General features: G+C 51.0%; 21 protein-coding genes across 22 annotated transcripts; 12 read left to right on the top strand and 9 right to left on the bottom strand.

The window, feature by feature from the left end:
* Positions 1-8,585: 8,585 nt before the first annotated feature.
* On the bottom strand, positions 8,586-14,422 carry LOC128277975 (glutamate--cysteine ligase regulatory subunit). The gene is made up of 3 exons (XM_053016594.1): positions 14,107-14,422; positions 10,108-10,708; positions 8,586-10,047 (listed from the first exon to the last, which is right to left on the bottom strand). The coding sequence occupies exons 1-3, from the start codon at positions 14,209-14,211 to the stop codon at positions 9,905-9,907; spliced, it is 849 nt and encodes a 282-aa protein (XP_052872554.1). The 5' UTR covers positions 14,212-14,422; the 3' UTR covers positions 8,586-9,904.
* Positions 14,423-15,922: 1,500 nt separating this feature from the next.
* Positions 15,923-17,721, top strand: LOC128268259 (uncharacterized). Its single transcript, XM_053005309.1, has 2 exons — positions 15,923-16,012; positions 16,234-17,721. The coding sequence occupies exons 1-2, from the start codon at positions 15,923-15,925 to the stop codon at positions 17,719-17,721; spliced, it is 1,578 nt and encodes a 525-aa protein (XP_052861269.1).
* A 251-nt stretch (positions 17,722-17,972) lies between these two features.
* LOC128277902 (RNA polymerase II transcriptional coactivator) lies at positions 17,973-18,522 on the top strand. The gene is made up of 2 exons (XM_053016505.1): positions 17,973-18,084; positions 18,156-18,522. Exons 1-2 carry the CDS (start codon positions 18,016-18,018, stop codon positions 18,414-18,416), a joined length of 330 nt encoding a protein of 109 aa, XP_052872465.1. The 5' UTR covers positions 17,973-18,015; the 3' UTR covers positions 18,417-18,522.
* On the bottom strand, positions 18,503-19,428 carry LOC128277901 (transmembrane protein 222-like). The gene is made up of 2 exons (XM_053016504.1): positions 19,370-19,428; positions 18,503-19,287 (listed from the first exon to the last, which is right to left on the bottom strand). Exon 2 carries the CDS (start codon positions 19,244-19,246, stop codon positions 18,704-18,706), a length of 543 nt encoding a protein of 180 aa, XP_052872464.1. The 5' UTR covers positions 19,247-19,287; positions 19,370-19,428; the 3' UTR covers positions 18,503-18,703.
* A 2,195-nt stretch (positions 19,429-21,623) lies between these two features.
* LOC128267551 (transmembrane protein 222-like) lies at positions 21,624-22,439 on the top strand. The gene is given in 2 exon segments (XM_053004417.1): positions 21,624-22,122; positions 22,125-22,439. Coding segments are annotated over 2 exon segments (540 nt in total). The 5' UTR covers positions 21,624-21,671; the 3' UTR covers positions 22,214-22,439.
* A 1,155-nt stretch (positions 22,440-23,594) lies between these two features.
* Positions 23,595-24,575, top strand: LOC128268119 (uncharacterized). Its single transcript, XM_053005139.1, has 2 exons — positions 23,595-23,909; positions 23,973-24,575. The coding sequence occupies exons 1-2, from the start codon at positions 23,595-23,597 to the stop codon at positions 24,573-24,575; spliced, it is 918 nt and encodes a 305-aa protein (XP_052861099.1).
* Positions 24,576-24,876: 301 nt separating this feature from the next.
* On the top strand, positions 24,877-26,183 carry LOC128267638 (DNA polymerase interacting tetratricopeptide repeat-containing, protein of 47 kDa). Its single transcript, XM_053004523.1, has 2 exons — positions 24,877-25,787; positions 25,851-26,183. Exons 1-2 carry the CDS (start codon positions 24,877-24,879, stop codon positions 26,122-26,124), a joined length of 1,185 nt encoding a protein of 394 aa, XP_052860483.1. The 3' UTR covers positions 26,125-26,183.
* Positions 26,184-34,957: 8,774 nt separating this feature from the next.
* LOC128267868 (uncharacterized) lies at positions 34,958-37,778 on the bottom strand. The gene is made up of 2 exons (XM_053004817.1): positions 36,729-37,778; positions 34,958-36,649 (listed from the first exon to the last, which is right to left on the bottom strand). The coding sequence occupies exons 1-2, from the start codon at positions 37,776-37,778 to the stop codon at positions 34,958-34,960; spliced, it is 2,742 nt and encodes a 913-aa protein (XP_052860777.1).
* Positions 37,779-38,944: 1,166 nt separating this feature from the next.
* LOC128277906 (zinc transporter 9) lies at positions 38,945-41,830 on the top strand. Of its 2 annotated transcripts, XM_053016509.1 has the most exons (7): positions 38,945-39,240; positions 39,327-39,984; positions 40,045-40,171; positions 40,233-40,639; positions 40,705-41,033; positions 41,107-41,295; positions 41,366-41,830. In XM_053016509.1, the coding sequence occupies exons 1-7, from the start codon at positions 39,193-39,195 to the stop codon at positions 41,408-41,410; spliced, it is 1,803 nt and encodes a 600-aa protein (XP_052872469.1). In that variant the 5' UTR covers positions 38,945-39,192; the 3' UTR covers positions 41,411-41,830. The 2 variants fall into 2 exon arrangements, with proteins under 2 accessions (XP_052872469.1, XP_052872468.1); XM_053016508.1 differs by having other exon boundaries at positions 39,327-40,171.
* Positions 41,831-41,916: 86 nt separating this feature from the next.
* On the bottom strand, positions 41,917-43,779 carry LOC128269507 (arylsulfatase B). Its single transcript, XM_053006989.1, has 3 exons — positions 43,388-43,779; positions 42,636-43,331; positions 41,917-42,568 (listed from the first exon to the last, which is right to left on the bottom strand). The coding sequence occupies exons 1-3, from the start codon at positions 43,777-43,779 to the stop codon at positions 41,917-41,919; spliced, it is 1,740 nt and encodes a 579-aa protein (XP_052862949.1).
* Positions 43,780-44,608: 829 nt separating this feature from the next.
* LOC128267658 (tryptophan--tRNA ligase, mitochondrial) lies at positions 44,609-45,913 on the top strand. Its single transcript, XM_053004544.1, has 3 exons — positions 44,609-44,721; positions 44,787-44,948; positions 45,032-45,913. Exons 1-3 carry the CDS (start codon positions 44,632-44,634, stop codon positions 45,911-45,913), a joined length of 1,134 nt encoding a protein of 377 aa, XP_052860504.1. The 5' UTR covers positions 44,609-44,631.
* Positions 45,914-46,085: 172 nt separating this feature from the next.
* On the top strand, positions 46,086-49,026 carry LOC128269504 (dynein regulatory complex protein 11). The gene is made up of 2 exons (XM_053006985.1): positions 46,086-47,661; positions 47,729-49,026. Exons 1-2 carry the CDS (start codon positions 46,086-46,088, stop codon positions 49,024-49,026), a joined length of 2,874 nt encoding a protein of 957 aa, XP_052862945.1.
* A 101-nt stretch (positions 49,027-49,127) lies between these two features.
* On the bottom strand, positions 49,128-51,961 carry LOC128267589 (N-acetyltransferase eco). Its single transcript, XM_053004467.1, has 3 exons — positions 51,790-51,961; positions 49,395-51,732; positions 49,128-49,329 (listed from the first exon to the last, which is right to left on the bottom strand). Exons 1-3 carry the CDS (start codon positions 51,959-51,961, stop codon positions 49,128-49,130), a joined length of 2,712 nt encoding a protein of 903 aa, XP_052860427.1.
* Positions 51,962-52,033: 72 nt separating this feature from the next.
* Positions 52,034-52,849, bottom strand: LOC128268013 (BLOC-1-related complex subunit 7). The gene is made up of 2 exons (XM_053005000.1): positions 52,767-52,849; positions 52,034-52,690 (listed from the first exon to the last, which is right to left on the bottom strand). Exon 2 carries the CDS (start codon positions 52,653-52,655, stop codon positions 52,338-52,340), a length of 318 nt encoding a protein of 105 aa, XP_052860960.1. The 5' UTR covers positions 52,656-52,690; positions 52,767-52,849; the 3' UTR covers positions 52,034-52,337.
* Positions 52,850-58,953: 6,104 nt separating this feature from the next.
* On the top strand, positions 58,954-60,406 carry LOC128269501 (uncharacterized). The gene is made up of 3 exons (XM_053006981.1): positions 58,954-59,716; positions 59,790-59,970; positions 60,034-60,406. The coding sequence occupies exons 1-3, from the start codon at positions 58,954-58,956 to the stop codon at positions 60,404-60,406; spliced, it is 1,317 nt and encodes a 438-aa protein (XP_052862941.1).
* Positions 60,407-90,708: 30,302 nt separating this feature from the next.
* LOC128269135 (A disintegrin and metalloproteinase with thrombospondin motifs 1) lies at positions 90,709-167,309 on the top strand. Its single transcript, XM_053006508.1, has 15 exons — positions 90,709-90,800; positions 93,595-94,409; positions 111,308-111,400; positions 117,705-118,274; positions 128,669-128,770; positions 145,857-145,995; positions 146,066-146,331; positions 156,352-156,494; positions 157,790-157,845; positions 159,413-159,539; positions 159,618-159,782; positions 159,849-160,080; positions 160,301-160,401; positions 160,889-161,085; positions 165,862-167,309. Exons 3-15 carry the CDS (start codon positions 111,329-111,331, stop codon positions 165,987-165,989), a joined length of 2,298 nt encoding a protein of 765 aa, XP_052862468.1. The 5' UTR covers positions 90,709-90,800; positions 93,595-94,409; positions 111,308-111,328; the 3' UTR covers positions 165,990-167,309.
* Positions 167,310-171,161: 3,852 nt separating this feature from the next.
* Positions 171,162-187,237, top strand: LOC128269082 (fatty acyl-CoA reductase wat). Its single transcript, XM_053006434.1, has 10 exons — positions 171,162-171,269; positions 172,360-172,658; positions 177,857-177,972; positions 178,051-178,173; positions 178,280-178,551; positions 178,682-178,791; positions 185,406-185,604; positions 185,691-185,942; positions 186,086-186,343; positions 186,442-187,237. Exons 2-10 carry the CDS (start codon positions 172,484-172,486, stop codon positions 186,527-186,529), a joined length of 1,593 nt encoding a protein of 530 aa, XP_052862394.1. The 5' UTR covers positions 171,162-171,269; positions 172,360-172,483; the 3' UTR covers positions 186,530-187,237.
* A 95-nt stretch (positions 187,238-187,332) lies between these two features.
* On the bottom strand, positions 187,333-188,077 carry LOC128267711 (transmembrane protein 14 homolog). The gene is made up of 2 exons (XM_053004601.1): positions 187,871-188,077; positions 187,333-187,776 (listed from the first exon to the last, which is right to left on the bottom strand). The coding sequence occupies exons 1-2, from the start codon at positions 187,944-187,946 to the stop codon at positions 187,514-187,516; spliced, it is 339 nt and encodes a 112-aa protein (XP_052860561.1). The 5' UTR covers positions 187,947-188,077; the 3' UTR covers positions 187,333-187,513.
* A 2,830-nt stretch (positions 188,078-190,907) lies between these two features.
* Positions 190,908-193,104, bottom strand: LOC128268077 (palmitoyltransferase Hip14). The gene is made up of 4 exons (XM_053005087.1): positions 191,890-193,104; positions 191,664-191,826; positions 191,471-191,590; positions 190,908-191,405 (listed from the first exon to the last, which is right to left on the bottom strand). Exons 1-4 carry the CDS (start codon positions 193,102-193,104, stop codon positions 191,044-191,046), a joined length of 1,860 nt encoding a protein of 619 aa, XP_052861047.1. The 3' UTR covers positions 190,908-191,043.
* Positions 193,105-193,900: 796 nt separating this feature from the next.
* LOC128269107 (DNA polymerase delta catalytic subunit) lies at positions 193,901-197,253 on the top strand. Its single transcript, XM_053006468.1, has 2 exons — positions 193,901-193,971; positions 194,034-197,253. Exons 1-2 carry the CDS (start codon positions 193,901-193,903, stop codon positions 197,251-197,253), a joined length of 3,291 nt encoding a protein of 1,096 aa, XP_052862428.1.
* Positions 197,254-197,337: 84 nt separating this feature from the next.
* On the bottom strand, positions 197,338-198,908 carry LOC128277595 (ADP-ribosylation factor-like protein 1). Its single transcript, XM_053016075.1, has 4 exons — positions 198,742-198,908; positions 198,369-198,585; positions 198,187-198,298; positions 197,338-198,121 (listed from the first exon to the last, which is right to left on the bottom strand). Exons 1-4 carry the CDS (start codon positions 198,743-198,745, stop codon positions 197,912-197,914), a joined length of 543 nt encoding a protein of 180 aa, XP_052872035.1. The 5' UTR covers positions 198,746-198,908; the 3' UTR covers positions 197,338-197,911.
* Positions 198,909-269,202: the final 70,294 nt, after the last annotated feature.

The following is a 269,202-nucleotide window of genomic DNA, read 5'->3' as shown; positions in this document are numbered from 1 at the left end:
TTTTCACAGGCACCGGGGCAACCGAGAATCGACGCACTTTCCGGCACCGAAGAAGATGTTCGCGCTCGCAATACGCGATCGTATCGCTTTGAGTAGTGCCACTCCCTGGCGCTCGCGATTCGATGGCTACCCCCCCATGCCCGGCCGGCCCGGTAAATCCCGGTTGATGAGCCACAGCACCACGGTCCAATAGCCGAGGGTCTTGCACGGGACTCATCCCTCTTCTGTGTGGGCCTCAGCCCTATCGCTCGAACGTGGGTCGATCGCGATCGCCCGACTTGCCCGAGGTTTGTCCGGCTGGCTGGGTGGTTCCAGGATCCTGCCTGGAGGCGCAAAGAATCAGGAAAGGGCGGCAGAGTGGACGGGCCGTTCCCCGGCCAACGATTATCCGATCGTTTTCGCGTTGGTTCGCGCTGAAGAGAACGGCGCTTTCAATACGGCAGATCGCATCGCGGCCAAAGATCGCGAAAGGAGTGAGGTGCCCTCTCGCACACACACACACACTCAATTCATTAAGGAAGTGGAGCCGGAACACACGTGCGATTCCGCGATCGTACATGCGCGATCTCGGCGATGCCGTTCGGAGCTCACAGAACGCCTTGCTCGCGCGCGGGGGGAATTCTTTTCTATTTACAGGCCCCGGCCCCGGGCGGGGGTTCATCATCTTCCTGTGGCCGGAACCCGTAAACAGGCCACAGATTAACGGGTGATAATAAAGCAAAACAAACAGCGAGCTCAACAGCGGAATCGATCGGTCCAGCGTTCACCGATCCCACTAATTGCTTGCACGATTAACCACATGTAATAATCCGGCAAAAGGATGCTGAATGTTTCGCTAATATAAAACAATCTCTCTCGAAACACGAAAGTACTTCTAAAACACCCATTCGGTGGACCGTGGTTCACGCTTACCGGTCTGGCTTGTGAAGCCGACAACATTTACATAAATCATTGTGGCGCTGCTCGATTCGGCGGCGAGCCAGGATCGTGTTCTCGGAAAAAGTGGGTGGAGACTCGCGAGACAGTCGATCGAGATCGATCGGAGAAGAAATCCGAAATACATCCGACGACGAACGGGCGGCACAGCGAAACCACAGCGCCACGGACAGTGTGCTGTAGCCGAGCGGCTCTCGTTGCTTTTCGTGGGCTTCATTCTGCGCGCGGTTTCGAAAAGGTTTCAAAAGGACGCTACTTAGGGGTTATTTATGAAACACATTTTTGTTTAAATTCAATCGTTTCAGTTCTCAATCTAAGCCCCGAATCTAAGCGTTCCAATGCGTGTCTTTGTGGTCCTCCGTCATCCGGTGCCGGAGTTCCACAATTTACACTTTTACCGTTCCATCCGATCGTGTTTTTAGATCAGAGCATAAGATCGCTATCGAACCTCACGGAACCGAAGAGTCCGAAGTGCCGACCCGGGGGTCGATCTCAGTCGTATGTGCAACGCACATTTTCCGTACCCCCTTTCGCCGATAGTGTGACTGTTGCTCCACCACCAGGTCAGCGCCATGTTCCGCCCCGAAGGCCGCGCCACGATTGCGTGCCACTAATCGACGCGCGCGCGCGCACTTTGCGTAACTTTGTTGCACGCATCGACTTGTTTGCTGCACACGGCGCCAGCCCCTGGAAGCAATAGAGATCACACGGGTCCGGGCCAGGCCGGCCCGAAATGAAACTAGTGCACACCACCCAAACCGATCTCGGCGGAGTGGAACCGCATCGCTGTTTTCCTTCTTTGCCGCGCGGGTCGTACGTCGTACGCTAATTAAGCGCAAACAGCCATCAAATTATCCCCACCGTCTTGGCGTTGCGAGCAAAGCACATTACAGGTCGTGGCCTTTGGTAGCCGAGTCCCCGAAAAGAAAAACCCCAAAACGTGACATGCGGCATGTTACTCTTTGACATGAAACTGAGAACGGTACTTGGCCAGAGGCAAGTAGTAGGCTTTAGGATCTAAACCAGACAAGTAATTCAACTCCGTATACAAAACATTTAGCTACGTGATGAAATTAAACGATCGAGACATGAACTTAGACAAATAAAGAAGTACCAATATGAAAGCCATTAGAAACCATAAATGAGGAGCTTAAAAAGAAATAATAAAAACTAATTTAGTAAAATAAAAAGAGGGCTCGACATAGCCCAAGATGTTGAAAACGACTTAAATCGTACAAAACAAACATGATTCGTCTTAAAGCTTACCAAAAGGGTACGGAATCCTGCTCGAGCGGAACACCGCCCGTTTGCCATTGAACCTGCTGGACGCCGGTCCTTAAATTTCTCCCTCAATCGGCCATTCCGTAGGGGTGAACCCGTTCTTCGCTCCGGTGAGCTAAGTCAACAACCCACGCGAAAGGACCATTGGCCGCAACAGCGATCATCAGAAATTACAACATTCGCTTCGCTTTTTCACCAGCGCGAGCTGGAGAGTGAAATTTTCCCCGGAGCCAACGGCATCTCCGGCACACGCACGCACGCACGGTGGGTCCCTCCTAATGTGACATGTACGCCCTTAAAACCGGCGTGCCTCCGTCGTCGTCGCCAGATTTTGCAGAGCGGAAAATTGTCGTTCCACTGGGGGCTGATGCCGTGAGACTTGGTGGGCGCAAATCCTGCGCTTAAATGAGCGCGACAACGACGCCGGCGCGAGCAGGTTGCGCAAGATTATAGACACTACCGAGCCTCCGGTGAGCACGAAAGTGAAATCGCGCGGTTCGAAATGAATTGCGTCACGGAGGATGGCCCTAATCTGCATCGCATGAAAGTAAAGTTTCATTTGGGATTTTTTGTTGTTGCTACTTTCAACGCCGTAATAACGTCACGAGTGGCTGCGAATCGGTGCTCCGCTCGGTACACAGCCGAGAGTGTGCCGTAGAAATGGGTTTTAATTCAATTTATTGTTCCCTTCGGAACAATATCGGAAATTCTGGCCACACTGACCGGAACTTTCAGTTCAGTGCATCGAAACGCAATAATGGAGGTATGGGCGTATCGCTTAACAAATATCCGGTACAGGACTCTCGACGCTCTCGACAGAATGATGAATACACAATCATTCCTCTGTTTTGTGGTGCCCTGTGCCCCCTTTATGGACCACAAACATCCGCGAATTTGCAGTGCGTTGCAAATTGTTTTCGCTTTTTATTTGAGAACCCAAAACCGGACCCCTTTTGGGGGTTGGCGCAATGTTCTGTTCCAATGGTAAAGTCCTGGGCCCTTTGGAATATAAATTCCCGTTTAATTAAACAAACGAACGTATTTTTTTTCCTCTTGGGCGATCCGAAACATAACGCAATCAAATCACAACGAAGCGACGAAAGTGGCTAATAAATAAATCGCAACGATTCGCATTCTTCTTTTTTCGAATAACGGCAAACGGCTTATCGTCACCGGCTCTAGGACACCCCCTGGTGGGCCCAAAATAGACGGTTTCGATTCGGAAGTCGGTAGCAAAGCTAGCAGCAGCAGCAGCAGCAGCAACAGTCAGCGCGGAAAAATCAATTACCCAACAAAGCTGAGAGCCATGGGAATGGCTCCAATTACGGTGAAAATAATTGCCGCAAAAAAGCACCAACATAAACCCCCCGTCCAACCACCGGGAGGCGGTGGCAACGTGTTGTCCTGCGGAGCGACTGGTTCCGTCCTGTTCCGCGGGGAACCCGATTGCCGCGACACGATCGCGCCGCGCAATTCATCAAAGCTCAAATTGATTCGCTCGTTCGCTCGGGGAAAATATGCAAAGAATCAAAACGGAGCGCGAAAGAAGTTCTCACGAAAGGACTCAATCGACAGAGCGCGACAGGACGGAACGTCCTGTCCGCGCTTCGGTTCGTCAAACGTCCTGCGCGTCCTATATTAATTTTTCCGTACGCTCTGTTGTACGTATCGAAGGCCGGAGACCACACCGCGTGCCCCTTCAACAAGGGGCAGCGAAGCTACGATCTCGAAGGACTCTCGCGTGGTAGGGGTCTTCGTTGGGAAGCGGTATGGGCTCTTACGGGGATTAAAAGGTTAATGGGAGGAAAGAACACGGGACACTCCTTGAACCCGCCGCTGTCGTCGTCGCTCTGGACATTCGCATCGATTGATCGAATCGCTGCGTTTTTTCATTCTTCCGAGCCGCGAGAAGCAAAACTTCTCAGCCGAACTCCCGCCTCCTGCCGAGAAGAGTGCGCTGCGTGTGCCGTGTCCTGCGAACGGCGGCAAAGGGGACGAGACCAGCGTGCGTCTTGGAACACGGGAACGGCCCGGCCCGGGGAATCGACTTCAGATCGAACCTTCGAAGCGTGTGTCCTTCGCGACAGGCGGCCCAGCGGAAGTCTTCGTAGTCCTGGTCGTTGATTTTTGGATCGATAGCTGCGTGCGGCGATGGCGAGTCACCGATGGCGCAGGACTTCCCGGGCGCGCAACAGGACAGTGGGAATTCGTATTGCACTCTCTCTCTCGGTCGAGGCCGATGTGGGAAAAAGTCTTCGCCGACGACAATGCGATTTATTTTGGGCCAGATGTCAAACGACATCGCGGGGCCTATCGAAGAGAGCGCGGTGACCTTCCGGCGAAACTTGAGACGTTCCGGCGCCGCCGCCGATTCGACCCACAAAAAGTAGGGGCCGCCTGCTCGGGAGTTGCTGAAAAGTGACCTTTTCTGCCCTGAAAGTTGAGGGTCGTGATCTTGTGACTTTCTGTGGGCAGCGGTTTTGTGGTGGCAAATAATATCCAGGATCCACGGCAAGGAAGTCACGGGCAAACCGGCATCAATAAGGGGCTTTTCACTTTCACACTGTAGAGACATAATAGAAAAAGAATGATTTTTAAATTGCTCTACACAGCGAAATAGGAGACGGGTGGCGTTAGTGAGACACGTGAGGTCACTTTCTTTTGAATAGTAAATCAATTTCCCTATCAATAAGCAACCGTTTAATCGCAATTTGTCGTCAACCACAGGGTCTCACGGTTCAAAGCAAGAACAACCGAATAAAATTTTTAATCTCTAAAACGACCAATTGCTTTTGGTAAGAAGCATCAAGGACGCTGAAAAATATGTGACATTCCAACGAATCAAGTTGGCATTTGTAACAGCACGACAGTTTTAAATTGTTTGTCTACACAATGCTTATTAGTATGAGTAGGCTTTGAGTCCATTTTTCCTGATTTCAAATCATAGACTCTTTAGCAGAAATATGCAATTCTGGTTTCATTCATTGATTGGAATATATTCAAATGTTACAAAACTAATTGTTGTAAGAAAGACGGTAAGAAGGCTGAACAAATAAAAAATGAACATATTTGTGTGTTTCAATTCAACATCTGGTGTAATGGGAACATCATTTCTAAGCTAAACTCCATAGATTTAACATGAGAACAATATTATCATCATTTTCTCACCATCAAACATATTTTCATAGTGAGAATTTGGGGGTTTTTCTTTTTTGGTATCCGCTATTACGGCTCATAATCGTTATCATCTTCGATTGGTTGTTTATAGCAGCAGCTCCTAATTAATTGAAACGATCCGAGAGCGTCAGAATTCCTTCACACAACGAGCGAGCCGAACGTGTGGTCTCGGGTGGTCTCCGCAAAACCAGAACACCGCCACCACGTAACACCTTTATGTCGATCCACAAGGGCACCAGATCGCGCCAGAGTGTTGAGACTGTCTCCGTAATTGACTCTGCCGCGGCACCAAAACTGATCGCGGTGTCGACCTGAATTCAAAGAAAGCACTTAGCCCGCCCGGCCGGCGGTTACATCTCTTCCGATTCCGTCCCGTCTAGTGGCCAGGCGCACCACACGCACCATCCGGGAGAGTCGCGAATCGCGAATGCCGATCACGCACCGATCCGTTCGGGGCCAGGTCGGCATTATTGACCATACGGAATCGGAAATCGGCTGCCGGGGCCAGCCAGAGATGGCCACACACTCATCGGGAATTTTGTCGCAGACATTCGATGATTAATCATCCGGTAAATTCCGCCACGGTCCATGGCGACCGCCCCGGGATAATGATTAACGCCCGACCGGTGTGCGATCCAAGGCGAAAGATTAATAAGGACGCACTGGACTGGACGCGCCCAACGCGTGCAGCAGGTGAAAGCTAGGAAAGCGCTGCAACGGCAAGAAGAAACGACCGCCGCCGTCAGACGCGTCGGCATTCGTCGATCATTAAAAATTAATTCATAACCCAACCCGGCGGATGGGCAATGGAGCAGAAGGATTAGCGATATTAATGGCGCACAAGAGCTCGGGGTGATTCACATAAAATAAACATAGCTTTGACGTAATTTTTCGAGGCTTTTGAAAATTATTTAAGTAAGTCAAGAAACACCTCGTATCGATCGCAATTGTGCTTCATACAAAATGTCTTCCATTATGGTTCATTAAGTCTATCTGCACCGCAAGATTGATGTGCTCCGATACCGAGACATCCTGCACTCATCATCCAGCGCTCGGCCCCGCAGTGTGTGGGTGGCTTAACCCTGTTTGACCCCCACCTTCGTTATCTAAGAAGCAGAGCCGGGCAAAGATTCTAGCAAAAAGCCCTTTAAAACCGAAGCATCGGAACGGAAACCATCGTCGTCGTCGTCGTCGTTATCCTCATCGTCCGTTCATTAATGGTCGTCGAATGGCGGGGATCATCGGGACCGGGCATTCGGCCGCAGATTATCGACGCCGGTCGATCGGATATAAAATAATTACTTTGTTTACTCAACCCCGTGGCAACGTACCGGGGCGCCGTATCATAACGACTCTATTGCTCCCCACCACGATCATCAGCCTCCCTCCTCGGAACGATCCCGGTCGGCCGGTCGGTCGCCAATCCTTGGGCGGAACCGCAAAACCGCGGACCACTTTTCTCTGCATCATTCTCCACCACCAGCCGAAGCATCTTTCACCGCGACCCTCCCCACGGGGGTTTTTATGATGCGTTTATGCGCAAATATGCTTACGACGATGACGATTCAGCACGGTGCCCGCGCTCTCTCTCTCTGTCTGAACGATGAGGTGGTCGAACCGATGGCGCCTGGCCCCAAGATGCTGATAAGGACGACGAGAACGGAGAAATTGACCGCATAGCGCATAGCGCACGTCGTCGTGGAAAGGAAGGAAACCCCGAAAACGAAAAAAACGAAATGCAATCCCTTTGGCCTCGGCGAATCTAGATATGAGTCGTGTACGACGCTGCGAGAGGGAGATTTTACCGAGGGGCACGCGGTGGCACCAGTACGGCACAGCACGCGGCGGGAGTTCTCCGGAGATGGAAGAATAATTCAATAATGTGCCAATGGCCGGGCCAAAGGACGACGCAAGACGGGCCAGGAGTTCGTGTTTCCTCTCGTCGGCTTTGATGGACGTAATCGGGGACTTGACGTGAAAGATAGGAATTTTGTAAGGCCAACGCAGGGACCACGGAAACACATTGCGGATTGATTTTTCAGGGAAAAGAAATAGGAATGTGTAAGGAAATGTATATTTCTACAACTTTGCATTCACTTGGGTGTCGAGTCAAGAATCATGAACATAAATTGCTGAACCGCGGACATTTCGATGAACCATTGCTAATGATCTTCATCGGACGTACCGCCCTTTCGTTCACTTGAATGGCCCCGTCACCCGCGCACCATATCACCCCCTTGGAACCGAGACATTTCACCGGTACATTTCAGGATGAACGTTGGACGAGTTTTCGGTGCCCGCCGCGTAAGCTATCCGACAAAATGCTGCGCTCCTGTTCGCTTTTCAAGTTCATTTGTTGGCTGCCAATTGTTTTTTGATTCACTGGCCACGGCCCCACTTGCCCCATGAACCCTTTTTCGAGATTTCATTTCGTTAGTCAACCTAAAATATAATAAGATTATCCGTCGCTTCTTGATCAATATCCGCGTCTGAAGGCAAAAGTTATCACATCCTCACAAAAGGACAGCAGCCGCGGGGCCAGGGAAGTGAATAAAAAATCAATAATTTAACTACTTCGCGTCACTGCGCGCCGTGGTGGAAAAGAAAATCGTAAATCTTCACCGGAACGCGCAGACGGGAGAAATTGTATTCCGCCGCGCCGACATCGGTCGTCCCAACCTCTCCGAAGGACTTCACAAGCTTCAAACGATTTCAATGCATCATCGTCCAGAAGCCCCCGATCGATCGGGCGATCGGGTGGCTGACGAGGGGCGAATGCAAAAATTTGAATCAACTTACCGTTCCGCTCTCCGCTCCAGCGACGACGACGGGGCAATAAAATCTTGTGCCTGGCAGGCCTCCCTGAAATGAAAAACCGCCAATGCGACGCAGAGAGTTGATGAATGGATCGGTTCGGGGGCCGGTTCGACGAAAACGTACATCAAATGGCAGACAGCCAGACGACAGGACAACAGGGACGACGCGGGACAGTTCGGGCGGTCGCGATTTTGGCGGACTGACCAAGATCACCGTCGACAAGTTCGGAACCTTCGGATGCGACACACCGTGTCGTAAACCCAATAAATAACACGGACGGTGAGCGTCTTCGAATGGAATCCATTCCGGAGTCCATGTGTTTCGAAGGCAGTGGCAGTGGAAAACGTTGTTCCGAATAGTGCATTCTTGTTTTATTGTTCGTTTTATCATTGTTAACACAGTTATCTGTCCTCTGGGCGGACGGTGTAAATAGGTCGATGTGTTTACGCGTGACTACAAGCCGGAAAGAAGATCCTGCGGAACGCACACACCCTTAAGCGTAACCACATCCGGTCATCCGGCAGACGGAACACACAACACGCACTGTGACACGTTCCTCTAAAAGAAACACCACGAAGTTCTACACATTCATCGGAACTACTGCTTTATAAGTTTAGTTTGTTTTGTCCCTTCCTTCCATTTTGGGGTGCCCGGTTAAGTGTTCTTTGTCCTTTAAAGTTGAAATAAAATGTGGTCAGAAATCCGAAATACGATTTTTGTCAAATTTCCCATCGCGCTTTCCGATGACCGGTCATCCGAATGAATCGATCAGCGCCAGCTGGTGGTGGGTTCCCGCGGTTCGCGATTGCACACAAGCAGCACATCGTCGGTGGTTGACGTCGCCAACTTTGACCCGAATTTCTTTTATCCATCTTCAGACAACCAAAATATCGGGAAATAATATGAAAATAATCAAATTGAATGCGTAAATCTTTACCGATCGGATAGTCCATCACGTTGCAAAAGTTACTGCAACACGACCGGGTTCGGAACACGGATGCAGCTTGCATGAAAGCTTGCACGCCAGACCGGTGGGAAAATGTGTTCACCTCCGAAACACTACCGGGGTTTGAAATGCGAATTGTAAGACGAAACGAATGAAAAACACATTCATTGTAAACTGCTGCCTGTTGGGTGGCTCTGTGTGGCCATCTCTCTCTATCACTATGCGTAAAAAGCGTTATAAACCTACACTGACGACACACAATGTTGTACTTCTTTTCGGCTACAGCGGCGCTATGGTAATAGTATCATCATATAAACTTGCTGCCGGGGCAAAAGATTTGTTGTCTTTTTGTTCTACTAAGTCCTATCCACTAACACGTTAAGTTACCACCCCTTCCGTTTCTTCGGCGCCATTAGTTCTCTTCTCCTAAAATCTTCACAGTCGCTTACGGTATTGTTAACATCGTATGTTGTGTGTGTTAAGAGCATCTGGTCATAGGAAAACAGAGAAAACGACGGACTAACAACGGCTAACAACTAAACCCACAGCTGCGCCCAGGAAACACAGGTTGACGGCACAATAACTCACACACACACAGGTTGGGTCCTTCTGGTACGCACCCATCTTCTTCGTTGTCGTCCGCCAAATGCGTCGCCTGCTCCGCTTCGGTAATTCGAATGTATAAGGGTTTATCAAAGAACTGTCCTGCAGTAGCAATGTTCACTGGTGGTTCACCTCTCAGCCTGCTCAGTTCGATCGATCCAAGCTCACAATGAACCCTTTGGCCGCCAGGACCCCACGGCACTTGATGTGTACCTGATACCTTAACGACCAAGCCACACCGTAATTATCGAGTTCCAATTCGTTCAGAACGTCCCGCGGCAGTAGCTCTAGAAAAACACACAAATGAATACTTGATTCGAAAGATTTACCTCCCTCCGACGGCATACCTTGTGGATCGCTGTGTGTTAGTAGCTGAATTTCGTTCTGATTACAGTAGGCCTGCAACTCCGGTGGCACCACGCAGCAGGCTGCTAGATTGATTTGCGCAATCGTCGGACGAACCGTCGCCCCTTCGTACAGCTTCTGCAGCGAATCGGCATCCAGATCGGCGATGCCCAGCTGGCCGATCTTACCCAGCCCCGAGTACCGCTCGAGAAGGCCCCACAGGTTCTGCAGATTTCCGACCGCATTGTCACTCCCGACGGCCCACTCGAGCACACCTTCCTCCTTCGAGTCCCCGTCGTCCTCTGGTCGCTCCCCGCTCCCCGTACCATTGGTGGTGCTGACGGCCGGCGGATGGCACGCCAGAATGAGGTTGTCCAGGTAGGACACTTCCAGCACTTCGAACAGTTTCTCGACCGCCTCGGTTAGGGCGGACTCGGAGAAGCACGTGAGAAAGATTTTCGCACCGATCTTAATGTCCTTCCGCGGATGTTCACCGACCTTCTCGAGCAGATCGTTGTTCCGGCGAACGACCAGCCGCCGGTGTTGGTGCTTCTGTTCGACCACTTCCGCATCGCCGAACGTTGAACGGAGGCAATCGGTGAGCTGGAAAAAGAGGATCATTCAGAAACTGTAGCGTGTGGCGTAAGGTGAAAGTGGCCAGTCGTCGATGCTCGGGCTGCTGGACGGAGTCGAGTTGGCCCCTCCTTGCTGGCAGGAGGCCAATCGCTCGTCAAACGTCCATTCCGCGCGCGCCCGAAACGAATCCATCCGTCGCGCACGGTGATGTATCTTATAAATAAATGCATTCCCGCTGTCCTCCTAAGCGCGAGGGGGGCGACACGGAAACGGGAACTTCGCTTTTGGAAGCGGACAAATTTCGAAATGTCACAAAACCCACGGCCCCTCGGATAGACCGCGACCACCAGCCGTCCGCTCTCCGTGTGGCGGCGGCGATATTGATCGATCGATTTCGAATGCTATTTTTAAGAAATATGTACTACAAAATGGTGTCCCCGTGCCCGGCGACAGGCGACCACCAACCTGTGGTTCGACCAACACAAATGGGAAAGTTCGCAGCCGGCCGGATTCGACGAGGCAAGGGAAAACCGACTCCACGAACCGAGAAAAAAAATGCAAAACCACTGCACTTTATGCTCGACCGCGAGAAGATCAAATATCACCCACGGGGAGGCACCCTAGGGGCCAGAAAGGGGGGCCGGTAGCTTGCGTTAAATTGCGCCCCGGAGGGGAGCTCGGACGAACATTTCATGCGGCGCCGCCGCCGCCACATGGTTCGGTGCCAACGGTTAATTGCTTTACATAAGTGTTGCCATTTTTTTGTGACACTTTTTTATTCTTCCTAACGAAGGAAGCAAGAAAAAGTGTCACCAGCACCCGCAAAGGGAAGCGTAAAGTGCATCTCCGGTGGCATCGACGATCTTCCGAAGCATTCTGGTTTTCTGTGTCGAATCATTCGTTATAGAATGCCCCCTTTTTCCACCATCTGGTGTTAGAAATTGTGGACCATATTTATCGTCTTTGCGCGTGAGGCAATCGCGAATGCCGTAACACACCCAGAGACCCCCGGGGACGGCCGGGGAACATTACGCATTATGACGAGACTTCCTTTATTTTTACACTAAACGAAGCGGACGACAACAACGCTTTGTGTTTTTCGGTGGCACCAAAAATCTTCAAAACGAGGCCGATGCGTAGCGGTCATACAGGTCCGCGGGGAGCTGAAAGTGAAATGTTCAACCCGACGACGACGACGACGACGACGACGACGGTCGTTCCCGCTTGATGAAGCTGCTGTCAATCTTTGAGTACGCAACCGAATCCCCCGGCGGGCCACTGACACATTTTCGAAAAAGAATCATCAACAGTCTCTAATCGTGAACCGCGGTTTGTTTTTTTCGTTTTCGGGAGCGCCATTTGCCTTGATGAACCCCGTGAAAGCGACGTGACTTCCGAAGAAATCCGATTAGAAACTACCAGAACCGTGTGGTGATGCGGATCCGCAGACCGATGTCATGATGTTCGTGTCCGCGTATTCAATTATCATCACCAGCGCCGCCTGTCGTTGTTATCGCTGTGTATTCAAAGTGGTGTACCCATCACTTCCGTTACTTGACCGCTGAGTGGCTCCTTGGCAGGGAGTTTGTCACAGCGCTAGCTTTGGCACGGAAACTCCTATTCAGACGGATCTGGGACAAACCCATCGCTCCGGGGCACTTCCTTGGTATAATGATTTCCCAAGGATGCGCACGAGCGTGGAATTGCATTCATAATGGCGGAAATGTTGCTTTTTGCTCTCACATTCTCGTACATAAGTAATGTGGCCCAGAAAAAAGAACATAGAGGCACTGTCACCGGCGCACTTAGTAGAAGCGTTCGTTCCAGGCCCAAGCTTCTGCCAAGGATCCGTAGAGCTGCCTGTATTCGCCGCCGCTGCGGCTCGTGACTGCGGAGCGGAAGTTGGTATGTCCACAGGCTGCCGGAAATTGTATTCCATTATTGCTCTGTGGGAAGCGTGTGGCCTTGTCTGTTTTGTCCGCAAAGTTACATGAATGTCGTTCCTAGCTCTATAGCTCTATTCTATCGTCGAAATAAGGAATAGTAGTAACATGTTAGTGAATGTTTTATAATCGTTCCATTCGACAAGATCCACCCGTCCGCTTGCAATCGGGCCTTCCTTCGTCAGCACGGGCCGCCAATTTGTGGTCAAAAGCAGGGTGGGCAATGTGGTACTTTTAAATTTATGTACCCAAACCCACAAACACTTTCGCTCAGGGTTGCGGCATCCCCGGCAAGCCACTCGCTCGAACTCGGTATCATTGGCCGCGCTAACAAGAGATAGGATTAAAAGCAAACTAAAAATAACCAGCCCCGTGATGGCCAAACATTGCAAGTTTCTAAACAAACGCAATGACGCAGCGCGCAATGTGTGGAAAACAATTATCGTAGAAAGTTCTGTCAAGTGAAAACGGACACCAGCGGACATGACATGACGTCGCAACAATACGATGACGACACCCGCCAGAGGAGGAGGATCGATCGATTAACACCAACACAAGAGGTCGTGGTCACGGAAAGCCCCGCGAGTAAGTCGGCGCTGGCCGCTGGCCGTGTGCCAAAGAGTTTGTTTCGCTTTCGATAAACCAGATTACGGCACCCGACGAGTGAAGCCATCAGAACGTCGACCCGCGGTGATGATGATGTTTATACGCCCAACCCAACAACTAGTGACATCATCCTTTTCGTTGGTTCGGGATTTACTCGATCCATTAGTGCAAGTCACTGTGAATGGGGTTGTTTTTATCAACCACCCCACCGTGAGCACTCGTGACGGAAGCGCAACAACCGGTTGCAACCTTGAGCCACGGTTTCGTCATAGATTGTCGCTCTGGTGGAAGAAATTTCCCGAATTTTCGATTGTGATAAGGTGAATTTCGGTTCCCTAAAAAGGAGTTTGTTTCATTTTGATTAATCGTAACGAAAACACATCGCACGAGCTTCTCACGACGAAGTCAAAGTGTTCAAGGACGATCAAGGCATGTTTGTGGCGGATCGATCGACCGGTGTCGGATCGATCACAAATCAATATCGTAGCGCGGGGGGATGAGCTCATGCTCTATTTTTCGACCATGTTTTCTATGTGATCCACGGGAAAATGAGATCACCAAGGCCGCTGCGATAAAAGGATCGAAATCATGACATCTTAACAACCTACAATAACCGTAAGAATTCATCTGTTTTGAATTAACCCATATTTTAGGATAAATTGCATTCCGCTCACACCGTGGCAAATTGCTTCCCTCTGTAGGCCCCACGGACAGGGGCCATGCGTGTAAAAATGTAAATATTTACGTTTCCCGCACCAAAACAAAACACAGAAAGTTCGGAAATGAGCCAAGCCAATGGATGGCCCCAATAATGGAGGACCGGGATTGGAAATCGGCTGCTAATAGGAATGTACTTTAGACAAGTTAGGCTTTTACCTCGTCGGTCGGCTTCTGGCCGGCCTTTTTGCGCAGATCGCTCACGTTCAGCACGTTGCCGGTCGAAACGATGACGTCTTCATTCTTCAGCAAATGGGACAACATTTTCGACTCGAGGGTTGCTTCGTCGCTTGTAAGTTCTGTTCCGCGCTACCAACTCAAGTAGCCCGTGAAGGTTGCACACGCAGAAGAGCTTTGTACTAGATAACGAACGCTGGACACACCGCGTGTTTGCGTTTTGTAGCGCCTGGACACTGCCACAATGACTGATTGTTTATTATTCACAACACACACGGATACACAGAGTTTGGAGGTGGCTCAGGGCCGAGGACGCCGGCAGTTGTTACAGATGAAGAATAAATCATTCATCGAACAAGAAGCACACACCGATTGCTTAGTTGGCCTTGACCGATCACTACAAACAGCTGTCAGAACGCACTCACACACAGTGTTCAGAGGAAGTGTACCAAACACACACAAGGCGTCGCTGAACGCAAACGGTGCGCGGTCACGCGGGGGACTCCTTATCACAGAAGGCTACGCTACGTGAGGTATTACCGCACCCTCGTGGGGGAAAGATTTTCATACGGCGTTGAAGCGAACTGGGGCTTCCGCTACGTTCCTTTGGAATGCTGCTAGGCAGAAAGACAGCAAACACTATCGGCGCAGACTTGCAGCTGATGGAATGACACGACACGAGGTCCAATCGCGGCACTGGTTTGTTGAATACTGAACGAACACAACGGCGCGCTGTGTTCACTTAAGCACTAAAAACCACACCACTAACACTATACGGTTTCACAGGCGACGCATCCCGACTCTTTCACGAGAAACCGCCGGTTTTATCAGCGCACCACGCGATACCCTCGGTGCGACGGAGACGGCACGAAAAGCGGTGCACGTTTTAGGTGAACGAAACTAACCCGCGCCTTAACGAACACATATTTCCACCTGTAGTAATTTTTACTACAATGCCACAACCACTACGAGACACTTTACTCTACGCGCGTACGCTCCGCGGCCGTAAGGAACAAAACAAAAGCCAAACCGGCAAACCCTAACGTTTCAACTGGCGCAAACAGGAACACACTACGGAGGAACACTACCGGATACGATTAAAAAATGTAATAACAACGAAAACTTTAATAATGTACGTGTAATTTACCCACTTTTGGCGAAAATTACGACAATTTACGGCCAGTGAACTTATGAATGAGAGGAACGCGTTCGCCGACGATTGCGGGCCGCGACTGTCAAATGATAATCGATGAAACGGCCGATCGCATCGATCAACACGATTTCAAACGGAACTGATCGAGCAAACTGACGCCAAAGTTGACGGTGGACGGTGCGATTGAAAATCATTAACTACAAACTTAATTTAGACATTCTGTACAGATCAAGAGTGATTTTTGGCGAATAAATAAAGCACTTCCATAAACTGTACGTTTACAACACGAAATACTTTGACGAACGTTTTTAACGCTCTGCAAAACTGAAGAAAGAAAGAGACGGAAAGCGGGAGTGTCAACCAATTAGTGGCCAGCTTTTAGTGTCTTAGTCTGCAGTTTGAGCTTCATCGTTTCAGTCCGTTCCTGTCCCCGTTGTTGGGTGTGTTTCGATCATCTTTCCCGTTGGTGGTCGCCTGGAATCCGCGTGTTTAGTTGGCCGTTTGCAAACGATGTGCAGCTGTACCGGAAATTGTTTCAAATACGCTAGTTTAACGAGCAAAAATTTCATCCGAGAAGCCTTTGCCAAAGTGCGTTTTTGTCGAACCGCCGCTACCGTCCCCGAGAGTCCCGTTCAGCGAATCGCGATGGCGACAATTGGCAATGTTAAGTTGCCTGACCTCATCAACCGATGGATCGAAGTGCAGAAACCTGGCACTGGCTCGAATCGCTCGGAGGTACGTTATTTTCGTTGTCTATTAAGCTTGCAACCTAACCTCTGAGTCTGTGCATTGCCCGTGCGCGAACGGCGGACATCTAATTTGTATTCGGCAACGAGAAGCGTTTCCCCCAAAAAAGGGAAGCTACCATATCGCGTCCTCCCATTTTTGGCGCATTGCATTCCTTTGTGGCCACCGCTTGTTTTACGGCACCTTTTTTTCGTTTTGTTAACTTTTAGCCACTGAACATTGACGTAATCAACCTGACATTGATGCTGAAATCGATGGGCTTGCGACTAAAGTATCTGGATTTTGATGCCGAAAAAGATAACACCGACTCTATGACAATAAGCATCAAGTGCAACCGTTCCGGCATTCGAGCGGAAATGAGTTACGATCTTCAGCAGCCCGGCTGCGGCTGCCCGGAGAAAACGGATCGCGATAGTTCCTTCTGGGAGGTGCAGGCAACGGGGCCGACGGTGTTTTCGAAGTTTAAAAACAACACCTCCTCCAACCTCCTGCCGGACGTATCGGAACGCTGTGCTGTTGTGTCGAAGGCGATGCTATCGAATCTTCTGGAATTTTATCAAGCCAGCATTAGACAGGTGAAGGACGGCAAGGAGCGTCCCATGCTCAAATCGCCACTCAAGAACCCGGAACCGACCGTGTGTGTGACGAGCCCGGGGCTAACGATAAAAGCTCCATTCTCGACACCGCCTGCGGAAGGTAAATGCACCTCAAGGCTGAGTCTTTCGGAGAGACAATCGGCAACACCCATCGAGGGGATTGCGCCAGGGAAGGAAGAGGCGAGAAAGCAGGACACAAAAAGCGAACCATCGCCAGGATGCTCGAACGAGTGTAAATCAAACAATTCGTCGGACAGTGTTGGCATCAATAATAAAACTCACGATATAGTTAACTCGGAACATCACGCCCACAAACCGGTGGTCGAACCGATCCACACGTCCACCGCCAGCGTGCCGGATGAGAACGTGTTTGCCTGCAATGAGGCCATGAAGACGGTGATTACTTCAAGCCCGGTGGCCCGAAAACCGGGGTCCACGTTGCAGGACACGCTCGACATACAGCACGATCGCGATGCGAATGTGATCAACTATTTGCACCAAGCACGGTCTCAGATCGATATGGCGCTAATGCTGATGAAACTCAACACTACTCAGGACATTTCCAATGGCTCGGGACACACCATGACCCCGCGCCACGTAACGGCGATCTCTCGCAAACCGCTTTTGACACCAAAGATTCAACAAACCCGTTCCAGCTCACTACTGAGCATCGAACGCCGTCGGGTTCTTGCTGCGGTGGACATGGGCGTGAAGAAAAAACTCGCATCGACTTCCTCACTAGGTTCTACGCCGAGGGTGGCAAGTGGAACGATCGCAGCACGGGCCGATACACCGCGCCCTACGATACCCCATATGAAATCCGTCGCAGCTCTACGCCGAACGGCCACGATGCCATCGACGAGTGTCGGAAGCGTGCAACAAACGGTCCACCGCTCTAAATTGACAACGGCCACTGGAACCGCTGCTGGTGGTGGAACACCTTCCGGACAGCGAAAGTTCCTTCAGCCAAGCACTCCGGTGATCGTGCCGGCAAAGCCACTGCCAAGACCACCAATTTCGATACGTGTGGCGTCCAGTGCCGGGACGAAGGCTGGCCTAATTCAGCGATCATCAAGCGCATCGTACATTAGCAAAAAATAGAACTCCTTCAACGGGACGCCCTATCATTGTGTTATCATGTTTTGATGGATCTGTGGCATATTAATAAACAGTATTTCGGTATCTTTCTCAATAAACAACCGGTCAATTTAAATAAACATTACTTTTCGACGTAAAAATCGTACTAAAACTGTACTAACTCAAAGTGCGCCCATCGTTTCATCGACTATCGACGAAGCGCTATCGCGGGCTGTCAAACCATCGCAGTGTGCCGCATTTTCGTTTCAAGCGTCGTTGGTGCTAACTCAAGTTTTTCTTAACCAAACTATTTCGAAGATGCCGAGAAAGAAGAAGCATAGCTCAACGGCGAGCGAGTCGTCCGATTCGGATTCTGGTCCAGATGATGTAAGTCACTAAACGTTAGCATCAAGTCGTTCGGCGATAATGGTGTTCGTTTTTTCACCTAATGCTTCCAGCGCACTCCAGTGAAGAAAGCAAAATCATCAACGGATGGCGCACAAAAGGGCCCAGATGGCGAGGAGTATTTTGCGCTCGATAAAAACCGACGGATTGCAGTGCGAGATTTCAAAGGGAAACAATACGTGGACATTCGCGAGTTTTACGAAAAGGACGGAAAGCAGATGCCCGGCAAGAAGGGGATCAGCCTTTCGGTGGTACAGTGGAAGAAGGTGCTCGAGTACGCGGAGCAAATCAACGGGAAGCTGCAGGATTCTTGAGCATACTGCGACTGTGTCATCGTGGCGACCAATTCTAAGAATGCATGGTCGTTGTGTTTCGTTAATAAATTAATATATTTCCTGCATGTGCCAGCAGGTGTCTGAACATGGTTTCACATTAAATTACACATGTACGTGCTACGGTCAATATACAGACAATGCACTGGAATATCAGCCTTTTAACCCCTACGTTGCATAGCCTATAATTGAAGAAGGTGCACATTTGCCTCACGATCAGGATCATCAACATCCGTCACCACTCCGGAGCGTGGGGGTCCGATGCACAATTAGTCGATCGTCCATCGCGAGTACATCGCCACCAAACCGCAGACGATCAGTATGACCACGAACGGAGACCACGTTTTGAGGAAACCGCGCAGCCCAACGAAGCGGCCCCTGAAGAACATCCAGAACGCCAATACCACCATATTCCAGCTGTTATACTCCTTGTAACGCATCAGTGACAACGCGAGACCGACGTGCGAGTGGCAGTTATCGCAGAACAGATTGTGCATCCTGGCCCCGTACGTGACCGATGCTTTGATCACCGATTCGTCCCATTTTTGCGTCCCACCGAGGACGTGCATCGGGTGCAACTGCAGGTAGCGTGTGGGACGCCCGAATCCCATATTGTCTTCCGAGACAAAGTACGGCCCCGCGAAATCACGTATCACACCATTGGACATTGCAATTCCGATGTGACCTATGAATGGGAAGAACCAGGACAACACAGGAATCGGTGTCCAAACGATGCAGAAAGGGTATTTGTCGTCGGCAAAGTTGATTGGGGGTATGGCCATCTCGGAGGAAGTGTCGCTGTGCAAAGACATACTACCTGCGCGACGGTCCCTCCTTGGTTTCCGTAGGTGCGCTAAATCGATGCCCCGTGAACCATAATTGTTGATCAGGTAAAGTTTTAGTCAGCAAGTAGAGAATAATGTCTTTTTCGTTACCTCTGCTCGACAGGTTTGAAATTCAGCAACTCCTTCCAAAAAAGTTACAACAAATCTTTGTTTTGTTTTTAAACGATGACACTTCGCAGGCGATTACAATCCGCTATAATTATAGCGGTTTGCTTTGACACTTCAAACTGCACAGCTGATTGCCGAGGCCCGGAGAACTGGTGGCTGGTGGTGTGTTGTGATGATTTGTTGACCATGGTAAGTGTTGTCTGTCCAAGTAAATTGGTTGGATCTGATTGATTTTCGTTTTCCACCTCTTTTCCCTTCTTGCAGGATCAAGACGACATAGCTGTAACCCCGGAAAGCTCTCGGCCTGGATCGGATAAGAAGCCAAGGACGGTTGTGGCAAAAGGGCCTTCGGCGGACAACGAGTGGACCGGGATACGACACGTTCCTAGGTTCATCGGTGGAAATACATGAGGTTAAACTAACTAAATCCATTTCGATTTTCTTTCGAAATCGTTGTAATTATAGGAATCATAAGAGAACAACGCCAAAGATACTTCGCACTTCAGGTTTTTATTTTTGGATTCCGTAGGTAGCGTCTGAATTTATCTTCATAGTCTTCATAAGTATAGGAACGGTCGTACATTTCTAACACCGAATGTATTGCTTTTAAAACCGGGATATTTTGGTTCAGCATTGTAGATTTAGTTTTGGAAAAATTTGTCCAAGTACATTGTTTAATAAATTTCCAATCAAAAAAGTAATCTATGGTGCATGTAAAAAGACTATCCCCCCTTTTCTTTTTTTTGTTAATTCTAACACCAATTCTTTCATCAACGTAACTTTTCATCTCGACTACGAGATTCTCCAAACTTTCCCGATTTAGCGTAGCTCTAAAGTATATTCTGGTCAAATCGTCTTTACGTTTAATTGGCAACAGTTCAGCCACTGTGCTGCCAGATGCTGTGGCTGTTGCTGCTGCTGATGTTGCTGTGGATTTCCCCCCGGATGATGCTTCTGGTGCGTGAAATGATGATGCCCCGGATGGTGTCCGAGATGGAGCGCCAGACCGCCCTGCTGCCGCCTTGTGGGCCGCGCTCTTGCCACCAGTCTTAAGATCGATCAGCATAGTGCCATCATAGGAATGATCCATTTCCGTTGCCAACTTCGCGAGCCCCTTTTTTTGCAGCGCGTCGCTCGTGTGCCTTGGCCGCATGATTCGCTGCACCTTCTCCGTCTTCTGCTCCTTTCTGGGCCTTCCTCGACGACGTTTTACGACGGTACAACCATCCTCGCCTTCGCCCTGGGGCGCTGTCACATTGATGGGTTCTACGCGCTCGCCCAGTGTGGACAACAACTGGACGGTCAGGTCCCGGATCTGCGCTTTAACTCCACTCTTCGTTCCCTTTACAAAGTCATACAGCTTTTCAGCTGCCTCCCTGGCCACGTTTAGGCGTGGAGAACTTTCCCGAGACTCCACTTTGTCCTCCTCTGTCGTCATCTGATGATTGCTAGCCGGGACCGCGTTTTCCGTGGCCGCATCATCACTTTCGAACACAACACATACCATTTCTATTTCTTCCTCCCTCTCTGGACTTTCTGGTGGGGATCTGGCCATTTGTGGGCTCATTGCGAAGACGACCGTCTCTTCGATATAAGCATTCATTTTTTCGCTTCGCGGTTTTTCCCACTAGCGTCAGTTTGGCGGGAATTTGAATAAATCCGATATAAAGTCCAAGAGTGCTTGTTGTTTCTCTTTGGCCGCTTTCCTAGCTCAGATTAATGCTACGCGGCACTCAAATACGTTTTGACCTGTTGCTTCGAGTAATTTGCGTAGTTCGAATTGTTTGCTGCGTTGTGTTGGGTTCACATCACACAAATCAGGGTAATCTAAAACCGCTTTCAATATTTCGAAACCAGTGAATCGCATTAAATCGTTCGTTCGTAAATCGTTCACCAAATACAACTGTCATCACCCATGATTATTATCGTATTAACGAAAGAAAACAGTACACGAAACACGATCACGATTGTTGTATTAAGAGTTGTTTGTAGCTAAACAATTGGCTTGGCAATCATCTGTACAGTTTGAAGTGTCAAAGCAAACCACTATAATTATAGCGGATTGTAATCGTCTTCGAAGTGTCATTGTTTAAAAACAAAACAAAGATTTGTTGTACCTTTTTTGGAAAGAGTTGCTGAATTTCAAACCTGTCGAGCAAAGGTAACGAAAAAGACATTTTTCTCTACTTGCTGACTTAAACTTTACCTGATCAACAATTATGGTTCAAGGGGCATCGATTTAGCGCACCTACGGAAACCAAGGAGGGACCGTCGCGTAGGTAGTATGTCTTTGCACAGCGACACTTCCTCCGAGATGGCCATACCCCCAATCAACTTTGCCGACGACAAGTACCCTTTCTGCATCGTTTGGACACCGATCCCTGTGTTGTCCTGGTTCTTCCCGTTCATAGGTCACATCGGAATTGCAATGTCCAATGGTGTGATACGTGATTTCGCGGGGCCGTACTTTGTCTCGGAAGACAATATGGGATTCGGGCGGCCCACACGCTACCTGCAGTTGCACCCGATGCACGTCCTCGGTGGGACGCAAAAATGGGACGAATCGGTGATCAAAGCATCGGTCACGTACGGGGCCAGGATGCACAATCTGTTCTGCGATAACTGCCACTCGCACGTCGGTCTAGCGTTGTCGCTGATGCGTTACAAGGAGTATAACAGCTGGAATATGGTGGTATTGGCGTTCTGGATGTTCTTCAGGGGCCGCTTCGTTGGGTGCGCGGTTTCCTCAAAACGTGGTCTCCGTTCGTGGTCATACTGATCGTCTGCGGTTTGGTGGCGATGTACTCGCGATGGACGATCGACTAATTGTGCATCGGACCCCCACGCTCCGGAGTGGTGACGGATGTTGATGATCCTGATCGTGAGGCAAATGTGCACCTTCTTCAATTATAGGCTATGCAACGTAGGGGTTAAAAGGCTGATATTCCAGTGCATTGTCTGCATATTGACCGTAGCACGTACATGTGTAATTTAATGTGAAACCATGTTCAGACACCTGCTGGCACATGCAGGAAATATATTAATTTATTAACGAAACACAACGACCATGCATTCTTAGAATTGGTCGCCACGATGACACAGTCGCAGTATGCTCAAGAATCCTGCAGCTTCCCGTTGATTTGCTCCGCGTACTCGAGCACCTTCTTCCACTGTACCACCGAAAGGCTGATCCCCTTCTTGCCGGGCATCTGCTTTCCGTCCTTTTCGTAAAACTCGCGAATGTCCACATCCTGGATCCAGTTTTGATTGAGTTTAAAACGATTGCTTCTCAATTATTCAAATTTACCAAAAGTCGCTTCTTTTAATTTTTGAAAACAGTTTAATTTAACAATTAAAAGTTGATATTAATCCTCTAAGGTGATTCATATTTCGTAGAGTCACGAGACTTGCACGCCGACATCCCACCACCGGGTACAGCCCTTTCGTAAACTGATCGTACGCATAGCTGGATCGTGCTTTGCATACTAATGTATCGTCCACGATTAGTGCGACGATAAATAATAGTTCACCCACTCGCGGTCCGAAAAACAAGGGCCCGAGTTGCATTGCTGATGAATACTTTGATGAATTATCAATTCATCACTACAATCCAAGGGGACACGGTCGGCATATCGTGGAGGTCAAGTTTGTAGACGCCATTCATTGTTATAATTTTGCACATCCTCTGTAACCCACAGAACACCGACGGCTGAAGAAAAGACCTTCAGTAGAGCACGATCGCGTTATTTCCATCATGGTGCGACAGCTATAAGGATGGTCTCCAAGCCGTCTCGGCACGGATTTCTGGCAAAGGTTGGCCGGCTCTTCGTTGTGCGGAATTTTTGATTAACTAACCAAACGAAATATCGTTCTTGCAAACACGCTACAATCACGAGACCAGTACCTTTTTTGATACGGTAGCGTCACCAAGAGTGGAGTGGGTCTGTTGCGTATCCACGACGGCCTTTTACGATCGTGAGCGATCGTTCAGTGGTCAACGAAGAGCCTCGTTGTTTTCAGTACCATGCACCGTTCAAGCCGCATATTAATCAGGAAGATTGATTTTGTTTCAACTTGCACAAAATCCTTCGACAGCGTTCTTCCGAATGCCGCCGGTTTGCCTTCATTGACCACCTAGCGGGGCAGGTGAAATATAAAAAGTCTTGTCTACACCCAGAAGCATTGTCAGTCGTCGTCGACAGCTAAGATGAATCGATACATCGCACTCGTAGTTTTGCTCGTGGCAGCGGTTGCCGCAGAAGCACCTTACCCACCATCCGGATGGCGCCCGGAAGGAGCACAGTTTCGGCTGCCAACGGAGTACGTGGCGCCTCTTCTAGTGTTCCCACCGCAGCAAAGTGTAGTTGAGCTGCAATTTACGCGGGAGAATATTCAGTTCGCTGGCCAGCAGGTTTCGGAGGAGTCACAGCCGACCACAGCCACAACACCGGCTCCAAGAACAACAACGACGACACAAGCGAATGAATACGTTCCGCCGGCTTTAGCAACTACAACGGCTCAGGTGAGAGTTTGCAGCCTGAGACAACTATAAAGGGGAATAAAATATTGTTTCTTGCTTGATCAGCCCAACTTGGATCCACTGAAGGTACAAGGCTTGCCATCGGATCAGCCGAAGGACTTCCAGCAGCGTGCCAGACTTCGCCAGCAGTCGGCAAATCAAGTGCCATCAAACTTTGGCCAGCGTCGGACCGGTGTCTTCCCGATCAGTGGTCAGTTGCGTGCTTTTCCAGCGGCGCCTTCAACATTCTCGCGACAGCAGGTAGCGCAACCCCAGACGCCGGTGCCGCAGCAGCCACGACAGTCGGTTCCCGCCGAATCGTACGGTCCACCGGAACAGGAGGAACAGGTACCGGAAGAGCCATCCGTAACGACCCAGGCGACCGACGCTGCGCAGGATAATGGTGACGGAAGTGTCAACGAAGACGAGTATGAAGATGATGCCGGCCGTACGGTGGTGGCTATCGCCAACGGTGTTTCCGGCCAGTACTACATTCTGTCTCCGGATAACACCCTGCAGCGCGTGATGTATACTGCCTCCCAAACGGATGATGATCGTTTGGTAAACGGGTTTTCCGCCCAGCTGAAGTACTCGCCTGTCGAACCGATCAGTGATCCTGTGTACGGTTACGACGAGCAAGGCCAGTTGGTTCGAATCTACAAGAAGTAGAATCTACGAGCTCTCGTTATTCGGATTTTTTTAGTGTATTTCTTTGTTGGCAAAATATAATTTATGATTGGCTTTGGACTGCGAATAAATCAATTGTTAATGGTTCTCCCAAAAGGCGATTTGTTTGAAAAAATTAGCCAGTTGCTATAAAATCCCTTTCCGGCTATTATAGGACCACTGAACTCCGAACCTAGAGACTTTAAACGCAGTAGTACGTCAACGCAATAACCAAAACAAAACTCGCGCATGGTTTTTGACTTTTGCCGGCTTTCCCGTGGATTCGACGTAAATTGGTAGCACGATGGAGCAACAGAGTGATCCCCCGAAAAAAGCTCTTTCCGACGAGGAGCGCCTCGAGCTGGCGGCTCAGCTCGACCAGGATCTGGATGCGTTTATTAGCTCGTTGGAGAAAAAACGCTACACCGAAGGATGGCCGGAAGATCGCTGGGAGGAGGAAATGGCCAAGCATCCGTTCTTCATGAACAAGTCACCGGAACCGGGCGAAGCGCTGAGTCCGCTGATGGAAGGTCTGCAGCAGCTAAAGTACGATCCGCTCGAAAACACCGAACAAGAGTTGGCCGATACCTACAAAGAGGACGGGAAGTTCTACATGCAGCACCGCAAGTTTCGTATGGCAGTGCTCAGCTACACGGAGGCGCTACGGTACAAGGTTGGTGACGCCGGGTACAAGGCAGTACTGTACAACAATCGAAGCGCCGCCAATTTCATGCTAAAGAACTACCGATCATCCCTGCAAGACGCTCAGAAGGCGCTGGAGTTGAAGCCTGACTACGATAAGGCGCGGTGGCGGGCTGCCCAGTGTGCATCGGCCATGGATCGCTTTGAGCTGTGCGCCGAAATTTGTGATACCATTTTGCAGGCCGACCCTTCCAACGGTCCAGCGATCGAATTGCGCAAAACATGTGCCGCCCGTAAAGTGGCACAAGAAAGGGACGCACGGAAGGCGGCGCGCCAGGAAAGGGAAAAGGAGGTCCGACTGCAGCGAACGCGAGACGAGCTTACGAAACGTTCGGTGAAGTTTGAAGAACACGATGCACTCATCGACGAGCGGAAACTACGTCCCCGGCTTGCACCGCTCGAGGATTTCATGGTTTCCAGCAATAGCGACGGTGTGCTGCACTGGCCCGTCGTTTTCTGCTACCCGGAGTTTCACACTACCGACTTTCAGCAACAGCTGTCGGAAGACACCACGTAAGGATTGCGGCGATTCGCCGGACCACAGCAGACCGTGTAAAACCCTTTCCCTTTTTGCAGTATGTACGCCGTCCTGGAGCAACTGTTCGAGCAGCCACTTGAATGCGATCGAGAGCGAGTGTATCGGGCAGAACATGTGGCCGTTTACTACGAAAACAGAATACTGGGCCGTGCCTACTTGGTCGATGCGAACAAAACGATCCAACAAATCGTGGCGGAGAAAACTTTCCTCGTTTTTCAAGGCACACTTACATTTTATATCCTCGTACGTGGCTCGCCCCACGAGCAATCGTTTGTCAGCCAAACAAGGATACCATTGAAAATAGAGCTTTGATGTCGTTGTCGTTCCAATAAAAGTATCACCAACATTTAAGATCCTTCCACGACGGAGTTTTCGGAATATTTCTCGTCAGTTCAACTTTTCGCAAAACAAATCCCCGGAGGTTCATTGATAATTAGTGAATTACACAATTTTTGCTTTTATTCATAGTTTTTTTGTTGGTTTTTTGTTGTAATATGTAATATATATATATATGCGCTTCAAGATTTACTTCGAAGAAACTTCTAATCAAAAGTAACAATAAAATTGAAAAATCGGTGCATTCTTAAAAAAGATCACAACGCGATGCCGGCAAATGATTCAACAAAAAATGAATGGTGGATAGATGAAGAAACGGGATGATGTGAGGTCGGGTGTTTTGCTGTGTAAATGAATTCCACTATTCCATGAAAACAGAAAATGTCATGCAAAACTCGGTGGATTTTGGGTGAAGTGCCCTTCGACATTCTTGACGGGAAATAGAGACACAATGCGGGTGACAAAAATGGATCTAAATGTGTATAAATAACGGAGAAACATTACGCAGACAGTAGACTAGAGAAAATGATGATCGATAGTAACGTGGTGGTGGTGGTTGGGTGAAATTTCACAGCATCTTCTTGACGACTTTCCAATTGTTTTGCGATCGCCTACTTCTCCCGTCTCGATGTTGGAAAAGTGTGTTTCATTAAGGAGAGTTTTCCACTTTCTCTCGCATTTTTCTCCCATTTCTAGTGGTTCCTATGTGTGTTCGACTTCGAAGACGAAACATTTCAGATCGATCTTGTTCGTTTATTCGTGTTTCTTTCTCCAATATGGGTTTGTAGTGTGTGTAAAAAGGTATTCGGTTTCGGTCGTTTTGTTTGCACAGTTTGAAAATGTAATCAAACAGATTTTTCTTGTTTCGATTGTTCTTTGTAGGTTTTTTGTTGCTCTTGTTTGATATCTCGTCGTGTATTTTTTTGCACACCAAAAAAATTTGTTCTAAATACGTGCTTTGTTCTATTTGCGGACTTTCTTGTGGGGGGGGTATAATATATTGTGTGTGGTAGAGTCTTTCGCATGTTTTTAATTGTGTGTTCCGCAGTTCCAGGCTTTCCACCTTTCCCTTCCCCCTTTCTATATCGTACTATCACGCTTCGTTTTGGATTCTTCGTTCCACTTTTCGTGTGTTTGTAGCTCAAAATGGCTTGCAGAAAAAATACTACAAAATTTACAACAACGAATTCCTGTTCCCACCACTCACTTAGAGAGTGTCGCTCTTGTCGCGCACCGTTTCGTGTCCGGTTCCTCTCAAACAATACGTTAAGTTTCAGGTATTATTATGCCTCGTTTTGCGTCAAGACATCGTTTATCGCTTCTTGAGTCGCTGAACCGTAGACCGTCAACACTCCGTAGATTGTTGTTCAAGAGTACTGTGTGCTTTGGTCACCTTGCCTGTTCCTGTTGTGACTACTGCCCATTCTGCCCTCCCCGTTGTCCCCCTGTGCGTCGTGCTAGCTACGCGCTCTGAGTGTCCTCTCCGTTCCCGTTTGTTGGTTGTGTCTTCTCTCGTGTGTGTTTGTTGTTGGTTGTGTGTTTTTGGATGCTTTTACATTTTAACGTTTAATATAAAATATCACAATGGTACATTTTTCTCGCCACCTCGCCTTCAAGAGCGTGTTCTCAAGTGTTTTCACAAAAATATATTTTAATATGCTTTAGTACGCTCCCTTCGGAAGAAACACGGGCCACACGGGCGCAGGGGGCAGCTTCTGCCGCGTCGTCCCGTTCAGTGTGTAAGCGAAGACTTTGGCTTCTCTCTCTCCTTCTCTCCCTATCTCCTTATGTCTGGGTTTTGCCCTGGTCGATCAATATCGCCAGCAAAGTAAGTTTAAAATTTCGCTAGGCGTGTTACGAGAGTTGACTAAAACGCACACACATTGCTGTGAGTCTCGCGTGCTGTTGCTGGATGCTGCTACATCCGCCGCTTGTCAACCCGCTTCTTTTTGTAATGGCTTTCACGCCGAAGGTTGCTGCTGCTTGACATTTTGGCAACATCCCCACGGTTTGTGCGCTATAATAAATCGGGAGCCTTGTTTCATTTTCCAATGAACATATTCTGTTTAACGTACGCTCCGTTCCCAATGTTCCATTTGTTCAACTGGAAACAGATCCCATAGTCCCACAATATGCTCTAGCCAATGAGATCAACAAAAATGTGAGTTATGCCTCTAGATTACAACCCAGTTCAACCGCGTTGTCCCGCTATTGCGGACAACACGCTTCTGAACGAACTGTTTCCGGACGCCCTTGGGTTCTGAAGAATGTCATCGTCAAAAAGCTACGCCTGAGAGTGTCAACGTTTTTTTCTTTACAGATTTGCCCATAAACGTTGCTCGACTTTAGCTCCATAGCCTAACTAACGCGTACTTGTGACGACAACACTTCGTCGTACGCTGTTCTGTGTTCAGTGGCCCTCAAAAGGTTGGGTTTTTGGGTTGATTTAATAACGATTTGTGAAAACTTGTTACGCTTCTTTCTGTTGCACCGGCGGGAGGCTCCGAAAAGCGACAGACTGTGGTGCTGGTGCTCCGTTTATAAGCTCCAGCAGCAATAGCATTCTTTTCGCTATTGTGTGTTTGTTCGCCGTTCTGGCACCTGTAAATGTATTATTGGAGATATCTTACGCTTGTCTGTTGTGGATGTAAAACACATCTTTGCTTTCGTAGCGGATCTCCCGCTTCCAGCGTCGACGGTAAAAAACAACCGATCGGAGCGCCGAAGAGCGAGGACACACACAAGTCCTGTACACGCGCGGCGCACACGCACTTCAGACACACACACACACACCTCTTAAGATCTGTGCTGCTTCCTTCGTTGCAGCTCAGCTTTGTTTTTCATTGTTCGAAACTTTTGTAACCTTTTTTCAGTGCATCGTGGTGGAAAGTTAAGTAAACGAATGTGTCCGAATCCATTCCACAACACGCCCTCCTTCCTCGCTCGCTTTTGACTCTGTTTTTCCCCTTATCACAACGGACCCTCTACCCCCTTGGCGGGGACACAGTGTGCACAGTCAATTTGCACGTGCCGCCTCAGAGAAAGAGGTTCCGAGTAGTAGCCCTCCACTGAGAAAAGTTTAGCGATCTTTTCGTATTTGGCTAATTCTGTTCATTTTCTGCGCTCCGGTTCCCATCACGCTCCGAGGGTCTCTCAACATTCTAATCGTTTTGAATGCCAACTATTGTTGATAGTTTTCTGGTGAATGGGAAACATAGTAACTCAAACGCTTTCCAAAACTTAATTCTACTTTTGTGACCTGGCCCACCGGGAGTTTCGACCGAAGACCGGAACCCGAACTGTATTCGAGATCGTCTCCTCTCTTCCGTCTATCTGCTGGGGACCGAAGTATCGATTCAAAAGGTACGGCGGCGGTGGCGGAGGCGATGGTATCGCGGGCCAGCCACCCCGGCGGGGGGAGCTTCTCTGATGCTGTGTTTTGTAACAAGGACTTTTTTCCAGCCTCAAATCGATCATCGAGCGCTTCCTTAGTGGTGTGTGTGCGCACCGAAAATGACCAGAGTTTGCTGTAAAACTGTGCTGATTCACGCGCGTCGATTTGATTATTGATCTGCTTCGCTTCCGTCGTCGGTTTCTTCTAGCCCTCTCTTTTAACGGATACTATATATTAAGGTAGTAGCTGTTTGTGTGTTGTTGTGTTGTTTCATCGTAGTATTTTAAGCGCAAAACACGATTGATTATTATATTCGTATATTGAAATGGTGCTTTTCATTTATATAAATCCTTGCCCGCTACCAACAGCGCGTTACGAATGGGCACACAGAATGGAGAAACTCTCGAAGCATCTCGAACAACAGCGATGTGGATCCACGCCGTTCCCACTAGCGCCGTTCCGAGGTTTTGGAGTCGGTTTGAGATTTGTAAAATTGAGTAAATGACCGCTCGTTTGGAATGGAACATATTCATCGACTATGGGACTTACGTTTTGATGCAGCTTTTTGAATGTTAAATTAATTTAAGGGGGGTTCTTCCTAATTATTATTCAGATTTCGTGTGTGAGTTTTGTTCTCCGCTTCGAGCTTTCTCCATCTGCGCACGCGCGCGCCCCCGACAAAGATAGACGATTAGTATTAAATCCGTATTCGTATTCGTAACATTTAATATTTAGTAGCGTGTAATAATTATTACAAGTTCATTTCTTCTTTTTTACCGTGACAACAATTTGTTTCGCCAGAGCGCGCACACACCGAGAAAACACATTTATTACTGTTATCCCGCCTTTTCTTTTTAGTAGTTTACGAAAGGAAAGTACATTAACAAAAAAAAGTACGAAAGTTACTCATTCTCATCCAACGACGATCGTTTCTCGGTTGCTGTTCTGCTCGGTCGGAGCTATCACCATCATCACCGGGTTTTTCCGGTATCAGGTTTAATAATTATGTGGCAGCCCGTCGTGTGTCAAGGAGCAGCTCTTTCTCGGTCGGTTGGTTTGTTTCCTTATGGTTGAACTAACTTGCTCTCTCTCTCGCCCTCGCTATAGCCCTCTAATACTTTTCTTCTTCTTGTGTTACTAATCGCACGAGAACATTGCATAACCAATTTTCTTGAATTATATCATCACAGTGTATCGGTTTTTTTCGACTTCGTGGTACTGCGCTGTTCAGTTGCCGCTGTTACGCATTGTGTATCACATGTTTCGCCAGCAGCGTCGGGCAATGGAGACTTTGCGCGCTGTTCTATTCCTAAGCTTCGTCTTTCCGTTAATTTCCCTACCCTGTTGTCTTCTGTGTGCTGATGGATGATGTTTCCTGTTATGTGTGTGTCATTCGTTTCGATACGCGATAAAAAGCTTCATGTTTTAGTTCTGGGATTTCAATACGCATTTCCTTCGACAATCCGCGAACGACATCGTATCGTGTGTGTGTCGTTGGTTGGCTCTGCCCACCCGTTTGAAACGTTTTGCTCTTTTGTCCGTAAGAAATTGTTCGCCAGTTTGTTTTGCTTAAAAAAATACGCGTTTTTCACGCACTATTCAACAAATGGGAAACAACATGCAAAACATTCGGTGTTCGGTGCCGTGTCGTTAGACGGTTTTTGTTTGATTTTTTCTAAGACAAAGGAGAAATACTGGTACCTATTACGCGCCATCATCATCATCATCATTCTCCTCCATTTTCTCTTTCCGGCTTCTGCTCTTCGGAAAGCCCACTGGATTCTGGATTGTGGTGTACATATTTCGTAGAGAGATACATCGGGGATATTACTAGAAAGACAACACTCGGTTTGTTGTTTGCCTACTAATCGTAAAATGGAGTCCCACCAGATCGATGTGGATTTGTCGTGTGTTTTGTGTTCCTGCCCATTTGCGCCCCAGTGTGCGCATATATTACGGATGAATCATAAACATAAAGGACGATGGCGCTTAGGAGCCCACCTAACGCCCCGCGTTAGAGAGATTGTGCTTCGGATTCACATCATAGACCAATGATGAAGAGCCCCTAGGGTTCTATCTCTCTGTTAATTTTCCTCCAAAAACAAGAGGCAAGCGGTTTACTAAGGATTTAGTGGAACATTGTTATGAAAGCTGGCCCCCCGTGACTCTGATGAAACCAGCAGCGGCCTTACGAGGGCTCGGCCGAAGATATTGCCCAGCACAAATAAGGAACTAAAGAAAATGCGCTGTGTCTTCGTCAAACTCATGAGCCGGGCGGTAAGGTGTTTGTCAAGCGCATACAACATCTTCTCCCGCCGTTTGGATGCTATTTGCTCGACCGACCGTGTGTTCTAATGCTTAAGTCCTATCTACGGCGTCGTGTACGCGGGCGAGCGCAAGCCCATTCGCGCGTACAAACGCTACAAAGCAGCAGAGTGTATCGGTATCTGTTGCTTGGCCGTTCGTAGGGTTTGTTGTTTGGTGGGATAGATTCGTTATCAGATGGCATCCTGACGTCGTCGTCGTCGTCGCAGTGATTTAGTTCTCTAGCAATAGGCTTTTAATGGGTTTAAATTAGCTCCGAACGACCGTGCGGTTTAACCGGAAGGGCGGACGTTGAGAAAAACGGGCGACAAAACGCTCGCTTCACAAACTCTCTAACTCCAGCAGTCTTTTGATGATGCGCCTAGCCCACAGCCACATTTCAGTTTCGGTTCGCCCTTTTCTCGGACAGGAGAACTGTTGAACTGTTTCCCCCGTTTTCACCCCCGCCCGATCTCGAGTCCATAATAAATGGACCGACGAGTCGAAGGTGGTGATAGTAGCTTCTAATGGTGGATCACATTTCCTGCCGGCGATGGACTCATTTGTAACCCCGTCGTATGTATGCCAGCACGCCACTCTTTCGCTTCTTCATTAACGTCTCTGTTGTCCAATTTAAAACTGGCCAACGGGCAACGATAAATACACTTCCCCATCATACTAACCCAAAGTGCCAACGGAATTAGCTGACCGCGCTTATCTATGACCGCTACACGGAGGGGGATAATAATTTGGCGATCTTTAAATTTGAAATTGCACTGGTTTTTTTTTAAGTTAGAATTCCTATAACCGATACAAAAGCAATCAATCGCAGCCCGCGTCTACGCGGTTATCGGGTGCCTGCGGCGTGCCGGGGGACTTGCGTTTATCGCGCACGAGAGGCAAGCACGAAAACGGAAAAGTACTAATAATTTAACATACATTTCGCTCAGGACTCTCGCTCGCACTGACTCCGGAGCGCAGAGCAATACCGGAACGCGGGACACGCGATTCGAGTCGATCACAGTTCGTTAGAAGGCAATATGTGTGTATTGTTGTTGTTGTGTTTGGTAATAATTTCTCTGTACGTTTTGATACATTTCTCTCCACGCGCGTCGTCGTTTGCTAGCAAAACGCATATGTTTTGCATGTTGCGCACCGTCGACTGGAGAAAATGGATTAAAATCAGGAAATGGGAGGAAATAATTGGCTTCAGTGTGCGGCGGGCTCCCAAAAGATCCGCGGGCGGCGCCCAATAATGGTAGAGAGATTGTAAATGCTTCCCCCGGTGCTTCTTCGATAAGGTTCCCTGTCTGTGTTCCTACTACATCCTCGCGGCCCAATCGCCCCCAGCTGACTAGACTTTTGCGAGCGGTGGTGTTAGTGTTGTTGTGGTCATGTTACTTTCACCTAGGCAACGTACCCTAATTAGTCACAGAATCGGCGGCCCGCGGGGTTGTTGCTTGTAGAACGACAAGCATCCCACGAAGCCCACGAGAACTGTGTGCGCGGCGCACCAACGAGGCCAACACAAACGAGTGTTGGAAAATGATCCGTTTTGGCCGTTTTGGGTTCCTCCTCTGTGTGTGCGTTCTATTTTCGTTTCCAGAACACACATCTAAAATAGAAATTATCCATCCATCGTCGGCGCGGGTTTCCATTTCCTTTCTCTCTCTCTCTCTCTTTTTTTTAATCTATCAACAAAAACAGGTACACGCTTATTAGTTGGTTGGAACAGGGGGGTAAAGATTCTTCCTCTTTTGCGACCCACATCCGGTCCGGATGCGGTCTGTGTGTGTGAAGGAATGTATCGGTTAACTATTGGGGATTTGTTTTCGATTCCTCTACGGTCGGTTAGTGGGATTTTCGGGGGGACTGGCTAATAAATGTCACAAGTTCGCTCGTGACGGTGTAAAATTAGCCCAAAAAGAGATTCTGTGGCGGCAAACGTTGTGCACAACCCAACGCAAACGGGGCTGTCGTTTTCCGGATTCCGGAAAACGCTAAACCTTCTGCTATAAATCCCATATCCTTCGCCCCGAAACGGAGCAGAATAATGGGGCATTTACTAGCTCGAAGGATCGCCCTGCTGATACCGTGTGCCGGGGACAAACGCTGATGCGCAACGTGCCGCTGGCCAGAGCGTTGTAAGAGAGCGTGAAAAATGAATAGAAAACATGACACCGAGCGGCGATCATTAATCTGCTGTTTCTGTTTTGGCGCACACAATAAGGCAAATTCGTTTCTCTGGCGTCTCGTCGCGCAAATGCTTTCCACTTAAAACAATCAGCTTTTTTCTTTCCTCTCGTTTGCTTTTGAACTCTGGTTCTTGTTCTGTTTGTTTGAGTTTGCCTCCCTTTTTTGCTTTGGTGGGGACACGTCGATCGTTCCCCCAGAAACCTACCTCTTCCTTCCTTTTTCGCGAGTGTTTGTGGTTGACACATCTTCAATTCTGTTCCTTTCGTCGTTTTTGGTTATCCTCGTAGAAATTTGAATGAGCTTTCGTTTCAATAAATCGTGTGGCTATCACTCTGTCTATTCTAGATAGGCGCAAGACAAAACGGTGCGCGTGTGTGCAAAACAAAAAGGAAAAACACAAATTTATCTTTTAATCCGCAAAAAACTTCTCCGCTTCTTTCGTACTCTAAGATACTATAATAGTGTAGTGAAGAAAAAGATGAAAAAACGTCTGCTTAATTCAATAAGGAGTGCGCCATCCCACCATCGGGTGGCGATCTTTTCGATCGCGGTTCACGGGGTACACTTCGGGAATCCGGTATTTGAGGGGGCAACGACGTAGTGCAGATTAGCTACCTCTTCCACTTTGCCCCGCTTGTTAATTTCTTGTCCGATTTTCGTGTAACAAATCGTGGTTTTCATTGTGCATGAAAAAGAAAAAACTAATAAGATTCAAAAGGCTGGTTGTTACTCTGGCCGGTTGCTGAACCGTTCTCTCTCTCTCTCTCTCTGTCGACTAACAATAAAGCACACCGGATGGTGGTGGTACATGTGATTAATTATAGTGTGTTAATATTAGGAAGATAAACTAACCTTGCTTTCTCTCTCCGATCGCGTTCGTGTGATCGTGTCCGGCCGGGCCCGTGGTGGAGCGATTTACTGCTGAACCGGCGGTACGACCGGAGCCGCCTGAGCTTGCGGTGGCGGCGGGGCCGTAGCGGCCGGATACGGGTAGTACGCAGCGGTGGCCGCCGTGATCGGGTACGACGCCTGATACTGCAGGCCTCCGGTCGGATCGAAGCTGGTGAATCCGGCCGGAGCTGCCGTCGGCATGGTTTGGCCGGCAGCAGCGGCCGCCGCAGCAGCCGCCGCCAGCTGCGGGTACTGGTTCGGAGCGGCCGGGCCACCCGGGTAGCTGTTGTTGTACTGCTTCGGTGGGTACGAGCGGCCATTGTTTGGCTTCGGTGTACCGTCCATGTTGTACTGCTGGCCAGCGTTCGGATTGTAGCGACCGCCCGGCTGCGACTGCTGCATACCACCCAGGGCACCCTGATGGGCCGCCTTGTTCTGATAGTAGCGCATTCCGCCACCCGGAGCAGCAGCAGCAGCCGCAGCGGCCGCAGCCCCTCCAGCGAACAGTGCCGTGTAGTCATCGTACTGACCCGGATAAATGTTTTTCGGGTGGTACGCACGCAGCTGCGCCTGTGCCGGCTCGTACATCTGCTGGCCCGGGGCACCGCCGGCGCCCTGCGGAGACTGCGGCGAATGAGACTGGTAACCACCGGGGCCCATCATCGGATTCGGTTTGTTCCAGTTGTTCTCCCCGCGGTACATGCCACCATCGCGGAACTTGTTCGGTGGGCCACCGAACTTGTTACCCATCATACCGCCGCCATTCTGCATGCCACCCATGTACTTGGGCGGTCCACCGAATCCGCCACCGCCGTTGAACGGTGGCCGACGCTGGTAACTGCTCATTCCGCCGTTGCTACCGTAGCTACCGCGCGTCGAGTAGCGCTGGCGGCCTCCCTTGCCGCCCGGTGCCGACTTGGCCATCTCGATCAGCTCCACCGTCGGCTGCTGGCCCGCTTCCTCCAGCACCGACAGCAGCTCCCGTGCCTGGCGTCCGTTGTTTGGTGTGAAGAAAGTGTACGCCGTGCCGTATTGCGAGCAGCGCCCCGTGCGCCCAATGCGATGGATATAGTCTTCCGACGAGTTCGGGTAGTCGAAGTTGATCACGTACTTTACGTCCTCCACGTCAAGCCCACGCGCCGCGACGTCCGTGGCCACCAGGATCGTGCTCTTGCCGTGGCGGAAGTCCTGCAGCACGTAGTCCCGCTCCGATTGGCTCTTGTCACCGTGGATCGACGTGGCTCCGTACCCATCGCGCACGATGTTCTTCAACAGATCCTCCACCTTCTTTTTCGTCTCGACGAAAATGATGATCTTGTTCGAGGCGTCCGTACTGGCAATTTCCTTCAGCAGCTTCAGCAGCTTGCTTTCCTTTTCGTTCTCTTCGCACACGTCCACGATCTGGTGGATGTTGTGGTTGGCGGCCAGACTCAGCGACCCGATGTTGATCTGGATGTAGTCACGCAGGAAGTCCTCCGCCAGCGTTTGCACTTCCTTCGGCCAGGTAGCCGACCACATCAGCACCTGCCGGTCGGGACGAATCTGCTCGACGATCTTGCGAATTTGCGGCTCAAAGCCCATGTCGAGCATTCGATCCGCTTCGTCCAGCACGAGGTACGTGCAGCGGCGCAGGTTCGTGATGCCACGTTCCAGGAAATCGATCAGTCGTCCCGGCGTGGCGATGACCACCTCTACACCGCGCTCCAAGTCACGCACCTTATCGGGGTAGGGAAAGGGTAAAAAGATATAAGACTCTCTGCGCCGTATGGCAATTCGCTTCTGGGGAGAAACTCACCTGTGGTCCCTTCAGTGCACCGCCAAAGATGCAAGTGTAGCGAATGTTGGGCTTCGAGTGAGTGCCAAAGTCACGCACCACCGTCTGGATCTGTTGCGCCAGTTCGCGCGTCGGTGCCAGCACGAGCACGATCGGTCCTTCGCCGCGCGAAAGGGGCTTCTGGTGCGAAATGTGCACCAAACCGGGCAGCATGTAAGCGAGCGTCTTGCCCGAACCCGTCTGTGCGATACCGACCATGTCGCGGCCACTCAGCGCAATCGGCCAACCCTGCGACTGGATGGCGGTCGGGCGCGGGAAGCCCTGCTTTTTGATCTCGTTCATCACGTACTCCGGGAAGTTACCTTCCTCGAAGTTCTGGCACGGGTGCGGCACATTGTTGCCCATCACCGTCACCTGCGTCTGCTCGCGGAATGTCTGCACCTCCTCGGTCGACCGGGCCATCACGCTCGGGTGGGGCACGTAAAAGTCCTTCTGGAACGGTTCCAGCGTATCCCACATCGGTTTCATCAGCGTCTGGCCCGGGTACTTGGCCTTCAGCGACTGAATCTTGGACCGATCCGTCGAGTTGCCGAACCCGTTGTAGTCCGAGCGCGGCCCGTACCCATTCCGGTTGCCCATACCACCGTAGCCAGCTCCCATGCCGAGTCCCATGCCGTTCATGCTCCCGTTGTGGTACTTCTTCGGACCACCGAACGTATCGAACGGTTTGTCGTCACCGTACGGCTTACCGACGCTGCCCGGTCCGTACATTTTCGGGCCACCGAAATCCTTCTTCGGCATCATCCCGGGCTGGCCACCGAATGTGCGCGGGCCACCGAACTTGTTAAAGCCACCGGGACCGGCACCGTTCATACCGCCGTTTTGCTGGTACATCGGTTTCGGTCCCCCGAACGCGTTCGCATTGAACGGCGGAATCGAGGGGGGACCCGGTTTGTTCATAAAGTGTGGCGGTTTGGTGCCCGGCTGGCCGACGTAGAAATCGGTCTTCTCGGGCCGCGGACCCCGGAAACCGCCCTGATGTGGTGGCTGAGCTGTACCTTGGAACTGCATTTTCTACCCTTCTGCTCTCTGTTTCTCTTCGCTCAATCAATAAGTGTGAGCGCTGCGCCGGAAATTGCCGTTGGGTGGGGATCTGTGTCGAACGGCCTACTGTAGAGTAATGGCCGTTGCGTGCGCAATCGATTTTCGTCGAGAAAACTAGTGCCGTGGGTGCTCTGCTTTGGGGCCGACTTAGTGGACTGTAAAGTTTCTTTTTCTTTTTATCGTGTTTTTCCACCTCGCACGGTCTCTGCGCTTCTCTGCAACTAAACACTGCAATGGCGATGAGACGGCCCCGGAAAAGGGAGGCGAAAATATGAAGTCTAGGCCTTCCTGTCTGCCAGTGCCACCACCAATGGCGGCGGTGTGTGAAAATTTTTCACCAACTAATGCCACTTACATAAAGCTCTTGCGATGTCGTTGTGGATGTTCAATCGATGCTCCTGCGTATGGGCTGCTGGATACGCACCGTTTTCGCTGCACGGGACACTGGAAAATTGTGAAAATTACAATTTTCTTTCACACCATACTACGGACCACCTTCACGACTCGAAGAGAGAAAGCAGAGAACGGCCCAACGCCACCGCTACCTTGATTGTTGCGGCTAAAAGATGGCTACCCAATCGACGTCCGGATGAACGTCGTCTGGTGAACCCAGGTGGCATATCTTACGGGAGGATATTTTTCGCCATGGTTCGAATTTTAAAGGTGTTTAAATTGCGCTATTAATCGCAGTTTTTTGGGCATAAGTCGGCGCATAATTTTGCTCTGCACGGCTCCAAAATGGTTATTTTATTAACGAACTGTTTCGGAATGAACGGATGCTGTATGTGTGTGTGTGTGCATGAATCGATGAAATCGAGCAAGCTATTGCGCTCATCAAAAGAACAGCACCACAATTTCTGGGCTGGTAGTACGCATAAATTTACACATTTTGTATTCAAGAAAAACCATTCTAAACCATTGCTTTACGCTAAAACTTGTTAATCTCCCTTCAACACCGAATTAGATCGATCCGAAGCACGCAGCCAAACATTAAACGCCGGGAGGGCAGTACGCAGCTCTGTAAAGCCGCTCGTTGACAGTTGACGATGAAAGGCCAAAGATCCAACAACAAAGTAACTTGCGCGAACCGTCTCGGTCAAATTTTGGCGTCAAATTGAGTAAGCAAAACACAGGGGAAAATGTCCTCTATTATGTAGTGCCCCGGGAAGGAGCAACACGCGGAACGTTACCCTTCTGCAATAATAAACCAACGACAACGTCATCTTTAACGAAACCGCCGACGAATACTAGCGATCCCTGGAAAGGGGGCCACTCCCGGCAATCTTTACCTTCCGGCAGGGCACTCCCCAGCGGAGGGGCCCGTACCGCGCGCACCGTTTACAGTCCCTGCCGATCGGTTTGTCCGGAGCTGTGCAACAGCATGACGATTCATCGAGCAGCCTGGCTGTTGCTATGCCACCGGAGTCAGGTGACTGAACGATCGATAGCTGGCTGGTCGGTTGCACATTGCGATCGTTAATTGGGTCTCTCTGTTTTGCCTTTTGTTCCCGAAAGTCGCACCTAGCCTCGGTGGGAAAATTTTCGCTCCGAAGTGTACCAAAGTACCGCTGCTGGTGGAAGGACAGTACCACCGCTTTACGTAAGGAGGCTGCTAGCTATGATGGCCAAAGATGTTTCACACTGTCACGCGTGGCTGAGTCGAAGAAAGACGACGTGGCGCCGGTACCAACGCCGGAAGAACAGCAACAGACGACGCTTGAAATTGCGACGAAAAATGGCAAATTGTTGGTAAAAACAACGCTGGCCGATTCGAAGCTGCAGGAGATCGTAATCGAGAAACCCGCCGCGGATGCCCCAGTGCCAGGAGGCGAAAGTGCGACGGCACAAGTAGCCGAAGCGGATCTCAAGGAACAGTTGGCGGAAAAGAATCGCCAGCTGGCGAAGAAACGTATACGGGTGGACTTTTCCCGTTCGTCGCTGGAGCGAAACTTCATCACTCCTGTGCGAGCCATGTCCGACTTCCTCCTGAAGCCGTCCGATCTTGAGACCCTGCCGAAGACAAAGCGCAGATCCCCCTACGAACAGGAACCGGCCATTACGGTGTACTGGCGGAAGGATGTCGAAGCGAAGGCGATCGATGTGTGGGGCACACGAGAGAACCTGCTGAAGGAGTGCTTGAAGCGGGAGATCGAGAAGAAAATGCACCAGCAAAGTACGTTCAGGACCAGAATCAAGCCGACACGAAATGAACGTGTACTTCTTTTCTTTCCAGACATATTTACCGTCAAACGCCGGCTGAGGGACTACCGGCGAGAGATTGGTAGCCGTACGAACGTTGTCGATTCCGAGCCGGGACTATTTGGAAAGTCCGGAAAAGTCGTTCTCATCGCCATTGCGATGTAAGCAGATAGACCGTTGATGCAGAACGATCACTTCATTTGATTTCTGTTTTCCCTTTAGCAATGCCACAAACTGTGTGTTCAAGTTCGGTGCTTGGCTATACACCGGCTCGCACAGTATGTTCGCGGAGACGATCCATTCACTTGCCGATACGATTAATCAGCTGATTCTGGCCTACGGAATCCACAAATCGACGCAAATCGCCGACTCCGATCACCCGTACGGATACAGTAACATGAAGTACGTTTCGTCGTTGATCTCCGGTGTGGGTATCTTTTGCGTCGGCACCGGTCTGTCGTTCTATCACGGAATCATGGGACTGGTGGATCCTCATCCGATCGACGACTTTTTCTGGGCGTTCTTCATTCTCGGGGGATCGTTAGTTTCCGAGGGTGCCACACTGCTGGTGGCCATCAACAGTTGCCGCAGTGGAGCAAAGGCCCTGGGAATGAGCTTCCGGGATTACGGTATGCTGACGTGATGATAGACTTTCGGTAAAACGAATGTGAACTGACCGTTTCTAATCTTGCAGTTGTGCGCAGCCAAGATCCGTGCGTGAACGTGGTACTTACGGAGGATGCTGCCGCAGTATTGAGTGTGGTGCTTGCCGCGACCTGCATGGGACTGTCCACCTGCACTGGGTCGCCCATTCCGGACGCCGTGGGCTCACTGCTGGTCGGTTGCATGCTCGGAGGTGTGGCTTCGTTCATCATCTACACAAACGTAGCGGCGTTGGTGGGCCGCTCGATTCGGCAGGAGAATCTCGACAAAATTAACGCCGAACTGGAGGCCGACATTATGATTCGGGCGATCCATGACGTGAAGGGTATCGATATGGGCAATTCGTTGGTCAGATACAAGGTAGATATGTGGAAGTGGTGGACCACCGCTTTGGCCGTATTCTAAACACTACTTTTTGCCTAACCACGCACAGGCTGAAATGGATTTCGATGGCCGCGAGTTAACTCGTGTGTACCTGGATAAGCAGGATTTAAACACGCTGCTGGAGGAAGTGCGGACGTTCCAAACGATCGACGAGCTCGAAGCGTTCCTGCTGAAGCACGGCGAAAACATTGTCGATCTTATGGGAGGTGAAATCGATAGGATCGAAATGAAACTGAGAGTAAGTGACCCGGGGTACGAGTTATACTGTTCTTCCGATGTCCTAATTCGTCGTTTTCGTTTATTTGCAGAAGAAATTCCCAGAAATAAGACACTGTGATTTGGAGATACTGTAAGCCTGAAATGTGATTTGCTACTTCTTTCGTTTTATTTTTTGTTTGTTTCTACCTTCTGCGATTACGGCTTTCCTCTTCGACTACAAAGAGAGCAAAATAAAGTGGTATTGCTTGCGCTGGCAACAATAAAGGTTTTGTGCCGACAGTTTGTGCCGGTTGTTCGTTTTAGACAATATTGTGCAGAACATTTAGAGCAAATAAATGCAAACTAACAACAAACGGAAATCACAATCCAACGATTTAAGTGCCCGTTTGTTCAATGAATGTCGTTTAAGCACTGTTTAACTTATGCGTTGTCTGGTATTTACGTTGTTTAGAATAGATTTGTTTGTGCTTAATAGACTAACTACCTCGGTATTGATTTATGCATATGGTTTACTTGGAAGATAATTGTTCAATTTATATTTATGCAACGTAGTTGCGTTGTTCCATTATGATAAATACGTTTCTAATAAAGCAATATCTTGTCGCTGCAAATTGGGTCAAAACTTATCTCATACCAAGCGTTACTCGAAAGAACGATTGTCGCCCGAAGCGAGCAATACTTCCAGTTCCGGCGCGTCGTAATAATCTGACTCACCTTCAGCAGCTGGTTCATCGCCAAAGTTGTGCCACGTGTAGTTCCAAAGGCTTGGGTCACCGCGAGGATCATCCTTCATATTGGTCGGTGGTATCGCGGTACTGTTATAATCCGCCAGCCGTGCGAGTAAGCTCTGCAGAATATGTGGATAATCGTCCGCCAGATTGCGGTATTCGCAGGGATCTTTCTCCAGGTCGTACAGGCAAACGCTTGTCAGTGGGTTGCATTCGTTGGCCATGTGGAACCCTTCCCCACAGGAAACGGTGGCTTCGCGACGTAGCTTTATGATCTGCTTCTTCGTCGGAAGCATTTTCAACTCAGCCAACACGCGACCCGTGCGCCCCCTAATGATGGCGTCCAGTGCGTACGCCTTTTCTTCTCTCGTACCCGATGGCCCATACCAGCCATCCCAGGTGCGATTGTAGTGCGTACCCTTAACAATCTTCCAATTGCCCACGGCCAGGGCCGCCGATTGCCAAATGTCGTCGATATTGTGTAATACCTCAATACGGTTAGTCGGGTTACCGTTGTTTAGCTCCTTCCACACACTGACACCATCCAGGTTCGCTGGCAACGAGCTGCCGGGAATGTGGATTGTTATTCCTGCTGCGAGATCCTTGCGGGACCTGGCACCCCATCACCTACCTGACATTGCCACCCGCGGCTTCGTAGAGCGTCGGTAGCCAGTCGGAAATCTGTATCGTCTGAAGGGAAACACGGCTGGAGTTTTGAAGCAGAGGACTCCAGATGAAACCTGCCCCACGTACTCCGCCCTCCCAGAGTGTGTTCTTCACGCCCCGAAGAGGCCAATTGGAGGCCGCATTATCGTTGAAGCCCTCGGCAGGACCTCCATTGTCGGTGCTAAATACGATGATAGTGTTGGACAACATATTGCGGGAATGAAGCGCCGTTACCAGCTGCCCAACTGTCCGATCCAGCTCCACCATCATGGCGGCAAATTTGCGGCGCCGATAATTCTCGATGCCCGACAGCTCGGCCACGGTCTCATCGGGGGCAGGCAGAAAATCGTACGAGTTGGCCGAATGGACAGCACCGTGGGCAACATACAGGAACAAGGGTCGGCTCGTGTTGTGCGTTTGCACGATTTCTACCGCTTCCTTGCCGAGTACTTGCGTGGTGTATGATCCGTGCAGATCGTAGGCCACGTTGTATCCGCGCCGCATATCGAGTCCCCAGTGGCCGTGCTCTACCGCCGTATGATCGTTAAGGTGCTGATGGCCGGTCCAGAAGCCGGTGTGGCTTTCGAAACCTCGCTGAAGCGGCGTGTAGCGTAGCTGGTAGTGTCCCAGATGCCACTTCCCGAGCATGTGGTTGGAGTACCTATACTTTCTTGAACATTAGTGGGAGGCAAGTTGCCGGCGCTGCGTCATCCTCACCCCAAATCCTTCATATACTCGGGCAGCAGCTTTTCCGTAAGCGGAAGTCCTCTCGGCTCCATCGCGTACAAAACCGTGTGTTGCATTCCGGTGTGAATGGGGTGTTTTCCGGTCATCAAAGCGGATCGCGACGGAGTGCAAATGGGATGTACGTAGTATCGGTTCAGGATGATACCAGAATAGGCCAGCGCGTCAAGATTGTTCGTAGGAATCTGCGCCGAGCCATGAAACCCCACATCGTTCCATCCCAAATCGTCGGCCAAAATAAAAATTATGTTTGGCGGTGTAGCACAGGGAGCATCATCCGCCTCCGTAGCGACCAGCACGATGGCAAAAAGCGTAACAATAAAGCAGATTCCACGTTTTTGTGGCCGTCGCACTGGGTACTCCATCGTTTGCGTACACCACGAACTGCCGTCTAGCGAATTTGACCCAATAAGTTCAACGACCCAACGTTTGGTTGCAAAGAATTTCGATTTAACCTTGGCATAAATACCCAAAACCAGATTCGGCTTAACACCTACACCGTGTGTGAACCGGTTTGTGTTTTTGAACTCCGTGACACGAAAAACGACCCGTGATTCGAAGAAGAACTCCGGATTAATCCCGGCGGCGCTTGGTGCGTGATCGGCGGTACGCAATTGACTAACCCGACGCGCATGGAGACGTGGATGATACTCGCGGATGGTCAGCTACCCCAAAACTTTGCGTTGGGACAATTTAACACTGCACCGCCTCACGACGACGTCCAGCAGCAGCGTCGTCGTTACTCATAATTTATTTGTAAATATAGCGCTGCCCGCCCTGAATGGGGGGTGAGCCGGTCCCAAAATGTATGCTTTGCTCCGGGGCATGTTTTTTTGCACATTTGCAAGTGGGAAGTATAATGATCCAGTAGAAAGTACGTCGAACAGTCGGTTGCGCAACGTGGTGGTCAAATTTGATGAACTGGTGAGCAATGGCTACAGAAAGAAACAAGATTCAGCACATTACGATGTGCGATGGTAATCTTGGATAGTGGTCAAATTAGATCGTTTTCAATAACGATCACCAACCGGATGTGGTTTGCCTTACGTGATCATCCGCTTCGCCGTTGTATGAAAACTATTTAAAAAACCAATTAAACTGTTACACCGTGGGGTGGATTTTGTTTAAAAACATTTACAGTGTAGCTCACGCCTGCTGATTTTGACATTTGGCTTTGTTTATATTTTCCGTCGATCTGCTTTGCGTGTGGCTGAACGATGTTCGTTTTCAGGCGAATTTTACCATTAGTGACCCACCGGAGATACGAAATATCGTGCCTGAAGCAGACTTTTTCTTCTGATTCTAAAGTACGTGCCATTTGTGACACGAAGTCAAAGATTTACTAACGTTTCCTTTGTGACAATCCTTGCAGCCGGCACCATGGCCACGCAAGGTGTTCTCCGGCGTGCAACCAACAGGCGCACTGCACATTGGCAACTATCTGGGGGCAGTCAAACGGTGGGTCGAGCTGCAGGAAGCCGGGGAGGATGTTACGTACTGTATTGTAGATTTACATTCCATGACCTTGCCACCGGTGAGTGACCCGATTCAAATCGTTTTCGATCGCGTGCTTCGATCGACGTTAGTCAACAAAAAAAAATGTGTTTTATTCCATAGGAACCTGAAGCACTACGCCACAACACGCTGCAAATGACTGCCACTTTGTTGGCCTGCGGTATAGATCCGTCCAAGTCCACGCTGTTTCTGCAGTCGGCCGTTCCACAGCATGCGGAACTGTCGTGGATATTAGGGTGTCTCACAACGATGGCTCGTCTCACGCATCTGCCACAGTACAAGGAAAAATCGGCCAATATGAAGGAAATACCGCTCGGGCTGTATCTTTACCCGGTGCTACAGGCAGCTGACATTATGCTTTACAAAGCCACACACGTACCGGTTGGTGAAGATCAAATACAGCAACTGCAGCTGGCTCAATCGCTTTCCCGTGCGTTCAACAACAAGTACGGTCGAACGTTTCCCTTCTGCGAAACGCTAGTAAACGACGGCAGTCGGTTAAAGTCGCTCCGTGATCCGGCGAAAAAAATGTCTAAATCCGATCCGGACCCAAAGAGCTGCATTATGCTGATCGATTCACCTGACGCCGTGCTGGAGAAGATAAAGAAATCAGTCACCGACTTTCGGTCGGAAGTAACGTTCGAGCCACAGGAACGGCCCGGTGTGTCGAACCTAGTCACCATCCACTCGTTGGTCAGTGGTAAAACGGTGGACGAGATTTGTCGCGAAGCGGTGGGGAAAAATACTGGCCAGTACAAGCTGGTGGTAGCGGAAGCGCTCATCGAACATTTGCGACCGATACGCGAGCGCCTGGAACGGTACACGCGGAATGTTGGTTATCTGGCAAGCGTGATCGAGCAGGGAAGTGAGCGAGCTCGTGCTGTCGCTGAAGTAACGATCGATGAAGTAAAGGAAAAAATTGGGGTGGATTGCTTCAATATTGCGGGGCGATTGCGAAAAAATGTGCGCCATGAAAATAAATAAAAGGTTCAAGTATCTTACTAAACGGTAGATATTCGATTTAAACACTGAGTCTATTTTGATTAAAGTTTAGTTTGACTCAAATTCAATCATAGTAAACTTTGTTCGAAAATATTCTGTGCGCATATTTTTGTAGAACTACTTTCCATTCATTGGACCCAGGGAAAGCCCGCGGATGGCTCAAACGAAAGCTGTAGCCAAATTTTGGATAGCCACGAGCAAGCAGATCGAACATGTGTTGGCTCACGAGAAGTACGTTCAAGCCACGGAACCAACTAAGGATTCACGAGAGGCACATCGTCTCGTGTCACGTTTGTACTGTCGTTACGTTCAGCTGTGCCGCAGCCTTGGCCAATGTTTCGATCAAACGCTACAGGTTCAGAAACGGGAAATCATCCAGCAGTTGCTGCAAGCTGCCAATAAACGGATGCTGGAGCTTGGCTCGATGCTGAAGGAGGTTGAGTTGAGTGATTTTATCTACGTAGACGTTGCGCTACAAGAGCTGCATCTGATTCCCGACGATGTGCAAGCCGTTCGGCCATGCTATTTTCCTGCCGTACGTCCTGCCCACTTGCAGGCCTTACTTGATGCGAAAAGACTCCAAAACTTTGCCTCAGGAGCAGACTGCAGCACCAGCGACGAAGAGAGCATGTCTGAAGAAAGCGACAGTGAGACAGCCTCCGTGCCGGAAGTAGCGAAGCGGCCAGTAATGAAGCGCGATCGAAAGAATGAGCGTTTAGTTGGTGCACTCCGGTTAATTTTGGCACACGAGAAAGCTCGTCAGGCGAGGGTACTCCGGACCAACTTTCGGATGCACCCGGACCGGTACTACCCGAAACCGATCGAAGAGGAACTCGTTGACATGAGGTACGATTTTTTCTTCCGTCCGGGGCAGCAGATGCTGTTCCCGGTCAAGCGTACCGCTTTCAACTGGGACTTTCGAATGAAGCAAAAGGACTTGGGAAACTATTCCTACTACCGGCCTCCCGGCTACCAGGAGGATACTGCTCCAACAGTCGAACGGGAGGTGGTAAATGTTCAACCTACACAGCAACGCCGCCGAACGGATGGTTCGGCAGCTCTTGCGGAAGCGGAAGCACTGCGCGTAGTGAACGAAATGGAACAGAGACGCCTAAACCGTGCGGCGCAAATAATTCAACGCTGCTGGCGGTGCTATCGGACAGTGAAGTACCAGACACGTCTCCGCTACGAAAGATCCCAATTTTTGGGACTCTTTGATGATATGCAACCGGCCAATGTTCGGCCAACGATCGAAGTAGATCGTGTGCGATCCTTGCGTAGCGAGCTGAAGATTGAGTTTGATCAACGATTTTTGGATGCGATCACCGATGAAAAGGCACGAATATTACGCACACGTGGTGCCGCCATTCTAGAGGACATAACGGACTTTGTGCGGGCTTGGTTTCGCCAGTGGTTCGATGAAGCGCACTCGTTCGATGTTATTCCGGAACCGTTTCAAGGGGGGACCGTGTTGATCGTACGCGGCGAAACCCTGACGCCCATGGAGCATTTGGAACGGCAGCGATTGGAACGATTGGAGAAACAGAAGTCGCCGGAGCAGAGAAAAAAGGAAGCGGAGGACAAAAAGGCCGCGCTCGAACGGGAAAAGGCCAAACAGCGCGAGGAAAAGGAACGTCTTAAAGAGCTGGCCCGGCAGAAGCGTGCTCGGGAGAAGAAAGAAGGCAAAACGTACGATTTTACTGAACCGGAGTTCGTGAGCAATGCATACCGTAATAAGGGAGGATCGAAGCTATTGACCGACAAAACATGTGACCCGATTTCATCTAATTATTACAGTGACCCTCGAGGAAACCATTCCGCGGTACCGTGAAGATTGGCAGTTCGTTGAGGAACTAAACAATGTCGGCGATTTACCAATCATGGAGTGGATTACGTTGGAGAAGTTTGCCGAAGTGCACCAGGAACTGCATGGTGAGGTACGCGAGCTTCTCATGTCCGAACGTGAGTTGCTTCAGAGGGCACTCTGTAAGGATGAAAAGCGAAAGTATAAGCCTCCGAAAGCTGTCCGTCCGCCACGAACGAAAAAGGCCCCCGGAAAGAAGCGCAAGGAAGCGGCAATCGATCTTACGGCGGATCGCACCGAAGAATCGTTAGTGGATGAGTTGGTAGCAAAGGGTGTCATCAAAGCGTATCGAAAGCGCACGATCGACGAGTTTGTTGGGGATTTAAATTATGCCGCGTTCGAGGGGCGCAACCTCTTCGGAGACCGGGACCCACCACCGGGTTTGGGCGAGATCCGGAACGTTGTACGATCGTTTCTGTACGGCATGGGGCCGTTGGAGGTGCCCAAACCGAAATCAATCTGTTTCGTTGGGCCACCGGGGTACGGAAAAACGTTGCTCCTCGAAGCGATCTGCCACGAAACGGGGTCCGTGTTGTTTGACCTTAGTGTCGCAACTTGTGCACCGATCCCTCTGGACGATATGCCGGGATTTCTGCAGCTGATCCTCAAGGTCGCCCGTTTAATGCAACCATCGGTGCTCGCGATCGAAGATGTGCATCGTGTTTTTTATAAACAGGTTCCAGCCCAAGAAGCTTCACAAGATCCGACGAAACTGGGAAAGTATCTTCTTAAGTGGATCGTAAAACAGTTAAGAGCCGAAGAAAGAATTCTCCTCGTGGCCACCACCAGTCAACCGTGGCTGGCAAAAGTGGCCGCACTGAAGAAATGTTTCAAACAGTTTGTTCTTATACCACGAGCCGATTACGGATCAACCGTGATGCTGTGGCAGCGGGCACTCCGTCGCTACACCGGTGTCCCGCGGGATTTTGACCTGTCCGCACTGGCGATCGTTACGAAGGGATACGCTGCCGGGCAGATATTGCGCTGCGTGCGAGATGTGTTTGGAATCAGACGGAGGATGCAGTTTGGCCGACGTCCGTTGAAGGTCGATGAGTTTCTGGAGCACTTTCTTACACAAACTCCACAACCACAGTATCCAATCAGCGACAAAGAGTACGATCGCTACACTAAATGGCACCGGAAGGTGGACGTGCTGGCCAAGAAGCGAACGAAGATGATACGCGACCAACGCGAGCAAGTGGCCGGACAAACGAAATCAAAGAGAAAGTAAAATTAGGAGCTTCACAACTCCAGTACCAAACCTGCGGTTATATATTTTATCATATGGCGAACAAAAAAAACCGAAAACAATAAAGACAACAAAAAAAAGCGTTAAATATAAACAAGGAAATCCTTCCGTCCGGTGATCGCTTCGGCAAACAGTTTTCCGCTTTCGGTTGGCGCCCCAAACGCTATGTCTTCGATCTTCAGCAGGGCACCAAAGATGTAGTGTCCCCTGATGGCCTCTATTAGTCTCGCGCCAACACCGAGCCGTCGATATTTCGGTGACACCCAAATGCGCGACACGCCGCACCTGTGATTGGTAAAAGAGAACCATTGGTTAGTCTTAAGAACCTGTGGCCAACTCCACGATCTTACTTGGCCGGGTACAGCTCAGACGAGTAGCAATCGATTGGGGCTCCGTGAAGTCCGTCGATGCTTACCATACGGTTAGCAAACTGCAGCGACTGTACGACACAAACACCAAGCACGATGGAACGAGCCACGGCCAGGTACACAAACGCCCCGTCCGGCAGTTGGCCGTTTGTCGCGTAGCCCAGCTCGCTATCGACCACCTCCAAGATGTGCTGTACCTTCGTCAACCATTGTTTGCTATCCGACTGCGAGACAACGATGATTCGACCGGTCACGTCCCACTCCGGTACCGGCGTCACGATGTGTTCACTTGTCCACCCGCCGAACGTCAGCTTCGCGAGTGAGCGATGAAAATTGTCATGGATTAGCTCCTCTTCCGGCTCGTTGCGAGAGTAGACAAGACCACACTCGGCGCACTTCCGGGCACCATAAGCCCGTTGGCCCGCGTCGATCTGATACTGATCGTGACCGATGCCGTAGCGCTTCCGTTTGCCACTTGGCGTCTCACGAATCGTATGGTACAAGTCATGAGGTTGCTGCTCCTCCGCTTGCCGGGATTTCCACAGTTCTCGGAGGCGCTCCTTGTAGAAAATTGGGTAGTATTCGTTTGTGGCCGCACTGCCATTTGTGTTTTGTTGATCATTTTTGTACCACTGGGTTGTGTTTATGTGTCCTTCATCATCATCCCCTATATCGCACGCATTGTCAACGACCATCGCGTTGATCAGATCCTCGCTTAATCCGGCCGCCGATGAGTGGACAATGATGGTATCTGGTGCTTGATCATAGAATAGGTCTTCATCTTCCATATCCGATTGGAATTCATGCGCAGGAATGTAAATAACGTTCGGTTGGATTGGTATCGGCTCATCGTTGCTAATGTCATCCTCCGCTCCCGGTTGGCCGTTATCCGAGCCGGACTTGTGCGCTTCCAGGTAATTGCTGTTGCTGTTGTCCAACCGATTAATCAAATCTTCCACCTCGAGCTGCTCGAGATCGAAGTCGAAATCTTCGCTCATTGAAAACTCTATCCGCGGCCGCTTGGGAGCCTCGGGGAAACTGGACAACTTTCGCTTGCCCCCGCGGACAGTGAGCTTGATGGAGTTCAGGTGATTGTAAACTTTACGCGATGATCGTTTCCGGTCGGTGGAACGAAAGAATTTACGGTTCTGATGGCTCTCCTCCAGTGCAGCGTCTTCCTCTTCGGAGGAGGACGAACTGTGAGCTTCTTCACCGGCCGATAGTGCGCTCAGATCCGTCATCGATCGTGCGGTCGATAGGGGACGAGCGCGTTTTAAATTTTCCTGTCCGTGTCGCAAGATATCGGCCACGCGTTTCAATCGGCGCCGTACGTCGGGACCGTCGGAATGTTCGCTCTCCTCTTCGCCACGACCTTTCGGTGTCGTTGGACAACTTTTGGCGCCCTTCTTCTCAGACTTGGAGCGTTTCTTAGAGTCTGGTTCCGTTTTGTTCTCAAATTTTACTGACGGCTTTTTGGATGGTTTCCGTATCTTATGGCACACGCCTCGTTGCCCCAAACGGGGTGCGGTAGAGGAGACAGATTTTGACCGTTTTCGCATTGTGCTTTTGTGAGGTGTTTTCGTTGCCGCTGGTGGTGTTTTGTCTTTACGGTCAACCGGCTGACCTGCTTCCGGCGAGACGATGGAAGGCTGATGAACGGCTGGAATGGGAGTTTTTGGTCGTTTGTCCACCACGGATGAGTAGAATGACTTGGTCGGAATCGGCTGAATGTCGTTAAACTGCAGAGAGGTGCGTGCTCTGTTGGTGGGACGTCTGGGAGGAGATTCATTTTCCTTCTCACTGTCCACATTCGATGGCTCGGGAGAAGGCGAGAACGAGTTCGATGTGGTAGCAGCGTACAAAGCCGTCACCAGCTGCGGCTTTGGCACGTGGTGATGTGTTCGACGGAGCGACAGACCCTGCGATTTGGCGGCCACAGGTTTGCTTTCGCTCGCTCGGCTCGTCACACCCGGTGTCCGAAGAAGTGGCTTGGCCCTTTTGTCGACAAGATTCAAATCCGAATTCATCATCTTGGACAGGGAGTTGGAGTTGTTTTCGTCGAGTAGTGCGTTCTCTTCGGTGCTTAGCCGATTGCTGGACGGTGTTTCCGGAATATTGTTGAACGAGAATCGTGTTTCTTCGTCAACACCAACGTGCTGATTCTCGCTCCCATCCAGGGCGCTCTCCGGAATTAGCTCATAGCGACCGTTGTTTGTGAAGCGTAGCATAAAGTCGGGCGAAAGTGAACGATCACTGTCGTCCGGAGATTCGTTTCCGAACAGGTTCCGGAACGAGGTGATGTTGGTCAAGGGATTATGGGCTGAAAAAGTGGGTGTGAAGCTCAAAACTTGCAAACACGTGTGCGCTAATTACTTACGCTTTTTGATGGACCCTTTTCGTTTGCTTCCGAATCGAAGCGGAGTCATTGGTCCCAAATCGGAATTTTCAGAATCATCTTTTCCGAAGAGAGCCTTCTTGAGACTCCCGAGTTTCGAGCTCGCTACGTGCTCTCGCTGACCTCCCTCATTTAGGGATTTCGGTGTCTCCATGTTCACCGTCCTACATTGGTTCCACCGGCGCGAATTAAGCGGCACAGTAAAAATTTCACGAAACACGAACACTAGATTGCTAGATTGCGATTTATTTTCAGTTTTACCATGGAATAGCACATTTCTGCTGAGATTTAGCTAAACGAAGCACACTATGATCACATCAGCAAGCAACATAAAAAAAACAATGTTGGGACATTATCGCGGGAATGTTTACGATCTGATGCCGTTTTGGCGGTCTGCCAAAAGCCAGGTTTGACATAGCAACTGGCAGCACTGCAGCAGCGCGTGTTGTTTCGATTTGCGTACAGAGGGCGCTGCCATAGCATGTTATTGATGGGCTGTGAAATTCTTTTCCAATTCGCTCGAAGTTTTATCACCTTTCCATTGCTTTCACTTGTTCCTCGACGTACTCCAGCTTATCAGCTGCTTGCGAAATGGCTTCGTGTTGATAGTTTAGGTGTTGGAAAATGATTTCCATCTTCTTTAGGTTTTGGATGCTGTTGTCCACGGTGCTCTCGTGGTAGGCAAAGTTTTTGGCCGCTTGCATGAGAATTTCGTTCGACTTTGAACCACGCACGATCTGACGAGCCACGGACGAGGCGTTATTCACGTTGACCACAACCCTTTCGGCTAGTCGTCGTTTTGAATCACTAAACAGATTTTTAGCGCTACTGCTGGAAGCGGATGCCATTGCTGGGCGGTAATAGTTTGTAGTAATCCTTTGACCTATCGAAGGGGGCAATTGAATCAAAATACACCAGTGACTGAGAAGAACACACAAACACACGTGGGAAACCCTTACCTTTCTTGGAATCGAATTAAAAGATAAAATCACGAGATGGCCAAGAGGATTGCGATTTGTTTTCGTTTGGGACTAGATTGTTTTGGTAAATTATTTTCACAATTGACAGCTACGAAATAGAAATGCTGTCAACATGCTGTCAGTTGCAAATAACCCTTCGGCCCATACGAAACCCAATTCGTTCATATTCGAACCGTTTGGCGGTTATCTCCACGTGATGTTGGAAAACGAAAATGAGCTGAGTTTAACACTTCATTTGTACAGCAACATTCGCAGTAATTATTGCAGTAATTTAATCTCAAACTGCACATGGAACATGGTCTTTCCGAATGCAGTGTAACAGCAAAATAAATGGAATCGAACGAGTCCTTTCGTTCGTTACGGTATGCAAATGCTCACCGAGGTTTGGACGATACAATCTCGACACCTTTCCCTTTCATTCGCTGTGCCATAAAAAAAAGAGTTTCATTGGATTGTCCATTGTTCTGTGAACCGCTGCTTCTGCTGGTTGGCCTATTTTTACGGTTTTGTAAGTATGTTGACATTTGAACTCCTTTCACGCCTTTTTGCGAATGATAAATAGAGCAGCCACACTCCTAAGACCGCGGTAGGTCCTAGCCTCGGTACAGGCGTCAATCTGTCGCCAACAGTCGCGCCGGTAATGCCAGGTGTGACGAAGGCGCGATGATTGATGAAAGAGACCCTTTCTCTTGTGCGCTGGGGCCACCCCGAAAAGGAAAGAAAGAAACAATAATTTGGAACAACAGCACGATGAATTCGAATCAGCTGGTTGCGGTTAAGTATCTGCTGTGTGTTTGCTCCTGATTTTAAACTACAGCGCGGCTCGCAGCTTGACTTCGGTTTAATTCGAAAGATGGACTACGGAGGCCAACGGATGCCGAAAGATTTACTCGTGATCGCCACGGACGGTGGCACTAACTGCGTGATGTAATTTGCAGCATGTCGGAGGTTAATTTATGGCCATAACAGTTGGCCCGAGAAAGTGCTGTCCATGGCAAGGAGTCGACGACGGTTCGAGGGAGATGCTCAGGCAGTACGGGCACAGTGTTACACATGTGATTAAATTAATTAGAGTTTCCGCTTTGTTACGCACCCGTGAAACCCCGCATTGGATCATGCTCAGCTCGATGAAATTATATTGGTAAAGAATTTCAAACATCTTAAATGGTGTTGGAAAATATCAGCCGCAGTCAGCCGTTCTTTCGTACTACTCGCGTTGTTTCGTAATCCTCGCTTACTGATTTCACTCGGCATAAAATTATAACCTGTTTTTCAAAACATCAGACGGCGTTTTACTGTTTCATTATTTACATTTCATAAGTTAGTGGTTCAAAGAGTAAAATTTTTCCAATGGCTGCAAGCAGTACTTTCTCCCGATAATGGCCAAAGCATGCCGGCGGTGATAGTTCGATGGCTATAGCAAGCAAATGGACTTGTTGCGAGACAAATTATCTACCTTTTTGACACAGAATTCTACGGCCGAGATAAACGCCAGGCAGGCCCGTTTGGGCTCTCACTTTCGTCGAAGAGTTGTAGTAATGATCGGCTCACGACCGCCATTAATTTTCTCCGTTGTTTCCCGAAACCCGTCGTTGGTCGGGCTTACGAGAAGCACTATGGATGCGTGGTGTAATTAAGAAATTTCTTTTCTAATTATACGTGACGGCAGAATCAAGTCTCTGACCGTGTGCCGTGCTGCTCTGGCTCGCTTCGAACGGAGAACTCGAAATCGCCGATCGAGCTGGCAGTATTGGGCGTTGAATCATTAATTAGTTATCATCGCGGGGTTCCGCCGGTGATAGAGGTGATTGAATTATTCACCCGATCAATTAGCTGCGCGAGTCCTGCTGCGGTCGACGGATGGTTGAACATGAAAAAAATGCTTTCACGGCGTCTGGTGAACCTTTCTCACTGAGGAACGTTACACAACTTAATTGTACGTTGTTCGTTCACAGAAAGCGTTCTCTAAGCGTTGTATTTTACATAAAATCCATAACAGGTTTTAGATGCTTATGAAAGCTTTAGTTTTCATGCATTACTCCAATTGATCAATTGACGCAATTATTAGAACAGACCGCGAACACAAAAGAGGCTCCCCGAAGAGTCAAAGTTTGATCTCTATTAGGTCGCGCCAGAATAACAGATTCTGCACTAATTATGAGATTTATGTTTTCCTTTCGTGTGCCGCATACGGGGGATCATTTGTCACGACATCCTTTCCCGGCCGCACCATGCTGCACCTTTTGGACGCCCAATTCCCACGCACGGTTGCCGTGACGTAACTTTTCTACTTTCCCAGGTCTGTACGGGAGCTCCCACACGTTTCCGTCCGAGAATCCTTTTATGGCACGCACGCCGTCTGGCGCCTCATAATTCTATCGCTTCAGACCCGAAGGCACTCGGGTCTCGCTCGGGAGGGGGCCTACATTATGCGAACGAAATCGAAATGGAGCGAAACAGAAACGAATCGAAAACAAAAACTGGATCACTCAAGTGGCTGCCATTGCGCCGCACTTGGATCGATTCTTATTTCCGATTGATCGATTCGATCTCCTAGTGGGGAGGTATGGAGGCGCCTTGCTTTGGCCTGGGGGCCGGCGCAATCCAGTATGCTAATGAGGGGACCCAAGCAGCACCCACAGTCCACGGTGGCGTTCCCATTTCGACGCCCTCAAGCAAAAAACCCGTTCACCAATGTGTAACCCACCAATGCTGTGGGTGACATAAGCTGGAGCATAATTGTTTTCGAGTTCTTTGTGATTTTTGGGAAAACCTAGATTAGGACTGCGCCTGAAGCAAAGAACCTGTGGTGCGGTCACGTGGGACGTCACGCGTGGAATTCGGCCAACGAAGTGGCTCGGTGGTTTGCGTGATGACCGGCGGTATCGCCGATTTCGCCATGTGGTGCCGTTACTTCTGAATGCACACTTTTAATTGTGATGCACCTGGCGGGGGGGCCTGGTCCGTAATGGGTCGAACCATGTGCTTTGAATTTGTTCGGAGGGGCTACTGCGCCAAAAGTAACGCAAACTTTTACGTATGACATAAACGCGACACCGGCAACCCATGGCGAAGGAAGGACAGCTTTGTAAGAAAGAATAATATCGAGCGTGTGTGAGAAAGGGCGAGAGAGAAAAAAGCGAAAGCTCAGAGCATAGGGTACGAAGAACAGAAACACCTTTTCTGCCACAGTTGGCAGGCGGCTTGTTCCAAACCCCGGCCACGGTGTGGCCACGTTCTGCGCCAGCTGGGGTAGAAAGTGATCGTTATCGAACAAGGCGATATCTATGTCATGATAAACGATCTCTCACTCGCAAACGCGACCATGCTAGCATAAGCATGCAACCGCACCGAGAGCCCGAGGAATAGCCACCCTATTTAGCATGTGCACGCGGCCGTAATTGAGTAGCGAACGGCGGGGCGGTTTGATCTATTAGATCATAGCCGCGCCGCGGATCAGTGGCACGGAAAATTGTCGCCAGGGTGGTAGCCAAAGTTTGAGTTACGAGCCGCCAACCGTACGAAAGCCAACCCAAGGATCTGTCGCGGGAATCAGGCGAACACGCCAATCGACTACGGGTAATTGTTGTCTGTTTTTTGGCGTTGATAAATACATCAAACCGACGTATTGCGAACCGTTCTGGTCCCGTATGTAGCTACTTATTTTAAAAGGTGCTATAAAGTTCGATTCCAGTTCGGTGCCGTTCATCGCCATTCACGGTCAGTAGTAGAATGAAGTAATTATAGAATGCAAAATTATTTAATAACTCCCCGCGATTATGGAGATAATTTATAATTTACGACCCACCACCATGACCCCGACACAGAGACACTCTGGCTGTCTTAAACCCATTCCTGCTGCTGCTGTTCCGTCGCGGACCAATCCCAGTTCGAGGTTAATGTCGGATTCCCATCGGCCCTCCGAGGTCCGAGACTTCGAGATTATTTCTCTCTTTTACTTAATTGCAAATGGCTCTTCCGCCTTTTGCCGGTGGCCGGTTGCCATTTCAGGCGCATAAATCATTATATTCATTATCGATTTCAATCAATTAGTATGTTGCGCTGGCATCGCCAGCGTCAGCGATAGGCGAGAGATGAGCTGATTGCAGCACGCCGGATGATGAAGATCCGCCTTACCGTTGAGATCACGCTCGATCCGTGCCATAAATCACAAACCAGCGGGTCGCTGCGTCGATGCACTTGCTGGTTTCTTCCTGTTCTTGGTAGAACTCTGTTCAATCACAACCGAACAACGGCCACTCCTTCGCGGTCCACATCACAATTAATTCGGAAGGAACCTTAACGTGATTGCACGTGAACGCAGCTGGTAGATTTGGCAAAAAACCCAGCTATGCAAAAAAATCCATTTTCGGCGGAACCGTAGAACTTCGACACGGTGCAGCTGAAAGACCCAAGCAATCGGTTCACGCTGGCCGCTAATAGAATATTTAATAGAATTCGGCGACCACTTAGTGACCATTTGTCTCGTTCAAAAGGGGCGAATAGCGCGAATCTGATTCCGTCCCATAACGGTCTCGGAGCAATCTGGCATCGCCCTCTAGCATCGAAGGTCCCAGTGCCCATAATCAATCAATTAAAGACATGCACAATTTGCCACACACCGAGCGCGTATCAGATCGAGTCCCGCCTCGCCGTTGGGCGTCGGCGGGCGGTAAACATGGCCCAGTCCGAGATCGAGTCCCCGAGACTCGGTGGCCTAGTTGACTGTAAAAGGTATGCATCCACTACCTCCACGACGGACGACGGAGTGCCATTCGGTGATTTCACGCGAATCGCAATTATGTACGGGCGGATAAGCGTGCGACTCCCCAGATCCAGGCAATGCTCCGGAGAGGTCCCTCTGCACACGTTTCCTTCTGTGTCCGGCTGACCATGGGCCGCCGAAGGAGGAAACGAATCCTCACCCTCACAGGAAAAAAGCGGTGGCGGGCGGTCGGGCGGATGTGGGTTGCGTGTGCGAAGGCCGTCCCGATCGTTGGTCGACCATCGGAATCGTGCCCCACACACACCGGAGTTTGTTAATTTGTTCTAAATTGAAAACATATTATGTCATGGCAGTAATTGGATTCGACTACCTCACGACGTCCTCGGCAAGCGGTCGGGGAAGGGCCAAAAGTATTGATTAATGATCGCCGGGGCCTGGGGCCGGACCGAGAGATCCTTCGAGTCCTTGAGGCGGCCACGTTGCGTGCCGCTGACACTGGGCAAGGTTTTGGTGGGGCAAGGCACAGTCCTCGGTGGCTCGGCTTCGTGGTGCTGGAGATCGGAACTACGCCATTCGTGTGGCGCCGAGTCACAGAGCAACGGAGACCCAGAGACCTTTAAACTTGAACTTCAAAACTGTGTCCGATGGAGACATATTGAAGCGGGGTGGTTGGAGAGCGTGAGTTGTGGGTCAAATACACACACATGCGTGCCTCGCTACAAGTGTCCACTTTTGTCCGGAGTTTGCTATTTTGGAGTTCCCGGCCTTGGCGGAAACGATTAGCTGTGTGTCTGCCCTGTCGGCAGCCATCGAGAGGCGTAGCTAATAACGCGGACGGGATGGAAACGGGGTTTGCCTAGCGTGGAGTGTTAATAGGACACCTGCTGCTGGAGCTGTTTGACCAGCTGTGCTATCGCTTGCGGCAGGTCCGTTTGACGGTGGCGTTGATTTCGATTCGATTCGCCTGTCACATGGAGAAGGTTGTGGGTTTTTGTTGTTTGCAGCGCCACACGTCACGAGTTCCGGCCCCGGGGCACGCATCCTTGACCGTGGTCAGAGCCTGAGTTTGTCGGATGGTTTGGGTTTGTGTGTCACGTGTGAAGGTGAAATTGGTCCCCAACCTCCGGGGTAACAGGGAGCTCAATGCATTGAAATGACTCCTTATACGGGTGACTTCAATGGGGGGCTTCTTCAACCCAGTGCCATTTGCATTACTTATGCAGTATTTGCTTTAGATCGGTGAACGGTCAAGGTAATGGCGCTTCATGTAACCAAAAATGGATAACGAAGTCACTCAAGGTGTCCCAAAAGGGCGCCGTAGATATTCAATCCAGAAGCGATCCTAGTAGACCACGTCGATGAAGAGAGTTCAGACAAATCCCAGTATCGATCAAAGTAGACATTGTACCATCAGCACTCCGCGTCAATCAGTTTCGCGTCATGTCGTCCACCAGTTTGGTGCGTCCCGGGCTGACGACGCCGTTCTCGAAACAGCTGGCCCAGATCAGGGTACGCCTGCGGAAGAAAGTGTCCGTTCTTTCGGCCAACGACGTTCGTCGAGCGCGCATCCCGTACTACGAAGCCATCGCCAGTGAGCTGTACGAAGAAGACTACGCAAACGCCGCATTCTTGGTGCTGAATCTGATCAAGTTCGAGGACCAGCACGTATGGCCAACATCGGACCTGTCGGTCGAGTGTCGCAGGCTGTGCTACTCCAGCAGACTCCTAGACTACCTCCGGACGGCACTGGCGAGCATCGAAAGCCTAAAGGAACGAGCGCAGTACGAACAGGAAGTGCTGGAGCTGCTGGCCGTGGCCCGAAAATTTGCGTCGGACCCGGAAAAGCACTGGCTGGCACATCAGTTCTTTTTGATAACGCTCGAACGAAACTCGGACTGTGCGCCAGCGTGCCGCCTGAGAACGGAAGCCACGGTGCGCTACTACTATGCCACGTTTTTGATGGTACAACGAAAAGAAATAGAAGCCATGAAGCAACTCCAGCAGGCCGATGAGGCTGTTTCAAAGGCCATCTTCGAGGGGTATCCTGTTGGGGCCACGTTGGACTCGAGTGGCGAAAGTCTGGACGTTGCCATCAACGCGCTACTGTATCGTGTTAACCACAACGCGGCAGAAGACTGCAAGGAGTCACCGATGTGGATGCGTGGCCAGTACATCCGAGACGCCCACCAGGCAGCTCTGAAGAGTAAGACTCCTATCCCGGGACCATTCCTTCCCTCCGGGAGATTAATAGGGTTTTTATCCTTTGCACTCTGTAGCTCAGAAGGCGACGATTATGTCGGAGTCGTACATCGACTACGGACACTTCGTGTTCACCGAGGGTCACTATCCGGAGGCGTTGACGCTGTACAAAACCGCTGCCCGGCAGGCCGAACTCGACGGTAGCCGGCCGGATCTGCTGTGTAAGGCGCTCATCGCTCAGGCATCCACCTATCACCGGTAAGTACCAAGCGGCTGGAATCTGGCTCCGTCACTGGCTTCACGTCACTCCGTCTCTCCCAGTCTCCGGGAAGGCGCAAAGTGTGCGACGATGTTTCAGCTCGTGGATCGAATGACCAGCCGGGATGAGTTATCGCTCTGCCGAGCGTCATACCTCCACGTCGCGGCCACCATTGAGCTGGAGGAAGGCGGAGCGGATTGCGAACCGCAATCCACCGAACGGCTGTCGGCAAAGTTACGCCAAGCCGCCAACATCTACCAGCACTTTCGGCAGCCCGATAAGATGATAGCGGTCCGCTGCCTAGAGGGACTGGTCCGGGCGGGTGCTCAGTTCGCCGCGTACGTCAACCTGATTCCGGACGCCGTTAGCGCTTCCGATGGCGCCCTTTACCGGATGATCGATTGGCTTGACGAGGCTCGACGAACAGCTCCATGAATGGGCCGAGTAAGGGTGCGAGTTCTGCGCAGTGGTTCTAGTCCGATCCGATAGAAAACAAGATTTCGGACCAAAAACACTGTTGTCTCCGTCGAATTCTTTCTCTGCGGGAACTCTCGAACTTTACGGTGCTGCTGGAGCTCCACAGGGTGCGTGCCTTGCGAACCTTGCGGATAATAAAATTCTTTTGCGAGCCAATTAATTAATCAAACAAGATCAACACCTGGCCCAGCGGGGGCCCGGTGTGGCGGAAAGAATGGCTCTCCGTCTTGCCCCGTCTTGGAGGTCCTGTAACGCTGCGTGACAGCACCGCGAGCGGGGTCATCGATCTGGCCAATCTCGTTTTGCCGGTGGTCATTTCATTCACCAAACGGACTGGAGGTTGGCAAACTTTGCGCATAAAACCGACGTTGTCAGCATCGTTGGTGGCCCGGGGCCGGTTGCTGTCTTTGCTGTTCCCATTAACATCATTGCTGGACCCGGGAGGGGGGGTTTGCTAATTTGTCCGCCATTCCGGGCGGGCCAACCTTAATCTCTTCCCCCCGATGTGTGGTGATTCCCGATGATACCGGGCCGCCGGATGAGCCGTGATCTGAGTCGACGGCCCGCTGACGTATCAGCGCATGTAATTAGCAGATTCGGATCGACGTACGTATTTTGTTCTGCGCCGTGTTGTGTCTGGAACAACAGGAGCTCCACGGAATCGCGCTGTTGTATCCCTTAAAATGGAAATGGCCGTTGAACTGTTGGCATTGCAGCAGTTAAAATACGCCATTAATACCCGTTTTATGTAACAAAAACCGTAAATTGCATCACAAAACCAAAAACCAGCGCAAGGTTAAGGTAGTGAAAGCATAATACAATCGCACCACGAAAGTGATTCATGTTAAGCGCGGGCTGGGAATGAAAAATCATATTAAAGGGACTACCAGACCGTTCTTATGTCACGGCTCGCCCGCACGCGCAACAGGTAACATGCAGCGTGCGCTATCGTCCTGCAGGATTTGACCGATTCAAGGAATTCCGTCGGGACTCCAGGTCGGTCGATCTGGTATTGAATTTTTTCCATTTTTTGGCTGAGGTTTATGTGTTTCGCGGTTGGCAGACACGAGCTCTGGAATCGCCCGAGTGGTGTCCATTGCAGCGTGTTGCTGTTACGTATTCAGCCCCGCCGCCGGTCGCTGGTCATGCGGTGCACCGCAATGCACCGCGCCCCAAAAAGAAACGAGTGCACTCTCACGGGCCGTGGTTGCACTTTTCGTGCCAAGTTGCTCTAGTTTTGGGCGGCCGGTGAATGTTATTGTTACTGGCGAAGGGTGAGCGAAACGGCCGCCGCCATAAAGACCCTTGTCCCCTGTTTGTGTGCCCAGAAAGGGGACCCCGTTTAAGAGCATTTGGAATCAAATTTTACTTGTTGTACCTATTCGAGGTAGGGAGGCCACAACACGAGAGGGTGCACGAGTGTCGCCCGAGAGAAATAGGTCTCCCTTTGGGATCGTGAGGGTTCATGCTGGTGGAATTGGCGGACTCACGAAAACACGACATGGAATCGATCCCCGGTCAGAGGCCGTCTCCGGGGACCCCGTCGAGCTACGGGCAATAAATATTGTTTCACACATTACCGGCTGACAATACCGGTAAAGCAATTTATTTGGAACCACTTGACTTGGAACTCTGCATGGAGCCGGTTTACCATTAAGTTTTTGCGTGCAGCTCATCGTCCGCTCCGTTTCGTTTTTTCCTGTAATTTATCCTCAAATAGTTTTGTGAGGTCTAGCACTTTCCTCAGCAGTCGCTCCGGAGAACCAAACACCGAAGACCCAGTGTCGCCCTCTCGGCTGGCACGAAAATATGACATGGAACCAAACTAGGAACCACAACGGGAGGAACAAATATCGAAACCCCAAACAAGAAACATCCCGAGAACCGGCCCCCAACACAATCACTATTAAGGAGCCAACACCACCAACGCCGCACACGATCCTAGATAGCTTTCTCGTTCCGTCCAGCGAAACTCCAGGCCCCGCCGAGACGAGTATTGCTGGTATTATTAGTATTATTGGCTCGTTTTTGCCCCAAAACATCTCGTTAAAAGTTGCGGGCAAAAATGGTATGCTAATTTATTCAAATAATCATCACTCCATAGCGCTGGGACTCGGTCCATGCAGTGCCTGGGCGGTGCTTCGTCTTCGTCTTGGTGGTTTTCTTGGTCTGGCGACGACTTTTGGCCGAGATCGAAGATCCGCAGGGTTCCCTCGAGAATCGGTGCGCCGTGCTGGGACACTCTGAGCGTTACTATTTTTCGGACATTTCTCTCTCTCTCTCTCTCTGTGTGTCGGGCTGCAAATAAAGAAGGTTCTTATCAGCTGTCCGTGGGTACCGGTTACGTCCAGATTCTTGCCGGCCAATCCAAGAAACACATCTGGACCCCGGACAAAATATGATGCCCCTGACTTTGATTGAAGTAAATTTGCGAACCTTCTCTTGGAGTTTATTAATGTCGCTACTTTCCGATAATCGACACAGAACGGACGCGCGCGGATTAGCCCATGAAAAATAATTCCGATTTCAGCGCAACATGGGGCGGGTCTGGCCTGTCCTGGCTTAATGGGTTGGCCGCCGATCGTCGTTAGCTCGAGGGTCGTGAAATAAATCACAGCCCTTTTAGTGGTCGACGCAGGACGTAACGCAACCTCAGCATGACTCATTTTGCGCCGAAAGAGATGGGCGCACGACGCCGATAACGAGGAACCCGCGCGCAGAACCCGGGATGGCCGGGAGTCGCCAGAATGTCTCCCGATATCGCGGTTCCCATACTTTCGGCGGCGACGGCGGCTTCTTCCGGCGACAACTTCTGCGGCATCAGGATAAAAGGTTTTATTTTATACGATTCCATGTGCAACTCTAACGATACGAAATCGAAAGGTTTCGCCGGTTTTTCTGGGACCATGTTCGACATTTACAGCGCGGCATCGTTCGGCCGATCGACGGACGGTCGCATAAAGTCTGGCCGATGCTTTTCCCAAAGCCGATTGCCGCCCCGCGATGCTGATGCTGCGCTGATGGAATGATGTCATGCTGTGTGGCGGGAAGTATTTTTGAATATTTAACTTCTCTCCGAAACGGCCGCTTCGGCGTGTCGGCATGTTTAGTGTGGCTTTTTTTTTGCTTCTTCTTTGGTTTCATTGGGTGGACTTTGCTGAGGGGTCATGACGTTGTTTTTTTCCCTGCCTGCCGAAAGAACCCGCTGGCCTGCCTGGCCCGAAACTCTTGGCCGTAGTAGAGAGTGAAACGAAAGCTTATGCGAAAGCAATAAAATGTTTATCAGCTTCATTTGCATAATTCTTTCCATTTGCGCTCTCTTTCTTACCCGTTTTCTCCTTCGACGAACCGATTTCTGGTCGTACCGATTGGCTCCCACGAGTGCGTAGTGCGATCTCTCGGACCGCGAGTCCACGGTTAGCAAATTTCGATACGTTTTTCGCCTCTTTCTTCGGGGCTCAAACTCGGTTTGAATCGGATCGAGGTGATTTGGTGTGTGTGTGTGTGTGTTTGTAGTGGTTTTTCTACACACCGATAGTCGCCTTGCTGGCTGATGATAGTGGGGCAAAGAAAACGAGGCCCCAGCCAGGCAGAATATGGGGGCAAGCAATCCACAATAAATAATCACGATCGCACAGAAGACGCATTTTTCACGCACGAATCACGACAAAACAAATCGAAGTAAAAAACGGGGCCCCCAATAGACCTGTGTCTGGGGATTGTTTACTAGAGTCTAGCTTACGCACCTTCAAGTTATATTAATGTTATGTCGGTAACAATACCAGCTATAATGATAAGCGTTCAGCAGACGCCATCCCCTAGCCTCTTCGATTCCACCTTCAATGTTACGACCCACGAGCATCCAACTTAGGGATTATACTAATATTATAGTGTCATTCGGCAGAGCTTTAAGCTCCCGGAATGGTAGCCGGGGATTAGAGGGTCGTTGTCAGAGTGTTTAGATTTGTCAGCAAATGACTCACCCGCCGATTGCGGAAATGGGACGCTTTTCTATCCGCTCGATCGATGTGCATCAACTCCGCGAAACAGGGGCTGTGCCGGACCTTGCCAATAAACGGTTGAAGTGTGTGGACCGGTAGCGTCCTTAACCTTTATCGATTTTTACGAACCACGACACCGGAGTGGCCGGAAGTTTGCCTAAACGGTTTTACATACATTAGTTTCCGGTGCAGTTCGACCGACGACCTGACGCCCATCAGTTTTATGGCGTGCCATAAATATGTAGCGGACTGCTGATGGATTTAGCTGCACTCTGGTTTGGGGTTTGGTGATCCGCGGTTTGACAGTCACCCGAAAGTGCTCCACATTTCGCAAACTTAGTCCAGCGTCAGCGTTGCAGAATTTCTTCACACGCTACCGCTGGCCTTCGGCTCGCCACCATCACCGATTCCAGCAACCGGGGGTGACTCAATAAAAGACTCATTTTCCTTTCTTGTGCACCGGTCATCGCCGCCGGTGTTTTTTCCGTCTTCATTTCAACAATAACCTTCCTCGTGGGCATCTTTCCGCGAGGAAATCGTGACACGACGGTGCGAAGGTGTGAAAGCCGAGAGCACCGTTGGAAGTGCGCACGGCGCACCACCGCATACTGCATAATGATTGTGCTTACGTAAGGACATCATCTGGCCAGGCAGCAGGCGGCAGAACTTCTTGTGAAAGGTGATGCGACCGTTGGCCATTCGGTGTTGCATATGTAAAATATTGTTTCCTCATTGCTCGTTAGAAATTTCTTCGACATTACTGATGAACTTCGACTGAACTCCGTTTGCGTAACGAATTGCGGGGAATTGTGGAAACTGAGGCTTGGGACACCATTCTGTCAGGGACATCTTTACGCAAAGCTCGCCAATATGGTCACAATTATTGGCTGCGTCTCAGAGGAACCGCATCGAGAATAAGGTTCTTTCAAGTCTATCGTCTATCGACAGTTCTGTACATTCAAACGGACCCCGTCGATCGTCTGGCTGTTATTTTTAACAAGATTACCTCACTTGATGTGTTTATTTATTCGATGTTTCGTCCGTGGCGACCGGGCGCTGGCGCTGTGGCGCTTCTCTTCCCTAATACTGATTGATCGCGTACGCGTCACCGCCATTGCACAGCGCGGTGCTTCATTTGTCACAATTTTGCACATCGTTTCATGATTAGCGTTCTCTCTCTCTTTCTTTATATTTCTCGCTCGCTATCTCCTCTCTGTTTTCTGTGGCTATTCTGGGAGGTTGTGTTGTGTGATAAAATATGCTACCCCCAGGCTCAAACAGCAAGTTCCGCTTGGCGGCGGGCAGCGATCGGCGCCCGCTTATGCATACATGATATATTTTCTGCTAATCCTCATCGATCACCGATCGGCTGCGCACTACACTGCGCTCGCCAAATGCCAGGTGCCAGAGATTCATTAGGCGCCAAGCGATTAGGCAAAGTCAGCTAAGTTTTTGTTTTTTTTCGAGCCAAACGAGAGCTTTCGGTTTCTTTCGAAAACAGTCGTTTTCGCCAGCCGCCTACTTCCGCCTTTTCGGGAGGCCTTTCCTATACTGACCTAGCTGCCCCTTGCGGGTACGATGGCCCCGCGGTTGCCTCCCAGGGGGTTGCTAACCCTGGCGACCTTCATTGGTAACGTACTAATAAATCCGTTCGCTATGATAAGCGCAGATTAATCATAACTATTCCGAGCTGGTGCCGATGCTGCTGCGTGTAAAGCGTCTACGCAGGGTATCATGGTCTTGGGCATTAGTTTATCGCACACGAAGCTGCGCGCTTTGGCAGGTGATAAGATAAGGCTCAATCAGTGCAGCGCGCGTTCTGGTAATCTTGCCATGCGATCTGCCTTGGAATGGAAGCCGAGCAAACGGGAGCGCAATTTGCGTAATGAGGTGCAAATGCACTTCACTGCAGTACTAGTGGCACTAGCATCTTGCTTACGCCTTGTTAGCTCGCCGCCTTCCTGGCTTTTGTGGCTACAAATTAATCTTGTTTGCAAGCTCCAACGACTTCCACCTACCGTCGGAGGCATCGATCCATTTGTCAGACGTCGTGGCGCGCTAGATAAAGAGCTGCGATAGTGAGCGGCATGGTTCTAGTTTTGGGAGAAAACTGAAAATGATATAATGCGCCAACAGATTATTTGCGCATTATGGGATCAGATTTCCATTCGTTGTGATTCTGTTACGGCTTCGTTCAGGAACTCTCGCTCTTACGTAATGAAGAAAATGCCCATCATTAGTCCAATGCCCATCAAATGGAGTCATATGTGTGTGCTCGTGCATGTTGCATTTCGTCCCTGGCCACACAATGAAGCTCAAACCGCAGCTCACCGCCATTGTTCGGTCGACGGTTGACGAATGTCTCCAAGTGCATTCGTCTGTCGCCGCACAACGGTGGGTCTGGCTTTTATGTTTCCATTTCCATACGTCGCCAGCGTCGTAGGGTAATAATCGGAGCGCGTCGTCCCCGCGTCTCGGGGATCTCTAATTCGATCAATCATTAATCATGGCACGGTTATGTTGCGGTCAGTCCTGCTCCGAGGCATGCGGGGGATGACTATGACTAAGTGACATAAAGTGAGCTCGGGAGCTCGATGTTGTGCGGGAGTTGTGCAAGCATTCCAAGAAAGAACTCTCTACTGCGCACGTTTACTGTCAGTTCGAGGTAATAGATTTCCAATAATTTCCTTCATTTCGAACATTGGCTGCTGCCTGGTGGGGAGTTTTTTATGCTAAAAACTCACTCACAGTGGCGAATGGCACAAAGTATGCTCCAATTGTTGCTCCAGGTGTTTGTTGAGGGCCCACAATAGAACCGTACTTAAGGAAGGTGCCGACATTGTGACCGGGTGCAGTTAGTTCAACGTTTTTTTGGTATAAAAGCATGAAATTAGCCACCACCTCATTAATATGGTTGACCATGCGCGTTGCAAAATGCGTCATCGAGGCGGCTAAAGTGCGTCAAATAAATAAAATGAGGCCTATAATTTGAGCGCAATAATCCGTAACGTCACGCGTTGACGTGTAAGAATTGCATCCAGGCTAGGTATCTGGCCCCAGATGACGACAACACGAAAACGGCCAAATACTAGAGATTATAGCCCGCAATTTTCTAGCCCCCGGGCCATTTGCAGCTACACCTTTATTGTTGCTCCGTTTCGTCAGACGCTCGAATTCGTCGCTGCGTAAAGAAAGCGCTGAAGGACAAACCGAACGAATATGATTAATGGCATAGAATCGACGCAAAACCGGTGGCCAATTCGCGGATTAATGCACGAGGTGTGTGTTTAGTGGCAAATGGATGTGTTTAAAAATTACTCTCCATTTGAAGGGCAACCGATTGCTTAAGTAACAATCAGCAGTCAATCCGTTTACTAATAGCTTATTATTTAACTCAGACACAACGTCACACGCCGTTGGCGCATTATGAAACATGTAACAAACACCCCGCACGTTTAGGGCCCAGACAAGACAAGGCTACCTCAGTTTGGGTCCGTCTTTTGGGCTCCGTCCGTCAAAACCGGCGTCGGTTCTTTTTTTTTAAATGAAAAATAGCTTTCCCCTCGATCGTGACCAGTTGGTTGGGCCCTATTTCGAGCACTGCCCTTCAAATGCTTGGCTGATCGGCTGAAGAAATGGAAATCGCACTTCTCTGAGCCTTCCTACGGGGAAAGAAATGCGGGGAAATTGCTGTCCACGGCGCGCGGTGCAAGCGGTTCGATACTTAATCGATATGTTTACTTACGTGCCGTGACATGTGACTGCGATACTCCGAGACAAGTAGCTCGAAGTGCTCGAAGCCCATCAAAGTTGAGAGGATGACGTTCGAAGCGGTCTCGGGAGATTGCTGCCGTACGGACGGACGGGTGCCGGGTTGTTGGCCCGAAGCCCCAGTGTTTAATGTAATTTCGTCGGATATTGGGTGTTATGTAACGCACGGCACCACGGGGGGCCACAACTAGGACACAACGGTTCTCGCGTGCACAGGATAGGGTCCCTGCGGAGTGCCGTTAAAATGTTGCCAAGAAAGTGCCTTGGCCACTTTCCTGACACTGTCACCCGAGTGGCCTGATGCAGCGAAATTCTGTTCGCCCGATGTCTTAGGCTAGCAGTCACTGAGCAGAAGAATAGGAACTGCAAACTGCGTCTCGGCTGGCAAGTGGCAGGTTTTCTCTTTTATGTCCTACGATTCATTTAAAATAGTTCTCTCTTGTTGAAGGTCCGCGGACTCTAGCGAACCTGGCACCGATCGATACTCACTTCGATTACGTGAGCCGGGATTGTGGGCCAAGAAGGTGAACCAGATGAAGGAACAGCGATTACGACGGCCCAAAGGCTGTCAATCGGCCAGCAAACAATATACATGCCTGCTGCTGCATGCCCGCCGGGGACTATTTGCGGCGGCGGCGGAACGCTAATGGAAGAAGGAAGCATGGTCAAGCGGTGGTCCGAATGTGGATCGAATTTCTTCGCTTCGAGTACGGCACGGCCCGAGAATGTGTCCCTCGGCCACATGTTTTTAAGATGTATTTATGCATGTACACGGACGAGATCGGAGGGAGATATGATCCGTGTTTGATGTTGCAGGCAGCGCGCCGGACAGAGTACGTGGGATTTTGGGAAATTGGAAATTAATTGTAAAGTCGTGATGATCGCGATCTGGCAAGGCGATCGCGGCGGCGGCGGCAAACCGATGCATAATGGGTTACGTAACGGGTTTGGTGTGCCGCGAGGACCAATAGAAATTAGTTCCAGCTGACCTCCGCGACACGGAAGTTGATTGGGAAATTGAATTCAGATCATTCGATCGATGCGATTCGATTCGATTCTATGAAGGCGATCCTTTATAGGTAAATTTTTCCAAACCTTTCTGCTTTAAAGTTTGCACTTTTAAAGTAACGTTTATTTCATCATCTGCAACTCAAACTGCAACTTCCACAACACTGGCGCACGCCACAGTTCCCGGGTACTTTCAGAGCATGATGATGGGAGAGTTTAGTGTGTTACGCCGATGCGGAAGCAGATCGCAACCGATCGCGGAGCGCCCATCGCGGAGCAGCCATCGCGGTTCAGTTCCTGTGTAATTTTTCCCTGTCTCGCGATGAAGCGCACGATATCGCGCCCAAAAGGTTAACAAGGTAGTGCTCGAGATCCCAAAGCTTTGCGCTCGGGAAGTTCAGTGTGAGTCTCGACATAATTCAACCCTGCTACGCCCGGGGGTTTTGAGCTCCGAGTGGGTAGCAAGTTGCAACGGAGCGTTGCGTGCCCGTTTTGTTTAAAGATTCTCACACCTCACCCCGGAGGGGCTGTTGAAAGATTTTATTTATTTTGTTCGCCCGGTTTGTTCCTCTCGGCTGCGCGATGCAGCGGATGCAACGTCGCTGCCAGCAACGGTTCGCAGACGCACTTCTTTCTTCGCTCGCTTTAATGACGGGTATTTCCACAAGCGAAGTGAAGAGCGCGAAGGTGAACCTTCTATCGCGTACACGCACTCGACACGGCCCGAAACCAGAAGCGCAAGAGCTAATATTATTCCTCTGCGGAGCAGATTTCGGCAAGCAGCAGCCACACAATTGGCGTTTTCTTCGCAACGCACGAAAAGTGAGGCGTCAGCGGTAAGATTTTCGGATCGATTGAGAAAGGCGCCGCGTGGTGCGGCGCCGACGAGATGCTCGGCGGAGTTTCGCGTGTCTGGTGCATCTCGCACGGTCGGCGCCTGCGTCGACATGCAATTTTAATTTGCGTTCGCGTATTGGGCAAAGCTGGCCGACTCGTTTGAGAAGGAAAAACGTCGCGCAATGTTTTGAGCTTTATTTGGCCTAGCTTAAACATGCATTTCCTAACCTTCGCAGCGAACGTTGGAGGCTGCCTTTGGCTGCTGCTGCTGCTGGGTTTGATAGGAACCAGTACCCCGGTATCGCTGCTACCCGGAATGAGGGCTGTAATGATTGGCACTAGGGGTTTTAGCAGCGGCGTCTAAAAATCGCTCCATTCGCTAATCGGGTTTCGTTCAGGTTGCCAGACGCTTATTGCGTCGGCGGCGGTGATGGGGCCTAAGATTGGCCACGTTTGCAAAACTAACTTATGATACTAATAGCCGGAGCTCGGGGGGACTCACGAGGTCCGAGATCTCTGTTTGAAAACAAATACGCTAACGCTAATGCAGGCCAATTATTTATGCTGCTAGGTTTATGCTAACGATGGCGCACATATAATTGGGCATTTCGAAATAATTATTTTAAACTTCTGAATTATGTTTTTCTGACTTCAATGGACTATTTAAAAAAAAGTTGGGTAGAGAGTGGAAGTTTTCGATTTAATAGAAACCTTTCGAATTTTATGTAAGGTTAGTTTAGAAGGCGAATTGAACCAAGTTAAAGGTTTCCTTTTGTTGCACCGCATTGAAGTCTTTCGATCGAGTTTCGATTAGAGTTTGCTCCTAAAGCGAAGTGACTGGTTGGCGTAGTCCTTATTGCCCTAGGAAACGAGATCATAAGCGACAACAAAGCCGAGCGGAACCGGAAGAAAACCCTGGGGCTCAAAGGTGATCGATTCTGTGCCCAACAAAACACGGCGTCGGTCGGCGCACCCCGACAGAATGGACCACAAATGAGCGCTAGGCTATAAATTCCCGCCGTTTGCTGTTTTGTGACGGCCAGTGCAAGCGAAAGTACATTAAAACGTCACCTCATAAATCGAGTGGTAATGAGGCTGTGATTCGAAAAGGGGCTTGGGGGCCAACGGGCCTCCGTAGGTTGGGCTGAAACGATCTGTTTGTACAGCGCCTGGCACGTGTTCCGATACAATGTGAGCCATTGTGCAAAGTGAAAAGCAATGGGCGCGCAATCGGGTAACGGGCATAGGTTTGATTTATTTGCATAACGGACGGAAGTGGGCACAACACTGGCCACAGTGTCTCACTGGTGGCTTGGTGTGATAGGTTATATCGAAATTTATTCACACATTTTTAGCATTTCGGTGTGAAGTATTACAAATAGCCGACACCTTTTTGTGTCGCTTCAAGCCCGAACAACCGACGGGCGACTAATCCGTTTAAGCCGCCATCGAATCTGGTTCCAACCTTTCCCTTACATCATGTACGACGTGTCTTACTGTGGCCTTCCCCGACCGTCCTACCGACCGACAGTTTTAAGCCTCACTTTCTGCGAGGCGTGCGTTCCGCGAGATTGTCAACAGCATTTAGACAAAATGAAATGCGATTATTTTCACACTAATTTCCCATCGGCATTCCAGCGGTTCCAGCAGCCGTGGCCGCCGCGGGGAACCAACGAGTTGCCGTCGAGCTAATCGCAGTCGCCGGCGTAATCCGCACGTCGTCGTGATTGTCGCGGTGATTGTCGTGGCAGTCCGCGGGATTTGACCGCCTGATCCACTGGACACCGGAGCACGCGCCGCTCCGTTTGACATACTTCTTCGTGGGGGCGCGACCACGAGAGAAGGAAGTAGTTTTTGCAATTTTATGCTCGTGCCGCGAGCGCCGTTACGTGGCCAGACTATGTCCATTTGTGCGGGTTACATTTGGAGTGCAGTAAAAAAAAATTTGCTAATAACCGTGAATAAATGCGAGCGGGGGTAAAATGGTGTTTGTCCAAAAGAGACATTTTTCGTCGCCCAGAGATCAGGGATTAATCGGTGCGCGTGACTCGGAGATTAGTAATGCTATAGCTGGGAACCCGTCCGTCCGTCCGTGTGTGGCGAGCTGTAAAGTGTTGGGCTCAACTATTCAATTACATTGTCGCTGCCGTTCGAACTGAAATCGGACGCCGGCGGACGATCCTGCTCTTAATTGGGGACTAATGAAAGGGACCAGCGGGATCCGGAAGTGCCGATTAGGTAATCGGTTCGGTGTCAGCCTCCCGCGCGGTCGAGTCCCGATTTATTACCGAACGGCCCGAACAGCTCCAGGTGCCGGATGGAAAGTGCTTCTGAAAGTGAAGTTCCTTGTACCGGTTCCAGGCGGGGGGCCGCCAAGTCGAACCGAACTGCGCTTACGAAACACGCCACCCACCAGCAGCCCACTTTGGAGATCAAGGACGAGGACATTTTCGAAAGCCCATCAAGTCGGGCCCGCAAGGCTTCCGCCACACGGTACGCAACGCAGCGTGACCAGCGAACCGCGAAACGAAGATCCGTGGGGTGGCGGGTGTGCGGCTTCTTTTCTAATTTAATTTAAGACAATCTGAGTGGCACCCGAAGGGAGGGGGGGGGACCCACTCAGTCGTAGATTGAAAATTAGATTTTTCGTTCCAATTCTCCGCTCCGAGCGGAGGCGAACGATCGCGAGGGCTCGCTTCCGCAAAGTCGGCTCCATCAGATCGGATTTCGCCGCGGGTTCGCAGCGAATGATTTCTCGGCGGCGGCACGGTGCGGAACTGGTGCGGACCAGATCCGCGAGCGCGAACGATCGCATAGAAAGGGATTTTGCCATGAATTTTAAAGCGTCGTTCTTTCAGCTTGAATGCACCGCGTCGTCGTCGTCGTTGGCGTCGGTGTGTCGTTCCTTATGCTTCCGCGGGCTGCAAACGAGCTTCGAATGAGCTGGGAGACAGCGCTACGAGAGAAGGCGCTCCGGGAAATGGCCGAGAAAGAAGGTAGTGAGTCGGTAGTACCGGCGGTGCACAGAAGGTGCACACGATGCCGGAGCGTTTAATCCAGTGATTTGTGCGCCTCGTAAACCCAGTTTCGCCCGCATAGCCGGCACCGCCGTGACGTAACGCGCTGTAGCGGGGGCGAGCGCGGCCTAGGCCTGGGGATTTTTAAATGATCTGGAACAGCCGGTGCCCGGTAGTGAAATGCAGCCAGTGCAGCGGCTGCAAAGCGACGAATATTTAAATCATTTGCAGCCCATTCGAGTGTTTCACAATATTTGGACGAAACTTTTGCAACACCACCCGAGGTCTGTGTCTTTGGCCATTTACTTCTACTCCTTTAAAATTGTTATGCTTTCTTCATGACCGGTTGATCATTATTATTAGGCTCCATAAATAGGACAGCTTCGGGCTGCAACCGTACGCGGATAATAAAGGTGTGCACCCGAAGAAACGCGCACCTAACTGCCTAAATGAGAGACGATCATCGGGCCGCCTGATTGGCCGCCGGGAACGTTGGTGGCTGTTGAAGCCAACCGGACAAACACTTCCTGCTTCGCTCTGGAACCGTAAGGTGCGCCCTGCAACTCCCGCCAATGGCCAATGGAAACTCCGGTGGCGTGTGGTTTTCGACAAATTTTCTTTGTCACGAGCGCGCACCGGCTGCCCGGTTGATTTCGCTGTCAAATCCTGCTGTGGCCGGTTTTTGCGCTATGCGGAAGTGAACGAGTTGGCCGCGGAGAGTGTCCAAGACTCTCCCAGTTGGTGCGGGGTTCATTTATGCCTCCACGTGCAAAGAAAATGGAGCTAACTAGAGCGAACAGAACGAAGCTGATGACCTTTTGGGGTCGTCACAGTGCATTCGTAAATGGAGCTCACTATCTATATCAGGAAGTGGTGGCCAGCTAGTGGTGAAAGTGAGCCAACCTGTGGGCCTTTTCCTCGTCCGTTTGTGCGATGCAAATTTTTGATGCCGAATCAATCGACAAACACTGTTTAAAACAAGTGAGTAACATAATTCAGCATGAGTTAATCAGTCTCGAACAAACCACCGTCGGGAGCGGTTGTTGCTCGTCTCCATCCAGGTGTGATAGTGAACAAAAGCAAAGAGTTAGACACAGTGACAGTGCTAGCCAGGGGCCGGCTACCGGAAAAAAAAATGGCTCCAACAAGCAAACTGAAACGGCCGATAGAGAGCGGGCTGCGTAGTGAAAGTAAGAGAAGCCGCGAGCCGGTGGCTAGCGAAAATATTTTCGAAGCTCTCCCAATGGATGACAGCGGCGATCTGCAAATACCAAGGGAGAATATTTCCAAACACGAGCAGAAAAACTCCACTCCGCCACAAACAGAATCTAAAAAAACTCCACCGATATACGTAACGGGCACATCGGTAGGAGATGTGCACAGCAAATTAATAGCCGCAGGAGTCATCAAATACATGACAAATGTCACCAGAAAGGGAATTCAGGTACAAGTAACCACGACACACGACTTCAACAAGGTGGTGCAGGCCCTACACGCGCGCAAAGTGCAATTTTACACTTTTCAGCTACCCGAGAGTAGGACAACAAAAATAGTACTGAGCGGTGTGGCCGACTGCGACATCGAGGAATTAAAAACTTCGCTAAACGAAAAAGAGGTCTACCCTAGCGAAATAAAAAAGCTAAACATCAGAAACAAGAGGTACGATGATCAGGCCACATTTTTATTACACTTCCCCGTGGGCACGGTAACGCTCGGGAATTTAAAACTGATCCACGCGATCCGATACTGCAAAGTAAGATGGAACCACTACCACACAAACGGCACACCAATGATGTGCAGAAATTGCCTCAAGTACGGCCACGGAGCCAATAACTGTTACACACAGCCGAAGTGCCTGAAATGTGCAGGGGCACACAAAGCAGACGATTGCCCACACGCCGAAAAAACGGTGGAAGAAAAAGGCAGAATTCCCGAACACTTGTTAAAGTGTGCAAACTGTAACGGCGGTCACACCGCCAACTATTATAAGTGCCCAGCGCGTCCACAACGCACACCAACGCCTACAATCTATCGTCCCGCTCCTAAGCTCGACGAAACCAACTTCCCATCCCTGCCGTCTCACCCACATCTACCAAGTGAACAAGCGGCAGTTCCAAAAAATTCGACATATACAAACAGATCCGCACAGTGGGCCAATCAAGGGCCAAATCTATTTTCAGCAGACGAAATAACAAACATAATAACTGATACCTTCTCACTCATGAGAAACTGTAATAGCAAAGAACAACAAATCACAGTGATTTTCCAAGTCATCCAGAAATATTGTTTCAATGGATAAATCAAATTCACTCAAAATTTGCCACTGGAATGCAAACAGTATTTCAAATAAAAAACTTGAAATAATCCACTTCCTAGAAAGCAATAAAATTGACATAATGGCAATAGCCGAAACTTACCTCAAACCTGAAATCAAACTTACAATCCCCGGCTATAACATACATAGAAAAGACAGAAATGATGGCAGCAAAGGTGGAGTAGCTATCCTGGTGCGGCGAAACATCAAACACAATATTCTTCACGACCTCAAATTAGAAAAAATAGAATCTATCGGAATCTCGGTTATCACAAAAAAAGGAAACATCAATATCACATCAGTATACCACCCGGGAGGAAATAAGGACCTCGAAAAATACAAAAACGACATAAGAAAACTGACGAAAAGCAACAAAAGCTACTTCATCTGCGGCGACCTGAACGCCCGACATCGAATGTGGCACTGTAAAACGTCAAATGGGGCAGGCAGGATCCTGTTTGAGTTGAGTCAAAGAGGAAACTTCGCCATCCACCACGCACAGACACCCACACATTTCCCCAAGTGCAATAGATTCTCACCATCGACAATAGACCTAACCATCACAAACGGAAATCATGAAATGTCAACACCTATCACAATAGCCGAACTCTCATCCGACCATGAACCAGTAATTTTCAACATAAACCACACAATCACAATAGAAAAACCGACGAAAAAGATCTACGACTACAGCTCAGCAAACTGGAAACAGTTCAGAAAATGCATAAACAACGAAGTAAACATTCAAAACATGAACCACCTTACATTAGATACCACTCAGAAAATTGACCAAACGATAAACGAGCTCACAACAACAATTCAAAGCGCCCACAAAGCATCAATACCACTCATCACACCTGGACAGTATAACATCAAACTCCCAGAAAATTTAAAACAAATGATCAAAGTCAAAAACATGCTCAGAAGAATATGGCAACGAAACCGAAGAAACAAACTAGCAAACTCGTGCTTCACTTCACTGGAAAAAACGATCAAAGAAAAAACAAATATAATACGAAACGAAAGCTGGGACAAAACACTATCCAACATCAACACCAAACATAACAACAACAAAACCCTATGGAAGATAGTAAAAAATTTAAAAAACCAAAAACAAACAATCCCGCCTTTAAAAATGAACGGAAATCTCCTAATGAGTTCAGAAGAAAAATGTGAGGCTATAAGCTCACACTTCAAACACTCTCATAAAATAACAGCGCAAACAAAGAGCACCATGGAGAAAACAGTAAAAGAAGCGGCCCACAGTTCCAAAAACTCATACCAAGAAACACTTCCCCAAACCCTACTGATCAAACCAAACGAAATCAAAAGGATTATAAAACAACTAAAAACCAAAAAATCCACCGGCTTAGACAATATCAACAACAAAAGTATCAAAAATCTACCAAACAAAGCCATAATACAAATCACACATACTTTCAACGCCTGTCTAAACTTAGGGTACTTCCCAAACGCATGGAAACACGCAAAAATCGTTCCAATCCCTAAACCAGGCAAAGACCACAGCCTCCCCGAAAACTACAGACCCATCAGCCTGCTCAGCTGCCTGGGAAAAATTCTGGAAAAAAGTATAGCAAACAGAATAGACAAACACACAAACGATAACCACATAATCCAACCCTACCAATTCGGTTTTCAAAAATCACTGTCAACCACTCACCAACTCCACAGGTTGACAAACAATATACGGTCAAACAGAAATAACAAAAAATCTACCGGACTCGTCCTGCTGGACATCGAGAAAGCCTTCGACACTGTCTGGCAAGACGGTTTAATTTACAAACTGGTTACACTAAAATACCCACAAAACATCGTTAAATTAGTAGAATCATTCCTTAAAAATAGACAAAACCAGGTTTTCATAGGAAACTCCTGCTCAAACATCTACACCCCAGATGCAGGGGTACCGCAGGGTAGTGTTCTCTCCCCACTACTTTTCAATATTTACATATCCGACATTCCAACACACACAAAATGTTCACAATTTCTATATGCCGACGACTTAGCAATAAGCTCCTCAAGTACAATGCCCAAAACGATAGTCACCAATTTAAACAACAGCCTCCGGAAATATGAAAAATATTGTAAAACATGGAAAATCAAAATTAACGCCGACAAATCAGAGGCAATTTTCTTTACACGAAGAAGTTGCCTGCGTCGCCTCCCAACTAGCTACACAAAAATAAACAAAACAAACATCCCATGGAAAGAATCAGTCAAATACCTCGGATTTCACCTAAACAAGAAATTAACCTATAAAACACACTTCGAACACGTAATAGAAAAATGCGAGAAACACCTAAAAATACTCTACAGCCTAATAAATAGGAGATCGAAACTAAATAACAAAAACAAACTGTTACTGTACAAAACTATAATCCGCCCCACCATCACTTATGCATCTCCCATATGGGCCACCAGCGCGAATACCCACAAAAAAAGGTTACAAAGAATCCAAAACAAATTCCTAAAAATTATTCTAAATAAGCCTCCATGGCATAGCACAGAAAAAATACATAAACTAGCTAAAATAGAAAAAATAGCTCAACACACCCTAAAACTCAACAAAAAGTACTGGTCCGCTTGCTGTAAAAACAAAGAATTGAAATACCGTCTTCAGTGACACAGTTAATTAGTAGATTAAAGTAGTAGTAGTTGTAGATAGTAGTTTAAATAATGTAAATAGTTTAGTCAGTAGGTAGGCTTAGGTATGTAAGGCATAGGAAAAAAGTCTTAGACAGGTCCAATGGGCCCCTGTCAAAATATCAAGAAAACAAATCAAACACTTAGGTACACTAACGAACAACACCTGAAAATAATAATGTGTAATAATTCTCAATAATAATGTGGAGAGGCCTTAGCCGAGCCCATTCGATTAATCAACCTCGATGTATTACGAAATCAACTCCCAATAAACGCAATTTATATAAAAAAAAAAAAAAAAAAGCATGAGTTAATGATGCAAACAAACCATAAAAAAGCAGATAGACACTAAATTTCGCATCTCGTGCGATTTGCAGACCAGGACCATAATGCCGCCTGAGAAACGCTGCCCGGTATCGGTTTACGACGGTTTAATTGAAAATTATAAAAAGATTTACAAGCCGTGGCCGATGCCGTTCTGTGGTTCAGCTTTTCCTTTTTGGGGATGACGATCGCCAAACTAATTGCTTGCGAGTGTGACTAACGGCGATCTGAACGTCGGTGGGGTCCGATGCAGCTTCCGAGAGCTGCGAACGGCTCTCCGCGAACGGCTATGCTTCGGTTCGATGTTTTGCCCCATCGAGGGCTGCTGGCGATGCCGTGGATCGTGGATTTTAATGGTCGGCCGGCCGATGGCTCATAAATATGTCGCCTCAAAACGATCATCACCCAGCGGTGCGGCGATGGACCGAATCATAGAATCAACTCAACTTCGTAGCCAAAGCCAGTCAAATGTTGGTCATGGCTGCCGTGTGGTTATTATGATGCCGGCCAAAATTGTGTTGAAGATTTGTGGTGTGGCCCGATCCCAACGGTCCGAGATGTTTGGTGGGCCTCGTCGGAGTCGAGACAAGTCAGTGCTCGATGAATCATCCAGACGGGCCTCCCAGGAATAGGTTCGTTGGCTCTTCTCGCTGCAGACTGGGCGGCTGTCTGGTCGTAAAGATTGCCGGAAGGGTGATTTGCGTCGACGATGCTATTCTCGTACGTCGTACGTGGCCAGCTGGCTAGTACGTACGAGTGGGATTGGATAGTAAAAAAAGATTTCTCTCTCGACGAGGTAATTTTCGCATTTGGAAACGATCTGGCCAATTAGATCGAGCCCCCGTCCGATTCGGCGATGAGTCATAGTCACGTCTCTCTAACGGTCGAACTTCAAAGATCAGATATTTTCGACAACTTTTGAAATCGAACACCCGCCGGTCTTGAGATGTTGGGCCTCCGGACGAGGCATGCTAATGAGCGAGTGATTTGCGGCGAGCGGCTTATCCTTTTCTTGTTCTCCTCGAAGAGCGGTTCCAATGGAAGCCACCGAACGGAGGCCCTTTCAGGAGGAAGTTACACGTTATGAAGACGTTGCCCGTGCGTGTCATCATCTGTCGTGGTTCACCTCGCCTTCACGAGCTAGAATGATCTATGTTCTGCGGCCGACGTGATCGGGCGTGATATGATAACTTGGCGCTTGACCGTCAACCCGACCGATGGCAATCGATTGGAGAGGCAAAACAATTTGCATCGATCACGATCAATTACTAGGCGTGTGTGTCATCTCTTTTGCATGCGGGTTTTTGAGAACAATCTTAACCATCGGCACATCTCGTCTCCGGCCCGGACGATGGATCAATGCCGCGCCTGCAGGTCAGCCCGGTACAGGGTTGCGAGGCCTCGCGAGACCTTCGCACGGCACTTCACCGGCGTGCGTCTCGATAGGCTTAATCGATTTATCTTTTCGCCCGCCGTTGGCCGTTCTGGCCGCCTTTTTTTTATTAATTCAGTCCATTAAGCCGGAAATGGGTGCCCTTTAACGATTCTCCGAAGAGAGAGGGCTGGGAGGGCGAAGAAAAAGGCCCACGAACGAAGAGGCTCGCCGGGTCATGGCCGGGTCAGATCGATCGCCCTATAACGAAGGTCCTTCGCCAGCAAACGTGCATCGCTAAATGAGATGTGCATGAATTTTGTAGTAAAGCCTTGGGACTATGCTTTCATAAAATGATCGTTTCGATGACCAAAAATCCTGCGGGATCCGTTGGCGAAGAACACAACATCGCACGACAGTGAGTCACCACCGATCTTCTTCGTGGACCTCAGTTTGGCGCGTGGTGGTGCTTAAGCTGGCCGAATGGCCGAGTTAACATTTTAATTTAAATAATAATACAATCAAATTTATGATAATCTGTGGTCGCAAAGGTGTAACCGTTTCATAAATTATTTCGCCAACAACTTCACGCCCGTAGTTCGATCGATGAGATTAGATTCAACAAAACTATTTTCGACCATGATTCACATTGAAAGTTTTAATTATTAACTAACGCGGCGAGGTTCAGGATTCAATCACGCTAGGGGACGAGCAGAAACGAGAACTTCCCCCTTAAGTTTTGATCCACCACAAACCGGTGCAGGATTGCATCATTGCGATCGGGGCGAGAGAACGATGCTGCGCCGACCCGTGGGCAGCTTGTGCTAAACGAGGAACACGTTTCGTTACGTGACTTTAATTCATAAATTTGCACCCCGAACCCCGATTGACGATGCGCGGGCAGAAGAACAAAACATCGCTAAAAATCTGTCGACCAAAGAGCGGAAAAAAGGACAACCTACAGGTGCGATCACCGTGGCACAGGGGTAGTGATCGCACACGGGTAATTTATGAATCTTGCGCAATCGGTCCCATCTGGCCAAAGGGATCCTCCGGAACGGGTTTTAAGGAGTACCGAACGAGACCAAAACTCGGGGCGTTATGTTTTTTGGGGGGAGGTCTGGTTATGTTGTGCGATCACGCCGGGAAGATAAAACGGCTGGACCGCTGGAGCGATGGATGGATGCTGCACAGCGCCTCTTGATTCTTTACGCGCCGCTTAGCGTTGCGTTGCTCAGATTCGCAAGGGCTGCCGAGGGCCACGTTGTGCGAATTGATTTACGGCCGTGCCGGCACCGGGTCGTTTGAAGCATAATTTGCGATTCCGAGCAGGAGCAGGAGCAGCGTTCTTGCTTGCTGCCCGGGTTCAGCCCATTGTTTGGGGTGGTGATCGTCGTGTTGTGACACCCCTCGCCGGGTACGTGGCCCCACGGGCAGCCCGGCTTTTTGGAGTTTGCAGTTTAACGACGAGAACTGTTACACTTTTGGTGTTGCCGTTTGCACTTCACCGGGCCGTTTTTTTGTTAGCAATGCCTGCCGTGTCGTGTTCCCTCCCGAGCAACGAAGTCGTTGACCGATGGGCTCTTGAACTCGGTTGAACTTTGCTTTGGTTTGCGCCACGAGCCAGGGATGAGTGAGTTTTATGTTGCGCTTTATTTGCGGGAACATGTTGGAATAACAAAATTGCTCTTCCCAGTGGCCGGTAGCAGATTTTTTTAATTTTTTTCTTATGATCTTTACGAGCTTTATGGTTTGAGATAATTAAACAAATTCACGTTCCAATAAGCGTTCTGTATAGCACGTAATTGTTAATCCGTTTTTCAGCAAGCATTGCTAATGCGGTACGGTATTATATTTTTACTATTCCGGGAATCAATAATTCCGGGTGATATAAAATAAAGGACCTAACTACCGGGCAACCTGAACGCGAAATGACTTTAAGAATATTACCAAAAGTCTGAAACCTAATATTGTTTCGCGACCGGGTCCCCAAAGTGTGGTCGTTAAACATTTCAGTTTTTGTGCCCATCATTGACCAGGTTCTGCAATAAAAATTATGATTCTATCGAGGCCCGAACCGATCGTCGTTGGACGAAATTAGCTTAACCGAGTCCCGCGACGATCCGAATTGTTCTGGGAAGCGGACCCAGTGAACGGACGAACCCTTGGACCTGACTTGGCTGACGGAAATGCGGATGCGTTTTCGGATGGTTGAAAATCCGATCCCGGGAGCCCCGATTGAGACCGATTCGGAGCGTGTACGATTAACGATAATGTTCCGCGCGGCCTCGGCATTTCGACTCTAAGCTCCAATCGTTCACAAAGGTCCAAATTAGATGGCTTTTTTTCCTTCCTTCCATGCCTTCGGGTTGATGTGGAAATCTGATCTGAATTCCAATGTCGAGCAGCGGAGACGGACGTCTTGACGACGCTATTCTGTCGTTCTGCCGTTGTGTGTTGCGGCTGAAGTGTGAAGTTTGTGTGAAATTTTCTAACTCTTGACGGCCTCGTTCACAAGCCGCTACAAAAAGGGGTCCCGTTAGTGTTAGCCATCTTGTGTCATCTTGAGGACGCTGACGCCACAAATTAAGACTTCATAAATCTTTCCCTAGTGGAGCGAATGGTATCATCATTATCGCGCCGATTGTCGCAAAATACGCGATCCTCTTTTGCCGTTTATTCCCACTCCGACCACCAAACGATCGCGGTGCGGTGAAGGGTACTTGCTCTAGGCCAAGCTAGGCGATCATTGAACACACCGTACTTGAGCCGTACTCGCGTGCCGCCCGATCTTGACGAATGCCTCCTCTTCTTGGTCGGGTTTCTCGGTTCACGGCTGCGCTGTCACTTGCTTCTCAACGAGATCTGGCCTTCAATTGGATAGAACGCCCGGAGACGGTACGCCCGGACGGCTCTTCACTTGTCGTTATGATTTGTGCGCCCGGTCCTTCTTTCCGACCTGAACCGAACCTGAACCTCGACCGATTCAGCCGAACCCGTTTATGGGGACAATTATGCGATCCGGCGGATGAGGTTGCGGTTTATTGCATTTGGAAATTCGCCGACCCCGCCGTCGAAGCAACGGGGACGGCGAAAACGTCGGGACGATTTATTGGCGTGGTAACGATGAAAGCCATATTTCTGCCAATGTCGAAGCCACGGTTCTCACCCTTGTCGCGAAGCCCGTGATAAAATGGTAGTTTGGCGGTTTTTTGGGAACCGCGAGCGGGTGTGCTGAAATTCGCCTTTTGAAGGTAGTTTTACGGCCCGAAACGGGTCGTACAATGATGAGTTTATTAGAACCTCGGCGATGCGAAGTGCGAACGGTCTCGTCTCATTAAAACATTAAGTCTTCCCAAACTCAAACCTTGATCATAGTTAAGCCATTTTTAACCTACTCCCCGGCCGGCCGGCCGGCTCTTGATTGAAACATCTTCAACGGGCCAGTGTATTTGCATTTGAAAGCGCAACACGTATCTCACCTCAGGTTCCTCCGTTTTATCTAATCCCTTATTGACATTGACATTCGGTTTGCTGTCGCAGCCGTTGCGCGTCCAATCATTTCCGACAGCTGGTCATTACTCACTGTTTTCCGTTCACCCACTCGACGAACTCGTCGCCCGAGGAACGGGGGGAGCGGGGACTTTGACAAACAATTTTCATGTTTCCCGTCCGTCCGTGCTCGCCCGCCGCGGCCACGGACATTAAGTGTAAGCTTTATTGCACCGATCGAAGCTTCTTCCCCGGAGGTTCATATGTCACCTTCCCGCGCAAGGTAATGACAATGCAGTCCTTCGAGTTCGACCGCGGACATTGGGGTCCGTTTCCGCTTTCGCCTTCGGGACTGACATCCGACGCCCTTCGATCAGGAAGATGGCGAACCATGGCGCGCCCGCTCACAGTGCGCTCCGCAATTACATAAACGGACGGTGAGTTCGATCGATGGTAGCAGATTGATAGAAGCGGATATCGATAGCCACCCGTTGCCCGCGCCGGGCGGGCGACCATCAAACGCGGGTCCGCCCGGTCCACGGGTCCCCCGACGAAATAACAAACCGTTGTATTGATTACCCACATTTGTCAATAAACTACGCGCCGCACAACTGCAATCGCTTTAGCAACGGTACTCAATCATCATCCTCCGGCGACCGACCGATCCGGCTAAGGGGCGCGTAAAATCGACGCTGGGCGAGGGGAGGGAACGTTGCCTAACCGAGCGGACTGCGCATTTGCTGCGACGTCGCTCGGTCGGTGAATGTAATTGAACTTGAAATTTGATGTTTACGCCGTCGAGTGACGCACTGACCGATGCGCCACGGTACGCAGAAGAATATCGCTGTTTTCGGCAAGCTTTTTGAACCACCGCTCGGTGGCCGCGCCGTGTGCTGAGCCACATATTGGCCGTGCTAAGTCAACACTGGTGTGACGTAAATTTGCCTTTGTTTGTTGCGGGACGACGACGTTTAATAGCACACTCTGACGCCTCGGCGAACGGGTGCTTTTATTGGGGAGCACTTTCTCAGAACCGGGCCAACAGGGTTGCCAGAAGGCAAACATTCTGCGAGCGCGAAAACAACGTGACCGTTTGTGATCCCGGGATGGACCGCGGTTGCCTTTCTCGGAATCTTCCGAGAAAAATCCGCCTTCAATTGAGGGGGGTGATAAATGCGCAGCAAGATTTACGGGAAGTGTTGTAAATTCCGTCGACGCCACGTCCGGTGACGTCGGTGAGTCAACATTTTTCCACCAAAAAAGCGCTACCCGCCACGGAGAACGGAGTCAGATGGGGGTCGAATATTTATTTACGACCCGCGACCACAGTCGGGCGTTATTATTCATTAGCGTCGTGACATTTATTTAATCACTTTGGCCACGATACGACACCGCCGACATTCTCATTCATCACATCTTCATTGATAGCACCGGAGCTCTGACCGTAAAGCGGACTGAGCCCAATTGCGGCAAATGACGCGGCACTTCAGCTAACCCACCGTGGAGCCGGCGGGAACAGGAACATACGAGATGAGATCGATTTTGGGTAGCCTTGGCCGGTTGACGCGAGGCTGTCCCATAAATCATTCAAGATATGAGCGCGCTGCGATAATGATCGCTAATCATTTAGCGCTAACGCCTGGCAGGTTTCGGGAAGAATGGCAAACATCGAAAACCTCGAACCATCCTCATTCGGGCGCACGTGTGATCGCGAGGTGTGTGTGTGTGTGTGGAGGGAAGTGGCCAATTAGCGCGTGCCATAATATCGGACCGTGTGGACCCAGGTCGCTGAGCCGAGGGTTCGTCGCTTCTGATACGAGCGCTCCAAAGCGGACACAGCCGGGAGCCGAAGCATTGAAGTCTTTTGATTGAATGAATTATCCGTCAGCCGCCGGTGGCCGGTGATGGATGCGCGCCGCGCTGCGTCATTCTGGTTGACGGGTGTTTGGACAGTTTGGAAGGTGGCCCAAAAGGGGCCATGCTTCCAACCGTGGTGTCTCGAGGGACCGATCAGGCTTTCAATTTTCGCTGTTCGCTCTCTCGCGGAAACCAGAACATCTTTGTTTCCGATGCAGCTCCCCGGGGTCCCGGGCGTGATTTATAGCCCGGGATGGGGACGTATCGTTCATTACGATGATGGATGGCCAGAAGACGAATCCATTTGGTCGCTGACACACACACACGCACACACAGGCACAAGGTTCGAAGGGGAGCCCGCGACGACTGCGTTGTTTGTACACGCGAAAGCATCTCCATAAATCTCCATTTGCAAAGAACTCTTAAAATTAACATGTTTTTGCTTGACGCGGCTCACGGAAACCCGTCGCGCAAGTCTCTCGGCCGTCTCCTCTTCGTCGTTCTTACCGCGTGCGTGCGTGCGTGCGTGTGTGCATCCGCGGCGTGTGTGAGGCCATAAATCTCTCGCAAGCCACCAAGTCTAGCGCTGCCGAGAGAACTCGGAAAGCGAAACGGTGATGGCGTGCGGTTCTTGCCATCCCGACGGTGACGATCGTCGTGCCTGATCGTTTGTTTTTCCATTTTCGGGATACGTTGCTCGGTTTTTTCGCACCCTTCGGCTTCGTCGAATGCCGGTTGCTAGGGGGGGGACGGGCTGATGTGTCACAGTAGACACTGTGACGAGTTGGTGAAGCTGAACGAGGATCGGTTTCCGATCGGTTGACGGAACGTTGAACGGTTTCATTCATGGCGCTCCTGACGGTTGATCTAATTTACTACGGACGTCTAGAAGTGTTGTTTTCTTCGAACGGGTTTAATATTAATGACGCCGTGATGCCAGAACCGGGACCGATGATAAGAAGCGAATAAATGAGCCCGTTTTGGGACCCATGGGGGGCATGGGGACTGCATCGGAATGAAGTGATCAAATTGAAAGCAAAATTAAAGCACCGATTTGCCGATAATTTATTCCACTGTCGGCCGCCGCGGTGGAAGAAAATCGGTCGCACCGTGTGTTCGATGATTGACGGTCGATCAATCTCCATCGCCGGCCCAATCTGCGTTCTGCGCAACCTGCTCGTGTAGCGCGTCCTCTTTGGACCAACATCAACCGACGGCCGACGATTGCGGTTGTGTGTTTTCGGTAATTATTTAAATGGCAAACAACCCATCGTCCCCAAAGCTGAGCACATTACATTGCCAAAGCGGCTACGACTAGGCCGAAAGTCGGTGGTCGGAGTTTTCGTTTCTTGACCAGTCTGCGAATCAGCCCCGCCGCTAGAAAGGATCGGTTTTAGAATAAACATTTGCTTAATTTAATGTGCAAATTGATCCGAGCGTCCCAGCCCGGGGATCAGAACCGTTCTATAGCAGACCGGGCAGTTCTCTGACCGACTGTCGCTGAGCAGATTGAGCAGCAGGTTTTCGTGTGTGTGAACCAGACGAAACCTGACCCCTAATGAACTAATTCGACGGCACATTTTGATGATTTCGGCTCATCAGGTGGCTTCGAGAGTTTGGGAAGAGTTTCGAATGTTTATTTGACCGCCACGCACTAACCGCGGCGCTTCCAGGACAGTCCACAAACACCGTAAAGGTCGCAGCTTTGACGCAGCTGACGACGGCCACGGAGTAATTCACATCAGCATCGATTACGCGATGAAGTGCGGTTTTCTCTCTTCAATCCCGTATTTTTTCCTCATCAAAAAAACAATAATCTACTCCTTGCTGGTGAGTGATGTAACTCGCAACTTTCGGGGAAGAACCCCTTAAAATTGAAAGATCATAGCCCCGAAACATCGCTGCCGTTGCTCTCGGAAAGCGGCGCGACAAAGGTTACTGTGTCACGCCGGGTCACGTTAGACGCACGAGAGGTGCGAGAAAAAGGAACAACGTGATCAATTTTCTCCGGTGACCGACCAGTGCAAAAAAAATGCAAAAAACGAGAAACCCGAACCGTGAACCGTCTGACGGTGAAGAGAGAAAGATTTGTGGCCGTGTTGACCCCATCGATCATGGGCGCCCTAAATGGAGGACCGGAGCAGGACGGTGATGAAATGCATGGAGCTGGCCCGGTTCGCATGAAAAATGACCCGCTCGTGTGTATGTGTGGCATCATCGCTTAAGTGGTGTGATGGGATGGCTATTTTTTGCACTTAAATTGATTTATTGAGGAGCTAATGAAATAAATGTCAAACTGGCTTCTTAGGACGGGAGAGCGAAAAGATTCAATTTGAAAGTGAAACCGATTGCGAGTGAGATTAGGAAATTACGTCGCTCCGGGAACCGGGAATCGAAGGTAATCAACTCCATTAGTGAAAGATCGCCTACATGATATACGATCGCGCGCGTCACAATAGAGACATTGCGCAAACGTTAGAGGAACGCTAGGATTTAATGTTCGATTCTTGCACCTTTCGTCGACGAATCGCCCGAACCTTGACCGTTAGAGCCTCGTAAAACTCAGCGAGTGAGTCCTCAATTAGTGGTCCTCACATACATTAATTGCCGACTTCCAATGCGGCTCACACGAGAGTCGCCCTTCGGTGCCCTGGGCGCCCTGAGGACTTGCTCCAGCCTTCCCTTTGGCCGACCGGACCTGCCGAACCAGGAAGCGATGCGCCGGTTGATTGCCGTTTTAGAATGTCAGCAGGAGGATAAAACCCCGCGGCTGCCTAATGTCAATCGGGTGGCCAGTGGCCGGCGCGAAGGACCGCACGTCAAAGTCGCATCAATCAATCGATCAAAACCGAATGGCGGGCGATGGCGATAAAAGCCACGTTTATCGATTGCAAAACATCACCGCCTCCGGCGCCGACCGGAGCCGCGGTTCAAGATGGTTCAAACGTCTTGCGTGCACTGCGGGCGTCCGAGCGTCCGCCCGAGGACACCCGACGGACCCGGCGAGAACATCTCTATTTTGCATCTCCGGACCGGCGCGGCGGAAATGCACTCACCCAGCAGTGGCCCAGGCCGCGGGATGCACCGGGCGCGAGCGGCATCGCGATTAATTATGACTATTGCATGCACAGTGCAATGGCGCGACCCCATCGATCGGCGAACGGTCATGACCTGGCGGGTCTGGCCGGACCGGGCCCAGAACCCGCCCGGCCCGGGGGAGCCGGGCGGAAGGTGATAAATCGATCGGCATTGACCAAGTCCCACCCGAACGGCGTGCGTGCGCGGCATTGTGTCTTGCGCAGGCTCCTCGCTGCTGCGGCAGGCGGACCTCTTCGGCTGCGGGGTCAAGAATGGTGAAGTAATTTCCCTTTTCTTCGCTATCGTTTTTGTTTTCTGTTTTGCACATTACACCATCATCACCATTGACACTTTTACTGGCCACCATCCGTTTGTTCGGGCAGGTCGGGCATTAATCATGCCGTTTGCAACTGCAATTACCATATTGCACCGTGCGTGCCGGGGCCGGTGCAGCGCAGGAAGCGGCGTCATTTCCAATCGGGAAGAATTGGCCCCGCGTTAAGGGTTGGCAAATACACGCCACGTCCAGGAAGCACTTCATCAGTTGCGATTGTAATGGACGCCGGTTTGCTCATTTGCCCCGTTCATCTGTGTGCATCGATCCTAATTTAATTGGTGTTCATGAAAGGCTGTGCTGAGCTTACTAACTGCTCAGTCCGCACCTCGACACGTAATTACGCGAACCGACCGACCGGCCGACCTCCCATCTTTCTAAGGGGCGCGTCAGGCATTGGCCGGGCAAAAATGCCACACGCTACCGTCCAGCGTTAGGGAAATGGTAGTTGCATGCCAGCAAAATTACCTTTCAGGTTGAGTGTGTTTGGATACAAAGTATCGGTGAAGCTGTTGAATTGGTAGAACACACGAATATTAACTTGTTTTGCTTCTACTTCTTTTCATGTAACGGCTGATTGACTGTTTTTAGCATCAGAAATTCTTTCTCAACTCCCTTTTTTAGTCGTCGTTGTTGCGAAAGACTCGAAAGACATTCGAAAGACTTCTAGCTTCATCTATTCACCTTCTTAGTGACATGTTTCTAATGTGAACTGTAAATAGTTCACCGAAACGAAGACCAGCGATCGTGGCAGCCTTTTTTACTGTAGTGTTTGCTCTCTCCGAACCGGTGTCTCTCTCCGCGTGGTGAGTTTCCCTGGCAAATTCACCACCGACAAAGCGCGCTAAACGAGGAGGTGGTGAGTCCGGCGCTCCCATGCGCCGCCGGTGACTTCTTGATGGGGCCCTTCATGGGGAGCCCACCGCCAAGCGCACCACAGGGCCGCATTTCAAAACCTTTCGCTCTCCGGTGCAGATCGCGTGGTCGCGTTGCTGCGCCGCAGGACAACTTGCATTTTCGTTGGCACAAAGTGTGCTACTAGGCTACGAGGCGCTATGGGGCTAGTTCGTTCCGTTACCCTTTTCTTCGCTCGGGAGCTTTTACTTTCTACCTTCGGAGGCGTTCGGGGCGTTGGGAGTTTTCGTACGGTCAATTGTAATTTTGTAATTGAATGCACATTCTTTGTTACAAAATTTAAAGCCGAAACAATTGTTGAGTAAATTAAATTAAATGCAAAACTGCGCAGGTTTCTTGAAATTGAGAAGTTGCTTATTAACTTCAATTCTCCTTTCTCGCCGTTACTTATCGGCATTCATAATTAAGCACCTTCGGATCACTGTTTCTTATGTTGAAAGTGTTATAAATTTGCCTTATCGCCGCCCAACCCGGTCTCCCGGTGGATAGAGCCCAGGTCCCAGTAATTCACGGAGCGAAAGGAGCAAAACAGAAAAAAACGGTGTCGGAGACAGACTCGGGCTCGGGGAAAAAAGAGTAAAAACTACACACAGCCTGTTGGGTTGTCGCGCTGTCGTAATACCGGACCGCCGCGCCGTCGACGCTGAGGCCACACACACACAGCCAGCGTGTGTGTGTGTGTGCGCCGCGTTTGGCAGTGTGTCGCTCGCTCGATTGTTTCTTGGCGGTCCGCTTCCTTCCTTCCACGCAACGTCGGCCCACGTCTTGATCGCGCGCGTCTGGCGGGCGGCCACTTTTTTCCGCGTTTTTCTAAGCGTTCCATCTCTGTCCTTCATTCGTCTGTCGGTCTCAGTCACTCCCACGGGTCGGTTCAGATTTTACTCACTCTCACTCTCTTTAAGCGTGGTGATCGTCGACTCGCCCCGCGATCACTTCGACGAGCTCCACTTCGATTGTGCGGTACACTACTCTCGCTCGCGCTTTTTTCTCTCCCTCTCACTCTCTCTATCTCTTTCTTTTTCTTGTCGAGGACTAATAGCTTTCGCTCTCACTCGTTCGCCACCCTCGCCCAGTATGGCCGAAATTGAATTGAAAGCTTTCGCAGTCAGCGGAGTTTAAACATTTTCCCAATAAACCTGGCGGCCACTTGCTTAAGCCCCAAACCGACTCCGGCCAAACAGCTACAGAGAGAGAGAGAGAGACCCCCTGGGGTAAAAGCTCTCGCCAGACGGGTGCCAAACCCGACGGCCAACCGAGTGGACAGTCTCCGAGTGGACACGCACCAGGTGTACTCGTCGTCGCCGTTGCCGTCGTCGCCGTCGTGGTCGTTTTCGTTTGTCTTCCGCCGTTTTGCGTTGCAATTGTCGCGTAAGTGGCAGCGTAGCGTAAACATCACGTAAAGAAACCCTCCAACAAGGTTAAGGTCTGATCGTCTGAAGAGGCTCCAAAGACTGAGTGGTGGTGACAGAACCGAAACCAACAAAAGAACCACCTCATGTGGCGTGCATGTCGCGGAATGGGAAAAGGAACGTGAAAAGCACGTAAGCTTTTATCCTTTAACAGGCCTTACGAAACCCCAAAAACCCGTTCCGATACGAATATTAGTGCGCTTCGCTTGTGTGTCTGAGTGTGTGCCGTTGTTTGGTTTGGTTTCTTATTGTTTCTGTTGGCTCACCAACACTAAGTTGGCCGCACGAGAAAGCACTGGAAGGCACAAACAACGAATAAGTGAGCAGGGCAGGCATTAGTGAGCGTGAGCCGTGAGGGGTGTGATCGTCTGTGAAGTGATCGCTTCCTTGTGGTGAACGCGCGTCGTACTCACCGTCGTGGCAAGGAGCGGCGTGCGGTGGCTGGGGCCATAGTGGGAGCTAAGTATTTGCGACACACGCTACCCGCAGCTTAGTAGTCACCCTCACCACACAGGTGAGATGAGAGCTGAGAAAGAGAGTGAGCGATACTCACCAGTAGATCGCCTCGGAGCTTTGGAGAGCTTTAGTAGCCCGTGGAGGCACAGCATCGTGATCAGGCTGGAGGATCGCCTCTCAGTTTCTCGCTCGGTCTCCTTCCTCTCACTCACTCGCTTGGCCGCCTTTTCTCACTGCCACTGCTGGCTGCGGGTGTAATCGCGCGCGCGGTGGCCTTCTCGAGTCGGGCACCTCTTTCCCGCACCCTGCCGGCACCTGTCTCTCTCGTTTGCGTTAACTCATTCGGGGCCCGCGCGGTCAGTCCGGCGTCGAACTTCGAAGGCACGAGCTTTCGGGCAGATCTGTGCGGATCAGTTTACGTTTAGCCGTCGTGTCGTTTGGCTCGCGCGAACCGTTCCGTTCTGAAATCGCTGCTGAGCTGCTGTTCTGAGTGTCGGATCGTGAGTGAAAGAGTGATTCGATTGCGAAGAGGGACATTCTTTAACGAAAACTTTAGTGTTGTGTGCAGAACAAGGGACCTACTTAGCGGGTTTTCATCCAGTTTTGGGACACAACCATTGGTTTCGATTCCGGTCTCGTCGTGTTTGAGCCACGATAGAATTAATTTCGAACGGGAATTGGAATTCGACACTCTCAACCTTGCGAGGCAAATTAAGGTCTCCAAAATGAATTAATTGAAAGCCAGCACCATCGACAACGAATCCTACCGAATGGCAAAAACAATTCCGCGGTTGGTTTGTTGTGTTTCGACGTTTTCCCGAAACTTCTTCCATTGCCGAGTCACACAGCGAGTGTTTTTCGGTTCGGATTTTCCTTTGATCGATTCGAAACGCTGTAACGGTGAGCGTGTGCATTTGATTGTTTTTCTTGTTTCACTTTTATTGTTTTCGATTGTCTGTGTGGTGGTGTCCGAATGTTTTTCCTGCAAATTTAAGTACCATAGTCCGATACGGCCGATTTCTTAGCGCCCCAGTTTCATTTTCCCGATCGAAAAGCTAAACGAAAGTGAAACAAACATAGTATAAGGTATAAGTGAAACAAACATATAAGCATAACATAGTAATTCTCGCCAAACACTAATCAACAAATCGATTAAACTCGACGACTGACCAAAGTCAGTGGCTTTGTTTACCAATCCATCATCCAGTGTTTATGCAACTTAACTCATAATAAACGCAAAGGCACGGGATTGGCAAAGCTGCGTGGAGTAATTGCGGAAGTTGAACTTGGCTCGAAATCCGTTAGCTCCTGGCAGCGGCCCCGGCAACTGATTGCTGGTCAGCCAATAAATTGCTGGCAATCTACGAAGGCCCTCGGTTTGTGTTTTTGGTCGGACTACGCGCCTCTCCTATGCCTATTTTGCCAATATTCAACACTACCCACAGTTTGGTTGTTTTTTCAACATTATGCACTCGTTTTGTGGAAGTAAAAACAAGCACGAATGTGAATGAAAAGCAAACAAAATAGCCACAGTTTCACCCTCCGGTGCCGCGGAGAGGAGAGGTTTATTTTCCTCAGCGCACGGAGCGCGGCGTCACGCGGAGGATGCACACGAACGAAAGTGAAAAAAAGTGTATTCACTTTAGAGTGTTCACCGCCGCGGAGATAGAGCGAGAAAAGGAGAAAGAAAACAAAAACGAGAGGAAGAGTGCCACACGCAACAGTGGGCTAGAAAACTCCCGTAGCAATGGACTGAAGGAATTCGTAGAGTACGAAAGTAAGACGCGCACAGGGAGTCAATAAAAAGTGCAAGTAACCGAGTAAGATGTTGAACCGGACGGACGATCCGCTTCGAGGCGTTCGTTGTGGCCGAGGCCACAGAAGAAGCAGAAGAAGTAATTGAAATTATTTAATGAAACGAAATTAGTGGGCACCGGCCAAGGGGAAGCCACGCATTCTTCGCGTGTGGCTGTTTGGTTGGATGCCTAATTTTACCGCCGTTGCAGTTTCAACGAGCGCATAGTGCACTTCGTTCACACTGAAGATGGCGGTCAGCGAACGGCGGTACTGTGGCGTGGCCCCTGGTGCACGCCTAAGTAATGCCCGGAACGAACAAGAGTAGTTCATTTGGGTTTTTAAATTTGGAATATATTTTTGAAAAATTGTTTCCATCAACCTAGAATGACTTCCTAACTGTTGTTTATGGCGCCCAAGAGACAAGGAATTTAGAAAACCTCGGACTCCTCACTTCCATTAGAGCGACTAAATGATGACTGTGGTTTTATGTAATTTAACAGCGCTCCCAGATCGAAGCAACGACCGAACGGCGAAGACAGACGCCTAGCGCGGCACGAGGAGGACCCCGGAGGAGTGGAACCGGCACTTGGCGGTAGGTGCGACGACGTGCGGTGCGTGTTCATGCGCGGTTCCGATCACAGGCTAGAAACGTGTGCGCCGTACGATGATGCAAATTTTCGATTGCCTTCGTAAGAAACTCTAAAGAAATGCCGTCCATTAGGCTGACGGAGAAATAAGCACAATATTAGAACACCTGCGACCCTTGCGATAACGGCATCAAAAGTGCGATAAATGTGTTCCACACTAAGACAATCCACCGTGAAAGTGCCCTCCTTGCCAATCGAGGTGGCAGCAAGTTAAAATAACAAGAGAGCTCGATCGCCAGTCAAGCGACGAACCTATCAATTCGAGAACGGGCCTCTACAGAGTTCAGTGAAGTGTGTTGGAGAGGACTCCCGCATCCCTCGAGCCAGAAGTGCCACTAGGCAGATTTCAGTGAGAGTGAGAAACGGGAAAGAAAAGCCAACCACCGGCCACCGGTTTGGCAATTTGGTGCTGTGACCATCACCAGTAGTCTGGAAGAAAAGAAGTAAAACGTTCGGGGTTGCTTCAATTCGAGTGTTGTGTGTGTGCGCGTGTGATTTGTATGTGTCCCCGCCGATGAAGATAGTGTCTCGCGCTGCAGCAAGATCGCGGTGATTGGGACGAGTGATTTGCTGCTCGTTCGTGTGAATCCCTATCCCCCGGCGTTCGGTTGTGCATTGAACATCGCCGATGTGTAGTTTATTGAGCATTTAACACCCCGAATATAAACGTAAGTTTGCATCTTGTTCTTTCGCTTAATTTACCGTTCGTTTGCCGTTCTTTGCGACACCGCTGATCGTAGCATTAAATTTGATCGGTCGAGCGTTACAACGATCGGACAATTTGATGACGAGGCAAAAGTCTTGCTATCGTTTTTTGTTCATGATATCGGGTAGATCAAAGACGCGAGAACTCTCGGACGAAAACCCAATCCTCCTTTTTACGAACAACGCCTCTTTAAGTCTTCAGAAGGGAACCTCCGGTGATCACAGAGCGCCCCAATGGTCTGGGTTATTGAGAGTGAAAGTTGTTTTCAATACGATGCTCCCCGATGGCGATGATGATGATTGAGGTTTTTTTTCCTTCTCTTGAGCTGAACTGCAGCGGTTGGCGGGGCGTTGTTGGCTTAAGCCTTCCTTGGGCAGTGGCTGGTCGGTTTGTAGCGATTACCGCGCGAGTGTTCCATCTTTGCACATAAATCACGCGCAAAGTGGTTCGCGGCGAATTGGCCTCATCGCAGTTTTGCCGGTTACTTCATTGCTAAATAGAGAGTTTAAAGCTGTGCGAATTTTAGGAGGCAGACAAAGGTAGCCCCGCACTAAATGTAACTAAATTTTAATTACTCATTCAACAACCGGAAAGGCCGAGGCAATTTACTAAAACCAACTTCGTTCATCCGCTCCGCGCAAGGCTGCGTTCTGGCGGCGGTTATGATTTAATTAAATCGAGAAATATTATGAAATCCGTACGGCTCCGTCGCAGGAGGAGACCCCAAAGAAGGGGCCCCTCTTAAGTAACAAGGTGAAAGTTCGTAAACTTGAATTTCGAGCGCCAAGCGCCGGCTACTCGGTGACGGAGGTCGCGCCTGCCGATTGGGCCGGTTGAGTAACATCGCAGTCGCCGCCGTGCACTGGTGGTGGTTACCTAAAATCAGAAATGTGGTGATGATGATGACGTGTGAGACACGACACGTCGGACTCGGAGGCTCGGAAAGAGAAAAACGGTCATCAAGATGCCGTTTTTTCTGGGCCTTCCCCCATATGATGAAAGTCCCGTGCGCTTTGCACCGTAAAGGAAGCCACTAACTATGGCCGCAGAAGGTTTATGTGTGGCAAAAATTTGAATAACAACTGATGTGTGCATCGTAAAATTTGTGAAACACAAAATTTGGAGCTTCAGACGAAGCGAGAAAGCGTGTTCGATGACACAGAATTTAAATTCATAATTTTATGAAGCCACTTGGGGAGGCTCATTTTTTCTCAAACTTTCTCAAACTGGTTGCAAAGTCCGTTAAAACCAACACCCAGATGTTAGTATGAAATCCTTTTAAAATCCCTCCCAATTTGTGCATGTTTTTGGTCCGCGTTAAAGGCTTCCAATACATTAATCTCTCGAACGATTAAACTAATTTCCGAAACACACCTTACCGTGCTCCGTGCACCGGGGGCGAACCTAAGGCGCACAGCCCCCAGGGCGATGTAATCCATCTTTCATTCCGGATTAACACCCTTAATGGGTCCCGTCCGTTCGTAACGCCATTTCGCTTTCGTTCCTGTCTGGCCGCGTGTCTGGAGTTACAAGACATTTTCCAACTTCTTCAGCCCCCGGTGCACGGTCACGATGCTCTGCAGCGGCTTAACGGGCATAAATCATTTGTTATCGATCAGCTCGGGATCTAGCGGAGATTGAAATGCGGACTGACGGAGGCACTGGAGTTTCTGGATCACAACCAGCGCCGGGCAGGGCCGAGGTTAATCAAAATCGGGCGGTTTCTTGGCCCTGCCTCGGTGGCCTCAGTCTGGCAAGAAACCAAAAGAAAACGGTAAAAACGGATTACATTTTGAAAGCTTTTCTCCACAACAACACGGAGTTGGCAGTTCCGAACACAGTTTAGATAATGAAAGTGCTGTGATGGTTAATTTATAGACCCGTTTAAAGCCCAACGAAGCGAGCATTCCTTAGTAATTTCGCACAAGAATTTGTAGCTTTGGGCTTTGGGCATCATTTAACGATAGTCAGAAGTTATTGTTTCCCTTAACCCCCTAAAAGCGGTCAATCAGGCAGCGTGTTTTGAAAATGCTCGAGCGAAGGAATCAAATGGCAAAGAAGAAAAGTGTTGGATTTGTCAAGCAAACGAAACGCACCACTCGATCGGCTCTGAAGCGTTTTCTCTACCCGATAACCGTGGGATCGTGGGATTTTTGTTCCGGTATTGTTGATATCAACCGTTCTGACCGGTTATCGGAACGGCGTTGGCTGCGTGTGTGTATGTTGTGATCCTCAAAACGAGATCACACATACACACATACACACACACACGCAGACCTCTCACCAACCAACTAAGTGGACAGATAAAATGCAAACCACCGGGGATAGAAAATGAAGCGATTTTTTGTGGCCTTCTGAGGAGGCTCTTCAGGTTGTTGCGCTAATTTTATGCAAACGGTGCCAGGTCGGGCCGGTGTCGAGAATCGGGGACCGCATTGGAACTGGGAACAGTTCTTTCGGTTTTGGAGCTCACGTGCCTTCGCGGCAGCACTTGGCTGCACTTTTAGGGCAATTGGATTCGTTTTGATTCCTTGTAGGTGGCGCCTTTAGGGTTCCAAATCGGCGGTACTCGACCGTGAAAGTGTTGCCGTTTTTCATTCGGGGCGATACTGTGCGGGGACCACTCTCCGTCCACCGTAGCGCCGGCACTATCTCGGGACCGGTTCGTTGGATGGCCGCGCGTAGCAACCCGCTCCGAAAGACTCGCCGGCCAACCTTTCGCGATCCGCGATCTCCGCGTGTTGAGAAAAATGTCAGACGTCAGAGAGGCTTGGCCTACGGCTCGGTGGTGGCGCGCCTCACGTTGGCTGGCTGGGCTGGTTTCTCGGTGGTGTTAGTGACGACGGTGGTGGGTGCGACGTTGATTGCAAAATACAGCCTCTTCTTTTTTAAGCCTCCAACCTCTTCGGACTTCGGAGAGGAAAGAAAGAAAGAAAAGCTCGCGAAACATTGAAATCAAGAAAACGTCGCTGTCGTGGCTTGTGGCGTGGCCGTGGATCGCCGACTGGGCCGTGTTAAAAAGTCGGCGGGAAGAAAACGCACCGCTTCGCACCAGCTGTGGGAAGTCGCGCGCCGACTATCGTCCCCCCAAAAAAAAAAAAACATTCCTTGGGCCGGAAACGTATTTGGCCCAAAACCTTCTTCCGAAAAGTCCCCGCCCGACCATGTTTGATGGGGGGCTCGCGTAAAGTGAAAACGAAAGTATCCTCAACCGCAGACCGCAGCATGGATGGGTCTATTTTTGGGTTGCCGGAACGAATCCTCCCGCCGCCAACTGACGTCATCTGGCGAGGTGAATCCGTTACTCGAGATCCGGACCAGAGTTCGGATCGATACAAGGGAGAGACGGCGTTCGTCGGAAACGATCGATAGGGCCAGGTGGCCTTGGGTGGCCAGGGGACAAACATTTGCGCTTGCTCGTAATTTGTTGCAGCGCTTCAAATCGCTCCAGCGTGAGCGGAAAATTAGTTTTCCATTTGTCCAACGATGGAACGGAAAAGCTGGTTTTTCCATTTCATCTTCAACTTGCCGTCTCCGCAGCGGGGGGGTCGCACTCGCCAGGGTGGCCAGGTGGCCCTGGTCAGTGTGGGTAGTGAGAGTGTAAGAAAACAACGACCATGCAATCAAGCGGCGATCGGAGTTGCGTGTAGTGCTTCGCGTTGCCCGACTCCTAAACTGCGCGCCGGCCAATTAAACTTTCTACCTTTGGCCCATGCCATCCCTCGCCCACCATGGACGATGCTCCCCGCGGGGAGAGAGGGCATCCACCATTTGATGAGGAAGATCACTGGTGGCGACGACGACGACGACGACGATGATTCACGGTTTGGTAGTATTTGTAATCCATCTTCCGAGTGGTCCCGGCGCACATCGAGCGGCTCGAAACGTTTCCGTTTCGTTAAGGGGGGTGCGAGAAAGGGATGGAAAGTCGGAGGAAAATCGTGATTCAATTGCACACACCGAGCTACGTTCGATCGATCGATCGCGGATCGATCGAGCGTGAATGAAATCCAAAACTGTGCGCGAAACTCACGGTTTCGGTTTGAAACGTAGCTCGTGGCCGTGTTGCCCTTCTAAGAAGGCACGGGTCTTGGCCGCGGTGCCGGGCAGGGTGCCATCTACCGCGGTCTTCGGAGTGTCTTCTACTTCGGTGATCCTTAAAACTTGTGGTTCTTTTAAACCTTCAAAAAATATTTCCAATCCTTCCGTAATGTTTTTTTTTATAAAGAACTCCATTCAATACAAAAATGTGTAAAATAGTTTCAACAGGTTAGTGGAGTCACCCTTGGAATTTCTTCAAAAGTCACGCGCCAAGTCGCGGCCGTTTTTGCGTGACCGGCGTATACTTTGGCCCGTCGCAAATCACGGTAATGCAGTAAAGTGCATTTTTCCGCTCGGCCGTTTTGTGCAACTGTTTGCTTCGGTTCGATCGATGGGTATTGTTCAACGTTTGTTTTGTTTCGTGCTCGGCCTCGGCTCGATCGGTGTGTGTTGGTTTGGAGCAGCAGGTTTGCAGTGAGGCAATTTTAAGTCAATCAAACTGCATTCGAATGCATTTGTTAATGCAGGTGGCGTCGCGTGCCGAGAAGACACAACAAAAATAACGCTTTACAGCTAATTGAAGATGGGTCTGTTTATTGTAATAAGTTATAATGGGTTGTTCAAATGAAGATTGATGGAACCTTCGCAGAATCGATTGTTGGTTGAAACGAGCAATGCAGGATTAGATGATTAGGAATCGAAGTGATCCTAATGTGATAATTTAAGCAATTTTCTAATCAGCCTTAAAGTATCACAACATTTTCAAAAATTGTATTGTAGATACCAGAAACAAAATGAAATTATGTACCCGTTGTCGGTGTTCATCTGAATTAAGCTTTTCTATGTCACCACGGTGTGCCGATGGTCTCTCTTAGATGCCGAGTAGTCTATAAAATGTAATCATAGTGGGATATTTACATACCCGCCGAGACCGCCAAAGACCGCAAGCTGTGATCCGATCCGAGAAGACAGACTAATTCTCTGCCTCTCTCTTTCTCACTCTCTCTCTCTCTTTCTATGAAACCCGTCGATCAGACGCTGGCTGGCTGGCTGACTGCTGGCTTAAGTTAACGAGTTTTCAAATTAAAGGTGTGGTTTATGGAGTCTGCCGCGAGCCGGGCCGGGCGCGCTTTATGTTGCGCTCTTGTGGCATTTCGCAGACTTGGCCGCCCCGGCTTGGTGTGCCAGAATTGCCTAGGGTGCGACAACTCCTCGATCCGCCTGAGCTGGCAACTTTATTGAAGGCCCCTTTTAGTTTCGCTCCGTTCGCCAGGCGGAGTTTTTTTCTGCACACACACTCAAATTCGCACCAAGCATGAGTGGCGCGTGTATGTGTGTGGATTTTGTGTGAACTTTGCTAACCTTTCCCACTGCCGCTTGCTGGCCATTTTTTTTTGACCCCCCCAATCGAATTGCTTTGTAATATTCCATCGCGCGTGGCGGCTTGACGCGATTTTTCGCGAGAGGCGCGAGTCAACAGACTTTTGACGAATAGCAGTTTTTGGCGAACCAGGAAGATGCTTCCTGAAGCCTGAAGGAAGGCTGCTCATCAGAAGAGAAGAGGCCCCCTGAGAACGGCGCGACCGGTCGTCCATTCTTGTTTGGTTTTCCATTTTTTGGGCAAACCCCGGAGACTTCATTTGTTTATTTGGTTTCGCAAGGCATCGGCTTCATGTGAAGATCGCGGTACGGAGAGTCCTCCGGGAGACGGCCTGACGGTCTGGCCTTTGGGCTAGCGAATTTTACGGCGTAATGTTAACCACTTTATCTTGGATGGCAGTCACACCACTGCCGAAGTATGTGTGCAAAAAATCGATTGCACCCCCGGTTTGATGTTCTTTTGAAGTTTTCAGAGGCGTGAAATGGAGAGGATCCGTGCGACTTTTGGCCTCGGCCTCAAGGCACTCTTGCGCGCGCGCGCGCCGAATCATTCGCGCAATAGGTCAAGTGGTGAGGATGAATGTTTGTCCGTGTATCCGCCGCCGATTGCAGTTTCGGTTTATCCCCACGGGCGACTGATTGACTGACTGATCGGTGTCTGTGCGCCGCCACCTTGTACCGATACACGTACGAATCCGTGCTTCAAGCTCAAACAAATTCGAGCCAAGAAAGGCGTCCTGATTGAACGTATCGCGTTGTTGAGTAATGATAAACAAATGACAAGAAATTAAAAACGAATGACCAACATTAGCCAACGAGCCTGAACTCACCTGTTAGCACACGGAATAATTGGCAAGCCAAGTTTGTCAACACTCGGAACAATTACTGACGATTGTGGTTGCAAAGAAGCATAAAACCCCGATTTATTGCGGTCCATTTCGCGTGGACCGATTGGCGTTTATCTGGTTGCTGCAAAGCGTTTGCCGCAACGTTCTTGAGTCTTGTTTCCCACTTTCGTTGCGGTTGGGTCAACCGATTCGTCCAGCATACGCCCGCTGTCTTGATGTATTTTGCGCAAATAAAACGCTACAATTATAATTTGGGCAATGGCCTCCACCGGTGGACGGTGACAGTTGTTACGCGTTCGGTTGTAATACGCTCCATTAGAGCGCGCGATGCTTTGGATGCATGGGAGCTGCGACTACGGGCGCGATCGCCCATTCGCAAAACCCACAAACCCAGCATTAACCTTAGAAACTGGCCAACAGAGGAAAAAACAAGGCACGTTGAAACAACAGCACAAATGAAACACACTTTGGAGGGTGAAAAAAATACAAAAAAAATGAAAAACAATGCCGCGCCAGCCACAACCACCCAAATTCATCATCATGAGGCCCGGGTGAAAAAGGCCCGACTATTTAACATGAAGACAATTGCATTGCCGTCCTTCAGGCGGGGCGGCCAGAAAGAGAAGGCAGGCTTCGGGTGGCGGGATGGGGTGGTTTTGGGTGGACCGCGCATAGTTGAAAGAACAACCCAAACCGCGGCGCGCCATCGGTGGCCACGGCGGCAATGAATTCTGCTTTCGTCAGCTGGTGTGAGCTGTGCAATGTGTATTGCGCTGGCCGCGGTAGTGTTCGCTGGTACAGTGTGGCGCAAAGCCTTCGTAGCGAGCCGCCGGTGTCCCGGTGCCGCCCGATGGGTTGTATGTTTCAGAATCACCACCGACAGCACCGAACCCGCTTGTTTCATGCTCATTCATTCAAGGGTTTACTACGGTTTCACCGGTTTTCTATTCTGCGCAATACACATGCAGCCTTAGCGTTTGCGTGTGTGTATTTGTTTTGGTGGAGTGTTGCTCCAGTTCTCCAATTCTCCAGGGTGCGATTTTTCGCTTAGATTCCCAAGACAAATTGGCAGATTTGTCCGGCTTTGATTCACTTTCGGTCGGGCTCACATGTTAATGAGCGTCGGTGACAACAATGGGGGGCCAATGGAAAGTAGACGGCGCAGACCCTACGAATGGTACCGTAGTTTTTGGCCTACACTTCATGGACCAGCATGAGCTGATCGGAATTTTCACAAAGCTTGCTGGTGGGAGTCGAGTGACAATGTTTCGGAATTAGCAAAGCTTGCGGAACGAACTGAAACGGCCCAATCGGGCTCATAATACTTTAATCCTTTACAAAAGGATTAGAAGTAAAAACAGCCTACGTATCTTCTGTGTGAGCAGCTTCTGGAAGAACGATAGATAAAACACACATTTTATTGTTTTCCCCCTCGGAACCAATCGGAACGATGCCAGCCGGCTCGTAAAGTAATCTGATGATTTGTCTCTAAATAAAAAAACACATTTCTTTGCGCCATTAGTGCTATTCTGCGCCTATCATCAACATCATCGCCCCCGGCGTGTCCTGGGCTTCGTTTGGTCCGTCGAGTCGAGAACAAAGGCATGGAAGACACAGAACGCGGCATGTGGATTAACTTTTTGGCAACCAAATTAAAAAATTTAATAAAGACGCGCAACGAAAGAGTGATTCATGGGCGGCCAGCCGGGGGCGGGTGGCCAGGCAATTAAGCGAACATTCACGCCACACCACACGGGGCACCGCGGATCGAACGGGACTCTGGGCTTAGTGCGGATTAGGATCGTAAAGTACGATAACATATTTATCGCCGTCCGATGGCCGGCAGCCGGTGGCCCTGCCGGTGTAATGGCCTAGCAAATCGTCCGAGCAGGCAAAGACACTCCAATCGTCCATTGGCCACCCTCAAAGTGAGAACCGTTAAACGGGGAGGAAAAGGAGAACGGATCTAGCGAATTTGGTGGCAGTGCCCCATAAATTGACTTTCGGCAAACCGAGATTACTATGAAATGGGACTCCGCAATCCGAGTATGTTCGATGTTTTAAGCCCCGCGGAGAAGGATGTCGATCGGGGTTCGATGCACGGAATTAAGATAAAGCTGACGGTTGATCCTCTGAGAAGGATTAACGATCGAATCGTGCAGACAGACGGTCAGTCTGATGAAGCAATCATTCGACACGCGCCGCAAGACACGCGGTTGAGGTCAAAAACCAATAAAAAGCGACACACTGTGGATATGTTTCTTATGTTTTTCTTGTCCGCCACGTGTCTTGGGTCAATAATCTACACGTGCTGACGTGTGAACTAGCTTGCGGCATTGTAAAAAGCAACTCACAATGCATTTCGGGAGCCGGATGGCTAGAGAAATATTGTGTTTTTGGGCTCCGTTGCAATTGAGGGTGGCCCATTTATGTGTCCCAACCGAGAACGCCGTTCAATTTCTTAATCTGCGCCGAGCAGACGAAGCGAGTACGTGTTTTCTGATAGATAATTGAGCTTTCCGAAGTCGCGCTGCTGGGTGTTGAAAAGAAGCGCCAAGATGTGCCACAACAACACCAGCTCCACCGACCGACAGCTTCATTGGCAATGGGCCGAGTGGGCCGATTGTTCGGGTTCATGTTTTCCACCCCGTGCACCTACGACCGACGACGGGACGGCGGACAATGAGACTCGCGGCTCTATCGTAACACATTTTCGTGTACAATCCCCATTCAAACTCGCCGCGGGATGGGCGGCCCGTCTTCTTGGGCTGCACCTAAAGAAGGGACTGATGAAATGGGCTGCTGCTTGACAGGCGTCGAGCAATGGCGCCGCCGACAATGATTTTTGAGTGATGGAGGAGGCGTTGATTGTTGTTTCAAAACGTTGCTTACCCGCGCCGAACGACCCGCGGCTCGGCGAATGTTGGAATGTTGGCGTGGAAATTAATGGATCCTCCTTCCTGGAGGAATGTGGAAAATGATGTGTCGACTGAATGTGTTTGAATAAGCTAAAGATCTGTCAAAAGGAGCGCTTCATTTGTCAAGCGGACGAGCCGGACCGGAAACCGGAGGCCCGGCGGCCGATGGAGGTCGGATGAATCGGATGCGACAGGTCGTGGACATTAGCATTAATGGCTGCCGAGGGGGCGCTGTCTTGATTGGGTGGCTCTCTTTGTCGTCGTGGTGTGAAACGGTCGTCACTGATGATCAATGAAAAGGGAAAAGTAGGGAATTAAAATGCCCCAAGTCATCCCCCGGCTGTCATCATCAGCAGCGCTGGGTGGGTGATATGTTGACAGTTTAGTTGAAAAACCATAAAAGTAAACCCCCCCGGCGCACTAGGTTACGGTTTTGTGTGTTTTTGGCAGAATTGGTAATTCGTTGAATAATTCATGATCGGAGACAGTGTGTCTAATATTTCCCTCTTAAGAGATTGTCCGAGTTCACGATCGCCGAAAAATCTCTTCCACAATTCAGGATCAAAAGTCACAGAAACATTCTTTTCATAAACACCCGAGGAGGGACCAATTTAGAATTAATTCTAATGAAAGCATATGCCAATATTTTTCAACATTAATGTCCGGTGACAAAAAGGCTGGCTCGAATTTATTGTACCGATTTCGACCAATTAGTTCTCTTTTTTTGGGTCGTTCATCTAGCGCTGCCCGGTGTGGAAGCCCCGAACCCTTTGTTTGACATTCCGACCGCAAGCTTCTGTTGTTGCTGCTGCTGCCATGTTCCCATCGCTAACGACACACCTGTTTTCGGAGGCCCGATCCGATAACATCCCACTCGCATGGCCCGGCGATAAAAAGGATAAACTTATGGCACTTATGGTTTTGTTCCGATTCATTATTGTGACATCGTCGAGGCCCGTGATCAAATTATGCCACAGCCTGCAACGATCGCACCAGATGGGCTGCAGTTTGGGAACGTTCGTTCCGCAGGAAGAGAAACGACAAAAGGACCAAAAAGCAAGGTTTTTCCTCCGTTCCGTTGTTTGCGTTCGGACTTCAAAAGACTTGAAACGAGGCGAGAGGGGTGTCTATAAAAAGAACAACATGCCACAAATCAAATAAAATTAAATTCACAAATCATATCCCCTCCCGTGTGCGACGATGAGCGGACGAACAGGCGGGGTCATATGGGTATGTTTGAATATTTAAGCAAATGGTCCGACAATCCAGTCAAGCAGCGGAAGAAGCTAGAGAGCCAAACCCAAATACAGGGAATGGAATCGGAAAAAAACTTGGGCCCCCCCGAAACAGGTTGTTCCTAATGTGCGCCGCTGCTGCTGCTGCTGGCCCCGGTGTTTGCCCCGGTGGCCGGGATACGATCAAGTACCGGCGGTCTTCGCCGCCATGGGGCCGCAAAGATAACGATGATCGAGTCCGATCCGAAACCCCCTTGGCTTGGCCGTACCCCCCCCGCTTACCCGGTTCCGTCCCCCTCGTCTAATAACCCCTTTGACCGCTCGGGACCGCGACAAAATTGAAGAATGTTGACGGTGTCATAAAAGCCGAAGAAATCCGTAGCCGTCGTAGCGACAGACTGCGAGGAGGAGTCTCCGTCCGTCCGAGAGACCCCCGTCCCGGTGCCGGGGGGAATAAGAATAAAATTAAGAAAGGCAATCGGACACCGACGGTGGCTGGTCGTGGTGAGGAAAATTTTCGCGCAGGTTCTCGACTCAGCTTGGGCTTGGGATTTCGGTCGCCGCCGTCGTCGTCGCCCAATAAAACCAGTTCTCCCGATGGCAAATATTTAAATGTGAGAAGAAACCGATAGAATAAATATGAATAAAAATCGAATAAAGTTTTCAACTTATTGATTTCGGTGGTGGTGCGCGGCCCGCTGTTCCGCTTCTCGGCTGGGCTTTTTGGGGCTGGTCGGTGTGACATTTGCCAGCCAGTGGGTTGGTCCGCTCGTTGGGAGCATATGTGCCAGCCATCTGATCACCGCCACCAGCCACGCTGCTAACGATCGATCAGCGGTTTCTTGGAGGAAAGTGAAAACTTCAGCTGAGCTGTGTGTGAACTACTTGACGCTCCGTCCTCACGCCGAACAATGCTTCCAATTTGTAAACCCTAATGCTGTCATTTTCCTAAGCGCCTTCCGCTGGTCGGAAGCAGAATTTATTGGCCGCCATTTTTGCTGCCAACTTCGACAAGAACCAGACAACCTTTTTCCGAAAACAATCGCTTAATTGTTTCTACTGCTGATTCGGCCGGAAGACAAATCGATTTCTCGGATTTGGAGCTATCGCTTGCGTTAAATTATTCATGAACTCGCGGAACTCGCGCGGGTTCGATCGCGCGGCGAAAAGCGAAATCAATTTCGCGAACATCGAACGCGCTTTTTTTTCTTCCACTACTCATTAGCCCAATGTTATTTGCTATTAGGAGCAACTTCACGGACGGACTCGGGTGTCGCTTAATATGTTCACGCGCACGACAGATGCGTGTGAGAGAACATAGGTTTTAGGCCAAAAACAAAAACCCCACTTTTACACTCATTTTGCTCCGTTCTCGCGCCAAGGCAAAAGGGGGACGAACCCTGCCGGTCTAGACTGCTGAACTGTTGGGGTAGGAACTATGATTTATTTCTTCTTAATTTGTGGTCCCATCCGTCTGATACGTTCCGCCGGCTTAAACTGGTGGCTAGAGAAATCTATTTTTGGACCAAAAATAACAAACCCTATCATTATGCGTCTGGAATGGGTGAAACTAGTCGATAATCGTTTGCCTTTAGAATGTGACCAAAAACGTTGTTAAGTCCCCGTTTCTAACGCATTCCAGGGCCTCTAGGCCTCAGGGCCTCTAGGCCTACTTTAGATGTAGCGTGTGAAGGTGAAATCATAGCTAGATCCTGGCTTCAAATGTCACAATCGGACGATCACCCCAAATAATTGCAACATCACCCAAAACACGATCACTGCGAGGACAACCATTCGGGCGATTCCGAACGGTCCAGGATCGGTGATCGTGATGCTGGGTGATGAAATATGCGAATGTCCAGCTAGTCAGTGATCGGCAAACACACATTTGACACACAATTCATGGGATCCGTAACCCAAAAACCCAGTCCCCAAGATTTGCGAACGGAGATTTGCGTGACATATTAAAAAGACATTACTGGCAATTCCGGACAACCCGGAGTTGGCGGTGGCCACAATCGATGGCCGTCGCCCTGATATCTCCGTTTGGCCAAATCCAAATTCTTCTACTTTGCACCGGGTGAATCGAATATCGATCGTGTGGATTGCGTAAGTCGAAAAGTTGTCGCGCCCGGACCCCAGACAACTAACCCGGACCAGGCCGGCGCCGCGGCCTTTCTATTGCACCACACCCCGAGACCCCCGAGACCCGCGAACCCGACCGTGTGGCTACCGTGTGGAAAGCCACCGCGTGTTGCGATGTTTCGGTCTGGTGTTGGTTAATAAATTTTGTCTAACCTAATTTCCTATTAGTCGCGGTGGCCCTCCCGTGGTGATCGGCGGCGGCCACCGGCAGACCGGCGAGAAGCGGGTCAGCCGGCGCGCTGATAGCGGCTCCGCGTGTCTCGTCCGTTTTGACTCGTCCGCGATAGCGAATGGATTGGAATATTGGCAATCGAACACCACTTTGTTGGCGAGCGGCCATAGGGAAATTCGATCGGCCCCAAAACATGCGGCGGTGCGGCTTCTGTTGCAGTCGCAGCGTTGTATAGTACCGATCGCTGGAGCCGCGCATGTCGCAACCACTATACGCGGGGAGCGTAGTTTGTTAACTACCATTTCGGGGACATTCCTGAGGCTCAGGGTTCAGTCCGAAATTTGTTTGATTTATATAATGCGCCGATTCAAGCTCGGAATCGGCGCCAACACGGACCGGGGCGCCGGTTAGGAAATGTATTTCAATTGAAACGTCAACATCGTGTTTTCGCGGGTCCATTCGTCTCGATCGTGCGCCCGATCGGTGCTCGTTCCGATCGAATATGTATCGTATGTAAAACAGTGGTGTAATAAAAACTAGAACAACTTTACGATTTCGGATCGGATCCGGTAGTAAATTTGGTACCACCCGCCCGGGGCGGTTTTGGAGGCCACCGTCCGGGGTTCGTCGCTTGCTGCCCGGGTCTTCACCCGCCGGTACAGGGGGGTACAGGTGTTCGGGCAAGTGGTTCGCGCTAATATTTGGGCCCGTGGGCACTTTTTGGGGGCCGACCGCTAAAGCGCCACGCCCAAGAAGGACCTAAGAATGATTGCTTTTTTGTCGCTCCCTACAGTCCGGATCGTAAAACCTGATACCGGAGGACCGGATGGTGACGCGAGTCGCCAACACCAAAAGAAGTCATAAACCATAATTCACTTCTTAGTTTAACAAATCTTCTTATCCTCTTCGTCACGCCCGTCACGGAGGCCCCGGGACCTGAGGCCGATGGCTTCGCGGGGTGCGCTTACGAACGTGAGGAGCGTTACATTTTTTTGGCCCCCCCATTTGGTCGTGGTTGAACCGCCTTATCAGAACCCCACCTGGGGCCTCTCGGCCTTTCTGGTTAGATATTCATTCTTTCCTGTTTTTTCCTCCTTCACTGAAGCGGTCACCGTTTATTCTCGGTAACACTTGTTTCTAGGGGTTCATCTTTTAAATAACCCTTCGTGGAAGTGTCAAACAAAAAGCAATTCCAACTGCCTAACAGCCACGTAATTAGAGCCCTTTGGTAGTGGACCGCATTCGAACGAAAGGGAAATTCTACGGCAATTACTCACCTGGGTCGACTGACGTAACGGCACCATTACCACGGTGGGTGCCGGGCATCGTGGGGAATCGGGTTCGTGAGCACACGGTTTCCCTTCCGCGATCGTGTCTGTCGGAGTCGGACCCACCGCGCTAGCCCAGGGGCCAGTCAAGGTTCTTCCTTTCCGAGAGCTGAGGGTACGTGTCAGCGCAAAGAATGAAGCAGCCGGGTGACGGGTATCCGCGTCCACAACCGCGACAGTTGTTTGTTGGTCGAAAGGAGAAAAAAACGATGGAGATAAAACAACGACTTAAAGAGACGACGTTCCGAAGAATCCGAATCAATAAACTAGAGCAACCCCAGGCTTTCTGTCAACCGTCACTGCGTTCACTCACAAAGCATAGTTAGCCCCCGGGAAAGGGAAAGTAATGCTGGGCGTTTGATGTCCAGGGCGAGAGCGTTGCGATCGACGATGATCGGTGATCTTAACCACCTTCTAGCTACTAGGAGCAGATCCACGACAACTATCGACCCGAGTGCGGCGATCGCGATAAATCACTGGCCAATGGGAGTGCCTTCTGGTCAACAACTGAAGCTCACAAACCGCGGTGAGATGTGTCGTTAAATCACCGACCATTAATTAAATGCGTGAAACACTCGGACCCACTCGGTTCAAGAATTCTTTTCTCTGACGCACCATTGGGATCCCAGCTCCGGCGGACGCAGAAGCGTCGCTTAATTAAAAGTCACCGGCGAATTTATGTTCCCGTTTAGTTGACCGACCCGCAGACAACACGGGACTGGCCGAATGCAAATCAGGCCGCCGTACATAATTAGGATGTTTGCCGACACGCGGACACTGGGGACGGCGGACCCAATCGGCACGCAACGGTTCGAGAATTCACGTATGCCTTACGCCGCACTGTGTACCAGGTTGCAGGCGACTCGGTTTTTTTCTGTTTTGGTTGCTTTACACCGGGGACAGGTAGTGTCAGAATGTTGCCTACCTCGAGTAATCGAGGCCCGTAATGATGGTCGTAATGAGAGGTGTCGTTGTTTCGACAAAACATCGTTTTACGTTGCCATCGATAACAGGGGCAATTAGGGACGCTTTTACCGCCTGTCAACGGGTGTTACAACTCGGTCAGTTCGGGTCACGTCGGGCCGCTGTTTATGGGGCCGCCTCGGGGTGTTTGTGTAAAATGATTTAAGAGAGGTTGATTGTAATGTAATAAACTCCATTCCTGGATGTTCCGAACCGAATGCTGCTGAGCCATAAAGATCCGGCCTTTTTTCCTAATATTCGACCGTTCCGTTCTGGCCGATAATTGAGGCTAAGCTACGGGCTGCAGTTTGAACTTTTCAACCTTCTTCTGGATTGCCTCTTCTGGGATTCTCGGTTTCGGAGCCTGTGCACCGGCCACTGTCAATTGTCCCTTGAAATATCATAACTTCTGACCCCACACCGAACACCGACACTCTGCGGGAGACCTCCAGGCGCGGTGCTGCGGTTGAATGGCTTTCGCGGCGACGAGGCACGGCAACTAAGCAGCTTCCTTGTCCCGCGGTGGACCGAAACTTGTGAAACCTGTTCCGGTGTTCCCCAGTGATCCCAGGTGCTGGAGCCAGAAATGAAATGAATGAAATTAAGTGGCAAAGAAGTCCGGGATCCGTTCACCACCGCGGTCCGAAGCGATCGAAATCGAGAGCCCCGCCGAAAACACCGGGCCCACGACACGAAAAGTCGCACGACACTTTGCAGACGCCCGTTTTGCTGCTGTAAGAGGATCATCCGAAAACAAGTTTCTTGGCCAGCATTGAAGCATCGAATTCGCAATGCTGCTTTCAACCGCGTGGGTCCCGTGGGTCCAAAGTGTACGGGAGGAGTGTTGCTGCCATTTCACCGATTCCTCGATTCGAACGGTCGGTGTGAATGAATATGCAACACTTTATGGGTCTTTTTTTCTCTTTCTGGAGGGGTTTTGCCACAATTCTCGAGTCCAAATTGCTGAACTGCTGGATATCCTCTTGTTAATGAGTTGATCAGTTGCTCGCCTGATGATCTGATCTAGAGCGATGATCTTCTCTTCCACCCGGACTGGTGAAGGGTTTTGCCGAATTTCTCCGGATGGCCACCGATTCGCCTAGTCCGACTGGCCCAACGACCGGTTCTTTAGCATAGCGATATTCTAATAATAGAACCACCCGTAGGTATCTCGACAGAAAGTGGACCCTTGTGGGTGACTCACCCTCGGTCTCGGCTAGGCCAGCGTTCAGGTGGTCCGGCTGTGGCGACATTATAATGACTGCCAAACAACAACTGGGCTGCCTGGCGAGCTGTCAATGGGTTCTAGAGGGGTAGAACTTTTTGACCGAAAAACACATGATCGCCGAAAACCTGTTCCGCGTTGGGAAGAAATCGTTCGGAACCAGCAGGGCGCTGTTCCCGGTCTTCTTTTGAAGGCGGTTTTGTAGAATTGAATTTTTAATTTGTTTGACATGGTTTATGTTGTGGGAATTTTCCCAAACACAATAAGTAATTTTGGGGCTGCAAAAACATCTCCGAGAGTAGCGCAGATCGCCGAAGGTGACTTCGTTGTTTCTGTTCAAATTTTGCGTCGTCTCTGTTCGGAGCAATTATTTTGCCAATAGAACCGGACGCATATTGGTGAATTATTCAAACGTTGTAACGACGCAAAATTATCTTATTAGTTTGTTATATTGTATTTAAGCTAAAATTTAAGAGACCTATCGGTTCAGAAATTGTTAAGGAACAACGGAAAAAGAATCTCATTAATCGAAATAGGCGCATTTGTGATTAATTTATGTATTTGACCGTAATAACGAAGCCCTTTTTTTCCCTCTCCCGTTGCAGATTGCCGATCCGAGCCACAAAATGATGCGGCTCGGGCTCTACCTTGCAGCGTCATGGACGTTACTGTGTACCTACAGTGCAGCGACGCCAGATGTAAGTATAGTGCGGAACGGCTGGATCCCTGGAACCCCTCTACTTCTGCTTATTGGCGACACAGTTACACTATCCACATCCCGGGCACGTGTACGTGCCGTTCCACATACCCGGCCGGTTGATACACAGAACCCAAAGCCTAAGAAAGCCCCCCAAAAAGGCCCGAATCGTGTTTGGCGCGTGGACGACACAGTTCTTAGCCGGCGCACGACGGGCGACCGTTTTTCCTGTTTCTCGAAACGGGTGTCTGTGTGTGCGATTTTTGCAAGAACGTGACCCAGCATGAGAAGCATTAAAACCACAGAAAAGGCTGAACCTTCGTCACAGACCTCGGCGCGGAGTGCAGTGGGAAGTGTGTGCTTTGAGAAGTGTAACAAATTGCGCAACGCCGCATTGTTGCGACGGCGACTGCATTTTGAAGGTTTCAGTTAGCGCACAAATACTAGCGCACCGAGCCCGAGGCCAGCATGTGAATTCAGCTTTTCTTCACGCACGAGTTTTCCACGTCCCTGACGGGCGGCAGGTGGTAGAGTGGTTTTTGTTTCAATTCGTACACGTCGGCCCCCCCTGTCAGTCGGCCGACTGACTCGGCCTTTTTGTGGCCGTACACTACCCATTTCCGTCTCCGGAACAGGTTTTGCCGACTGTGCGGCGGTGGCGTCAGTGGCAGCGTTTCCTTTCACATCCGCTCGCAACGCAGGGTTTTCCACCCGAAAGAGAATTTGCATGGAAAGTTGATGGCGTTGAAACGTCGAAGACCGCAAAACTCTCTCACACGGAGGGGTACACTTGCGCTTTATTGCGCTCACCTCACTTGCTCCGCAGAATAACGTTTAATTACCCAGCACCGGAGCAATACCGGATGCGAACGGTGCCAACCTCCGGCAGCTTGAACGGGCTTAAGGCAGGAGGGAAAAAAAGAATCGTACGTCCACTCCACTCTCCAGCGAACGATCAGCGTTTCTGACGCTAAATTTTATGATAATTGTCACCGAGCGTTTATGTATTATGTTACGAAGGGGCCCGCCGTCCCGCGGCTAGAGCTACAGGTCCCGCCGGTACCGGTGCACTCAGGCGGTCGGCTAAACACACAGCCTCTGTCCAGCCAGCCAACCGGACGAGCAGATCGGAAAAAGATCAAATGTCAGCGATGAATTTTTATCATCAACGGGCCCCACGATGATGTCCAGCTTCGTCATCGTCCCGTTAAAGTATTGTATGCTGGAGCCAGAGTTAGAATAGGCAAGCGGATTTTTCAACCCAAACCTTTGTTGGCAGGTTGCTGCTTGTGCTGCTGCTACTAGGAAGAATGAAATTGGATCCGATGATTAAAGTCTAACTGTGCCGAAAGATCAGACCGTCGGTGATTAATTGTAGTTTACTCTGAGTGATAAATACTGATCGTTGTTGCTAATGAAGAAGTCTATCGTTCTCGCTCGGTTACGGCCGGTCGTCCCATCACTGTCAAAGGGTTCCATATTTTCTATGCTTAATGTCGATGAATTGTCAACAATGTTGCCAGTAAACACTACCTTTTCCAGCAACTGCGACAAGTTGTAGGACAATTCTGACGATAATTTGAGCAAAATGGTTGTAATTCAATTTTACCTTTGACATTTAAAACACTCCGAAAGACAAAACGTGTTCCTCGAAGTGCCAATATCAGTTTGGGTATTTCCCAAATGTTGCTCCTTCAATGCAGTCTCTCTACAGAAAATTCGTCTTGAGTTACGTCATTACGATAGTTTGACCCGAGATCTACCGAATCAGAAATCATGGTCCAAAGTTCGACTTATTGATCTAAATAAAATGTTGAACTTTTGCACTGAATCTGTTAAGCCTCTTTAAACCACATTGGATTACAAGTTTGCTTCACCTTACTGATTCTTTTCCTTATTTGGAATTACCAAAAGAGGTTAAATCGTAGCTTTCTACGTAAAGTGCGTGACAATCATTCGCTTGAAAATATGGTTGTATCAATGCAGTAAAGAAAGTGTCTTTATCGGTACTGTTTTTGTTTTATTAAAAAAAGATTGTTTTGCCTCTCCGATTTATGGATTTACTCGTTTTAGTCTGCATTTCTTCAACTCTTATTCCATTCCGTAAATCTCTCCGATTGGAGAAAAGCCCCCAGAGCCGCGTTTGGTAGAGAAACAACAAAAATGGGCATGAAAGAGGCTGATTAAACGCTTCGCCGATGACGATTCGCTCAACCGCATCGCATCGTTAACTTAACCGGCCTACAAATGGAGCCTTACATAATGGAACGCGCCACAGGAGCTGGGCGGCAATTTATTTCGCCCGCTTTTTGCCACGCTTCTGGCGGTGACCTAATAACGCCGAACCTTGCCGAAAGTGCAAGTAAATACACCTTTTTCCTCAATTACGTGCTTTCCAATGTACCTTAGCGGCGCGGTAGGAAGGGAGAATAAGGCCACACGAAGCAATAATATTATTACTATAAATTTATTTTTGCGAAAATAGGCCGCATTCGCCCATGGAAGTCACTTGGAAGTCCGTGCGCTTTACGTTAAACAAATTAATCAACAAGTATAACCGTCAACGAAAAATGCTTTTCAATCAACCCGGCAGGCAGGCTCAATGATTTCTCATGACACATTTTATTCAACCTCCGGCACCGGTGGCCTTTTACACCACCTCGCCCACCGGCCAGCCTCTTGCACACGGGGCGTAATGACAGTGGTCACGGCGGCAATCATCTCGTAACGGTACAAATTTATGGTTCTATTTCGACGATAAATACCTCACCTCCGCCGTCGCTGCATCGTGCTACACGATCGCCGAACGCAATGACATCGCAGGGCCGTGTAATTACGTGTGGCGTGGCATGGCCACCCGCCCGCCACGGTTCTTTCCTTTTCCGAATTCCGGACCGGAATCGCGCCCCTCGCGGATTGAGTAATCCGCTCCGATCGGTTGACTCTCGATTATTGGTTTCCCGTTTGCCCATAATTATCCTCCGTGTTCCGGCGCGTGTGTCCGGACCCCGAATGGAAGTCGTCGTTGTCGTCGACTAAAGAGCCTCCAAAAACCTTGGCACCTCTACGCGCTCGGCCGGCTCGGTCTTATCTACTGCGCGAGGCCGTCCGAGTAAGACGTCAGCCAGCGGCCGGCCATCTATCACGTGTTAGCTGCGGATCGAAATGGCTTCATTCGTCGGGCTCGAGGAGGCGCATTCGATATCGGCTCGCCCATCGGCCCGGCCCGGAACGTACTATTATGTCTGAGTCTGAGTAATTAATTACCTCTTCCTCGCGCCTTCACGCACCGATGGCGGAAGTTTTTACGTCACCGGGCGGCGTGTGCAGCGGGTTGGTCACGACACTGCGCGTGACACTCTGTGTGGCCGGCGACTATTATCGGGGAGCGACCATTAGCGTCATAATAAAACCAAATTTCGAACCCTATTAGCATCTGTTTCGTAGACAGACAGGCAGACGCGGCGGCGGTCGAGGCAGACAGCAGGACGTTTGAGCACGAAGATTGAGCGGACGCGGACGGTTCGATTTGTTTTCGAATAGCATTCAACTTGTGGATCGCCGACGCCAACAAGTAAAGCAATAACGAGCAAGTACGAGCTAATAAGAAGGCGCCAAACTTGGGCGCAGCCGAAGGATTTCAACAAATTCACCGGCGATCGGACATCAAGGACGTCTACCCAACCCGGTGGCGCCTCCCAGCGTAGGGGTTGGGTCTGGGTCTAGGTTAGAGTGCCAGGGTGTCGATCGAACTTCGACTGGTCGGCCTGGGCGAAGGAGTTTGCGAATCGATGCTCTCCATAAAAAACGGGATCAATTGTTTGTCGCCGTTTCGGTAGTTGTTCAATAAAAACTTGTTTCACGAGCTGGTTCCTTAAGATGCGCGTCCGCGTCCAAAAATAACCGCAAATAAAGGGTGGCCTGAATGTGAAGGACGAAGCAGTGACACTTTTTGCAATAAAATTAAAACCCAAACACTCTTTTATACAAAGCAGCAACCTTGATCGTTGATCACTTTGTTGCAAATTGAATGAACGTTTACAATAAAAGTGCACGCTGCAGCTTCCAATGGCGTGAAACGCAAATCTCAAGCCCGAGAGTGTTCGCCACGTTACGGCACCGGTTCCGAAACACGTTCGACGCGGGCCTTACACCTTCGGTTGCCTTAGTGGCAACATTTAATGAACTCCTGTTTTGTAGCGCGATCACGCGCACACGAGACGCATAATGATGACGCCGGATGGCGTGGCGGGCTGGCTCGGTGCGATTATGCGTCCTTTTCGAGGATACGCGTAAATCACTGGCAGTGGCACAAACGGGTCAGCGACAACAAGCATGACGCGACGCGTTCCCATCTTGGGTGAGAATATTTGTATCTTTAACACTGTGGCGCGCGGCATTCCGATTGTCCTTACTCTAGATGGCGGCCAATTATAAGTCGATAGCGAAGAAATTGTGTTTTCGGTGTTATGTCAGTGCCATGACCCAGGTTGTAATAAACAGCATTAACACAAGCATTGAATGTGTTACTTCTTCTCGCTACAGACCCGTTTCACCTAACGACACAGTGTTGTCCATGGTGAAAAACAGGCCAGAAGTCAATTCATTAGCATCTGTTAGCTGCGGAATTCAAGAATGAATCACAACACGCGAATCGCCATCTGTGTTCTGCAGTCACTCCGGAACGGGTTCGTCGCTTGTGATCGGCCGTGATTGAAGTCGTTTGTTTCAGCCTCAGCCGTTCCGACGGCTTGTGCGATGGCACGTGAACTGATTTCCTTGCCTACGCGTTATAAGCGCATTAGATCGCGTATTTCTCGCTCCCGAGCGAGTGTTTGTATTATGCAAACCTCGTCAGTCGACACGATAATTGACCCCGATGCGCGCGCGCGCACCCGGCCTCTCCGCGATGGGCTGGGCGCTCCTAGGCTTCGAGGAGGGAGATGCAATGTTTGACGTTGTTTGGCGCGGTTTTTCGTTCCACACCCAGCCAGCCAGCCAGCCAGTCAGCCAGTCAAGTGTTTGCGAATTTGCATCGTAAAACAGCAGCTCGACACGTCACTTGCCATTAGCTACCGCTTGAAGCGCGAGAAGTGCGCGAAGAGGAAACTCAACCAGGCTGAAGGCTATGCACAGGGAGTGTTGATAAGAAATCGCGAGCCTGTCGTGTGTCTGAAAACAGGTGATACCGGAACCGGCCCCGTTTTGGAGTAGGTGGAATACGGTTTTCGGTACAAAAGTACGTGCTCCGATCTCGAGTCCGGCGAACTGTGTGGAGAACTTGAATTGCGGCGCGCTATGATTGCTATCCTTTTGGAAGCCACGTTTTTGAATGTTGAAATTAGCAATCTTTCGGAATTCGGAAAACATTAGCCAGAATTTACGGCCAACGACGGCCAGTAAAGAGATTGTTTACGGTGAACCTGTTCACCGAAAACCTCGGAGCTCCGTCCGGGGGCTTATCGAACCGGGTGATCCGCCGTTGCGTGCAAACATGCGTCTCTGGGGGCTCCGGGGGTTGATAGCAGAGCAAGGTCGGCCCGGGAGAGCACGAACACCACCGTGAGACAATTGCCTAACACAGAGCCTAACTAATCGGTGTCGAAGCGGGGAGCCGGAGCCTCATATCGGGTGCGGGACACGTTGCGAGATATACCGCGTACCCCGTCGACGTGCTCCCCTTGCATTCCAACCCCAGGCCGCGGGCAAGTGAGTGAGGCGGGAATCATTTGAATCGGCAAGCAAATGGTCCATTAACACGGTCCGATCGGCGGCGCGCTTGACGCGCGGGACGCACGCGGGCAGATATTTTAAGATCTTGTCTCCTAATCGGGTGTCGGACAAAACCCGAACTGGATCCGCGTTGTCACGCGTTGGGGGCTGCGAGAGACATAATTTATTCTCCTATGAGTACATGCTTGGCCAGCCGAATGACAAGGCTTGAAAGTGGTAGAGACAACTGGACAACAAATCAGCGTGTAAATGGCGAAGGGGCGAAGGAATTCAAATGGCCGCGCAACCTTTCGGGTCGCGATACCGATTGGGCCGCCGGGAGAATTGTATAGAAATGTCCACGTCAGTCCTGAGCTAGTTTCCATACCCAACCCCTGGTTGACCTTCGTGGCCCGGGGATGTAGTCGAAGTCGTTCTTGATTGTGCGCGATTCGTAATTAGTTCGAAAACTCTCCGAAACAACCTTTTTGACAGTTCGCCACTATTCGTGTACTTCATTTCAGTTCATCTAGGGGATGCCCCCAAGGCCAAATGAAACGAGTTCTAATCGAATGCTACTCGCTCTTTTACAGATCCACCGCCACATGTCCACTGCCCAGCTGCAGGAAGTATTTCACGTCGATCACGTCGAGCTGGTGCCACATTACGAGCTTGTCAAGTTGACGCACCACACAAACCAACCGTCGCTGGCGAGCGTCCGGCGGAAACGTAGCATCGATGCTGGCACCGCAACGGGCGTGTCCTCATCGCCAAACGGTCTCGGCGCGGTGCCGGAGGACCACCACCAGCACGTCAAAAAGGACCTCAGCAAGGTGCGTTTCAGCGAGAAGGCGAGCGAACTGACCGCGAAGCGACCGGGACCGTTCAAATCGTCGGTGCGCACTCGGGAAGATGCCGGTCCGGTTCCACTGGAGGCCGGCCCGATCGTGGACGCTGCTCTGGAGCCAGCGGAGCAGCCCAGCATAGCGGACATCGACGAGCACCGGGTGTCGTTCGAGGCGTTCGGCGAGAACGTTAACCTGACGCTCCGGAAGACGGAAGGGTTGCTGCGGAGCGGGCCGCCGCACTCGCTGCGGATGTGGAACGTACGGTCCGATCCCAACTCGACGCAAGGGCTGGTCTACGAGGAGATCCACGACGAGGTAAGCCACGAGCCAGGGGTGTTGAAATCGGAATTGGGTTGGGCTCCGGATTGAAGCCGGAGCCATTGTCCGGAGCCCAACACATCTGAAGCAACTTCCAAAATCTTCAATGCAAGGCCAGCTTCCGTCCTTTTCGGTCGGCCCCATAATTTCCCAACCTCCGACACCCGATCCGATGTGCATAGTAATTAGCCGGATTTCGTCAGTAGGTAGCCCCGGGTCGGGGCCGGTTCTTGGTGATGCCTGGCCTGATGGATGACGGATCCGACGGTTACCAACTGCCGGTGGTGACGGACACAACGCCAAACAGATCGATTGCACACCCTTCGCTCCCGGCGGGGGCCAGCACCTCAAGTAGCACTCTGCGGCGCACGGTAGCATACTCATGTGTAATTAGTTTGAAGGTCGCCACTTGGCGCTGCTCTAAATATCACCCGGACCGGAATGGGGTTTTCACACGCCGCCGATCGCTGGCCACCGGCTGGCCGCGTGGCGTGTTGATGTACGCGAGATGCAAAAGCCCCCTTAGCCACAGCCTCAGCCTCGGCCGTTTGTTTGACAGTTTGGCGCGGACAGACAGCGACCCGACCACCGTTCACCGACCACGCGCAATCCGGGGATCCGGGGAGTTTGATTTAATTTATAATTTAAATAATTCAACTCACCTCCGCGTCGATCTTGAAACGTGCTCTAAATTGCTCTGCCCCCCCGGGGAGGTTCGGCCCCGGTGGCCGCTTAGTCAGCTGCACTTGACTTCGCAGAAATGGGCGCTAAAAACGGTAAATAAATACAACCGGCTGGCGCTGCACTTGGTAAGTGTGTTTAATCAACATGCGGCTCTGGGTGGCTTCTGGATGGCCTTTGAAATGTGCAGCTTGGTCCACGGCTCGATTCCGCAGAGTTCCCGCAGCCGTGGGCCGATTCCAAAACATGGTTCAAGCGAAGAGCAAGAACAAAACGGCTTGTTCTGGCTCCCAGGTGTTAAGACCTTAAATGATCGCCGCCCGTCCGGCCGGTGTGATAAAGTGACCCGGGGCGGTGCGGGGGGCCGGTAGAACATGTTCCCTTGGCGATGTCGAACGTCCATTACCGCCTAAGAGATTGTTCGTCCTGCGTCATGCGCCGCTCGTAAATCGCTTAACGAGTACAAGTGTTGACACACATTCCGGGCGGCCGCGCGAGCGGATTAATTCCGAGCCCGGCTCGACCGAGAGTGCCGCGTCGAATCGATTTAACAGCCTTTCGCTAAATGGCCACACCGAGGCTGGATCGGTGACCTAACCTAGCACACCCGAGAAACGATCCTAATCATGTCCTGAGGCACCGTCCACCGGGCCGATAGGCTTTAAAATAATAATTAGCAATCGGAACGGAACACCAGAAGGTCTACCCGAAAGGAGGGGCCGAGTCCTTTCGGTGTCCGTGGTGTGCCCCCGAAGCTGCCGGAGATTTATCGCCGTTAATCTACGTTCCAGCGCGCCGAGGGGCGTTCTAATGGCGTCACACGTCGACGGTTGGGTTGGGTTCCATTGTTTTACTCATTCGTTCGATGACTATTGATCATCGGAATCCCCATCGGGTCGCGTTGAAATGCGAAGATTTATGCGTTTCGGGCTTTCGGGCACCGAGCGAGGATTGTAGGGCAAAGCGTATTATGTGCTTCAGCATAAGAACCTCCCAGTGTCGGGTTGGGTGGGCAAAAGGGCATAAATTACATGTTTTGATCGCGCTTGTCTCGCGTTCGAGGTGCCGCAGGAGGAGATTCGCCCTTCGCTCGGGGACCTTGAGGGTGTTGTGTGGACAAAAAAACCTCCGGCCAAGGGACTCCACGTACGTTTGAGGCCCCAAAATCAGTAGATCATTTGGGATTCCACTTATGCAAATTTGGGTGGCCGTTTTTTTTGCTTCGCCTCCTCGCGGCGGTTGATAGATTTTGGCTTGAATTTTTGTTAATGAATCACCCCAAATCTCCACGCACGTTCGTTGACGGCGATTGATGGCACTCGGTGAGGCTGTTGTGGGCACCTCCTCAATAGTGCGATCATTTAATGGCCACCGTGGCCTTCGGCCCAACCCCCAGCCCGGGTATCGTGGTGTCAATCTTCCACGGCGCACGGAACCGCCTAATGCACACACGCGGAAGTCGATCGCTCGGATTCCCGTCGATGGGGATTGGGGAATGGTCACGTAGGTCGGCCAGATGCAGATTCTTGAGCGGAGTTGTCGCAACTGTTCTTTTAATATTTATTGGCTTCTCGGAAGGCCCATTTTTTTGTTGTGTGTGATGCGATAAGATTTATTAGCAACACTGGAGACGGCCTAGTCAAATTGCTGCCTTAAAGACCGCCGGTTTTTGGGCCGGCCACACCGAATCACGAGCACCTGCTTTTTGCGCTGCAGAAACTGAGGCACGGTCTATGCGCAGAAACAGCCCCCGTCTCTCTCTCTCTCTCTCGTTCGATCCTTATCGTATCGCGGGGCAGAAACAAGAAAGACTTAAACGCCCGATAGCGAAACGACAAACAAATAAATTTAATTCGCGTGACAGGTGAGGCAGATGAGTCAACAACGGTTCACTCACTAAGTGGCGGTTTAGGGTGTTTTATCGACCAGCGATCGAGATTGAATAAAAAAAAATAGGTATGAAAATTAAGCGCTTGAGCGTTGGGGCATGTTGCCAAAAATCTCCGTTATCAAAAGTCCTTCGGAAACAATTAACAGGTCGCCACTCACCGCACCAAAAGATCGCCTTATCAGGCAGCATCCACGAGCACGAGCTCAGTAAACGAGGAACTCCGCCGGTTCCGGAACGGAGCATGAAAGTCCCACAAACACACAGCACTGGTGCCCTGGGAACGAGCCAAAGCTCTATCGCGTGGCAGCTGGAAGTGGAGCGAAGCGAATCAATTGGTCGTTAGGCCCCGGCTCGTCGTTGTGTAATAATCACAACGATTTTGTACTTTTTCTCATCCAATTTCGTTCGCTGCGAAGACGCGGTTACGAACTCGGGAACTCGGGCATCGCTCGACGGCTTCTCCGGTTGTGTAAAGTTGTTGTTTTTTGCCGGCTCGCTAGCATACGGCGAAACGGTGCATTTGTGTGTTTGTTGTAGCTTTGCGGGATGTTTGGAGGACTGACAGAAGCTGTTTGTGTTTGCATTCAGCGGAATCAGTTTCGTTCGAATAGATCGGTTGGCTAAGAAAGGTATCGATTTGATCTAATTAGCGTCTTTGAGGACAGTCCTGTACAACATTTCATCGACATTGGGAGAAGGAACCGCATCGTCGTCGCGTGTGGCGTTCAATTTTCAGCCGCTTCCGTTCCGTTGGTGCAGTGTTTTCCCTGTCTTTTTTTGGTGTCCGGTGGGCCACTATGCCATTCTCAGGCGACGACCATACGGTGGCCGGTAATAAGGCTGCTTCGGAGGCCCCCCGGTGGTCCACCGGTGGCCAATCCGATCCGATTGGCTCCGTTTCGGTGGACGAGCAGACCGCTTTGTTACCGCTTTTATGACACACACTCACACTGGGTTGTTTTGTGACTTAATTGACCAGACCAGACAACCGGCAACCGACAACCGGCAGTTCCGATTTTGGTTTCGTTTGGTCATGTCTCGTGGAGTTATGCGACGTAGCGTTTTTTTCGGTTCGCTTATGCAACGAAGTCGCGGGCCGGAAGATCGTCGTCGAGACTCACGATCGTGGCGATCTGTTCAAGGGTGCAATGTGCAAACAGATCGATAATGATCGGTTCGGAGAGTTGCACTTTTTTCAATGGGTCGAGTCGGCAATGTTTTTTGTTGGCAATTGTTTGGGGAGGTCTGGTCTGAAACAATCAATCGGCATCGTGCAGGTGCCGGCTAGGGCCGGCACACAAAAAGCAACAAAAACCTGCGCCTTGGTCGCTTAAGCACCTCATTCGGTGGAAGGTACTTGATTGAAGCGGTGTAACTGTTTATTGGCAGTCCGACTGTGGCCCTCTTCAGACGCCCTACTCGTAGGATCGGTTCTAAGAGCATTCTGTGGACTCCCTATTTGGCTACCGATCTACCTGTTGAGCGAAGGACTCGTGAGACAAGGAAATTGTGGGCTTCAGCGACCTTCCTTTTAGGACCACTTTGGGCTGGTAAATAAAGAACAAAGTAAAGTACAAACAAGTGAATCAATGCGCTGCGTCCCGAGTTTCTTTTCTATCTTAGAAGAACGTACTGGACCGTATTTGTAAAAAATACATTCGATAGGTGATTTAATTTAACTTAACTCCGGCCTTTTTCCCTGGTTAACTCGGCCGAGACGTCTCAGGTTGCTTCCTCAAGATGGAACCGATGGCCAAAGCGGGAAGCGGGAACTGCAACCGCAATATGACACAATTAGATGACATAAAGCGCACGGAAAAGTGGTCCAATCGAGCCCCCTCGAGACTCGCCAACTGAGCCGGATCGGATCGACCGCCGTGATGGGCCGCGGCGTCAGTGAGTCAGTAATGCAAGGACGGAAGTCGTCACAGCGGCGACCCGACTCACATTCCGCCGCCCGGCGCGACACCAACGAAAGCGAAACCCGACGGAAAGCGAAGGACGGAAGCGTGTTTCGTAACGTCCGATCGGCTGGCCAACCCATTTTTGCTGTCCACTTCGTGGAGCCTCATCTTCGCCTGCACCAGGCGGAAACCCTGGCACTCCATCCGCCACCCGGTGGCGACTCAATTTTCTGCTCCACCACCGGTGGCTCACATTCCGGTTTCGGTGCGACCACTTTTCTCTTTCCGGGACTCAATAATCTGCATTATCGACATCAATCTTCATCATCTCGAGACGCCGAGCGGAACTAAGCGTAATGCCAAGGGCCGCCGCATCAGGGCCACATAATATCTGGGGGGGACTCCCCCCAACGTCCCACAAACGTGGTCGGAAGGATTAAGAAACGAGTCCAGTGCAAGACATTCCAATCGACCGGCGGCCACACATCGGACAGCTCCGGGCACGAAAGCCCAACGCACGATGATGGATCACAACCAACCTGCTTCAAGTGGACACCTCCCCAACACCTAATGGACACCCTTTTGGCTGATTATTGAGTCAAATTATGAGTGCCGTGGCCGTGGCCTCCGCCGTCCTCCGATGACATCACCTTACGGGGTGCCCCCGGAACGTGAGTTCGGTCCGTCATCGTCCGAAGACATCGATTTCCATTTCCGAGATGCCACCCTTCCGAACCAAGGATGTTCACGGGATGTCGGGTCGTGTTCCGTCACGTGCCTATGATGGATCTTCCGTTCCGGGAAGGAATTTTGCGCCACCTAAGAGCCTCCGAATCCGACAGCAAAAGGCTCGATGGATCAATAGATCGCCAAGAGCTGCGCTTTGAAGTTGATGTTTCGAATAGAGTCTAACTGACGGCACTGTTGGCTAATCAATTGGTTATTCGCGCATATCGATTGGTTGTGAGGCAATTGCAGAAAGCGTTCCGATCGATCCTTAACGCGGTTGAGTAGCTTTTGAGTCCAGCCCCGGGACCAGACCAGACCGACCTTAAAACAACCTACCGAAAAGGTTACCAAAATGTACCCGGCGAATTGAATTTCTTTTGTGCCAATCAATACCTTGGGGGCTTCGATCCGCGCGCGCTATCTATCGGCTTTCCACCAACGCTCGCTGCGGTCAAACCAACCCACCTGCAATTTCATGAGGCGTAGGCCCCACAGTAGCGATGTAAATTTGAGCGCCAATCGTTATGCAGCCGCGCACTGCAACGCGTTTAACGACATGCAACGGCTTCATTCCTTGCGCGCGATTGTTGCGCGAAGGTTGCGCCACAAGCGCGGCCGCCGGTGCGTTTTCCATTTGTTTATCTCACTCCCCGCTCCCTCAGCACCAGCCCCACTAACCTCTCCACCGGCTCCAGCTGCAGGTTTTCACGCTCGATTGAGCTATAAATGTGGTTCCGTTTCGTTGGCAGTGTGGTTCCGTTTGCACCGCAGCATATTTCGACGCCCTTCGCGAGGGACCGGCTGGTTGTTTGCGGTCCGCCATTCGCAAACACTTCGTCTGGTGTCCGGTGGAAGACAGGAGACGGATGCAGTTGGATCAGGGTCCATTAGGTCCACGGCAACTGGCGCGCCAATGTTTATGTATCAACCACTCGGCCTCAGCGTCCCTGGCGGGTGGCCCAAGAGGTGGCCCAAGGTCGCCCAAGACGTGTGTGTCTGTTGGTCACAGCATCCACAAAGCTGCATCCATAAATAAATGCACAATTCTCAGCACGGGGACGCGGGCCCGTGCGTCCTTGCGTGCGGTGCACAACACGTTTCTGGTCGGCGCGGCAGTAGGTCCAGCAGCTTCTAATTCTAGAACCACACCGTGGGGCTCGGAACTTGCTCATGGGAAACGCCCGATGGAACAGGTTTTCCAGGTCGGCTCCGAGACGCCTCTTGTGGGGCACCCTCGATCCGTCAGAGGAATTGAATAGAATTAGTCATAAATCAGCCAGCCCTCCACTCCACTCCTGGTCGGGCACGGGCCGTCGCAGTTCTTTCCTCGGCAGGTGTCAAGCGCAGGGCGATGCAGAGCGTAGGCCGTTCTAGAGGCCGGGGTTCTAGTTCGGCCTTAGCGCCTCTCAGTTTAGTGGCACCGCGCCGAAGTCCCCGAAGGAATGCTCGTGTAGGTGTCGTGTTTCGTGCCGTGTTGTTATCCCTTCGGACGTGATCACAGCCACAGCGCAAGATTGATCGTTAGACCGCACCGCACGTTGCGGTAAAACAAAGCGCGAAATGATCTGCACCCGCCGTGGCCGATTCTGGATCAGTGGCGGTAGCGTGCGACCTTGGAGAGAAGGTTGAATTAGAATGGACAGGATGTCGACCATCCGTTGGCTGTTGTTATATAACGGACGGACAACGAACGGCGGATCAGTTGGCTGTAGCTAAATCGATTCGACTGATCCGAACATCGAAAGGGAGTTACAGCTCGTTAAGGTGTCATAGTTGGCCCGGCCCTCCACGGACTGGACAATGTCAATTACATCCCGGGGGTTGTCCACAACCAGCTTGCGTTGCTCCGGGTCTTACGCAAACGAGGTCCGGCCCGTGAGTGAGGCAAGTGTTAATTGCTGCCCTTTTGTCACCAGAGTGAGACCACCACCCTCGGGGGGCACAAACACAAATTACTTACCACTAGATGCGCGGCTACTGTTGGCAGCTACTAAAACACATGTCGCCCGGAACGTCACCCGAAGGACGACGGTTCAGGAATCCGTAGCCCACGGACCACGAGCAGGGGCAACAATATTGTATGTAAATGATTACGCGAAGGGTTCAATTATGGCCTGGCGCAGATCGACCAGCTTTCCATCTGATAAGCCAGTGTTTATTTGTCAGGTGATTAGGGCCGCTCCAAATGCGTTTTGCGACACTTTAAACACGCCTACCCATGGGCGTGGGGCGATGGAGAAGTAGAGGACACTCAGCGTGGAGCAAGGATCTGGAATTCCAATCAGCAACCAGGTCCCCAGGGCTAAGGGGCTTCGAGTTTATACAAGGGCTTAGGTACGGTAAGTCATCTCGATTCGTCGGGTAATGGACACTCAAATTGTGGCCCAAGTTCCTACAGAATACTGGAAGGAAGCTTTGGCTAACTTGACGAAGCTTCGTGGCCACTTCCGAATAACATCACTTCCTGGAGCTGGAAGTGTCCCTTGGAAGCTATTTGAAACCACGACGAGTTTCGGAACACAATGTCGACCGGGTCATTCTGAGAAAAGTTTGACATTTTCCGGTGTTCCGGTTCCAACCCGCTTCGCTTCCCAACCTCTGCGCAATGCTGCTGCTGGTTAGTCGTTCGGCTTATCTCGACGTGCCTTCATTCCGGTGAGGGGGTGCGTAAAATTGTGGGAAAGAAGTCGGGTCGGGTCTGGCGGCGTGCAGTCCCTCCGGCTCGACCCTCTCGCGATGCGGTAACACACACCGCATTCCTCCCGCGGCGCCCGAGGCCCATATCGGGGCAACCTGCAACCGGAAGAGTTTGAAGTCGTCCGTTGGCGGCGACGGTGCGGCGGGAGGCCACCCGCCACCCGTATGATGATGACTCGGCACAGCAGCCGAGCGCGGCGAAAACGAAAGTGGCCCATAACCATATTCTGCACCGACACCTGTAGCCGGCCCGGGAAGGAGGATGTGGTTGGTGGTAAAAGTATGGGTTCCCTGCCACGATTTCGAACGGCTGCCTCCCGCCTGGAGGGAAGCGTGCGCTGGCCCGTATGCTGGCAGGGTTGCGAAAGTAACGGAAATAGGCTGCTGCGGACTGGTTTCACTGCGCAATGAAAAGTAAAAGCACCGGCAGCTAGTGTACCTCCACGTGGTCCGACCAAGTGGCCCGGCCAAGTCTATTCGAGTGCAGTCATGTTGTAACGCTTCCCTCTGCTGCTCTGATGCTGTGCGAGTCGAAGCGTAGGTGCTCTGCGGGATGAGTGGCCCGAGCCCGAGCACCAGAAAGCAACCAGGAGTTCCGACTCCGCTGGCTCCGGCTGGTGGCTGTCAAAAAGTGCTCGAAAACTTGCATTCAATTGGACCAACTTGGCGCGGATGATAATGAGCACGAAGCGGGATGAGAGATGGTCAATAAAGAGGGGTAGGTTCGGAGTTCGGAGGAATGAATTCATCATTCACGCAGCATCAAAAGTCGTCATCTCGCTGAAGAGAGGTTAGTTACCAGCGTGGTCATTATGTTTTCTCCCTGTCGGTGGGTCGCTTTGTCCGAACGGACCGTGCGGACCTGTCGGAAGCACCGCATCGGCACGATCTGCGCAAACAATTTGCACTCGAGAGAGCGAGACAGAGGGACGAGAAAATGAAATGTCAAGTTCACAGCTGGTTTGTGACTTTGACGTACCGGATGTTGGTTGGCTGGTTGGCGCCTTTTGTTACTCGTGGACTGGGCATCAGCTCTGGGTGCTCTGCAGAGTAATCGGCGGTCAGTTGGCGCACATTGTGACCGTTCAATTGCGACTCTATTGCTTCATCATCCGCAAGTGAAATGTTCCGCATGAAAGGGGCCGGCAACTGCACGGTGCACGGAAGGTACCGGGGTAATTGGGAGCCGTGATCGGACCGTGAACCGAACCTCGTGATGCCTCGTAGATCCGGGTTTTGAGCCTCGGATCCATTGTGACGCCCGCAGGTTGATCTTGTGCTGTCACTCACTCTGCCCCGATCGTGAGGAAGTATCACTTTCTTGGCGTGGCGTTCTTCTTCCGGGACACTACGTCATAGGACTGTGTAATTTGAACTCCCAACTCTACTCCTGAGATGTTGGCAGCTGATTTATGTGGAATTAAATGAAAGTAGCCTAGAATTAGGAAAGGAAGTCGAACAAAAGAGCGTGGCACATTAAGTCAATGACGTCAATTTATCCACCCAGAACACTGATCTCACTCTGAGGTCTGAGGACTGACACTCCTATCTCTTTATAATTGGACCGAAAAGTGCTCCCCGCTAGACGATCATCATCGTGCATATCACGTCGTTTTAATTATCAAGATCACTGCCAGGAAATCTATCTGTCTCGGTGGTCACCTTCGGATCAACCTACGGCTGACATCGAAAGTTTTTGCGGCCACCTCTTTTGGGGCATCAAATCCACGGACTCAAGGCGGCCGCTCGGTTGCTACCGTAGTTCCTTGCTGAGGTGCTCTTCTGCCTTTCGGCTTCACGTTGCATCTTTGACGGCCCTGACGGGGCTGACGTCAAACGGCGATGTCTAATCTAGCGCCGACTGACACCGGCGATCCATCTTGTGGCCACTCAGTTAGTCACTTTGGTCGCTGTTGGGTGGCCAACGAGTCGCGCTTCGAATTACGCGCTACGCCGCGGAGACTGCCGGTGACAGTCCGAAGAATCATCGACCGGCAGGAACATGATCGGTCGGTGGGCTTTACGGCCGTTTTTTTTATTGCCTCCCCTTTGAAGGAACTGAACTGTGCCGAAGCCTGTGCAAACGTACAAAAGTCACGCCGAAGACCCTGAAGTTGCGCAACGGCCACGGCGCACGGCGATCGAGGACGACTCTCACGGGGGTTAACCGCCGCCGTGGCTAGGCAAGAACGCAACTCGGTCAACGATCGGTCTTGGGACGACGCTCACTTTCTTTGAAGGGCTTCGGTGCCCGGAGTTACGTCATAGAACCGATTTGACTAGCGCGCCCTTCTGCCGATTCGTTTGCGAGAAGGCAGCGCCTGATCGATTACCCGATGACAGAAGCACCGAAGCGTGATTGATCGAAGTGGACCTTTGCACGAAGATCAGCGGGCGAGAGTTACAACATCGACCTTAGGAATCGTCCGACGGGCGGAATGAAGAACGCGCAAATGTTAATCAATCTCTGTTTCGTTTATTACTTGCAGGACCCCGAGCCGGCCGACTCCTTCGGTGACATCTATCAGGACGAGGAGAATATGGCCGCAATCCTCATGCGCAAGCATCTGGAAAGTGGAGACCTAATGATGGTGAGTAATGAGCGATGAGCTACGAAGCACGCGAAGCTCGGTAGCGGTAGCCATGTCGTAACGCGGACTTGGCGGAGAAATCGACCGGTGGCCGACTGGTGGTCCACAAAACCAACAGACTACCGTTCCGTAGCGCGGCGTGGTCCGTAGTCCATGTTACATTTGTTATGCCGATGGTTTAGTATTATGCCATCGGAAGGCACAGAGAGCGAGAAAAATGATCACCGAAATGCGCACCCGGCGTTTGTCCATTTGTCCGACTCCACGAGCAATTCGTGAGACTTGCGACGTGCCCTATTGTATCGCGGAGCACGCTTTTGTTGTCAAATTTTACGAAACCCCACGCCAGGCACGCCGCTTTGTAGAGGAAGGAAGATCACAATCTCAGCTCACGATGAGACTCACAGAAACCCTGGGTACCCTTCACAGGTCACGGGGGTTTTCGGTTGGGTCACAAGCCCATCACTTCCGCGATCGCACGTCCAACGAAAGCAACATCCTTGACCCACAAACGGGCGGTGTCCGGAACAGAAGTCTGTTCGGCGGCCCTGAGGAACGCCCGATTGAAACCTTCCCGCGTGCGGCGTGCTTCACTTTGAAATCACAATTCACAAATTACAGAAGCCCTCAGTGGCGATCGCTTGATCTGCACCGACCAGGCGCGGCACAAAGATCTGATCTGATACCGACGGCCGACGATAATGGCCGAGTTGAAGAGGAGGCCACTCAAGGCAATGATCGTGGGGATGATCGCGCGGCTTTTTTCCCCGGGTTTTGGGTTCTTCTCTGGTCGGATCGGTTCCCTGCAATGAAGCAATTAATCGTGCCGCGGACGATCGAAGCAGACTATTTAACGTCTCGTCGGGGCCTAAAGCGATGCATTTCCTTTTGCGCACGACACCAGAGAGGGATCTCCGCAAAGGAAGACTAATGGATCGCTTCGGCAGGAGTTGTATGCTGCCCGCCGACCTTGCCGACCCAGACGAGGAGCCTTACGAAGCGCTTTATCGCAATTTCTTTCAGCGCACGCACGCACGCACATAATTGACGCAGCGCAAGGCGCAATACAATATTAACAATAAAATTGCCCCGAGAGGCTATGATTAATTGCAGGCGCGGTGCACGATCGCGCGTTTCGCGCACGATCGTGCCTGGTCCTTTCTTCTTTGGCGCTGCCATTTTTCCCCTTCGCCATGGGTGACATTGTGACCCCGCCGGGTGACCCCGTACGTCTCATAACCCTGGCCCGGCACGATGATGATGATCCTCGCGCGTTGATTAATGGGAATTTTACTCCATTAACCACCAGCCCGTTGCGTGCGGCTAATGAATGCAAGCGGCCCTTTCGCCCATTGCCCATCCATTTCCGCGCTTTTCGCCGTCGTCGCCAAGCGTGACATCTTGGAAATTGAGGGTACGAAAACAATATGCGCTGCTGGTGCTGCTGCTGCGTATGAGGGCTCCGTTTTCAATTCGACGGGGCGCGTTAACAGATCGCACACGTAAGAGTGCTGGTGCCGGTTATCGTGGGCGATAGGTGGGTTGAATTATTTATGATCACGCCACACAACGGTCGCGTGCCTCGGAAACGCAATAGACGACGGTGCGCGCGCCCAGAGGAGGTAGACGGCAACGGCAACTTTCGCTGTCATTCGTTGGGGCTTTAATTTACAACCATCCCAATTTGCAATTACATCGCTCCGGTTTTTTTTGGGGCGGGCCGCGTTTTAGCCCAAATTAAAGCCCGACATTACCCGGGCCATGTGCTTTGATTGAATTAGGTATGTGAATTAATTCGTGCCGTTTTTTTTCAACATTTGTGATCTAACTACAACAACCACTGGACTACTTTAATTTAAGTATTGTTCGTCGTTAGCTACTACTTTCTGCCATTTTTTAGGTAGTTCCTCGATTCCGTGTCGATAGAACTTCTTATCTTTAGGAACGATCCACTCAGAGTCTTATTTTTCAATACTTTCATAAGAAGTGAACCGCTGTGCTGTCAAATCGTTACTCATGCAACGGAACAAATGGTAGTTCAAAAGAGCATCATCTGGTGAAAACAGCGGTGGGGACAACAGTTCCCATCCGACATTTTCGCGATAGGTTTTGACCGGTTTTATGATGTGGGGTCGAGCGTTGTCATGTTGAAAAATCAGCTTATCATGTCTTTTATCCCATTCTCGACGTTTTATGGCCAAAGCTTTGATTTAAATGCATTAATTGTTATTGATGGGATTGTCCTTCAATAATTTCATTAGGTTCTGAAAGCTCATAGTGCACCACACCTCTCAGACCCCACCATAACCTTTGCGCAGTGAATATTTCGCTTTGGTTGCGATGGACCTGGTTCACCAAGCTGTATCTAGGCCTTTTTGCGTTTAGGATTCTTGTAATAACTCCCCTTTTCATCATCAGTGACGATTCGGTACAAGAACCCCCTTTTCTGCCGTGCAAGCAGTAATGAAAAAGTACTCCCCGCAAAAACGCTTTACCAGGAACAAAACTTGAAATGTTCAAATGCTTAAAACAGCACGAATTAATTCACACACCTAATATCGCAAAAGCATAGCGTTGGAAGTAGCGATTCGAAACAAGAAACATGAAATTGCACACACACAGTGTTGAAGAGGAAGAAGACTTTACACCGTCTCCGACCGATCGATTGCGCGATGGCCAGGGAATATCAATGGACTCATCGTCGTATGGCGCAGTAAGGCGCCAGCGCCACGCGTGATGCGAAAGCCTAACACACCTAGATTCGTGTGCGCAACAGTGACACAAGATCCTCTTAAAAGCCCGAAGGCCACGCGTTGTCCGTTAATATGTTACTTTCTTAGCTCCACTTTCATTGAAGGCCACGGGCATCATTTCGGGTTTTCAGAACGGCTGCATAATGGCTGCAACATTGCACCATCCGATGGCCCAACATCGGCATTGCAGCGTGTCAGTGTCATACGGCCATCGATCGCCCCGTCCGTATGCTAATTGGTTCGATACTTTTTTATTACACACGCAGCAGCGCTGGCGCGGTGATGCTTGCAATTACCCGGACACACCCGAAAAGGAGTGCCGCCGGGGGGACCTTGAAAACCTCGTGCCCCCTAGGGTGGAGTGGTGCTAACGAGCATTAAAAGAGTATCCAAATATGCTCATCCGATGGCCGATCCGTGCCTTCGTGTTCGCCATATTTTGCAACAAGTTTGACAATAGATCGGGCCGGATCGTGTCCATCGAGTTGGAGTTGGGTTGGATTTTTTTGGCGGTGGCGGTCAGAAACTTTGACCCCATTTCTTCGGGCCATTGCTGAAATGGCCAGTCGAAGGACGAAGTGGGGACATCCAACATGGATCAATAAAAAAAGCTGGACAACCGAATTAATTTATTGATCAAAGTTGGGAAACAAAGTGTACCGATTCGGCAGGGAATACACAGAGTTTTATAGTCCAATTAGCGGATCACAAGCACGTCCATTAACTATCCATCCTTTAAACAATACGCTCGCGCAGTGATGTCCAAATTTTCTATTCTGTCGCAGCCATGACCCTTAGAAGCCTGCGAGACCTGCGAGCCTAGAAGGCCTCTCGCCTCAATAAACAACAGCATAAATATATATTAACTAGACTCCCCGGGGCAAAACACTCCCCAAACGGGGGCCCTTCGTTCCTGTAGCGGCACTGCCAAGGACACTCCGACGACGTCGATTGTTCTCAATTATCCCCGACAGCCACCCTGCTGGGGGGAACTCAGGGTCCCAGGGTGCCACCCCCCGAAAAAAACTCACATAAATAAATGTAAGCGGAAGTGGCCGCGTGCGTCTCTAGCATTAAATAGTAATTGCTAGTGTGCCGTCGGTAGCTGCATAAACACGTCATCTCTAATAATCCGGAATAATGATGGAAATCGAATTAAGAAAAATCGGCCCCAAGCCAAGTGGCGGCTTACGTTAAACTAAAGGACTCCTTGGTCTGATGAGCCCTTTCGGAAGTGGCAATGGGGAATACAGAAAAACACCGCGCCGAAGAAGACGGAGAAGCAACGCGGAAGCAACCGACCACTTCCGTGACCCGCTGACCCGCGCTGTGGCCTGGTCGACCTATTTCAAGAACGATCGCTTCCGTCGCCGTCGTCGCCGCTGACATTGAGGCGCGATCCAGGCGGCCCGGATCGCTGGATTCCACCGACCAGCATCGCCCAGCGGCCTGACATTTGTGCCTGCCTTTTTTTGTTGCCGTCGCATTGCTCACTCACTCGCTGGCTCTTCTTTTGTTGTGGCGATCATCGAAAACGGCCGGCCCGCGGCCCGGTTCACCTTCGTTTGACGTTTTTCGTGTGCCAATTATGATCAATTGTTGTCTCACCGTCACAGCGGCAGCGTGTGACTACTACTGCCCTGCAAATCCTTGGACACCCCCGGGAGATCATGGGGATTAACTGACCAAGGTCGGTTCGCCTGGTATTGCTCCTCGCCGAGAGAAGGACTGGTTCCGGGGCTCAAGGACTGGTTCCGCCGAAGCAGAAAGCCTTCGGGGAGCACGGTGCATCGGATGTCCTCCAGAGGGGCGCCCTTTCGACGGATCCTTTAATGGCTATCGTTTCGCGCGTATCATGGGACCCCTATCCTTAGCCGCCCTGATGTGCATTAATAAATCATTAATGCAAAATGGCAGATCGCCGTTCCGGAGGACAGACCGTAACAGGAGATCCTTCCGCGGATCGCGGCTTCCCGGATTGCCGCCGGGGTACCGGTTTTCTGCGGCCCTTTTTTTCTTTTTTGCTCCGGTTAGGTGGCCTACGGTGTGGTGCCTCTACAAAAACCGTGCCGACCCAGGTCAGGTCCGGAGCGGTTGCGGTTGCGGGAACGCGGGTCGGGAAACCCGTCCCGGGCCGGTGTGTCGAAATGAAAGTGAAATCGATTCCATTAATGCACCCCAGCCACCCAGACCCCGCATAGGTACTCGGCCGATCGCGCGAATGGAGGTCAATGTCGGCGCGGTCTGCGACGTTGCGATGCTCTTAAGTTTCTTGGAGCGGGATTTCTTGGATTCTTTCTTCTTCCCACCGTTTTGCTTCCTTCCTTTCGGCACACACGCACGGATGTCAATCAATCATTTTTCAAGTGGGCGTCGGTTGCCGAGTGCCATCGCTTCGGGGCGCGGACATTAACGAATGGTGGGTTCGGAATTAAATTATTAATGTGATGCTCATAAGCCTGTGCGGTTTTAGATTGAATTATCGATCGTCAGGGGAAGTCAAAAGCGGCACATGATTTAAAGAAACATCGAAAACATCGAAAACATCGCCCAGCAAAGTGTGAACATCGCAAAACGCCAGACCAGGCGAGCGATCGTTGGGGCGGCCACTAATTAATTCATTACCATTGTTCCTGACGGCACGGCACAGACGGCGTGGGATTATTTCCCTCGACTGACGTCGGAAGTGCCCGTGATTGCGCGGACGATCTACTCAGCGGAACGGGGTTTGTGGGGTTTGGAGCGCAACAACAAAGCATTCAATTTGGGCCATAGCACAGAAAAAACCGCAATCCATGAAGCTCAATGAAGCTGAGCCGCCAAAAAGGACTCGCGTCTCTGAAGCATTCCGATGAACGAAGTAACCATATTGATCGTCGGATCGATGTCGTGGATCGCATTGAAAGGCCGTCCGCGGTTCGTCATTAGCACGTGCTTTTGGTACTTGGATCCATTTTTAATCCTTCGCCGGTGCTGTGGGTCGATTTTTCATCGGTTTTTACGATCACGCTGATTAGCCGCAGCATGGCAAGTCCAGCAAGACGGCGACATCGTTGCACTCGGCATTCCTCCACGTACCTGCCCGAATGTGAAACAAACGAGCGTCAAATGGAGTTAGTGACGGTCTCGTTTCGGTAGCTTTTTTCTGCTCTCTCCCTCTCTGCACACGATTAGAATCCATTGGAGCAAGAATGGAACCGTGTGAAGGTGCTTTCAGGCGCCTGCTGACTGTGCCGGCCGCTAACGTACGCAGCCAGTGACACGGTGGCTAATTAAATGATTGGATCAAATTGGCCACGGTTACTGGGTTGATAAGGAATACGGTGACTCGTTTTGGGGATCGTCCTCAAACGTCCTCTCTCAGCTCAGCGCCAAGTAGCTGCACATTCCTGTGCGTTCCCTCGAATATTCGTGAAGATGTCCACTATGAGCAGGAGAATAATCGGTCGGAGTGCTGAGTAGAATTTCGGAACAGTCCGAGCCGGGGCGAACAAAACCGTCGCGACGTGAATCGAACAAGAACGAGGTGTGGCACATTATGGTAATTTCCCTGACCGCCCGAGGAGACAGTTTTTATTCCATCCGGCGGCTGTCAATCTGTCATTTGCATGCCACACCAGTCGCGGTCCAAGTTCAACGAACACCGTATGCGTGGGTCGATCGTAATCTCGGACGATCGTCAAATCCGTGTTGACGGTCACCCATCAACACGCGTCGCAGCCGCAGAGGTTTGGCTTTTGTTGAGGGACCCCGCTACACACAGGAAGCAGCACGGAGTGGAGCTTGCAGAGTCGGGATGAACTTGAAACTGATCGAAACTGAAACCGAAAGTGTGCTGCTGGTGTGGCCGGTTGGCCTTTTGGAAAGTGATGTCCCTGGGCGCCGTTTCCGTTTGGGAGTGGCAGCATTTCGCACGGCAGCTTCTCCGAAGAGTCTGGGCGTCTGGGCCATTCGGGCTTAGTAGCCGCTAAATTATGGGTTTTGCGTTGCGTCCGTCGTTGAACAGGTTTTGGACACTCTAGGATCACCGCAGCGCCACGTTGGGCGTTCCGATGGCGAAAGGAGCCCACGGAATGCACAAGTGTGACGAAATGGGGGAGACTCAAATCTGCCACCAGCAGTTCTCTAAATCATCGTCACCTCAATCTCACCTCTCTCTCTCTCTCTGGGCTCTGCTCGGTCTGGGACGTGAATATTTATACGAGTCAGCGGCTCATAAAACCGGCCGTGGGTAAGATTTCTTTCGATCAAAAGGCGTCCATTAATACGCGCAGGAGCAGTCGCGGCGGCCGGGCAGGACGGGTGTACCTGAACGGGTTCTGCTGTGTCTATTTTAATTTTCACTTGCCACTTGCAACTTTGCATCGATCTTAGAGGGGCGGCAGTGAAAAGTGAAACAACACCCTCTGCGAATCACGGGGTTGCGTAACGAGAACGCAGAAAAAACGAAAGGACCTGCCTGGCCGGTGCTGTGTGTCATGCGCTCTACGATGGGGATAGTAAAATAAAGTAAATCGTAAATTATTGCACAATTACACAGGCTCAGGTGGGTGGTGCATTAGAAGCAATGGCTTTATCTTGGCCAGCCGATCCTCGTGATCCTCGCACAGCCGCGTTAGCGTTCAGGCGGTTTCAGGTCACTCCGTAGCGTGACGTGGCGTGGCGTGGGGCTAGTAAAGTGATTCTTTATCTCCGAGCCAGAAACTACCGTGCATGACGTGCCGCAGCAGCAGCCTGCAGCCATTCGGTGGCGGGCAGGGCCTTGGCTTGTCGGCCGGCCTTCCACTTCGGTCCGGGCTCCGGTATTGAATTTACATCTCGATCAGTCATCGGTTACACTGATAGGGACCGACAGTGGTGTTGAGTGGCCAACGGTTTCCTGCGCCGATCAGAAGTAGTTCAAGTTCACGTGCCCGCGGATCCATTACGTCCACCGGCGTCCGCGGTGCTAATCGGTGCCCCGTCGATTCGGTCGAAAATAGGGCCCCCGGCCCGAGCACTGACCTTGCAAACCCTACGACGCGCGCTGTGCGGGGATGTTAATGCGCGGTGTAAACGCTGGTGCTGATGATGATAAATTTGCGCCGTTTTTGCCCCGTTTTTGCGCACTCGAACACTCGAATCGAACTCCCATCGGGCGGCGGGTGCGCCATCGGTTTTAACATCCATTTGCTAACTGATCGCAATTACTCTCGCGGCACTGCTACGCTCTGCGACGGTGGCGGACCGGGATGACGGAGATGGAAAACCGACTTCCATTAATCATACAGATCCAATGCACCGGGGGCTCGAACCGTGGTGCGTAGGGTTTGCAATCCGGCGGCAAGATTGTATAGTTTTTTCCTTTACAATGACGCAAACGTCAAACGAGGCGCCACGCTTGAGCCAAACAATGTTTGCAGTCAATATATTGTTGCTCTTTTCGTGCGAAATAATTGAGCAGAAAGATTGACCCTTATTTTTAAACCCTTGCTTTGGAACAACCTCTTGTTAATTTTATGAAATTGATTTCTGCCACTAACATTGCCGGGGATTGGAGCTACGTTTCTACCCATTCCTGGTTGACGCAGCTCTGATCCGGTTCAAGATTACGGTCAACTTTTTACACCATCGACAACCAATAATTGAAATGAGTCTTATCGATTGAGATCCCATTTGTCAGATCCGTCTGATCGATTGCAGGTGTTCTGCAAGTGTGTAGCCTGCCTGTCAGTCGGAGTGCAAAATGCGGTTTGATTCGATCGATCGATCCGCCATCGAACAGGAACCTGCTCCGGAGTTTATCAGAGAATTTCTAGTGACTGAATGTGTCGCGATTGTATAATGAAACAAGGACCCAGAGACTGTCGCAGACCTTTCAAGTGCAGGAAGTGGAGTTTAATTAAATATCTATGTCTAAAAATGGAAACTGTCCCAACGACGTCACAGACGCGGCGATTACGTTGCTCAGGATAAACGCTTCGGAGGCCCAAACCGCGGTGTTCACGACCAACGAAAAATGGCACACTTTTCCCACACAGCAACAAAAATCCACCCATTGGAAGGGAGGACGCTTTTCACACTTTCGCCCACCGCAGTTTTTCGGCTGCGAACGTTAGCGAGAAAAATTCGTAAACTGCGTGTCTCGGATGCCAGGCCGATGCCTAGGCTTCGCGGGGTTATAAAACCCGTGCCCCGCATCGGCTTGGGCTCATTTAATGCGAGCATTAGATAACAGCTTCGCGTGCTGCTCTGTGATATCTTCGGCAGTTGAAAAAAACCCCCAAGACACACACACACACACCTCTCGCCGGTTTGAAATTCAATTTGGCGCACAACCGTGAATTGTTGCGTACCGGCCACTCTGGCACCACCTCGGCTTGACGGCCACAGCCCTCCGTCCGCCAGCTGGCCAGCTGTGACGGTTTTGGAAGAAATGCTCGAAACTAATTAACACCTGTTTGGAGCGGTTGCATTTCACTTTCTTTCGGTGACGACGTGGTCCTCGTGGAACCGCGTGCGCGGCGCATCTGGAGCTAGAGGGTGCGGCCTCGACGTCTACGTTCAGTGGGCGAAAAATTGAAAATAAAAGTAATGCGGCCAGCGAAACTGGTTCGCGGTTCGCGGATGTTGGTGCGCACGTGGTTGCGCACCGTAATGTTGCGTGGAGTTCCAGACCACGGCAACTTTATCTCTCCCTCCGTGGGCGGCCCTCTCGTTGAAGGCCTACCCACAGCGGTAGGCCTGCGCCCATTATCTGTGCGGTGCGGTCAAAATAAACTGGTCCTGGAGCGCAACTGGAGCAACGGCGTTCCGAGATAAATCGGTCATCGATCGTTCGATTCGCTTGATTCGCGCGAAACAACATAATCGATGTCGGCGGCCACGGCGACGGAGAGAACAACAGTGACGCAATATCGGCCAGGCGGCCACGGTGGGCCACGCTCGCTCGCTGTTGCTCCCTTTTTGGGATAAGTACGCTGCGACTTGGTGGAGCGCAAGAAGTTGATTTTTCCAATCATCTCCACTCATAATTTCTGCCGACCGCCATTCTCTGGCCGGGCAACTTGGGTTCTTCCTGCCCCGGCATAAGTCATCCCGGTGGTTGGGTCGTCGACAGCACCCCGAGTGGGACACCCCGGTTGAACGCGATCGATCGACGGCCAGCGTAATTGGATGTAATGAGCGATTTCGTAACACATTTGCCGGCGTGCGATCGCACAAGATTTATTACCGTTTGCTGCGCTGCGATCGCAATGAATCTTGCCGGGAACACACCTGTCCGCAGCATAACGACTACTGACACCCCTTTAAAGAATTAGTCCCTTTTGTTTCAATTTGACGCTATTTTTAAATGTCACTTCCCGTTGGTGTTACTTTGTTACAAAATTAAGTAATTAAAATTAAAGACCCAATAACTTGGGTTTGGTTTTATTCTCCCTAATTTGAAACAAGCTGTTGCAACTGGGCGGTGGCGGCGATACGATCGCTCGTTAGATCCGCTAACTACGTAACAATCGCTCGCTACGATGCGACCGAGCGAAGCGGAGAGGCCCCCGGAGAAGGCCTAAGCCTTGGATCATAAACTCCGTCCGACTCTGACGTGCGTAACGCGTGCGGGTATCTCTCAATCGGGCGCAAGGCGGCGCATCACCTTCATCATCATCATCACGATCATCGCCTGTCGATGGCCACGCCGAGGGTGTGTGTAATTTATCGCTCCCTAAACGCCCAACAAACGCCAATTGTGGCCGCGGCTATCTGCTCCCAGAACGCTTCCCACCCATTGCCTGGCCTGCAATTTGATCTTCCTCACGCAACGCAACGTGAAATGGCCTGATCTATGAGCATAAAAGCTGCCAAGCAACGGCCGAACATTGTTGGGTAAATTGGAGCCAAGCCGGCTTCATTGGGCCCCACCACCGAGAAGACCTTCAGGTCGGTTCGAACCCTAACATTGAACCCCGAGCCGCGAGCCACTCCAGTTTCACACTTCACGCGCGCACGAGAACGAAACCAGGGAAGGGGTCAAGAAGGAACATAATTAGCCGGTTCTGGTAAAGGTTAATTGAGTCAACCAGAGCTGCAGCAGCCGGGTCCGGTCCGCTGTCGATCGACCGGCGGGATCCTGCATGGGTAATTCAAGATCACGACATTTGGAACGCCAGCCAGCGGGCCGCGCTGCAACATACTATTGGTCCAGAAACGAAAGCAAATTGACGCTGACGTGCGTGGACAACACGACAACAATTCGCATTTCGAGCGCGCGACGCGGAACTTCCACTCTTCGGTTACTGGGTCTTCGTGTCGTCCATTTTAATGGTCTCTGCGCAATGTTGCGCAACGAACTGTTGACGTCGCTCGTCGCATTTTATGCTAAAAATGCACCGCTAACGGAGCTGACGGAGCTGTACAGTCAAAATAAGTGTCACATTACCCAGTTAATGGAACACAAGTACACCGATTCCCGTCTGAGGCGACCCCTGGGGATGCAGCGATCGTCAAAAGTAGGTCCAGTGGCCCTGGGAGGGCCATTTCTTTTTGCAACAAATAAAGAAAGAGAATACACGGCCAGTAATCGAATACATCACGACACGGCCAGTAAATCGACAGCTCGTAGGAGTTAAATCTGGACTAAAGCCTCCTGGGCGACTGGGCGAAAGTGTGTGACAATCCAATCCGTTACGGAACGGACCGAGGTGTTGCTGGCGAAATTACCTCATCTCCCGGGCCGAACGGAGAAAGGAAGCGTTACGTGCGTTAGCGTTGTTGAGCCCGCATTCTGGAACCTCTCACTAACAGCGCGATGCGAACAGTTACGACATCGACAACCCATTTGTTGCACCTAATGATAGGTTACGTGCCTAGCTCTCAGAAGAACCCAGGAGGATGGTGATTGATCGCAGTCGCAGTCAGTCATTTAATTTCCAAACTATCCTCCCCAAAAAAACTAACTAATCGAAATGAAAGATTGGATCACTTCGAAGTCGAGAACCCCGCTGTGGCGCATCCTTGATCAAATGGCAAACCGATCGAAGCCCGATCTTGAGGATCACACACACCCCTCTGAGCGACTTCCTGTGTGCAAAATAATTTGCGCACAGCCAAAGAGAATGTTCGCTGCGCTGCTCAGCTACGCTACGCCAATAACAAATCAACCGATCACGATCCTTCGTTGCGAAAAGAGTGCCGTTTGTGCACTCTTTTCGCGATCCTAATCGGCGGTGCGCGCGGCAAGATGTTCTCTGGTCGGGTCGGGTCCATTCGCCAATTATAATATTCCGATCACGAGGTTGCGCACACTCGAATTGCGCACACATTCTAATGAATCATGTCACGCTGATGTTGTTGATGATACTTCTGCCAGCTGGAGGATGGCTCACATATGGCTGAACACGGCTCGCGCTGCGGAGGGATGCAGATTAACGTCCATATTTCATCGAACGCGCCCGGGTGTCGAAACTGTGGCAGAGCGTGGCACCACCACCGCCAGCGGAGCGATCGAAAGTGATTCTCACGCACTTGCGCCCCGGGCGCCCGTTACGCGTTGATGAGATGCACGCCGACAGTGAGTGAGTGCGAGGCCGGCCGAGCGAACGAGAGAGCGAGGAGATCTTTCGTGGGAAAGGTCAACAAGTACCTCCTACGACACGCGTTCCGTCAAGATCTGGACACTGGGGTGGACTACGGCTGGGAACTCCACGGAACCTTTAGCGGATTGTTACGCGAACGCGAACAGTGCGCAATTATAAAACTATCATAATTTAAGAACCAACCGCGGAGAGTCCCCGGAGGTTGGCGGCTTGCACTAAGTAGGTGATCCTCCTCGGCGATCGCTCAATTGGCTAATCAAATCAAATACATAACCTTCCGTTGTTTTCGTGGCACCGACTCCTTTATGCTGCCCACCCATTCTTATGGTAATCGGAAACTGTCACCGCCGCCGATGGAGAGCGCAATTTAAGTTGAGTGATTGATGAATGAGCCGGCCACTGTCGGAAGAGCCGTTAGATCTTCGAGACGCTGCTTCCGGCCAGAACAGTACCTCCGGAGCTCGAGCTCGACAATGCATCCACTGATGCTACAGGTCCTCAGGCCGCAGTACATCAAGCCCCCGCGGCTTGGACACCGGTCGTCCTCGGGCGAAGAATGCTGCCCTTTTGACGGCTGGTTGCTGATTATGCTGGCCCAAGCTGGCCGTCGCCGTGGCTAATGTTTAATTAATTAACCATCCGTTCAAATTGAATTGCATTCCACCAGTCGGCACTGTCCAGTCGACGTGTGGCGCGCCTTCGCGCACGAGGATTCGTAATGTTGCTGACTTGCCTTGCGCCGGCAAATAACGGTTGCGCAAGTCACAGTCAATGAATCGCGTTGCACCAGCTAGAAGGCATTAGAACTGTGCTCGTCCGCGTGGTCCATCGAAGCGTAAAGCTCCGGCCTGTGTCTGATGCATCTTTTCGCGCAGTTAGTCAGCGCGGCGGAAGTGCAGCCCGATGATAGATAAACAGCCTCTCGGAGTAGTGGGTTTCGGTGATTAATCGAGCCCCGGTCGTACGGTCGACCGACTACCGTGATACGCCGATTGAATTGTTTGGCGCTACGATCGCCATCTCCAATGCCCATTCGCGCCCAGCGATCGACTCCATTAATCAGGCGATAAGCGAGTACGGTACGGTGGCAACAATGTGTGTTTCGTATCAGGCGGTCGCGGAGTTTGCGTAATTCCTGCACCGTCAACAACCTCGGGCTTTGAGTTGAGAATTGGGATCACTTTGCGCCTCTGTCGATGGTCACCTCGATGTTGGAACCCCGAGATCTCCGCGGGAAAACCCCTCCAGCGTGTTTGTGGGTTTCGTCAAAACAGTTCACAGTTAATGTCACATCGCCCCCGGGCGGGGGTCGGGGACTCCCAGATAGACCCAGCTCGAGACAACTCAAAATCTCTGTCGCCAAAAATAGTCACCACTATTAAACTCAACGACGACGAGTCATCTTGACGATATCGCCTCGGGCTCGAGACAAGGAATGCTTCTGTTGTTTTGTTTTTCGACACATTCAGTTACATAACGCTAGGACGGTCGACGACGACAACGACACCCCAAATTATGGTTCGTTGAACGCGCTCCCAGTCGCGTTTCGTCTCGTCCGCTGACTCCGATCGCGATAATAGCGTGTGGTGTTTGGGGATTGTGTGATGATCTTAATTTTCAGGTCTTTTGTCTCACATCCAACCCAACGACCCAACGATGACTGCCAGAGCATTAAGATCGAGTCGATAAATGTTCGATTCGATTCGATTCGGGATCGGTTTCGGGCAGGCATAATTGGTGGGTATCATCGGCGATGGCGCCGAGGCATCCCTTCGAACGATGGGGGTGTGGTGGACCACCTTCACCCCAAAAAACAATGGAATTGCACCAACCCGGGCCGGCGGGCGGACTCCCTTTCTAGGCGGTTGTGGGTTAATATCTCTCGCCAAGGTTCAAGGTCTCGCGGCGTCCGCAGCACTTTCCCTTCCACAGCCGTCCAGGCTATCTGGCGCATGGCCTTTCTCTTTTTCTCGTGATTTACCAACCCGTTGCCGCGATGACGATGGTGATGAGCCTCTTCAGTATCTGCCTCTTTCTTTCTGAGTGGGTCTGACAGGGTCTTGCTCACGCGCGCATCTTCGTGAGGCTTTCGTGTGTGGAGGGTTTCACTTTCGTTGCAGCTAATTTGCGGTTGGTCACGATGCACATCGTCGTCTCTACCCTTGGCATAGGAGAGCAACGTACCGAGCCGAATGGCGCGCATGGTAAAGCACCGGTTTTTGCGATTATTTTGCGAGAAAAAAAGGGACGATGTGCGCAACGCACATTCACCAAATCAGCGTCAATTACAATCCGACTTTTTACGCGGTATTCGGGGTTTCGAAGTACCGCGATGTTGTCGAATGAATTATTGCCGATCCGATTGAGGTTTACGGCTTCCAGTTCGAGTCTGGCACGATGCGAACCCTTCACATGGTCTTGTCAAAAGCCCCTTGAAAGCATCTTAAACTTTGCAACGAACACTGATCACAGTTCTCGTTCGCTCTCTTGGCCTCATCTTCAGTTCCCAAGCGGCTCATAACACCTTCGATTAAGACCCATCAACGGCCGGATGCGAATAACGCACCTGCTGCTCGCAAAGAAGGAGTCCCAATAAGGAACTCCGGCATCAGCGTGTGGGTAAAGAAGCAAAAAGCGATCACTCATCACCGTAAGAAGGATGCACGGAACATCACCTACCGAACCGGGCGGATCAAAGATCATTCGAGTGATTCAGTACACTCGAGCCTCTCGAGCCACGGGGTTCGTTAGCATACGGCCGATATGGTGGGCCGAGAAAAAATCGATGTTCAATCGGTGTTCGGAAAACCACCACCGATGAATTCCAGGAAGCTGTCAATGGGGCTTGCTGTTAGGCCGATCTCCGGTCCGGTCGCTCCGGGAGAGCATGAGGAAAACATGTCCACACGGCAGTAAATGTTTCGCTATTCGCGTTTATGTTTTGTGTGCCAATCAATGGCGCATTGGGTGGCCGCCGTTCACTAGCACATGTATCGAGTTTTACGATAGGGTTGGCCGCGCGCGTGCGATCGGAAGAATCGGGGGATCCGGTTAACGATGAGGCGGCGCACGTGTAGCAGAACCGCAAGAAGATCCTTTACACGCGTCGGAGATTAGATCTCCGCAGCCAGATAGGCAATCAGAAGGGCATGGGCAAGGGCAAGGAGAAGGGTAAGAACACAATTTTATCTTTCCTTAAACGAACCCTTCCGGATCGCGCGTTGATGGCAATGAGATGATTTGTCACTTCATTCGCAATTTAAACAGCTTCGACACTATTCTGTCAGAGTTTGTTCAATCTTCGTGCCTCTTCTGTTGCTTCTCTCTCTTTCTCTGTGTGGATCATTAATTCCCTGTCACAAACAGTGATCTCTTTGAAGCTGAATATTTCGCTGACCCACCCAAGCCCGGTATGGCCGGCGACGGATTGATTTCTTCACACCGATCGCCCGCTAATAGGTTGTTTGTTTTGGGATACGCTTTAAAACGTTTCGATTGATCAAACAACTGGTCACTTTCACGGGGCCCTAGCCGAACCGCGTTGCAGCATAAATCGCTTGCGCCTGACCGCATTAGATAATCCCAGCGGACTGCTCCTGCGCGCGACACGGTAGCACGGCTCGAACCTCGCACCCGACCCGACCGGGACTCGCGGGGACCGGGGCTGCGTTTTCACACCTTCTCCTTCTCGTAAAACGGTCGGACCGGGCCGTGGTGGCCGGTGACAGGTTGCGGTTGCGGCCGCCACGATATCCGCCGCAATCTAGAAACGTCCGAATGGGCGCACAAGGACAGGACACGTTGCGCTGCACGCGGCGGCGCCAACTGACTGACCCAGTGACCAACTGTGACTCGCCGCCGTTCGGTTACATAAGTTCTGGATGAGCTGGTTTCTTGGAGGATTTTTCGAAACTTCCAATCACTCTACTCTCTGGAGCCCACGCCATCGTCGTCGTTGCCAGATTAGGAAGACACGGAGCACCCCGTCTGTGCCAGGTCGTGTCGTGAGGTGTAAATTATCGTGTGGCCACTCGATCCGCTCGTGGGATGCGCAGAGAGAGCACCTCTTTCTGCGGTGAAGGTCAACGCTTTTAGAAGCATCTTCACGACCGGTGCGCTTTGGGCAATCCAGGCTGTGAGCTGGACCGGCTTCCCGAGGGGACCGATTGCGCGGTCAAGGCCGGTGCCGGAGTTATCTACAATTTAAATCAAACTAACCCGACTGACGGGTGTTACGTGATCGTGAGCAGCTGGCTGATCCTGCTCTTGGCTGAGCTTCAATAATTAAGCCTGGGATTGCTTCACGCATTTCGCGACTTTCAAAATTCTGATGCAAATTTTGTCTTGATGGCAATTCTAAATGGCTCGAGAGAAACCCCCCAAAAACACAATCGATGCTCGTATTGCGACACGAGTTGAGTTCATAGCATTTACCGGCCCCAACCGAAACATTTGCCTTCGTACGCATCTCTGCCGATGCTACTGACTGACACGCACCGTTCGACAGTCCAAATGCCAAAAGCCACCCGGTCGGTTGGTGCATAGCCGTCGGGCAACCATGTTGCCCGTTTGCCGGACAAGTGCCCTTGCGACCATTAACCTTTCGAGCTGCTCAGCTGCGAGTCTGTCTCTCGTGTGGTCGTCTCACTATGTTTAGGAGCGTGCGTAAATTAAGGAAAATGTTGTGGGGTCCGCAGCCCCACCGATGGGAACCTTCACTTCTGGGGTACTAATGTTCTGTTTTCTATTTCTGATTCGCAGGAGGGTAGTATAGGTCATGAACTAGTGATAAAGCCAGTGCCAACCGAAATCTCCCAGGAGGAGGATGGAAGTGTTCATCATGTTATTTATAAGCGCAAGACACACAACGAAGAGCACAACGATCAGTTTAGTGATTATGGTACGTATTGCGGTCCTGAATTTCCCCGTGAATATCGTTCTCAGTCTAACGTTCCGTTCCGCCTCAACAGCATTCATGGAGCCGGACCGGCTGCAGAAGCGATTTCGGTCGAAGCGCAGCCCGCAGTCGTACTACAAGAGCTCGCGGGCCATCGATCGAACCATCTACCCCGAGATCCTGGTGATCGTCGACTACGACGGCTACCGGCTGCACGGCGGCGACAACGTGCAGGTCAAGCGCTACTTCGTTTCCTTCTGGAACGGTGTCGACCTGCGGTATCGGCTGCTGAAGGGACCGAAGATTCGCATCAGCATCGCCGGCATCATCATCTCGCGGGTAAGTGTCCATGGTGGGGCGCTTTCGGCCAAAGTAACAAAATGCACCGAGCCGCGTCGTAAGTGCTCTGCTAATTGCCGCCATTAATCCTTCGCTCGAAGGATTCGACGCGCCGATAGAAAGGTTGCGAAGAAATGCGGGTGTAGAGGCATCGTGTTGTGTTTTTGTTCAGTACCCGCCAGAGAGTGATGGCCACCTCCTAGAACCATCTTCCACGGCGCGTGCTGGCCACCTGGGTGACGAAATCATTAATTCCATTAAAGTTTTGTGCAACTTTCAAATCGCTGGGGGTCCGTATCGCGGCCAATTAACGGAACGGCACGAACCTCGACGTGCTGTCGACCAAACGACGTGCAGCTCCGCAACAAATTAAACACGACGGAAGCCAACCGAGCGGCAGCTGACGAGACGAGGAAAATGGTTGAAAATAAACTCAAAGCCAAAAATAATCTCCATGCGAGCCCGGCGCGACCTCGGCTGACGGGTTGACATTTTTGCGTTTGACATTTGCAAGCGTTTGACAGGTGCGCCAGCAAAGGAAAAGTGCTGCCCCAAAAATATCGCCGGGGACAAGCTGAGCAACCGCCGTTGGATTTTTCGGTGGCTCCTCCGAGCGCGTCTTGCGCAACACGGATCCAATTTTGGGCCATGTTTGGGGCCAAGATTCATCCATCAGTCCAGCGTAGTGCTGCCGCCGGACGATGCCAATCACGTGCACAGTGACGCGATGAACACGGTGGACGATTAGTCCATCTGTCAAACGGCCGAACGTGGGGGCCAACCGTGGGTCAAATGGCTCCCAGGCAGAACTGAAAGCTGGCGGGGTTGGCACTGCTAGGCACCACTCAGTCGTCAGTCGGGCAATAAAGGTTTATTTATAAAACGCCGATTCCGAAGGTGCCAGGGGTCATCCCGCGAGCGCTCGCGAGGATCCCGCGAGTCTGGCAGATGGTTTCGTAAAGTCCGTTTAAAAAGGCCGATGCTTAATGGCTGCTCGAAGGGCACGTCCGCTTTTAGACTCCCCCCAGGTGCTGGATCAATTATCCGGATCGAATCGGTGAGGCGCATTTATGAGCACTTGCGGGGCTTATCAGACGGGTGATCAGACGATCAGACGGGACGTCAACGGGAGAAACAGCTGGCAAAACATATTGAACATCCGGAGCGGTCACATTTCGCGAAAGGATGCTCCAAAAACCTTCACCTTTCGGTTCTCTGGAGGTCTGAAAGGCTCTTCAGGTTAACAATTTATGGCACACACACTGACCGCCGGCATAGAAGTCACTGATTTATGGGGAGCCCCAACGTGAGGTCTCCCTGGTGTCCCAAATGCAACTTGATTTGGAATCCGTGAAGGGTTCATCAATTCAGGGGCAAACAGCGTGGTCAGTATTTAGTCCGATCGCGCACGCAACACCGCAGACCTCCGGTGGAGTTCCCAGGCGACGGAGGCGACTCTTTTAGTGTCCAGTGCAGCAGTGCCCACGCATGATCGGCCTGATGCACGGACAACTTGACACTAATGGTAGCGTTTGCAATTAATCAACACCTGAATCGGTCACCGCGCAGCCGCATGTGTCATACATCATCTCGTGCGTCCCAGTCAAGGTCGAGGCTCCGTTTTTTTTCTTCCCGGCTTCTGCACTGGTCTGCTCACACATAAATACACATGCTGGTAGCTGGGGAATGCCGGCGGCTGGCCGAGACTGGTGCACTTGCTTCAAGATCACGACGCATTGCGTAGGCTGTGGCTGTTTTTGCCATTCCGTGCCGATCTTGAGCGCTTTGAGTCACCGAGAAGCTGACGTATTATCTAATCGCACTGTAGCCACTGTTGACAGCCAGATCTGTGATCGGATGATCAAGTGCAGCACCCGGCACGGACCTTGCTGTGATGTACTTGCTGTACCTACAAAGGGTTTGATTGATCGCATTTTGCAATATTTGCGAACGATCAGGCTTTTACTTTCCGCTGAATCTGATGATGAAGAGATATGAAGGGCACATCAGTTGCAGATCACGTACAGCGGAAAGACCGCCATCGAACCGGTAACCCCTTCCCACCTCGGAGGCTCCCCCAAGAACATCGTTGGCCGCGGGGCCAAAATGTCATCCGACCTGGGGGGAGATCCGAATTTCATCATCGACTTGCAGGCAAGCGATGCACTCGCACCCGGCAGGGGGCGCGTAACCTTTACGTCGTCATCGGAGCCTGTCGGACAGCTTCGGAACCTTTCACCCGTTCAGCAACGTGTCTCGGATGATCTACATCTGTCCCGGTTGCCTAATGTCATGCCGACGATGGACGGATGACGAGTGTTTCAAGGTCGCGCGATGTCGAAACGATCGCCAGCGGGTGGTGCGTGTCGTGTGTGACCCTATTTTTGTAAGGGCAACCGTATCGGATCGAGGCCAGGACACCAGCATCGATCGCCGCCGATCGCATGATTTATCTTCCGGCAAAGTTGTGCCAATTCACGGGCGCGCGATCCCGATCCACCTGATCGAAGCGAAAGCCCCACTCGGCACAACTGAATCTGCTGACCATCTGCCCCAAACCCCACCGAAGAAACGCGCGACATAAACTACAGTTTTATGGCCGTTCCTTCGGGGGGGTGAAGATGATCCTCGAACCTCGACGAGACGCGGTCAACGGCGAGCCGACCGGTTGGCTGGCTGTGCGAACGCGCCAATTAGCATACCCGTTTGGCTGGTTCTGGCCAGTTCTTCGCTGACCGGGTGAACGACGACCGGTTCCGACCCCCGACCGACCGACCGACCGGCTTCGAGTCCTCCTCCGCCAGCAGATTCCTAAAATTTCAAAAAATCGAGTGTCACGCTCGCGAAGCATGTCATCATCCGCTTGATCATCATCATCACCACACTTCGCACCACCGGCGGCGGGAGGATTAAGGTCGGAAGAGAGTGAGACCGTCGCGTCGCGTGGTGACCTATGGTGGTCGTGCCCTCAGGAGCATAGCGTGCCTGGCGCGCGCTGGCCAACCGCTGGGTAACCGTAACCTTTAGAACAACCACCGACGGCAGCCGGTACGAGGAGCAGCTCCGTGTTTGTGCAGCTCTTTGGCTGTCAAAATTCCGATGCGTCCGCGTGCCAAACGGCGCAGGTGCAACCGAAGCATGCCTCTCTCTGCGGTTCTTTGGCGTCGTTTTTATCAATAAAGACGTACGCGAAGGATGTGCACGGCGGTGATCTACATGCGATCGTCGGTGCCGGTGAGCGGTGATGGCTTTTGGATAACGATGCTGTCGGTGAGCGCTGGGTTGCGCAACGCCATGATTGACAGACGCCGTCAGCTAGCCAATCAATGTTTGGCCGGGGGGCTCATCAAGCACGGCACTGGCCATCGCACGGCCGTAGATCCTTTTTAAGGCGACAGTGTGGCATTGAGAGCACAGAATGGTGGCCGTAATGTGATCGACATTTGTGCAGACATTCTGTTTTGCACGAACGAACCTTCGCTCCGTTCTGCGCGGCGAAGATCGCGTTTTCTTCCTCCAACTGTCGTCCCAACGAAGATCACGAACCGGTCGCTTCGAAAAGTAAACCGATTCGGGATTTCGAAGCTCCACATCTAGAACACAGCGGGTGATTAGCAATCACTGCGGAGCCCGTTCCGTCTAATTACGATCCTCTGACGATCGCAGTAATTCACCGCTACACTTAATGGCACGTGCCGTGCTGCAAACTGCATCGCAGCTCGACTCGCCTCGCATCATTACGTCTCAATCGGTGTAGATGCAATCGTCAGGAATGGCACGACAATTAACATAAATTATCACACTCACTCTCGATCAACCGATCGATTGATGCGGCTGTCGCAAAACGAGTTTCCGCCGTTGGCCGTAGATTAATGGTCATTTCCGGCCCGACCGGCGCAAAAATGGGTCGAAATTGCGGCAATAACTCCCGTCGACCGGGCCGTTAATCGCTTTGCACTCGCTGATTCTTAAATCAAACCTCGGCACACGAAAGAAGGGTGACGGAATTGAATTTCCACATAAAAATAGGTGGAACATAACACGAAAGGCGCACGCGGCCGGAGAGGGTGTCGTAAAAGGGTAGCTACCCTGTCGAGAGTCCCTTCGTTGCGTCTGCCGACATTAACGCGTTGCAACATCCCATCTCAGCCCAACAACTGGCCAACGGAGCCTTTTGCCGGCCACGGATGCTTCAGTTTGCCCGCATTGACCTTTGCTGGCCACTAATTAGCGTGAGGCGGTGCGCGGTGAACGAACGAAGGAATTGATGACCCACATACATGCTGCTGCGGCTGCTCGAGCTCGTGGTATCGAGCCAATTGATTCAATTAAGATTTTTCGTAACGGGTCGACGGCTGCACCGGGGATTGCGCCACTCGCGCCGTCCTGCAAGTCGTGCAAGTAATCGGTGCAATATTTTATGTTGTGTTATGTCCACGCCTCCCCCGGGGGCCACATTTGTTTCGATATTATGCAATTCATTTCCTTATCCCCCGTTTCTGGCGATCTGGTGATAGAAATCGAGATAAAAACAGGGATTGTAACGGAAAAAGAGATAGTGCTGCATCACGCGAAATGAAATTGTTGCCCCGAGTCCTTTTTGGCACAAGACTATGAAGCTCGATGATTGGTGGCAATCTGGCCCATTAAGGAAAGTGTGAAATGGCCAACATAATGGAGCGTGCGAAGCAGGAAATTGCACTTCCCGTGGTGGCCTTTTTCGCCCTTTACTTCACCAACCGGATGTTGGACCGGATCAAACCGGTGGCGCGATGTGATAAGGCGCTGTTAGAAGTAGTTCTACCCTGTCCGTTACTAGCGGGATTTTGCAAACCACGGCCTTGATCTCTATTGCAGCCGCAAATAAAATAAATTGATCTTTCGGCGGACGGGCGACCAACAGTGACGCAATCCGATCCGAGCTGTAAAAGCTCAAATTGGCGTATGTAAAAGCGTTATGGTCCCGATTAGGCCGAAACCGAATTAAGCGCATGTTGCGAAAGATCACTTCGGTGACATTTGTTGTGGTTGGCCTACATCCTGGAACGCAAGCTTAAGCGTAGTGTTTTATTGTTACACTTTTAAGACCCTGTCGTTCCCACGGCGCTGTCCCCGTTTTGCAGGACGTGGGATTTATTTAGAAAAGCGAAACCGCCCCTTGCATTGGGCAACGAAAGCAGGATATCCATCCTCGGCGCCTAAGTCCAGTTTCGGCACCCCCTTTTGCATGCTGCACTCCGATCGAATCCGATCGTCCAATTTGGACCTAATTTCTGTGCTGGTGCTGTTGGGATCGTAAAATTGGACACATTTTTATGAGCCGGAGTGGCAGCGCAGGATTAGCATATTTGGATTATACCCACCAAATACGGGTGTGCGTATTGGGTTGCAGCAGCACGATCGCGCGCCGCCATCATCTGACGCTAATCTGATTCAATCTGGGCCGCTACCTGCACCGCCAATTCGACGCGCCACTATCACGCCTGTGGTCGCCACACTCCATAAACAGCAACCGTGTCAGCGAGAGAATGATAATGCAAAACGGTGTGTGGATCGCGATCGCGTTCTAGCAAAACGGTTTCCCGATCACGCATTCGATTGCAGGCGCTAAGCGTTAATTAATGCACGTGAAATCGATTGGCCCAAGTGTCTGGCGTTTTTCATCTCTTTCTTATCTAGTGCGCGGCCACCTAACGTCCGCGACAAATACGACGCGATGAGGAAATGTATTCATTTCCGTCAGGCTCGTAAAAACTCGAACGCGACCAAGCGACAAGGCTAACGATTTGTTTTCGGATAGCTCGGTCCACGAAAAACAACACCAAATTCCAACGGGGAACGAGGAAGGGAAGATGCCACCCGCGGTCGCGGCGGAAATGTTAAGCACTTTATGAAGAAAATCGGCTACTAATTTGACGCCGAAAGTCAGGAAGAATCGTACGCCGGCCCCGGGTTCGTCGCTTCCGCATCGCTGAGTCGTTTGTGTTTTTGCGACTCATTTCATCATTTTATGGGTCCAAATAATTCGGATAATTCGTCCGCGGAACAATGTGGAATTTATGATTCTGAATTCCTGTCCCGGGGGAGGTCCTGGGTTCTTGGGCCGATGCTTGGGCCATTAGCGATGAGTTTCCCACCGGTTGGAATGGCAAATAAAATCAACATTAACATCATCGCTAACAACAATTCAATTGAAGGAACGAAACAAAAAATCTTTCTTCACAGATTTTTGGCCAAAGAACAAAGGGCTCTCCGGCGGCACCGACCCCGGCACCGGAAACACAATGTAACGCGGGTCGTTTCGTTAAGCGCAGCACAATTTGTTTCCCCCCCACGAAAAAACTGCGATCGTGTTCCGCACTTCCGTGGCGATGTCTGGTGTTTTGACCCTCTCGGGCCCCCCGGTGTTGTAGTGGTACTTTCCCGCGTTTGGCGCAGAACAACCGACCGATGGTGGTTCCGGGCATCGGACCAAAGACAATGGCACCTCACCGTGTCGGGGCCTTCTCGAGAAGGTCCTCTTCTGGGACCTGAGAGTGGCGATGCAAATTGCTTGCACGAGCTCCACTTCCGTTCCAGTTCTTTACGGCCCCGCAGTTCTTGACACGTCTTAACGTCGGTGGCGGTCACTGGCGGTGAAGTTTGTTTTGCTAACTTAACACCTCCCGGCCCGAGGCGGATAGCGTAAAGTTCAATGCACACACCTCAATGGTCGCGCTGTGGCTCGTGCGTGAAGTTCGCGGAAGACATCTCTCCGTTCTCGGTGATGGCGTTAAATTGTTCTGCATGCCGGTTTTTAGATAGACTCAGTTCCGCTGAGTGCTTTTCTCACCTCACCGGTGGGCCGCCAAACAGACGAGAGCTCGAGTTGCTCCCTAGAAAACAGCGCAGAAAGCTGCAATAAAATAATAAACTATTTTTGAATAAATTTCGCTTCATTAATCGATTTCCCCCAGAGCGAAACCTAGGCGATCGAGTGCAATTAATATGAATATGCAAATCAAGTTCATCGTTCTTTCGGTTGGATCTCCAACGCTTAGAATCCGATCTCAACGATCTTGGTGGGTGGTTACAAGTAATCATTTCTTTAGGATCAGCCGTTCGAGATGCCACAGTTGGACTCACGGAACAGGTGTCATTGCCGTCCGAGATCAATCAGGAACACGCTGAACCTGCCGGGGTCTTTAAACCTGCTGCCTGTTTGAGGGGTCCAATTTTCGAAATACGCCATCGTAGTGCCGGCTTCGTCGTGCCAGGTGCTTTGCTATCGCGAGACCAACGCCGGCCGGCCATTCTGAGACAAACAACATGATGGCCGATGATGTCAGAGTGTCTCGTCAGCGCCCGGGCGCTCCTATGTTTGGACAATCACTGAACCAGCACCGAACAGCGTCTCACGCTCACAGACCGTCTCGCTGGCCGCGCCACCGCGCGTTGTAACTACGTAAATTAAGAGAATATTGAACAGCACACTTTTTCACCGGCCGCAGGCGGAAGCCACCCCGGGGATCGCCGGGTGCCGGAAGATTGGCCCTGGTTGCCGCTGGTAGGGAAGACAAAACGAGCGGATAACTATAAATTATCAATAAGCGCTAAATGTCGTGAGAATAGGTCGTAAATTGCGACTTCTTCTACGCACGCTCGCTTATCGGGACACGCTAACGTGTGTTGGTTTTCGTAGGCCAACCAAACGGCGGCGCGCGCTTATTTGCTTAAGAAAGGCTCGGCACACAATCAACCCGATCCCCGTGTCCCTTTGGGGCTTTGACTCGGCTTTTGCCCAGTTTGCTCCTTCTTGCTTTTCGAGCCTGTTTCATTCTTTTCTCCTCTTTCGCTCGGTCCGGTAAGGTTTACTTTCGCAAACTACCGCAACTACCCTGGGGAGGTGCTCCTGGGTGGCCAGGAGAATTTATCGGCCGACGGCCCGCCGGCACACAAAAAAAGCGTCTCGCCATCAGCATAAACGAGCGGCCGGCCGGTCGGTCAGTGGGCGGCTTTTGAGCCGGGATTGTATTTATTATGCTGCCCAGGAACCGGCGGGATTTCTTTCGCGGAACTAATTTGCCCATCCGTCGTCGTCGAAGTGCGCGACGTGTTTTATCGCGCGAAGTAAGGGTCTCCATGGGGTGGGGTCTTAAATTGATTTCGGTTCCGCTGCGGCTACGACTCACGGGGATATGTTCTTTATTGCGCCCCGGGGTCCTCCCGCGGAGTTTCGTTTGACAAGCGATGCAGAAACATAATTTAACTCGTTTCCTGCGTCACACACGACGCGCCAGCAAAAGCATAATTGAAGAAATTGTTATTGTGTCGGCTAATATTTTGCCGAGGGCATGGCCAATTTTTGTGGCTCTTTGGGATCGACAACGACGCAACGACAACGAATTGATTGTTCCTGATAAAAAAGGGGGTGTTGTAAAGAGTAATGAGGTAAACCGTAAATTATTACTGCCAAAAATTACTGTCACATAACCAATTATTTTTCCAAATAAACGACCATGACGTTTAGTGATCTTTTTGTTATCGTGTTCGAGAAGTGCGATCCTATCAGCCGATCGCAAATCGAGTATTCGAGTATTTTCCAAATAAATTGATACCTTGTCTTCGCGTTGGGCAATGGATCAAAAGTTGTAGAATATGTATGAATATTTATGTTTATGCTCATAATTTTAGCATTACAATGTGTGAAGAAATACACACACCAAACAAGCAGATAAATTTTCGTAAAAATTCATTCATTGAATCGCCTCCCCTGTGAGTTGGCCATTTTATGTTCGAATCGAACTTCTTTCGCCACTCCCTCCCACTTGGTCCACCAGTGACTGATCGCGATCGCGAGCTCCGCTGACGAGCACGTGTGGCAGAACTTTTATGCTTGGTTTAGAACTTTAATGGGTCCTCCGGTTTCTTTCGGTCCACCACCACCAGCATTCGTCAACCACCTGTGCCCGTGTGTCGTTCCGAGGCGAACTGTGTGTGTTTTGGGTTTTTCAGGGCGGCGGCCTGCCCGGCTGTCAGCCATTCACCTCGCGCTAACCCCGCGTTCCGTGCCTTGCCGGTTGTGGCGAAACATCTAAATTTGTTGATGTGATGATAAAAAACCATCTTCTTAGCAACGACGACGACGGCGAGCCGGGCGCGCGATCGCGAAGGTCAACCGGCCCCCCCACCACGAGTGGGACTTGGTCGGGCCCATGTCGCACCGTGTCTCGTGTGTGTGTGTGCGTGAGGTCCCAAAAATATCCCTCCCAACCGTGTGTCACATCTGCACACCTGTTCTGCGAGCGTCGTTGGCGTTGCTAAACGACCACCGAAGCAACACGCTGCTGGCCATGCCACCCGCCTGGCCTTTCCGCTTCCTTCCGGCCGGCGACCGCTGCCCACGGGCGACCAAAAAGGTGTTTCGTATGCAAATGAGTCCATTCATAAAACACGATCAGCCAGCCACAGATCTGAGGCCCGTCTCGGGCCCGACTCGGAAAGTCGGACGCAAAACTGGAACTGTCGCTCGGTCGGTCGCTGTGAGATTTCCCGCAACAAAGAAATGGCACAACCCGTGTACGCCTTGACGATGACTTCCTCGTTCAAGTGCCCTCGCTATCTGGCCCTCGAGTGGCCCTTTCACTCAAACGACCTTCGAAGGCCAACTAGAGCGTCCGTTCCGAATGGCGTGGGGTCGCTTCCAGTAAATTGTAGGGGCCCGCCAAATGACACAACTCGACCGAGACTCGGCTTCGTTGATGATGGGCCTCTGCCGCACTCACCCGCAGCACTTTCACTTCACGTTGCATTTCCTCAATGCGAATCGAACGGAAGCCCCGCACGGTTCACCGATGACATGTCGGGGTAATTGACATTTCTCGGCGACGGCATCGAGCATGAGTTCGCCATGTGGCCTTCGGAAGCTTGCGCAACATTGCGCAGAGAGGATCTTCTTACCTACGTCATTGCGTCATCGACTTTCCATCGGCACGACTGGTTGAAGTGGCTGATCACCGTCTCATTTCTTCCTTCCGGTAGGGCCGAGACGCCACACCGTACCTGGAGCGGAATCGGGTCGGGCGGGACGCGATCGATTCGGCCGCAGCCCTTACCGACATGGGCAAGTACCTGTTCCGAGAGCGAAGGCTGCCGGTCTACGATATAGCGGTCGCCATCACGAAGTAAGTATCACGAAGCCGACGCCCCTGGACAATGCTCACGCCACGCAAAACGAACACACTACGCACTACGAAACGCGAGACACGGGACCAAGAACCGCTCCAGAACTGCTGCTGCTGCTGCGAAAGGGACCCTCCACAGAGCCCGGAACCTGACGGAGTACAAAAGGACCCCCCCCGGTGGGCAAAAGGACTATACATTCTACCACATTTTAGCGACCATACACCGAGTGTTTCATGCCCCGAGTGCTCCCCGTGCGTGAATCTCTCCCTATCTCTCTCTCTCTCTGTTAGTGCTTCATCTTGTCGAAGTAGCTGCTAGTAGTATTGGCCCTTTTTTGAAGCCTCATTTTAACGTCATACTCTCGTCTTTCTTTCTTTGTGTTACATTTCCACGTACCAACTTCTTCTTCTTCTTCTTCGAGATTGGTGGTCTTCCCACCAATCGCTCGCTCTCGCTCTCGACAGAGCCAGAGAGCCTCTCAAACAGAGAGAGAGAGCGAGCTCTCTCTCTCTTTCTCCGTCAGCCAAAAACCAAGTCTACAAATTTCGCACTAATCGAGCTCTTTCGCAGGTATGATATGTGCCGAAGAAGAAAAGGTGGCCGCTGTACGAAGGGCACAGCTGGTAAATGTTTCCCCAATCTTTCTTTCGTTTCCTTTCTCTAAGCGCTTCCTCACCTAACTTACCCCTTAGTTCGAGTTTTCTTTTGTGTTTCTGGCTAATCCACCTCGCCCAAAACAGTACCTATTGCGTTTGTCTACTATTACTATTATTCACTACCATTAGTACTACTGTTGGTAGCATTGCCCCTAACTTTATTTTTAACTTTTACTGACCCCTGTGCCGGTAGAGAGTTACCTAGATCGAGTTAACCGCTTTAATCGGCTTCGGTTCTCTGTGTTTTCGGTTCGGTTTCGGGGCTACTGGAAATGTTACTTTTCACTAATTGGAAAATTGGATGCGAAGTACACATTTCAAAAAGTCGGGCCCCGGGTTAAAGTAGCATTTAACCCCAAGCACACAACTCGGCGCCGTGGCGCCGCACGGTAAGGATCGTAGTTCGTAACGGCTCCCCCCGCCCGAAGACTGACTGAATACTGAATATCCTCGACCACAACGAACGCTCTGGCCGAAACGAGAAAACGAGTTCCTCCCTTACGCATTGTTCCGTCCTGAGGATTCTGCGGTACAGGCAGAGTCCGGTGGCCCATTGCCCACTGGCCATAATGCTCCGCCCCTCCCGTTGTTAGTGGCAGTATCGTTAACCATAAAACCATTAATTATTACCATTACAGACTAGATATGTGTAGAAGGCAATATGCAAATGACGCGTGTAATCGCGGTACCGCAGGTAATTATAGGCTATCGGAACCACCACCCGGTGTGCCACCAGAACACCACCCCACCACCAACCACCACCAACCACCAACCACCAGAACACCCCCATTCAAACCACCCGATCTTTCTCAACTCGATCGCAGCTCGCAACCATCACCCTGTGTGTGCGTGTGTGTGTGTGTGTTTGAGGAGCTTGTGGCCACTCTGTGCAATATTGCTCTTCTCAAGGAAGATCCTCATCGATCTGTCCTCATCTTCTCTCTCTCTCCTTCGCTACACTGTCTCATTCACACATTCGCGTGTATCGCTCTGTCGCTCATGGGGCTATTGTAAATTTCGATTCGTTTCTCTTGCTCTCTCTCTCTCTCTCTCTCTCTCTCTATTCACACGCATTCTACACATACCAACTGAACACTATCCCGCAGAGTGTTGACTTTTAGCAAACAAAAGTATCTATTGGTTTTGCCGCCGATGTCGCGGGTGTACATTACAAGGAAGCGAGGCCATCGCCACGTTTGTTATCTCGAGCGAATGTAAATAATCGCACATACACACACACAAGCAGCTTTCAAGGTATCCTCTCTGTGCGTTTCATGATCACCCTGTGGACGGCCGAAATCGATCGTTGCTCGGCGTTGTACAAATCATGTAAATGCTTCCACGTGTGTCTGTGTTCTTTTTTGTTTGAGAAGTTGTTCATCAAGGAATCGCAAGGCAGGGCGTGTGCGGGTGTGTACATAGACCACTGTGTCCCTGAGGCTACACTGTATCAAAATAGTCATCTTTTTCAAAGTGTTTTAGACAGCATCTTTTCCTTTCGCCGTCGACCAGTTCTCAACCTTTTCTCTTCACAGCATTCACCTCTGGCTCCACTCTCTCTGTAATCATCTGGTATTGACAGTGCTGCAAGAAAGCTCCGGAATTGAACCCTTCTACCTTCAGTAGGTGGTAGCACTGTCCTCTAGAAATTGTGCTTGAGGTCTCAGAAACACACAAGGATGCGAAAGCATTTTGATATGTCAACAACAATTAGAGAACCGCAGGGTCACCTCATTCTCGATACGATCTCGAAGCTTTCTTGCGGCACTGCGCTCTCCTTCTTCACTTTCGTACGATCGGCCTCTGTTCCGCTGTTGGAAACTGTTTTTCTCCTTCTTCTTCAGCTCTTCTCTTAGAATTGTGATCACCACAACCACCAACACCGTAGGACATTTGTTTTGTTTCATTAATTTATATATTCGCAATTGCATGCGCTTCAACCACATAAATCACACCGCGCTGCGCTTCCTTTATGAACTTCCCTGTACAGTTACTAAAACCGGTAACATCCTTAACATGCGGGGCGGTGGAGCAACGGGTACTAGGGATCGCCGCTGCGCATCCTCCCCGCTAATACTTCTCACTTCACTTCTTAAGTTTAATACCATCTGGTGGTGGGATACGGTACTACATTCATTGCACGCGGCTAGCAAACTGGTTCTGGAGGCCGCCGTTGTGCCGGGTTGGGTTGTCGATAGAGTTGCCGACACAGGCAGACGCCTTCTTCCCTCGCTAACGTCGCTCGCTGGCATCATTCGCAGGATTCGCCTACGTCGGCGGGGCGTGCGTGGTGAACAAGCGGCTGGAAAAGGTCAACAGTGTGGCCATCATCGAGGACACCGGTGGCTTCAGCGGTATCATTGTGGCCGCCCATGAAGTTGGCCATCTGTACGTAGCTTCCTCCGTCAGCGGTCAACGAACTCCTTAGTAACCGCCCGCTCTCTGTTGCTTGGTCCGATTTCACAGGTTGGGCGCCGTCCACGATGGGTCGCCACCGCCGAGCTACCTCGGGGGCCCGGGCGCCGAGAAGTGTCGCTGGGAGGACGGCTACATCATGTCCGATCTGCGGCACACCGAGCGAGGCTTCCGGTGGTCGCCATGCAGTGTGCAGAGTTTCCACCATTTCCTCAAGTATGTCCAAGGACCGCAAAGGACCCGTCTCTTCGATTGCGGTTCACCGGTTTGTTCTTTTTCCAGTGGTGACACCGCCAGCTGCCTGCACAATCCACCGCACGAGGACGAAGCGTTGGGCCGGGCCCTGCCCGGAACGCTCCTCTCGCTGGACGCCCAGTGCCGGCGGGATCGCGGCACTTCGGCGTGCTTCAAGGACGAACGGGTCTGCGCGCAGCTGTTCTGCTTCGACTCGGCCAGCGGCTACTGCGTCGCGTACCGGCCCGCCGCCGAAGGATCCTCCTGCGGAGACGGACAAGTATTGACGAGCGCCCCACCTCACCTCACCGAGAGAGAGAGAGTTCCTGCATTCGCCTCAAGTCACTAACGTTTCGATTTTCTTCTCTTTCTTCCATTTCTTTTCCATTTTTTTTCGATCATTCTCCTGCTCTCTGGCGTTGTCGCGTCTATGTCTATGTCTGAACGGTTGACCCCGGGTCTTGCCCCTTCGAAACTCTAACGCTCCCCCCTCATCGTAGCACTGTCTCGACGGGAGATGTGTTGCCGAGCACGAGAACATTATACCGGACTACTCGCAACATACTCCGTCGTACACGCGCTACAATCAGCAGTCTGTGAAGTACGTATGAACCAAAAATCCGCGAACCGCGAACCGAACCCCCTCAGAAAGCCATTTGCGTTTCTCCCGTGTCCACGACCAAACACGTACACCACCACAACACCACCAAAACCACATATTTCCATTCACTCATCTTTCTACGTCGCCGCTCCAGTGGGTCGAGCGGGAGCCAAGGAGTAGGATGGGCCGCACGTAGCCTCAGGAGCACGGGTCCGCTGCGATCGAGTGCGATCGTCACGGGCTGGCATGGGTTCATCCGTTTGTAAATAGTCATCTTCCCAGAACCGTCGGTCCGTCACTTTCATCTCTGTCCGTCCCCCCATTCCATCAGTCTGTCAGTCTGTCCGCGTAACGCAAGCGATCGCACGATCGATTCTTAGACCAAACCAAACAAGAACCATCACCACCACCACCAAACCACCACCACCACTACAAGTAAAGTCCATAGTCTTGAACGCAAATTGTTAACGGCATCAACGTTCTTTAGATATAACTACGACGACAAGTCAGAACAGCAGGAAGAATTGACAGATTATGAACCGTCTAGCACGCCAACGACCACCACCAGCACCAGCACCACGACCACCACCACGAGCACCACCACCCCAGCACCGCCACCGGTGACGTCGACGACGAGGAACTACTACCAGTACTACAATCACAAGTCCACGAGTACCTATCCCAATGATTACCATTCAGCCAAGGGTCAGCCTAGTCCTAGCGATAATGGGAACGGTAATGGCTATAACAACCAACACCACTATAACAACCAACCGCAGACGACCAAGTCGCCGACGCCGTACAGTACGAAAACGACGACCAAGACACCGTACGTGTTCAGTAAATACACCTTCTCGACCAAAAGCCCCACGCCGACGCCAACGACGACGACGATCACCCGAACCACCAGCGCGCGATCGCCCTGGAGCAGCCACAGCAACAGCAACAACCGTGAGGATGACAATAGTAACGCCCTGCACTACAACAGCTATCAGCAACAGCAGCACCAACAGCAGCACCAGCAACAGCACCAGCAACCTCAGCACAACCAGTACGGTTACGAGGACGGTGGCGAGGGCTACCCGGACCTCGACCCGGAGCCCGCCCCGAGCACCACCACCACACGCAAACCGAAAGCCACCTACCACCCGGTGTTCGACGTGTACTTCAACCGGATCGCACAGACCACCACGCGCAATCCGTACAACTTTGCGTACTTCGCCAAGCGCACCCAGGGCACGGGCAGCACGGGCAGCTCCGGCCGGAGCGGCTCGAACAGCAACTATGCACTGAACAACTACCTCGGGGCCAACAGTCAGCTCAGTGCGGTCCGGTCCGGTGGCCAGGACCCGCCACCGGCTGCCGCCCCTGGTGGGCGCACTGGCCGGTATTATCACTGACCACACCGCACGAACCCGCTTCTGGGGATTGCTTCTGGGCTTCAGGGGGCATTTACCGGGGGGCACCTTCCTGGACACACAGACCCGGGGAGGCTGCATTCGTTTTAGGAATGCGTCGCTCTCTCGTTTTGCTCGCAAGTCACTCGATTTGTGCGGTGCGCCCCCGTACTGCTTATGGCACCTTTCTTCTTGTCCTTTATGCTGTATATGTTATGCGTTCTGCGCGCCTTTCTGCTGCGTGTTTGTGTTTTGCACTCACTTTCTGTTTAGTTTAGTTTCGTTACACTTTCTTTCTGTTTTTTTCTTCTTTTGTTTGCACTACTTTTTATGTGTGTTACTTCTTTTGCCTTTATATGTGTCGCTTTTACCACTTTACCGTTTTGTTCTTGATAGTTTCATAAAGTTTTACTAGTTCTTTGCTGTTGCTACCTTCCACCGACTTTCTTCTTAGTTTTTATTCTGGTTGTTGCCTCAACAACGTTGTGCCTCCGTTGGCTTTCAACCGGTTCTTCTTTACCGGTCCGGGCGTTGGTACAGCAAGTTGATAAGTTTGTGAACTCAAAAGTCTGCCAATTGCACAAAAATTAGACTGTGGTCTGTTTAAGGTTCATTTTGTTTGTTTTGTTTTTTGTCATATGATTTTTCACAACACAAAACCCATCACATTCCACCGTAAGGTAGAGCGAGCGAAAGAACTCGCGAGAAATGGAAACGGAGAGCCTTTAGTTTAATAGTAATCTAAAATCTTATGAGTAAAACTAGAATTAGAAAAAGGAAGCACACTAAGTTGGTGAACACCGTGCACCTTAAGAGTAGAACAAAACAAAAAAGAGACAGAAACTCGAAGCGGGTGGGCACACTTTTCGCTGGATTTCGAAAAGTGACTGCCACACCGCATCACACATGCATCATGCACACAAACGCATCACGCATTTGAGGGGGTCCTTATTGGGGAATTGAAATTGGCGGGGTCGACTACGGGGTTCCAAAACACCCGCAAAACTAAAGAGCTCTTGACGCGACAAGAGCAATCGAAACACGTGGCCGCAAAAACACACGCGTGGTTTCCGCACACACATCCGACACGCACCGATCGGAACCGGTAAGAATGAATACTCTCAATTATCACACCAAACAAAAAACTGTAAACAAATCTCAACCAGCCCCCGAACTCAAAAAACTGACCCCAACACTGATTTATCCTGTCGCTTCTCACTGTGCATGAGTAGCTGTGGGCGCCGTTGTGGCCGCCCCAGTCACCCCAGGCCGGACTTGTGGCGATCATCGTCACCTCTCACCTTTCTGGGGACATCCTTCGTCTATTGGTACTGTACAATTTCGGTTCTTGGATCACCCCCTCGGTGGCACTCGGTTGAGTTCGGTTCGGTCCATACACACTGTGTACAGTCTCACTATCCGTTTCCGATTCTCGACCACCTACTCTCGGCCGTTGGAACACACACTAAACAGGTTTCGTACGCAACTGATTGTAAATTTCACCTGTAGCTGAATCACCTCAAATCAGTCACAAACGCTCACAGGCACGGTCATTGCCGCAGCGAACGCGAACTCGTCAGTTGTCACTCGTCACACGCATCGTCGTTTTGTCCCCGTTCTGATCTTTTCGCACTGGTCTTTTGGTTTCTAGTGGCTCTACTCTCGATCGCTCTATGATCGCCTTCATCGACGGCTCGAAGAGTTCGGTTCGATTTTCAACTATAACCTCAACTGATCGACTCTACCTACCTCTACTTACTTTCTTCGAACCTTACGTAAACTATGTGACCAACTACCAACTCACCACCATACATTTCCACTTACTTTTCGACTACCTTCTGACTATCCTGAACTATTCCAGTGGTGTACTACACATCCACATGACCACAAAAGTTGCGTAGCCATCGCCATCGATGGAACTGCTTGCTCTCCCACATACCTATATCGCATCGCTTTAGATCTCGATCACCTCGCATCCATCGGGGCATTAGGTTGTAGTCTTAACGAGTGTCCCTCGATCTTTCGATACGTGTGAACCTCCGAGGTTCTCGCTCGCTGAATGACTCTAGTTCGATTCTGCCGAATGACCTGCTACTAGCAAGCTTAGCTGCCCTTAACCTGCCTGTCCATACTTCCCGGTACTTAGTCTGACACGTTACAGAACTCCTCCGCAACCTGGGGCGCAAACAATCTGTTATCGATTGCGCCCGTTCATCTAGGATTAGCCCCTTAGTTTGTAATGCGATGGAATGTACTGTAAAAACACAACCTGTATGGCTTTGTTAGACGTTAAGAACTAGTTTAGCGGCCCCGTAATTAGATTAGTTTGTAATCGTAAGGCAACACATTAAACGATAAGTGCATGAAACCGATAGCAACTGCACGGCAGCGCGTTGAGCACGACCAAATCACAAGAAAGGTTTCCGTACATCATCAACTTCCTTACACTCAAAGAGCACTTCAATCAGAACAACACGGCAAAGCACCAAAATCAAGTCACGAGGATGATCGCACAACCGCGGTTTTGTACATAAAGCCTTGCTTCATGCTTTTACTCTGTGGCTTATTTCAGATACTACCGGATTCCCTAAGGCCTCGTTCCGCAAGGTTCACCTGGAACCATCGCTATACCTGATGGTGTACCCCATCAAACGATCTTACTTCCGCCGGACGTAGACCAGTCCGCTTGCTTGAACCTGGCCCGGCCCGGCTTTTAATTTCACTCAAAACCGAGGGACCTTCCCGGAGAATTTAGCCAATGTGTATAGGTGTGGTGCTACTGCTGGTGCTATCCATGAGAAACGAAAATCGAAAACAAAAAGCCAAAACCCTTTAACGCGTCGCTGCAACTCGAAACGCTGCAACGACCGAGCCTATCACTGCCGCAACCAGGTACCGTGTTTCGAGAGTCCTATCGCACAGTGCACACTGTCGTCCTTTGCACCCAGTACTGCGAAATGAATGTCCGTCCTCCATTTGGTTTGAGACAGTAAGGCAGCTAAGTTCAAAGACTCGCACCTCTATTACATGGTCATCTTTTGTATCCAGGGGTTTTTGAGCACTTCATAAGCTTGGCGTCGTCCTTCTTTCCCCATTTACATCCAGTTGATGTTAGTTTCAACACGAATTCGGCATCTCTGCTACGTTGATAAATTCTGTCCTAGTTGAAGCACTGTGCTCGTTCTCAGCCATCTCAATGATAAAATGACGTAGCAATCAGAACATATCAGAATATAATACGGAAATCGATCCTGAGTAGCTGACTAATATTCAGTATTGTTGTAAAACAAATTAGATTAGATTCCGTAGAAACGTATGCATGATTAAAGTATTCCTGTAATTATTTGTAAAGCCATAATAATAAGCCCTGCCGTTTGGCTAAGCGATGCTACCCAACAGCTTAACGACACGATTTGTATCATAAAAGATAAACTCCACATTGCTTCCCTTGCGTAGCTCGATTTATAAATTAATGAATCTTGTTTCCCCCTCCCGAGAGAGACACATAGTAGTGGAAAACCCTATTGAAAAATATACTTAGTCGGTGGTTTGCGGTTTAGGTTAGTTCGATCCAAATAATACCAGCCGAACCCCAGCACACTGTATTATTGAAACAAAAATGATGCCAAACCGCTGGCGCTGGCGCAATGTACGTGTCTCAAACAATTCAGCTATCGCATCCTCTTATCAATCATCCCTTTACACACAGCATGAATCATTCTCGGCCATCCAGTACACGTTCGTCAGTTTTCGAAACAAATCGAATAGTCCTATTTCTCCGTGCAGCGAACATTTGTCTAAAAAGCACATAGCCCCTATTTATCTCGGTAGATAGTGTAATCCATCATGTATCATGTTGTTGCGTTTTCGCTCTCGCCTTACTATACACACCTTGCTAGTGGCGCCTTGCGGTCCTCTAACCACGATGCCGGCATTATAAATATGCATCACGACCACCACGAGCGTTCTTCGCACGAGTGAAACCGTGTGATCGTTCTAATGCGTGCTTTTTGTTCTTGCATCCTCTTTCTCTCTGTCTCTCTCTCTCTCACAAAAGCAGCTTTGGATGATGAGGATAAGCGATACAAAAACTTCATGAATGCCATCAAACGGAAGCGATTACAACACCTGAAGGAGCAGCTGGAGCTTCAGCAGCAACAACAGCTGCAACTGATCAGCAACCAGCAATGAGACTGGGCCGGGATCGGGAGGAAGCCTTCAGAGTGACCCTAACCAACCAGCAACGAGCAGCAAAAGAAACTCCTTTCGGCCGGCACCACCAAAAATTGGCCCGGGGCCCTTCGGCTTTAAACTCGGCACAACAACGAATACTGCCCACACTGCTTTTTTGCCTCGTTTTTCGGCACCTAATTCCGCATAATCTGTAGTCGTTTCTCTTGTAAGTCATGGACCGTCATCCGGGGGTTCATTCATGTCCCCGTCTCCACAACCCGCCGTTGGCATCCGAAACTGCTTATCTGTTCAGAGTGTACATAGTTAGTGCCTTAGTCCTCTCTGCCTTAGTATGGATTGTTTTTACTATTGCGCATCATACAAGATTTAGTGTCTAGCGTTTCGTCTGGCCTTAGGAAAGGGAAACAGGGAGAGAGAGTGTGTGAAACAGTTCGATAAGAGTTGTGAAACACCTGGCGATAAATATAGGTGACAAACGAAAAAAAAGTTAACGTAAGCCAGACCGGGATCGCAAAAACAAAATCGTTGAACGAATGTTTTGTTTTTGTGTCGCATAATATTAGAGTCGCGTTTTTTCTTCTCGTACCGCGTAGCGTAGTGTTCGGGTGTGGTCGGATCGGCCACCACACGCGATCCCAAAGCGATCCCCCGAATGTGCGGGATGTGCTCGATGGGAAAAGAACGATAAGAAACCCCACGATTTAGGTAGTGAACTATGCAAAACAAGATAAAACGCCCGATGTCCGATTCATTAGAGAAGACGCAAGCAAAACAATCGCACAGACGATCGGGGCGAGCTCGGTGCTTCGGAGCACCGCGACCACCTGTGTAGAGTTTTAATTTATTGGATTTAAGTTATAGAACGTAGTAGAACTGCGACGGCTTTTATGTTTCGATGTCGATGTCGGGGGCCGTTGATATATATATTTTTTACATAAAAAAACGTTGGCCGAAACGCAAATCGTTGACCGCGGCGCGATCGGCTGCTACTCGATCGGCAACTAGGAGCTAGTAAATAGTAAACGAAGCAACAACAACAACGAAGCAACGGCGACAAAGCATCGGTGTGATGACAGTGTGAGGCAGGAGAGCATAGGCATTAGGGGTTTGAAAGAAAGAGAAAAAAATCAATAACGGGATGGCCACGTGCCACCCAACGGCGAAATGATTTGCGATATTTGCATGCAACACCGGTAAACATCGGCACGGGAGCGATATGCGTACGATGGGGCGCAGGAAGAACAGATTCAGCCGATTACGATGCAGATGTATTTCGTTTATGTATTTTGTAAAGTGAACATCTTAATAAAACAAACATAAAAGACAATCAATTTGGAACTGAGCATTGATTTCATTCAATCCGCTGACGCTTATGCTGACATATCACACATAAATTGAATAATGCCAGTCATCCATTTCTCAAATTTGCTTTAAAAAAACATACAAGAAGTAAAAAATGGAGGCGCGTGGTAGTTCGCTGCGTTGCGATCCCAAAGCCATAAAAAGGAACATTTTATAGCATGCTAAACCTCGCTGCTATAAAATGGTCGGTAATGCCGATTGCATACGCACCAGGCTGAAACACACGATCGCGCAACATTCAACCGAGAATGGGATGTTGGCAAAAGTGTGGTTTAATTATCATCCTTCAATTCTCTGCTTAATTTTAAACAATCCAACGATTGTTTAAAGAAGAAAACCACAAACTCTCTGGCGAGCTGCAAGTGTACCCCTTTTTTAGACCTTACTGCTGAGAGACAAAAATAAACCACCCGCGTTTTTTCGTCCACGGCGACCATAAGTAAACAATACATTCATCCAAACATGGACATGGACACGTGCGGTGCTGTGCGGCAATTGGCGGTCCGGTCGCGCGGGCGCAAGTAAACGAATCCTCCGTGTCGCGCGAGTACTTTCGCTTGGCCGGACTGTCATTGAACATGTTCCTGAACGTTCGACACCTCGAGGAACGGCAGACCTTCTTCTTGTTCAGCAGGTTCATTCCCACACACACTGTGAAGGCAGTAGTGTGCTATTGTAAGCGAAAATCATAATAATCATCATCACACGACTCCTTTTGCAGACAACCAGGTCTTCGGAAGGGAGGCCAAGCCTTTGCGCTCTCTCTCTCTCTGTCACGGAGAGCAATAATAAGATGATTACACTCGCCAGCAGTGCGCCGTGAATGCAAGCGTCGTTCGAACAGATTCACGGATCACCCATCTGTCAGCGCTACGCCAGTCGGTGATCGTATGCTGTCCAGTACTCTCTACCTCGTTCTCTCCCACACTCTCGTCGTCACGAGTCGTGTCCCGTAATGTTTTAATTACCGACGACCTTCTTTCGGTTCAGCTCGAAAGCTCTGTCACTCTCGGGTCGGGTCGGAGGGGTGTCATATGTTGCGGCGAGCATTGTTTGCCATGTATGCCGTCGCCGCACACCCGGGTCAACAGGACACTCCGAGCGACCGGTGTTGTTGTTGGTGGTCGTGGTGGTGACGGGGGACGGTACTTTAACTCGTTGCTCAATATATGCCCGGCTTTCGGAGAGCGGAGCCGGATTATTGCCATGTCTGAGGTACGTTCGGATGGGTTTGATTTGTAGCCGATAAGCCTGGGCCGTAAAATGGGTGAACATACGTGATACAGAGAGAGAGAGCGATGAAAACTCGTAACAAACTCATTACAAACTGGTGCTGGCGTGGCTGGCGATCGCAACACGAAATCATGGGCCCTGCGAATCAAGCGAATCGTGTTTAATTTAAAATTAATTAACTCCAAGCAGTGCAAATACTAGGGACGCCGAAGCAGCATTACACAACGTACCTCTTTTTGTTAGATTGAATCGACTCCCATTCTATTCCCTTTCGCAAACCCTTTTTAATAAAAGGTACAACTCGTTCTCGTGTGGTCGCTTCGAAGGCCGTAATTTCTAGAAAGCAAATGTGTTGGGAACCTAACGATCGCAACGTCAATCAAGATCGCGATTTGAATCGCAGACATCGCGGCCAAACCTCTAATCAGACACCGAGCTCCTTTGCATGGTGGGGTTATCATTATCGCCTGTTATAAAATAGGCAATAACTTAAGGAGAACCAGGCACCACTTACCCGACACGCGGGGGCTGTGTGTGTTACAAATAATAGTTCCGCACTTGTTCGGCTCATGATTACACCGGATCACCGGTCGTGCCGTCCGACCTTCGCCGTGGCCACGTGTGCCGACGGAAGGTAACCAAGGTGCCAGCAGCAGCTTTTGAAGGCGTTCCAGCAGCAGGGCACGCTACGCAAAATAAGGCTTTCGTCATTTCCTGGTACGCAGCTTTCAATCGTGGCCACAGCCTGAATGGTTCTATTATCATTGGCTGCGCTTCGGAAGAACCAGAACACCAAATCCTGCCATCCGACCCATCATGAGATCATACTGCTCGAGCCCCCGGCTGGGTCAACAAAGAACGAACGAACCGACTAATGGCCGCCGCTGTGTAATGTTTACCGTCGTCGGTAAGCTAACTTAGAGAACCCCAAAACTTCCCCAACCAATCTACGTATTTAATGGTTCAATATTGTGTCGCTGCACGCGCAAGCGAGCCAAATCGGTGCCAAAATATTTGATCACCTCAAACATATCCCATCGCAATTCAGGACGGTACGCAAACGATTCTCGCAGCTCAGCGCTTGCTTGCTGCCATTCTGGCAGTCGTCCTTTTTGTCGCAGATCGGAGACACCAGTGTCGTCAGTGGTCAGTGGTTTTCCCAACTTTGACGACCTTACTTTCCAATTTACTGCCGACGCACATTCTGCCGAGCTGCCGAGAGGAAGCCACAATTAAAAGCGGTGTGTAGGCGGCGCGTCCAGGGACAACTTGCCACACACACGGTGTCACGGTGGCCCCTCGAGGCCCCTCTAGGTGCGACGATCGCTTTTTCTGGCGACGGTCCTACCAGAATCTATATGAAGCGGAAACGATCAGTGATCGCTGGCGCGTGATTCTGAGTGGATTTCCCAGCGCACACCTTACGGCGCACGGTGGGAAATAATGAGAAAACAAGTTTTCCTGGCTACGCAATTCACACTAGGGGCGTTCCTCCTCTCGCTGCGCTCGCTGCATGCTCGGGCGCAGGCGCCGAGTGAAGGCAGGAGGCGCCGAGAGGGCACTCGATCATGTTTTGCCAGTTCGCGCATTTGCACGAAAATTACATAATGCACTGTGCGGGCGCCGCTCTGGACTTAGTACGAACGAGCAAAGAAAGATCAAAGTAACCGGAGGATCGCGCGGAGCGAACGAGTGATAAAAGTAAGAGTAACACGGTAGAAGCTCTCACTTGCCCACGATCATTTCACACGTTTCACGCTCTGATTTGTTCCTGGCCGCGGACTTACCAGGACTACGAAGATCCCTTTGAAAAGTGCTTTCCAACATCTTTCCATTTTAAGAGGTGTTCTTCTGGCCAGAATAAGGGTGTTAGAATAAATGTTCATCCCTCCACTCATCTGCAGACAGACGCAGTGACATATTCTTATTAGTAAAATAAAAGAAATCATTTATTTCTCTCTTAGCGAGTTCGTCGCTGATACGGCACGCAAGTCTTTCGATAGTGAAATGAATATTTCGCTTTCATCCGGCGATACATAGAATTCGGGAAACAAATAATCGATCGGATTAAAAGCAAAAACACAAATTATACTCGTGACACATAAAAAAAGCATTGAACATTAATTCGATTAATGTGATCCTCGCACGCCCGGTCCGTGCGCCCGGTTTCGTCGGTTTTGAACTTCTCCAAGCAACTTTCTTAGTTCTTCGAAAATGTCTCTCCCTCAAACTCTCTCTCTTGCTCTCCCTCTTCCTATCTTCGCATATCCAAATCCCTCTCGCTCTCGCTCTTGCCAATCGCCGTGCTGTGCGCGAAATGGCCACAGCTGACGATATAGCAGTGGACCGACCGGCTCGAGGACCGACCACCCGCCCGACCGCCCGCCATCTACCTCTCGCTGCCACCCAAAAAACAAACGAACCAGCGCGCAACGGCACGGGGCAGCGTTGGTCTCGCTTGCCCAGCGCTATCGATCAGCAGTTTTTGATTGACCGTCGACCACAGCGGTCGCAGCGCACGGACAGTTCGCAGTCAGTCAGACGGCCAGCGCGCGCAGGTGACAGCCAGGCGCAGCTCGTGTATTAAGGTGCTGGTGTACCGCGTGTTCCGGTGTCAGTCTGCAGCCGAGGTTCGTGGACAGCGCATCGGTGTCTTACACAGCACGTCGACGTGCTAAAAAGGTGCACAACACACACGCTACCATCGCTTCCGGTTCTCCCCGGACACGTGCATCGGAACGCTAGCCATCGCTAAATCGCCCTGTGTACCGTGCGTGATCGGAAGTTAAATAGGTTCTGGCCTAGTATCGAAGTACCGAGAGACTAGATCAAATCGTTGAAGAGCATACTGGAGTGATGCAATTACCTTGTGCATAAAAATAGATACTGATCGTGTGATCGTTCTCTGTGCCTCATATACGTGTCCGGGGATTTTTGTGATTTTGAAACTTTATCTAAGTGTTTAAATTAATTTAGTTAAGCTACGATTGGCGAGTGGCGTGATTCCTTCCAACCAACACACTTTGACACTCTCCAGATAGACATAATGATCAATAACGCACAACGGCCCGTAGCTTAATCGTCCTTAGACACGCACCCCTCGCAAACGATCGGTCACTTCCGGCCCGCGCACAAGGAAGGAGTGTAATTAGAAAACGTGTGTGTCTGTGCGTGCTGTGTGCCGTTCGGTCGGTGGTGCAAAAACCGTGTTCTCGAACCCGTATCTCTCTCTGTGTAAATTGTTGCAGTTGCAATTAATCATCCCATTAGCTTATGATCCTTCAGCGTCGCGTCCTTCCGATAGGGGGGGCCTTTGTTTGCTCCAACTCCACCATGTCACCAGAAGAGAAGCGGCGCATCTCTTGTGCTGAACACAGATTACTTAACGCGTACGCACGCCTTACGGTGTGCAAAATACGTCACGTTATGTAAAGAAAAGTGCAAATATCGACGGACTGCCCGGTGGGCTTTAATTCCGTCACTCCGGTCCGGACCGTTCCTTTTCGCGCCCAGAGACCGACCGATCAAACGGGTCTTTTGTGGATGGATTTGTCGAAATGACGACACTACCCTCACACTATCGTGCTGCTGTAACAACAACAGCGCAGTGTGTGGACAGCATCGTGACGCTTCGAACGGACAGAGATGACACTTCTGTGAGCGGTGCGCTGCTGACACTTTCGCTAATTTTTATTAAGTGTAGTTGCTAAGGTTAACATTATTTATAGGTTTAATTTATAGGATGCTCACAAATTCCTTCCATTGTTTACAGTTACAATTGTAAGTGAGTGTGTTTGTGGGTCGCATCAAATTCACATTTGGTGCGCAAAACGTGATCGACCGAAAGCGAAAGACCTCCACCGTCAGGCGTTCACAGTGACCGTCCCTCGGACAACATGACCGTGTCGATCTACGACGACGAGCTGCTGGGTGGCCAGCAAACCGGTGGCCAGCAGGAGAGCCCACCGACCATCACACCGGTCAAGCTCGACGAGAAGCTCACCGAGGTTCAGCAGTTTTACAACAAGTGCAGTGTCTTCATCACCGGTGGAACCGGGTTCCTTGGCAAGAGTGAGTATTGTCGCCACCGTGTTGCGATCGCGATGGATGATCGTATTTAAATAGAACCGTTTTTTTGCGTCACTTATCGCGCATCATGCGCTCTATTTGCCATCACTTATCGCCGCACAGGAAAATAGTGGTAAAGGAAGTGTAGTGAATGGCGTGCTCATTGCATGGGTAAACATACCAACGGACCTCAAACACACACCATCTTGACCTCATTAGTGAGCCGTTCCAAGTTGCAGCCAAACCGAAGGCAACACATTAAAATGCCTATTAAATATTGCAACGCATTTTTTTCCCCTCGCAAACCTCGAAGCACACTCAATCTTAATCTGCCAAGCGGAAGGATTGCAAGAAAAGGATGCTTCACGTCGCTGCATTTGTGCACCGAGCCGTAGATCGGTGCAACACTTAATGCACCTGAAAAGAAGACAAAAAATCGGAATAATAATTAAACAAAGTGCAGTGCAGGGCCCTTTCCTTGCCGTGGATTGACCTCGAAGTCGCAGGGCCGAAGTCTAGTGGCGAAGTCGTAAGCCAAATAAAAGTCCATTATCTGAGCCCATCTGATGCACCACCCCGTCGTCCCCGTCTTCGTGGCATTGACTGGACGGATCACGACGGACGGTTTTTCAATCGTGGCCGCCACGGACACGGTTACGTAGCTCGGGGTTTACAGGCGCGCCACGAGGGATCGTAAAAGTGGTCGTTTGTGCGATAAAATTTCGCCAAAATTACCCCATTTTGTGGTTGTTCTGTGCACTGTGTTGTGCCTCTCTTGTGGCGCAGATGGACGACGACGAAAGGAGACGACTCCGGGTGGAGCCTTCGTTTGCAGCCAACCTTGAAATAATCTCTCTTTCGCACCGCGGCCACTTCGATGACGCGCCCCGGTTATGCGCTCTCTCACCGTGCCTCTCGGTTGGAAGGGAATGTGTGAATTGTTTACATTTCACTAGCCCCGTGTGTGTGTGTGTTGTCCCTCTGTTGGTTTTATTCCGTTTCATTGAATCCCTGGCATGGGCTGTGTCCCTCTTGATCGGCTGGGCGCATGTGTTCACGAAACATTACGTCGCGATCGCGATTTTCTCCGCAATCGGCTGCCCGAAAAGAGCCCGATCAGTTGGGCTTATTTTCATAAAATCCACAACTAAAAGCCAGCCAGCTAGCGAATGCCTAGAAATGTCCGCCCCACGGATGCACGGACATTCGAAAGGTAGGAAATCTTGGCGCAAAACGTAGCGAAATTGCGATAATGGTGAAAAATGGTCACCGTACTGCTGTGTGCGGCGATCGGGGACCCCCTCGGGGACCCCGGGGGTTACGTAAGCCACACGCCCCGCACGTTGCCGCCGACCGGGGGGTGCGTAGGCTTTTGTACGTCCGCCTGCTGCCATCACCATCTTCACCTTGACCGACAAACGAGCCGAAAATTCGACGACTGCACTCAATTGGTGCAGTTCGGGCGTTACAGAAAGTGGGCTACAACTATCACATTGCCGGATTTTGCCACGATTTGCGACGATATGCTGCTGCTCTTGTTTATGCCAGTGCCTTTCACCGCTGGACGATCCTGTCCGTGCAAAGTGCAATGCCCAGAAGCCCTCCCCAACGAAAGAAACGGATCGTGCTGTGTTATGTTAAAATTGGGAGCATAATAATGCGTTCACTAAATGATCGTATAATTCATGTATTTTAATACCGAAACCGTCCGTGGCTGGTGAACACTACCTCGCATCATAATTTACCATACAAAAGAATGGCAAAATGATGATGTCAGGGGACTCTCGTAGAATTCGAATATTTTAGCCATTTCGTTCAAACCCAAAGCCGTAGAGAAAGCCCTCGCCAAAGGAATGATCACGAATTCACGTCGATTCACTAAATTTCCCATTCCGGAGTGTTGCAAAATGGCTTTCACAAGCAATAATTTATGGGCTTCCCCAAAGATATTTTATCTCTTTTTATCGCTCCACCAATCAATCTCATCTTTCGTTCGAAAAGTCATCTTCGATTTTGGAACCTCGCGCGGGTGAAAGCAACCCAAACGTACGATTCTGCGAAAACCAGCTGTGCCTGTCGTCGGTGCCAGAACGGACCACAATGGACCACAACGGGCAGGACTGGTTTATGCAAATACACGACGCGCTAAACCAAACGGCACACACCCGCCCCCCAAAGACCCGGACCACCCGGAGAAGGGTGGACTTCGAATTTCGCAAAACCCGAGCCGGGACGATCGAGCCGGTGAAGTGGTTTCGCGAGTCGCGAGTTCTTGTCTTATTGCTGCCGGACGGCGTTTTTTGCATAATTCTTTCCACATTTCCTGCCGGTGCTGGCAGCCATCGTGGCACCAGCCAGAACACAGCTGATTGTGTACCGTTATTCTTTTGCCCGCCTTTTTTGTTGTTTTTCGAGCTCGACCGTAGATCGTCGATCCGAAGGCGCCGGAGCAATGTTGCAATGTGCGTAATGGCTCCAGCACCCGCCCCGGACGCATGTCATATGCAAAAAGCGTGCACAAACCACCGACCGGTGATCGACCTGCACCACTAGACCCGGTTTTCGTCGTTTCTGGTTACTGGCACTGATCGCTTTCATTCTGGCACTGATCGGCTCCGGCTTGGGCCTAGGCCAATTGCAACAATTGCGACAATTTGTTGCAACCGACCGGGCTGTCAACTTAAGAACGCTGCGCAAAAAAAGGCTCTCTTGTGGTAAGTGTCGCAGCTCAGCGTACGATCAGCTGTTCAATTGCACCGTTGCACCGTGCAAAGGTTGCACCGAAAGCTTTCACCGCAGAGGACCGGTGCGACGGGCGCGCGCAGAGGACAACCCATGGAGCAGCAGCGTTCGGGGTGTCGGGTTACATAATGACTTGCGGACCCCGTAGTTACAGTCCCGTCGGTCGGTCGGTGGTACACTGCTGCTGTTGCAATGCTGCAACTGCAAGTACTGCGGAAGATTGGCGACAGTCTGTAATTGCGAGAAGGTGAGGCGCGTTGGGAGCAAACCAGAAACCTGGCCGCACTCATACTCACACGCACGCACCCAACGTTCGTAATGAGGATCGAGTGATCGGTCGCCAAAAAGGCCGTTCGTCACTGCATTTCTGGACGCCCTGTGCCCCCGGAACGAAAGACTTCAATGCGGCAGAATTAAGCGACGAACCTTTGGCGGGGCGGCGATACAAAATAAATTAACAGAACCCCTCTACGCCATTCTCCGGCTTGATTGCAAAGTTACACAACCTGAAAGCCGGCGCTGTTGTGCTGTGCTGTTGTGTTGTGCTGTCGTTGTTGTCAGCAAATGAAACAATAAAAGCTACACATCTACTGAAGGGACAAACAAATCTATAAAAGTTCTACCTCACGTCAAACCGCGTGGTGCTTCGTTCGTTCGTTCCTCAAGGTGAGATTCTTCCACGGCCCTGATTACACTTGAGAGCTTAATTTACTGAGCAAAAGCCAAGGCACGCAATAAAACCCGACTCAAGCAGTATACAGCAATTAAGGAGACTGCATGACTGAGCTAGAAAGCCGGAGGTAAACAAATTATGTTCCTGTTCCCGTTGAATTGGTCAAGAGGTTCACCACAAAAAAAGTTTGGGGATATCCCAACATTAAAGGACATTTAGTTAAAACGATTGCGGAGCATGTTTTTTGACACTCGTGTAACATCGTTTGTCAAAAAAAACCGTTAGCTGTACGGGTTAGAAGCTGCTTGCGCACACGCGCGTGTGGCCACAAAACATTCCCGGGGTTAACAGCCTGGTTTAACATATGCGCTCCACGCGCTTCGGAAGATCGCGCTCCGGGATCGCGCGGGCACGGCTCCGTTAGGCAGCGTCCACTAAATCATCGCTCTTTATGGATCACACGCGGTTGGGCTTTCTGAGAATCAGCAATCAGCCGATCGCCAGCACCGGGATGAGGACCACGTGGACGTGGAACCGTGGCACCATTCCACCTGATTGGCGGAACGCATAAAAGCTGCCGATTCTCCTGCCGTCCCCTAGTTCCGGCTGCTGACCGACCGCCCGCCCGCCCGCCGTTCGTTTGGTGCTGAGATTCCGAATTATGGACGAAAGATTCCATGACACATGCCAAGGATTTGCATTAGCCCCCACGGATGCGAATGGAGACGCGCAGAACCAGTTATTCAAATGAGCCGAGGGTTGTGGCCGTTTTTTCGGAGAAAACGAGAAAGAAACGAGCTGAAAGGACCGCAACCTTTCACACGCACACACCCTTCCCCTGAAGCTGCCTGATTCAGCCGGACCGATTCGATGAGACGGCCGTGTTACACTAACCTCTGGGCGCGGCCGAAAAGAACACCTGCAAGAACAAGAATGCTTTCGCTTATCTGTGCGCCCGAGGATGAATAATTCAAGCCCCCCCCCACGGTGTAGCAGCAAGTTCAGGGTCAACCGCACCAGCCCTGCAGAGCATAATGTTGTCAAACATTGTCACGCGATAGCAGCCCTGCCGGGTGATCTAATGTTTGCGACGTCCACGTTTTCCCAAAAAAGATCCCACCATTCTCTAAACGATCGATGTGGGTTTATGGTCTTTATGGAAAGAGAGAAAAAAATCGGCTGCTTTTAGCATGACGCCGCCCGACGAGTCAGCCAGAGTGGCCCCGGTCCGCTCCGGTCCGGAAACCTGTTTTTCATCGCTGCCCATAATCTTCATTGTCCAGCGGGCTGCCCTTAGCAACAGAGAAGAAAGGAAGCTACCCGACCCGATGAAGACTGCCAGTGGGGGGGTTTAGTGATCCGCGCCCCTCATCGAAGGGCAAACCCCCGAACGAAGATGGAAAAGCGCGATAGAAAAGTCGCATAATGAAGCTAATTTTTGGCGGATCTTTGAGTTGAACTATCTGCGAATTCGATGTTTAGTCAGGTGGTTCTCACGTGAGCGAACGGACATCGAACAACTAGCTCGGAGCTGCTAATGAAAGAATGAGGCAAAGATCGTTTCCGGGGAACACTTCAGTTGGAAGTGTTACGGGCACAATCCAGGGAACCGAAAGCTGTTCGGAACATTGATCCTTATGCGTTTCGTAGTTGGTAGCAAAATATTCCGATCACGATTAACATAAGCAGTTTTGACAGCTTTTCGTCACCATTCGCCAGTCGCCATAAAATCTGGTCGTCCTTTGTCCCTCACTCAAGTTATCCTTCCTTTACCGTGTTTTGGCAGCTCTCATCTACAAACTGCTGACCAGCTGCCCGGGGATCGAAAACATCTTTCTGCTGGTGCGGAGCAAGCGCGGCAAGGACATCTTTTCACGCGTAGAAGAAATCTTCGACGATGCTGTAGGTAGCGCCCCGGGTAGACCTCCAAAACACCGAACGATAGTTCACCGATTATCGCTCTCTCTCCCTCTCGCTCAGATGTTTGACAAAATGAAGCAAGCCTGTCCGAAATACGACCACAAAATCCGCGCCGTCGCCGGGGATTGTATGCAACCGGCCCTCGGTATCAGCGCATCGGATCGGGAAGTTTTGGCCGAAAACGTAATGTACCGCCCGGAACCACCGGAAGCCTCTCATACCCCTCCCGTTACCAGCCCGTAAAAGCTCTGCTGAGCTTCGTTCTCGTTCTCTCTCTCGTTTATCACAGGTCAATATTGTGTTTCATCTTGCCGCCACGGTGCGATTCGATGAGAAAATGAAGACGGCCATGCAGATCAACGTGAAGGCGTGCCAGGACGTGCTGGACCTGTGCCACGAGATGAAGAACCTCAAGTCGATGATCTACGTCTCGACCGCGTACACACAGTGCCCGCAGCCGGTCGTCGACGAGCGGTTCTACGACCCGCCGCTCGACTCCGAGAAGATGATCCACCTCAGCGACTGCGTCACCGAGGGCATGATCGAAAAGATCACCCCCGTGTAAGTGCTCCTCGATGCGACCGATCACTATCCCGCGCCCCCGTTTTGGGGGTGGCGGGAGGACCTTCGTCCGCACCCGCTTCATGTCTTCATGTCTGTCAATCCCTTTCTCGGCCTGCACGCTGCACAGACTGCTCGGCAAGTGGCCCAACACGTACACCTTCACGAAGGCCATCGCGGAGGACGTGGTCCGTAAAAATAGCCGCGGAATGCCTGTCGGAATGTTTCGCCCGGGAATCGGTAAGTACGCGCGGTGGATTAGCATTGACAATTTTGTAGTAAAAATAGGACTTACGCATAGGTGACCCAAGGATAACAGAATGTCACAAGCCTTCAATAGCTAGAATATGAAAATAATACTTTAAAAAGGTGCCGTTACTTACCACGGAGCACCGGAACCATTGTGTACTGACGTCATCGGGTGCGCCAAGTAATGGACATTTGCGCGGACACGTGCACGATTTGTGACACGCCTCTGTTAATCAAACAGCTCCCGTGCGGCCAGGTTTAATTGCGCTGCAGCTCCGTACCTCCGTACCTGACGGAGGCTTACTGATCGCGTGTCGCATTTCGACATCACGCCGTCTTCCGTCGGTTGATCGGTTTATTGACTCACGCGCTCAAGTGCCCTGTGGTCCGCTGCTGCCCGAGGTTGTCCTTCGCCAATTTGAATTCAAAACCTGTCGGCGTTGCAAAAAGATTGACACATCGGGGAGTGTGACACCCGCCCAAAAGCGACCGACGGATACGCAAATGAGCTGCATGTTATGGGGCATGTGGCCACCACACCGCAGGATTCTAATCGATTGCAGGGTTAATGCGAGCGAGTGAAGTTTACGAAACGCCGGACGCATGGTTCGGACACTTGGGTCGTAGGCTTTCGATCCTTCTTGCGACAACGGATGAAGTCGCAATCCTAATCCGGTCGAAACTGAGTTCAATCCAGTCAAAGCTAGACAGGGCAAAGGCAGTTTGCTCCTCAAAAGAAAAAGGATTTGTTGAGAAGGCTCCTTCGGAAGACTAGAACAGAAGTTTGTTTAGGCGACGTACGCCCGCGTAAAAAATCCGACCGGCTAAAAATCACAAGCCACGAGCTGTACGAGGCGTGAATTGTCACACCAGCTTTAAGACTATCCAATCCCGGAATAGAACCCGCGATAGGAGGAAGAATAATCAAGCTAAGCAAACGAGTGACCAGCCCCACGTGCCTAGATAAGCAGCACCCAGTTCCAGGAAGGAAGTTTAGGCGAATTGTTTGAGTTTATTTAGCGTGTGTCCGTTGGTCAATCGGATGTGGCCACTTTTGTCGCCAATCGGACACTTACTTGATGACATCCCTATCGCTGCGTACGTAAATCCCATCTTCTGACGCACAACCGTCAGTTTACTAAATGATTCAGAAATATCTCGCCGGATGCTGCTTTTGCTGCGAGAACTCAAGTGAACGTGTAGCGGCTAGGCAAGGATAGTCTAGAAGTGCCAATAGGCCCCAGCGACTCAAAAGGCGGCCCATAACACGTGATATTCCTTTCGCCAACTCGAACTCGGGCACGTGAGCCGGTGATGGTTCTGCGCAATGAGACGAATTCCGTCACCTTGGCGCGTAATGGTGCTTATTGTTATTCACCGTCTTCAGCATCTCGCGGCCACCTGGCGTGGGCCTTATGGCGGTGGATCTTATCTTAGGATTAGACCAACCGCCCAGCGGGTGCGTTAGATCACGTACACACCATGTACGCTGTGTAGTGACCCATTGTGGCCCCAAAGTTACTGTGCCATTGACCATGAATCTCCAGACCCCGGAGATGTTGGAGGCACTTCCCGGAAGGAGTGTTTTTTCCGCTCTCTTTCAGAGCCTATACCCTCTGTGATGCAACAGCACGTCTCAAGGGCTCTGGGGTGTGTGGTGGTCGGTGTAGATCGTAACAATAATCCTAGTTCAAGAATGAACACTAGGGGAAGGCAAGGCAAGCAAAGCGCCGCCAGCGCGCACGGATGGGGCTCGCAACATCGTTAGTGAAGTGTCGATAATTTCCTACCGGGCCCGGCCTGTTTGGTGGTGGCGGTCCACTCAGGGAGAGCTGCCACATTTGCCCAAATTATTACATTTGGCCTTCTTTACGTGGAGCCTCTGCCTAGTGGTGGGGGGGCTGACCTCCAGGGCGGCGACTCGAGTGGCTCGATTTACGTGTTTTTTACTACTACTGCTACTACTATTGTTGTTCGGCAACGTGCCATCAGCTTCCTGTCTCTGGGTACTTGCGCACCGGCGGCGGTAGTCGTAATCAAGGCCGACGACACGACTCATGACGCGGGGCCAGTGTGGTCAATAATCACCACCATCAGCGCCAAAAATTGCATGCCAAACCAAACGTAAACACAACACAAAGTTGACGGTCAGCTTTCACGGTCCCGCGCGCACCGGGCACGACCTTTTGCATCCACAGCCTCTGCGAATACCGAGAAAAAGGGAAAGAAAAGCTGCAAGATGTAGCTTATGAGGCGATGTGACTCTAAACCTTCGGGGGTACCAATTGCCGAATTGTGAATTATATAATTGCCCAGATTGGCGCACTCCGTCGCGGGCCGATCGATAGAACGCTGGGGAAGTTGGCGAATCGGTGGCGGTGTAGCCTTGGTTGTGTTTCAGGGATTTTCGAATAAATCGATCCAGACAGAGGTCACGCGGTGGCGATTTTAAAGCGATCGGTTCGAAGCAGAATATGCAAATTTACCTACAAGCCGGGGCATATATTATTCACATAATATATTTATGCAAATGACTGTCCAAAATACCTCTCTCGCCCGTGTTACCGTGAGTCACTTTTGAGAACTGATTTTCGATAGCACTTGTAACCGACACGACTGCTTCAGCCATCAAACAGAACTTACTTCTGTCTATGATGACTACTAGATCGGATGGCTTTTGAGTAGGTTTTATCCGTGTCCAATTGACAGCACGCATTGGCAAGGTTTGCTAGATTGCAAATTGCAAACACATTTGAAACAATTGATTTGTGGGAAACATTACGTTTAAGAAAAAGCTTTGTTCCGATGCGAAACGCGGTCAAAACATATCACGATCCCTCGGCTCGCAATGCCATTTGAATATTTAACCACGGTCCGGTACACCGGTTGGCCGCAGTCCGAACCGGTACCGGGTAGCGCCCAGCGCGAGAGCATATAAATTATGACCTTTTTAAACCAAACCGTCACTCCGTTTTTCATTCACAAATCCGTGCCTTCATTCACAGAAACGGCGATTCGGTAGTATGGCGGTGATAGGTACGGCCGCGAGAAGCAAACAATCATTTAAACGCCTCATTTATGATGCCCTAACGAACAGCAATTAAGGAACACGTAATAATGGTGTCCAAAAAACACACACGCACCGCAAATGCATTTCGGTGTTCGATGATTGGTTGGTATCGGTTCGGTTGGCTTCACCGGGGGGGCTGTCTATTAAAAATTCAAACACCCGACGACCGCGACGGGCCATGCGCTACAATCTGACACCTCCCGGTCAACACCTCGGGCTGCTCAAGCTTGTGAGCCTCGGACGCTCGGCGGTCGGCCGTGTTCGCGCTCGATTAAATCGCTAATCGAGCGGATCGGGCACCAAGCACACTGTCTTCCGAAAGGAGGCTGACGGAATCGATCAGGATCTAGTTTCAACGAACGGTGCGCGGAACGTCAGTCCCGATCCGATCATCCCCGAAGTGAAACTACCGGAATGCAAATCCGGACGTGACTTTCAGGTCGTGTTGATGGGCGGCACCGTAATGAGATCTTCATAAGTCCGTTAATGGGGCAACATGGGCCGACATTTTATTACTCACGACACGCTAGGTGTCACGCGAAAGCGCTTATCCGGAACGCCTGTGGAGCACAACATCGTGCAATCCACACCGTCTGCTGGCGATCATGTTGTAGAACAATGGCACTTTCCGCTGTACTCAAGAAACAATAAAAAGACGGTTTCTATTTTCGCCTTATAAAAGCCCTGTTTACGGAAGTGGCCAAAGGTACCCACAGCCACAATGTACACGTTGATGTTGAACCATTCGTCACACAAACAGTAAACTAAGGCCGGTGGGGCCAAGGATGGGCAACCCTTCAAACAAACAGCAATCACCGCCAAACACCGGTCGACACATGGCGCGGTTTCGCAGTGAGTTCGCGGTGTTTTCCGCGGTGGATTTGGAAACGCTTTGGACCGACCACCACCCGACCTGTGTGTGGTGTGGTGTGTTTTTGTTTAATGATGGCCAATGTTTGGCTTTCGGTTCAGCCGCGTCGTAGAACGCGAACGTCTCGGCGCAGAAGTAAGCAAAATGGGTTCAGCTTTAAATTGGACCAGCTTTTGGGTCATCAGGCGCAGCAGTGGACACACTGCGCGAGGTGGCGCGACCACCACCGGCCTGAACCACCGTTGCCCAACATCACACCACGCCGCGCCGCGTTCTCATAATGTGGACACACAACTTGATGTGGTCGGTCGGTGGTCCAGGGGGCACAAGGCTTCAAGTGCGCACACGCACCGGTCGGTATCGCACCGTCCCCGCGCAGAGCACGCAGAGCAACCTCGTGCGCGCGCCTTACATCATTTGCGCGCGCGCACTTGGCGCGGTTGGCCGATGCTCACTTTGGGATTATACAATCCATCTGCTTCATCTGTCGGTGGGGTTTTCCCCTCTCTTTTCTTCTTCTCTGACTGATCTCTGCGAGGACGCTTTCTTCCTAAAGACGGTCCGTGCGGTCCAGCCGGCATCGGAGGCCGCCGTAATTGAATGACAATCACTGCTCGTTTGAGATTGATTACCACTGCAGATGGATTACATACCGTGCAAGTTCTTTTTTTTCGGGGTCTTTTATTAGCCATCTTTCTCTCATACACTATTTTTCTCTATTTCTTTCTTAACTGTGCTCCGTTTGTTCGCCCTGTTCGACTTGTCCCAATCATTAGGCTGTCGGTGGTCGGAATGGGCTCGAGATCATCATTCAAAGCGAAAGGAATACACGAGCACTTTAAGAGTCTTGTTAGGGTTCTGTGTGTCCAACATGGGGTCGAGTAAAGGTCGAATATGCTGACGACAAATCGCGGTTTTTGTGGTTGCTGAAGGCACCTTAAAGGATAATTACAATGCGGTGACATGAACCGATACTACCGTACCGTACAATAACATTTGCAGTTACAATTAATGTGACAAAACTCCAACCAGTTCTGGGATTCCTCGGCAAAAACGAGATTTATAGTAAAAAAAACAAAATTTGTCGTCCAGCGACGTGTAAAAAGAGCCTCTCGGGACGTGCAAAGCTGCGGAGCGTGGCGGCACCTAACCTAACGATGTCAAGAGACACTTCCCTTCGCACACGATCTCGGCCCGATGCCGATCTGCCCGAGGGAACTGGGTGTACTCGGTCACTAACACCGAGGCGCAAGAAAGCAAAAGCAAACATCGTTCCGGCCGTTGTCCGCCAAGCACAGCACGATAAATAGGGGCTGCCCGAAGGGATCGTCGAGGGGCCACGAAGGACTTTTCGTCGGGCCAGATGATCGGACCACACCCCGGTGCCCGGTGCGTCACGTCACGTGTCTTGTCAGCAAACGGCAACTCATTAACGCCGGTGTCACCTTCCCACCTCGCGCGCGGTGGAGGCGCATTTTGCACAACCTTAGCCCGCAACTAGTCGACCGTCGAGGCCCAGGGTCCCTTGGCCATCGCTTAGTGTGTCAAGTGACGGTACCGATGGGTGCCAGAAGATAGACCGCGCCAGCAGAAGGTGCACCTGTGTGTGTTTGGGTCTGTTGAGGAATGTCCCCGGTCGCGGTTACCAAACCGAAAAGCTCGGCGACACTCGCGGCCCCAAGAAAGAGCCCGCCATACATACTACTAATGGCAATGGAAACCAATCGCGTAGGGCCAACCGAGCGGCGACAGCAACAATGGCACTGCGTCGCACCCAAAGGTGCTGTTATGCGCTGGTGCCGCATCTCGTACCCCGCCACCAGGCGGCCCATGTCGCAATTGACGTGCGATGACGACTTCGTCCGCAAGCTAATTGGTATGTATCGATACGGGCCGCCCTGTCCACGGTCGCGCGCACCAGCTGCAGGAGTCATGCGCGCCACCAGAATTGGAAGTGCGCGCGCGCTGAAGAACTGGGCCATCCACCCACCGTGTGGCGGCGGTTGTTTTGGTTTTGCTTCCAGCACCATTCGCGCGCCCGCGTCGCGATCACCATCCTGCCAATTTGGCGCCCGCTGGAGGCCGGCCAAGCGAGAAACTGGTTCGCGAAGATGCTCGCGGCTTGTGCGGCGGCGGCGGCGGCTGAATGATGTTCCGCAAAACGCCTAACCTTGACCGTCTCGAAGATACGGCTACACGCGAGCGCTAGCCGATCAATGGACGATCGTCGGGCGGACGGGCGTTAGTTTATGCATAGGCGACCAGCAATCGGCCAAATGTCAAGTTTACGCCGGACCCGACGGATACGACGGATCGCTGACACACGATCAGGGCCAACCAGTCGCCGGTGGCCAACCAGAGTGCTCACCGGGGAAAGTCGCCCGGGGAACGCATAACGCGTCCTGAGCACGTGACGCGCATATATTCACATTAGGCTGGCACGTGCACCGAGTGCCCAAGCGGCGGGTTTTAATTGTCCGAGCTCCTCCAGGGGAACCCAATCTATCCAGGTATCCAGGGCGCTGATCAAACGATTGGTAAAAATATTGCCAGCGATGCGCCGGGTGAAAGCGAAATTAGGCGAAAGTTTGATGGTCGGGAACGTGACGACCTGAAACGAAATTCCGACTCAAATTCAACTCAATATTATATTCCCCCCATTAGTGATCGCAACTTACCAGGAACCAGTGCCCGGATGGATCGATAACTTCTACGGACCGACCGGAGTGATTGCCGGTGCCGGAACCGGCGTCCTGCGAACGCTGCGTGCCGACCCAACGAAGGTGGCCAACATGGTGCCGGTCGATCTGTGCGTCAACGGGATCATCTCGTCAGCCTGGGACGTTGGCGAGCGAAACCGAAAGTACGTTATCGCGACGACGAACTCGTCCAGGTGTTCAGGCCTCAAGGTTGTTCACGGGTGTTTCCATGTCCCATGTCCCCCCACAGGGAGATCCTGCCCGACCCAGAGATCCCGATCTACAACTTTTGCACCGAGCCCAACAACTGCATCACGTGGGGCGACTTTACGCACACCACCATCAAATTTGGCTCGATGTACCCGACGATGAAAGCGATCTGGTACCTGTGCTACTCCAGCAACCCGAACATCATCTTGCACTACCTGTCCATCATCTTCCTACACTACGCGCCGGCTGTCATCGGTGACATCATTGCGCTACTGATCGGCAGGAAGCCAAGGTACGTTACGTTTCTTTTCGGGATGCTTCGGTGGTGACAAATGACCCCGGCGCTTGCAAGCGGAGGCCTCGGCGGTGTGGCGATCAATCATCATTAATCTCTCGTTATCCGGTTTGGCACCCCGATGTCCCGATGCGGCACAGATTACTTCGCAGCTACAAGAAGATCCACCGCTTCATGGACGTGATCGAGTACTTCTCGATGCGCGAATGGCAGTTCAAGATGGACAACATGAACGCGCTCTGGCGCCGGCTGTCCAGTGCGGACAAGAAGCTGTTCTTCTTCGACATGCGCCAGATCAACTGGGACTACTTCCTGGAGCAGTACTTCTGCGGTATCCGGCGGTACCTGCTGAACGATCCGATGGAGACCGTACCGCAGGCCGTCATACGCTGGAACCGGTAAGATCGCGGGGGCACTAGCCGCCCCCCCCACCAAGTAAGAAGTCATTGTTCGTGAGTAATGATTTGGGTTCTTATTTTCTCGCCGACTCCGGTAGCCTGTACTGGCTTCACCAGGCCACGAAGGTCGTCGTGTTGCTGCTGCTCTACAAGCTGGTCGTGTCCGTCTGGGGTATGCTTAGCTAGATGCTTGACGCGTTCGAAAACAAGTTTTATTTAAGCGCAATTGTTTCACCTTAAGAATTTCAACACGTTTGAAAAATTTGTTTTGTGTGATTTCGGTATTGTTCACCACGGCATCGAATGCGGCGCATCATCTTGTGTATCATTTGTTTTCGTTTGTTTCTTTAGAAATATTACTTTAAACGTACGTGACCCGTCTTTGCGGTGAGGAAACGCCGGTTTACGGCGGAGCAGATATGGCCTACGGGGCTAGAGAGTAAGCTCCGGAGACAAAGTTAAAGTAAGGGAAGATACGGGCGTTGAAATAGCGCCAAATAGCATGATCACACTCCAAATAAACTCATCCATCCATCAACTTCATGGACCGATCACGCATTGTGTGTGCAATAGAAGGCAACTAAAGAGGGTTTCAGCGCTATTATCTTTACTGGAGGACTTAAAGTGGGATTCGCAATTCCGATACAGCACAGTAGATTGTAACAACGCACATATGGGGAGGGTGGCTTTAAAAAGCTTTCGAACTCGGTCTATTCTGGTGAAGTGCGCAATTCAACAAAGCCAATGGTTACACGCTAAGATTTGTTTGTAGGAAGCAAAACATATTATATCAGACCCGTGGGCACCGTCAGGCGGAACCGGTGATATCGTTTAAGGAACTATGTACACGCGAGAGACAGCAACACCACAAGAAAGATCAATAAAATGCGTGAAAAAAAACATAATTTAAAATACTATCTGACCCCCCGCTGATCGTCTTGTCATTCGTCGAACGTTTCGGACCGATCGAAAATTAATTCGTCATCGAGTACAAATAGCCTACTACGTTTATTGCCCGTCACCGGCGGAAACTGGAACGTTCCCTTACAATGTCAATGCGTCGCTTCATTCATAACCTTCGACCTTCGGCCGAGGCCACGGACCCCGGACCACCACCACCACCGGTTGCATAAATGCATTCCATCAGCAGCCAGCCAGCCAGCCACGGCACTACTCGTTCTTCGCCCCGATCATCGGCAGGTAGCGGTTATGGTAGATAAGACCACGGGCAAGCATTGCACAAGAGATAACGCAAATCAGACCGGGCGGCATAAACTTGCCGGACCTTGCCCAACGGGAGCCCATCATGCCGGCCAGTACCAGCGCGGTACCGATCTGTAGCAGCGGGCGCGGGGGCTCATTGGACGACAGCAAGGCGCCGTAGCCAAGCAGGGCACCGAAGGTCAAACCGGCCGCCAGTGACGGGACGGAACCTGTAATTTTGGAGAGGTCAAAAATTGCACAAATTGTGTTGCTGTTGCGAATTCAACCACCACAGCAGCAGGGACAGGGACACAGCAGCATTACCTGCTCTGGCGTACCCGACGATGCCACCGGCGGCGACGGTAGCCGCGTACGCAAAGCCCAGAATGTCCATCGGCATTTTGTGGGTGTTAATTGATAAAACCGGAAAAAGGTGATAAAACTTTCCACTCCCAGAGTACACGAGCGGCACTGCACGTAATCGAGGACACGATATCGCAACAAGACGCCGGAATATGTGCCAAACACACGTACGAGCGAAATCAAAAACAACAACATCAACAGCCGGCGAGCTGTCAAAATGCGTTCGCCCCGACGAGGAACGGATCGGAAAGTGAAATATTCGTAAACGAATCGGTAAAATCGGTTTGCGCACCGTTAAACAATAGAAGAAATTAACATTCACTTACCTCCTTACGTCCAGGATCAACGGATCGGGACATTTACGCCAGACCGCTGTAGATAAAGAACCGTTTTGCGAGACAGAAATGTAATTGGCGTTTTGTGGAAATTGGAAAATTCGGATACATACGCACCTTTCCGTTGTTTAACTTTTGAACCCGTATCCTTGGTTCCCGTCCAGAGATCACAAATTCACATAATTGCGTCACTCCAAGCCGATCCTGCTAGATAATAAATGGAAAATCTTAATCTGTCTGTCGATATTTGCACAATTTCGGTTTGTTAGACTTTCTTTCAGTTTAAAAAAGACGACCCTCACGCGTTATTTGATTATTTATCATTTATCCTATAATTATTGCCTGTGCTTTTTGTGTGTGCGATAGGAGATAAGAATGCCAAGTTCGTGTTTAAGAATAGATATTATCCATTAAGAGCGATTATTTTCTTGATTACAACCGATCAATATTCGCTTATGTCGCTTTCAATGGTCGCTGATGCTAATGTGAAGCTTACTATGATCAGTTTGATGATGACTCTTGTCTCCCATAACGAAACATTTACCACTGTTCCTTTTGCTCATCGAGGAGGCGCACCAGCAGCACAGGCAAGGATCGTTTGCAGATTGTTCTTCCTGCCTTGCTTTACTCTCTCTGTGAGTCATTCCACCACCACACCATTACAAACAATTTACACACACACAACACGAATCCTTTCCTACTTAATGACATTATACACTAAACAATCGTTTTTGTCGCCCGTTTTTTGTTCATTCCACGACCCATCTTGTGATATCTTAAGGGATCCTACGACTTTTCGATATTTGAGGAAACCGGCTCGACTATATGTGTACGGTGTTTCTACCGCTTTGAAATGATATGACTAGAATCGAAAAGTACATAGACACTAGTGCAGCTATGGCTAGTAGTGAAGAGCCCTTTATGCGATCAAATACCGTTTGCGTACGATCGAAACAGAGCAAAAATGTGCCGTAAATGCGGTTGAATGGGTCGCGGCAGCAACAATATTCTAACAATGCGAAATGATGATCATTACACTAAAACCTCAGCAGGACTCAGTCTCTCGGCAGCAATTTATACTTAATAGGACGGCCGGAGAGGATAATATTGCATTTTGTTCCGGCAACCAACTTTCTTCCGGAAGAACACCTTCGAGCGAAGGTGTTATAGCATCATCACATCTAAAGCTACCGCCATTGAGCTTCGTCAGAGACAAGCGGAAGGAACGTTACCGGTTTTGTTCTTGGCGCGTTTGTTTGCAAAATTAAACGATGCAAAGCAATATAAAATCCAGCGGAAAGCGTTGCCACCGGAACTCAGTAACACAATTCTGTCCTTCGATGCGATAAAAAAGCAAAAGTTTGTCCTTCTCCACGATCCCTAGCTGTGTGTTCGCATTCGCTTCCATTGTTTTATGCAAATTCTAATGTTGTTTAACAAACACCGCGATTGCGCTTCGGTGGATTTAACACTATCTACATGAATTCGGTTATTCTTTGAATGTGGTTAAGGGGCCCTATGGGGTGGGGCCTAAACACCGCGTGAACTCTATTGCTTGATTCGCCTGAATCGATATACTTTGGATGTGCCACATATACGTAGGTAAATTTATCGCACGTTTCACTTTTTTTACAACCGGTTCGTTCTTCTAAGCTATTTAAGTAATTTTTGTGGCGTTTAATACGTTTCTTTTCGGTGCATCTGCGCACCATCTCTAGTGCATGGCGAAGACGATAACGGAATCCTAACAGGTTTAAATATTTCTTGCACTCTCTCTACCTTTTCTGTACAGCTTATCGTCCTCTTTTCATCTGCATCAAGCTTGGAATGATCCTCGAACACACGGCTTCACCAAAATAACGGTGAAAGCCGTACGTGGATGGTTGTATATTTTTGTATGCTTCGTTCTCAGTGTGAATTGTGAATATTATAACTTTGGGGGCTTGAGAATCGTTAAACGAAAAACAAAATCTACCATGATACGATGATGTCGTAAATAGTAAATTGGTGTGTCTCTTTTGCACTTTAAATCTATACATGTTTTACGTAGTACTTGGGGCTTACTTACTATTAATTTGTGTCTTGCGTTTTCTTTGTGGATTCCCATCCAGCTTGCGCATTGAGGATGGTCGCGTTTAGTTTTATTCCTTTGTTCGATATAAGCGCATTGTAATTGTTCACTACATTCTTCCTAACACCTATCTAAAGCCATTCATTACTCATCCATTCGTGATGTGCGACACTAGAATAAGTGAAAAAATACACATAAATCAACAAAAGATAATGTGTATAATGCCTGCGAAGAGTCTGCGGCACCATTATGAAGAAAAAGCGGACCGTTGCAGTTTCTTTCGTCATCAGCAGGGATGTAAAGCATCAATAGAATTGTAAAGCCACAGTCCAAGGACTAAACGTTAGTTGCTTCACGAAGAAAAATAAAGGCCTTCCGCACAATGTGGAAGATAGCAAAAACGTAAAAACAAGTTTGACAAAACTATAAAAAGTGTAATAATGAACCAAAATGAAAGGAGATCGCTTCGCTCAAATGTCGTCTATCCAACGGCACACAACCGTTGAACATAAAACGTTAGCCGTCTCGGAACCGTCGTTTGCAAATATTCAGTACATACCGACAATGGCCACTTCCTCCATCGTGTTCAGGTTAGTTTCGTGCGGCTTCCGTTCTTCAGCATCGACTCGATCGCTGCACCGCGCAGCAGTGCTGCCAGTTCGCGCTCCGCACTCTTCGGTGGTCGTTTCCGCCGCTGTTGCGTCCGTTGGCCGCTGTCCGACCGGCACTCAGACGTACTGAAAGTTATCCGGCCGTAGCAACGGTTCGTGTTCGACGTGCTTATCGAACTCGAAGAACTCCATCCAATCGGTACGCTGTGGTTGCACCACACCGAAGCAACCGCACTCCAGAAAGTCGAACAGATTGTTGATCGGACCACGATTGAACGGGCTTTTGCCACCCTTCGCCTGGAAGTGTCGGTAACGGCCACGGTTTAACCGTTCGTTTGTCGTCATACCCAGACAGACGACCTGGTAGCTCTGGCAAATCGTAAGCACCGTTACCCAGGACATGTGGAGCAGCGCGTTCAGCATCACCCAGCTGACCCACGGATTGCAGGAACCGATCGCCACGAACGCTGACCACAAACCTGCAAAGGATCGTGCGATCGTCAGCGGTGGTGTCACCGTGATTGGTGTGGACCAACTTTCTTACCATTCTCCATATTCACCGAACATGCCTGAACGTAGAAGTTTGCGCCACCATAAAGCATCCAGGCGCACATGAGCAGCAGCATCCAGAGGAATCCCATAAAGTATTTGTGATTTTTCGCTCCTTTTTGAAGAAATACCAAGAACAAGGGTTCGTATTGAAAGACCTAAAATGGTATTGCGCTGAAACCACTCACCGATGCAATTGCCAACCCAAGGACAGTGATGATCAAAGCGAGCCACGCATCGATCACACACCGAGCAGTGCTTGGATCGAACGGGGCGACGAACCAAGCAGGCCGAGCAGAACGCCGACGGTTCGAAACCGGTTGCCCCACGTTCCGAAAGTTCAATGATTGTCTGAGGAACACAAAGGAAGTCAGTGGGGATCTATCAAGTGATATCAACGGAGCCTACACTTACTCGAAACCGTTGCTCCTGAGTCGGTTGAATGACACCCGGATTGCCGCGCCATGACTTTAGGAAGCAAATCCAAAGCGCAACGCTGCACGCGAGGAAAGCGACGGACGCCAGGAATGACACGGTCGGTGCAATGTACGTCAGCCACGTAACGTAGAACCACAGTTTGGTGGCCATGTACACGCTGAGCGGTAGCAGGGCCATTAGGTTCTCATCGAACAGCTTCTGGCCGACCGTGTGCGACACGCTGTACAGACAGCCCAGCAGGAAGCATTTAATGATGATTTGCACATTGGAGCAGAAGATCAGCCCGGCCATGTAGAACACGAGGAAGGGGGTCGCAATCATGGTCCACCAGCGGAACCGTTTGTCCAGGGTGAGACGCACGAACAAGTTGCGGCGCTGCGATTGTTGCGTCAGGTCCCGAATCCGGTCGGACACCTTCGACCCGATCCAGATCGAACCGATGTGCGGCTGTAGCATGGTGAGTGGCGTGTCCCCGCGCAGGTTCGGTACCTCCAGATTCGACTTGCCCTTCAGCACGAGCGTACTGATGGCCGTGGCGTTCCGCGCCAGTATGGCCCAGTGTAGCGCCGTGTTGCCGTGCGTATGATCCGCCAAACTCGGGTTCGCCCCGAACGTCAACAGTAGCCGGACGGGATCGAGGGCCGAAATCTTCCAGGCGGACCACATGAGCGCCGTCATCCCACCGCGGTCCTGCAGATCCGGATTAACGCCACGCGCAATAAAGTACGCCACGAGCGCCGTGTGGCCAAACTGGGCCGCCAGGTGAATGCACGAGCAACCCTCGGCATCGCGAAGACTCGGATCGGCACCGGCCGCCAGCAGCAGCACCACCGCCGCCAGATGCCCCTGGCGTGTGGCCCAGTGCAGGGGCGTGGCGTTCAGTTCGCCACCGACCGCATCCACAATCGCACCCTTATCAAGAAAGTATTTGATGATATCTTTGCGATTATTGATTGCGGCCCAGTGCAGCAGCGTCACCGTTTCACTGTCCGGCTGATTCACGTCCCAGCCTGCCTCGATGAGCTCCTTCACACGCGCTATCGCACCGTACTGTGTTGCCTTCACGATATCGAACCCACTGTAATCGTGCTCGACCGGAGCAGGGGTTTCGTTTGTTATTAACCCGTCCCGGTCGTGGCGCTCCGGCTCCGAGCAACCACCGGCCGCGGCACTGCACGCGGTCTGGTACATTGTTTACCAGATCCGGCGTAAGGTATGGGGTGAAAAGCGTACCGCGCGTAGTATAGGGCACAACCTCGGACCCGACAAAGAGTTACCAGAGAACTGACCCCGATCGGAACTTTGTGGCTACTACCGTAGGCGATCGTCAGGGCCCCCTTTTCGGGGAATTCGCGTCCCCCGCGGGAGGACAATCCGCGTTTCGGGTGATTAACACACGGTCGGCCACTGGACCGTAAAATGATCAACCGCAACGCTGGGGCCGTATCTACCCGTCACAATCACCGTCCCCCGACCGTGGCCAGTGTAGCGAGAACGACACAAGAACACTCGTTTTTACTTTCGGTACACTTTTATCAATCCGCAAATTTCGATTTTTTTCACACTGCGCACTCTGACATATTTTGACATCCGCGCGCTGTGACAGTTGGTGGTTGGTGGTGGGCCAGGGCGAGAAGGGCGGAAGGGCGGATTCGGGGAAGGGTATGATTGTTGAAACAAGGAAAGCAAACAATAATTAATTGCAGATAAATTAAAACGATTACAAGCAGTTACCGTTGGCCGCAATTTTGAGACTCAAGTGGCAGACCCTTTCGACAAGGACAAACGTTTCATTGGCTGTTTTTTATTTGTTTGATTTGTATAACAGTTTACTGGCAGTTGCTTGGCCTTATGGATCTTATTGACAGAGCAGCCGTCGCATTTTGAAACATAAATTTTGCGCGCAATCAGTCAATCCGAGGCTTTCACCGAACACCAGAGAGTCGGTTCCGGATTTTCGAGTGTACTTTCCTATGTTTGTGACAAAATGAACGTTAAACGCAAGCAATTTGGTAAACCGAACGAACCTAGCACATCGGGCGGCCCCAAAAAGTTTCGGTAAGTCGAAAGTTTCTCCTTCTATTGACGGTTTGTTTAACGCGAAGGCTCCGTGCTTTCAGCACCGAAGATGATGATGAGGACGAGTTCGAAAGCTACTGCGAAGCGGAGCTGGCCATCCTGGACGATGACGCCGACACGGCACGCATCGGCTTGGGACCGGAGAATGAAAATACTTGCTCGAAATGGAGCCGTCCGGAGCCCGCTCCCTTAAGCCCGGTATCCGATGCGCTGATATTTCAACAGATTGACATCGACCACTACATCGGCAGACCAATGGCCGGTATGCCGGGGGCACAGATCGGTCCCGTTCCGGTGATGCGGATGTTTGGCGTCACCATGGACGGCAACTCGGTGTGTGCCCACGTTCACGGTTTTACGCCCTATCTATACGTGGCGGCGCCGCGTGGTTTCACCAAAGCGCACCAGCCCGAGTTTCGGGCCGCACTCAACAAGGCGGTGCTGAACGATATGCGCTCGAACAAAGAGAACGTCCAGGAAGCGGTGCTGGAAGTGGAACTGCTCGAACGCCAATCGATTATGGGCTACAACGGGGAGGATAAGTTCCAGTTTGTGCGCGTGACGGTCGCTCTGCCAAGACTGCTGGCTGCGGTAAAGCGGCTGCTGGAGAAGGAACAGATGATTCCGTCGCTCGACTTTCAGGACTGCCGGGTGTACGAAAGTAACATCGATTTCGACATTCGCTTCATGGTGGACCGTGCGGTGGTGGGTTGCAGCTGGATCGAGCTGCCGGCCGGTACGTGGAGCCGTCGGCAGAAGGGCGGAGCGTCGGGGGTCATGTCGCCGGAGACACGCTGTCAGATCGAGGTGGACGTTGGATTCAACGCATTCATAGCCCACGAACCGGAAGGCGAGTGGGCCAAAGTGGCCCCGTTACGTATATTGAGCTTCGACATTGAGTGTGCCGGACGGAAGGGAATCTTTCCCGAGCCCCAGCATGATCCGGTCATCCAGATTGCGAACATGGTCATCAGGCAGGGCGAGCAGGAACCGTTTCTGCGCAACGTGTTCACCCTGAACACTTGCGCACCGATTGTCGGAGCGCAAGTGTTGAGTTGTCGCACCGAACAGGAGCTGCTCGATAAGTGGGCTTGCTTCGTGCGCGAACTCGATCCGGACATCCTGACCGGGTACAATATCAACAATTTCGACATCCCCTATCTGCTGAACCGCGCCAGCCATCTGAAGGTGAGAAACTTTGAGTATCTCGGGCGCATTACCAACATCCGGTCGGTCATCAAGGACACGGTGATCCAGTCGAAGCAGATGGGACGCCGGGAGAACAAGTACGTCAACTTCGAGGGTCGCGTTCCGTTCGACCTGCTGTTTGTGCTGCTGCGCGACTACAAGCTGCGCTCGTACACGCTGAACGCGGTCAGTTACCACTTCCTGCAGGAGCAGAAAGAGGACGTCCACCACAGCATCATCACGGATCTGCAGAACGAAAGCGAACAGACGCGCCGCCGGTTGGCCATGTACTGTCTGAAGGACGCCTACCTGCCGCTCCGGTTGCTCAACAAACTGATGTGCATCGTCAACTACATGGAAATGGCCCGCGTAACGGGTGTGCCGCTGTCCTGTCTGCTGACGCGCGGCCAGCAGATCAAAGTCATGAGCCAGTTGCTGCGCAAATCGAAGGCCGCTGGCTATCTGATTCCTTCGTACCAGAGTTCCGGTTCGGAGGAGCAGTACGAAGGGGCGACCGTCATCGAACCGAAGCGCGGCTACTATGCGAATCCGATTTCTACGCTCGATTTTGCGTCCCTGTACCCCAGCATCATGATGGCACACAATCTCTGCTACACGACGCTCGTGCAACCGAACATGAAGGACAAACTGAATCTCAGCCCCGACCGGCTCACGCACACACCGGCCAACAATGTGTTCGTCAAAGCGTCCGTCCGGAAGGGTTTGCTGCCGGAGATTCTGGAATCGTTGCTGGCCGCCCGCAAGCGGGCCAAGGCGGATTTGAAGGTCGAAACGGATCCGTTCAAGCGCTCCGTGCTGGACGGTCGACAGTTGGCGCTGAAAATTTCGGCCAACTCCGTGTACGGGTTCACGGGAGCTCAGGTTGGCAAGTTGCCGTGCTTGGAAATTTCCGGCTCCACTACGGCGTACGGTCGGACAATGATCGAACAAACGAAGCAAGAGGTCGAGCGGCGCTACAAGGTCGAGAATGGGTACGAGAACGATGCCGTGGTCATCTACGGTGACACGGATTCCGTCATGGTGAACTTTGGTGTGTCGACGCTCGAGCGGAGCATGGAGCTCGGCAGGGAAGCGGCCGAGTTCGTGAGCGCCAAGTTTGTGAAACCGATCAAGCTGGAGTTCGAGAAGGTGTACTATCCGTATCTGCTCATCAACAAGAAGCGGTACGCGGGTCTGTACTTTACGCGCCCGGACCGGTACGACAAGATGGACTGCAAGGGCATCGAGACGGTGCGGCGTGACAACTCGCCGCTGGTGGCCAATCTCATGAACAACTGCCTGCAGAAGCTGCTGATCGAGCGCAACCCGGACGGTGCGATCGAGTACGCAAAGCAAACGATCTCCGATCTGCTCTGCAACCGGATCGACATCTCGCAGCTGGTCATCACCAAGGAGCTGTCGAAGAGCGACTACGCGGCCAAGCAGGCGCACGTCGAGCTGGCGAACAAGATGCGCAAGCGCGATCCCGGCAACGCTCCGAAGCTGGGCGATCGCGTACCGTACGTGCTGATTGCGGCGGCCAAAAACACGCCGGCCTACCAGAAAGCCGAGGATCCGATCTACGTGCTCGAAAACTGTATTCCGATCGATGCCAATTACTATCTCGAAAATCAACTCTCGAAACCACTGCTCCGTATCTTTGAGCCCATCCTGGGTGAAAAGGCGGAATCGATCTTACTCCGGGGCGATCATACGCGCACGCGATCGGTGGTAACGTCGAAGGTGGGCGCCCTGGCTGCGTTCACAAAGAAGCGGGACGCGTGCCTTGGCTGTAAGGCTCTGCTGGCGGCCGGCGAAGAAGGAAGACCCCTTTGCCAGCACTGTACGGTGAACGAACCGGTCCTCTACCAAACGGAACTGGCCGCCCAACGAACGCTCGAGGAACGCTTCTGCCGCCTGTGGACCGAGTGCCAGCGGTGCCAGGGATCGCTGCACGAGGAGGTGATCTGCACGAGTCGTGATTGTCCCATCTTCTACATGCGCACCAAGATCAAGATGGAGCTGGACACGCAAGAGAAGCGGGTCGCTCGTTTCGGTCTGCCCAGCTGGTGATGACGGTTCCGTTCTTTTTCTCACCCTTTTTGGCCAATAAAAAGTGAACCACCAGTCTCTGATGAACGTAATCCGTGTGTATAATATTTATATTTAATGGTACATAATTTTTACTTTCTTTATAAAATTAATGCTTTTCACTTCAACACACGCACAAGGTGGTCGTGTCCTGTCAAACGATGCCGAACGCGCATTTATTCGCTCTTTTGTCTCTGCACCCGAACATACCACTCACGGCAAGTTCTAGCGGCAACTACACGGCTGCCGGGCCGGGCCAAAGCAGAAGCAGAGGCGGAAAGCTACCGTCCGTCCCCGGTGTACCGGGTATCCGTTCGACTCAAGTAACAAAAAAGTAACACAATATTAGGCAAAAAGAGAAAGCTAATTCCCCAGTGTGGACGTGGACACCCCGGGGTTCCGCGGTAGGCGCAGGACTGGCGATGGAGAGATGGTAAATGGAATCGTCGGAACGAAGCAGAAGCTTTGTCCTATCTCTCCGCGGAACGGGGTGGGTCGTTCCCGTAGTCGATAATCTACAATGAGTCGCCCCAACGGAGTCGGAGCGATGGAATCCACGGCCTGGCCCCCGAAGCGGGAGGGGCCGCGATATCCAAGGGGATCCTGAGGATGAAAGAGCCTCCCTTCCTTACTGGTCGCGCTATTTTCGCGCCTGTAACGCATTCGACAGCCAGTCCATGGCCTGTTCCAGCCCTTCCCCTTTGGTGGCGGAGGTTTTGAATATTTGGAACGTTCGGTTTTTCAGCGCCTCCAACCCGAGCGCCTGGTGCACCTCGGCCACACTCATGCAGCCCTCCATGTCCTGCTTGTTCGCCAACACCACCAGTATTGCACCGGCCAGTTCATCCTCCTGCAAGTGGGACACAATGAAACCGGCACCCTGCGTTACCGTACGTTGAATCCGGATTCGCTTACCCTGAGCATGTACAGGAGCTCGTCTTTCGATATGCCTATCCTATCCTTATCTGCGGAATCCACTACGTATATGATGGCGTCTGTATTGCTGTAATAACAACGCCAGTATGGTCTGCAAACAAAACAAAACGGGTCACATGGAGCCAATCAACGGCCAATGCTTCCACTGTGCGGATACCTACCGTATGCTGGTCTGTCCGCCGAGGTCCCACACTTGAAATTTCAAATTTTTGTACGTCACCTGCTCCACGTTGAAGCCGATCGTCGGTATTGTGGTCACCACCTCGCCCACCTGCAGCCGGTACAGGATTGTGGTCTTGCCAGCACCGTCTAGGCCGAGAATCAGTATCCGCATTTCCCGGCTGCCTAGCAGCCCTCGAAAGTAGCTGAACAGTCCCCCTGCGAAGAGCGAAAGCACAGATTGCTAGTGGAACGAATTGGAACCACTTCCGACGGTGACGGTGGCACCCCGAAACGGTGTGCCATTTTTTGCTTTCTTTAATTTTCTCCTTATCATCATGCTGCGTGCCTGCCGCGCGCGCCACCCTGACGTACCCATATTTTACGGTGCGGTGTTGTGTGTTTTCCTGTTTTGTGCAACGCTGTCAACACTCCCCGAACCAGACCTACTGAGGTGGTGCTGCGGTGTATGGGATCCCTGTTTTAGCCGAGCGCTTCACTGAACTGCACCGTCGAGAGGCCCAATTTCGGACATTCGTTCGGTCCCGTGCCTTTCGTAGTTGCCTTGGGCGTTTGGGGCAAGCTGGAACAACAAACCACAGACGAGACAAAATCGTCGCCGACGAGTCAGACAAATTTTGCAGTCGTTCGCGGTGTACTCGTTTTGACAGCTGGTGCGGCTAGCGCTTTTTGACGTTTTGACGTGTTCGCATTGACGCGCAGGGCTGGATCAGTTTACACCACACGCTCCGGCGGCGGTGGTGTAATCGTATTTGAATTAAATTTTGCCAAAGAAAAGGTTTCAAAAACCATCTTCGTTCGATTATGCTATTCAATTGGAGTTTTGCCCAAAGGAAATCAATCGTAAGCTAGTAGTACAAGTAATCTGAATTGTAGAGAACATGAACAACTTTTCTTCGAAACGATATAATAAATATAATAGGTAATAGGTGAAAACCTAAGCAGTGCTAAAATGGGGACACTTGCTCAAAATGTAGGATACTAGCAAAAACCGAGATTTTTACCATACATCACCATACCTTAAGAAAAGATAGTTGTCCATCTTAAAGAAAGTACTCTCCTATGTGTTTTGATGAATTTTTGCGACAAAATAAAAGTGTTCTCGAACCTTCTATTTTCTGGATTGTGCGCCACTTTCTCTGCTTTTATTGTAGAATTTGTTGAACCCAATTTAGCATAACGGTTTTGAGTAACGACCGTTTCCAGATTCCCATTCCACAATTCGATATCAATTACAGGGAGCCCCCGTGTTGTTGCGGAACCAAACCTCCGCAATCGGTGTCGCCCCCGAAGAAGCACCCCGAAGCTACCAAACCCAGCTTCGTCCTGTAGTTTCGAATAATTTTCCAATAAAAGTCGCTCAAGGCCATTAATATCGGGGCGCGCGGTTTTATCTTTCACTATCATCACCCCATCACCATCCTCGGCCGCGATCGATTCGGAAGAAACCAGTCCCGCGCGCAGTTCGGCATCACGCCGCGTGCGGAATACGCACTTTCTTCTCTAGTTCCGAGAGCGCGTCAGAATGTGTTGGAATGCGCATTCCACGTCTTCGCGGCACGCACCACGTCACTCGACGCGGTGGCACTTCAGCGGTCAGGCCGATCTTCGACCGTCGCGAGCCGGAACGGGACGCGATAGCGAAGGTTGTAAATTTTCAAACTTAACGATAAGCGCTCACCGAAGGCGTCAAAGTATCGGTTTCGTGGCGTATTCCAGAAAAGCAAGATCGCCCAAAGATCGCCAACGGCCGCCGCTAGGAATCGGACAAAAGAACTAGGGCAACACGGTTTGTGGTTTTCTCCCTATTTTCTGCGGTAGTACGTCTTAATCGAAAGGTCGAGTGCGTGTGACATTGCCGTTTGCACTTTTGACGAGCATCACCCGACAACGTCATGTACATTCCTCGCTGCCCGCAGGAGTACGCAGGAATGTACACCGCAGGCATTCCCGCAACGTTCCCAGGTCCCGAACCCGTCTATTAATATCGACAACTTTTCACTCAGCATGACCCGCCGGTACGTATGCGCCGGCCGGGAGGACCGACGCAGAACTCTTGGGCCCGGACCTCGGGGGCCTGGGTAATAAATGAACAAATTTGCACGAATAACCGATGCCCGCGGGCACTATCGCAGCAATATTTCAAAGGCAGCCACGCATTTCCAGCTCCCCGACGGTCCGTCGGTCCCTGGGCCCTGCGGTCGGGGCATCAGCGCAGAATGACATATTACTTTTCAACGTTATTTTGGCATTATGATAATGTCCTTCCCGGACGTCGTCCGTCCGTCCGTCCGTCCGGCCGGCCGGCCGTCCGGGCTGGAATGTGCCTCCCAATGTCCAACGCCACAGATTGACAGTTTATCAGCGCGTTGCCATTCGTTCGTTCGTTTGGCGTATAACCTTCTGGCGGGAGTTGCGCGTGCCTCGGCCACACGATAGCGTGCTTGCGAGAGGATCTTGAGCACCGGTCGGCCGGTCGATCGCCTTTCTCCAGCAGCTCCTGAACGGTACCCGGGGCTTGACGCGTGATGCTGCAACTTCTGGGCGCAGAGTCAAGCGAAGTTCATGTCCGTGGTGCGTTCATCGCACCATTTATGCGGTGTTTTAGATACTTTAAACTGTTTTTACCATGCAAAAGTCCATCCCCAGCCGGCTCTCCGGCTCCACGGCAGGACTAATGCTGGGCGATCGCGGACCGAAAGTGGCCCCACACGTAAGCTGAACGAACGTGGGTCAACGTGCGCTGGGAGCGAAACTAAAGCGCGCACCCGACGAGGAATCCACAAACACGGAAACACACGCACAAACGCACACTCGGACACTTGGAAAAGATCCAAACGGTTCGGAAGGCTGGACCCGGGATCCACAGCTTCCACACCGGAGTCCCTGTCGATCGACGGTGTCCCTTCGATCGTGGCTCTTCATTTTTTTCCCAAACGATCTCCATCTTACTTTCGTGTCCCGCTCTTTCTCTCTCGCTGTTCGCTCTCCTGTGATCTTCGAAATGGAAAATGCTCTCTCACTCCGGGTTTTTATCTCTCTCCAAGGCTTCATGCGTAGGTCCGGACGGTGGCGATGCTGCGGTTTGTGCCGTTTGCGGTGGTGTTGATGTTTTGAAGACGATATTATGTCCCAGCGGGATTCGGGATTTCTTGTACCGCGGGGGCCAGCAACCGCAAACCAACACCAACAGCGAGCAATCCGGCCCAGCCGTCAGCGCAACACACAGTCGTGGCGAGAGAAATGGTCGCAACAGGGTGTTTGCTGATGCTGTGCCGTTGATAAATGTTTTAAAATTTTCCCTGCAGTTAAGATGAATGTAGAATGTAGAATAGTTGTTAAACCCGTCGTCGGGCCATCTTTTTATCTGCCCGTTTTCAACACTCCCGGGCCGGGGGTACACACGATCGTAGCTCATCGTAGTCCGACGACCATCGGAACGGGGTGATGAAAAACATAAAAAACATACAAAAATTCCTTAACATTCGCCACCGACCTGCTAAAAATCTCTCTCGCTCTCACGTGAGACAGAGAGAGAGAGAGGGTGAGCGAACGAGGGACTTATTTTCCTGAAACTCCTCAAACGATCGGAGAATGTGTGTGAATAGGAACGGCAGAGAAAAAACGGCCAAGGAACGGGCGAAAAGGTTAAGCCTGAAGAAAAAGGAATCACCGAAAGCGCTCGGCTCGTACCAGCATCAAGGCTCGAGTAGAACATAATGCGACTGTTTTCGAGAGAGGAAGAGAGAGAGAGAAAACGAAAAGGGGACAGGAGAGAAGCATATTCGATCGTGCGGCGTTTTATGCGGGCCACGAGAAATCCGGCCGCTTCGCAACGGCATCAGTTCGCGTCGATCGGTTGCGCCAGTCGGTTGTGGCGTGTGTCCGTCCGTGATCCGCTTCGCCGTTTTGTGGTTCGTGTTTGGGATTTTTCACAAGTGTCCGCCAGTGTACCAACTTTGATCGACCCCATTGACGGGTCGAGTTTGGCCAATTGGAGTGTTACAGGTTGGTTAAATTAGGAATTTGGTGTCCCGGAATTGTGGACTAAGTTGTTGCTGAACTAAGTTACACAAATGTGTCGTCTCCTGTGGTATGATCGATCGGAAGAGATGAGTTTTTAATTAACTGTACCCAACGTAGTGTGTGATTATTTTTCTCCATCGTTTGGTCCGTGCATAAAGTGCATCGGAACGCCCGGTCCCGGTACGTTGCCCTGTCCCTGGCGAAACCTGTTGCACTTTGGCACCGTGTGGCCGGTGTATCTTCAATTGTTGGATTGCGACATTCTTGCGTTAAATTCTTGGCACCATCCCTTTTGGGAGTCAGCCTCTCTCCCTCTCTCGCTCTCTTGCTTCTTCTTCGTTTAACGCTTTTTCTCTCCTTTCGTCTCCTTTCTTTTGTTTTTTCCTCCTGTGCCGCGACATGACAAGATAATGATGTATGTGTTTGGTTTGCCGAAGGAGCCGAAGAAAAATGTCCTTCACGCGGCGGTCATGGAGGTGGAAGAAAACGCTCCTTTCCCGGTGCCCCCGGTGGTGACCTTTCCCTCAGCGTAACCAAAGCAGCAAAGTGTTAGTGGCGGCTCACAAGCCCGAACGGAATCGAATCAACCTGTTTCAAGTGAGACTTTTGCACCTCCGGAGAGAAGAGAAGCTCCGGTTGAGCGATTTAGTGGCACGAAGCGATAAATATTATCGGGCGAATTTATAATGAAACCCATCGTAGTATGTCTGTATGCACTCGAGTGCATCTACTGAAGGTTACCCGATGACCAGGAAGAACCGAAATGTCAAACCAAAACTTAACCTTCGCTCGGGTCAGTGTTCCGTTGCGTGTGTGTGATCCGTTGCGCTCGCTGCCTCGGTTAAAACAACAGAGCCCCGCCAGCGCAACAAGCAGAAAAAAATGTAGTCCATTTGTTTGATAAACAAATTTAAAACGAACGCCGAACGAACGCAAACAGAGAACGGTGTGCAGCAGAGGTTCGTCGCTTGCGCGTGCGCTCAACTCTTTTGAACGCGCTGGACTCTACCGACCACCGGCTTCTGCCGGGGCTGCCGCTGTTGCTGCTGGACCTTTTCGGATGCATCGCGGTGGTGGTGCTTTTTGGTAGCCAGCACCTGGCCCGCTCGGCTGTTACGAGGTGGCTTACGAGGACGTGGACGAGGAAAACGTAGAAATGAATAATTGACAGCATTAAGCAACAGAACAGCTTGTTGACACACTGGTCCCGTGTGATTTTTGTGCCCATTTGTTTACGAGCGGTTCGTACCGGTGCCGGGGTGCCGGTGTGTGCACCGATGCCGGAACCGTTCGCCCACCTACCACCAATGCCAGCCCCCCCGGAGGTGGTCGACCTTTTCCGGTGTGCCCCCCCACCGGGAACGAAAACAAAATTAATGCACCACCAAAGATGCACCGATCGGTGCAGTTGCAGCTCAACCTCTCTAGCCCTCCCTCTATGCTTTAATTGCGCAACCAACGAGACACGGGCAAAAGGCACAACATACCAACAGGGACCGCAAGCAACAGCCGGTTGACATTTAGCGACACAATCATCCCATTCCGTGTGGCCGCTCGGTGTCGGGTTTCGGGCTTTAATCGGCTAATTTTAATCTCTCTCCGTGTCGCTACAGTTTTGCAGGATTTTGCAGCAGCGGCCTAAGACCCCTAGTGATAGACGTCGAGTTCGTGAACAGCGTGAACCCGTTCTGAGTTCCACGGCTTCTTGTTGTTGTTGTCGTGCTATGAGTGATCGTCTAGCATTGGTTGTGCAATACCCGTACATAACCATGCTGAAGGGGTGACAGTGAATGAAGTGAGTGCTTTCAAAGGCGATCAAGTGGCGTGGAGTGTCACACTCGTCACCCGATCGCTTCCTACGGCAAACAAGTGCTTGGAGGCAACATTTATTACTCTCTTTTTTCGCCACGCAAGTGCCAATCCTGTGTGTTGAACCATTTCTTCCACTGCTTCATTTCTGTGTGTGTGTTTGTGTGTGTGTCTGCCGACGTTAAGATCCCGCGCGATCCAGACGATCTGCCAGACATCCATTCAACTGACCCCCACAGCGAGTCACCTGAGCCGAAAGCCGAGCCACCGTAAAACAGCACCCAAGAGATCGACCACGGCCGTGGTTGAGTTGATAAACCGAAAGGTAGGTTTATTTCATTCCTACGCGGCCACGGATTAGCACCGGGCCAAACTCTCCGTTTGGCTCCGTTAGGGGTTTGCGTAATTTTGTTTTTCTCCCTGAGCAGTTTGATGTATTATTTTTTTGCCTCTTCTGTGCTTGGCTGGCACCTCACTCACGTTAACGCTCACCACCAATTTGTGGTGAGCGTTTTTAATGGAGTTTTACACTCCTTTCGGGGGCGAACCGGACCGGAGGGGGGCTCGGGGCTCGAGAGAAGAAGGTTGTAAACGAACTGTTTCAGGCGTAAGGTGCCCCGAGAAGCGTAGATAAGAGCAGCAAAAAAAAGGCACGCACCCAGAATGGGACGTGTGTGGTGCTGGCCGGCCGGCCGGGCATAAAAACGGTGGTAAAAAGGAGGGCAACATACGTACGGGTGGACGCGGGTCCGTGAGCTGGGTCCGATATCTCGCATCTACACGTTACATAAATTTTGCATCCCAAGATATCGCGCGCGCAGGCGGGATGGCGGGATGGCCGGGGTCGTCGACGTGCGGTGTGCGTGTCCGTCCGTGGTGCGGCCGAGATTGGAGGCCAGAGATTAGGTTTTTAATGGTGATTGCTGTTTTGAACTAATTATCAGCGTGGATCCATCGGGTGTACACGTGATGGGCGCTGCAGGATTTTACCATTTTTCCAATTCGCCAATTTGTATCGATCAGCGCAGCGTCAGCTCAGCTATTGATCAGCCGAAGCGGATTTGTAAGTGTTTTTTAGATTAGATCGAAGCAGATCGTCCGCAGGGTTGCATTTGCGTGATACGTCACACTAGGTTTACTACGACCTCGTCGTAGCGATATCTTTTCGAACAGTTCGCGAATACGAATTCGAACAGTCGAGCAGCAATCGTCAAGTATTCATTGAACAGTTTTCTCCGCACTTTCGAAGATTAGGCGGCATAAATCATTTTACTTGCCACAGCGTGGACCACTGGCCGTGGGACAGTTATTTCACCTACGATATCATTTCTATGAATCCCTTTTAGTCTTTATGCAATTCCTCTCATCGAAACGTAGCATTTGCATTCAGTGCGATCAACTTTACACGTTAAAACTTTACACATCAACGGAACGGAAAAGAACCGGAAAAAGAACAGAAAGGAACCTATGAAAATAGGACGTTCGAATGATGTAACGATCCTCGGTTTCAAGAGAGCCACTAGCAACCCCTGCACACTCTAGGATCACCTTGGATCTCTCGATCTGTTCGATGTTCGAAGGGTTCTCATCTGAAACCACTTCTTCGTTGGCCCTATTCCGTGCCCGAGATTTAAACCGACATCTAACGAGACGAATTATGGGCAAACAAAGCGCCCTGGAAAACTGGGGGGAAAAAATGTGACGGTCATTAGTTAAATTGAATTATAGAACGAAACCGGTAGCAGCCCATAAAACGGTCACCGCCAGCCGGACCAACTGGTGAGTGCCATCCAATTTGACCGGACCAGCCACGGGGACCCCCGCAAGGCATGCGCTAATCCACTAACGACCAACGGCCCCGGTGAAAGCCCCGGCGATCCTCTCGCGATTCGGCCCTCGGACTCGTATTGATAGGATTAACTTCGCACGCACCCACCAACCTCGAAGGGGAGGCTCGAAACAGTCTCTGAGGTGTCTCTAATCTCCGAGCTTATTGTTCGTGACGCAGAGAGAGACGACGACGGACGGGCGGGCGGAAGATCGAACCTGATCACCTGAACCTCCCGAGCACGATTGAGCAGTGACACGCCGGCTGGCCGACGCCGACATCACAAGGCCGCCCCCTAATGGCGGCGTGGCAAGCGAGCGAGCAATTCCGCGCCGTATTATATGTAAACGAGCAATAATCGGATTTACTCGGCACCCTCCGGCAACCTCGCGGGGAGGCGGGGGGGGGACAAGCTGCCGAAGTTTAGGACGCTGCCCAGGACGCCGGCGGGGACTCTCAAGAATGTCGTCGCATCGTCCGTTGCCATTGACATTCTGCGTGGTCTCCTCTCAAAACTTGCGCCATTCGGGATCGGTCGGGTGTCTGCATTCCGCCGACTGCGGGCGCCGATCGCGGAAGGTGAGGCACTAATTATGTCGCGCTAACGCTCGCGCTCTCTCTCTTTCTCTCGCTCTCTGTCTCTATCTTTCTGTCCTATCTTCGTCTATTTGCTGGCGTCGCGAACAAACGACGGCGCTATCTGCCGCGCGCCGAGTGGATCTAACGGTTCCCGGCCCGACCCGGCCCGGCGGTCCAATCGGAAAGCGGTCCCGACCGACTTCTCGGAGCACACCCGGCCAACCCGGCTCCTCGTGTCTGAGCGGCGAAAGGAGCGAAAGAAATCAATGCTTCCTCAAACGCTCTCGTGGAGTCAATTATGGTTGTCGCGCCGTCGCCGCCGCCGAACGTGCTGCGTGTGTGCCTTCGGAGGTCAGGTGGCCGCGGTCCGCGGAGCGCAAAGGAGCGTTGCGTGTTCCACCACAACTCGTTAGGCTGCTGGCCGGGAACGGGAACTTTGGCGGCGGCGGGCATATTTATTGCCACACTGCTCGCGCTGAGGCAAATTAGACTTTTCCTACTTTTCCTACGCGGGACGAGAGTGCCCGCGTGCGCACGCGCACACGCACCCGGCTCTTGAAGCCCCCCGAGGGGCCCCGGGCTGCCCCACCCCAGCCTGTGACTAACCTTAATGCGCCTGGGATTAGTAGCGGGAAGCGCACGCGGCTGCGGCGCGATTTGCTGTCCGGCGGCCCTTCCGGAGAACACCGACCGCCGTCAGCAGCAGCCGGGGAGGATGTGTGCGATTTTTATGTGGCTCATCAACATGTTTTTCCTACCATGGGGGACCCTAGCACGGGAGGTGATGGAAGGTACAATTAAAGCCTGATGCGTCGCGCCCGTCCGTCGCGGTCGTCCTGGCCGCGCGCACCGCCGGTGACTGCCGGTGACGTGATATTAAAAAGGTATTAAAAGGTTGTTTTTCTTCCAAACGGCCTGGGAACGAGACCCAGGGGAGAGAAAGAGAGAAGGTTGTGTGTTTTGATGGCACTTTGCTGGCCACGAAGGTGCGCAAAATGGAGATTGCATAATGTGATGTGGGCTCCGACGGGGGCCTCCGTGCGATTAGGACCAGAAATAGATCGAGCAGCGCAGAACGGTTAACATTCCTCTCCTCTCTCCGTCCGCACCGTTTGTCATGCTCGGTGTGCGAGCGAAGAGTGGGTAAAGCCCGCGGTCACGATCATAATTTGTTGCTGAGTTCGGCCCGGTTGCTTCAGTTGCACATATTTCACCGCACCGCACCGCACGGCACAATTCGAGGAAGATAAACCCGATTCCGGTGGCTCCGGTCCCCGGCCCGGCTCGGTTGGTGAATTTCCATTACACAAATGGCTGGGAAAAAGAAAAACAGCAAACAAACCACAGATACACCCATTTCCCTATTAAGTAATCACGGCCGGCACGTGCGTCGGTAGACACCGGGCCTTTTTCCGCCTTCTTTCGCCTTCCGCCGCGTGTAGGAAGTGTGGCGTTGGACGTTGCTGTCGGTAGTGCTCCAGTTCGCTGGGCGCAGTAAAATGCCCGCCAGACCGTGCCGTGAGGTTGCGAACGCTTCCGATAGCGCAATCAGACGGCGGCGGTGGTACAACGTGCCGTCTGGTGGGTAGCATTTTGGCCACCAACCAAAAGAAAATTGGAGCCAAAAGAGTTGTTTTCCTCGTGATAGACACGACGTGGGCTTCTGGTGTTAGGTTTTGGTGAGTGTTCCGTGAAATGGCAAGCACAAGGTTTCATTGACGAGCCACTCGATCTCTTGAAGTCGGCTGAATGGAACACGCCAGAGCGGCAGAGGCAGTCTAGACTTTATCAATATAAGTTTTTCTTCGAGAAACACACCAAACATCATATTTTTAAGTGCAATATATTGCACGCATGAGTTTAATGCAATAATTCCGAATATTCTCACAACCAAGCCAATAGTCGAAACTTAACGTTTTATTTGGTAAAGTAAGAGTTAAAATTTTTTGACTAAATTTACAACGTTTCGCTCGTTACATTATAGTTTATCTACAGAAATTCCATTGAGACTCGCTCTTAAGAAGGGTCAGTGTTGAGGCTCTTGTTGCTGTGTAAAGCTTTTGCATCATATAAAGTCTCGTCTGCCCGTCTGCGATGTGTTTAACAATAAACTAAACCATCACAGAAAGCTGTGACTTTTTTATTGCCTCTCGATATATTCGCAATATGTTGGCCATATTTCACTAGAATGCTGTAAATTGGCTCGAGTTAACAAGCGCACGTCTGCCTTTCTCATAAAGGTGTTGGCTTATTACTCACCTTTCTCGCCAACACCTCTTCAATCTGAGAGGGGTCATTACGGCTCAGGAGCCGCACATCTCTCGAGATGATTGCGCCAATGAAGTCGGAAGTCGGCTCTTTATCCGATGCCATCGGCCCAGCAAGACAGCGATGTGATTAAACTTTAAGCACCTATTCGGTGCAACATTGTGGTAATGTGGCAGGGATGCGGATCAGACCTAGCACCGTTCTCGAGCGTGCGCGTGGGCCTAGGACTGGCGCTGGCAACTCAATCACACTCGGACCACGCGGACACGACGATGAACATTCAACGCCCGTTTGCAGACATTGATTGAAGTCGAGCACGATCCCGTGGCCGAGGATCATCGATCGTGTGTGTGTGTGTGGCGCAACGGACTCGAGATGAAGGCGCCAAACGATCCGATATCCGAAACACATTGTAGAGGGCCCATCGGGACAAGGAGACACCACGAGCCTCTGACAGGCATCGCAGGGCACGATTTAAAATATGCGACGCGTCACGAGGACGCCACTGAAGACGATCATATGCCTTCGCTGCTTTTGCAATCTCTAGCGCGCTCAGGACATCAGGATGCAGCAGGAAGGGATGCAACTTTGTGTCACACAGCGGTTCCCGAATGTAAATTAATCAGGTCCGCTTAACGCGGTCTAATAGAGTGTTGTTTGGTTGGGTGGAATCTACAACTTTCTTGTGGCAGTTGCCAGCAGCAAAAGGGGAACTAGAGGTTCAGAAGAGCGGTCCTGAACCGCGGCCGAGTGGGGGTGCGATCTGAATATTTATGCCCCTTTCGACCCAGCCCATAATCCGGGCCCTGCCAGCGTTTTGATCTCCCTCTCTCATTTATGGGCGATCTTGATAGATGGTCCCCCCGGTGGACACAATCCTGCCCCGCTCCGAGCTCGTTTATGGAGATTCTGAGAAACACCGAGCGCAGTGCTTTTTTGGCGTTTAGTTTAATTCTATTCGATCATTAATCAAACCCGGGCTGGCTGACTCGGTTCCCCGGGTGTCCCACTTTCCGACACCGGCCAGGGATTAGATGCTTTAATAGATTCTCTCGAATGTTTAATGACATTAACAAGCGTGCGCCGGGGTTCGGGAACACCATTTGGTGATGCTCTCACCTTGCGTGCGTGCGTCACTTTCTTTCTCCTGGCCGTGCGTGCGTGGTTCGTTAGCAAAACGGGGAACTATTTAGGTCCGGCCGCTTCATGGGAACAAAATGATGCTCGATCGATGCTCGAACGAACGAGCCGAGCTCGAGAGAGTGTGTGTGTGTTCAAGCCTTACCTCATCTCCACGCCCCAACGCAGTATGGAATTTGTCGGAATGCGACTCGACTTGGGCTTGCGAGAGTTGAAGTTGAAGTTTTTATCCCGGACGACGCACGAGTCGCGACTGAGCGCGCAGAAAGGATGGAATCGGCAACGATGAAAAAAATAACTCAAAAGTCAAAGACTTAGCTGGCCAAGAAGACTTCTTGGCAGAGCGTGGAAAGGAAATGGAGCGAAACGGAGCCCTTCTGATGGGACGCCGTTTTTGCCGGCAGCGAATGGCGAATGTTTGAAATTCTTCACCATCGTGACGCAGACGAGCCCTGGCGTGCATGTGATATTTCAATTCCACTCGCTGTCCCGATCCACCCGATGTCCCGTTTGTGAAACGCAGCCCGTGTGTGTGTGTGATTGATAAATCAAATGCGGCGCTTCCTGTCCAACCCGATCTCGGAGACGATCCCGACGAGAGATTGATCTTAACTCGGCTCGAAACGCGGACACCCGTGTCTGCGCGCATGTTTAATTACTTTGGCCCCTCAACGATCGACGCGTCCCGACGCTTGATCCGCTTCGACAGACGCGGATGACGTATGGCTCGTACTTGGTTCTTGGTCCGGTCAGTCAGATTAGCGAGCGTGGAGAGACATTCCAGTGGGGGCTGCTGCAGAGCTAGGGAGCCCTTCGATGCACCGACCCATCGGCCACTCGACGAGGAAGAATTTTATCAGCAATAAATTAATCTTCGAGAGCACCGAGACGGAAGCCTGAAGCGTGTGTGTGGATGGGTGCTCCGGTCGGGATCGGGACGCCTCCAGAGATCGACATCAACCAGAGTTTGGTCGGTTCCACGCGTTCCATTTCCCATTTCTTGAGGCCCTCCCGGGCGTAGCCTAAAATAGGTCTGGATCACTCGATTTTCTATTTTTTCTCGTTTTATTACCGGACAGACGAGTGTGTGTGTGTTTATTTCTGAGCCCCTTCCAGTTCCCCTTTGCCGACATAGACCGACCATTTATGATAACAATAAAAAAAATTAAAGAAATCTCAAATCTTGGCCATCAGCAACAGCAGCAGCCCATCGACAAATCGTCGTCCGGCGCGGGACACACGATCTCGGATCGGATCTAATGGATATAATGGCTCGGTTTATGGTGCGTTGCTCGCCCGCGATCCCGCGCTCTCGTTTTGCGTTGGGTTTCTCGTTGAGTTTTTATGTTTGTTAATGTTTAGTTTTGATCGCTAAGCACGATAAACTGTGCGGTGTGTGTGTGTGTGTCAGCGTTAAAATCTTAAGTAACATCCGATTCCTGCGCCAAGATGCCCTTGAATCTATTGCGCCCGGTCTCGGTGCCGTTGGTGGTGCGTTCCAGGAAAGTTTCTTGAACCTCCCCAGACTGTGGAGCCTCGTTTCTCGTTGAGAAGCAGATTTTAATCTCTTTTTAATTACGCCACGCCAGCCAGCCAGTCAGCCTACTCCTGGGAAAGGGTTTGCCAGCAAATTGATCCGGACGGACGAAACGCAACAAATTGTGCGAGGAAATGAAGCTGCCCGGCCTCGATCGTCCGGATACGGGGCGTAGCTACCAGTGCGGTACACTACATTAGCACCTAGGCATGGCACCTTAGCGAGAGGCACACGTCAGTTGAGTTTGATTTCGGACCAATCGGCCCCCGGGACCGCCGCACGTTGGCGTCCGTCCGTCCGGTTCTGATCGTGATCGTGAGGGGCAAAATTTGCATATCGTTGCAGCCAGAGGGATCATCTATTTCTGCACTTTTTGCAGGCTCTGGCATCGGGCGGGCATCTGAATCCGCACCCACCGAAGTGCATAATGATCGTGGTCTGCGTCGTCGTCGGTCGAAACGGTTCGAGGCAATTGGAGTAGAAGAACCAGTCCCTCGGGCCCCTCGACCTCCTATGATAAATACCAGTTTAGGTTCTAGCGCCTAAGTGAGTTGTACTTGGGCGCGCACCATAAACTGCATCGGGGGGCGAAATGGCAGCCCACGGAGAAGGGCGAGCATAGGAGCGCGGGGCTTAGAACATAACATGCGCAGACTGCAACATGACGATACCGGTAGTTCTGACGGGAGTGATAAATTGTGAAAATTTACATGCACGCCCCAGCACGACGACGCGGACGACGACGGACGCAGAGTCGAGTACAAATTGGACGCCAGCGAAGCGTCCAGCCGAGCGCTCCGGGCCGTTTGCAGGAAGTTGCTCTCGGCCCGCCTGCTATTCTGGTTCCCTTGCATGTCGTCCGGTGGTGGATGATGTATTGGAGCCAGCGACCCTGTGCTTGGAGTGCGCCAGTGGACAATAGAGTTCATTGTTCATTCTGTGCGTTTGATGTTTATGTTAGGAAAACAAACATACACGCAACCCGATGGGTGGCTGCCATTTGTTTTCCGCTATTCAGCCCACTGTCCCTCGCAATCCTTTATCTTCCTAGAGCGATGAAAAATGCAGTAAGCGTCTTTTCAGATAAACTTTTGCTGGATGTGAAGATAACACTACAGTCAAGTTTAGTGGTCAATAAAATTCTTATGAAACTTTTTTTCATAACTGCAACCGTCATTTCGCCATTGTGTGGTCCTGAGATATGACCTTAATCGAAAAGTCTTGGGGCCATTGGAACTCCAACCCGATAATTGTTTATTAATCGAAAATATTCTATCTAATAATTATTATAAAAACCTAAAAAAATCAATTGGGCCCATCGTTCGTGAAGTGAATTTATAATAATGCCACTTAATATACAGATCTTGATGGCTTTACAAATAGCACGGATGCACGGTGCTAACAATTTGTCAACTCAAACTAAAACCGATGCCCTATTTGGCTCACTCGAAAGTGGTTTACCAGCCGAGGTGGCCAAATATGTAGAGCAGGCCTTGAAGGTGTATTTGCTAATGTCGTTTGGCCTGAAAAGTACACTACCACGTTTGGTGCACTATCCAAGCACTCCGCCTGCCAGCTGTCAGCTTTTAAGGAACGGCAATTATCTGCCAGTGAAAGTGTGTGCACTCGACTGGTCCGTCCGGCTGAGCCACGCTTATCAACGGAGGTCTCAGAAGGATGCCGCATTGCTTTTTTTTATTAAAAAGCGAACGAAGCTTGATTAAATCATAAAAGACAACATAAACAGCCTTAAGCTCTCTCGATGCCGCATAAAAATAAAATAAAGCTATTCATAGTAGGCATTTGCGAAGCACACACACCCACAGGAGCAGGAGCACTCAGAGATTATTGCACCCGAAAGAGTGCGGCCGATCAGCAAAAACCTGAAACCAATTACAACCAACGGGAAAAGGATTGCACATAGAATAGCGTGGCCGAATAGCGAAAGTAGCCGAACCCGTCACTGTCCCCGATCGGAAAGGACCCGGACACGGGCCCCGGCGCCACGTGTTTTAATAAGAAAACTCATCAAAAACCGGGAATGCTGGCCAATGGCCAGGAGTGGGCCATCGGTGTTTTTTTCTGCTATCTGTCGGCCTGGACCTGGGCCGACGCCTCAGGGACTTTCTTTTTTATTTGTTTACGGCCGGCCGGCCGTAGGGTGGCGGTGTGAAACTTTCGATTGCTCTGCGATGAGGGTCGATTTTTCGCTTCTCGTTTTTCCCGTTACTCCACCCGGTGGTGTCCGGTGACATGTGTGTGAGTGTGTATCGGGAGTGACCGAGAGAACTGGCGAAGTAGACTACGGGACCAGGATTTGCGTACCGATTCGCACCGAGGCCGAAAGGGGTCACGGCCAGAGCCACGACAACATTAGTGTCCTAGAGTCCGGGTCCTGTCTGAAGGAAGGTGGGCCTCGAATCGGAAACGAAAGTGCCCAGGTCATCCACAAATCACACATATCATCGCATCACGTGGTGGGTCCGTGGGCAAAATGGCGGCCCGTAGGTGGACGCCCCAACAGCACACACCAAAAGGGCGACGGGCGGCTTGCTGGCGTGGCTCATTAGGGAGCTCCCGGGAGATGATACGGACCAACTGCAATCTGGGCGGCGTGTGGGCGCGACAGCGCAACACAAACATCCATTAATGGCGGCCAACCTGTCCATCGCGGATCAACCCGCGGCATGAAGCCGAAACGACTAATGATTATCTCATTAGGAAGGCGAGGCGGAAAGGTTCGTTCGCCGATCATTTGTAACGGCTACACCTACACGACAAAAGACGCGATAATAAAAGCGAAACACTTTGCGATCGGTCTGGACTCCGCGACAGGAAACGGAAAAGCCATTTATGAACGGAAGGGATTTAATTAAGACGTGTACCATTCGCTGCCCACGGCCCAGTCGTCCAGTCAACAAAAATTGGGATAAATTAACAGAACGCGATCGATCGATCGAGTCGCCAGTGATCGACTTTGGAGGTTGGTGGGATGATCCGTCCGTCTCTCTGGAGAGAGTGTGCGGAGTGCATTTTAACAACCGAAAGATTAATAGCTCCCGATAGATTACGACCTCAGCGTGGGGCTCAGTGTGTAAATTATCATATCGGAAAGATCCTCAGTGTCGGACTCCACTCATGGCCCTCGCCAGTCACCGTACAGCGGAGTGCAACCGATGCAACCACTGAGTCATCAGCCGGAAGCCCCAAAGGAATAAAAAGGCTCAAGTCGTTCGACTTGCAGAAGGTGCCGTGCTGTTGTTGCTGTTGCTGGCTCTCGGCAGCAACATCGGCCGGTCTTATCGCCTTCGGGTGGTCGAAGCAAAAAACAAAACAAACCAAAACAGAAATGAATGGCCGTCTCTGTATCCGCCACCACGGCAGACGGAAATGGTGCTGAAGATGATGTTGTGTGCTGCTGCCCATAGATGGTGTATACGGTGGCCCGTTGAGAGCGCAAAATTGGCCCGACGGTTTCGGTACTACCCGGGGCAGCGCGAGCGAGTTCGTAAATTCGGTCAGCGACGCGCGCGATATCACCTTCTTTGGCGTCGAACAGAAGGAGGACCGGCGAACCGTTTTTTTTTTTGTTATCGCAACTCGCACCCCGAGAACCCCCGGAGACTCCCGGATGCTGTGGCAATAAAGTTGCGGAGGTCAAGCAATAGCAGGCCGGCCGGAAGAAAACGGTGCACACCCCGCGCGCTAGCCACCGAAAGTCAAACATCGGACCTGCGGATGCGCCCAGCACGAGCCCCCTTGTGGTTGGTTACTGTTTTTGCCCTTTTATTTGTGATGGTTCTCCGCACATAGATATGCAACCAGCAAACCGACCGATGGCTGAAAACAGTTGGTAACACAAACCATACTTTACCGTGGCACGGACCGGGCACAGCGATTGGCGCTCCCGGAGAAGACGAACCCGCAAGCCGCGGGTTTGTCGCTTTCGCGGGCGTTGCTGTTCCTTGTCCAGGTGTTCCTGCGGTGTTCGTTTGGCTTTTCCGAGTGTTCCGCGCCGATCATCCTCCGGGGGCCGGGCCGAGCTGAGCGCTGCTAAGAAGATGTTTGTTTAGCCCTGCGCTCTGCACCGCCCCCAGCGGGGGGTACGCGTCGATGCAGCTCTCCTTTTACAGAGCGGTACGCGCTAAGGAAAACAAAAATCGAGTGAAAAATATCGCGGCAGAAGACGGTCCGTGCTCGGCTCGTGGCCGCTGCGAAGCGATGGGCCTGAGGTGGGTGAAGGAGAGAGATCGGCGGGGCAACATCGCGACCGGGCGGCAGCCGATTATTCATGCTGTCCCTCCCGATACATAAACATTCATCCACCACACCCGGGCCCAGCTCCGGCATTCCGGAGTGCGGTACGTTGACCGCGTCGGCGACCTCATATCTCGTCGCTCGGAGATGCTCTTATTTCCTGGCCGATGCCGAACACCGCCACCGCCACGTGCCGGAAGGCGGTAGGTCCTACGGCTGCGTTTGCGCATTGTCACACGGCGGCCGAGCGGCCAATAGCCAAAGGCAACGCCCACACTCCAAACTCGCCGGGAAGGCGATCGCCCGCCAGTAATGATAACAATTTTCACTCGCGGCGGATAGGGCCGCAGGCGACCGAAACGGCTTTCGGGCTGCAGTTTATGACTCTCGGAGGCCGCGGGCCACTGACCGGATCTCGTTCCCTACCGGTGGTGTTACCGTGGGGGGTGTCGCTAATGGGCCGCGTATCTTCGAGAAGTCACGCTGGTAGCCTGCAGCGAGGTCTTTTCTTTGTTTGTTGGTGAATAGAAGTTTGTGCTACGATGGAATTTGAACAAGGATTAAAACACTAGAATTTGTTGCGAAAGTAACAGGAGAACATACCAGGCACATAATGGTCATTGTTTAGGCATTTTATAACTTTGTACACCATAACGCAACGTCAAGCAGGAAAAGATTAATATAGAACCTAGTAAATCTTTTGCTAACTGTGCTCTCCTTCAACTCCAGTAATTTACTTAAGAAAATAAGGCATCAACTAGGGAGCGAACGATCACTCGTTTTTCTTTAGAAAATAAATAAATTTAAATCTAAACAAACAGACATCAATTAGAACATCCGGAAACAGCAGAAAACCTTTGCGCTCCGAAGTTTCAATTCAACCCCATCACTTGCGATGCCTACTGGGACCTGCATTTGCATTTACTCCGTTGGTTTCCCGCGACCTAGCCGATTGGGTTGTCGATTGTTTTCATTCGGTGAGAAGAAGCGAGCCCCACATGCGAAAGTAGGATCATGTCCGGACCGGTTGGTCTTCTTGGACCGGACCCACAGGCCTTGGTGTTCCCCTGGTTCATCGCTGCATTGTTGTTGTTGCTGCATTCAATTGTGCTTTCGCCGCGCGTCGTTCGAGAGCTAATCGAAGTTGAAAGCCCCACACAGGGAGGGCCCTTGGCCGTGGCTCTGAGGGCGGAGATTTCCTGGTCATCCATCCTGCCTGCCCTGGCACTGGTCAGACGGCGTCGAGTCGCACACAATGCGTTATGCGAAGCGCTTAACATAACTGTGCGCTGCTGCGAGGAGCAAATAATGGTAGACATTTGAAACCGTGCAATCGGCGTGGCGTGGCTCAAGTAACTCCCAAGGGCCCCAACGGAGTAATTCTATGTCTTCGCCACCGTCTCTCTCCCTCTCTCTTATTCTCCGTCCGGCACGTTGCTCGATTAAATACTGGGGCCGGTGTCCCGCTGGGTTCCGCTTTGCATTTTGCCGTGTGATTGTGCAGAAAGGCGTGGCGCGTAATTAGCGTTGCATTAATGCGAGTCCCGGGAATCGTTACGTGTCTCGTGTGCGTGATACCGCTAGGGGCCCGGGTTGTGCCCGGGTCTATCCGAAGTGGGTCAGACCGGTTGGTTGCCTCCTCCTGCTCTCCTGGCTCGGTATCCGATCGGTATTCAAATGAGGCCCTGTCTATGCCACGATACGAATTCAATTCCCGACAGAATCTCCTTCTCCGAGGGCCGCCCTGAGTGTGTATTACAAAATGGCGGCGGCGGAGCGACGCGATTGCGTGACGATTGCACAATTTCGCGTAAAAGTGAAATGGGACCCTCATTAAATCGCGGCAAGACCATAAACAATTGAACCACGCAAACTATCACGGCACGGCGGCACTGTATCACCAGAACTCGAACCGATAACAATAAACACCATTCTGGGGACCGTTCTCGGACACGGATGGATCCATAACAATTTTGACCCTTCCGGGCCATTTATGTGCGGTTTACGGCCCGGTCACCCGGTACCGATGCAACAGGACCGGTACCTCAAATGTGACGACGATGATTATGATGATGATGATGATGATGGTGGCACATGTCACTGACCATAAACCTTCTTCCCACCGCCTTCTTCCCCACCGTTCGCTTGTGCTTTATCATTCTCGATGTTTAATGATCGACTCTGGCATGGAGTGGAGCGAGTCCCTTTGGCCACACAAAAGAGCGTGTCCAAAATTGGACACAATCACTTTAATAATTTATTGACCGTAATTATTAACAAACCCCAGCCCGGCCCTCTGTCTCTCTCTCTACGCCTCACTGTGCCGCGAAACAATGCCACAGTTGGTTGGCTCGGGCTCCTTTGGGCAGTTTAACGAAAGTAAAAGAACAAAACGTCCGTGCGCTGGAATGGGCGAGTGAAAGGATGTCCCATCCCTTGCGCACCGAGGCGCACCGAGCATCCGGCCGGGCCGGTTGCAGGGCAATTTGTAGTCGTCAAATTTCTTCGCCATCGCCAAGCCAAGAAGCCCCGTCAACGGCCGAGGGCCCAACCTGTCCGTGTCCGCCGAGTTCCGTCAATCGATCGTGGTGTTTGGCTCGACGATTCGGCCGAAGACCATTCGAAGGGTGTCCGGCCGGCCGCGAGTGACCTGTTTTATTTCATTTATATTGTGCGCGACCTGTTTATTGCGCACGGCACCCTTTTTGGGAGCGGGCAGCATAATTAAGCAGCATGACTCGTCCGAAGGTGATCGAATAAATATTTACACGCTCCTTTGCTCTCTCGAGCGCGGTTTTCGACGGCCCACGCCACCGTGCGGACCTACCGTTCCGCGGTTCCGCACGCAAAAGAACGCCTATTAAATGTAGCAGAACAATAATATTCGTGTCGCTGCCAATGGCGGCCCCCTGGGTCAACTCCCACGCGCCCGCTAGGTCAATAAATTACGATACAGTTACCGTGGTCGGCAGACTACCGTGCACGGAGAACGGGTGAAGTGGCCCCATCGTAGCCTTCGCATCTTATGTGAAGCAACGGCGGCCATTAAAAAGCTACAGTGAATGTTTCAGGACCGCGTGCATCTCGGTCTCGGTCGTCCGATTAGCATACGATAGAGCCATTAAGCAATTAGCTTATCATGACCCACGCCGGACCCCGCGAGAAGCGTTTTCAGCGGGCGCATACTTCCTAGAATAACCTTCCAGTTGCGCCAACGGCCGCCAACAAGATCTCAAGCTGGTTGGTTACTGGGGAGAACTCACGACAACGACTTTCGCCTTTCAGATGGGCACCGGGATTTTTGTGTGAGCCAAATGTTTTTGAGTGTAATAAAATGTGATGCTTTACGGCTTTACGGCGTATGTGTGCGTGTGCGGTATGATGATATACTACCAGCCAGGACTCGCCGGACTGGGCCATAAATAACGGTCGCTAAATTTTGCACTTTACTCCTGAGCTCGGGCGAGGGCAACAAATGGTTCCGGCGAAAGAAATCGGCGAAGGCAGCACCGTCGAGGACGAGTCCAACGAGTCCAACGAGATGTACATATTTCGTACATTATTCTCGGCGCATTTACGCGCAGTCCGCAACCATCCCACCCGTGGCGAGCGAGTGGGTCCGCTTTTGTACCGAAAAGCACCCAAAAGGGCCCCCCGATGCAGCGCAGAAAACATGGGAAGTGCAATGGGTTCCGTTGGGCGCGCGGACACACTGAGGCAGACCAAATCACCGAAAGGTAGCGACGGCCGCAGCAACGGCAGCAACGAATAATGTAAATTCCGAAACGGTCATGCCTTCCTTTATCGAATTTCTCTTTCATTACCGTTTTTCCCCCGCACACACGGCCAGAATAACTGTAGTTTGGCGCGAGCGCGGACAACCCCCCCAAACCCCGCCTTCGGTCTTCCATCCCCCCCCGGGAGGGATCGCCCGTACCTTAAGGCACTGGTGGCCACCGGCTGGCTGGCCGAAGGGCGATTGTTGTGTTGTCCGCAATCTGCATGTTGCGAGGGAAAAATAAATAAATAAAATACTAATGAAATAACAAAAACCCACACACACACACACATGGCGATGGCCTGGCCGTGTAGTGCGCGACATACGCGGTCCCATCATCGTCATCATCATCATCGCGATCACCATGCCCGAAATGGTAACCGTTGGATTCGCGGAATAAAAACCCCCGCGGGCGGTAGGCGGTGGTGGCTCGCGGGCCTCGCCCCCCGGGGGTTCGGGTCCAACGATGCCCCACTGGACACCCCGCTTTTCGCACCCCGTGTCCACCGTCGTTACGAAAAATCCCAATTACGGAGCTCCCGGGGACGTCGCAACCCAGCTCTTCCGATCTTCTTCTTGTTCGCCTCGTTTCGACTCGCTTCTTGTCCGGACATTTTTGGGAAAGGCTGGCTGGCTGGCTGGCTGGCTACCAGGACCAGGTTGGACCAGGAATGTTTCGCGGACCAGGGCCTCAGCGCAAGCCACGTGCTGGTTTGGCACAGTCAAAAGGTTTCTCCCTTTGCTGTCCCCCGAAGACCAGGATTCAGGGCCTCTCAGTAGGACACAGACACCGGACGGCCCCCTGGTATCGAAGGTCTGACGGGGTCACCCCCCCTTGGGTCCTGACACGCTGACGAGACGCTCCGGTCCATTATGTGGCTGTCAAAGCACGTCGAATTTCGGAGGCACCCTTCGGGGGGCACGTCTTACGGTTTTCGGCTACCGTGTCCGCGATTTGAGCTCTACCCACAGAGCCCGACCCGGGGACCGCTAAAATGGCCGCCCTCCCGACCGACGCGCGGTGAGTGACGGGTCGCCGGCGGGCGGACAGATTGCTTAATTTATGATACTTTTTACAAGAAACAATGTTTTGCTCTTGGCACCCAGGCCTCCCGGACGCGAAGAAAGGTCAGTTAATCAAAGTGTGTGTCCGGATGAGGGTGCGAATGAGGGGCCATTTCAGCGATTTAATGAGTGTCCACTTCGGTTGGGTGATTTTGGCGATATCTTTTTGGCGGCTGTCAGTTTGCGCCTGGTAGACCACACAGCCCAGCTGTCAAAGTCCGACTAAGTAAGCTGCGACAAGACAGACTCAAATTATTAACGAAACGAAGCGTAAACACTCGATTTTACATTAATCTTTAACGTCAAATCGTTTCAGAAACTGTTCGTTGTCGAAATTGTCAAATTGTTCAGAAATCAACTTCTTCGATTTCTATTTTCTCGGACCAAAAACTCGAATGAAAACACGTTTGACATTTCGGTTTTGTATTTAAAGCTTGCCACGCGAAGCATAAACGATTTGACAGTACAAATTAATTTTACGCTTCGTTTTATGCTTCGTCTGGCCCCCCAGTTACATTGGATCGAGTTTAGGAATTGTAAAATACTTACCCAGACATAGCTTTTGGTATCCTCCCCGTCCAGGTACTCAATACTTTTATCCACTCTGTCAGTGTCCACCTAGAATAATACCTAGACGCGCGCATTGTTGGACTCCTGTCGACTGCGGGCTGTTCAAGAAATTCTCATTCTCCATCTCAGAAGCTCCAACTCCCAGTACATCCGTTGCTTGCCAGGCGCGTGCTGAGGTATGCCCCTCTGTTCCCAAGCGTCTGTTACGATCAGCGTAGAAAGTCGTCTTAATCGAGCGGAAAGATGGTTCGGGAACGAAAACCAACAGCCACCAGCCATTCCAGCGAGGTCCAGGTATTTCAAGGTTCAACGCTGGTGGCTGGTGAACACGCGACGCGACGACTCGGCGCGCGGCGCGCCTGCCGGGGACGATTTATATAAATAACTACTGCCTCATCTCCTAGAGTGCGCGCGCGCGCAAGCTATCTGGCTAAAAGATTGCCGAGCCGAAGGCAGAAAATCGAAACCCATGAAACCGAGGGGGAGTCCGGGGAGAACCCACCCCCCGGAGGGCCTGGGGGTCTCCCACAGACAGACCTAGTCGCCTAGTCCTCGTGTTCCGGTGGACCTGCGACTTCTGGGACTTCTCTTCCCGGCCGGGCGGGAATCGGATCGAAGTCTGTGGAAGTCGCCCGAAGCCAGAAGAAGTCTTCCGTCACCCTGGACCCCGGGACAGCGGACGGGCGAAGAAAGTAGCTACGCCCCGCCGCCGAGGCTGCCGGGGCGGTAGCGTTGGAAAACTTGTTTTATGCCCTCGGGGGCCTGCGCCGATGTCTGCCGCCCCCCGAGAGTGCTGCCCGCTGCGCCGCACGTCCGCAGAGAAATAGAAATATTTTCGCTGACGAATGTCCAAAGTCGATCCCCGGTCGAGACTCCCGGCCCGGCCCGATCAGTCTGCCTACGGAGTGCGTATATTTGTGAGCTTCTCCTCGAGTCGAGTGTCTGTGTCTGTGCCGCTTGGACCAACTTTTGTGAGGAAAGATTACGAATTTAGGTCGCCATCGGCCGCAAAGATTTACCTCGATGTCGCCGTTTTTTCTTTCTGTGGGATACACACACGTGTGTGTGTGGTGTTATTGGGATATAAATTTCTACGCTTCGCTGACAGGTATTTGTATGTCCGTTTTGTAGTGTTCCTTCGTTCGGTTTCTTCCCCACGAGGTTGGTTCCGAACCGGGACAACACGGTTCACACCTGGGACGTTGCGACTTTGTCACTGATGTTGCTGGTGACCTCAAACTTTGGGCAGACTCTCCGGGCTCTTCGAGCCTTAACCTTGGCCCGCGTGGCCCCCGCTTTGGGCTTTGGCGTCCTGTTTTGGGAGGGCCTCGCAATCGATCGACTGTCGATTTCTGCGCTCGCATCCCCCCCGATCGACATTCCACAGTTTCTGTTGCGCGAAAGGCACGCCAACCTGCCGCCAACCGGACAGGGACCCGAGCAGGACCTGAGCCGGAATCGCCGACGGTAACCTTAATTACGGAGTAGGTCATTCCAAATCACAGTCCCACAGCCGCTGGCTCTTTCGGGGCTGGCTATCGGCCCTTTCCGCGGGTCCGCGTGTCCGGTACGGTCACGGACCGAGGCCCCATTCGCTACGCCCACCACCCCACCTTCCCCGCGATGCACCGATGCAGCTGTGCATGCAACGCGCGAGCCCGCTCTTTTATTCTTCCCTCCGACGACGGCGGCCGCGCACAATGTGACTGCAAATTGCATTCACACCCGTGTTCCCATTTTGTGCACACACACACATCCGAGTGGGTCCGGTTCACGCAACCCACCATCACCAGCCAGGGGGATTTGGGTGGAATGGCGCATTTTTGGACACCGCTCGACTTCCAAGACCATCCGCGGGCCGCGAGAGAGTCGAGAGATCATTTGCTTCTTGTGCGCTTTATCGGAGCCATTAATCATGTTGCGCTTTTGCGCAAAAGGTTGCACCACCACCGGTGGTTGCGCCCCACCGGCCGGGCCACGGCCAAGGATAGCCGGAGCGGATGATGATTGTTTTATGTTGCGTTTTTGTATCGCATTTCTCGCGTCCGCGGGCTCCGCGAGGGTTTTTTGCGGCTACCGGTCGCGGCTTGGAATTTGAAAACCCCAACCCGTCCTCCCGTCGGAATGGTCTCCCCAGTGCCTCGGGTCGGGTTCGATGCTCCCCTCTTCAGCGATGCTCCCCGCGATGGGGTACATTTTTTATGTGTCAAATTTGCTAAAAACCCCGAGCCGAGCAAAGGAATTTGGTCGGCTGTTGGCAGCGATCCCAGCTTAGCGTGGTGTCTGCTACCGGCGTGAAGGACCGCGAGCGCGCGCGTAAAAACGGTAGCCATATTTTCGGTGCTGCCTGTCAATTCGCGCGCGTGTGCTTAATGTACCTCGAACGTTAAATTATGTTTATTAGCTTTTAAACGCTTCGCATCCGTTAGCTTCGTGTTTGCGAGCTCGGCGCGGACTCGAAAGACTGCGAGAACTAGGGAGAGAGTGAGAGAGAGGAAAAGTTTGAGTGGTCGTTGCCACTGGAATGGTCTTTCTGTTGTAACCTTCTTGTCTTCCATTACACGTGTTGGCAATGTGAACTTAGAGTATGTTTCCGTGAGCCATCACTCTTCAACATCGCTCTTCATACTCGTCAGGCAACTTAGAGTATGTTTCCGTGAGCCATCACTCTTCCATCGCTCTTCATACTCGTCAGGGAACTTAGAGTATGTTTTTGTGGTGCACCAAACCACCTACGACCGACCTCGCTCGACACCCTATACACCTTTGGTCGTCCGCCATGGCCATGGCGAAGGCCACTCGCCTCTAACATCGCTTTCCATACTCTCCTTGACCTCTAGAGTATGAATCCGTGGCGCCCCTAACCACTTGGTATGGGTCCCCAACCGACCTCGGTCGGGCACACCCTATACCATAGGCCGACCCGTAGGTCGACCGCACAACATCTTTCGGGTTTGTGGGTAGTCTTCTAAGACCTCGGGAGTCGACTTACACATTTTCCAACTTTTTCGACTGACTACCCATCCGAGGTATAGTATTAATGGTACATTTTGCAGGTGAAACGCCGAAAATTTTTTTGATCTCTCAAGTTAGAGCAACTTTTCAAAATATGTTCGGCTGTAACCAAACCAAACGTCTCCCAGAGCCCGGACTTCACTTTTTAAGGTCTCCGGGACGTCCTCTATCGAATTCCGTGGAGTGAAAATTTTCTTGGACTTAGCCGATTTTTCGAGATTTTTGAACTCTCAAGTTAGAGCAACTTTTCAATATGAAACTTTGAAACGCTGCTGTAACCAAACCAAACGTCTCCCAGAGCCCGGACTTCACTTTTTAAGGTCTCCGGGACGTCCTCTATCGAATTCCGTGGAGTGAAAATTTTCTTGGACTTAGCCGATTTTTCGAGATTTTTGAACTCTCAAGTTAGAGCAACTTTTCAATATGAAACTTTGAAACGCTGCTGTAACCAAACCAAACGTCTCCCAGAGCCCGGACTTCACTTTTTAAGGTCTCCGGGACGTCCTCTATCGAATTCCGTGGAGTGAAAATTTTCTTGGACTTAGCCGATTTTTCGAGATTTTTGAACTCTCAAGTTAGAGCAACTTTTCAATATGAAACTTTGAAACGCTGCTGTAACCAAACCAAACGTCTCCCAGAGCCCGGACTTCACTTTTTAAGGTCTCCGGGACGTCCTCTATCGAATTCCGTGGAGTGAAAATTTTCTTGGACTTAGCCGATTTTTCGAGATTTTTGAACTCTCAAGTTAGAGCAACTTTTCAATATGAAACTTTGAAACGCTGCTGTAACCAAACCAAACGTCTCCCAGAGCCCGGACTTCACTTTTTAAGGTCTCCGGGACGTCCTCTATCGAATTCCGTGGAGTGAAAATTTTCTTGGACTTAGCCGATTTTTCGAGATTTTTGAACTCTCAAGTTAGAGCAACTTTTCAATATGAAACTTTGAAACGCTGCTGTAACCAAACCAAACGTCTCCCAGAGCCCGGACTTCACTTTTTAAGGTCTCCGGGACGTCCTCTATCGAATTCCGTGGAGTGAAAATTTTCTTGGACTTAGCCGATTTTTCGAATTTTTGGACTTAGCCGATTCGAACTTTTCAAACTTTGAATCGATGCTGTAACCAAACCAATCGACCGATTCCCTTTCTGTAAGGTTGCTAGATGTATTTCGTCGCGCTGCGTCGAATGGTGCATACGGCGATCTCTAAGTCTTACCGTTTAGGCTACAGACCGTTTAAGTGGTCGGTTCCATGTCGCAACTTTTCTTGTTCGGCTGCTGTAACCAAACCAATCGACCGATTCCCTTTCTGTAAGGTTGTCTAGATGTATTTCGTCGCGCTGCGTCGAATGGTGCATACGGCGATGCTCTAAGTCTTACCGTTTAGGCTACAGACCCGTTTAAGTGGTCGGTTCCATGTCGCAACTTTTCTTGTTCCGGCTGCTGTAACCAAACCAATCGACCGATTCCCTTTCTGTATGGTTGCCTAGATGTATTTTGTCGCGCTGCGTCGATTGGTGCATAAATCGACTCTCTAAGTCTAACCGTTTAGGCTGCAGAGCCGTTTAAGTGGTTTGTGTGATGTTTGATGCCTTGAGTTACAGCAACTTTTCTTGTTCTGGCTGCTGTAACCAAACCAATCGACCGATTCCCTTTCTGTAAGGTTGTCTAGATGTATTTCGTCGCGCTGCGTCGAATGGTGCATACGGCGATGCTCTAAGTCTTACCGTTTAGGCTACAGACCCGTTTAAGTGGTCGGTTCCATGTCGCAACTTTTCTTGCGATGGCTGCTGTAACCAAACCAAACGACCGATTACCTTTCTGTATGGTTGTGCAGATGTATTTCGTCGCGCTGCGTCGAATGGTGCATAAATCGACTCTCTAAGTCTTACCGTTTTTGCCACAGAGCCGTTTTAGTGGTCGGTTCCATGTCGCAACTTTTCTTGTTTTGACTGCTGTAACCAAACCAAACGACCGATTACCTTTCTGTATGGTTGCCTAGATGTATTTTGTCGCGCTGCGTCGATTGGTGCACAAATCGACTCTCTAAGTCTAACCGTTTGGTCGGTAAAGCTGTTTAAAGTTAAAAGCTTAACCTTTTGAAAAACACCTAATTTTTCAAGCGGACAAGGTAAATTGGCCTACGCTGAGTCCAACCATGTATAAATCGTCTCTCTAAGTCTAACCGTTTGGTCGGTAGAGCTGTTTAAAGTTAAAAGCTTAACCCTTTGAAAAACACCTAATTTTTCAAGCGGCATAGCTTCATTGGCCTACGCTGAGTCAACCATGCAAGAATCAACTCTCTAAGTCTAACCGTTTTTTCGGTAGAGCTGTTTAAAGTTAAAAGCTTAACCCTTTGAAAAACACCTAATTTTTCAAGCGGACAAGGTTAATTGGCCTACGCTGAGTCCAACCATGTATAAATCGTCTCTCTAAGTCTAACCGTTTGGTCAGTAGAGCTGTTTAAAGTTAAAAGCCTAACCCTTTGAAAAACACCTAATTTTTCAAGCGGCATAGCTTCATTGGCCTACGCTGAGTCAACCATGCAAGAATCAACTCTCTAAGTCTAACCGTTTTTTCGGTAGAGCTGTTTAAAGTTAAAAGCTTAACCCTTTGAAAAACACCTAATTTTTCAAGCGGCATAGCTTCATTGGCCTACGCTGAGTCAACCATGCAAAGAATCAACTCTCTAAGTCTAACCGTTTTTTCGGTAGAGCTGTTTAAAGTTAAAAGCTTAACCCTTTGAAAAACACCTAATTTTTCAAGCGGCATAGCTTCATTGGCCTACGCTGAGTCAACCATGCAAGAATCAACTCTCTAAGTCTAACCGTTTTTTCGGTAGAGCTGTTTAAAGTTAAAAGCTTAACCCTTTAAAAAAATACCTAATTTTTCAAGCGGACAAGGTTAATTGGCCTACGCTGAGTCCAACCATGTATAAATCGTCTCCCTAAGTCTAACCGTTTGGTCAGTAGAGCTGTTTAAAGTTAAAAGCTTAACCCTTTGAAAAACACCTAATTTTTCAAGCGGCATAGCTTCATTGGCCTACGCTGAGTCAACCATGCAAGAATCAACTCTCTAAGTCTAACCGTTTTTTCGGTAGAGCTGTTTAAAGTTAAAAGCTTAACCCTTTGAAAAACACCTAATTTTTCAAGCGGACAAGGTTAATTGGCCAATGCTGAGTCCAACCATGTAAGTTATGTTTCTTTCGATGTGAAACGCTGATCGAAACGCACGGTTCGGCTGTTAGGACAAGACTGATGTATTTTCTATTGCTTTGTTCTTATATAATTTTCTACTTCATCTCTAATATTCCTGTTTTTATCTAACGGTTTCTCTTATCTGTTGTGATTCATGTTGTTATCGCTCTAACGTGGTTCCTGACGTTTATCGTGACGATGATTATCTTCTTATGTACCTGATGTTGGTGATCGCTGATATTATGCTGGATGCCTGATGCATGTTGGTACCTGATGGAGATGTGTGGTGTACCCGTCCGCGTTGACTCAGAAAACTGGACGCTTGCTGTATTGCCGTTATCAGCAAGTGTTCGTGATCGTCGCTATTGGTTTCGTTCTAAATGTTGCAGCAAGCGTTATCTTGGAGAACTTGCCATAACTCCTCCCCTCTTAGATTCTTTGTCCGCAAAGATGTTTTGGTTGTTCGCTATGATTTCATCCCTGATTTGTACCGCTTTATTAGGGATGTGATTCTCGTATTCCGGACTTAAATTAATATTTTTATCCCGGAGTGGCACCGGCTTAGCAAGATTTCAATTCTTATATCCCGGAATTTCACCGGTTAATTAGTTTTCTAACATTTTTATCCCGGAATTGCACCGGTTTAATAGGCTTCTAATCTTTTTTACCCCGGAGTTGCACCGGCATTGTATTAACATTTTTATACCGGACTTGCACCGGTTTAATAGGGTTTTAATTCTTGTATCCCGGGTTTGCACCGGCAATTTATTAACATTTTTATCCCGGACTTGCACCGGTTTGGTAAGAGTCTAATCTTTTTTACCCCGGATTTGCACCGGCCCTGTATTATTATCTCTATCGCGCTGTTATTTCTTAACGTTTTCTTCTTTCTTTTCCTTTTCGCTTCTTTGCTTTTTCGTCTGTTGAGTTTCACAAACTGTCTGTGGCTAGTGCCAATTTCTCGTGGCCACAACTTCTTTGTTTCTTTTTTTTCTCTCATATGTTTTCTATTTTTTTCTTTTTTAAACATGTTTGTCTCGTACGAAAAAGACGAAGTTATCATTAACTGGTGTGGAAATGTCACTTCTTACTTGTATACTCCTAATTGTTCTTATGATCAGTTCTTCTTTTGAAAATGGTCCTTGCTGTGTAGAAGTAAGACTAATTTTTCGATTGTTTTGAGCATTCCTCCCCCCTTAGAATGTTTATTAAATATTTTGCAATTTTGACAAAATGTCCAATAAACTTTCTATAGAAGCCTATCGTTCCTAAAAATCCCCTCAATTTCTTGAGGTTACAAGGTGCAAGAAAGTTGCAGATCGTTTATGTTTTGTTTTTGGGGTTAGGGTTGATACCTGCGATAACTGATTTCGTTAATTTGTTTGGTTGACTAAGTGTTTTCTTTGTTGAAAGTTTGGGTTAACAATTGTTGTTGGTGGTGTTACATATTTCTCTTTGAAAAAATGGTTGGTGCGTTTTGTTTTGACCAAATGAAACATGAACTTCACATGTTTTTTTTCTCGGTACTGTCTAATTCTTTTGTTCTAACTCCTGTATTTGTCACAACCTAATCTCCTATATTTGTCACAAAAGAAGAGATCTTCTCTAACATTTCGGTTGTTTTAACTTTTTTCCTAAATCTTTTTGAGGCTGGCGGATCCCTTGTCTCCTCGATTAGATTACTGAACGGTTTAGCATGCCCCGATTGGACAGTTTTTGCTGTTTGTTCAGCCGTATTTCGCACTTAACATGTTCCTATACTTCTTTTGCGATATGCCGTTTGGCCACTTATATCACTAGATACGGAATTTCCCGCCTCACGGCGAGGAGGTTTTTGTCTGTCACACACTAATAGTGATTTCTAGTTATCCAACCATGTTTGGTTGCAACTTTTTCGACCTTCGTTGAAGATTTTAAGAATCTTGTCCTTTTCTTCGGCAATCTCGTTGACTTTTCTTGCCTTTTCGATATTGGCGATCGGTACGATTTTCTTCTGCGTGCACTATTATTTTACGCTAATGTGCGTTCCGCTTCACTTAATACTTACAGGAGCAGAATGGTACTCATTCTGTCGGGGGCAGCCGATTAGACTCCGATGACCCTGGGACGATCGCACTAAGTGCAATAGCGGGAACAGCGCTGACGTCCAAAGTTCCTGATTGTGAGTCTGTCCTTCCAGTTCCCCGTGGTTGCTTCGGCTGAGGGTTGTTCCGGATGTCGCAGTGCACCTTTTCGCCGTGCCAGAAGACGCAAATCAGCTGATTGACAATTGATGGCTCTAGGTCCGGTACTCCTGGTTCGCTGGGAGGCTGAAGATGGCTTTGCTCTTAGAAGCTTATACTGTTACTGCTGTCACGGGAACTCCGATTCGGGCGCCAGTTATGTTTCTTTCGATGTGAAACGCTGATCGAAACGCACGGTTCGGCTGTTAGGACAAGACTGATGTATTTTCTATTGCTTTGTTCTTATATAATTTTCTACTTCATCTCTAATATTCCTGTTTTTATCTAACGGTTTCTCTTATCTGTTGTGATTCATGTTGTTATCGCTCTAACGTGGTTCCTGACGTTTATCGTGACGATGATTATCTTCTTATGTACCTGATGTTGGTGATCGCTGATATTATGCTGGATGCCTGATGCATGTTGGTACCTGATGGAGATGTGTGTGCAGAGCCCCGCCCGCGCAAACCCATTGTTTCATCCAGCAGATACCAATAATAACTAGCACACCTAAGATTCCTACGATCCACTGGAGTCTACTACTGTGCCAGAAGCATCCTCCAGCTCAAGAAGCGGAGTCGGATGCGCCGCCTAAGAGCCTGCTCTACCCGGAACGAGCCCATTTCATTCTCCCAGCAGGTTGCAAAACTCCGCAAACACTGCAAATACGCTACATGATTACCACACAGAACTCCAACCGATCTGAACTGTCCAATGATCTTCAATCGACGAAAATCACGCCACATCACCGCAGACTGCTGATTGGTCAACAAAGACGTCAACTCGCTGACACTGCCGAATCGCCACATTGGCAATCAATGGCCAATCCGCCGATGCTGCTCGACGACCGGCCACTGATTCGGCAATAACGGCAAACGCACACATCCTTACAGAGGACACGGGCCCACCGGCTGATTCACGGCGAGCCCCGTAGCTACAGCGCATCGTGTTGCACCCCTCCCCTCGAGCGACGCGCACACGCCACGGCGCATCATATAGCAAGCGCCGGGCGGCCACGTGCGCAGCACTGCAGCATAACCAGACGCAATATGACCGATGCCTGTGGAAAAAACCCACGACCCCACAGGTGACTCCCGTGATTCTCACGGCTCAAGCGACAACTCGACCACGTGGCATATGCGGCGAGCGGCGAAGCGACGGAAAGACACAAACGCAGACTGCAACGTCAGCACATCGATCGGCTATTGGCGATCAGCCCATCAACAAAGTCAAGACAAGGTGACGCACGCGAAGGCGACGATTGGCCGACGGCGGATGGCGCCACCTGGAAGACGTCATCCGGGGACCCGATTGGGGCAAATGGGCGTGAGAACCGATCGAAGCAACGGAAAGACACAAACGCAGATTGCAGCGTCAGCACATCGATCGGCCATCGGCGATCGGCCCATCGACAGAGTCAAGACAAGGTGGCGCACGCGAAGGCGACGATTGGCCAACGGCGAATGGCGCCGCCTGGAAGACGTCACCCTGGAACCCGATTGGGTCAACACGTTATGAGGGCATTTTAACAAACCGCATAGGGCGTGAGAGCAGGATAGAACCAACGGGTATGCGCGAACCTGGATGAAACGGCATTGGTGCAAATTTAGGTATATAATAACGTACGACGGAACGTACAGGGCTATTCTATTGTCGACTATCGTCAGTCAGTTGATCGATCCCTATTCAGTCAGTCAATTATTGTCAGACAGTTGGTCGTTGAGGAATAAAGATGTAAGCGATTGTTAAGACGAACTTCGGCGTGTACGATCATTTTGTCGAGTTCCCAAGTCTGGCAGTCCTCCCAGCCACGAGGTAAAGTGGAGTAAGTATTTTCCTCTTCGGAAATTTCTGCAAGGATCAGAGTCCTTAGGACCGTGTCCTTTGCACCGATGCAACGGGACCGGTACCTCAAATGTGACGACGATGATTATGATGATGATGATGATGATGGTGGCACATGTCACTGACCATAAACCTTCTTCCCACCGCCTTCTTCCCCACCGTTCGCTTGTGCTTTATCATTCTCGATGTTTAATGATCGACTCTGGCATGGAGTGGAGCGAGTCCCTTTGGCCACACAAAAGAGCGTGTCCAAAATTGGACACAATCACTTTAATAATTTATTGACCGTAATTATTAACAAACCCCAGCCCGGCCCTCTGTCTCTCTCTCTACGCCTCACTGTGCCGCGAAACAATGCCACAGTTGGTTGGCTCGGGCTCCTTTGGGCAGTTTAACGAAAGTAAAAGAACAAAACGTCCGTGCGCTGGAATGGGCGAGTGAAAGGATGTCCCATCCCTTGCGCACCGAGGCGCACCGAGCATCCGGCCGGGCCGGTTGCAGGGCAATTTGTAGTCGTCAAATTTCTTCGCCATCGCCAAGCCAAGAAGCCCCGTCAACGGCCGAGGGCCCAACCTGTCCGTGTCCGCCGAGTTCCGTCAATCGATCGTGGTGTTTGGCTCGACGATTCGGCCGAAGACCATTCGAAGGGTGTCCGGCCGGCCGCGAGTGACCTGTTTTATTTCATTTATATTGTGCGCGACCTGTTTATTGCGCACGGCACCCTTTTTGGGAGCGGGCAGCATAATTAAGCAGCATGACTCGTCCGAAGGTGATCGAATAAATATTTACACGCTCCTTTGCTCTCTCGAGCGCGGTTTTCGACGGCCCACGCCACCGTGCGGACCTACCGTTCCGCGGTTCCGCACGCAAAAGAACGCCTATTAAATGTAGCAGAACAATAATATTCGTGTCGCTGCCAATGGCGGCCCCCTGGGTCAACTCCCACGCGCCCGCTAGGTCAATAAATTACGATACAGTTACCGTGGTCGGCAGACTACCGTGCACGGAGAACGGGTGAAGTGGCCCCATCGTAGCCTTCGCATCTTATGTGAAGCAACGGCGGCCATTAAAAAGCTACAGTGAATGTTTCAGGACCGCGTGCATCTCGGTCTCGGTCGTCCGATTAGCATACGATAGAGCCATTAAGCAATTAGCTTATCATGACCCACGCCGGACCCCGCGAGAAGCGTTTTCAGCGGGCGCATACTTCCTAGAATAACCTTCCAGTTGCGCCAACGGCCGCCAACAAGATCTCAAGCTGGTTGGTTACTGGGGAGAACTCACGACAACGACTTTCGCCTTTCAGATGGGCACCGGGATTTTTGTGTGAGCCAAATGTTTTTGAGTGTAATAAAATGTGATGCTTTACGGCTTTACGGCGTATGTGTGCGTGTGCGGTATGATGATATACTACCAGCCAGGACTCGCCGGACTGGGCCATAAATAACGGTCGCTAAATTTTGCACTTTACTCCTGAGCTCGGGCGAGGGCAACAAATGGTTCCGGCGAAAGAAATCGGCGAAGGCAGCACCGTCGAGGACGAGTCCAACGAGTCCAACGAGATGTACATATTTCGTACATTATTCTCGGCGCATTTACGCGCAGTCCGCAACCATCCCACCCGTGGCGAGCGAGTGGGTCCGCTTTTGTACCGAAAAGCACCCAAAAGGGCCCCCCGATGCAGCGCAGAAAACATGGGAAGTGCAATGGGTTCCGTTGGGCGCGCGGACACACTGAGGCAGACCAAATCACCGAAAGGTAGCGACGGCCGCAGCAACGGCAGCAACGAATAATGTAAATTCCGAAACGGTCATGCCTTCCTTTATCGAATTTCTCTTTCATTACCGTTTTTCCCCCGCACACACGGCCAGAATAACTGTAGTTTGGCGCGAGCGCGGACAACCCCCCCAAACCCCGCCTTCGGTCTTCCATCCCCCCCCGGGAGGGATCGCCCGTACCTTAAGGCACTGGTGGCCACCGGCTGGCTGGCCGAAGGGCGATTGTTGTGTTGTCCGCAATCTGCATGTTGCGAGGGAAAAATAAATAAATAAAATACTAATGAAATAACAAAAACCCACACACACACACACATGGCGATGGCCTGGCCGTGTAGTGCGCGACATACGCGGTCCCATCATCGTCATCATCATCATCGCGATCACCATGCCCGAAATGGTAACCGTTGGATTCGCGGAATAAAAACCCCCGCGGGCGGTAGGCGGTGGTGGCTCGCGGGCCTCGCCCCCCGGGGGTTCGGGTCCAACGATGCCCCACTGGACACCCCGCTTTTCGCACCCCGTGTCCACCGTCGTTACGAAAAATCCCAATTACGGAGCTCCCGGGGACGTCGCAACCCAGCTCTTCCGATCTTCTTCTTGTTCGCCTCGTTTCGACTCGCTTCTTGTCCGGACATTTTTGGGAAAGGCTGGCTGGCTGGCTGGCTGGCTACCAGGACCAGGTTGGACCAGGAATGTTTCGCGGACCAGGGCCTCAGCGCAAGCCACGTGCTGGTTTGGCACAGTCAAAAGGTTTCTCCCTTTGCTGTCCCCCGAAGACCAGGATTCAGGGCCTCTCAGTAGGACACAGACACCGGACGGCCCCCTGGTATCGAAGGTCTGACGGGGTCACCCCCCCTTGGGTCCTGACACGCTGACGAGACGCTCCGGTCCATTATGTGGCTGTCAAAGCACGTCGAATTTCGGAGGCACCCTTCGGGGGGCACGTCTTACGGTTTTCGGCTACCGTGTCCGCGATTTGAGCTCTACCCACAGAGCCCGACCCGGGGACCGCTAAAATGGCCGCCCTCCCGACCGACGCGCGGTGAGTGACGGGTCGCCGGCGGGCGGACAGATTGCTTAATTTATGATACTTTTTACAAGAAACAATGTTTTGCTCTTGGCACCCAGGCCTCCCGGACGCGAAGAAAGGTCAGTTAATCAAAGTGTGTGTCCGGATGAGGGTGCGAATGAGGGGCCATTTCAGCGATTTAATGAGTGTCCACTTCGGTTGGGTGATTTTGGCGATATCTTTTTGGCGGCTGTCAGTTTGCGCCTGGTAGACCACACAGCCCAGCTGTCAAAGTCCGACTAAGTAAGCTGCGACAAGACAGACTCAAATTATTAACGAAACGAAGCGTAAACACTCGATTTTACATTAATCTTTAACGTCAAATCGTTTCAGAAACTGTTCGTTGTCGAAATTGTCAAATTGTTCAGAAATCAACTTCTTCGATTTCTATTTTCTCGGACCAAAAACTCGAATGAAAACACGTTTGACATTTCGGTTTTGTATTTAAAGCTTGCCACGCGAAGCATAAACGATTTGACAGTACAAATTAATTTTACGCTTCGTTTTATGCTTCGTCTGGCCCCCCAGTTACATTGGATCGAGTTTAGGAATTGTAAAATACTTACCCAGACATAGCTTTTGGTATCCTCCCCGTCCAGGTACTCAATACTTTTATCCACTCTGTCAGTGTCCACCTAGAATAATACCTAGACGCGCGCATTGTTGGACTCCTGTCGACTGCGGGCTGTTCAAGAAATTCTCATTCTCCATCTCAGAAGCTCCAACTCCCAGTACATCCGTTGCTTGCCAGGCGCGTGCTGAGGTATGCCCCTCTGTTCCCAAGCGTCTGTTACGATCAGCGTAGAAAGTCGTCTTAATCGAGCGGAAAGATGGTTCGGGAACGAAAACCAACAGCCACCAGCCATTCCAGCGAGGTCCAGGTATTTCAAGGTTCAACGCTGGTGGCTGGTGAACACGCGACGCGACGACTCGGCGCGCGGCGCGCCTGCCGGGGACGATTTATATAAATAACTACTGCCTCATCTCCTAGAGTGCGCGCGCGCGCAAGCTATCTGGCTAAAAGATTGCCGAGCCGAAGGCAGAAAATCGAAACCCATGAAACCGTGGGGGAGTCCGGGGAAGAACCCACCCCCCGGAGGGCCTGGGGGTCTCCCACAGACGGACCTAGTCGCCTAGTCCTCATGTTCCGGTGGACCTGCGACTTCTGGGACTTCTCTTCCCGGCCGGGCGGGAATCGGATCGAAGTCTGTGGAAGTCGCCCGAAGCCAGAAGAAGTCTTCCGTCACCCTGGACCCTGGGACAGCGGCCGGGCGAAGAAAGTAGCTACGCCCCGCCGCCGAGGCTGCCGGGGCGGTAGCGTTGGAAAACTTGTTTTATGCCCTCGGGGGCATGCGCCGATGTCTGCCCCCTTCCGAGAGTGCTGCCCGCTGCGCCGCATGTCCGCAGAGAAATAGAAATATTTTCGCTGACGAATGTCCAAAGTCGATCCCCGGTCGAGACTCCCGGCCCGATCAGTCTGCCTACGGAGTGCGTATATTTGTGAGCTTCTCCTCGAGTCGAGTGTCTGTGTCTGTGCCGCTTGGACCAACTTTTGTGGGGAAAGATTACGAATTTAGGTCGCCATCGGCCGCAAAGATTTACCTCGATGTCGCCGTTTTTTTTCTCTCTGTGGGATACACACACGTGTGTGTGTGTGTGTGTGTGGTGTTATCTTCTATATATATAAAATTCCCGTTCTGTCTGTATGTCTCAAGTAAACTCCGAAACTACTGGACCGATTGACTCGAAATTTGGTATACAGGGGTTTTAGGGGCCGGGGAGTGTCGTTATCATGGTTAGAAACCCCTCACCCCCCTCTTTCTTTGCCCTCCCATACAACTAACTGTTAAAAACATCAATTACTCCACAAGTTATGAATCGAATTTCATCAAAACTTGCACAATGGTTGCTGGTCACCTGAGGAACCATGTGACGAAATTTGGTCCTTGCAGGACGAGGGGAAGGGGGGGTCCCCATACAACCCCAATCCTTAAAATACGTCCTAGGGCAATATGGGTATCGTTTCTTAGGTTTTGGTGGTCTGTAAATCGATTGGTTTCCCTTAAAAGCCTTTTCCTTCCTTTTTCCACCTATCACCACCCTTCTTGAAGTAGTGTGATGTTGGGGGGAACTGCGTAGTTTGCGTTTAATTTTGAAAGAAGGTGAGAAAGAGAGGAAGAGAGTGATAGAGAGGGAAAGAGAGATAGAGAGAGAGAGGGGGAGAGAGGGCGGGAGAGAAAGAAAGAGCGAAAGAAAGAGAGAGGGGGGGATAGAGAGAAGGGGGGAGAGAGAGAAAGAACGAGAGAGAGAGAGAGAGAGAGAGAGAGAGAGAGAGAGATAGCAACGGACTGCTACAGCCTTCTAGATTGCAATTAGGATCATATAATAGAAAAAGTACATTTCACACCTCCCGGAGAGGGGCTCCCATACAAACATATCATAAAATTCAGCATAATTCGGGTTATTTTCGAACAAATCGAAACAAATTCTGCAGGTGGGAGTTTTTGGGAAGAGGAAATGTTCTGGTGAATTTTTGAAACACTTCGCCACTTTACAAAGGGGTGGCTCCCATACAAAATTAGGGTAAATTGCAGCAAAATTTGAAAAGTGTTCAAACAATTTGAGTCAAATTTAGCTGGTGCGAGTTTTGCCATGTATCCACCGGGAAGCGGGAAGGAAAGCCAATCGGATACATCACCGGGAAGCCCTATCATTCGGAACAGAGTAACGGGAGGAGGAAAGGGAAACTGAACAAATACGTCACCGGGAAGCTCAATAGTCTGAAAAGTAGAAGTATCGGGAAATGCAAAGGGAAGCTGATCGGATACGCCACCAGGAAGTCCGTTGAAACGTCGGATAATCGAGAAATGAGGATGAAATGAGGCGTGGCAACGCGCGCCGGGATTAGCTAGTTGGGATATAAATTTCTACGCTTCGCTGACAGGTATTTGTATGTCCGTTTTGTAGTGTTTCTTCGTTCGGTTTCTTCCCCACCGGGTTGGTTCCGAACCGAGACAACACGGTTCACACCTGGAACGTTGCGACTTTGTCACTGGTGTTGCTGGTGACCTCAAACTTTGGGCAGACTCTCCGGGCTCTTCGAGCCTTAACCTTGACCCACGTGGCCCACCCTATGGGCTTTGGCGTCCTGTTTTTGGAAGGGCGTCCCAATCGATCGGCTGTCGATTTCTGCGCTCGCATTCCACAGTTCCTGTTGCGCGAAAGGCACGCCAACCTGCCGCCAACCGGACAGGGACCCGGGCAGGACCTGAGCCGGAATCGCCGACGGTAACCTTAATTACGGAGTAGGTCATTCCAAATCACAGTCCCACAGCCGCTGGCTCTTTCGGCCCTTTCCGCGGGGCCAGGTCCGCGTGTCCGGTACGGTCACGGACTGAGGCCCCATTCGCTACGCCCACCACCCTACCTTCCCCCGCGATGCACCGATTCAGCTGTGCATGCAACGCGCGCGCCCGCTCTTTTATTCTTCCCTCCGACGACGGCGGCCGCGCACAATGTGACTGCAAATTGCATTCACACCCGTGTTCCCATTTTGCACACACACACACATCCGAGTGGGTCCGGTTCACGCAACCCACCATCGACCCGGACCGGGGGATTTGGGTGGAATGGCGCATTTTTGGACACCGCTCGACTTCCAAGACCATCCGCGGGCCGCGAGAGAGTCGAGAGATCATTTGCTTCTTGTGCGCTTTATCGGAGCCATTAATCATGTTGCGCTTTTGCGCAAAAGGTTGCACCACCACCACCGGTGGTTGCGCCCCACCGGCCGGGCCACGGCCAAGGATAGCGGGAGCGGATGATGATTGTTTTATGTTGCGTTTTTGTATCGCATTTCTCGCGTCCGCGGGCTCCGCGAGGGTTTTTTGCGGCTACCGGTCGCGGCTTGGAATTTGAAAACCCCAACCCGTCCTCCCGTCGGAATGGTCTCCCCAGTGCCTCGGGTCGGGTTCGATGCTCCCCTCTTCAGCGATGTTCCCCGCGATGGGCAGATGGGGTACATTTTTTATGTGTCAAATTTGCTAAAAACCCCGAGCCGAGCAAAGGAATTTGGTCGGGTGGTGGCAGCGGCCCCGGCTTAGCGTGGTGTCTGCTACCGGCGTGAAGGACCGCGAGCGCGCGCGTAAAAACGGTAGCCATATTTTCGGTGCTGCCTGTCAATTCGCGCGCGTGTGCTTAATGTACCTCGAACGTTAAATTATGTTTATTAGCTTTTAAACGCTTCGCATCCGTTAGCTTCGTGTTTGCGAGCTCGGCGCGGACTCGAGAGACTGAGAGAGAGAGAGAGAAAGAGTTTGAGTGGTCGTAGCCTCTGGAATGGTCTTTCTGTTGTAAGACTGCCTTCTTGTGTTCCCTTACACGTGTTGGCAATGTGTTCAATGTTTTTGGAACAAATTTATGTAACCCGTAAATGTTACAATTATGATTTATGATTTACAGCAAACAAAAAAGAGAACTCAAACATCGAGCACTTAAATCTATGCTCCAAACCAGCGGGAAAAGCGGGTCGAAAAGTCAACGATCGATCGATCGGTTACACACCGCGATCGCGCAGAAAACATTACCGTTTGCTTCATCATTCCCATCAACCATTTTTTAATTGTCATTATCGAATTCGAACTTTTAAATCGATCAACAACCGCACCGACGAGTGCCGCCTTTCAACCGGTCCTGGTTTTTCGTGCTGCGTTCATGCACTTTTCTTCCGCCGGGCCAAATTGCTCCACATTCCGGCACTCTTTGGGGCCATTTGTTTCTAACTACCTTCTCCGGCAGTTTCGTGTGCGTTCATTGTTATTTAAACTCCCTTTACCCCGCGCACTTGATCATTACTGTTCGGCTTCGTTTCTTCGCCTTCGCCGGCAAGGGCTTTCCCTTCCCTTCTTTTACGCTTGGGTTTTATTTGCTAATTTTCCGACTTTCCGTTTTTCGGCTGCACTTCGACGACCAGAGGCCCCTGTGCCCGAGGGAGCCACCGCCGGCGTAGGGAGTGTCAAAGGAAAGCATAAAAATCATAAAATTAGGCTAATTTGTTTGTACGCAATCGTTGCGTTTGCGTTATCGCTCGCAGTGGTCCTTCTTCTTCTTCAGATGGAGAATTTGTTTTGTTTGTTTGTTTTAAAGTAAAATGGACAATCAACATGGACTGTATTGGGCAGACGATCGAGCAAAAATTCAATCGATAGAAGGCGTTTTCGTGTTTTGTAAATATATTTGTAAGAACCCCGGACAGTTAACGGACTCGGTGAATAAAATTAAGCCAAACATAACGCCGACGATAGAAGACCCGGTAGGAAGCAAAAAAAATGGTAAAGAAAATAATCGCACCCGAGAACGCCTTCCTCGAGCAGACGGCCGAAGGTAGAAATTGTGGTAAAATATTCCAACTATGCGGCACGCAGTTCCTGGAGGCTCCCCCGGCCGGGTCCAACGGACGATCCTTTCGGACGGTGGTCGTGGCACGTCGCCACCGAATGGCCGTTGCCCGTCGTTCCTTCAGGGCATCTTGAGAATGCTACGAGAGCGACAGAGAGAGAGAGAGAGAGAGAGCACTAAGAACGCGAAGGTCCCGGTCCTGGTCCCTGTGCTGGACCCCAGGTTAATACCTAGTGGAGCCACGGGTTGGACACACACACACACACACACACACACGTTAAGACAGAAACTGGGCGAAACACTTGGAGCCAAGAGGTGTTATCACTTTTCTTGGGGGGACTTTAAAGGTAAAACATATTTTCCAATAATTTGTTCTAAATCCTTAGAAGACCCCAAAAGCAGTTCCGTAGTCGCTGAACTATTGTGCCGAAAAAATAAACAAAATAAGTGGCAAACATTCCCAGCTGGTCTGACCGCTCCCAGTCCGGGCCCCGCTGGGTGGATCGGAGTGGATTCCATCGATCGTACTCGTACCAACCCTCGTGTGGCACGGGCAAGAATCTTTCAATCACCTCGCCGCAGGGCACAATTTTTAATGGTGCCCGTGTTTTGCCTGTCGTTGCTGTTACTGCTGCTGGCTGCTGCCGGCTGCTACTCGATTTCGTCGATCCTCCCCGTCGATTCGCCAGGGACACGGCCAGCGGCCGCGCTCTCGCATCTTAATATCGTCTCCGTCCGTCCGTTCGCTTCGATCTTCAAGCCAGGGCCAAACCGACCGAAAGCAATCATTCTTCCTCTCTCTCTCTCTCTGGCCGGTTTCTTCGTTTTCGATTTTCTGTGCGGCTCCATCATCGCGGTTCACGCACTATTCGAGCCCCCGAAAACCGTTTCGTTACCTTTTGCTTTCGGTCCCGCGGCTCGAAGCCGATGTTCCGGTGGAGTCCGCGTGTGTTTTGGCAAATTTATTTGTTTACTCTCGGTTTTGTTGTTTGCTCACCTCATTTTCAGCCAAAGCCTCGTGTTTCTTCTGTCCGGTGGCCGCATTGGGTTCTCTTTCTCTTCCAAAAACGAAATCAATCACCGGAATGGAGGGTTTTAAAAACCGGCGGCTTCCCTATTCGTAGCCGCTACCGGTGATCGCTTATGTGATGCCCATCAGGCTGATGGGCGGCCCCCGGAACGCCGTGGACCGGGCGGCAGTAATGAACCACAACAGAGCCCAAACAATCAGCCACTGCATCCTTCCGCCCGCCCGCCCGCCCGACCGGGGGCTGGTCTAGTTTCCACAGAGCGCAGCACTTCGTTGATGACCGTGGCCATCAACACCCAAAGTCAATTCAATAATTGCCAAATCAAGCCAAAAAAGCAACGTACACATGTCCTCGATTTTATCCACGGCACGCTTGCCGCTTGGTGGGTCAGTGAAAGGAAATGCTGCGGAAACAGTCAATTTGCTTCCGGCCCCCGGTGCAGGTGCGCCTGCAAAGTTGACGTGGAAAAGGGAAATTGAGAGCAGACGAAATGGAAAATGTGTGGCCGTCGAGTGGCCGAGTGAAACCGAAACGGTTTATTTTGTTTCTTTCGACGATCGCGGTGTGCTTTATTTATGTTATGCTTCGTGGCTGATTTGACAAATAAACACACCGATCAATGGCTGCCGTGTCGTGTCCTGTGAATGGCCGCGGCTGACTCGCTAATAAAGAAACAAATTTTATATCGAAACTTAATGGGACCTCGACAGCCGCTGGGGAGCAGCAACTAGATCTGGCACAGATAGCGCTTTTGACGGGGTTATGCCTTTTATGCAGATGATTCCCGGAATTGCTAATGACCGGCCTAACATCCCATCAACCTCCACAGAGGGCCCCGGTTAAATCGTAAATTCACCAACAAGGCGTTGTTCCAATCCGCCGGCATCCAATTCAATTTGCAACCCCCGAAACACCTTGATTTTGAGAGATTTAGAGGGCGCGATACCGAAACAAATGGACGACGGCGAGGTCTTCTTCGAGGTCCAGAAGTGCCTTGTTTGGGAAGCGGTTCCAGACATTTGCGTTTCTCCGGCGAATTAATAGACTCGTTTCGTGTATTTACACCACGCCATGGCAAACAAAACCTCAACCCGACCCGGGGCCCGGCAGCCACAGCCAGACTAATTTCTAACAATTTAAGTACGATAAAATACGACGTTTGCTGAATTTGTTTATGGCCAACAATCGTTGCCCACACCAGGGACACGCGAGAGAGGGAGAGCTCTTATTTATGGAGCAGTGAAGCCGCCAACGTTCTCGAATGGGACGAGAAGCCAGAATCAGAAAGCCACGGCGGGTTGCGGTTTTAACGTGGAAAACGAAGCAAATCAAAGCGGTTGGCGGTTTTGGCAATCTAACAAGTGCCCGGAGCGCATCTGAGGAACTGAACCATGGCTCCATTTTCCCAGTGACCGATATGGCGGGGTGCATGGGAAATCGGAAACGTTTCATTCACGCCACGGTTGCCGCCTGTGAGCCCAACAACCCATGACGAACCTCCCGGGCTCGTACCCGTCTGTCTGTCTCCCGGCCCATCTTGACTAATTTATGAGTGAACACTCGCACCAATGGGGTGGGAGTGTGTCTTGTCACAGGGTGGCTCGACTTACAGACACTTAGCATCGACCGACAGGCCCAACCGTAGTTCCGCCACGTAGTTCCGAAGCCATGTAATCGTTCTAATGAATATATTAATAACTTGCCCGACGCCGACCGGCCGGCTAAACAGGTTCCCGACACACACTCAGGTTGTTTGAAGACAAAGATGTAGAATTAAAAGATTCACACCCGGCGGTCGGCAGGCCGACGCCAAGATTCCCACGAACGTCTCCGCGCGGCATTTCGGGCCCCCAAAAAGCGAGCCAAGCAAACGAAAGATTTGCCTGCGACACGAAGCGACGAACCTCGGTGATGTCGGGGGACCCCTCCGGGGGGGGGCCTCGGAGTTGTAGGTAAAAGGAAATGAGGGCGTACGGGCGTGAAATATTTTGATTGCTCGCCCTCTTTGCGCCGGAAATCACTGGGTTAAGGTTGGCTGTTTATTCTCTCCTTAAATGCCCGGCCACGTAATAATACGCCCCGCAGACTGGACCGAGACATCTCTCTCTTGACCGGAGGGGACTGGGGAAAGTTAAACCGCCACCGGTGTTTGACGGAACCACCCCTTGGTTTGCTTACTTCCGATTTGGGAGCGCAACCCCGGGGAAGCAGGCGATTCGGTTGATAACGCTCAAATTACACATTCCGTCACTCTCCGATCGGGCCGGATAGGGTCACGCGAGTGTTATTATGATTTACCTACCTACCTACCTACCAGTTTGCGTGGCTGGCCACTCTATCACCGTTTTGCGCACTCACCGTCCCCGTAATTATGCCAACGCGGTGCGCGCTGGCATCGAGGTGTCGATACTAATGGTGCACTCCATCGAGACGGAAGTTTGCCGCTCGCCACTTTACAGTTCGATTCGATCGTCCATTCAGAGTTGTTCGGCGCAAGCAAAGAGCAAAGTGTGGGCCCCTTCGGCACGAGCGCACGGAATTGATTAAGCGAAACTTCTTCACCAAATCGCACGTCAATCAACGCGCGCTTTGATCGACCACCGGTTTGACCTAACCTCGACTCGCTCGGGTCCACTTCAGATCCGGCTGCTGCTGGTTGAAAGAGAAATTACGTTGCGCGTTGAGGTAGCGAAAGGAGCGCATCCTTGTGACGGGCTGTCCCTCGAAAATCCTTCATATTCGTTGCCTACTGTCCATCAAAAATGTGCAGCCTACTAAGAGCGTCGCATACCGTGGGCTGTGGCCTTCTGCGATCGAGTAAACATGGAGTCCTCTGGAGGATTTATTTCTACGGTTTTCTTTCGGTAACGACCGGCTGGCTCCCGCCGGCGAGGCGAATTAATAATCCCCCGATATTGACGCATGTTGTCGGTGGTCGGTACTGCGATCGGATTGCGCAAGTGCTGCCGGGGGTGCATACGGCACGGATCAACGGATCGTGCACGATTGCCAAATACGCCGGTGGCCACTCCTTTTTTGCCATACTCGCTTCGCAGCGCAATCTGCATATCGGTGGCCGTGGCGATCCGGCCTGTACGTCGGGTCGTTATTTTTATTTCGTACGTAATTTTTTCTTAAATGTCCTGCTGAGCGGGGGGGGTACCCACCGGCGTTCAATCACTCTCTCTTCCGATCCGAAGAGGGATCCGTGCCGAGGGCCGTGCCGAGATTTATGGTGAAATTGTGCGTAAAATAATCGTCTTAATGAGTTGTGCATAAATGGCAACATCGGTGGCAACGCAACGCGTGGTTTCTTCTTTCCTTCGCCTGTCCCCCGTTTTGGGCGACCTTTTCCGTTTAATTGAGCTATTAACGGCGGCAGCCCCGGCAGCACTCCGTACTACGCAGGCCTCTCGCACGGCCTTTTCAGGGTGCCAAATTCCTTTCGGGGGCACAATGGCGACGGTGTCAAAAACTAGGACACCGCCATCGCCTTTCGACGACCCTTCCCGCCGGGCTGTGTGTGTGTGGAATGCAAAATTTACGACCCTCCATCGCGCAATGATAATGTTCATTCCGAGCAAAACGAAATAAATCTGCCGCGACCGCGCAATGTGATACTCGATCGATTGCGAAGGCCCAGCCTTTATGACACCATCGGCTGTAAGGATGCAAAATATTGACGGATTTCGTGTAAAAAAAACCCTCGCGAATATTGAGCAGCCGGATCGCCGGATTCGGATTCAAGATCAACCATAATGGGTGCCCAAAATGGGCCGCTGCCAAATCGCTAAAGCTTAACCAAAAATAAAATGGTGCCGCAACAATCCGTGAAACCCACCGCAGCATCGCGGACCGTAAATGATATGCAGCGAATCAGTGATTGCCACCACTACTCCAAGACGGCTCAGCGCAGCTAGGACCCAGTGGGCTTCCAACGAGCGCACGAAATTGTGCACGACTTTTGCGCTGGAAACAAAAACAACACCAGCAGCCTTCGATATCTATTTAGAGTCCAACAAAAAAAAGCGCAACCGTTTCTACCCTGTGCCATAATTCACTGTTCGGGTGCTAATCGATTTGCGAGCGAAGCCCAAAACGGGCCACGATCACGTTACCGAATTTCATCATCATTTTTGGGCCACACTCCCGAACCCGCATCAGGCGACCCGACCCGAGACCGATCGGCTTTGAAATCGATCAGTAATCCATGCTTCCGTTCGCTCGCAGGCGACTAAAGTGTTGGTCCCGTTTTTTTTCCTATGTTGGGGGCCTTTGTCTTAGCTACACTCTGCATACGCAACGACCGGGCGCGAGCACGAGGCCCGCAAGGTGCGCCGCATAATGTGTGGCTCCACAAGACAAAGTCGCACAGCAAACCGGTCCCGGGGCGATAGATCTCACACCGCCGCGCCGCACACACCGGGCAGCGCAGGACGACATCAAACGTCACGCGGACCGCGCGATTTAAAGCCATCAAACGGCGCAGCAAAAAATCGTAAGACACCTCACGAACGCTATGCTCCTCGGTGGTGAGCTTTTCTTGTGCGCCGGCGGCCGGAGGGGAGGAAGAAAATGGCACGAAAATGAAGGTGCAAAGCCTGGGCCAGGGTGACCACGTTGTCCTCACGACTCGGCCGCCGAGTTGCCAAGGTGCCTGCAGCAGCAGCAGCAGCACAGGAGGATCGTAAAAGTAATGCGCCAACCTGCGCACGTTGGCACGTTGCTGGTTGCGCTCGGAGCGAACGGTTGTGGCCTATAAACGGGGTGTCGGATGCCGAACGGACGCCGATCAGAATGGCAGATCGTTACGTGTTAGACCTTCATTTGTCGAAGCCGGGACGGGGCGGGACGGGTGCGCTACCCGTTTTTAGGCGCACTCCTGACCTCCTTCACCGGTGCGGTTCGGTGTGGTTGGTTTTGTTTTCTTTTGAGGTCATGGAAAAGCTACGCAGCGCAAAGCCAAAGGCTAGAAGGAATGGAATGGTGCGGATGATCGAAGAAATCTAAGCCCATTGCCTGGCCCGGTCCGCGGATGGCGTCGGGCTTCGAACGAAAGAGAAACGATTCCCACTCCCGAGATGGACCGAGAGGATCGCACCCAGGCGCGCAGCGCAGCCACACACCACAACGCATCCGAAGATAATTAAAGTTTAGTGTTGAAATTAATTAAATTTAATTACCCTGCTCGCGCGAGGGCCCCGCCAGGTAACCGGCGATCGGAACACATCCGCCCCGGGATGGTCCGGCCGTTGACATTAATTTGCGAAGCAAACAAACGTACGAGCTGAGCTGAGCTTTATGGCACGATCTTCATCAAGTTCCAGCGGAGAGTCGAAATTTATGTTCATTATTCCGACGCTTTTCGCCATTCGAACGCCATTATTTGTTTAAATTCCAAGCTGCGGCCGTTTAGCAACGCCCCAGGAACAACAGGTTCTCAGCACTATAAGTCCTAAGACCCCAGCATAGGAATGCTTCTTCTTCAGATGCGCCTCAATCACCGTCGCTCGGGCTCGTGTCAACCGTTTAGACTCATCGACCACCCGACCCGAGTTTGTTGAACCGTGTGCCAGGATCCACGACCGAACTATTAAGATGCCGAAGGGATTAATGGTTGAGTTTTATAATGTGTCGCCGATGGAATATTTTAAAATTCACGTTGGACACACCGCAACGGGCCGGCCACCGGCTGCTGGTGTCGATAAAACGATTAATTTCGTTCTCCAAACCATAAACGGCGAACGGCGATGACGATGGTTCTTTGGCGGGTTCCTAACTCGGGTGGGCTTACGGGAGGCGATGACTTCTAAGTGTGGGGGGGCAGAAGATGGAAAGGTTACGACACGGGCGCGTAGTTCCGTTTAAAATGTAAATCAACGTTAACATTTACATCGGCCAGCGATCGGTTCTATAATTGCCTGTCGGTGGAACCAGACGACGACTGACTGCTTGTCTCAGGTTCAGGCAGCCACCTTTATGATTCTATCGCCTTTGTTTCGTTTGGTACGTGAAAAACGTGAACGTTTGAAAAATATTTGCCCCGGCCAACGAGAACTTAATTTTTCATGTGTCACCGTCCCGCGTGTCCCGGGTCAAGCGGAATCTGCATCGAACAGAGCACTCACATCCTCCCTCATCCGATGTGCGCATACCAAATGGGCACAGATAGCCATCTGATCTGATTCCGTCAAGAATGTTCTCCAAACCGGCGGGCGGACACCGGGACGATGACGAATCCCGAGAATTCTATCGGTCACGCTTTGGTGAGTTAATTGAAATTCATTTGTCAGCTGGGCACCACCAAATCGATCCGATTCCTTTCCGTCGAAGGAATGCTGCGCGAAGGAGCAAAGTAGAAAGAGAGAACAGAATGGAACCGAAACTGGAGGCGAAAGCGAAAAGTTTGGGTCTCCGAGGCTGAGGGACCCAAAACAGATTCCACGACCGCCGATGATCGCCGCATTCGGTGGCACGCTTACGAGGACCCCGGTTAAGTCCGTTCGCTCTTTTCGGCCGAAAACCGGGCAGAGTGTGTGTCCTCCGCGCCGCCGGTTGATACATATCTGAGGAGATTATGCGCCGGTGTCCTATGACAAATACGATCGGTTGTTCTCGGTGGCCCGGGGCCGGCCGAAGCGACCGACCGACCGACCGACGCTGGAATCCGTTTGTCGGCATCGCCGTCCGCGGGACGACCTCGGACTCGTCGGGTTGATTTATTGGATGTTTGGTAAAATATTTAGACCACCACACCACCATCATCCGGCTCCGGCTCCGTGGCCCCCGAGCTCCCCGATCTAATCTACCCGATCGTTCGCTGCCACCGGTGTGCCGCGAGAGTTTCTTCTTTTTCGGGCCTGGGGCTTGGGTTTTTCATGAAAACCCGGCCAGGCATCCCCGGCACAGATAAAGTCTTTGTTCGGAGGCGAGATTCATGGTTGGGGTCTGTGGCTTTGTTGTGCCCGTTCAGAGACGTCGCCAGCCGTCGCTGTTGCGGCACGCGAACTGCATACCGAAAGACTTGAATCACCGGTCAAGCGACGAACGTACTCAGTTCTTCGTGCAGGGCTTTTGTTTACATGAATACTGATTTTATCTCACTACGTCTGATCACCACGTTAATCACGGATCTTTTTTCTCGTTACAGGTACGAACTGTTCGTCAAATCGCAATATTTCTCAGGAGCAACGAGCAGTAAGTAAAATCAATTTTCACTTGCCGAGCAAATCAATCATGTTTTGCGCCTCCAAAAAGCGGATCAATCCAACGGCCTAGGAAGTGGCTGGCAAGCCGATTAATTCCGGGGGTGCTGTCGATACGATCCAGGCACCAAGAACTTCCAAACGCTATGGTTCCGAAATTACCACTTGCGAGCGAGCCACCATTTTCCGGTGACGCAAACCTGTTGCGCCTCAGTCTTTGCTCACCAGCTCCCGGGCTAGTGATTTGTTTTTATTAGCATCGGCCCGGCCCGGTACCAGAGTTTCCCTAGGGCAGGTCGGAATAAAGCATTCACCACAAAACACCGCAAACAAACTCCCCAAAAACCGAACCCAATCCGCGCCGCTCGAGTAGTATTCCGTGGCCGCTGGGGCCAGAGTAAACAGCATCCGTCGTAAAGACTATCATTAGACCGCGGCACACCTAGCAACTAGGGAGCCCCGGGTTTCGTTTCGACTTCCCCGGTTGGCCGGTTGACCCTCCAGGGAGGACGCAGCAATACGCGCGGCCTGATGCCCGCAGGAGCAATATGTTCTAGTGCGGCCAAGCAACAATCCGATCGGTTTTTTGTGCTTCGAGTGGTCGCTTCGAAGGGCTCAATAAAAACTAAACCCATTAGAAGGTCGGCCCGAGGACGAGGGTCGAGCGGACGGACTTCGTTCACCGCGCCGCGCGGATGGGATCTGAACGAAACGGAAACGTGTAAAATTTAGTTTTAATTTTCAGCTTCGTTGGCCTCACGGAGGAGCCACGGAATGATTCCTTTTCACCTGTCGAAGCCAGAGGGGCCCACAATTAACAAACGACGATATATGTGGCCTCGGATGATGTTGATTCGGGGCCCGCTCGGTCCGTCGTAGTTTCTTTCCTCGTCAGTTTCTTCGGAGTTTTGTGATTTTCTCGCGCCCAACAGTTCCAACTCGGCTCTCCGGCTCGACTGATTGGTAAGGCCGTTACGCCACGACGGATTCGTCGCACCCCAGGCCGGGCCGCGTAATTGTCAGAATCATTTAATGACTACTTTGTTTACTGCGAGAGGAACGTGGAGCCGAAGAAGAAAACATGCTAACTCGATCCGGCCCGACCTCGGGTGGAGAAGCACATCAAACTTTTCCTCGTACGGGGTTCGTAGCAGGCCGTGGCGGCATCATGACGCCGGACGCGCCACGGGATGCGCGGTGACGGTTCCGTGTCGTCCCCGTAAGCAAGTGGCCTGGCTGGGCATTCAATCTAAACTTTCCAAACCCCCAGTGGTCCGGCTCGCGTGGTGGCTCGCGGTCAGTGGCACCGGGGGGACCGGTATCTAATGGCACCTACAAATCGCCATCCCATCGCCATCTGCTGTAGCTCCGTGCTCGAGTTTGAGTTCTTGTGTTCGAAGTAATGTTTTCATTACCGGGCGAACGTTCTCGTTCTCCGGCGACGAACGCGCGGTCATTAGGCAAGAAGAGGTGCGGTGCTTAGGGCCACTTCCTGGAGCGCGTGTCCGCAAATTATCACCAACATTAGCCAGCCAATGAAGGGCCTGGAAAGGGCCTTCATTCTTTTTAAATTAAATCAAATGAACCAAACAAGATGCGCGTATCGAAACAAATTTCTTTCAATTGGGAAGAAATGGGCACGGGATTGTTCGTTTAAATCATCAAAACCGTATTAGGAACCGGCGCATTTTTTGTATTATTCATCCCAAACACTGGACCCTTATGACACTGGAACTGATGCCGCCGTCTAATACTCGCCGACGGAGTAGGAACAGAGACTTTGCTGAGCGTAAAGATTTTTCCGATTTCCCTTGCAGGGTGGTGTTTAGCGATTTCAGCGCCACATTTCGCGCATGCACCCTTCCGACCAACCGAACCCAACCGAAGAGCAACGCGGACTCGCGTCCGGCGCGCGTCAGTCGCGGATTGCCTGCAAGCGACGCCATTCGCGTGACCCAATTCCAGGGTCGCCATCGTCGGCGTCGTCGGCGTCGCCGTCGGTGCAAAACACTCCGAACACGGCGCGTCCATCAAGGTATTAGCGGTTCCCGGTCCCTCGGCTTTACGATATTGCATGGGGCTCGGGGGAAACGTGAACTTATAATTTAGCTCGGATTAATCGGCCGCGCACTCCCTGGCCGGCTCTCTGTGGGGTTCTTTATTATTTTCCTTCCTCTTACGTGTCCCGTTTTCTTCCGCTTTCAATCTATGATTTGTCTCTGTAATCCCCACACCTTCGTGTGGCCTCTCCGGCCACCTGAACCGTCAGGTATGTCTGTGTCGGTTGGTGTGTAAATGGTTGCCGCCAGGGTGTTCCCTGATGTCAGGATAAGTGGCGTCTAAGAATCAGTAAACAACCTAATGGCCAGTCAGGCGGCGGCGCAGATGATTGGCGGTCCACCGACCGACGGTTTGTGTGTGTGTGTGTGTGCGCGCGGGGTTTAATCCGGAAAAGCGCCCCGGCACGACTTCCGTGAGGACCGGGATCCCGGTCCCGGCCGACGGGCTATAATCGCGCCAAGCGCCCTAACGGAAATCGATGCCATCTGGAGAAGGGCTTTAGTTTCGTCTTCATTTTTTTACCAGCCCCGGAATTGAAGTTCTCGGAATCACTTCACAAAACACGCTTGGATTCCACAATTGAACACATTATTTGCAACAAAACTCCGGAATTCACCGGAAATCGGTCAACCGGGAACCAAACATTCAAAAGCCATTTTAACAGCTCCGGCAACACTTCGGCCGAACACTTTCGTAACCACAACCAAACACGATGCCCCAGCATGGCAAATTATCCTCCTAAATTATGATTCTCGTCAGCGCCATCGCCACCGTCCGTCCGTGATGGCCATTAAAACGCAAAACGTGCACCAAACGCCGGGCCGTTTGCTAAAATGCGTGGAATTCAGAATTCAAATGTCCGGGTGCCCGGAGCACAGCACTTTGGCGGCGCAGCACCTTCGTTTGCATTGTTCGACAGCGAGGGGTTGATGTGTTTTCCGGTCCACGGTCGCACCTGTCGCCGGAAGCTAAGCGATCATTATGTCAGTACGATCGGTGCGCCATCCCGGCCGAGGCCGAAAGTGTGCCCAATTTTACTGTCCGCAATTTTGTAATTACAATGTGTACAATGTTTCATCGTCCCGGGGCCGCGAGTTAACGATCAGAGCGTGGAGCGTGGTCACCGAGTAGCAGCAGCACGCAGCAACAACTTCTAATTGCGGCACTTCGTCCCGGAGAAGGTGTTTAGTGGTGCGCAGTGGCGCTCGGAAGGAATGCGTCCTGTTCAGTGAAAACAGTGACGGCTCGTTAACAACACGGCCCCTCCGAGGCTTAGCAGCAGCCGGCGGAGAGATTTGGTTACAATCGGCCATTAAGATTATGCGCTGGGCGGCGTCGCACGGAATCAATTTTCGCTCGGCGTGGCCAGCCACATAAAACCGGTGGGCAAAATAAAGTTGTTTGAGACGCTCTGGCTGGGGATGGCCCGCGGCCTTATCTGGCCCTGGCCATCGGAAGCTCTACGCGTCGCTCAGGTTTGGAAAGTTGTTGGTCGTCCGAGCCGCGGACCGAGCCGAGCCGAACGCGCCTCCGAAAGGTCGTTTGTTCCAAATTTGTCAACCCGCCCGGGACTCGGTTTACGACACTCCACTTCAGGCCACGGACGCCGCATGATCTGGCGCCATTGACCTTGCCTTTTTCGGGGCAGCAGCGGCTACGGGGCTACGGGGCCAAATTTATGTTACGACGTGAAACCTGAGACGAGCCCGCGGGGCCGCGGGCCTGCAGTTCCGATTGTTCGTTTGAATGTTCTGACATCAATTCAGCGCGTAATGACTGCTGCTGAACGAAACGACACACTCTTGAGACTCAAGAAAAGAAACTCTGGCCCCAGACCGGTTCAGGAATCCACAGAAAACAGGAACAAAAAAAACGCTGCCACCATTATCTCTGGGAGCCCCGTTTTTTTTTGGGCTCTAATAAAGCAAAGTGCCAAGTGGTGCTGCCATTGTCCTAAACACATGTCTTCTCCGCCTAAACATGGACACGCTGCCGGTGCCCATTTTGCTTATTTTCGGCAACCCCCAGCCCGTCGGTCTTACTTTCGTTGACGTACCCTGATGCGGCTGCTGCTCCTGACGGCTCATTGTGGGCCCCTTCAGCGTTTTCGTCAAATCATCAAGACCTGCTGTCTGCCGTCCAGGGCCAGGGCCAGCCGGCCGGCCGTCGAGCCTTAGAGCACATGCAAATGATTCATCATTAAGATCATAAAGCAAAAATGTGAGAATCTTTTGCCGAATACGCCCGGAGGGGCAGATGGCAGCTGTTTTCTGGCCGCGTGTAATGTATATTTTCGTCGCTTTCCACTCTTCACTTTCTGTCATTCTTTCGAAACCCGTCCATGCTGGGTTTGCTGGGTTTCGGTAGGTTTTGTGTTTTGTTTGTGTGGACCCCAAAATGATTGGATCCCAATCTCCTCCTGGTACACGGCACAGTTTGTGTGTGTGTTACAAAGCAACATAACACGCGTTCCGTCGATCCCGTATCATCCCTACATCGGCGGCGGCGTTGAAGCTGTTCGGTGGATCGGAGATAGAAGGCCCATCAGCAGCCCGAACGGTGCACAGAGCGCGGCATAGTAAAATAGCAAATAAATGTTATCGTAAAATCAGTTATTAAACTTAATTAGCCGTGTAATGTTATTATTAATTTCTCACATTAAAGTACACCCCACACACACACACGAATACACCTACGAAACAACCGATAGAAAGAACGCCTGAAACGCCGCCGACCAGCCTCGCGCCCGGATGTGTAGTCAGGAACTCCCGCTGGGCTTTCGTTTTATGGTCGCCCGGGAACAAATGTTCTCCCTCTTGCGGGACGCGACTCGCGCTCGCTGAAAACCTGTTCCGCCCCGGCTAAGCCTATACGGCACGCCTAACCACGGGATCCTCCGGGAAGGGTCTCCGGGCCCCCTCCTCACAATAGCCTTCAGGTGGGTGCCTGGCGGTAATATCGATGCCCATCGATTGTACAACGTTGATAAAGTGCCTAGGAATGTGGCCACTGCTAGGCCCACAACGGGGCACACCAGATGTGCGTCAGCGTCAGAATACGAAAGGCCACGAAACACGAAACTCCACGCGCCCTCCAAGCCCCCCGCGGGCTGGTCTTTCTTTCGTCTGAGCAGCTCCTTCGTCTGAAGTTTCGCCTGAAATTAATCAAATCGCAATTGTTCACCCGGATTACAACATGGCGACATGGTGGTTGGGACGGCCCAGGCTGTTTGGGCATTCTGTTTTCGTCTGCTGAACGAATAAATTATTCGAAAAGGATCGTCACCACACGAGAATCAAGAGATAACTCACTGATTATCTCTCAGCGGGTCGAGCCGCCACAAAATGGCGCTTGGACGCGATCGAGGATCCGATCAGACGTCAGATCTTTTAACAACACGGAGTTAGTTAATAGCTTCCTGTACTTTCTCTTTCGCGCAGTGTCACACAGCGCGGGATCGATCCAGCAATCCAGGGCGGCGCAATCCGGTGTCGAGTTCATCACATCAGGGCTCATGTTACACACACCTCAATTTTTGCTTGCTTTCACATTCACACACAGCATTACACCGCGTGTCCGCGCGATCTGGAGTACCCGATACGATCGCTTTCCGACCGGCCACGGGGGTATTCTGGTGACATTCTGTCAACAAAAACGTCGCCGACGGAACCGGGGCGCCTTCAGAAATGGGCGTAATGGGCCGATTGTCTTCCAGCGAGGACTTAACAGAATCACTTTCACCACCGCCGTCGGTTGATTGGTCTCCGGCGCGCATGAACGTCGCGCATTTTCTGCAAACCCGCGGCAGTTCTTCGCGGCAACAAATAAGTACTCCTCGAGTGGCCTTCGTGCTGCTGCTGCTGGGCGAGATCGATACCGGCCGACAACCCATTCCGCTGCTCGAATGTCGTGAAGTCGAAATGTCAAATTCGTTACACTTTTGCACACGCGAAGCCGAGCGCGGCGCAGGAATTTCACGGCGGTCCAGTGGCCGGTCTCTTCCGCACAAAGCACAGCTCTATGCTGAGACCCGGTCTGCGTGATGGTTCAAGCGACGGTTCCACAATAGGCGCAGGACGTCATCTCAAGAATTTCGACACAAGAATGGCTCTCGGTGCCGCGCACGTGTCGCGCGACCATTCTCGCGTCCCAGAATCGGCTCGGAATGCGCGGCACAAGGATCCCGGAGCCCCAAGCCCGGTCCAGTGTGTGTGTGTGTGTGTGGCGAAATCTGTCGCAACCGATAGTTCCGCTAAGCAGGGCAAGGTAATAAATAAACGGGCGGCCGCCGATAAATTTATGTATTTTCAATTGCACACGAAAGCGATCCTATAATTTGAGCCTTTCGATCGCGAACCGTGGGGTCCGGGTCCAAGCCTGGGCCGCGCGGGCGCCCGATTGCTAACTGTGGTCTGATGCAACGAGCGGAGTGCACTCGCCGCCTCGTCCAAGATCCCCTCAGCTCCGTGCACCGCGGGGTGGCTGAGGTGACGATTGAGTAGCCGAGGCCGGCCGTTCAATCGCATAAGGGTGGCTGATAGCTGCGCGGTGCAGTGGCGCGGACCTCAAGCGGCGGTCCTCAAACGGCGGCCCTAGCGGAGGTGGTAATCGGAATCTAATCGCAATCGTAACCACAAAATTGTGGCAAATTAATGGATTGTGCGCGTGCGGTCACCGGCGAACCGCCGCCGCACCGCATACCAATCGGTTAAGCGATTCGAGCAGTTCGAGTAATGAATAGGCCGTAGGCTCGTAAAGTAGCTTTTGATAAATGGGGCATTAATTGATGCTTTGTCCCCCCCAGGCACCGAGAAACGAGGTCACTGAGATATTGGATCCCCGGATTAGGCACCTTCTGGACTTGGGCTCTGGAATGGGTCACGCAGTGCGGTTGTTTCCAGTGAGTTCAAAACCGACACCCCAAGCGGTACTGCTCGATTTTACACTACTCAAGTAGGGTTCACTCAACTGCATGCCGGAGCAGCAATATCCACTCCAGTTGCTGCTGCTTGTGGCAGAAAATGCTCGACCAGAGCCCAGAGCACTCGCCCCGACGACGCTACAGCACGGCGAGATCCGGCGAGGTAGATAAATTATAAGATGCAAATTGATTTATCGTCCCGAACTGTCAAGTGGTCGAAGCTAATCCTAAACGAAAAATCCTCCGTCTGCAGGGCCGAAGACCTACAAGAAGGCCCCTGCAGCGGGCTGCAAGCCTCGGGTGGCTGGGTGTCGGGTGCTGACATCTGTACCGTGCCGGGTTTCGCTTCTCCGCTCCTCTACACTGGAAGGCCGTCCAGTGCTGTGGCTGTCTCAGGTGGACGCACAAGGCTCTGCCAAGTCAGGGGATTAGTTCTTGGCTGGTAACGGGCAATGGCACTGGAGGGCCACATGAGAGTCTCCTGCTGGCCGGAGTTTTGCTCGTCGGATGCCTGTTGCAAATAGCTTCTCGCGACGGACGACGACGACGACGACGATGGTGTTGTCATCGATGTTGGACACACGGGCGGCGGCCCAGTGTCACACAGCGGCGACGGCGGACCCTACAAGAGAGAACACACGATGGTCAGGGCGATGTTACGATTTATTATAAAATGCACACTTACCGATCCGACGTGGCTGCTCCGCGTTCCTGCTGCGCCGGACACGGGTCTTGCTTGCAGAGAGTGTTGCCCGCGCCTAGCGAAACATGATTTACATCTGATAGACTTAACGAGAGCATGTTCCGTACGGGCTTTCCTCGCCCCACAAGCCGGAGCCGGACGCCGGAGCTTAACATTCCTTTTTTTGCTTGCCGAGGACGAGGCGCGTTGATGAAGCTCTAACACCCCCTCGGGGGAGGATGAGTGTCCGGGTCGGCCAGCAAACGGATGGTTTGACTGACACACCTACGGGATGCGCGCGCTGGACGTCTCATAGTTTTCCATAAATTTAAAGCCCTTTCTAAAGATGAGCGCCCGAGTTGAGTTATGCCAAGCCGTGCCACAGAAAACGGAACTAAGGGCCCCCCGCCCGATCATAAGGTGTGTGTGTGTGCTATAATGGATGCTATCACACGTTGGGCAAAGTTTCCCTTTGACCCACGCACCCTTTTGGGGGCCTTCCTTTATCAGGCTCTTTGGCTCATTCAATATGCAGACTCTCGATAGCCCCATTTCGGTATCGTTCCGGTATCCAGTTTCGAACGCCCAATATGGCCAGGCCCCGGCCCCGGAAACTTTCTCTCTTGGGCTAACACACGAACAACGATCGCACCAAAGACCAGGAGGAGGTCCCACGAGGCGGATGTGGACCCTTTTCGGAAGGCCCCCCAGTCTACGGAACCGAATTCCACTCTCCACGGCCGTCACTAAACGGTGATGTGTTTTCGATTAATTGGACCTGGTCTGGTCTGTTTTAACGGTCCGGTGCGTCCAGCACCCGGCGGCCCAGCGGGTGTCAGTGTCAAATGCGCTGGGCCGGGGGGTTTTGGCATGTGTAGACCCACAGAGAATCGACCTGGGGAGATACGCTCGCTGATTTCTTCCAGTGATGGCCATTGTTAGGTTGGTGAAGTCAAGTCAGCGGGCAGTCCCATTACGGGCCACTAGGCAGCGTCCAGCCAGGGGTCCAGGGCGCAACGATCGGAACGAATTCTGATGCCGATGCCGGAACGACAGATTTGATTACGCCACGCTTGTTACTGTTTCGGGTGGGCCGCGTCCTCGGTCCTCTCTCTACGGCGGCGGCTACCTATTGGCGTGTGCGTTTCCCGGGTCGTAGGTTCCCAGCAGAGAACCCCGTCCAGCAAACACTGTACGGAACCAATTTTTAATCCGATCGTCGTCCGGGGTTACGACGGGCGACCGGACCGGATCCGGCAGGCGGGACCATCGGGATCTGTTGATCCAAATGTGACATCCCGGTTGTCACGCCTCGTTGTGGGGCAGAAATATGTTTGCGTTGAAACGTGGCCGATGGAGAGGACTCGCCTCAATCGCCGCCATTTGTTTTCTTGATTTTTTTAATTATCATAGGAGAACATCAATTTCGCAATTTGCATAACTTCTGGAGCGTTTGCTTTTTTTTCTCGGAACCAGCAAAGCAACGAAATTGCTTCATTATTAAAACCTATTCAACCGTTCCGATTTTACGGTCCATTTAGCGCATCCTGCCCGCGGGCCGATTTTTCTCTTCGGCGTGAAGTGTCATTATGAATATCTTTCCAACGCGTCACTGCACAACGGCCACCACGGTTGGTTGGCCGGCCACATTCCAACGCCAACCGGCCAACCAACGCCCTTTCGCGAGAAATTCCTTCCAGCATTCGCCCTTCGCACGCCTAGACGCCCCTGCCTGACCGCACGTCTGCTTGCATGCACAATTTCTCCTTCGTTTCCCTCTGTGTCGGGGCCGTGCAATAAACATTCATATTTTATTGCGCACTGCGCCATCTCGACTCTCGGCGAGTCGGGGGATTGGCGCGCAGGGAGCATAAAAATCAAACAAAAAACGGAAACCGAATGAGGTGCGATGAAAGAAAGAAATTCCAACCATATTTATCATACTTCACGGCGACGCATCCGATTGAGGGAGAAATTTATTGGAGTGAATGAAGCACTCCGAACGCAACTTCCGTAACTCAAAGGGCGATAAGAAATGCGTATGCATCTTGAGTTATGAAAGATGCCAAGAATGGTTTCACACCTTCGTGCAACCCACGGCCGGAATCCGTCCGTCCGCATACTTTACGTGCGCTGATCACGCAGCGATCTTTTCAGTTCAGTTCAGGGCCCCTGCGGCCAGCCACTTAAGCGCGCGCTAAATTAATCTTTATCAAACACAAAATTGTCATCGAAAGTGAGGTTAGGCCACTCTCGGCCGGTCCGGTCCCAGTCTCGCGGGCTGTAAACTTGGCACCACTTGAGTTAATAATTCAGATGGCTATCGTAACCAGCGTGCGTTCGAGAATGGCCGGCCGCAAGGAAACCGGTCGATTATTAGCATCAATTAAACTGGCCCCGGCACCACCATGGGGCCCCGGGGCGGGGATGGGGTCCCAATTGGTGGTGCCGTTCAGCAGCCATCCCCGCTGCTAGCCCGTTGCGTTGTGCGTCCGGGCCGTTAATTATTGAAATTATGTCCGGAAATCATGCGCCCATATGGCGACCCGTTCTAACGGGTCAGAGCAGCCGTCGTCAACGCCCCGGGTCGGGAAAGTTGGCAAACGACGGAGAAGTTCCCATCGAGCAGGGAAGTAATGCCATGGTGCTGGTGGTTAATCAGCAGCATCAGCAACAGCAGCAGGGCTGGACGATGTAAGGCGCCCGAGTTTGTTTACTGCTACCGCTGGCGCTGCTGCTGCTAGCGGAAATAGACGCCCAGTTTTGTGTGTGAAAGTTCCCCAGAAGTCGGTTCCTATCCGGAAGCGGGTCGGCCGGTTTTCCGACAACAGCATCCCCGTCATCGTCGTCGTTGATGTAGTTGCGTCATGACGCAGGAGTGCATCCATTTCGTTATAGATTTTCGGTGTTGCCCGTTCATTACGAAACGCTCGATCACGTGGGTGGGTGTTCGCTGGCGGCCAGAAGATTACCTAAAACAATCAACAAGCTTCAAATCGATTGCTCGACTCTCGAATTAAGTTATGTTTACGGAAGTGCTTGGCAGCTAGTCGTCCGCGGTCTAGTTTCTGCTTGATGTTTCTGTTTCATTTCGAGAAAGATTATTTAACGTTGTGATTCAGACACTAATTTAATCCGCTTTTGGAGACTGTTCCGAGATTATAATTTGTTGTTAAGTTATGATGTTGTTGAATATGCAATGGCTGCTAGATGGCAAAAGCGGTATGTTACTATGGAGACCGGAACACACGTTAACGGCGAAGATGAAATCGGTTGTTAACTGAATGATATAATCGTATTCAACAATGGACTTGATATTGCTATGACTTTCTGAAAACAAATAATAGTCTCTTCATTCTGTGAATTTTATCCAACTTTGTGTACTATTCAATTATTGGAATCCTTTGACACTGCTTAAAAATTTGCTGCAAGTAGCATGATGACGATAACGGTATGTCAGAAGTATTCCCCTTCAGTCAGTGGCATCGGTTACTAGATCCTCCGGAAAAATTGTGCTCATTTTTATTAGTTTTAAATTTACAAAAACCTCAACCAAACCATTATATTTTGCCATTCGCGCACAATTCACCAACGCTGTTCCACACAATGTTGCCCACCTTTCTTTCATTCCAACACACGCGTTTTGCTTCCATTTGCTCCTTGCCACCGGGTGTCCCGGGGGACGATTGACAGTGCAGTTTAATCAACGCATCTCCCGCCATCGACCGACCATCGATCGATTTCGGAATAGATTACTTCCCGCCACCGGGGGCCCCCTTTTACGGATGCGGACAAGTTCCACTTCCAGTAACTCGATCTCGACCGATGGCTCGCTCGTTCCCACCGCTCGTTCCTCATTAGAATGCGTCCTAATAGGTCCGCGTCAGCACGTCTAATGACTATTTGGTGTTCGTGCCAGATCGTGATCGCGACGGGAGTGTCACCGCGAGCGGGAGTGCAACTCCAACTGGCAACTGTCAGCCCTGCACCTGATCCTCGCGCCTCGTAAATGGAAACGTCGGACCCCGGACTTGAGACGATAAATTTTCCGATAACAGGTTTTTCAGCCACACACAAGCCTCTGAAGGCCCGCCCGATGATGATCGAAGAATAGAGTTTGGCCCCCAAAACTTTCTCAAGTTCGAACGGTTCCGGTTTGAGAATGATTTTTCTCTTCGGTTCACATAGCATTATGAAATTAAGCTTCGATTGTGCCAGAGTTAAGTAAAACAGAACGACGGGCCCCCGGGGGGGCCTGTGAAGAGGTGTTGCCGTAAAGAGGGCTCCAATGTTTGGCACCTCAACTATCACCGTACACCCGCCGCCATTCTAACGGGCATAATTTGCTTTCGGCATTTGATCAACATTTGAATACGAATGGAACTGCGACTCCAAAAACCTCTGAAGCAAACCGCCCCGAACCGCATAAGCTGCGCTCACTAAAAAGCTATAAAACGTTCCACACCGTTCAAAGGTGTGCCGCGCGCGTGGAATCGGACCAATTTCTAGGTCCCGCACCGTGAGTAACCGCGGGGAAACCTATAAATTTAACGACCAAAAAATGTCCACCAACTCCTCACACCATCTCCTCTGGGGGACATAAAATTGGAAACTTGGGGACCTTGCTTTTATGTGTCCTCTCGAGAAGGTGAATGCAAAATGTGTGTGTTTTTTTTTCTTTCCCCCAAAAAGAAACCGCCACAAACAGATTCCGAAATATAATGAATTCACTTGCCGAGCATTGGCGAGCGGGGCTGAAACGGAAAAGAAATGCTTCGGAAATCACCTCCAAAAAGCTGGAGCAAAACAAATAGCGTTCTCCTCCGTAGCGCTCGTGTGTGCAGATGTGAATTTAATTTCCTTTCCTCCGAAGCGAAAAAACAGCCACCGGAGACCCAATAAATTATATCTAATTTTGGTTTTGGGTGGAATTATATTATGCTCACCATTACATTGCCGCATCACTTTCGTTGTCTATAAATTGCCCGTTGCTCGTTGGGGCCTGATTGCACTGCCTGCACACGCCGAGCTTCATTATCTCGGCCCCAGACACAGCCCGGACCGATCGAGAAGGACCGCGAACGCACAGGCCCATTTATGCTGCGCCCAACGGCAACGGAACATCATCGTACGCCCGGCCAGGCCCGCGAACAATTGAGCGTGATTCAAAACGAAGGTGTGTCACGCAATCGATCAAACGTTAATGATCCAACGGGCATTCCGAAGAAGCCTGACTGACGTTTTAGAAGCCACCAGAAGGCCCCACCTCGATCGCGCCATCCGCTCTCAGCCATCATCGACGCCGTCGTCGTCTTGTGGCGTGCTCACCAGACAAGCTGGCGAAGAATACGTATGCAGCATAAATTATGGTGCAGTTCCTGCTGCTGCTGCTGCTGCTCGGGCTGCCCTTTCCCGTTCGAACGTTCGTTCTTGCCGTGCGAAACGAGGACCTCGGCAATCACCGAAGGAAGCACGGGCACACCAACCCCAAGCGAACCCCAATTTACTGTGTTCGCCTGATTGCGTACGGGTTTCGATCTGAGCCTCGCAGCTCGGAGCATTTCTCCCGACAGGAGACCAACATCCAGACAACATAATTTTGTCAAAAAATGCTTTTCTCCCTCGTCGACGACGAGCGACGACGCTCGTCAGTTCCCACACGTTCCCGACACGACGGGCGGCGGGCGTGTTGGAACGCAAACTTGTTTCGTGCGTTCCATTTCGATCGAAACCTAGCGGTGTTGGCCGCCGAAGGATGCTGTTTTTGAGACGAGAATTCGAGACACCGATTTAGAGGGCCTCTGCGACCGAGTTCCGTTTATGGAAATCGGTGCTGGCCAAATTCGTCCACCAAACATTAGACATCCACCGGCGCGACCGAGGCGAGGCAGGAGACCGGTTTGGTGTTCCGGGGCTCGTCCAAAAACACGCCCGTTCGCATTATTTTATCGCACGCTTTTGGCGAGCAAAACGACGCAACGCACGCGCGCAAAGAACCTTCGCGCAGGCTCGCGATTCGTTCACTTCCTTATGCACAAGGCTCCAAAAACCCCGCGTCGTACCCATGCTGGGGCAAGGTTCTTGCACCGGGCAAGATGTGCGCTCACCGATAATCACCACGTATCGGGTGCATAATAAAATTAAACGCTGCAAGCCATTTCGATCGCCGGCCAGCCACGCCGTGTCCTTCACCTTTCGGGGATGGAACCGTGGATGCGTGGACCCGATGTGCGTCGAAAACCGATACCGTACAGCCAGGGGAAGCAGCACCCGCCGGCGGCCAAAGCGGTGATCGTGATTTTAAACGTTCGATCATAAACGAAAATACCAACCCTCGTGGTACGTTCTGTCGATCTGGAGGCGATCCTTCCTTTTTTTGAAGTTTGTTTTGCTTCGTTTACGATCTCACTTAAGCCAGACGTAAATACTTCAACACTCAACACGCTACACTCGACACGTGTTGAAACTGCTCGAACGGAGCTCGACTCTTGGCACCCAACAAACGCCCCATTTCGAGCAGCTTTTGTACGGTTCCGTTAAAAGCTTCGAAAGCTTGGCGTGCGCAGCGCGGGATAAAAGTGGGAAGGTTTTCACCCACAAAGACCGATCATGAATTGTAGTTAATAATTCCTTACTTTTCAACTGCCGGTACCGGACACCTACACACCTAATTGGGTCCGATGTCGTCGAAATTTGGTCGATGATTTCGAATGGGTTTTCAAGTACCTCTCCCAATTTACTGACTTTCTACTCTGACACGAGCGAGTCCAGTCGTAAAGATATCAGCACGTGAGTAATGAAATAAACCAGAACCGAAGGCAACGTCGTCTCCCGGGGTCCCGCGAGCGCGCCTTCATTTAACCGATTGACTCCTGCCCGGGACAGAGCACGACGACGACGGGCGTGTATAATTTATGTTCATGTCGCAATCGAATAAATTGATTTTCCTTCTTTCGCGCATCTCCGATTCGTTCGCCTTGCGAGGCGAAGCAAACTCTCAATGCTCTCGGGTTTTCGGGGTCCGGTTGGCACATTTCACTAACCATGTTTTCCTGTTTACTATTCTCGACTTTCGTCCTCCAGGTGTCCCGGCATCCCGGCATCCCGGCAGTTGTGTCCCAGTTTACAGCAGGGCCAGCTCCGCTCCGTTTCCGCCGTTGATCGCCGTTGTCCTTCGTGGAGACCCCAAAAGCCCGCACCCGGAACCGGAATGGCTGCCCGGTGATAGCAGTGCCACAAAGCCATGGTTGCGTCATGAGTCACTCGACAGTATCTGCGAGCGTCATTCAGGCGGTTGGGACCGGCACCGCCGGCTCAGCGGCCACCGGACCACCGAGTTCGTCCACTTCCGGCACCGGGGCCGGCAACTGGTCCCACGCCGGCCGCCACAGCTGGGATCCGGGCCGAATCGGTGTTGAGCACTTGGCCGGGGCGCTCAGTCCGCTCTGCATCACCGACGCCAACCATGAGATCGTCCGACCAAAGCCCCGCCGGTAAGTAAAACCAACCGAATAGTCGAAAAGTGCCGTGCCATGTTCAAAGCCAAATGTATGCAACCCGCCAAGCACGGTGTAACGATGTGAGCGTTACCAGCGTTACACTTCAAAGCTTTTCGGGGAGGGCAGATGCCTCTGTTTGAAAATAGGTACCTTTCTTCGAATTAACATCCTTCTGTTCAAACGTACTGTAATTAATAGAAACCTTCGTTACCACTAAGAACGCAGATGCAGAATAATAAGGAAGTGCAATTATAGGAACACCTTTCGTGTTCTATCCGAAACAGATGCCGTAGAACAGCGGACTCCGCAACTCTAATAGCTTTGACACACTTTCGGTGGCTCAATTAGGGTTCGCGATGTTCTATTGCCGTAATTGATACTCTGAATAATTTGCGTACGAAAGCTGCTCAACCAGCAGGAGAGCAGTATCCAATTTCACTTTAAATGGCGGTTTGTCCCGCCTCTAGAGTAAGGAGCAGTTGTTCTAGCAGCGACAGCCGATACGGTAGCACGTGTCCTCGATTCGGTGACACCAAATTGGTTTGGGCGCAATATAAATATTGTCCCAATAATTCACTGACCTAGAATACGGTTCGCAACAGCCGACTTCTTGATCGGGGCTAATGGGTGGTTGAGAGTAAAACAAAATGTGCGATCATAATTACCAAAATCTTCTTCGTGGCGCGTGTCGCGAAAGCATATCATTAACTTTTGTTCACTTAAAGCCACCGGGTCACCTGAAGAAGACATTTCGCGTCTTCCGCAGCTTGATGGGGCTGCATCTGGTGCATACAATTATACTTCCTGCTCGATCAGCTTTGCCACCAACCGTTATCGGTCAATCGCGCGATTACACAAACTTTGCTAAGGGCGAAGACACTTTACCTAACTTGCAGCGTGTCACCGGGAAACATCGCGTCACTAATTAATGGAAATTGTTTCGCAGTTTCGCCCACCGGAGAGAGAGGAGCATTTTTCCAGCGCGAATCAAAATAATTAACAATCCCCGGAGCAAAGGGAGCGATAAAGCTGCGCCAGCCAGAAGAAGAACCGAGCACACAATTATGAGACTCTCGAGCGCGAGCGCACCCACCGTGGGTTGGTATTTCACTTTCGATTTTATTTAAACCTCAGCCGCCCCCGTGGGGTCCGTGGAAAACTGTCATGGGAGGAATTGTTTCCGTTTTTTATGTTTTTTAGTGAAAATTGCGTGACAGTATAATGGAAGTTTTGTAAAAATTTCACACCGTACCGAGCGGCCGGTCGTTGTATAACGGGTCTGTGCTTTCTCCTGAGCCTAGGCCGAACCTTCTAGAAGCTTGTCGGGACACACTGGGCCTTGCTGGTCCGTATCTTGCGCTATCGCAGCCACGTAATCGAAACAAGCGTTAATCAGCGTTCGTAACCAGAAATTAAGCAGATATCATAACTATATTCAAAAAAGATTCTGAACAACGGCACGGCAATCAACCTGGAGGGAGCATAAATATTTCATAAGGTGGCCTACTACGACACCGCGCGATAATTGTGATGACACTGATGTTGCCTTAATGGTGCAACACTTAGAACCATCTTTACGAGCCCACTCTCGGGCCACGCCAGGCCGGAATTCTTGATCTTAATAGCCGGTGTAGTCATTACGGAATGAATGAAACATTCGCCCCCGAATGAAATGGGTCACCGTCCGAGCCATTCCCCGGGGAACAGGGCTGTAGATGATTGTTTTATGGCGCGCATGTTATGGTGGTTAAGTCATCAACGAAAATCCCTGATTACGTGTCGGGGATAATTTTCACCGTTTCTGCTCGACCATTAAACTACTATACAGAGAGAGAAAGAGAGAGAGAGAGAGAGAGAGCAAGGAACTTAGTCCTTGCCAAAAACAGAAACTGATTTAAGTTTAAATTTAGTGCATCACAAAAGTCCAGAGCTCCGAAAAATGGTTGGCTCCGGACAAAAAGAAACGATTTTTATGTAACGGGTTCCCAAAAACACGCAATCATTGCTGACCCTAAAACCCTTCGCGAATCGCTCGTTACGCGCTCCCGGATTTGGTCAGGTGCATCGTCGCAATTTGTTGCCATTTTCGGTGTGCAAACCCTCCCCCCCACCAGGTGCGTAATGCTTGCCCGTTAAAACATGTAATAGCCCAACCGACCCAACAATAAGAAAGAGCCAACAAACAAAAAAGTCCATCAGAAGGGTGATTGAAATAAGACAAAATGAACAGGAAAGAAAAACAAACAACCGGCCGCCGGGGACCATCGGAACCGTGGGGTTTAAGCATTCTCCAACACGAGATCAGCAGCAAAGATGATGAAAAGTCAGGGGAGGCCATTTCACGGTTTTCATCGACTAATTTCGGTCGACTTTTGGGGAAGGCCAGGCTCTCTCGCAACTCTGGGGCGGCGGTGTATCCGCCCATCCAGCCGTTGCATCATGCTCGGGATCGCTGGCGGAAGAAGTGCCCATTGTCGCCGACTCAGCGCGACAAAATCCACTCCAACGGTTCCACACAATGCTAATTCAGCCATTCCGCGGCGGCGCGGATAAATAGAGAGTCGACGGGTCGGGAAAGTGTAGGAAAGTGTGGGAGTTTTCCGTGGCCACGGTCTGAGGTCTTTCTCTTCGGGGGATGCATTCTGCCGGATGCGGAGCATGGGACAAGCCACAGCATGCGCTGGGCTAACAAATAAAGCAAAGTTTTCACGCCACTCCCGTGTGGCCCGATGTAACCCGCCGACGGGTTACGGCCGAGACACGCCGCGGTGGTGCGCGACTGCTTCGGCTGCTCACGGCGCGCCCTCGCGTAGTGATAAGTAATTGAAGATGAGCGGCCGCTAACAAGCTTTCGGGCTCGCCATTGTTGCACCTGCGCCGGTGGATCCCTCTTCGGAGTGGGCTCTTCTCCGGAGTCACTTTCTTCGGTGCGGTGGGCAACTTACGCAACGACGGGGCGAGAAAAATTACGCACCCAGGCCCCTTGGGCTGCGTGAGAATTTTCCACCGCCCGACGTGCTCGGGGAAAACATGATCCTCTTTCTCTTATCAGCGGGCCCCTTTCGCTTTTCACTGCGAGGATGGCTGCTCCAGAAGGGGAAATACAAAGAGAGAGAGAAAGAGACGATTAATAATGGTGTACAATGAGCATAAAAATGAAAACGTTGTGCGATTGTGATCTAAATTATCGCACCAGCTGGTCCACCCTGGGTTTGGTTGTTTTGGTATTATTTATGGTACCGCGGCACTTCCCAATATTTTCTCCACCACGACCGCCGCGCGTCGAATGCGGAAAACTGATGCACCACCCCATTGTCCGCCTCGCTCGCCGCACACGCGCCCTTTCCGCATATGTGTGTGCTGAGGTGCTGAAAGGCAACCAACTACTTAGCATTTCCTTGCCCAACACACACCCGGACCCGGGCACAACCGGGTAATGGAGTTGTTTCTTTCGCCAAACGCCCGCCCCACCATTCAGGGCCCTTTTTGCAAAATTTGTCGGCAGCATTTTCCGTTGGTACGCAGCCGGCTGCCCTTTCTCTCGTCCGATCCGTACAAATAATTTACCCGCAACTCTTCAAGTTTATGTGCGTTTTCTTTGCCGCGTGTCATCCGTTTAATTGCGACTTTCGTTCCGCTTTTTACCACGTGGTCCGATCGCTGGAAGGAAGGAACACAAAACACGCACCAAACTTCGCGATTCCCCACGATGCGTTCAATTTGTGAGTGGTTCCGGTCGCGATGGTCACTTTCGGTTAAGCGAACCGAACCGTTTCATTTACATTCGGGGGGGCCATTACTACCGTAGCTGCGACGGTGGTGAGGTTATGATGATGATTAGTACCTGTGCGGTTTCCACTTTTGTGCGGTTTGCCGGTGGCTTATTGTGTGGTCGCCGTGGTTTGTTCGTCCATGTTGTCGTTTAATGTGAGAACTGTTGTGACGTGATGCAATCGGCGGGGATTTGTTTTGTTGGCCCGAGGCTTTATTTTCGGAGCTATCGCTTCGAGGTGAATCAAAAAGAAATGTAATCAAAAGATGTTTAACGGGATCGGAAGAAAAGTAAAGGGGCGGTGTAGTTTTCTTTACAAAACCGAGGTCCCATCGTTTATTTTCTCTTTTGGCTTTGCTGTCCCACAATCTGCCACATTTCTGTTAATGTTAGGTCATTCAGTGAGTGTTTCTCAATTTACTGTACGTTGCTAACTTTTTCTTTACATTTACATTATTTATCATGATTTTTCGAATGATCCCACTTTGTTAATAAACATTCAGCAATGCAAACCTGCAAACAAAGCAATATTTGGCCGCAAACATTAGGTCGATTAGCGCTGTTAAATGTTAAAAAAATGGCACAAACGCTTTATAAATATTACATTTCGCGCCTAATAATAACCGCAAGCTACTTTCGAAGCTTTCAACAAACAGCCATCCTAAGTTTTGCGTTTCACAAATGATCGAATTAAGGAGAACATCTCCGTTGAATTGTCTAATAACTCCATTGTGAACAATCTTGAGAACAAATGAACTGCCTCTACAAATTATTCTTAAAGTGGTCTTTTCCCCAAATGACAACGCAATGGCCGGGCTACGCACCATGTCATAACCCAGCCCCGCGGATGGGTGGTTACACTTCCGCGCGGGAGGATAATGTCTTATCTAATCACGATCACATCCACACCGACGGACCTAATGCCCGGGCCACGATCGCGATGAGCAAGAACACGATCGCGAAGCACCCGCCGCCGGCAGGTGGTTCCGGTGTGCCCAGGTTCCGGTTCCTCTTTCATAATAACACACTTCCACACGCCTGGTTTCACGGAACAATGGACGAATCGTCGTCGTCGTCGTCTAGTGAAATGTCTGTTGTTTGGCCTCCGGGACTGTTTGCACGCCCAGCGGCACACGGCTACCGGGCCGGGAAGCCCGGTGGATTTAGCGCCCTCAGATCGGTGGTGCAGCGGGGCCTCCTTTTGCACATTACAACTACATTTAATTCGTAGTATCACCCGCGGAAAGATCTAACCTCGGCGCTGGGCGACGATCGCCGCCGCCGCACACGAGATGGATTCGATAACCGCGCACCGCGCGATGGGAAGGCAACGATGAAATGGCCTAGGCCCCCCTGCCGGGGCCAGACTTTCGGATGGCTCCAGATTTCGCTAACGAATTGTACGGGTGAAAACCCGAGCGCCGTGACCCCGCCGTGCAGTGTGAAAGAGCCGCGCAGCATTAGTTGATGCTGGTGATTAGGAGCCGGCTGGTATAGGAGATGAGCCTTCTGAGCCCCTCTCGTCTGAGTCGGAGTGCTGCACGGAAAACTGACGGAATTTACGCCCAACTCGCCGCCGCGCCGGCTTAAAGCGTTAATGAAGCGCTCGTGGGAAGAATTGGCAAAGACAGCACACGCCACGAAGCGAGCGAGATTTTAGCGATCTTTCTTTTCCCAGCCACAGCCGCGATTCACGGGGGATCGCGGGCGAAACAATAGCGACGAAACGGTGCACACGCTCTCCCTTGCTTCCCGTGTCCGATCATCGCATTGGTGGGGGACGATCAGGTTCCGGGCGATCAGATGCAAGCCGATCGTGCCGACTCAGCTCACCCGCCGAGTGCAGCATAATTGGCCGCGTTTAGGACAATGTTGGAAGGCGCGGACCGATTGTGTTGGTGGGCTGTGGGTTTCCCGCTTCCGAGCAAAGCTTTACTTAGGCCTCAAGCCTCACATTCGCCACTTTCTTCATGTGGGCCCGATGCATTTGGTCCGCGTGAAAACGGGCCGACAAAAAGGAAGTCTAAAGAAAGGGAACTCACCGTAGATATTATCGGATCGATGCGTTCAGGCTGCGTTTGGCTAATTGATCGCAGATGGCTTCATCGCAAGAGTAGTTGATTTAAACAGGAAGTTACGCTACTTTAGATTGTTTTTACAGTTTTACCAAATACAGGTTAAGCGACAAAAGACCACATTAATTGAATAACTAAAATAAGAAAAAAGAACGGAGCGCCATTCATCCGCACGGTCCGCATAAGTGCAACA

This window comes from Anopheles cruzii, chromosome 2, assembly GCF_943734635.1.
Source record: "Anopheles cruzii chromosome 2, idAnoCruzAS_RS32_06, whole genome shotgun sequence".
In the NCBI taxonomy this organism is placed as follows: Eukaryota; Metazoa; Arthropoda; class Insecta; order Diptera; family Culicidae; genus Anopheles; species Anopheles cruzii.
The sequence above is the reverse complement of the archived record's forward strand: the minus strand, read 5'-3'. Positions and strand labels throughout refer to the sequence as shown.

Coding starts and splice junctions, on each gene's coding strand:
- LOC128277975 (XM_053016594.1), bottom strand. CDS start 14,211: ATGTTGTCCCATTTGCTGAAGAATGAAGACGTCATCGTTTCGACCGGC. Junction 10,709..14,106: donor GCCAGAAGCCGACCGACGAG/GTAAAAGCCTAA, acceptor CTCTTTTTCCAG/CTCACCGATTGCCTCCGTTC. Junction 10,048..10,107: donor AACACACAGCGATCCACAAG/GTATGCCGTCGG, acceptor GTGTTTTTCTAG/AGCTACTGCCGCGGGACGTT.
- LOC128268259 (XM_053005309.1), top strand. CDS start 15,923: ATGGCGACAATTGGCAATGTTAAGTTGCCTGACCTCATCAACCGATGG. Junction 16,013..16,233: donor CTGGCTCGAATCGCTCGGAG/GTACGTTATTTT, acceptor GTTAACTTTTAG/CCACTGAACATTGACGTAAT.
- LOC128277902 (XM_053016505.1), top strand. CDS start 18,016: ATGCCGAGAAAGAAGAAGCATAGCTCAACGGCGAGCGAGTCGTCCGAT. Junction 18,085..18,155: donor CGGATTCTGGTCCAGATGAT/GTAAGTCACTAA, acceptor TAATGCTTCCAG/CGCACTCCAGTGAAGAAAGC.
- LOC128277901 (XM_053016504.1), bottom strand. CDS start 19,246: ATGTCTTTGCACAGCGACACTTCCTCCGAGATGGCCATACCCCCAATC.
- LOC128268119 (XM_053005139.1), top strand. CDS start 23,595: ATGAATCGATACATCGCACTCGTAGTTTTGCTCGTGGCAGCGGTTGCC. Junction 23,910..23,972: donor TAGCAACTACAACGGCTCAG/GTGAGAGTTTGC, acceptor TTGCTTGATCAG/CCCAACTTGGATCCACTGAA.
- LOC128267638 (XM_053004523.1), top strand. CDS start 24,877: ATGGAGCAACAGAGTGATCCCCCGAAAAAAGCTCTTTCCGACGAGGAG. Junction 25,788..25,850: donor CAGCTGTCGGAAGACACCAC/GTAAGGATTGCG, acceptor CCCTTTTTGCAG/TATGTACGCCGTCCTGGAGC.
- LOC128267868 (XM_053004817.1), bottom strand. CDS start 37,778: ATGCAGTTCCAAGGTACAGCTCAGCCACCACATCAGGGCGGTTTCCGG. Junction 36,650..36,728: donor GTGCACTGAAGGGACCACAG/GTGAGTTTCTCC, acceptor TACCCCGATAAG/GTGCGTGACTTGGAGCGCGG.
- LOC128277906 (XM_053016508.1), top strand. CDS start 39,193: ATGACGATTCATCGAGCAGCCTGGCTGTTGCTATGCCACCGGAGTCAG. Junction 39,241..39,326: donor TGCTATGCCACCGGAGTCAG/GTGACTGAACGA, acceptor TGTTCCCGAAAG/TCGCACCTAGCCTCGGTGGG. Junction 40,172..40,232: donor GTTCTCATCGCCATTGCGAT/GTAAGCAGATAG, acceptor TTTTCCCTTTAG/CAATGCCACAAACTGTGTGT.
- LOC128269507 (XM_053006989.1), bottom strand. CDS start 43,779: ATGGAGTACCCAGTGCGACGGCCACAAAAACGTGGAATCTGCTTTATT. Junction 43,332..43,387: donor GAGTATATGAAGGATTTGGG/GTGAGGATGACG, acceptor AAGAAAGTATAG/GTACTCCAACCACATGCTCG. Junction 42,569..42,635: donor GCCGCGGGTGGCAATGTCAG/GTAGGTGATGGG, acceptor CATTCCCGGCAG/CTCGTTGCCAGCGAACCTGG.
- LOC128267658 (XM_053004544.1), top strand. CDS start 44,632: ATGTTCGTTTTCAGGCGAATTTTACCATTAGTGACCCACCGGAGATAC. Junction 44,722..44,786: donor CTTTTTCTTCTGATTCTAAA/GTACGTGCCATT, acceptor CAATCCTTGCAG/CCGGCACCATGGCCACGCAA. Junction 44,949..45,031: donor ATTCCATGACCTTGCCACCG/GTGAGTGACCCG, acceptor TTTATTCCATAG/GAACCTGAAGCACTACGCCA.
- LOC128269504 (XM_053006985.1), top strand. CDS start 46,086: ATGGCTCAAACGAAAGCTGTAGCCAAATTTTGGATAGCCACGAGCAAG. Junction 47,662..47,728: donor GTTCGTGAGCAATGCATACC/GTAATAAGGGAG, acceptor TAATTATTACAG/TGACCCTCGAGGAAACCATT.
- LOC128267589 (XM_053004467.1), bottom strand. CDS start 51,961: ATGGAGACACCGAAATCCCTAAATGAGGGAGGTCAGCGAGAGCACGTA. Junction 51,733..51,789: donor AAAAGGGTCCATCAAAAAGC/GTAAGTAATTAG, acceptor CCACTTTTTCAG/CCCATAATCCCTTGACCAAC. Junction 49,330..49,394: donor TCTGAGCTGTACCCGGCCAA/GTAAGATCGTGG, acceptor TACCAATCACAG/GTGCGGCGTGTCGCGCATTT.
- LOC128268013 (XM_053005000.1), bottom strand. CDS start 52,655: ATGGCATCCGCTTCCAGCAGTAGCGCTAAAAATCTGTTTAGTGATTCA.
- LOC128269501 (XM_053006981.1), top strand. CDS start 58,954: ATGTCGTCCACCAGTTTGGTGCGTCCCGGGCTGACGACGCCGTTCTCG. Junction 59,717..59,789: donor CCACCAGGCAGCTCTGAAGA/GTAAGACTCCTA, acceptor TGCACTCTGTAG/CTCAGAAGGCGACGATTATG. Junction 59,971..60,033: donor CAGGCATCCACCTATCACCG/GTAAGTACCAAG, acceptor CGTCTCTCCCAG/TCTCCGGGAAGGCGCAAAGT.
- LOC128269135 (XM_053006508.1), top strand. CDS start 111,329: ATGATGCGGCTCGGGCTCTACCTTGCAGCGTCATGGACGTTACTGTGT. Junction 146,332..156,351: donor CCGGCATCATCATCTCGCGG/GTAAGTGTCCAT, acceptor TCCTTCCGGTAG/GGCCGAGACGCCACACCGTA. Junction 159,783..159,848: donor AGTTTCCACCATTTCCTCAA/GTATGTCCAAGG, acceptor TTCTTTTTCCAG/TGGTGACACCGCCAGCTGCC.
- LOC128269082 (XM_053006434.1), top strand. CDS start 172,484: ATGACCGTGTCGATCTACGACGACGAGCTGCTGGGTGGCCAGCAAACC. Junction 178,552..178,681: donor ATCGAAAAGATCACCCCCGT/GTAAGTGCTCCT, acceptor CACGCTGCACAG/ACTGCTCGGCAAGTGGCCCA. Junction 185,943..186,085: donor CTGATCGGCAGGAAGCCAAG/GTACGTTACGTT, acceptor GATGCGGCACAG/ATTACTTCGCAGCTACAAGA.
- LOC128267711 (XM_053004601.1), bottom strand. CDS start 187,946: ATGCCGATGGACATTCTGGGCTTTGCGTACGCGGCTACCGTCGCCGCC. Junction 187,777..187,870: donor CGTCGGGTACGCCAGAGCAG/GTAATGCTGCTG, acceptor CCAAAATTACAG/GTTCCGTCCCGTCACTGGCG.
- LOC128268077 (XM_053005087.1), bottom strand. CDS start 193,104: ATGTACCAGACCGCGTGCAGTGCCGCGGCCGGTGGTTGCTCGGAGCCG. Junction 191,591..191,663: donor TTGGGTTGGCAATTGCATCG/GTGAGTGGTTTC, acceptor TTCTTCAAAAAG/GAGCGAAAAATCACAAATAC. Junction 191,406..191,470: donor TTCGGTGAATATGGAGAATG/GTAAGAAAGTTG, acceptor GATCCTTTGCAG/GTTTGTGGTCAGCGTTCGTG.
- LOC128269107 (XM_053006468.1), top strand. CDS start 193,901: ATGAACGTTAAACGCAAGCAATTTGGTAAACCGAACGAACCTAGCACA. Junction 193,972..194,033: donor GGCGGCCCCAAAAAGTTTCG/GTAAGTCGAAAG, acceptor CCGTGCTTTCAG/CACCGAAGATGATGATGAGG.
- LOC128277595 (XM_053016075.1), bottom strand. Junction 198,299..198,368: donor GGCGGACAGACCAGCATACG/GTAGGTATCCGC, acceptor TTTTGTTTGCAG/ACCATACTGGCGTTGTTATT. Junction 198,122..198,186: donor AGCTCCTGTACATGCTCAGG/GTAAGCGAATCC, acceptor TCCCACTTGCAG/GAGGATGAACTGGCCGGTGC.